Raw genomic sequence first — 288358 nt, forward strand, 5'->3', positions numbered from 1 at the left:
ACCAAAATTTCTGCGTTTAAGTTCCCCAAGAAAGGCTATCGTCTTTAAAAGGCTGGAGGTAATGGCGTAATTATTTGCACACAGTTGTGGAACGCTGCCGTCACTGCAGTTCAGAATGTGCGCAGTAGTCTGCATACAAAAAAAAAAGACTGATCCCTCCGTCATAGAAACTGTTACAATAAGAAAGTGAAATGTGTAGTCACAGAAGTAGTTGATTGTTCAAAGTGCATTGGTATATGAGAGCTTGTACAATGTCTGTTGTTTGGAAGATATAGCGCCGCTTGGTGCGGATGCACCCGCGTTGACGTCTAGTGGCACATCTCCGCAGGGAGGACTAATGCCCATGATCATGATTTTACCCTTGCGTTAGGTGAAGTTTTCAAGGTATACCTGCACACCGCATATGGTGAATCCCGCGCAAAGGTGGCATCAAGAAGCACATAGGAAACACTGATAGTCGATATGCACTCCTTGAAAGCGTTGTGAAACGCGAACATGCACGCGACGAGCGTCGTATCTTCCCTCTTGCCTGGCCGCTAATTCTCACAGGGCGCATGGGGAAAGCTGTGCGACAGCCAGGCGAGCGTCGCAGACTTACCCCCGTATTCAGAAACGCTCCTTCACTTGAACTTGACTTGCCACCGCCTTCAACGCGTTTCGAACGCGCTCCCTTTAGGCTGTGCCAAGGCTGCACAAACGCGTTTCGAACGCGCTCTTTGAGGCGGTGGCAAGTCAAGTTCAAGTCAAGCAGCGTTTCTGCATACGGGGGTTATTTTTCGATATGGATGGATGTTATAAGCGAGGCTTGGGTTACGCTGCCATCTCGCGGTGTGTCAAAGCATTGACGAAATTACACTCCTCCTGTTAGAAACGCGCCGAATGGGACGGTCGTAGCAACGGCGCGTTGCCGGAGCTAATTGCGGAGGCAACGACGTTTTTTTTAGGGGCGAAGCTCCTTAAGGCGGCACCCGTTCGTCCCTCGTAGTCGTCGTCATCGTAGTAGTCCGTAACAAGTCTTACGCTTTGACCTCCAAGGTGGTGCCGGTGGGAGATTTCTCCTGTGCGCTGTTGAACAATAAAAAATTCGCAGCGTGCGCGTTAACTAAAAGCCGAATTCTTCTGTCTCTCATTCCCCATTAGCAGCCATTGGCATGTTCCAGTAGGAAACGTTAGTAGAAGTAGAAGTGTAAGTGTTAACTAAAAGCCGACTTCTTCTGTCTCTCATTCCCATTAGCAGCCATTGTTTACCTCCAAGGTAGTGCCTGGTGAGATTTCTCCTGTGCGTGATTAAACAATAAAAATTTTGTTCAAAACGCCGTTGATTGATGAAATAAACCAACGAAAGACGCCAGATGTTTTGTAAAAGCAGAACGAAAGAACGCCAGATGTTTTTCTTAAAGTGTAGTAGTAGTAGTTGTACGTAGCCACCTCGCCCGATCGTCAACGGGCGAGGTGGGCCGGCAACGGCGCGAGGACCCTGCCGTACGAGAGTTAAATCACACTAAAAGACATACTTTGCGGGCGATACACTCTAGTGAGCTTTCAACTTTTCGTCTTAATGTACATGATAAAGAAATTATTTCTACGAAAAACGCAAGGCACACCTTGAGCAATATATTTGGTTTTGGGACGCTAAATGGAACCATGAGGCGATGCGAAGCCGGAGCACTTGCACGATCGCGTTCCGTTGGCTTTCGTTGGGCATGCTACCGACCTCGCATCGTGGAACGCGCGTCCTGTCTTCCCTCTAGCCTTGCCTTTAATTCGCACAGGGCGAGCGGAAAATGCGGTCGCTCTTGGCGCTTTTTCGCTCGGGAGCGGACTTCTTCCTTGCATTTCACCGATCACAAGTGATAATGAAGGGACCACGTAAACCAACAGTACAATAAAAGTTTGATGTTTGATATATACACGATGTTTCACACTCTTTATATTATGTACTGGGCGCATTTCACGGAAGAGTTTCACGGTTTACAGATGATTCCCTCCGTAGCTTCGCCCCACTCATCATCATTCACCCCGTGGATATGCTGTGATTTTTTTTCGAGCCTGGTAGCACACATGTAACCACCCCGTTATAAAGGGGACGCTCATAGCAGCCATCCATTCATTCAAGAGCACTATGAGAAGAAAGCGTGAAAAATAAAAGGCGCGTTCATGTAGGGTCCGTTATGTGTCCTAAAAGGAATCAAATACATTGTTATCCGCAAATTTTATACGGGTAAATTGAAATTCGCCAGAATGAAAAAACCGAAAGCAAAAATCTTATTTTCTTGTATGGTGTGCTCTTTTTTAGGTAGCCGATGATAAAAAGTCATGCGCTATATAACATTATTTAGCTTGAAGTGATAACAAAGAAACAATAAAATGCAGCAAGAGCGTAAGGATTGTTCATGTAGATTCGCCTTGTTGTTTCCGAATGACGTTTTTGGAATATGCACAGGCATTCTTCAAATTCTGCGTAGAAGGGTTTCATTCCGAACGGAATGGAGCCCTTGCATTTTATATATTCTGGATATTTTATATTCTGGATATTGCTTATGCATTTTCTGTTTGCAGTCGTAAGGAAAGTGGAACGTGTGCACGCGCGATACGATCTATAAAAATACTTGCATTGAAATTAGACATCGCAAAAAGCGCGTTTTATGAAATCACTTGCCTGTGTGCAAAAATACACAAATATAAGCTACTGATAAAAGAAGAGAAAAGAATGGCGCTAGAAGCTTGCTTTCAGCACATTTGCAACTTTCGCCGGCAGAGCGTTCGTTGTATATTGTGTTCGTTGTCATTCTTTGCTCAGCCTAGAGATTAAGGCTGGTATATTTTTGGAAATTGCAACGGGCTCAGTTATGTGGTTTTGACAATCCGATTGCATTCGTGAAACTTTAAAATTGATTATTTTTGCACCGAGAACTGTCGCCATTCTTATATGCAAGGCAATATGAAACCGACCAAGAGAATTAAACACTTTTCTCTGTGCTGTTGGTTTAACAGCGAATCTGTTTAAACTGTCGGTAACGTGTGCTCCAACGTAATAAACTATCGTCACCATGAAACCACGCGCTCTCTTCATGAACCGGCTCTCCATTTAATTTTAACAGTGAAGTTGTTCAAGTTATCGGTATATTGTACTTCGTGCAAAACCCTACAGGTGGCTATGCGCCACAGAAATTGGGCAAGCCCCACTACTGAGTACAGCAGGTGCGAGCGCTAAGCTAAAACTCTGCTGGGCGAAGTGGAGCACGTGAAAGAGAGAGAGAGAGAAAAGACAAAGACAAGAGAGAGAGAGAGACAAAGGAGGAGAGAAAGAGAGCGGTAGAAAGAAACAGAAAAATAGACGGAAGTAAAAGGAATAAAGACATATAAAGATGGAAAGACTGAAAAATACATAGAAAGAGAGAGAAAGAGATAAAAAGAAACAGACACGAAAAGAGAAAATAGAAATTGCAAGACAGAGAGAGAGAGAAATAAAGAGAAACAAAAAAAGAGAGAAAGAAGCAGAGAGACAGCAAGAAATAGATGGAAAGATAAATAGAGATCAAGATCAGAATAACTCTCAGATTGAAATATCTCTATGCATTTCATGCTTGCGAACTGTAACAGAACAGCAAGCGCATCTTCCATGATATCAAGCATCAGTTTATCACCTGTTGCATCTCGTCGTAAGATACTTGCTTTAATCATCTTTCAAGCCACATTTCGTCATCCACAGCTTTGTGACGAATTCATATTGCCACCTCAGTACGTTTCATCTCGGTTAAATCAAGCACAAAAATTACGTATTCCATTTTGGAGACCTAACGCCTTTTTTCTGTGTTTTTTACTAAGGACATCAGAAGAGTGGAATCGCCTTCCTTCGCATCTGACCTGCCCCACAAATCACCAACTGTTCAAGGATGCCTTAGCTAACGTTGTATAAGTATAATTTCATGTATTTCCTTATTTTTGTTATGTATATATTGTTTTATATGTAACCACTCCACTCTGTAATGCCTTTGGGAGTGAGGGTATTTCAATAAATAAATATAATATAAAGACATAAAAAGAGAGACAAGAGAGAAAGAAAGAAACTGACTCGAAAAAAAAAAGATAGAAGAACAGAGCAAGGCAGAAATACAAAAAATACAAAAATAAAAAGAAACAATTAAAGCGAAGGAAGCTGAGAAAGATAGAAAGAAATAGAAAGAAACAGATGCACAAAGAGATAAGAGATACCGAGAGGAAGAGAAGGAAAGAGAAGAAAGAAAAACAAAGCCACAGGTTTGCCACAAGGGCGAAGCAATGAATGCGATAGCAACAAATTGAAATGTCACAAGAAAAAAGGCAAGCAGCTGGAAACTTGCAGCGAGCCGCACAAGCGCAAGGACGCATGAAAAGAACACATACCGGATGAGCGCCTAATTAAACACTGTCCCAGCTCGATACTTGCAGCCCGCTGCTCAAACACAAAGAAGGACGCTCGAAAAGAACGCGCAGGTATACACAAGACGAGCACAAATTAACAACTGTCACATTTGTTACTTCTTTGTGCTTGCGGAGCGTGCTGCAAGTGTCGACTATGCACATCAAACGCCTCCAAGGCGTCGCCACAACCCAACGGTCTTCGATATATATAGTTTTTGAAAACTGCGGCGCGTGGAGTGATCCCTCTGCGTCTCATGGTGCGTGGTGGCGCTCGACTCATTACTAGCCCGATGAGCCGGATTATTACCACCGTCTTTGTTTTGTCGTAGCCGTTTCGTTAACTTAATACATAGCAGAATTTCGACAGCAGGATATTAGCGTATGAAGAACATAAATAACAGGTCACAACATAAAAATCATGACCATAAAAATCATGAGCCGCCTGCGTTTTTGTGCTCTCTTGGCCAGGTGGTTAGCTTTATATATACCACAATTTGCATAGCACATCCGTGTACGACGAACCTTAATGACATGCTATGACAAGAATATGATTACTTGCGTGTCTTGTACGCCTACTTGGCGTAACATCTATTTACACAGTACGTCTGAACCAGCAGCTCCGAAGTGTTGTTTTAACGTCAGGTGCGTGGAGCCTCCAGTGTACGCTTCCTACCGTGTAGTGGCGCTCGACGCAGTTTGCTGGGCTTTTCAAATGTGAGCCCTTGAACGGGCACGTTTTGATGGACTTCGGCTCCTGTGTGCCACCCACCGAGGTGAGGGCCAGACGCGTCCGTGTCCAAGACTCCAGAACGGGACCCATAGAGTCCCTGCAAGGCCGTAACCGGCGCAGTGAGTGCCCCTAGCCGTGCTTTTGGGGGCAGAAGCTTAATAACTAACGCACAATGCCAGTCCTCTGGGATCTTGGTCCGATCTTCTGCATGATAGGTGTAGTAGATATGGAGGCGGTTAAGAGACCTCTCCCAGTATGCGACTTAGTAAGTCGCAAATACGTTGGGACGCGCTGCTCTGATCTCGTCAGATGTACTGTCCTTGAAGCGTGGTTCATTATAGAACGATGTCTTCGAATTTTACGTTTGTGCCGAAACCCGACCCGGTTTTCGCGGACGACTATGGGACGCCTGCGATACGCGAGAGCAGCTCGGTGGTGACACATCACTAAGATAATCAATGAAGTTGATGATCTTCTAGTCTCGAAAGATTTCGATCAGGCGGGGCTTCGCAGCATTCTTCGGCGACTGGAGAAAAGCGCTCTGCAACGACTCTGCAAGACGAGCTCTGCAAGGCGAACGAACCACAGCACGCAGAGATGACTGGCGACTCGGTGCTTCCGGACACTGACTCTGTGCTAGAGTACGAGAACCGAGCTGCGGGAATCGTTCGCCTTCTACGACACCATATTCAAGAGCTAACTCCGAACTTCAGTGCCATCAAGGCCTAAATGTGAGCTACCACCCAACTCTTCTCTGTCGCGTCAAGCAGCCTCAAGTGAACGTTCTACCATCATTGGACCAGTGCTCCCTAAGCTGGACCTAATGAGGTTCTACGTGTCCCCTACGAATTGGCTTCCACTATGGGACCTATTTCACCACTCCGTGCACGAGAACCTGTACCTTAACAACGAAGATTGGTCTCACTTCCTCCGGCCTCTTCTAGATGGCCCTGCGGCGAAGGCTGCTGCAGGCTCACTGACAGTGAACAACAGTTACGAGGATGCCATTTCCACCTTGAAGTAGTGGTTCGGTGACGTGCGAAGCATAGGGCAGAGACACCTTGAAAATCTTCGCACTCTACGTCCCGTTACTACACCGCAAATGCCAGAGCTCTTAGAACCATGTACGACTCTGTAAAGTAGACACCAGGGGAATCGAGAGCATCGACTTCTCGGAGTAAAACTACGCTGGGATTCTGTGCGAGGTGCTGATGAAGTCGATTCCACAAGACATAATGGTGGAACATCACCGAAGGCTGCGGCTTGAAACGTCAAGTGCGGAGAACGCGCCGAGCTCGGAAGAACTTCAGCAATTTTTCATGTACCTTTGCATCGAGGTAGAGTGCAGGGAGCAGGCTACCTCGAAAAGCGATGAGATTTGTACATCCGTGAACAGCAGATTTTTGACAACTGTAGCCAAGGGCATCAGCTGCAGTCCTGAATAACATTTCCGTATCGATGGAGGAAGAGGCGTGTCTTTTCTGCCGTAAGTCGCATTCAGAGCAGGATTGCGACGCCCCAATTCCTGACGTGGCGAAAAAGCGTCTGCTGTCGACGACTGGCTGCTGCTTCAGGTGTACAACAAAGGGACACAAGGAAAGAGACTGTCGACGTAAGGTCAGCTGGTTGCATTGCGAAAGAAGACATGCTTCATCGATGTGTTCCAGAAAGGCTACTAAAGCTGCTCACTTAACGACGCTACCGCAACGCGCAGTACTTCCATGTAGTCTGCGTCGGATGAAAATAAGCGGAGTAACCTTGATACCATACTTCTGAAACATTCAGAGGATGGATAAAGGGCGCAGAGGGTTCATACTATTTAAGAGACATTCTGGACGACGGTAGCCAGCGCACTTTCATTAAAGAAGACGTTTCAAGAAAAATGAATGTCAAGCTACATCTTCCAGTGTCGACCTGGGTGGAGCCAACGACCGGGTGAAGAGATGGAGCCTTTTCGCTTCCACCCCTAATCCCGATTCCTTTGGTCTTTTTGAATAAAGTTCGTCGCTCGCCCGCTCGCTCAAGGTGCTAGAAGAAATTGACATTACTGTCAACGTGTTTGGAAACAAACGTGAAGGTTGAGGTGCGCGTCGAAGACTAGTGTAAGTAACCTTACAAAGCCAGTACGATGGTTTTCAGCATGTGATTGAAGCAATAAAAATAGAGCCCATCAGTGAAGTCGTTGTTTGAAGTAGCCAAAGACAACGAATTTATCAAAGGTTTACAGAATCGCGGTCAACAATTGCCAGATGCTCTTTGCTATCCGTACATTACACAAGCAAATGATGGCTTATTAATTGGCTCAGACGAATTGTGGATGCTCCTTGGAAGAGACGTCACTAGGCATGATAAGCACAACAGTCTTTTCTCTATTGAAACTGCACTTGAAGAAAGGCCCGAATCTCAGGAACGATATTTTGAAGATGTTGCTGCTCTTTCGCCAGCATCAGTTAGGTGTCGCGGCTGACGTCCAGGAAGCTTTCTTGCAGATTGGAATCAAGCCACGTGACAGGGACGCCCTGAGATTTCTTTGGTTTGAAAGAATACCAACAGGAGTACATGAAATGAATCGCATTCGCGATTACCACATCTTTGGCACTGAGGCAAGCCGTTTTCTACCGAGTGCCACATTGCAGTACCCCTTCCAGTACGTATCCGGAGAGTATCGCCGAATAGCTCTGAAGTTGGCGAGTTGCTTAAGTGAACAGAATGGTCACCAGTGTTTCTACCGCATCGGACGCCTTCGAACTATGCGACCATGCCACAGAAATCTTCGCTAAGGCTGGAATGATGTTGAAGAATTGGGCAACTAACTGCACTGAACTGGAAAACCGCATATAACTGCTGAACCATGCGAAGATAATCGGACTACTGTGGAACACCAGATGTGAGACAAGCTTAACTTAAACGTCGATCCTGCTCTTGAATGTCTGCAAGGAGCTAAGCCTATGAAACGGCTTATCTTGGAGACTTCCACTCTTCTGGTCGACCGTCTCGATCGTGCAGCTCCATTTCTTATCCGCGTCAAGATCTTCTTTCAGCGTATTTGACAACAACGTTATTGGGATTATGAAATTTCGATTAACTTGCCAAAGAGTGTGATATGTGGTGCAGAGAAGCCCGTGAAGTTACGATACTTTCAGAGCCCAGGTTTTGTCCGTCAATTAGCGACTTTGATTACGAGCTCCACGTGTGTACGGACGCAAGCAAGGCCGCCTACGGTGCTGTTGCTTACCTGCAGCGCAACCACGATGAAGCACCTGTAGAGATGCTCATGGCCAAATCCCGAATAGCTTTCTCATGAAAGAGCTTTCACTTCGACGGCTCGACTTTAGTGGAGCTTTAACGGGTGGCCGACTAGTGAAGTCCACAACTGTCACAATCACAATCCTCTCTTTTAAATGCTATTGCTGGACCAATTCAACAGTGGCACTGGGTAGGATCCGATGCGTCCCTTCAAGGTGGCAGAAGTTTGTCAAAACCAGGGTCAAAGAAATCCAAGCTATTCCCGACTCTTCCCAAAGGAAGCATTGTTCTGGAAACGAAAACTCAACGGAGCTAGTTACATAGTCCCGAGGCACGTCAATAAAGTCTCTGAGTGACAGGGAAATTTGGTGGCGAGGACCGGCTTAGTTGGCAAGACGCGAAGGATGACCGAAACACTCGACCGCCGACCTAATTCGTGTAAAATATGTTTAAAAATAATAACAATAATAAAAAGACACGAAAAGAGAGAGAACAAAAATAATACAAAAGAAAAAAAAGAGAGAAAATGAAAAGAAAAAAAAGAAAGAAAAAGAGGGAAGAAAAAGAGAAGGAAAACGAAGAAAGAAGGGAGGAAAAACATGAAAATGAAAAAGAAGATAAGGAGAACAAACGGACCAAATATGTACTGGACATATTGTCACGTGGTCGTGAAGTCGACGAACACAGTAGTCGGCGTTTGTAGGATGAAACTGTTTATTTGGCCGAACTTGTGGCCGGAAAATGAGAACTAGAACTACAGCAATGCACGCTGTACAATGGTAGCGGCGAACAGGGCGTCGTCCGTCGATCAACTGACAAGCGGTCAAGCGCGTCGGCTTTTATACAGGCGCTATCGAACTTTCCAGCGATATCGCTGGTGGTTGCGCAATTTCTAGAATGAGCTCGAGCGTTCGCGTCTTGTGCGCAATCTTAACAAAATCATCTACAACAATCGTGAAGCTTCTCGAAGAATGAGGCGCGGTTTGCGCTGAGCGTTGCCGACAGCCTTTGTGGGCGAATGCAGCAAAAGTGATAAGAAACGTACGTGGCAATGCCCCCCTCTGAAAAAGCATCGTCCCGATGCTTAAAAACAGAACATGAATACATGCAATACTAAAGAAAACTAAGCACACAAACATTAGTCCTCAGGTGCGTTAACGAGCATAGTACGGTTTAAGGCGCACCACATGCACGACCTCGGGTCGAGGTCGGCGCTTCTGAGAGTTCGTGATGCCGTCAGGGACAACCTCGTAGTCGAGTGCGCCGAGACGTCGAAGTACCCTGTACGGTCCGAAGTATCGTCGAAGAAGCTTCTCGCTCAGTCCGCGTTGTCGCATTGGCGTCCAGACCCAGACACGGTCGCCGGGCTGGTACTCCACGAAGCGTCGTCGAAGATTGTAGCGACGGCTGTCGGTGTGCTGCTGGGTCTTGATGCGCAGGCGGGGAGCTGTCGAGCTTCTTCGGCACGTTGTAAGTAAGCGGCGGCGTCGAGGTTTTCTTCGTCGGTGACGTTCGGTAGCATGGCGTCGAGTGTCGTCGCCGGGCTCCTTCCATAGACCAACTTGTACGGCGTCATCTGCGTCGTTCTTGGACGGCCGTGTTGTAAGCGAAGGTCACGTACGGAAGGACGGCATCCCACGTCTTGTGCTCAACGTCGACGTACATGGCCAGCATGTCGGCGATTGTCTTATTTAGAGGCTCGGTGAGGCCATTGGTCTGCGGGTGGTAGGCGGTGGTGCGGCGGTGGCTCGTCTCGCTGTATTTGAAAATCGCCTGAGACAGGTCCGCAGTAAAGGCGGTACCTCTGTCTGTGATGAGGACCTCTGGGGCGCCATGTCGCAATACGATGTTCTCCACGAAGAATTTGGCTACCTCGGCGGCGCTGCCTTTGGGCAAGGCCTTTGTCTCGGCGTAGCGGGTGAGGTAGTCAGTTGCTACGACGATCCACTTATTGCCGGAATTCGACGTCGGGAACGGCCCCAGTAGGTCCATCCCGATTTGCCGGAACGGCCGGTGAGGTGGTTCGATTGGCTGCAGAAGTCCCGCTGACCTAGTCGGCGGTGTCTTCCGTCGCTGGCAGTCTCGGCAAGTCTTAACGTAGTGGGCGACGTCGGCAGCAAGGCGTGGCCAGTAGTATTTTTCCTGTATCCTGGCAAGCGTGCGGGAAACACTAAGGTGTCCAGCCGTCGGGTCGTCGTGTAGGGCCTGGAGGACTTCTGGTCGCAATGATGAGGGCACGACAAGAAGGTAGTCGGTTCGAAGTGGCGAGAAGTTCTTCTTCAGGAGAACGCCGTTCCGTAAGAAAAACGACGGCAGTCCTCGCTTGAATACCTTCGGAACAACGGCGGTCTTGCACGCGAGGTACTCCATAAGGCCTCCCAGTTCCGCGTCGGCTCGTTGCCTTTCGGCGAAGTCCTCGGTACTTATAGTTCCGAGGAAGCAGTCATCGTCGTCGTCTTGCGGCGGCGCGTCGACGGGGGCACGAGACAGGCAGTCGGCGTCGGAGTGTTTTCGTCCGGACTTGTACACGACGGTAATGTCGAATTCTTGAAGCCTCAAACTCCATCGTGCGAGACGACCTGAAGGGTCCTTCAAGTTAGCTAGCCAACATAAGGCGTGATGGTCACTGACAGCTTTGAAGGGCCTGCCATAGAGGTAGGGGCGAAACTTTGACGTAGCCCAGATGATGGCAAGGCATTCCTTTTCTGTTGTGGAATAGTTGGCTTCTGCTTGGATAGTGACCGGCTTGCATAACTGATGACCCTTTCCTGCCCGTCAGTCTTCTGCACAAGGACGGCGCCGAGTCCTACGCTGCTTGCCTCGGTGTGGATTTCCGTTTCGGCGCAATCGTCGAAATGCGCAAGTATGGGTGGCGTCTGCAGGCGTCGTTTAAGTTCTTGAAAGGCTTGCACTTGCGCCGTTTCCCACCTGAATTCCACGTTAGTCTTCGTGAGAAGCGTCAGTGGTTCGGCGATTCGTGAAAAGTTTTTGACGAAGCGTCTGTAATAGGCGCATAAGCCGAGAAATCGGCGCACGGCCTTCTTGTCGGTGGGTGGCGCGAAATCGGCGATGGCAGCTGTTTTCCGCGGGTCTGGGCGCACTCCAGACTTGCCGATCACATGACCCAGAAACAAGAGCTCGTCATACGCGAATCGGCACTTTTCTGGCTTCAAAGTCAGTCCCGAGGTCTTGATTGCTTGAAGTACTGCCTCAAGCCGCCGGAGATGCTCGTCGAAGGTCGAGGAAAACACGACGACGTCGTCCAAATACACAAGGTACGACTGCCACTTCAATCCGGCCAGTACGGTGTCCATGACGCGCTGGAACGTCGCAGGTGCCGAGCAAAGACCGAAAGGCATGACCTTGAACTCAAAGAGGCCGTCGGGTGTTATAAAAGCGGTCTTTTCTCGGTCTCTTTCGTCTACTTCGATCTGCCAATAGCCGGTCTTGAGGTCCATCGACGAAAAGTACGTCGCGTTGTGAAGTCGATCCAGGGTGTCGTCTATCCGTGGGAGGGGGTACACGTCCTTCTTCGTGATCTTGTTCAGGCGCCGGTAATCAACGCAGAAGCGCAGTGTCCCGTCCTTCTTCTTCACTAACACCACGGGTGACGCCCAGGGGCTCTTGGACGGCTGGATGATGTCGCGTAACATCTCGTCGACTTGTCTCTTTATCGCGTCGCGCTCTCGAGTCGAAACTCTGTAGGGGCTCTGACGGAGTGGTCGAGAATTTTCTTCTGTTATAATGCGATGCTTAGCAAGGGGCGTTTGTCGGACCCGCGATGACGACGAGAAACAGTCCTTGTATTGCAGGAGCAGCGTTTTGAGCTGGTCTTGCTTGACCTTCGGAAGGCTCGGGTTAACGTCGAAATCTGGTTCGGGACCTCGATTCGTCGAAGCAGGTTCGGCAGCATCGAAGAGGGCGAAAGCATTGCTGGCGGCCACACATTCGTCGATGTAGGCAACCGTCGTACCAATGTTGAGGTGCCTATATTCGTGGCTAAAGTTCGTCAACACTACCTTTGATTTGCCATCACGCAGCTCGGCTATGCCTCTTGCGACGCAAACCTGACGGTTCAAGAGTAGGTGCTGATCGCCCTCGATGACACCTTCAAGGTCTGCGGGTTCTTCGGTGCCGACGGAAATAATGATGCTGGAGCGCGGCGGAACGGTCACCTGCTCTTCTATCACATTCAGTGCATGGTTCCGTGGCGTCGCGTGGGGCGGTAGCGCTTTGTCTGAGGTTAGTGTTATCGACTCAGACCTCAGGTCGATGACGGCGCCGTGGTCACTTAGGAAGTCTATTCCAAGTATCACATCTCTGGAGCAGTTTTTTAGGATCACAAAGCTCGCAGGATAAGTCTGGTTATTGATGGTGACTCTCGCCGTGCAGACACCGATCGGCGTTATCAGATGACCTCCATCGGTACGGATCTCGGGGCCTTCCCAAGCAGTCTTAACTTTCTTCAACTTTGCTGCGAACGGCCCACTGATGACGGAATAGTCGGCTCCAGTATCGACGAGAGCGGTGACGTTGTGGCCGTCGATCAGAATGTCGAGGTCGCTAGTCCGCCGTCTTGCGTTGCGGTTATGTCGCGGCGTCGGGTCACGGCTACGTCGGTTTGCACCGCTGCTTCCGCGTTGCGTCGTCAGGTCTGCTTCCGGTCGCAAAGTTTCGTCTTCAGGACGTGGTTCGGCGTGCGGCGGGGGCTCAGAACATCGTCGTGGCGTCGTCGTCGACGGCGGAGGATCTTCAGCATTTCGTCGTTCAGCAACCGCACCTCCATCGGTTGCTGCCCTTAGTTTTCCGGATACGGGCTAGGCGACCGGCTCCGGTTTGGGCCAGTGTACTGCCGGTGGTGCGGTGAGATGTAACGGCCGGGCGACGGGGAGCGGGAAGGTCGTCGTTCTTGCCACTCTGCTCCGTTGAAGTAGTCGTCGATGTCGCGAGGCCGTTCGCCTGGCTGCGGGCGCGGCGCGTTGACGGCGAAACCGCGCAGCCCCATCTGTCGGTACTGGCAGCGGCGGTACGTGTGGCCGGCCTCCCCGCAGTGGTAGCAGAGCGGTCGGTTGTCAGGGGCACGCCAAACGTCGGTCTTTCGGGGTGTGTAGCGTTGGCCTGTAGGCGGGCGGGATGACATATGTGGTGGCGGCGGTGTCTGGCGGCGGAACTGCGGCGGCACGGGGCGTTGGTGATTGCGCGGATTGGCGACAGCATGGCGTGCAACGGCAGCATAGCTCATCGCTTCCGGCTCAGGTGGCGACGGTGCAGCAACTCCTAGCGAATGCTGAAGTTCCTCGCGAACGACGTCGGCTACGGAATGGACCTGGGGTTGCGATGCAGGAAACATCCTTCGCAGCTCTTCGCGTACGACCGCCCTGATCGTCTCACGTAGGTCGTCGGAGCCCAGCGCATGTGCTTCCCCGTAGTTCGTCGTCGGCATGCGGCGGTTGTATTGCCTAGTGCGGATTGCTTGTGCCTTTTCGATGGTGGTGGCCTCCGAAACGAATTCGGGGACCGTCTTCGGTGGGTTGCGCACAAGTCCGGCGAAAAGTTCTTCCTTCACTCCCCGCATCAGGAATCGGACTTTCTTTTCTTCGGACATGGCGGGGTCGGCATGGCGAAAGAGGCGAGTCATTTCTTCGGTGTACAGTCCGACGTTTTCATTGGGGAGCTGTACACGGGTCTCGAGAAGGGTTTCAGCCCTTTCTTTCCGGATGACGCTCGTGAAGGTGTCGAGAAATCCGGTGCGAAAGAGGTCCCATGATGTTAGCGTGGACTCTCGATTCTCGAACCAGGTCCTTGCGCCATCTTCGAGGGCGAAGTAGACATGGCGTAGCTTCTCGTTGCAGTCCCAGTTGTTGAACGTGGAAACCCGGTCGTATGCCTCCAGCCAGCTTTCTGGATCCTCGCATGGTGATCCGCGGAATGTCGGCGGCTCCCTCGGTTGGTGCATGACGACCGTTGTAGGTGCCCCAGCGGTTGTCATTGTGGCTGTTGTCTTCTTCGCTGTGATCCTGGTCTTGTCCGGTAGGGGTTCGTATTCGGGGGGTAGTCCTTTCTGCCGGCGGCTGGTTCGAGGATCCGGGTTGTCCTTAGAGTCGTCTTCTTCGCGGCTTGGGCTTGGGTCAGCGCTCCGCGGTGGCGTCCGGATCATGAAGCAGCACCTCCACCAGATGTCACGTGGTCGTGAAGTCGACGAACACAGCAGTCTGCGTTTGTAGGATGAAACTGTTTATTTGGCCGAACTTGTGGCCGGAAAATGAGAACTAGAACTACAGCAATGCACGCTGTACAATGGTAGCGGCGAACAGGGCGTCGTCCATCGATCAACTGACAAGCGGTCAAGCGCGTCGGCTTTTATACAGGCGCTATCGAACTACCCAGCGATATCGCTGGTGGTTGCGCAATCTCTAGAATGAGCTCGAGCGTTCGCGTCTTGCGCGCAACCTTAACAAAATCATCTACAACAATCGTGAAGCTTCTCGAAGAATGAGGCGCGGTTTGCGCTGAGCGTTGCCGACAGCCTTTGTGGGCGAATGCAGCAAAAGTGATAAGAAACGTACGTGGCAATATTGTTATCAATCCTTGCCATCAACGCGGCCTGGCTAATTTGGCAATTATTACATGATTGACTTTGTGTGATTATACTACATGTGCTTGTATAGATGTGATTTGAAGCCGATACAGTGCATCTCTCTTGCGATCTGATAATAATATATTACATTCTTGAACTTGTGTAATTATACTACATGTACTTGTATTGAAGTGATTTGAAGCCGATACAGTACATCTTTATATCGTTATGATAATAATATCATCTCTCAATACCTTTGTAAGAGCCGGTGGAGTTAGGGAGGAGCCGGGGTAGTAAATAAAGGTCATAAAAAAGAAAAAGAAAACCATAACAATTAACCTGTATTCAAATAAATCCTGTTCAGTCACTTATCAGTTTGACGAGTTTTACAGTAGGCCTCAAAAGGACATACTGGAGGACAAGCTCAACACGGACCCATCTCTCCAGCAGAGTGACCCAACAAAGAGAGGAATGGAAAGCCTACACAAGAGAGACAAGAGTAAAAGAAAAGAATGGAAGACTTGTTAGTCAAGACGAGCTCATCGGAGATCCATTGTATCAAAACAGTTGTAAGTCAAGATGAAGAGAAACCGTAGTATGTAATCTAGAGAATTATGCCCTTGGAGGTGGCTTCGCTGGGTGGTGGGATCAAACTGTTACTTTTTATTTTCTATTTTTTCTTTTAATAGAAATTTTAGTACATTTTGTTCTTTTATCTACGGTACGAAGAACTTTATTTAAAGATCCGGAGAAGTGCCACCCCTTAGGGTGACACCGCGGGCCGCTCCCACGTGGGGACAGTTAGACCTAGCCTAACCGCCGCATCGCAGGCTCTCTGGACAGCCCAAAGTTGTTGCTGATATTCCGAGCTCTTGAGGGCCGAGCTCCATTTCTGCTCTGTGAGGTCCTTATCCCCACGTAACGAGGGGCACCGCCAGGGCATGTGCTCTAAATCGCACGTTCCCCCGCAGCCAGGGCATTGTGAGCTGAAGTCACTTGGGAATAGACAGTGCATGAAAGCCAGATTCGGATAAGAATTAGTTTGAAGCATCCTAAAGGTCATCGCCTGTGGTCTCGTGAGCTTTTTGTGTGGTGGAGGAAATACTCTTCTTTCCAGATAAAAATGCTTCGTGAATTCATTAAATGTGAATAAAGTGTCTCGGAACTCTTGAACCCTGCTCTGTGACAAGGCTTCTCCTCCCACGCGGAGAGTTAGTACGCGCGCTTGGGAGTGGGCGATGTCGTTGAGGTTGGTGAGGGAGTCCAAAGTTTGACCTAGGTGTGCCGGGAACCAAATGATTGTGTGCATAGTTATGGTCCGGTTCTTAAGAACGTCATGTGCCTCTTTCGCTATGGAGCCCGAGGCAAACGCCCTGACTGCCGATCTAGAATCCGAGTAGATTTGCGTCCTGTTATCATCCAAGAGTGCCAAAGCAATAGCAACCTGCTCCGCTTTAGAAGAAGTGGTCCCAGTCAGGGAGGCCGACGAGATTATTTCACCTCTGTTATCTATTGCGACCACGGCATAGTGAGATGAGCGACCATATTGTGCCGCATCTACGAAGCAGACCGATTGAGGATCATCCTTGATCTTCTTCAGGATCGCAATCGCTCTTGCTCTACGCCTTCCCTCATTGTGCTGCGGATGCATATTGCGAGGGATCGGTGCGACAAGAATATTTTCTCTTTGCTCCTCGATGATTGGATGGCTTCTCTCCTCTGTCAGCACTGGATTGAGGCCCAGAATGGCTAAGATTCTTCTCCCTGCCAAAGAGCAGGATAGTCGAGCAAGCTGGGCTGATTCTTGTGCTTCGATGATTTCATCCAGCGTATTGTGCACACCTAATTGAGAAAGGCGTTCTGTGCTAGCCGTCATCGGAATGCCTAGCACCCTTTTGATGCTTTTCCGAATGAGGGTGTTAAGCTTCTTATTTATCGATTTTGGCCTGCGATACTTAGGTGGTGCAGGCAGGGCATAGTTTTTTTAATTTATATTTCATTTATTTTCGCCCAACTCCACTTTAAAGCAAAGTAAAGTAGACACCGTTAGGCTCGATGCATCAACCACATTAGTGCACGGCCCGCAGTTTTCGATCTATCAAGATATAGTTCCGGGTTGCGGGTGCGGCGAGTCGCAACTTGGTTATTGAGGTTCGCCGCAGCCTGCCGCGACGGGCCAACCCCTCAAGGACACTTACCTACGAAGGGGCTTGTCGCTTCTGAAAGGTATTGGCTGTCTGTTACCTAAAATCAACCATTTGGCCTTGAATCAGCAGCCCTCCAGGCAGGCCGAGATCTTCCAGAAAGGTCGGCAATTGGGGTTTTGCACTCCTTTCTTGCAGAGGAGGATGGCTTGCTGCGAATTCAAACGACGATTCGAATTACCGTGTACCAGGAAAGTACACGACAACTGCTTCCCGGTGACCATATCTCCACTGAACTCATTGCAACGGGCTTGCGCCGGAGGTTCTTCACGCGGTAGTCGCAACAACCATCGCAGAACTCCGAGAGCGCTGCTGGGTGACGAAGGGGAAGCAGTACGTAAAAAGAGTGATCGGGCGCTGCACTTGGTGCGCGAAATTAAGTGCGAAGCCTACGACGGGTCTTGCGGTGGCGCTCTCCGCTGACCGAGTGAATGTGTCAAAAGCATATGACGTTGCTGGCGTAGATTTTATTGGACCAGTGTACCTGAAGAGTGAGCTGACGGGAAAATCCTACATAGTATTGTTCACTTGCGCGGTCACCTATTCATCTAGAGCTTGTCTTGCGCTGAACGGCCCACAATTTCTTGGAGGCTTTTCGGCGTTTCATTGCATGTCATGGATTTCCTTCGGTGACATTGCTGTGACATTGCTGTGTGCTTTGAATGATGTTCTCGCGAACTTCGTGCTGTGTTTGACACTATTCGGGAAAGTGAAGTTGGCGATTATCTGCCTGCTCATAGCATTACGTGGAAATTCTCCGCTGACTGTGCTCCTTGGTTGGGTGGATTTGGGGAGCGTATGGCGAGGTCAGCGAAAGAAAATTTGAGGAAAGCTTTATGTAGGACACTTCTAGATTATGGTCAAATGAGCAAGGTGCTCACATTTTACCTAGTTCATACTAACTATGGCAAACAAACAGCCTACTTCACTGGAATCCATCTCTGGAATACTATACCTTCAGGATTAAAAGCCTCGGAATCAATCGGCATATTCAAAGAAGATATGAAGACTTTCCTCTCATCCATTCCATAATCTGGATAGCTTTGGTCACTTCTATTACTCCCGCTCCCTTTCATGCCTTCTCACAACCTAATGTTAACGAAGCATCGCATCATCTTCCTACATTGCTGATATCAGATGTCGCTGTTTAGTTTTCTTTGTCGTGGTTTATTTTTTACTATTTTTCACCATGTAATTATCTTAAAACTGCTTAGGAGAGTTGAATCACCTTCATTTTTTATGTTATCTCATTTCAGTTTTTGTTGCTGCTTTCTGCTAATGTTTTTCTTAAGTAGAACTCCTTTTTCTTTTTAACCTGCGATGCATTTTATTTCCTGTTTTCTGTACCACTGTTTGCTGCATCAATTATTTTTTTCTTTATTCACTACTGTAGGAGGCCCCGATTCAGTCTTCTGACTATGGGACCTCCTTCTGTATACACAAATTTTGTAATTGATTCGATGAATAAATAAAACCATTTCTGATTCTGATGAATTGAAGTGATCATAAGCAGTGGACCGCTGACGTATTTTCTGCCCCAGAGGAACCAGAAGACTTAGCACCTGGCCATTTCTTGGATGGCAGGCGACTGACCGCATTTACTTACGTACTGCAAGCGTGGTGCCTAGCGCCGTTACTGCGTCGCTTAAAACATGGATACAGCGACAGAAGCTGCGAAAGGTAACGTGGAATCGCTGGTACAAGGAATATTTATACTCCTTAGAAGCGCCCATATTACGCTAGTGGTGGAGACCAGTAACATTGCTGAAGGTACAATAGACATCGTGCGCGATGATGCCGCGGCCCAGTTGTGTTGGAAACTCGCACGTGTTCTGAAGAACATTACGGGAAACGACGACATTGTGCACGCATGTCGCCTAAAGCTAGCAAGCGGCAAAGCAGGCACGTGGCCTATACAATATTTGTGTTTCCTCGGGATGCACTTGTAGCACATCGTGGGCCGGGAGTGTTTAAAGGGACACTAAAGGCAAATATTAAGTCGACGTTGATTGTTGAAATAGCGGTCCAGAAACCTCGTAGTGCTACTTTTGTGCCAAGGAAGTGCTTATTTTGAAATGAATCACGTTTTAGTGGTCCGCATCGCATTAGCGCAGTTGAAATCACCCGCCTGAAAGCGGTCTTTGTCACTGTTGCCGTGCCCAACGTTGCCCGTCTTTACTGCGCGGTGGCCTGCACTGGCGGCGTGCACCATTCGGGCATCCGGCAACATACATGCATGCTGCATTTTGTCGAACTTTCTGTCAAAGTGACTTTCACGAGCGCGCATAACACACGTGGCAGTACGCATTACTGAAACAACTACCACTGAGACGTGACCGCGTGAGCGAAGCAGGGCGCCGGGCGAAGTGCAGTCCGGCGCAAACGAAACCTTAGAACCACGCGCACCGTTCCTCATGGCAACGCCAAAGAGGCTCTTTTTAGGGGCGAAGCTCCTTAAGGCGGCACCCGTTCGTCCCTCGTAGTAGTAGTAGTAGTCGTAGTCCGTAACAAGTCTTACGCTTTGACCTCCAAGGTGGTGCTGGTGGGAGATTTTTCCTGTGCGTTGTTGAACAATAAAAAATTCGCAGCGTGCGCGTTAACTAAAAGCCGAATTCTTCTGTCTCTCATTCCCCATTAGCAGCCATTGGCATGTTCCAGTAGGAAACGTTAGTAGAAGTAGAAGTGTAAGTGTTAGCTAAAAGCCGACTTCTTCTGTCTCTCATTCCCATTAGCAGCCGTTGTTTACCTCCCAGGTAGTGCATGGTGAGATTTCTCCTGTGCGTGATTAAACAATAAAAATTTTGTTCAAAACGCCGTTGATTGATGAAATAAACCAATGAAAGACGCCAGATGTTTTGTAAAAGCAAAACGAAAGAACGCCAGATGTTTCTAAAGCAAAACGAAAAGACGCCAGCTGCTTAACGAAAGACGCCAGATTTTTCTAAAGCAATGGTTTTCTAAACAATGAAAATTCACAGCGTACATGTAAAATTAAAGTGAGCTGCAAGTCGTCATAACTCATCGAATAAACGCGCCAGATCTCACGTCGGTGATGATGTACTTGGCAGAATTCACGGAAGATTCACGGTTTACCGATGAACCTCTGCAGCTTCGCCCACTCATCATCATTCACTCCGTGGATATGCTGTGATTTTTTTCCATGAATCAAACAGAAACGAACAAGCAGAATTTTATTACGTCTCTTGATGCACGGAAGTTTCTTTTTTATTGCAGCTAGTTCGATTACGAGTGATTAATTGTAGTCGGACTGTCTCACGTCATCGGAATCATTTACAAAATGTTCCGCTCGTGGCGCTCATCGTGTGATACATTTAGCTTCATTTCTCGGTAAGTACACTGTAAACCACTTTACACCCGTATGGGTGTAACTTGGTGTCTATAACTCACACCCCTACACCCCAAAAAATAGGTGTACCAAGCAGGATTACACCTATACAATGGGTGTAATTTCAAACTTTCACCCAATGGGTGTGCTTGGGTGTAAAAGCATATTACACCCAAATGAAAAAAAAGGGTGTAGGGTGTAAAGGCACGTTACACCCAAACGAGAAAAAGGGCGCTAGGGTGTTTATGCACAATTACACCCAAACATCCAGGCAAAAATTTCCATAATTCGAGTGGTTCCCCCCTCCAAGTTGGCTCCCATTGAAACGCTAGAAAGCTTACCCTTTAGCCAGTCCTTTCAAGGGCGCATGACCTATTATAGTGGCTCCTGCCACAGAAGGAAAATGCTGGCAGCAGCACTGATTTTATGGTGCATATGAAGCACGGCATATATGGCCCTTACATATACAGTGCAATCTTGACTGAACACAAAGTCGTTACCTAAAATGTGTTGACACATATTGCAAGATGTTCACACAATTATCCAATAGTACAAAATAAAGCCAAGCTTTTATAAACACAAAGCTCGTACATCCGAGACAAATTCTACGGTATTCAATGACCTTTCTCGATTGTGTGGAGCGGCATCGCGTATGTCGCCAAACAAGGAGCACAAATGACATGGAGCACAAATGACCAAGGCGTTTGTGTCAAAATATGACGCAAGGGCTTATTTCCACTTCATAATGAGGAATTCAATTTAACATGCTTCATTGTAACACAGCCGTATAGTGCAGTATGGGTCTTAGAACAAGCTACACCCGTGCGAGTGGGGTGTAATAGATGAAACCGCCCTCGAAAAGGTAGCAGTTACAGGGAGAAGCACAAATGAACCTTCTTCCCTGTCAGCCCCCTTGGGGCACTACAGACACCTGGTCCCTTCGGGCGCACCCCAGCATGAATTTTCCCGCTGTAGTTGCCCTTCCTAAGAAGGGTAATATTGGTGCCACTTATAACTGCACTTATGCAGTTGATAAAATAAGGTGCCATCGTCTTAAATGGGCTGCATAACATCAGTGCATGTGTTTGAAATCAACAGGAACACACAAGGTACGGTCTGGTCGTTCTTCTGTTAAAGAGATAGTTCAGAAATGTGCAATTCCTTGATGAGAAAGTGGATTGATAAAGTTTCAAAATTCCAGCAGTGCCCACACCATTGTGCCTGTTGTCGACTTTCCTAGTAGGGTAAACACTGTCATCACACAGCTGTAGCTGATACACGAGCAGGGTATCAATGCTCCGTGACAACTCACGCAGCATTTTAAGGACTCAGAATGTCGTTTTCCACAGCAGGCCTCCATATTATCTCTTTTCTGGGAAAGTACATGAGTGAAGTAGAAAACTGTGCACATTGCTGGAATTATGAAATCTTTCCCACTTTCTCAAAAGCAATGGATTGTGGCTCCAACACAAAAAAGTGAGCAATCGGGCCATGACGCGCACGTTGCAGCGCATGCTGAATGCGGTAATATGCAGGAAATGCATGGGAATAGAGACGTTATGACCACGACAGCCCTGCAGAAGCATTACCTACATAACAACAGTTCAATCAAATTTTACACGGGCATGTTCAGAGAAATTTAAAGATTATCCCTTTCCAAGCAAAGACAACAGAATCATTGGTAATTGAATAAAACGAGTATTTATTTCCTTTAAAAATATTGACAAAACTTAAAGCTTGTCATATAGCTCAAAAATAAATTTTAAAACAATATTCGATGCAATGATTTCACTGACAAGTACTGGCAGTTTTGTTAAGCAAAAGTTTCAATAGCAAAAGATCTCAATTATTAAAACTACTGCAAAAAAGTCACAAACTCCCTTGAATATAAAAACTAAGCCAATAACCCACAAAGTGGAATGACCTGTGAGAACATGTTGAAATCGGCAGAGACGATATGGCTTGTATTAAAATGTCACAAGAAAATGAGCAAAAAATTGAAATGAAATACTAGTACCGCCATAGTATTCGTTTCTGTATAATGTAAAACAAATAACTACTCGTTACCATATGAAAATATAACTTTATGGCTTAAGCTCGAGTTAATCACAGGTGGCGACATACTTTAAGCAGAAGCTAAGGCCTATTTTCTAGGCTTTCTTGAAAATCTTCAGGAGCTTTACTACTTGTGTCCTCGGAGTCATTACCCACTGGCCAAGAAGGAGCCATTCAAGAGCGACGAGAACGTTGAATGCCTTGTGATGGCAGTCGATATTTAACAGCCAATGTGCTGCCATGAGTGCAGCTACTCATTCTTCGGCATTGGAGCCACTGAAGAGCAGTTCTTTGTCCACATGGAGGAAAAGCTTGCTTGCATAGGGAAGATCGGGGCCATCGTACACAATGCAAGGTGTTATTGGAACGCTCGCTCCCTGCATGATAAAAAATAAAAAGATCGTTGTCTGGAAAGCGCTACGCAGACTTCAATTATTTGTTTCAGTAAATAACAGTTTCTGTACCGTGTACTATCGTGAGTAATATGAGCTCGAACATGAGAGCACGTGGAAAATAGCCTTAAAACTGAGATAGGGTGATACGTGGATGGCGCTGCCGAAACTGGAGGGGAGAGGGGGGGGGGCGCTGTTCCGCTGACTGTTGGTACTCCCGCCTCGCTAGCGTTGCTGCGAGATGTCGGCTGATTGCGTGCCAATGACCGCTAGCAATGATAACAAAATAAATAAATGAGGCTCAGCAAAATCCTCAGCCGACACCATCGAGATACCGATGCGCAAGCATGGCCTGCGCATCGTGGCAGTCTACGTCACAGCCGATGCCTCAGCAGCTATCTAGTCTGATGTGGCTGTTCGCGTTGATGGGAATTCATATCACCGCTAGCGGCCACTGACACACTCTAAGATGCCGTTTCGCATCAACAATATCGAAGCGGGAGGGTCAACAGCTAGTGGAAGCGCGGCGCCCTTTCCGTTTTGTTTCCGACAGCCACCGCTGCTAGAGTTACTGTATATGCTACCTGTAGGTAGCAGAGTTGCGCATCTGTCTTCCAAACGCCGCTAGCAACCACGCATTGAGGAGAAGCTGGCGCTCGGGCCAATTTTTGTATTATTGCGATAGCAATTATATGGACAGTCTCGGCTGGATTTTGCCGTCGCCGTCATGCACCGTATATGTATAAGTATGTATATATATATATAAAAGCCCCAAAGAAAAATAATTCAGAAAAATGCTTCCGAAGCGCGGAATCGAACCAGTGACCTCTTGTTCCGCAGCGAGTGGCGCTATCCACTACGCCACGAAACGCAGATCCTCCACGTAGCTAACGGCGAGCGTTATATACATACCCTTTACCGCTGGACGGACTCACAGACGGCAGGCGATAATAAGCTTTCTTCATTACCAGCGAGATGGCGCTAGCAGCGCGACGGGCGCATTTAAAAGTCGTCGTCGAGCTCGCTCGCTTCTTATATTTGCGCAGCGAGAACATTGCCCTTCCGTTGTCTGCTCGCGCGGTTTTCTCGCGGTGAGGGGAAGAGGAATGTTTCACGCTTTCACCGTGATGTCCGCGCTCATGTTACCGAGCGTACGAAAGTCACTCGAGCTGAAGGGACGCCGCTAAACGAACAAACAGAAGATGAGCGCGAACTATCAAGTGTCACAGCTCGACAGTTGAAGCACGCTAGTTTCCTTCGCTGCTTCGGCCGCCTTTGCAACAGGAACGCTGTTCAAACTGAGAGTATCCATTGGCGAGCCTCACTTCGTATAGCATTAATTTCTTGCTATCGCATTCATTGCTTCGCCCTTGCGGCGAAACTGCGACTTTTTTCTCGACGCCGCCGCTGCAGCGAAATGAATTAACACTATCCATCGACAGCCAATGTTTATCGCCGATCTTCGACACGCGAGACATGTTAATCGCCGACACGGTAGGCATGTCGCCTGCACAAACGGAGTGCGACTTCACTGCATAGCGTTGGTTGCTAGCCGGTCCTATGCGCAACTCTGCTACCTAAAGGTAGCATATACAGTGACTCTAGCCATTGCGAATCAGCCGACGTAAGGTTCAAGGCTGTTCGCCACGCGCTCGCGTGTTCGAGCTCATATTGTTCACGATAGTACCATCCAAAAATGAAGCTCATAACATGGCCCATATGGAACTGGAGAGAATTAACAGCTTTTCTACGTGCAATTAGCTTGTTTGGGAAAGAGAAAGTACTATTTGACAAATATCATCCGCATTTTTAAAGAAAAAGAAGCATTCTTTAGTGGCATGAAGGATTCCTGCACAGCGATAAAAAGCATATAAAACAAAACTCTGCACAAGGACTTCTCTTCAAGGCTGCAAGTTGCAGCCTTGAATGTCTTATAAATCTTATAATCAAATGTCTTATAAATCATTAGGCTTGTCTTTTACCAAATAATATCATTGGAGGTGGTCGTACAAACTGCGTTTTTTAATGTTTGTACATGTAAAAGTATTTAGCGAAGTTACAACGCCAAAGCGAGGCGCATATAACTCTTAATAACCACAACAAAATAATGAAAGCTAGACATAATGGAAACAAATAGAATAAAATAAATTGTGCTCGAACGCGGGCACTCAGGCGTACGCAAGAAGGGGGGGGGCGCACCCCCCTAGTCAATTCAGACAGAGGGGGGGGGGGCGAAGTCTGCCCCCTACTTTGACTTTGTAGTAAAGCGGGGGGAGGGGGGCAGCGATTAACCTTCCTACTTCCCTCCCCCCTGATGGGGAACCCTGCGCACGTCTACGTGCACACTGATGCTCGAACTAGCGCTTGCACAGTTCAGGTAGTTAAGGCGATTCGGCCACACACAGACATGAAAAATTCATTCGAACACAAGTCAAGTTTAACGAACGGCTCCCCGTGCACGGGTGCCGGCATTATCAGGAAACCTATGTTACGGATGAATTAAAACGTCGGTACGAATTTAACGAAACGGAATGTATTTGCACTTCGGCGAGCTTCTCGCGGCGTACCTAAAACGAAGCAACATGCTGCGTTAAAATGACCCACACGCATCAACCCGAGCATCACGGTAGTTTTAGCGCACAAAACGAACACGGACGGAAAAGAACGACGCGGACACCACGTCGTTGTTTTCTGTCCTGTTTTTTTTTTCTTGTGCGAAAAAAATGCACTTGAATTACCAACAGGCCGAAGCATACGCGCCTTAGACACGCTTGACGCTTAGAGGTAACAGGCGCCGTCACAACCCAACTATTCTTAAATCAAAATAGTGGTTCATCGAGAGCGGGGCCCCCTTCAACACCACCGCCGACAGGAGGGCACTGGTAGGTCTCTTCGTATACCTCCCATAGGGACGCGTAATTCAAACGTTCTGCGACTCTTGCGCCGAGAGCGCCAAAAAAGCCGTTGAGTTACGGCCCTGGCGAGTGGAAGCGCTGTAATGGCGGCGATGACGCAGCGGTTACGTAACGATTGCGTTTTTACGTCGTCGGGGCAACAGTAACAACAGCCGCTCGCTTCTTCTCGCCCCCCCCCTTCCCCCTCGCACTCCTCGCGGCGTTTTCCTTTTTTTTTTTTCGGGCGCGCTTGCTTTTTCTCCTCTCCCATGTCGGGCGCCGTTTTTTTTTGCCTTCTTTCTTGGCGGCTCCTTTTTCTTCGTTCATGCCGCGCTCCGTTTTTTTTTTTTTCGTGTGCGTGGCGCGTTTTTTTTTTTTTTCGCGTGCGCGCGTACTGTGCTTTGTCACGCATTTATGTTTTTCTGTCCGCTCGTGGTGCGCAGTGCGTTTGAATGCACGCAGCCTGCATGATCCAGAGCATAAGGGATGACTTCCACCCACAACATATCTGTGACTTCGTTTTATTGCTCCGTTTCCAAAACTCAAGATTTGCACATAATGGGGCACGATACAAGTTCCGGAGAAGAAGAGAATTAAAGAATGCACAGTGTGTCCATGATTAAACAGCACACAAGTTCATTGTAAAGTTCAGAAATTGGAAATTAAAAATCGAACACACTGAAAATGCAGGCCCTTTAACGTATACACATATAAGTAACACGATGTGTTTAGTACAATACTGACCAAAGTGCACAAGAGCTGCTGATGTGACAGAGTCATGAAATTCAAAGAAATGTAGGCGAAATGTAAGTGCATGACAAAAACAATAAAGATGCGCAAAATGCCTAAATATGGAATAATATTGCAATGAACCACTTATTAACCACTGTACTAATACGAAACACAAAACAACTAGATATATATAAGCAGTACATCGCACTAAAAAGGGAAATACACATTATTTGGCACTTGACCACTACTTGACAGTTAGGTGGCGGCAACGGCATGAAGGCGATGGTCCGTTTATGCAGCAGCACATATAACATTCGAAGAAACGCATATTACCCAATGGCCAGGTGAAATAAGTCTACTACACAGCTTTTCTTTCACCGCGAATACAATGCATAGCTGTAAGATAACGTCACTGAAGTGAGAATGTCATGCCCTGTACACTGAGCACTTCATTGAGATAAACGCATACAATAAAATTCTGCATATTGGACACTTGCAATACTCAAGGCTCACCAGAAAAAACAACTCTCATGTCTACACATGAAGGTTCTTCGAACGGTTTTTCAATAGGTAATTACAGAGGTAATACATAAACACAAAGAGTACTTTTTCAGCTGTAAGTACATATATTGAACATAACATTCACGCACCGAAAGAAAGCACTGGGGGCAGAGTAGAAAGCTGGTGCACTTGAGGTTGCGGATCGAGACTTCGCAGAGAGCAGATTCTATAGTTATTAACCCTTCCTTGGGCAAACGCGTCACTTGTGGCCTTCTCCATAATTCAGAAAACGTTTACGTCCTGCAGAAGAGCAGTTGCAAACCGAATTCAAACGACAAAAATTACGCAGTCACATCACGCAAACGTAGTTTCGTCGTCTCGGTATAGTGCAAGTTGAGATACACAGACTCAGAAACGCGTATTTAAACGAAGGCGAGTGATAAACAGGCCAAAAATGCAAAAAGCACTTCCAAGGAAGCAGTCATGTCAGAAACGCAGAAGTTAAACTATGAGTCTAAAGTGCTTTATTTTCGTTACTTCTTGGTACAACGATGCAAAATCGTGCTCTTCACGATTCAGTCACGTTTAAAAACAACTGTTGTCCAACTGCGATGAAGCTATATATGTGTGGCTGCGAACGCAAACCGCATACTCACCTATAGTTTTTTCGATCAGGGAAGAATCTTGCGGAACTCGGTCTTGAAGTACCCGTGCACCGCTGCATGATGTACGAATGGCGTGTGCCGTTAACCATCACGGCGGCAAGAGAGCAATCCACGGAAACACCGCAAAAACTGCACACGCCGGCCAACGGTCGCTTCATGTAACGGAACATCACGAAACTTCACATCAAGGCCGGCGACTACGACGGGCTCCGATGTGGCGGCGGCAAGCACGGCTGACCATAACGACCGCTCCAATAAGTCTCAAAAGCGAACAATGATCCGCCAACCTCAACGAGAGACTTGCAGGTGTCCCCCAAGCATAGCCTGCCTGCACGGACAGCCTGGTGCCCGCGCTCAACGCTCGCTTCATGCTACAACGGAACTTTCGAGAAATTCAAAACTAGCGTTGCGGCGCGCGCGCGGCCTCGGCGGCCGGCGCGGGGCGCACGGCTTTGCCGGCACGGCGGCGGGCTGCCATTGGCTGCTTTCATTTTGACTCGCCATCGACTCGAGCGCCAATTTCGCCTTCAGTTATCGCACTTCTGGTTGGAAGCTCAGTTAGGCTCAGATTCAAGATGGTGGTGATGACGTAACGATGACGTAATTCTTTGGGACGCTTGTGCGGCAGTGTTTCCGACCGTTGAGGAGGGCACCGCCACAACTGCGTTCAAATCCCCCACCGAATCACAGCCGCGCATGCGCACACTGCTTTCAACACCAAACAAAGCAAAGCTTGCCCGCGCCTAATGTCACACAACTTTGCCTTCATCCCGATGAAACAATACACTCACATATGCTCGCTACGTTAACAAATGCTCACCGATCGTCAACCAGTTAAGAAAAGCTTAGTTAACGGCATTAGATCGCGCTCTCGGAGTTAACAAAGCGCTGGCCGTAGCAACGTGATAGTGGTACATACCGTTTCAGTTCGAGTGCTCCACGATATGAAGCTGCAGGTCTCCCTTTGAGTATAGTGCATCTTCGTAATAAGCAACACTGGCAGAAGGTAAAGGACGAGCACACAGCGCACGCACACTTCAAACAACCGAAACACACCGATTGCAAAACTCGACCGATCGGGAGGCGATGCACAACACACGCAGAAAACGATGGAGTCCGGCGGCGTGTCTGAGCGCGTTGCTTAGGTCACGTGGTGATAGAGCTGTTCCGCGCGCTGCGCACGCGCGGCGGCTGCGCCGGCAGAGGAGGTGGCGCCCCGGCCGTTGTTGGGTCGCGTGGGCGCAGCTTTCTTTCTGCGGCAGTGTTATGTTTTGTTATGCTTTACACAGTGTATTCCAGGGGCGTAGCGAGAAATTTTTTTCGGGGGGGGGGTTCAACCATACTTTATGTATGTTCGTGCGTGTGTTTGTATGTGCACGTGTATATATAAGCAAGCAAAACTCAAAAATTTCGGGGGGGGGGGTTGAACCCCCCCAACCCCCCCCCCCCTTGGCTACGCCCCTGGGTATTCGAATCGCAGTAAGCATTGCGACGACACGGTAAGGGCTGCTTGACTACAAGCAGGGCTTAAAGTCTCCCTTCACTGGAGGGGAGGCCCTCACAAAGCGGCAATATATATGTAATATATAATCTCAAAGAAAAGATCGCCCAGCAGCGATCTTTTCGCCGCTAAACTGGTACTGCTGTGGTCTAGCGGCTCTGCTACGCGCAGATCGTGGCTTGTTGGAACGCGGTGCGAGCTGTCATAGCGAAGAATAAACGCATGATTTCTCGATATATCGGTCAAGATCCACTTTCGCGGTCGTATTATCCAGTTTTGGCAAAAATGTGATGGTATTAAACTCATGAAAATGCATTATTTTCAAGGGATGTTGGCAGGAAATAAAAACGAAAACGTATTAGGCTAAAAAACGTATTATGCAGAATCGTGTCAACGAGATTTCACTGTATATGTATGCTATAGATTAAGCGTTAGGAGAGGTGTTTGCGATGATCACAGAGCAGTGAAGCCAACTGTCTCTAAACTGAACAAATACTTATGAATGCTAAACAAATACATATATTATTCCGAATGTATTTCGGGCATTCATTCAACGTGTCAATCCAATCAAGCAATAAATGAAATTATTTTGGAAATGATTTCTCAAAAATAAATCTGGATGTAAAGGCTTAAATATATGTGAGCTCAAAATAAGTAACATCAGTTGACTCACTGCATTCAGAACCTCAGGCACGACAATGCTATATTTTATTTCACAACCACTTGCCTAATAAAGTAGGCAAAATACGTGCGTCTTTGCAATTACAGCAGACTTGTGATGCACAACTAAAAGAATGAAAATTGAGTGGCAAGCTTAGCAGACCAAGGTGAACCATTACTGATTCACGAGCAGGTAGCTTCACACTCAGGTGCCTCGTGAAACAGTATCCTGTGCCAAGACGCTCTGTCGAACAGGGTGGTGACCCGTGGTTTCAGGAGGCGTTGCCCGTGGTGTTCAATGTCTCAGTTAATTGCATTCAGCAGTACAACGATACCTGTTTACACCTACGGGTTAATTCACTGCGTGAATTGACCCATAGGTGTAAAATCCAAAGAACACCCATGGGTGTTTAACAGAACATACACCCATTGTACACCCAAAAATGAAAAAAGGGTGTGCGAAGGGTGTGCAAAGAAGACATTACACCCTATCGGATAATATTGACAGAAAAAAAGGGTGTACGATAGGTGTTTTATCGCAAATACACCTATAAGGGTGTGAAACGGTTTGCAGTGTAGGGCACCGCTGTTCAAAATATTACCGTTTGAGACGTTGTCATACATTGAGGTTTCATGCTTGAGCTTTCACTCTGCCATGAACTGTTACTTTCCTTTTGGGTCCCTTTAATACTAAACATAGCGCGCGCTAGAAAAAGAGAACAACGATAGACGGCGCGTGGCACGGGGATCTTGCCTTCTTTTGCTGGAATAAACGGCAGCATTGGGACGCGAGCTCTGATGACTTCAGGCGTATTTTCCATGAAGCGCGGTTTATCACACAGCATAGGATTTTACACCATAGTTATTAAGCTACAGCGACGGGCATTTACTTTATCATTTATCATTTACGTTATAACTTTATCATTTACGTTATCTGACTTGACTGGCTAATATTTTCTAAATTGCAAAATATTCTTCTTCAACAACTGTCAATTTTGGCCGTAATGAGCGTAATTTGCAGAAAGAATTGTAAAGCGGAAAGTGCTGTTGAATTGTCTATCAAGCGAATTCTTGGTAAAGCAACATGAAAGTTATCATTGTGGTATTCGAACCTTCTTTTCCGTATTTTTACTTTCGCAATGCATGCTACACCGCACGGCTCTTCAGGGGACGAAAAATTTACGAGAAAAGGTGACGTATTTCGGAACAAGACTTCCTAGAAAGCGCCGATCAGCCGTTCTGTTACATGACACTTTGTTCGCACCGTTAGTGTTTCTGCAAAGCTATTCTTTTACTGAGTCTACTATGTTAGAGTAAGAGAACTACAAATCACTTTGAATACTGATAAGACATTGTTCAATTTTCTGGACTAACCTTGGGATTTGTGATTCAGTCGTCTGAATTTAATTTTTTTTCTCTAACATGCATAAAAAGCTTCACTTCGCATTCATGTCGATTCTTTACAGTGGTGCAAAAGTACCTTTTTTTTAAATGTTGGGACATATTTTTTTCTACACACCAAGATGTATGTTCGCTCTTTTACCTGAACATGCAACTATTCAAGCGCTGTATTTAAGCGCGTATTCCTATGCGTTGCCAATATTAAAGGGATGCATCCTTAGCCAAGCCGATTTTGTGGAACCGTAAAAGTGCGAAGCAGAGACTCTCACCATCCGCTCCCCGCCCTACCGCCTTCATGAAAGCCAGCAGCGGGATCATGCGCATTGTCGTTTGCGTCCCATTTCTAAGGAGCTTCGCTCATCGGTTTTCGTACACGACAACTGCTAGCTTTTATTTTATCTTCCTTTAACCTGCGGGATTTATGGGATTGCTGACATGTTAAACGTAGAATATCTCACCCATCGTTCTTGTTGCATCCCACGGTGGCCAAATCGGCGCAAGTGTTCTGGGAGCGAAGCAGTAGAGGAAGACAAGGACGTGATAACGTCCTCGTCTTACGAAGAGAGCGGTGTGCCATATCATGAAGATAATAGTTTTATTGCGATAGCAATTATATGGAGAGTCTCGGCTGGATTTTGCCGTCGTCGCCGTCATGCACCGTATATATATATATATATATATATATATATATATATATATATATAAAAGCCCCAAAGAAAAATTATTCAGAAAATGCTTCCGAAGTGCGGAATCGAACCAGCGACCTCTCGCTCCGCAGCGAGTGGCGCTAACCACTACGCCACGAAACGCAGATCCTCCACGTAGCTAACGGTGAGCGTTATATGCACACCCTTTACCGCTGGACGGACTCAGAGACGGCAGGCGCTTATAAGCGTTTCTTCCTTACGAGCGAGATGGCGCTAGGAGCGCGACGGGCGCATTTAAAAGTCGTCGGCGAGCTCGCTCGCTTGTTCTTATATTTGCACTGGGAGAACTTTGCCCTTCCGCTGTCTGCTCGCGCGGTTTTCTGGTGGTGAGGGGAAGAGGGATGTTTCAAGCTTTCACCGTGATGTCCGCGCTCATGTTACGGAGCGTACGAAAGTCACTCGAGCTCAAGGGACGCCGCTAAACGAACAAACAAATCAAGTGTCACAGCTCGACACTTGAAGCACGCTAGTTTCCTTCGCTGCTTCGGGAGCCTTTGCATCAGGAGCGCTGTTCAAACTGAGAGTATCCATTGGCGAGCCTCACTTCGTATAGCATTAGTTTCTTGCTAACGCATTCATTGCTTCGCCCTTGCGGCGAAACTGACTTTTTTCTAGGCCACACGCAAACTATACTTGCTATACTGTACTACACATGCCTATGCTTTCTCTCTCCATTTCTTTATCTGTCTTTGTGTCTTTTTCTCTTGCTCTTCCCTTTCTTGTCTTTTTTCCTTTTGATCTTTCTTTCTAAGCTTTCCTATTTTTCTCTCTCTCTCTCTCTGTGGAGTGGGTCTATCGCTTTTTATCGCTTTATATGTTTGTGTTATTGGCTATTTCCTTCTTTCTCTCTGTGTGCAATCGGTCTCTCGCCTTCGATCTTTTTCTCCGATTCTTCCCTTTCTTATTTCTTTCTCACACTCTTTTCTCTCTGTAGTCGGTCTCTCGCCTTCTATTTCTTTTGTTCTGTGTCTTCCCTTTCTTTCTAACAATTTCTCTGTTTCTATTTCTCTCTCTCTTTCCCTCTCTCTGTCTGCCTCTGTACTTGTTCTCCCATCCCCCGTGAGTGTATCGGTTGAGGTGTCCTCACTTGAGAGACAGTTATCGTGCACTCCACACCCAATTTCCATTTTCATTTCCTTCTTCCTTTTAAGAATCACCTCCCCCCCCCTCCTTTCCCTCCTCGTAACGTTCAAGTCTCGCCTCCTATCCCTCACTTCCTATTCCAACCACCTTGCTATACTATACTCTACACTGCTATGCTCTGCTCTGCCAGCGTACCTGGATAGCTGAGGGGTTCGCGGATATCTCATTCGGTTCGTTGGTGCGTGGGTTCAAATCTCGCCTCGGCAAAGGAATTTTTCTATGCGAATGATTTCTCTCCTTCTATTTCGTTCTCTCTCTTTTTGTCTCTGTCTCTCTCTCTCTCTGTAGTCGTTCTCTCGCCCATCAAGTTATTGCATCATTCGCCCGAAAAATCGGCGCACGTGTTCTGGTAGCGAAGAAGAAGATCAACGCGATAAAGAAGAGGGCGAGGTTTAGGATGATGACCATTTTCTATCTTTTCTATCTACGACACACGGCCAACCTCGACCTTAGCAGCTCTGCCGTGAAAAACATGTTAGTTTATGACTTAAGCACTGCAGGAGCCTTTTTTCTGCATAGGGTATTCGCTATAATATGTAATCAAGGTTTTCAGCCGGTGGGCTCTCTAAATTACAAGAGAATCTCAAGAACAAGCTCGTGTTGCATATGTCAGTGCAAATGGCGTAAAAAATAAGAAGGCAGTCGGTTGAGTAGATGACCGAAGGGTATTGCTAGGCTTCCTGTCACAGCAAAAGAAACAAAAAAACCTAACATACCTGAAGAAATATGATTGTTTTGCTACAACACCGAGGACACATGTTAGTCTAGCTCATAAAGAAAAAAAAAGCACATGAATTATTATAAGCCCGCTGCGCGCTAACGCTCGCCTTGCAGGACCTCAATAAAGTTTTGCAACCAACCAACCTACCAACGCAGCTGAAGCATGCAAGTCATGTGCTCTCGATCCTTCTTCATGACAGGTGACCTAATATTTAAAAGATAGCCTTATCGCAGATCGTGAATATAGCCTGCAAATGCATTATGGTCAATTGCTTGAAGAAGTGCATTACACCGAATATCTAATCTAAAAGTCAGGAATCTTAGGGGCCCCTAAACCACCTCTGATAATTTTCTAACATTTCAAGTTTAACGCATGCATTGAGTTTTGATGACAACCCCGACCACCAATGCCAAACGTGGCATCGCTGCGAGCCCTGGGCGCGCCGCAAATTCGAAGGAACAATCCTTTGTCCTCTCGGGGCATTTTGGTACCCCAGGCGTTGGTCGTGATGTCAGCATTCGCATCTGGTCACGTCAGCAACAAAAAGAACCTGTTTGTATGCTCGCAGGTACGCGCGATCGCCGCTCATTCTCCTCGCACGGTGAGTGACGAGCGGATGAACGGAGCGTGGAGAAGAGCGAAGTGAGGGAGGGCCGCTTTTGCATCATCTAATGCGTGCAACTCCGTTATTACGGCACCATCTCGAGAAATTCTCATGGTTTGGTGTTTGTTGAGGACTCGTGCACAGCTGCTACACCCCCAACTGAATTTCGACATCTGAGTAGTTTAGGGGCGCTTTAAGCAGAAATAAGAAGAAGCACGCGCTCGCACAATATCTTGAACGCTACTTTATTGCGAGGTTTAGTCTGCAGTCATTGAATAAGTGGAACCATTGATAGTTGCAGTCCAGCCATCGCTTTGCGCGTCAGGAGATATCGCACTTGTGCAGCGTGTAGTGCATTCAGACCTGGTACTGAATCCGTTGCAATTGGCGACTATGGCTTTAGGTTGACAAAGCCTACTGCGGTAATCGTAGTGGAACCAATCGGCCTTCTCCTCTCCGCCAAACATGTCCCATTTGCAAAAACAACCTATATAAGAGAAAAATGAGTTTATAATCTGCTAAATGAGAAGTTTTGATATTTAAAGCGTGTCAACAATTGTTCAATAAACCATTATGTTCCTAGGGCAATTTCTATCGTGCACTGTACTGCGCTGTATTGAGGCCGACTCAGACGTTCTCTCCGCGAACACGAAGGACTAGAGCACTGCACGGGCTCGGGCCTACCCGAAAACCCGGGCCCGGCCCGGTCCGTGGGCCGGGCCGGGCCGGGCCGGGTAAAGTAGCTTTCACGGCGGGCCCGGGCCGGGCTCGGGCCTGAAGCTCCGGGCTTAGGGCCGGGCACGGGTCTGAGGTGGCGGGCTCGGGTGGGGCCGAGCTTGAACTTTGCTCCGTTCTTAAACGGTCCCTAAAGTGAAACATGGAATCGGTTTAGACAGATAGAGAATCCGAACGTCATTAATTTCACCATCAATGAGTTTATTAATAAAGCAGACAATCAAGGTCAAAGTTCCATTTTGAAATTTCGCGCTGAAATCTCCGCACGTGACTTCATGGATTTTAAAGTGTATTCGTCATATTTTGGGGACCTTGGCTCAACGAAATTTACAGAAACTTGGTATATCAATTCTGTTAAGGCCACTCAGAGGTCAATGTACTTTATTTTTACCCACTATAAGCTACGTAGGGCCCAGTATATGCCGTCAGAGTCTATGACGTCGCGGCGTTTGGTGCGTAAATTTCAAATTGGCGTCGTTACTTGCATTTTCCTGCGGGTTTTCTCTCTTACCAAGAGTATTGTTACGGCGAGCGTGGTGCTTTTGGATTGGTAAAAGAGTAATTTACTGACAATAGAAAAATCGTCTTGTGCTTACATAAACCCCACATTTTATCTCGAAAAAACGCTTTTTCTATGTGGGGTAAGCTCTTTGGAGAAGTTTTATGAGGGATAAGTACTGAACTGATTGTTCTTCTTGCATATGAGCTACTTGATTTATCTGAAACGGGCGAGCTAAAAGTAAATAGACCAGCCGCTTATATGTAACATCTCGCTATTCCGTGCTTTATTTGCTTTCGTTATTATTTTATTTCCCAAATGTTACTCTGTAATCGCAGTAATAAATGTAATATAACAAAATTATACTTATGAGATGTCATCGCAAGAGCGATCACAGAGCTACAAAGCGGGGAAACGTTGTTGAAAGTTAGAACCCCCCTCTAAAACGAAAGGACTGCATGGAGTCTCTCTCCGTGTACATAGAATCCCTCTAAAGAAGGACTGCACATAGAATCCCTCTAAAGACACGTTCGTTTTCTGTGACTCTGTGACGGCTCCCAGTGGTCATGTGGCGCGAGATGGACATGCACAACCTGCTTTTTGTGGCCACATTGTTCATGTCTGAGCTTTCGTCTTGTTCCGCCATATCAGGGGTCTCAAACTCACCTCAGCTAACGGGCCGCATTCACGAAAATTTACTCCCGAAAGGGCTAGGGCAATGACGAAGGTAGGAGCGTGGGAGGGGAAACAGGTTTTAAAACTACTGGTCATTTTACAGCAGACCTTTCCCATATCTCATATACGGGATCATTTCTGAAGGGGATTTGGCGGCAGGAGTCCCACAATATATCGATACCCATTGTTGCAGAATAGTGCGGAACGGAGCAGCTTGGAGCGTGCCACACTCTATCGAAGAAGAGGAAACCGAGGGACATCGAGGGCACGTGCACGTGGTCGGCGCAGCAGTTCGCCTTTAGTATTGCCATTAAACGGACGTCTCTCTTTCACATCTGGGGAACCAGTCATTTCGTATCACCCATAATGACTAAAATCTGGACGCCGATTCTGAAATATAGCTCTTGTTTCACGGTTATGTATCAACACACGGTGACCGCAGGGGGCGCCTCACGAAAAATATCCTTTCGATCTGTGATGCCTGTGTATCTCAAGAACATACTTATAAAGAAAAAAAAATGGGATCAAGGCAGTCATGTGCGGGCGGCGGGCCGCTAGCGAGAGGTCCGCGAGCCGCGTGTTTGAGGCCCTATATAGTGCGCTATATAGTGCGAGAGCTACGAGATACTGCCGCAACAGCGTTGGAATGTGTAGCAACAGAATAGGTCCATTAAACAAGGCGTGGGGTGAAGTATATTCGCTTGACAAAATATCTGGCTTGAAAAAGGACAATGACAGATTTCGTGCCGGATGATGTCCCTTTACCTCGAACCATATGCATCTAATGAGTTAGCTTCGAGAAGCTTAGTCGCGCCTTTATTACCTAACTCGAACGAACCCCGAAAATACATCGAAATCGCTTCGTCCGCTTCCTCCCGGTCCTAACCGCGTAGTCCAATGGCCACCTTCTACCGGTACAACATCGCTGGGAAGGCATAAGCCATTATAACATGAATACAAAAAAAAACGAGCACGGTGCAAACTGTGCATAACATGCACTGCTGAAAATTGCAAGGAGAAGCCCTCAAAGAGGAGGTTGATGGATGACATTGAAGAGTGGCACGACGTTCGGGAATGAGAGAAGTGAAGGGATGAGCTACAAGCCATATTCATTCTACAGAGCTCCACAAAGATATCCTAGATTTGCTCCAGTGGTGGAAGTTAAGAACCACGACTGCCGACGCCTTCGCAATTGGCAAGGCAGATGTGGTGCGCCCGTGCGGCCAGCGCGAGCAGTGCAAGAAGCTTTAGCGCGGCAGAATATGTTATGCAACATGGCATGGCGTGCTTAAAGCAGGAATCTTTTGACACTTTGATTTTTCGCACAATAACATGTGAAGACGTTAACTATAAACTATGCCATAAGAAACTTATAGACTGTATATACTAGCAGTTGTGTGGTTTCTGTTCCGATGTCGGAGCGGCCCGCAACGTGCTAGAGCACGTTCCGATGGACCATAATAAAGTTTATCCATCCATCAATCCATCCTTTGTTGTTATTGCGCTCCCTATCAAAAGTGAACTCGTGCTGCAAATCACTTTCATTGCTACAATGTCTGCTACAAAACGCCCTTCATGATCCCCAGTGTATTTGCAAAAAAATGGGTACGGTATACCACTGCCGAAGAAACTATCATTGTATCCAATATGTCCGCTCAACTGTTTGCACCGTGAGCCCCTTTTTACCAGAAATTACCATATGGTAAAGTATAATTGTTAGCGAAACATACGCCAACAAAGCGTAGATATTTGCCACTTAAAACACCTTGCTATCGATTCCATGTTCGGGCAACACCACCTAGATTACTGGGTCGGGCCTCAGTCGGGCCTGATCTGTGGTCGGGCCGGGCCGGGCCAAGCCGGGTAGGCGAAATTTTTTCTCGGGTTCGGGCCGGGCCCGGGTATCATTTTGAGTCACCGGGCCGGGTTCGGGCGGGTAAATTTGAACGAGTTCCGGGCCCGGGCCGGGCCCGGGCCGAGAATTACGGCCCGTGCAGTGCTCTACGAAGGACCCTTTGAAGGCAAGCTGGAGATACGAATTCTAACACGCCGGAAGAATTTGGCTCCATTACAAAACAGAGACCACCCGTGTCGACGGGGGACTAGCTTTGTGTCAACACGGCTGCAGTGAACGTTCAAGCGTTTTAGACAAGCTTGTTGATAGGTTGAGCTCGGTTTAGATCTCTACACGTGACGTCATTGACGCAAAAAGGGTAATCTGTAAAACGCCTGAATAATGCTGCTGCATCAGACCTTGTCGACGAATGAATATCCTCGTCGCTATATCAGTAAATGAGGTGTTATATACTCGTATGTACCGGGGCGCCTGCTCGTCCAACAAGAGTCAGATTTGGGAGTCATTGTTTCTGGAGTTCGGTTGTTTCACGTGACTACAAGTAAAAGAACTTGTACCTTGTCCTTGTCCATGTCCTTTGATTTAAACTGAGAATGAGCTCACCTCTCCAAAATGAAGCCGATGAGAACAACAAAAATGACCGGCGGAAAAAAAGAACAGTGAACGTTTTAAGCGGAACGATGTACAAAGAAATCGGAAAAGTAAAAAAAAAAGAAATGCAGCATGTTGAACTTTAGTTGCGGTTAATGAAATATATATAGAGCCATAAACGAACAAACTTAGAAAATGGCAAAGAAGACAGGAAATCGGCTTGACTACGAAGTCCTTATTCATCAGGTCGGGGCTCAAATATGTACAATTATTTGTCGACAACGCGCTTTTTTAGAGGCGCGCGAATATTCTAAATTTCGAATAGGAATGGAGCATGATTCTTATTCGAAGCATAATCGATTCGAAAAAAGCATATTCGGTTTTTCCAGGATTTTTGGCCCTGGCTGAATATGCGGTTAAAGAGGCTAACACTCTGACAAATTCGAATATTTGCGCAAGAAACGAATTTCTGGTGCTACGAATTCTTAGTTTTGCAGTAAAACGTCTTTAACACAAGTGTGCTGCAATGCTTTTCTGATTACGCAACATCGCCGTAACGCTAAAGAAGAAGTTTGTATGCTGCCGTAGCTTTCGCGCGATGGCGCTGGTAGCTCGACGGGCTTAATATAAGTAGAACGGAAAAAGTACCATATTCCTTTTCTCTTCGCTGCCGCGCGCTCTCGGCGGTTTCGTCACATAAAGTGTCCAGCTCGCTCACCTCGCTAATGTCTCCCAGCCGCCGACGCATGGCGCTTTGGAGGGCGATTGTTTTTATAGCCCGGGAAGAGCGTGCAGGAACTTTACGACAGCCGGTATCGTTTTGACTAAGCTCACAAGCCTGTCAAGACATCGAAGAATGCCTGGGTGCTGCGCTTTTGGATGCAGCAAACGGCTGGAACCGGGCAAAGCTCTCTGTGCTATTGACAGCGGGAATTAAATGCGAAGCATTTTTAGTGATCTTCTGCGACTTTAAACGTATCTATCTATCTATCTACAGTGAAACCTCGGTGATACGAATCTCACGGGACCACCAAAATTATTCGTATCATCCGAAGTTCGTATCACCTGAAAGCATGAAAAATTAGCATGCGACCAAAGAAATTTCTGCATTTTCATTTATTGTTCTTCAGGGCCGCAGCAACGTCAGGAAGAACCCTGCATGATTGTCAGTTAAGATTTAGATGTGGGCAATCATATCAGCACTCGTAAGTATACGGCGCGTGCACGCGTATTTAATTAATGAACCAGGTGCGTTGGGACCCGCGACAGCAGTAGCCCCTTCCAAATTTCAATATGCTTTTTTTGCATGACACCGGAGTACTGCAGCAAAAATAACGGAAGAAGCGCTTTGACGCCATGGATCAAAGCCATAAAATTTACAGAACCACGGTCCAGTGTTATGATTTTGTCATTGCGGAGGTGTTGGGGATGTTTTTTGGGAGATTTACGGCCGTGCCCGCACAAGTGCGACCTCAACGGCCGCGCATGTTGACGTTGTGAGGCCTGACTGCTTCGCCAAGACCGTCCTCGCCTTCTTTCGGTCCTCGTCCACCTGTCATAGGATGTCTGATGCACGAGGCAGGCACGTGTAAACACAGTACAACGACAGCAGCCCGCGTCGAGAAAAAAAAAGCATGGCGGTAATGTCCTCTGTAATCTAAACGCGAAGGTGCATGAGAGCCTCAAAGATTCGCTATCTATCTATCTATCTATCTATCTATCTATCTATCTATCTATCTATCTATCTATCTATCTATCTATCTATCTATCTATCTATCTATCTATCTATCTATCTATCTATCTATCTATCTATCTATCTATCTATCTATCTATCTATCTATCTATCTATCTATCTATCTATCTATCTATCTATCTATCTATCTATCTATCTATCTATCTATCTATCTATCTATCTATCTATCTATCTATCTATCTATCTATCTAGCCGCCTACGACTTTGTGCTGTCCTGCCCATTTCGTTAATGGGATGCATACCAAAATTGATATGATATAACATAACTGTATGCCGAATATAATTGACAGGTCATTGCTTGAAAATTATAATATGCATGTCATGAACCGCATGATTTACACGCCACTGTCTTGGTGTTTTCGCGGCCGCTTTGTTAGCTTTACATATACCGCAAATGGCATGGCGTGACAAGAGTCTATGACGAACATAAGTGACTGGTCGTAATATGCAAACCGTGACACTCATGCGATGTACGACACGATTTATATGACATGGTCTCGGTGCGCTCGCGGCCGTTCAATTAAATGGATATAAACTAAAATTGCTATGACGAGATACTTCTGTATAAGGAACGTAAGAGGCAGATTGTAACATGAAAATCATGACTCACATGTCACGTACGGCATGACCTACTTGCCATGCTGATGATGTACTCACGGCCGCTTGGCTAGCTTGATATCACCAAAATTTGTATTGTGTCGCGTGACTGCCAGACTGAGGTAAATGACAGGTATTAACATGAAATAATGACCTGCATGTTATGCATGGCACGATTTACATGCTACGCTCATGGTGGGCTCGAGGCCGGTTCGGTAGCGTCGAGTTGTTACCTCGGCCTGGCATGCACTCTAGGAATGCTATATTAATGTAAATTATTATATATTAAAGCAGAGCAAATAGAAGTGAGGTCTTCTCCAGCGTCTGAACTGGTATGAGAAGAGACATACTTTACAAAAATCAACACTGCTGTTTAATTTAGAAAGCGTTGAATCACCATTTAGTGTTACAAAAATTACGTACCGTAAGGATAGGCGCACGTTCTTGCCGTTGCATTGCAACCTAAAAAAATATTATGAGCTGAGATAAGGAAAAGCTGCATTGTAAGTAAACAAATATACATATTTGTATTAGGAATAGTGGGACACACAATTTTATTGGATATATATTTTTCTTTATGACATCCATGTCCACTTTGGATTGTTTCCCTGTTCAAGTTTGCCAGAATTCAGAAGGTTTGCAAATATGCTATGATATATGATATAAATAATTGAGCTGGTTGAACTAGGGTGATGATGTTTTATTAACTGTCTAAAATATTATAAGGCATAATCCCTAAAATGAAAGGGCATTATTTCAGACTTATCGAATTACTTAAGGCCACCTGCTACATATTTTGCATTAAAGGCAGTCCATTCCCATTGGATGTCCTGTACGAAAGAACTTTGAATATACAATACCTTTTGAAGCAATTGCTGTCGTACTTCCGGCACAGCGTATGGTCAGTACAAACAAATGTTCATGAATACGTCATTTTGTTTCCTAAAGCAATAAATTATCGAAATACGCTTGATGCATAATTTTGGGGCATGTCCCCGTTAGCCAGTCTAGTGGTTTCCCGATATCTAATAACATGGCAGTGACCATATTTGCACTTGTATGGGAATCTGGAGTTTTATCAACTTTTTCTCTACGACAGCCTTACAAAGGACCGATTGGTCCAGATTTCAGGCAACCATGGAAAATAAATTACGAGAGGAACCTCGCCATTGCTAAGCCATTGAGAGAAGCTTCCGGGCTGCTCACGTTGACCAGCAGATGTTCAGACTTCGCTGACAAGCAGAAAGAAGACACAGACTCACGATGGCAGTCTGTCACCTGAGCCTGGATTGGCGCACATAAAAAAAACATGGCTGGGCCCTCCGTCATAGGAATCGGTATAACACGAGTGAAACGTATCTTGAGAAAGGTTGTTGAGCGTTTATTGAGCATTGTTTCGCCGCAAGGGCGAAGCAATGAATGTGATAGAAACAAATTGAAATGTCACGCGAAGGACGGCAAGCAGCTCGAATCTTGCAGCGTGCTGCTCAATCACAAAGGACGTATGAAAAGAACACACGCGGGACGAGCGCGAACAATTATCACAGTAGTTACTTCTTAGTGTTTTAGCACCGCGCTCCTTTAGGAAACGCGGCCGCTGCAGCGAGCGAGGTGACCTTCGTGCACTCTGTAACTTAACAGCGTAAACTTGCGGTGAAAGCGCAAGACGTACAAACCGCCCTCATCACGAGATAAGCGCGCGCACGGGCGACCATGCCCTGTAGGGCAAAGTACAGGTGGGAGCGCGCGCGCATCGCAACGAGGTGGGCGACGACCTTTAAAGCGCGCCCTTCGCGCCACCTCGCTAGTGATAACGAAAACAAGTGCCTCCAAGCTCCGCGCATCACCAGCGGCACTGCTAGCGCAAACATTCGGGGTCCAGTCACAATACCTGGATTTGGAGATCGACTGCTTACGCACCAATCATAAATCATGCACGAGGTCCGTAGTGGGAGTGGTGCGCCGGCTAATCAAACATTCAACATAGCCTAGTGCCACTCTAAGACATATTTGTAAGTGTGCACTACTGTCCCAAAATCACCATCGTCACCATAATTGTCAGACTCTTTTATGCTGTCTGTAGGAAGAAGGCCACTCTGAATGATCTCCAGTCATCCCTGTCCTGCAGGAGCTGATTCCATGTAATGCCTTGAAGTTTCTTAATTTAATAAAATATTCGTTCTAAGTTGCCTGGTTCGCACTTCAGCTTCAAGGAAAATTTGTTTTGTACTGGAGCATCAATAAATCTCATCACAGTTTGGCTAATTTGATTCATGTTTTTCAGATAAAAAAATCGTGTGGGCAGTTCGTTTGTTCTTTAACTTTTAGTAGAAGGAAGGAAAAGCTTCATTGGGTCAGTGAGTTTGGGTACTTTACGGACCCTGGGCCATCGCACGGCCATCACATTGTGCCAATGTGTCCAGACCACGCAGGGCCAGGGCGCTGGCGCCCCGGTTAACACAGCGAAGCTTCGCGTGCAGATCCTGCGACGCAAGGAGGGCCTCCCATTCCTCCCATGTACTGATGGCGGGCTGCCCCTGCGAGGGCGTCGGCAGGGCAGCCAAAGAAATGTGGACTAAGGTGGCGGGCGACTCTCCACAGATAGTGCACTCCGGAGAAATGGGGCGGAAGTGGGATAGGACTTGAGTGGTGGGAAGAGCTCAGGTGTGCAGTCGCCTCCAGATGATTTGTTGCGAGTGGGAGAGGCGGGAGTGGGGAGGGGGGTAGAGGCGGGCATGGCGTGCTTGTTGGGTGAATTCAGAGAACGTGTGTGCCCGCTCTCTCGAGAAAGCCCTGCTAGGGTTGCCATTTTCCCGGATGACTATGTTATCGGAGGCCTCATTTTCGGGATTGCCAGAATTAGAATCCACCGTGTCTGGCAGACTAGCTGGGATAGTTTTCGTAAACACAGAGAGGAGAAACCACTCGAATCCCCTTTATGGATGACTTTTAGTACAACTTTTCTTTGACCAACCTTTCTCATAGGTTGGTCAACGCTAGTAATGCTGTAGCGTTTGTAGTTAGCATAACGTTTGTTGGCTTGTTTGAGGTAGCGAGCTTAAAGATAGCTGTGTAAGCGTCATTGCTTTAAAAAGGCACGCGTGCACTCCGAAAACAAGAGCTGCGGAATCAATTTGCTATGTGCTCATTGCTTTTCCCCGTAGTGCTGGCGCCTGTGTCACCGTGTATCGTGAAGATGTCACGAACTCGTCGCAGTAATGTAATTGTCATGTCATGCAGTTCGTGGACGTATCCTGCCGTTTACTGTAGGGCTTAGAGTGACAGATTGGGGCCACTTGTCATTAAATTTCTATAGCAGGTGGAGGGTGCTGCCCTGTCACGCTCCCCCATTCACCTTTTGTTTTTCTTTAAAATCAAACTGACTTGATACCGCGTACTCGCCTTTCTAAGCGCGAGTTCGCGGTATTGATTTTCGGTCACAGCGGCAGCGTTTTCACGTTTTTGTAATGCAAAAGTGCCCGTGTGTTTGGTTAGTGAACCCAAGCTACTGTAGAATCCCCCACTGCGGCGTGCTCGAAGTGATGTTGGCAAACACCAGAAATTAACTAATGCCCAGACAACATTATTCCTGTTGGTTTTTGTGAAATGGCTATCATTGTTATGGAAACGAGCGACACTTGTGCTGTCGATTCCGTTGCTTCAAGTTATCTTGCGCACGACCCCTTAGAACGGTGCCTAATTCATTTGCGTAAAAGCTGCTTTTCGTGTAGTTGTGGCTCGACTCGAAGTAATGACTGAACTTCTTGCTACCGCAGCGAGTAGCTCGTTAGAAATCTGCCAGTTTTCTGCGAATTTGTGTTTACAAACAGTCTTGTTTACACTTGCAGGAAGGCCATCCTACCTGATGGATGTTACAAAGCCAGACTGGGCACCCAGCTTGCACTTGGGGTATGACAGAAACTCAACTGCTAAATCTGAAGCAAGGTATGTTTGAATGTGCTACTTCTGACCTCCCTCAAAACGACACACTTGTCATGGCTGCCGCTCAGCCAAAAAACCCTGGTGCCGCCCGTGCTGGTAATGCAGAACAAATTTAAGATTTCGAAACTGCCAAGCAAGTGAATAGTGTGTATGCAAGGAAAATATTAATGAGACAATGAGACCTCAGTGGGTGCTAGTGAATACAGTGTTGTTGATGGCAGCCACATTTTATGTTGCACTCCAAACAGCAGAAGTCTAAGAGACTGTCACGTATTCTTGCATTATTCTGGTGAAGGTTATCTATTTGTTATTCAGGTTGCTTGTGACACAACTCAAGAGTTATGCATCATATGTTATACAATCATCGAGTGATGAGCACCAATTTTACACAAGTTGTTTTGAGATTAGTTGTGTCAGGAGAGAGCAGACAGGTTGTAGCTTACAATGTCGTGAGAACTCGGGGCAGCAATGTCAAAAATAGCAAACAATTGCAGAGATCCAACCATCACTGTAAGTAGTGCCAAGGATTACGGCATAGACATTTTCACATAAAGGCTTTACATTTTATTTCAGGCACCAGCGACGTTGCAAGAGGGCTGCAACCTCAAAGGAGATCCAAGAGGGCAATAGCAGAGTTCTCCAGCCTTAAAATGTGTTGAACGTGCAGCACAGCGCTGTGTGCAGAACTGTCACGGGTACAATGGCTTATTCATACATGGGGACTATTTCCTTTAATGACATTCAGCATCTTTATAGCACCTTGATTCTATACAGGCACACCACTTGCACGCCCTGTTACAGCACATAACAAGGAAGCTGATGAGCCACATGCGCCTCATTGCACACTCAACAGCGGTTCAGGTCAGTGCCCTAGATAAGCTGTTCATACAGGCTGGATTTTACATCACAGTGTGCTTGTAATGGAATTATATTGTTCCCGATGGTCTTTGAGCTAGCAGGCAGTGGCAAGTTGTGTACTTTTAATTTTTGCATGGTTGGTCTTTCTGACAAAAATTACAAAACCTCACTATTTGCTCATCCTCTACCCCATTGCATGCAGTAAACAGCGTCATATATCCAACAGTCCTACAGCGTAAACTATTTGGTGCTTCCCTCTCTCTGAAGTAGTGGGCCCATTATGTGAGCACAAAATTGGTGGTTGTGAAATAGCAATGACAACACTTCAATGCAGGTCAATCCATGCTGCAACAAGTACCAGCTTCAACCGTAGCTCAAGATGCTGATGATACTGTTGCTGACGTTTATTGTGAGTGATTTGTGTTTACAGAGTTCAAACGGCCCGAGTACTTTAATTTAGGAACATAACTTCAATGATTGACAACACCTCATTGCAGACCCACCATCTGTGCAATCACCCGAGGAAGGCAGGGCCTCAGCCGAAATGGGTTCTCCCGTTGGAGTTGTAGTGGATGCCTCATATTGTGAGTACTGCTTTCGTTCAGTTGAAGCAAACCGGAAGTGTTTAACACAAGGGATTCTAAGGGTCACATTCCTGTATTTTTTATCAGATGTAAAGTTTTCTGAAGCTGGTGTTCAAGCCACCACTTCGACAGCTGAAGCTTCAGTAAATACCACTTCATGTAAGTAATGTGACAAATATCTCAAGCACTCTGGACCTGACTGGCAAATGCGTAGTAATGTATTGCCTATACATTTCTTTCAGTGCTAAAGGATGCTGAAACTCAAAATGACATCACAGGCAGTGTTCTGAAGAGTTTTGAAGCTGATAACCAGGTCCTACGCACCGAGTTACAGGAGGTGAAGGGCTCTCTGGACACACTTCGGCTGTTGAAAGCTTCTTTGGAGCATGACAACACCCGTGTGCAATTTTACACGGGCCTACCAAGCTTCACAGTTCTGATTTCACTGTTCACACTTGTCGAAAGTAGTGTGCCACACAGCCCAAACAATGCTCTTGCGAAATTCCAAGAATTTGTACTCACACTAATGAGGCTGCGATTGGGAGTGGCCTTGCAGGACCTGGCGTCCATTGAAGAAGCATTGACGGGGGTCTTCAATGACCGTAATTTCTGCCTCTGAAACTTGTACGAACTCTGAACGAAGTTTCAGACACCGATGCAGTAAGGACAAAAGCAGGAAATAAAGTTCATTTTTCTACCTGAATTTGTCTTTCAAAAGCGCTTTTATAAGTCCTTAGAATCCCTTCTTGCGTTAATTGACCATATGTTTTCTCATGCACATAACGCACGTGCTGTGCCCATTATGTTGAAGCAGGAATCTTCCTAAAAATCCACTGTTTGCGCCAACAGAAACGAAACTGCTGGGAATAAAGTTCATCTTTGCCTTAAGCAACCTACATTTGCCTTAAGCAACCATGTTTTTTGTAATGTAAATTACATGCCAAGCCACGCATGTCAAAGCAAAAATCTCCCAAAAGATCAGACATGTGCAGTACTGAAGGTAGGGATAACACTGCAACACAACACAAGCTGCTTCTAAATAGAAGAGCAGTGTCCCAATGTGCGAGCAGGCTTCACCGAGACCGGCCATACAAGTGCAATGCGCAGCTTTAACCATGCCATCCTGCTTGACTAGAAGCCATGGCTCTAGTGGCTGAGGTGAAATCGCCTGAGAGTGGTTAACCTGCAAAAGGATGAAGTCGTTTATTTAACTGCTGGCTTTACGCATGCAGAAAACACAGGCCACCTAAACGCACACAAAGCAAGGCAAATTGCAGCATCAACAATGAGTGAAACTAATGTAGGTATCACTGCAACAGTACAGAAGCAAAACGCAAGCATCTTTCATGCATGTAGTCCATTCTAGGCACAATTGCGCGGACACATGCAACATCCGCTACCTCGCTGGCAGCGACAATTTGTAGAACGCAATGCACTTAGGCAGGTGACGAGTATTCGCAAACCAAAAAGAAAAAGATGCCGCAGCAAGGTAATCGCTGGAAAGTGCAGTTACACTGTCACTGTTTCTAAAGCAGCAGAGCGATGGGAAATGACGTGTACAAGCAATTATTTTAGTATCGTTTTTCTTCTCCCTGAGCTCCGAAGAGAACTGTGTTACTTGACACTGTGCTGTGCAAAAAGGCACTCCTGGAATTTTCGCGTAGCGTCGTAGTGTAACGGTACAGAAGAGAAAATACGTAGGACCTCGCGCAGACACTTGTGAATGTTTCACGAGGTGTCGCTGCGCAGCGAAGCAAACTTCCAACATTAATCACACCACTGTCACACACATCGGCAAGCACTACCCGTTAGCGTTACAATGCGATCCAGAAATACAGTCAGCCTAGTCAAAGATTGTCTTACCTTGGTGCGCGCGATGTTTTGATCGCCGTGTCTTCGCAGCTGGGGCTCTTTGCAGGAATCCGCTGGTCAGGTAATTATGCGACTCGAGATTTTTTGGCCTTCTGTTGTTCGTGGGTGATGAAACTCGTCGTGTGCACAAGGTGATCCTTGATGTCCGAAAGTTCTACTTTACGCACGAGCGCGAGATCGAACGACGTTTCTTTCGAAGTAAGCAAAAGTGGATCGATGCCACCGCAAAGCTCCACTTTCTTAACGTAGCGGTTCTTCGCATTCGCCTCTAAATTCTGCGCGTACGAACTCAACTTTACTGAGGGGCCCGCATTCATGGTTGCAAAGCAATGGTGCTTTACTGCAACTCTTTTAAAGTAATGAAAAGGCAGAGATCACCAGCCGCGGAGCTGCAGAAACACCGCTTGTTCTCGTTGGCACCGTCCCCCCAAAAATATGGCGCTACCACAGTGGCCAACGCAGGTCGTGCCCTTTCCGCTGCTGCAGCCGCCAGCCTGCTCTGCCGTGACGTCACGTGAATACCAAGTATAGTGCAAGTAATTCAAGATAGACATGTAAGCACGCAGTTAGGCACTGCTCTTTATTTTTTATTTTCATATTTTAATAACACTATTATTTTTGTTCTTTTAAGCTTTTCTTATTTGTTCATTATTTTAAATAAATATTTTTTTCCTGCTTGAGCGGCGCGAACCCGTGCTACAGCCCATGTGTTGTTTGTACTTTTTTTAACAACGTAGCTGTTTAGTCTCGGAGCGACTCCGGTAGTCGTGAACAAAAATTGTCATCATCATGAACCGACACGTGCTCTCTTCGTCCTCCTCTTCCTCTTCGTACTCCTCTTGAGCTTTTGCTTCACCTTCATAATACATGCGCCGATTTGTCCGGCGTAGGATGTGTAACTCTGATGGCCGAGAAGGCGAGAGAGAGAGAGAGAAAGAGATAGAAATAGAGAGGGTGAAAAGGAAGAAATACAGAAAATGATACAAAGAGAGAGAAACAAATAGACCGAGAGAAAGGGATAGAAAGGAAGATAGACAAAGAATGGCCGCATATCTGCGTGCTTCGCTGCAACTGTCGTCGAAAGATGATAGTCTTCTGCCGGCTGTATTACATGAGTCCGCATGAGTCCGTATTACATGAGGCGCAGATTCTAAGCCGACCCCCGAAATTCGCAAGGCCAGAAAAAAAAACTTAATATTTGTACTCGAATCTGCACCCGAATCTGCGCCGACCCCCCACTTTCGCACATCGTTTTTTCGAAAAGAAAACATCGGCGTAAATTCGAATAAATACGATAGATAGAGAAAGTAAGAAATAGAAATAGAGACCAAAAAGTGGTCCAAAAAGAAACACACAAAGAGAAAGAAACAGAGAGGGAGATGTATAATTAGAAAGGGAAGACAGAGAAAAATAGACGAGCGAGAAAGACAGAAAGAGAGGACGAAAGAAAGAGATGAAATTGGCCGCGTATCTGAGTGCCTCCCTGCAAGTGTCGTCGAAAGACGATAGTCTTCTGCCGGCCATGAGTCCTCCTCCTGTATGTTGATTCGCAGCATCTGGCTCATAGCATCGCATTTTCAGCGCAGCCTAAGAAACATTAGTGTCCTTAGAATTACTTATCTATGCATTTTCTAGTAAAGGAACACACCACCTAATACTTACGTATTGATGTTGCGCCTCAGATATGCGTAATACTTGGTTTTTGATCGAAAATGTTCGCAAGTATGAACGGCCGTACTAGTTCGAGATGGCTGGGCGTTGAGAAAGTGGTTAAACTTTGGCCGGGTGGCTGAATCGGGTGACAGACAGACAGACAGACAGACAGACAGACAGACAGACAGACAGACAGACAGACAGACAGACAGACAGACAGACAGACAGACAGACAGACAGACAGACAGACAGACACCAAAATTTCTGCGTTGAAGTTCCCCAAGAAAGACTATCGCCTCTTAAAAAAAGCGAAACACGGACGGCCGCCCAGCACTACACTTCCTTCAGACTTGCACCACTAGTTCGAAGTTGCCTTAATTTTTTTATTCCTTATGTTTGCTTTCTAAATTCTTCACCGTTTACTATGTTACCTTTTTAAGTTTCTGTTTAGAGAGCAATCCAGCCGGTCTCGTCAAATGAAGAGCATCGCGAGACTCGATGCACGCGAGCCATGGGATGCTTCTCTGTTCTCGTTCGCTCGGTTACGGCGCGGGACTAGGGACCCCACTCAACCCAAGAACAGGCGTCTAAGAGCTCCACTCTAAATTGGACCAGTAAATAGATTGATTATCCTTTCATAAAACTGAACCTATCGCACCTCTTTATCTGAAATGAGCGTATTTACTAAATAGACATCGCTGAGCTCGACTTGCAAGGAGCACCTGGCTATTCTGTGGAGTCATAGAAGAGAAACATCGTGAGGCTGTGACATTTGTTTGTTACGAATCAAGCAAGCCTGAGAAAAAAGAACTTACTTATAGTGTTGCGATTTCCAGGCTTGCCTTTTTGCTCCGCAAATACATATGTTATAATGAATAGAAAAATAGGGCAGTAATTTTACAGAATACATTTCTGCAGACCTGACCGTCTTGAACCCGGGGCACGGCGCATGTATCACGGCGATTGTGTGTGCCCTTGTGTCGTTGGCGTTTCAGAGGAGTACGAAATGTACGCAGTATTTAAAGGATTGAACGACAATGAACGCCCTTGAGAAGTGCACTTCGACGTATTCTAGGTAAACAGGAACAATGGATAAGCATGTCTAAAAGTGAACGTTCATATTATGTTTTCCTGCAGCGACATCCCATGCCACAACTGCGCATTGTGTCATATTCGAAAAAAAAATTGTTATTTAGATACATAGGAGGCACTGGTTCTGAAGAATAATTTCTCTCTGGCGAAGACCCGATCGGTTGAGGTCCGGCCTAACATGAATATTCAGCTGGATTGCGCCAATGATAAATAAACTTGGTGTGAAATAGAAGCGCATATGTATTTGAACGTAAAGCCAACTACGGGAGTGTTCTGCAATAGGGCCTCACTGGAATCGGAGCTGTCGCAGTGAGGATAAAACGCCTCGAATTAAGTAGAGCAATACCTGCACACTGGGCTACCTTGCTAATAGGATTCACCCATTTAGATGGTTAATCTTGGTTAGTTGCGTAGCGGGCTCCCTAACAAGATATGTTACAATGGGATAAAAATAAATAAAACATTCGTACAGAAACAATATGACCCTTTCCCGTGCCACTAAGTATAACGGCAGCTGAAAAATATATGAACGAATGGAAGGTAAAAAAGACACAAAGGGAGGGAGAGAGAGAAAGAAATTTAATATAAAAAAAAACGTTGCTTATTCCTCCGTCGTGGGAACTGGTATAACACGAAAGTGAAACGTGTCGTCGCAGAATTAGTTCGATGTTTATTATATATTGATAACGAGAGCTTGCACAATGTCTGTTGGTGTTTGGTATGCGGACACACCTACGTTGACGGCTGGTGTCACATCTCCATCCCGACGACTAACGTCCATGAACATGATTAAACCGTTGTGGTAGCTGTAGTAAACATACCACTGGACACAGTCGATAGAGAATCCTGCGCAAAGATTGCTTCAACATGCACATAAAAAACAATGACTCGACATGCACTCTTTATGAGCGTAGGACACTACAGGAGAGAAACGGCAAGGTGTCCGCTCCTTAGTATTCGGTGCTAGGGCACTCGAAGCGGTAGGCGGCGAAGAAGCGCCGTTAGTCCATTTGAAAGCGGTCCTACGCTGGCGAGGAGGCGTCACACGCTGACGGGAAAGCGAATAGCTTAAGTGCGTCGTCGCCGAATCGAATCAACGTGGACGCCGCATTCCACCAACGGTACTGCAGCGAAAGCCTCCGCCGCATTGACTTTAGCGTTGAGACCACCGAAACGCCATCGCGTGGAATGTTAATGAGTTAACTGAAACATCACGCCACGGTCGCACTAGAAACGCGACGGCAAACGCGTCGCGCGTCATGTCTCCACTGTATATAGTCCGGCCGCGATTTCTGTGTGACTGCCTGGCAAGCGTCTCAGACCTATTTTTTAAATATGGATGGATGCTATGAGGGAGGCTATAGTGAATTAGAACCAACTATAAGCGAGGCTTAGGCTAAAGCTGCCACCTCGCGGTGTAAGGCGTTGACAAAAGTACACTTCATTTGTAAACGCGCAACGGCCCGTTTATAGAGGAGGCGATGCATTACTTCACTCTACCACCCCCCGGCAACACCATCGACACCACCCCGTCAACCAAGAGCACTGTGAGAGGAAAGTGTGAGACATAAAAGGCGCGTTCGCAAAGCCTCCTCCATGTGTGACCGGGGCGCAGTGGTTATAGAGCATCCGTCACCTACTGTCGTGCACCAAGAGTGGGTGGGTTTGGCTCCCTTTAACGGAACTTGTTCTTCTAGTTTTAGGAGCTGGCTCGCCAGCTTCTTAAGCTGAGGCAATGTCCCACGTCGTAAGCGTAACCTTAGTTCCATAGGCGACCGCTGGATGCGCAGCTCGCGCGAAGGAGAAGTCTTCTTCCTCTTGTTCTTCGAGCGCCTTGATGATGATATTAACGCAGGCAAAACTACATTTCCTCGATTTACTCGACCACACGTTCGGCCGCAGCTGCAAGGTCTGCGACCGCTTGTGTTTCCACAACAACCTGACCACAATCGCTACTATAAAAACTTGTGACGTCTTTATATGAATGTAGAGGAAATGTATGCAGCATTCACGGTTTAACCGATTATCTCCGAGCCAGCTCCTCAATCATCATTCACTTCGCGGATATGGCGTGATTTTTTTGTTTTCTTTGCCATCTGATCGTGTGCAGTTTGCGGACATCTTTTCATCACGAAAATACGGCATCAAAGTCTTGGTGGACCCTGGCATAAAACACATTCGTGTTAAAGTAAATAAAATGAGAATGCGAAATACTTCTCTGAAGTGTACGCTCTGTTCACATACGTTCAAGTGGCGCCTTCCTTAGGAACCATAGAAGTTTATGGTTAGCGTCCATAAGAGTCCGGCTGCCGAGCCTTTTGCACTTTGAGAAGCGCTTTCAGAGGCACCGTTTGCAACCTTCGCTTCCAGTCACATAGATTGCTTAAGCCGTTTAATTAACGCCGCATACAAACCAGAAGTCAATGTTGGCGTGAGAATGGAGATTGAAGCAATGTACACAAGTCCAGAAAGTTAGACTTTTTAGCAGCCTGCTGTGAGGCTTTCAACGAAATACCCAACAGCTTGAAATTGAATAGAAAAAATAAAACCTTATCCACGTCTGTGAAATGTGAGTGAACACCGCAGCCGGCAAACAAGCGCCACCACCTGGCCAGTGCAGATTGATTTCTTCCTTATTTTTAATTATCTCTTTCTACATCTCAATATTTTTCTTCTGTCTTCTTTCTTTCTTTTTCTTGGTTTGATTATGTCTTTCTATACTGGCCATCTCCTCATTTCCCTCCTCCTAACACTCAAATCACTCCTCCCCAACCCCACTTCTCTTTCCCAACCCCTGCTGTGATGTACTGTAAATGGCTAAAGCTATGTGGTGTACCCTCTCACCTCCTCCGTTCCCTCCTCCTTTTCCCTCCTCCTCATTCTTACATCAGTGCTCCTCACCCTCACTTCCCTCTCCCATATACTTGCTAAATTATAATGTACAAGGCTGTTCCATGCTTTACCCTATCCACACCTTTCCCCCATCACCCGCTTCCTGTGGCGTATACCCGCCGAGTTCTTGGTAACGCCGGCCTTATTCCGAGCCTAAATAGCTCTGCTGTTAATAGTAATGAGAACTAACGGACAATAAAGACAAGGGAATTATAGGAGATGTTATTTGCAGTAATTAGGATATAAATGTGAAGAAAGTACAGTGGATGCAATGATAACTTGCCGCCGGGAGGGACCGAGAACGCAATGAAAACTGCTTCTACGGAGTTCTCATTAATGTTCCCTCAAACCACGAAAAACGAGCCCGTAGAAGCCATCTGTCCTTCTGCGGTTATTAGGTGTTATATTAGGCAGTTCAAGTGTAGGATATTCAACGCCTTGAGCAAGCCAGCCCACAATCAGAAGAGGGTTCGCGCATAGGAACTAGCAAGTATTTCAGTAGAGGCATTCTCTGGTTTGTTACGCTGCATGAATTTTCAGAAGCTAGTGCGACAGACTTCTGCAAACGAGGAGTATTACCTGAGGTGTACTCGGCAATATGCACCTGAAGATCAATTTCAATCTATTGTGATGGTAGTGCAGCAACGGGTACCATCTCGGAAAATCAAAAGCGAGACAGTATGCTCCATACAGAAGGTGATACATTCTGGCACGTGGTTACCACGTACCTATAATCACAATCCAAAAATGAAGTGCTGTGGTTCAAAAAAAAAAGATGACAAATAGCAGGGTTCTGGAGGTTGTTTTGACTCTCCCAAAATGATTCTTACAAAAATGAAGAGATCACGAAATTTGTTTATGTGAAATGTGACCTTTTCAAACAGTGCATAGCTTCCATTTGGGCAATGTGCGCGAAAGGCAACTGATGATGTTTCCTTGCACTTATGATTCACGTTCTTTATATAACAAACTCTGTAAAAAATTCTGTGTGAAGTGTGTGTAAAAATGGGTGTGGGTGAAATGCAAGGCCTCCAGTTGTGTTTAGCAAAAACACGGCACCCGTATGCCAATGCCAATGCGAGCCTGCAGAATAAGAGCCCGCAGGCTAGTATTCTGCGAATGCAGCCTGCAGGCACTCTGAGAGCCTGCAGATTGCGAATATTTATCTTGCATGTATTAGTCATAACGGGCAGACTATGTCTAAAAAACCGAGAAACAGTGATCTGTACAGTTCAAGCACTGCGCCAACCGACATCCCCCAAGTTTTTCCACCCAAGAACTTGAACAGCTGGGACATTGCTGTGACCCGCTGTTTCATGGGAGTCACACGTGGGCTCCAACGAAGGTCTCTCAATGCAGCATAGAACAACTGGCTGCCTGCTTCTCATGAAACCGATTCCCACGAGGCGTGGAATCTGGCGATCTTTTTTATACATTTATTTGCATCTTTCTCGATTCTTCGCTCACATACAACCCTGATTTTTGCGCAAAGCCAACGACGCCGACACTGACATTTCTGCGAAATGAGCTGTTTAACGCTATCGAGTTAATATTATCTCATTGGCCTCACCTGCCTAATGTGCAGAGCTCTATATCTAAGGACCCCTTGTAGCTTCATGAAGCACAGGGTATATATTGCATATCAAAGGACATAAGCAGGAGCAAACGTTTTTCACAAAGATACTGGCTCTTCTGCTAAAATAGAAAATTAAAAAACAAATTTTCTTTTAACTATGTGTTAAAAATATTTGACGGGATAATGACTGTAATATAATTGAGAGTAGATCTGAACAATTGATTATTGAATATTGAGGACACCATATGGATTGTTATGAAACGAATAATTCACAGAAGTTTTTACCGCAGTGGTTATCTCATGAACTGGGCATCTTATAAAGTTATTATCTCAACAGGTTCGACTTAATAAACACTACACATTACTATGCGCCTCTCAAGCTAAACATTTCAAGGAAGAACTTGTTACGTCGGTGAATAGCGGCTGCCCTTTGTTTAAAAGAAATCACGACAATAACATCCATCTTATGTGCTTCTCGATGTAGTCGAGAAAGAAGCAACATGCTTGTCTCGGAAGGTCAGTCGACAATGCACTCCTCTTGCCACGTAGTGTATCTTATTATTCTTCAGAGCACAATCGATGACACCGAAAAGAAATAACGTACATCATGTTGCAGGAGAAGCGCATAGTCAGGCAGCCTTCCGACAGGAAAATGTTGCTGCTTTTTCAACAACAACTGCAGAAAAGATTTTAGTGCAAAAAAGGAAGTAAACGGTCCCGTGTGTGCATTTATACGTGATACGTGTACCCTCTAAGAAATCAAGATTTCTGAACTTCCACAAAGTGGCTGTCGCCGCCAGTTGGCCATGCATGAGATGGTAAACTGCAAAAAAGAAAAAGAAAAAATAGAGAACAATAACAACAACACGGAGATGAAAAGAACGTGGGAGAACAGCAATTCCATATTTATATAAGTGTTGAAGTTGCAGTACGAAAGAAAATAAAGAACACAAAAAAGAGAAACATTTCCTGATAAATCACACTTTCCTTGTGATCAAAAACCCAGAGATTTCGCACGGATTAAAAATATTTCTGTTATGTGACATTCATTCTTATGTATAACTGTTTTTCCCCGACCTGTCAGTCAATCTCTCTTCAATCTGGGGCTTTTTAATTTTTTTCTTTAGTGTTACATTTACTTCATTTAAATTACCACTGATACTTAGTTGATTTTATTATCGTTAGTTTCTTATATCTCTATCTCATTCACTATAATTTTGTAATCGTGCTACACATAGGCCGGCAAAAAAATTGAAGCTCATCAGACTTACTCACAAAATATATTTTTCGCTTAGCGCTCGCTCTACCTCTGACTCCCCGATATTTTCCTCAACCGGACTCACTCGAACTCAGACTCACTAACGTGTTTCACAGCCGAACTCACTCGGACTCAAACTCACCATAATATTATTCACTCAGACTCACGGCCCGATGCGAGTCTGAGTACCGACCCATGGGTGAGTTTGACGACCTATGGTTTTACTTTTGCTACTGTGGTTACTAATAAAACATTTATGTTTATGGTGTACGGGAGGTTCCAATGAAGTTTACGCTATGGGACCTCGTTTTGTATATCCTTATTTTGGACTGTGCATTGTGAAAGAATAAATAAATGATTGACTGATTGATTGATGATGCTTTTTTATTCCACATACCAGATTTTTCCATGGATGGACCAAGCGAAGGTCACCTCCCACGAAAGGCATTGTTTTCGAGCAGGCTGACCTGATTCGCTAGTCCATAGTAGATACAGCAAAAAGAAGCAATGAACTAGTATTATGATGGCAGCAGCTCCGCTGTTGAGCTAGTCTTCTCGACGTTAAGTCGGTGAAGCTGCTTGATTTTCTTTAAAGTTGATTTCACGAAATACAGGTATATGGGCGTCATTTGTGTCAGGTTTATAAGAAGGACTCATTGAAAAATTTAGAATCATTGGACACACTTGGCCTCATTGAAATATTTTAAATATTGAGCGACAAATTTCACGATGCAGGGCCTGCTATAGAATAATAGCACAGAATAACAGTGCCTCTAAGTATAGTGCAGTTTGGATCGGAGCAAAGCCTAACCATAAATATATTTCAATTCAACCTCCTTACTTAGGTTCATAGGGACGAGTAATAAAATTGTAGTGGTACCGTACATCCTCAATTAGCCTAGAATACACTTTCCAGCGAGAGCAACAATCTGAATAAAAAAACGCCGGGCCTGCGCTGAAACCGCAGCACAGTCACAGCGAAAGCTGGAAGAGCGGCGTTTCTTGAACCCGTTGTAAGCTCTCTTGGGGGTACTAATACAGGTACACTAGCAAGGTACCCACTACGCCATAAATCACAATTTTTGCGAAGTTGGGAAGCACCTACTAAGCCAATATTCTTCATTCTGCGGAGAAGCGAGGCACCAGCTACACGTCTGTAAGGTATTATGTGCACTTTGTTGAAGCGACGACTGATGACGATGAAGAATTATGTCTCGGCCATTTGTAATGGGTTGGAAGCGTTAAACGGCCCACCAGTTATGTAATTTTGCATTTGGTGACGCCCGGTCGCTTTTTCCCTCTCTTGCCATGCTGCATAACATACGTTGACATGGGAGAGAAAAAGGGCGAGGGACAGATAACTTTATTGAGACCCCGAGGAAATGGATCATGCGCTTATGTGCTTCCTTGGCAACCAATACAAGTGCACTTAGGAGGAACCAACTACGCTATAAATCATTGTAATTTTTGAGAAGTAGGGCAGCAGGCACTATGCCATTTTTCGTCATTATACGGAGAGCCGTGGTACCTGCTAAACGCATGTTGGGCATTATGCGCACTTTGTTGATGCTGTGCCTGATGATGATGAAGAATTATGGTGGAACCCTTTGTAATGGGTTGGAAGCATTCAAGAACGTGCTCTTTGCGCAGTTCGCATTGCGTGGCGCCTGGTTACAGAATTCGCGTTGTGGGACGCTTGGTGCTTATTTTATTTTTCTACCACGCTATATTGCATATGTTAGTGTGGTTCCTTCCCGACATGAAGCCTGTATAGGGTCTTTTTGCAAAGCAGTTTCAAGGGCCGGCATGGCTCAGCGTAACTGATCCATGCCGGTGAAGAGAATGCAAGTGTCTCCTGCCGCGAAGTCTTTCTTTTTTAATCTTCATACAGGTACATTATCTGTCAAGGCATTTCAAGAAGACCGTGGTCTTTTCTTACCTTAGGAGCCAGATTGCCTCATCTGTAAAAAACCGGAAACTATAGACCACGTTTTCTTACATTGCTGGGAAGGAGTTTATTTTTGGGATGTACTTCAAAGGACGATAAAGAAGGACTTGCCGTTAGATCCACATGGTATAAGATTTCTGCCAGTAAATGATGAAGAGGGACTCCCTTTTGACTTGATTATGCTAATTGGCCTTCACTGTTTATGGCGGGCTCGTATGGCAGGGTTTTATCGCGATGCAGACGCACGGCCCGCACGGATGTAATTTCGTGAGTGTATGACTAAGTTTGTGGAACTCCAGAAAGCTCAGGAGTTTGTATTGAATAGTTGTCCATGGTGGAACCCTTGACAACGCTCAAGGAATTTTAAACTTGTGTCTGTCTTGTAGGACTGACACAACTTTTGTCTTTTCTTTCATGCCCTTATTGTTTCATGTACGCGTCTAATAACAGGCAATAAAGCAAAAAAAAAAAGACCGGCATGGCTCAGAGGTTGAATACTGGACTCCCACGCAGAGGGCCCAGGTTCGAAGCTCGTTGCATCCGGGAATTTTTTTTCTTATTTCGTTTTTTTTCTCATTTCGAGCGATAGTGGTTACGGACACCGGCGGCGGCGGCGGCGGCGGCGGACAACTACGGCGCCAAAAAAAGCCGCTGAAATGATCTCAGAATAGCTTTCGCTGTAAAATGTCGTTTATACCCATCCCCTCAGACTGAGCTCGGCAGGACGCAAGCGTTACACTACAGGGAATTACAAACAGATTCATACGGAAACCACACTCATGCAAGCTATATATCCCGACATGTAATCTACAAACAGATGCAGATCGTGTGGCGAGGTTGCCACGCTTAGTCACATTCTGTGGAAGTGTCAAGGCCTAATGACAATTCAGACAGTGCCAAAGCCTCCGTATCTTTCACCGCCAGCTTCCGCTCGCACTGGAAGACCGCAATGCTCAGCCAGCTCGAACCTGACAACAGGACTCCGGGCCGTCCACTTCGAAACAAGTTCTCGGAGACAAGGTCTCGGAAAGAAGTCAACGGCGGATGGCCAGAGTTGCGAACCACAAAAAGACGCCGAACAATACTATCGTGTGAAGATAAAGTTTAGGTTCTTCTTATCCTTCTTCTTATCATTCATTTCATTAAAGATAAGTTACGAATGCTATATTAGATGCATGTTAAACAAAACACTACGTGATTAGTGCTACTTAGCTTTTTGAATATCAGAAATGTATTCAGTGCACTATTTCTTCGCTCTGTTGTTAATAGCTTGTAATATTTGGTAGTATTTGAATGGTATTTTATGTTTATCGGTTACTGTATTTAGCGTAAATATGAAGTGTTTGTAGGAGCACGTCTTTTGCAAAGCGACAGTGTCTTCGCCGAGGTTGTGCTCTATACGAGCTCGTAGAAGCCTTCAAAGCTTTGCCACAAAGCTTTTATTTCACCACCGTTTTCTTGCGTTCTGCTACCTTTAGCGGCAATACAGTGGTTAACGGCGTGTATCACCTTTCGTGAACGAGACACTTTAAATAATTTTGGCGTCAATTAATTCTTAGTGAATTTCTAATTTTTGATGTTTTGTAACAAAAATGTTTTGCGCTAGTCGAAGAAATCATTTTCATCGCTTCTTCCTGTCAGGCTAGACAGTTCTTACTTCTTGCTTCATATGCCTATTGTAAGCAGCATTTATTCTAAAGGTGCTAGAATTCTGACTGTTGGAGCATACTGTGCGTCAAAAACAGTGTGCCGAGACGGGACAAAAAAATTACAGCATATCGACGGGTGAATGATGAAGAGCTTGGGCGAAGCTCCTGAAGCAATCATGGTTACGCCGTGAAATGTTCAGTGGTTTCGCCCAGCAGTAATCAAAGCGATACGCCGCTTTGATTACTGCACGCCATCTAGCGTGCAGGGTGCCGCTGCTTTTTGTTTTCTTTTTTTTCTCTTTTTTCCCTTTCTTCTCTTTTTCTCCTTTTCTTCTTTTTTCTCTTTCTTTTTCTTTTTCTTTTTTTTTCTTTTTTTTGCACACATATTGCACACTTCTCTATGGGACAGCGCCATCCATTGAATGGAGCGACGACCGACCAGGTGATGCTATAAGCAGCTTCGCTCCTAAAACGAAAAGGAGCAAACATAGACTGCGCTGACTAACTGAGTTTATTATCACATGACATTACATTGCATGGAAATTAGAGCCGGCATTATCGCGTCCGGCACTTTTACGCGCGAAGCACCTTATGTGCTCGGGCTGTCGGCGTCTACTGTCGTCGCCCGTCATGGTAGAGCTAGTGGCAAATAAGACGGCGCGTTTGCTCAGGAAAAGCTCGGGACAACGCGAACTCGGCAGCGAGAGAACACGCCGCGTGCGCTTCTCAAACTGGCAAATGAGATGGCGCGTTGTCTGAGAAAAAGGTCTGTTTTTGCGATGGACGCTGTCGGCGATGTGTGCTGGACGCTGTCTTCGACGCTGTCTACAGCAGTGAGAGGATGCTGTACTCTCATTGCGACTGACGTGTCCCTATGGGAGACACCGGTGCTTCGCACCTCCCCATGTTTCCCGTTAGTGAAGCTATTTGTAGGGAAGGTGCATGGCAGCCCATCACGCTTTACAAGAATGCATAAAAGATTTTTTCACAATCATTATCCATCAACATTTCTGCAGGCCGAAAGGAACTACGAAGGAAAGATTACATGCTCACATTGTCATATCGAACCAAAAGACCCCTGCCTCATTTTACTGTGCAAAAGGCCTCAGTGTGTTCAAGAACGTAGTACATCGTGTACACGCTTAGCTGGTCGCTTGGCCGAGGAAGCACTATGGTTAGAGCCTTTTCGGAAACAGTGGCTGGGTCTTTGCACATGTGCAGACCTTGTTGCTTTGTGAACCTTTGAGATTCTTGTATATCTGAAGGAAATGTACAGGAAGTGCGTGTGAGTCGTTGGAAGATCACTTTTAGATAACAATGATGGTGTTCGAAATTTTGGGTGTTTTTATATGCGCACCATCCTGACCACGGGGTTACGGAGTTCCTTGCGGGTTATCTACAAGAACGTATCGGCAATCAGGTATTTTGCCCGCGAGAATCTCTTTTTTTGTTGGCATGGAACCCCCCTTTCAGTGAATGAACAAATCAATATAATTAGAATGACTGCCAGTTGGGCATGTTGGTAAATGTTCACGATGAAACAAGCGCAATATACACGGAGACTTAGAAAGGACTGTTCAGGTAAATGTTCACGATGAAACAAGCGCAATATACACGGAGACTTAGAAAGTCTCCGTGTATGTTGCGCATTGTTTCATCATGAAATCAATACAATGCCCATATTTATCCTCTAAATGCGTGTGAGTCATTATGCATTGTGTTATCATTCCTCGCAGGGTGAGAACGAGAAGTTGTTGGCATCGTTAGTGAAGCGAATTTGAAGCAAAAAGCTATATTGCCGCCTTAGTTTTTTCACTCTGATGATGCATGAACATGTGTTTCCTTGTGCATATGCCTTGCCTTGCAGTAATAGGACTTTGGTTTCACTCTACCAGACGATACTTGTATTGCAGCATGAGATGCCAGATTGCATATTTTATCCACGTGCGTGCCATCGCGCATTGAAAACACCAAAAATTATGTTCGTAAAATTTGTGACGTAATATCGCCAGCAACATTTTGTGAAAATGGTAGTGGTACAAAGCTGGGTTCTCCTCGATAGTTTTCATCATAGAATTAAAATCAGGCGAATATTTACGGCTGCACGTGATCCCAGAAACTTTGTTTCTGTGGCTGTTCACCATGAACGAGACGTAACGCAGTAGCTGGTTATCCGCCCGGGAAACCCTAACTTCTGCGCCCTCTAATAGCTGCACCGAAGTGAGCGATTACGCTGCTAAAACAGCTGCTGTAGGCCACTCCATAGGAGCGCATGTCTAAAAGAGTATGGGAAAGTTTCCGTCATAAGCACCAAGCAGAGCCCACGGCTAAATGCAACTTCCCAGCAATCAGATGTTTCCAATATGATTGACTGATCAATTAAAAAACCTTGCTGAGGAGTGTCGGGAGCTTGCCAAGACATTTACTACGCATGACCAAGAGCGACAGAAGAGCATTCGCGGTGACACCACCAGTTCTGCGCCCACGTTCCTCCCTGGAGCGCTCGTATGGCTCTCGGTCCCTACCTCTGCAACTGGCCTCTCTTCCAAACTGCTGCCCAAGTACGACGGCCCCTACCGTGTAGTCGAACGCACATCCCCGGTCAACTACCTGATCGAACCCATTGAACCATCTTTGGACATGCGCCGTCGAGGGCGCGACATTGTCAACGTGGAGCGCCTGAAGCCCTACCATGACCCGCTCATAGTGACAAGCAGTTAGGTCACCAGGCTGCTCCCTTTTCGTACCCGGGGTCCCTTTCGTACCCGGGTACCCGGGGGCACCCGCACCTCAACCAAATTATAAAGGCGTTTATTGACGGCGCTAGTCGACGCAGCACAACGGCGACAGTCAAGACAGAGCGCGGACTCTGAGCGTGAGGAGCGTGCTCTCAGAGAAGAGCCGAAGCGGACGACCCACTAGAAAGCGCTCGAGAGGGCGACCCATTATAGACTTCCAACGCTTCGCTACACCCTACAAAGTATGTAGAGCGGAAAACCATCCGGTGAAGACGGCATAACTTTACGTTTCATCGAAGATGAAGGAGCTTTCATAATTAAGAAATCTGCGGTACTTTACGGTTATATCTGCGGTTATATTGTTGAGAATGTAAGTGCATGCCAAAATTTGATGAATGCACAGTTACTACGTCTGATGTAGCCAGCCTCAACAATCTCTCTAGTACACATAAAAGGCAATCGATGTGCAATCGTGCCTTCAATAGCACTGCATGACAATGAAATTGATTTCCTGAATCGTTACATTACATAATAAAACAGTGTACTTGATCACCATTTTAATCTTTTGTAGCCTTTTGTAATATTTGCAAGTGCGCATTTCCAAATGTAATTGATGTACTAACACGTGGTACACGGTCATGGTTGAAAATAGTGTGCGTTGTTTTTAATAAAGCTAGTTGCGAGACGGCGCTGAGTGGTGTGTATTCCTCCTATTTTTTGTACTCGCTTTCAGCGCTGTCCATTTCAAGATGCGTAATCAATTCCAACTTGCCAGAAATCAATTCTTCTGCAACTCCAGTATGAACTGAATTTCTACCGGCACGCACCCGTCACATAATAGCCACCCATCATTTGCCCATCACCCGATATCCACCCATCATCTGCCCATCACCCAACATCCACCCATCATCTGGCTATCACCCGATATACACCCATCATCTGGCCATCAGCCAAAATTCACCGATCATCTGTCCATTACCCGTATACACCCACCATCTGCCCATCACGCAGCATACACTCTTCATCTACCCATTATCATAATCCACCATCATGATGGCTAGCCAGTCCCATCATGTCTACAATGGGGCAAATTTCCAATAGGGTTGTAGCACATGGGAGCAGAAGTGATAAATTCGTGCAAACACCACATGCACAAGACAACTGTCAATGACTTCCACATAAAGGTCAAGCATAAAATAATGAATGCCATTCAACACGTCCCACGCACGGAACACACATGTATAAACGCTGATGAAGCAGGTGGTTTCACTACCGGAGCCAAGGGGAAAACCACGCGGTTGTATTTCGACAGCCATAGGGCGTGAACTTACTAAAGTAAGGAAGAGCCGTCAGTTGTTTCTATACCAAAATATGGGAAAGTAACTATGAGCACTAGAAAAAAAAAAACTAGATAAACTTGGAAAACAAGCAAGTTTTGCCTTTGTTCTAGTTTACATCAAGAGGTAAAAAATTGACCAGGGCAGGCTACGACGTAACGCGTAGAACAGAACACCGCTAATCAGTAGCGTGAAATTGCATTTTCAAATAGATAGCGAACGGTGGAGTACGACGCTTGCATGACACTGCAAATATTTCTTTTTTGCACCCGTCTTTTAACGAAGTCAAGTTCGCATTGCGATAAATAAGATAATGCAATGCTGACATAGTTTTTTCCACGTCTTCACAGAATTTTCTCCTTCGCGTCATAGCATTATCGAATGATCGTGCACTCAAAAGCCGAGACGACAACTGTTGCATTATCTATCTGTTCCCCAAAGGTGGGAAAGGGTACCGAATTATTTGATCGTGCAAAAATCTACGTCTCTACTTTAAGCATCAGTAATGAACAGTCTCAGTGATTACGTCTCAATTATATTTGTTTATTTTATGTGCACCACCAATGACCATCACCCGTTTAGTTAAAGTTTATCCTCTCCCATCAGCGCTTAAAAATACTATTCCGGGCCTTTGTGTCACTACGCTTAAATGTAAGTTCAGACTGAAGCTTGTGTAGAAATCAATTCGCCAGTGCTCATGAACTACCTGAGTACACGAACCGAATAAAGTGAGTATAATTAGACTGTTCAGTCCGTTAAAAGATGGCTGTCATATGAAAAACTGCTTGAGGCCAAATTATTACAAATGCAGCTACCCAAGCAAAAAAAAAACAACAAAAATCATGAAGTCACTTATAGTTTTGCGATTTCCACTCTTAACGGACTGTCCCCCAACTTCATAAGTTATCGTGAGTAGAAAAATAGGGGTTGCATAAAGCGTTTGACGAAATTATTGTAACATGAGACATGCCTCCGTATGCCAGTCTTGAACTCGCCGTACTGCAGACGTTTCAGCGCAACTCTATACTGTCTGGCGCACACAGATCAAAATGAAAGTTCCCGCAATATTTAAACAGTAAAGTGCAATGAACCCACCTCAGGATTGGGTTTCCATTCTCGTTTCTGCAGACAATGTACACTGCGGAATTGTAAACACACCCACCTACCTTCATTGTGTCTTGACTTTAGAAAGTTGTACGATGTGTTTTGTCTCAAGCAAAACAGGTTTGGCATTTCCGGACACAGACTAGTGGCTTGATAAAGCACTCGTGCTTGATGCAGAAAAAAGCTTTCCATTTGCAGTTTTACTTGGCCAGATATTATTGCGACATTAGTATCGTAATAAATTACGCTACGGAATTACAGACGATTACAAAGAAGTAAACGGCGAAATTCAATAGTCCCTTCTGTTACCATTACCGCAAAATCAGATTAGAGATTAATATCAGATTTGGAAGTAGATCTCTCGAGAACTACAGCCGCCGATGCCTAAGTGAAACCTACCGCTGTGGCACGCGTATGTGGGTGCGATGGAGCGTCGAAAAAAGAGCGCAAGCTTCTTTGGTTGCAGTGATGTGAATCTATGGCTAGCGAGATATTGTAATCCGTCAAACGCCTAATTACGACTAAATTTAAAAATGCGCATTTTCTTCTACTCAATCGCGCATGAACCTTGGGCATGCAAGTGCGGTTTTGTCACTCCAACACACGGCGAGAGGTTTGTGGTAACCTAAAATCGAAACCTTAATAGTGCAAATTGGTGCAACCGCGCTGGCGTGCGCCGGACAGACACATTTGAAGAAGCAACGTGACATGTCTCTGTGTCTTACTCTGCAGCTCGGAAACAAAAAAGTTCCCTTGTGTGTGTTTAGCATTGTGAATGCGCTATTTGCCGACTATTTTGTTCGTTAAACAAGTTTTCTTGACATAACCGCAACGTTCTCAAGTGGGCTGAGAAACATTGTTTGCAGTTATTTGCTTTGGGCAAATGTAGTCTGTTGCAAATGACGCCGCTATTATGACTAAGGGCAGAAACTATGAGCAGAGCTAATGTTCATTCGTGCTTTTGCATGCGCGTGGGACATAACTCACAAAACGTCTTTATCGTAAACGCGTTTTGATATTAGTCAGCAGGCTTCATATGTCCCGCATCATGACTGCTTGAAATATTCTCTTACGAATAATATTAGCATACCACGTTCTTGTGAATTAGGGGCACTGAGCCGCAATATGCGTATTCTAATGTAGCTTTCGCTGCATCGGCATGTTCTATAAGCCCTGTTGTGGTAATAAAATCTACCGTTTTCGGAAAATCCTCATCACCCTATTTTCCGTGTCGTAATTGGAATGTGCAATCATATGGCCCATTTTTCGTTTGCACTTAACTTGGCTGCATGTAGCGTGACGTCACAAAACCGTGAAAACTCATAGCAAAAAGACATGTACACTCAAAACAGCTCACCTACGTGTCTAACAAAAGCTACACTATCATGTCATTGACGCACCTTTCCCATTTAAAAACGGAATGGAAGACACCTACATGCGATCATTTTTGCAGCGGTTACTTGTTGCAGCGGTTACTCGTAGCTGCTCGCAAAACTGAATGTATTTGCGCGCTACATATATTTTCAGCATAATGTGGCCGCAGCAAGCGCAGGACCCGGGAAATTAGGGAAACATGGGAGATGCCTTTGCCCTGCAGTGGGTGTAGTCAGGCTGATGATTATTATTATTATTTTCAGTGGTTTCATAAAGCCGCCAATCAGCCTTTATGCGTTGTGACACCATTCCCTGTAATTTTCTTTGTTGAATGGGCATTTTTTAAAATTGTCCTAGCGAAAGCTTCCGTTATCATTGCAAGCCACTGCACGATAAGCGATGGGAAGCAGAAGACAACAGGATTGGATGTGTTGGTAGACACATGATTAAGAGTGCATAACAGCGCAAACGAAAAGAGGGGACAGATCGCGCGAGAAAAGATTATTTATTTAAAGGATGATTTTGTCAGTACCCCTCTGCCGTGCTGACAGATAAAGAAAAGATGTAGATATTTTTGTTCGCGTGATGAATTGTTGCGTTGGAATTGTGTTCCGCGCATGGCTTTTGCAATGTTGCAAAAGCCATGCGCGGAAGACAATTCCAATGCAACAATTAAGCGTGTAACTCTATAAAAAGAGAAGGCTTTCCAAAGAACTAAATTTTTGGAAGTTCAGCGCTCTGTCTCCTCTTTTGTCGTTTGCGCTGGAATGCACTCTTAGTCGAGAAACAGAACTAATCGGTGATAGAGGCCTTCAGATGCGGGCTCTCCGCTTTAGAACTGGGAGTTGTCAGCACACTAACACCGTCTCTGCTTCTGCGCGCTTATCGAGTCATGTCAGCCGTTAAATTAAAGCTGGGAATGTCTCTTGCAACGCAAGAAGGAGAAAGCCTGGCTACACTCATGTAATTCAAATAAGCCGCAATGATCAAGTACCTACAGTGCTCAGGAAACGCGATAGTCGGCCGCAATAGGGTAGCGAGAAATTTTTTTAAGGGGGAGGGGAGGGGGGTTCAACTATACTTCATGTATGTTCGTGCGTGAGTTTATTAGTGTGTGTGTGTGTATACACACATGCGAAATTGAAAACTTTTGGAGGAAAGGGGGTCGAACATCCGCCCCAGGCTACGCCAGTGGTTGGCTGGCATCGCGCCTGGCGCTTCCTTGCGCCACTGCAGAGCGTTGAGGACCGCGCTATAACTAATGGAAGCGCAAGGCTTGCACCGAATGGTGAAAACATTTCACTCCCGGGCGCAAACACAGCATTCACCAATGTCCCAAAAATACACCAGGCGTCAAGGAGGCCGACTATAGCGTTTCAGTTGCTGAGCCTTTAAATAACTTTTACATTAAATCGACCGTTTCAATGCCTCATGTGAGCCCTTCTGTCTTTGTATCTATTTTAGATGTATAGCGGAGTTCAATCCGGTGGTGGTGGTGGTGTGCGGCGTGACCACCCTTACTGCGCATGCGCAAACCCTCTCCACTTCCCATCTCCTCTCTCCTCTCCCCCTTTCCCCTCTCCCCATCTCCTTCCCTTTCCCATCCCCCTCTCATTTCCCCCTCACCACTCCCCCTCTCCCCTCCCTTACCCCTCCCCCTTCCTTTTCCCCCTTCCCTTTCCCCTCCCCTCTCCTTTTCCCCCTCCACTTCCCCTCTCCCCTTTCCCCCTCACCACTGCACCTCTGAAACGCGGGCTCTACATGCCGAAACACTGCTTCGCATCGCCTCATGGTCCCCTTTAACGGGAGATGGTGTGATTTTTCACGCGTTCCACACTTTGTTGCTGCAGTGCTTGATGATTATGATTAAAAAAAGGCAGAGCCCCTTCTAATAATAATAATAGTTGTTGGGGTTTCACGTCCGAAAACGACGATATGATCATGAGAGACGCCATAGTGGAAAGCTCCAGAGCCTCTGGTGTTCTCTAGCGTGCAGCTAAATCTACGCACACGGGCGTCTAGCATTTCTCGTCTATCGAAATGCAGTCACCGCGCCCCGGATTCGATCCCACAGCCTTTGGGCCAGCATCACAGAAACCATAAAGAAAAGACCATCATGGCGGGTAGCCCTTTGTAACGGGTGGGAAGCTTTATAGGCATCCCTCATTACGCAGTTCACAGGGTGTGACGCCTGATGCGATTCTTTGCTTGCTAAACAGTATTACATCTTTTAAAGCGACTCCTCGCCGGACATGACAGCTGTTTAAGGTACTTTTCCAAAGCAGTTTCGCGCACTGTTCCCCTGCGGTAGAACACCTAACCACCATGCATTGTGCGGAGGTCCGATAGCAACCGAAATCCTGTTTTCTTTCTCCTAATAGCGTAGATGCTTTTCTTCAGGACGGAGCCGTTTTTGCTCGCCTCAGCGCAAGGTTGTCGCCAAGGTGATCGCCAATACAGGCATCTAAGGCCCTCGCCGTAACAGATTATGTCAGGGTAGGCATTTTTATTCGTTTTCCAAGAAAGACAAAGGGATTCGCGGTTATCAGGACGGGCGTTTGAATGCGCTGCTCAGAAAGTGTTGCTGGTTCCCAGAAATGCTTGCGTTTGCATTCGCGCGAGTTTTTCGTCTGGCACAATGGAACGAAAACAGGACGGAGAAGGTTTACGTTATTCCGCTCCATATATTTCTAACACGAAAGTATTTTATGCCGGGTCCGCGAAGATTTTTTTGCCATCTCTGCTCTCACTGTTATGTGCAGCCGTATTTCTCAATTCATCATGTGCACCTGGCTATAAAAGATTACCATATATGCCGAACATTGCGAATTGAAGTGAGTGCTTTATATGTTACATTTGCTCCTATGTGCGTTCTGTTTTGTGACATTATACTGCGCGTTTGAATATTAATTGCTGTAGGCTCTCTCTCATCTTTTCTTTTTCTCTCTCTGAGAATACGAGTAGGAAGGACAAAGGGTAATTCGTATCAGGGTACAAGGAATACGGACTACCGGAATGCTTTGGGACGATTGGATAATCAATAAATACAGCACGGCACCTGCGGAGCGAAGGACACAAAACCAACAATGTCTTTTCTCGAAGTGGCGAGAAAACGTTCAGGGTGTGACCTTTCACTTCTTTTCGCTGATGGTTTTCGTTGTAGGAATGACTGTGTCTGAAGAAATCCGGCATATTCCACGTACTGCGGGAGTCAATGTTATGCGAAACAGTCAGCCAGGATTTGTCTATGCCGCATTCGGCTGTGAGACAAGCTTTTTGCGAGGCAGATTGCTGTCTTTGTAGAAATTGAGTGGCAGTGCTCATGAAGTGCGCTTACCAGACACTGTGACTAGACTGTGTCGACAGTCTATTCACAGTGTCTGGTAAGCGCAAAGTTTGACATAACGTCGATGGTCACATTGGACCTCAATCATCAACTTCATCGAAGAGAAATGCGCTCTATGGCGAGCCGCCATGCCTATCATACGGAGCACACATTTGTTCATTCCTGTGGGGTGGAGCAGGGCTCAAGTATAAGTTGCAGAGTTGTAGTAGTAGATATGGAATGTTTATTGCATTGATATAAGAGCGCATAGCCAACTCTGCACGGCTGTAGCTAACATTATTGGAAACACTAGCCGATAGGTAACCAACAATGGCGAGCGATGCGAACATTACCCTATTGAATAATAGTACTAACTGTTGGCGTTTAGCTTGCAAAACCATGACATGATTATGAGGGGTTGCGGTTGTGGAGGGCTTCGGAAATTTCGAGCACCTGGTGCTCTTTTACGTGCACCTAAATCTAAGTACACGCGCCTCAAGTATTTTCGATTCCATCGAAAATGCGTACCCTATTCAAAACTTGTCCATCAGCCATCACCATAATCCACCATAACGATTCTCTTCCATGATAAGAAAATTATCTAGTGGACATAATGGAGGCATGATGGATGGTGCTCAGCCTCCTCCAAGAAGCTAGTCAGAAACATTTGCCTCTTCGTCCAGCTGACTACCCCGTTCCATAGCTAAAATAAAGCAATTAATCACATCAAGATGTGCACATGTCTACTTCGGCACAGAGAAGACGTTCATCGTGTGCAGCTGTTGCTGTGATGAGTTGCTGCTTGCCTTCGTTCACCGTTCAAGGTACTCAACTGAACGCGGACGCATTTCCCATTTGCTTACTTAAGCGGACGGGGGGGTGAACGATGACGACTTGAGCCCGAATAATTATGAATTGAGTGAGGTACACAACAACACCCTCCTTGTCTCCACCATGTCCACTACAATACCTGTCACGTGACGGGATACATTGCATGACGTTTCTGGATTACGGTAATGGCTAAAGGACAAACGTTTTCACTAGGGCAGCCAGTAGCGGCCAACATTAATTGACAGTTGGCCAACATGACGCAGTGTTAGCCAACAGTTAGCCAACATTCGCGAATAGTAAGCCTCCACTCGCAAAACGAGTGAGAAATTTCCAACCGTTTACCAGCATAATCCAGTGTTAGGCAGCAGCGGCCAGCACTAACATACGCTAAGTAACAGTTAGATAAAGTTATCTAGTGGTAGCCAACAGTTAGCCAGCACTAGAGCAATCATTAGGCAACACTAGCCGAAAGTTCGTGAAACTTAGCATGTGCTAGCCACATAAGCCACGTCCACCCAGAATTATCACGAACTAGCCAAGACGGGCCCACTCGCGCCTCTGCTCTCGTAGGCACTCTTCATAAGCGCGCTACCTCTCGGGCGTTCTCATTATGCGCAGTCGATATATAATTGTCGTAACCACGCCAGCACAGCCTCTAGACTCAAGTGAAGCGAGCAAACAGGCACGAACGGCGCACCGCTCCATTGAAGCATTCCGCCCCTTGCGTGGTGTTGAAATGTCTCGGGTATAGTCCAGTCTTTGGCCGATCGGCGATGTGAACTGATTACGCTGCCATGTGACGTCATGATGACGTCACACGCTTACGTCACATGTTGTGATGATCTATGACGGCCACGACGACGTCACATTACGATGTCATTTTGTGACGTCATCGCTAGCTTGGAGGAGATCACGTGGGTTTTCCGTTAAAGTACGGACGCGGAAGGATGCCACAAAATACAGCAGGTGCGCTGTTTATAGTACGGCCGTAAAACAGAAAATCCCTTGCTACATGAGACAAGCACTTGACCTTGGAATAAGACGTCTGAGACAAAAATTGCAGTGAGGTTGATTTGAATTCCTAGATACATTCAAGCAGAAGAACTTCTGCTTCTGCTCTGCCTTTTTTTCCTGAGCCGTCGGTTGCCTGTTCCCACATTGCATTTCTGCTGGCATTCATGCATTGTATTAAATGCATTGCAGTTGAACTCCCTCGCACGCAGATCACACGTCCTGGTTAAATCGTTGTGATGATACATGTTCTCCATTACGTCACCGAAAGGGTATACCCAGAGGCAACCGCAGTCTGCAAGGATAAACAAACAAAAAATGCATGCGATGAACAAATGTACATTAGGGAGTTAGAAAATCAGAATTGCGGCGAATCTCGCTGAGGGAAACTGTCTTGTGTGAACTACTCGAAGGACCGAGACAAAGCCATAGAAGAGCACGCACATCATTTTCTATACGCACTGTCATCATTGCGATGACAATTATGTCGACACTCCAGGTGCATTTTTGCCTTCGCCTCGCCGTGATGTTTCATTCGAAGTCGAAATCGATAACATCGCCCTGCCCACCGTATGTTTCATGTACGAGTTAAAGCTCGCGAGGGCTGGCGACAATCGCGGCTCAAGCAGGTAAAGCACTTGAGACAAACCACTAATCCTTTAGGAATAACACGCTGTTGATTAATATGGCGCCTTCTACAAATAATGCTCCACCTATCGAAATGTGGGCACGCCTGTCGCAGGCACCTTATCTCTGCTAATACTACGTTGCTTCTACACTGAATTTGTCATATAGTACTACAATGCACAGCAAGGTAATAATAACATGCCAAATGATACGTACCGGCAGGGTATGTGCCATTCCTATGAATACAGTTACAACCTGCAATGAAACAAGTGCAGTTTACGTGAGGAGGAAACAATTCACATTCAAGATGCCAGGAAATGAGGCCTTTGTTGTTTCGTCCATCAAACTCAGTCATTGAGAATGTGACGCGGTGCAGCGCTGTCTGTCTGTTATTTGGTGAAGCAAATGGTAGCGTCACCTCAAGGTGTCCAGGTACACGAGCTTCAACCTTCCGTTTTGGCCGTGCGGAAGAATAGCTGGTAAACATTGAGCCAATATGAGGCCTAGTTGAGTGCTCGGTAGAGAAGGCACATTTTGTCGCTGGGGTATCCAAGCTGGGACCAAAGCTATTTCCGTGTAAAGGAGTTCTCTGCTACACCAGGCCACTGTGATCTTGGTGCACTAGACATTAAAGACAGCTCTGCTTGTACATTCTGTATGACGTGCCAGAAGGGGGACGCTTCTGTTTGTCCCCCTATACCGGCGAAGACCCGTTAGAGGTATCACCGACTTGGCTTCATCGCTCACATCGCCCAATACGATCAAATGTGCCGAAATTGCCAGCAATGCAACACAGCAGAAACGAGGCCAAAAGGATTGTTGTAGCCTTTTTGACCTCCCTAGTGAACGTTCCAGTAGATTGAGAAATATTGTAAAAACCGCAGGTTCTTTTTAATTCCCACCATTGGGAGTCTGGGGCGCACAATCTGGTATAGTATGGACGTATTTAGAAGAGCCCTGCGCCTACTAATAGCGATGGTAGGTTTGCAGGCCACTCTAAGTTAACGTAGGAAAATAATATAAACCGGAGAAAGTAAAAAAAACCATGGCAAGTTACATTTATAGGCAGTTTTACAAAGTTACCGGGATACATGTAAAAGACACTTGGAACTTGGAAACGAAGCAATCAGGAGGTAGCTGTCTATGCGGAATCCCTGCCGTGGCGGCTGCATTTTTGATGGAGGCGAACATGTTTGAGGCCCGTGTACTTAGATTTAGGTGCACGTTAAAGAACCCCAGGTGGCCGAAATTTCCGGAGCCCTCCACAACGGCGTCTCTCATAATCATATCCTGGTTTCGGGACGTTAATCCCCAAATGTTATTGTTAATAGCGGCCTATGCGGGATTTGTCACTTTGAGCCACGTGTTAAGAGGAGGCCCGACCTGTTAAATAAATTTAGTAGTTCCAAGCATATTGTGGGCTTGCCGGGCGCGTCGACTATACGGGAGTCTAAAAGGTAGCTAATGGTCCAACGTAACATCGGCACTCCCGTTAGTGCAGTCATGTGAACTTCATCGCAACGAAGTGAATGCTAGGTCCGATGACGTGCATATTATAAAGAGCGCGTCTGCGTATTGTAGCAACGCTTGGCTGTAGGTTGCATTCTCAATGTGTATTACATTGTTATCAAGGCAGATAACCAACACAGCAACCACAATTGGCGTTGCCCCGATATGACGCTTGTGTAGGGTCTTTATTCTAAGACGTATGATGCCCTGGCGTGGATCTGGGCTAGAATACTGGACTGCCATGCAAAACATCTGGGTTCAATTCCGGCTCGAGCTGTGGTTTTCATACGTTGCTTCAATCTGGATTTTTCGCCATCGCCGTCGATACCAAATTTTTGGCGACTCGAAGTCCTTAACGCTTTCGCGTGAAGATTTTCAAACCGAGTTCTTGCTTTTTTTTTTCGAAAGTCTGCCCTTAGGCATAATATTTATTCAGAAATACACATATAAATTTGCTTCGTGTATGAAGTCCAGTAACGAGCGGTGGTGAGGTCCACTAATACAGCGGTTAAAGTCGGGTGGTCGGCCAGGCCTGAGTTCTGTTGCACGTAGGTGACGCTGTTCCTGGGTTGATTTAATACTGTGAATCATCTATGGCGCATATCCGTATACCACGGGCTGTGTTATGCGGGTATGTGCCACGCGTGACTGATGGAAAGGGTTTCATGACGTATGCGGCAGGCAAGTCACGTTGTTCATGTCATAAACTCATGCCCTCCTGCGCCAGTTTTGGTACATACCATGTTGAGGAAACGACCAAAAGGGCGTCCAGAAGTAGATAGATAGATAGATAGATAGATAGATAGATAGATAGATAGATAGATAGATAGATAGATAGATAGATAGATAGATAGATAGATAGAAGCGGTAAAAGTGGCTTTGGTTCGCTAAGAAATGCCTTGCATTAAAAAACGCATGCCCGTTTGCCATGTTTCTTATACGTGTGCAGCAATCTAACAACAGCAATACTCACTTGAATGGGGGTGCTCATAAAGTCTATTCCTTGATGCGTTGGTTATGATGAAGAGCGTGATGAAGCTTTGTAATACAGGTAAGAGAAGGAACCATATCCTAGAAGCCATGTTTCTTTATAGAAGTTTTCTAGTGTTCTCACGATCTAAACCACACTTGTCGCATATAAATTTTTTTGGTAGAAATCTGCGGAGAAATCAATAAACATTCGGAATGTAAGCAGAGAAGGAAAAGTTTTCGAAGGAAGCGGGCTTATGGCGCTGACAAGGAATACAAAAACGAAAAGAGGCTTGATACACACAGGTATGGTAAGATGCGGTATTTCCTTTCTTTTTGTCTCATCTTCCAAATAGGATGCCATTTGAAAGGAAAAGCGATATTCTATAATGATGATAGGGAGAAAATAGGTTGCCGTCAGAAAATGGTTAGGTAATTTTTATTCTTATCAACTGTTTGAAAAAATAAACAAACATACAGAAAGACATTGCAGTTGATGAGAAACTTAATTAGCACAAACGAAACACGTTTTCTCAAGAAATATCGCTTTGGTGCGTTATCATAACAGCAATAAATTTATTTATCTGAAAGAAAAAGTAGGTTGTGTTGAATGTGCGTGTTTGAACAGCCATAAGGCAAATAATATATCTTGAAACATATAACTGAAGGTGTTTCAAAAGAAGTCTGCCGTGAATAGCAAAATTCCTGGAAACGTAAAATTGTGGCATAACCAGATTTGGGGCATGTAACTGTCAATATTTTAATTGAATACAACGCACAATCTTAAACTCTGATAAAAGAGATCTCAAATCTGTCACTTACAATGTTCTCAAGCTACTTTGGGAAGACAGGCATTACATACCCTGGTGGAAAGTTACTAAGATTGTTCTAGTTGCGAAGCGCTATAGGGGCTCGGGAAGCCGTATGCCGTCATCGTATGCTGTCGTATGATGTCGTCGTCGTCTCATGTCGCTTGGCGTAACGCAGGCAAAACCATGTATATCATAGACATCTATAGCATAGCCATGATAGCAAGGGGGTGGGAAATGGAAGTGAAGCTGAGGAGCAGCGATGTGAGGGTGAAGAGGAGGGAAAGGAGGAGAGAAGGCGGGAGGAGGTAGGGAGTATGCTCTCATTGTATGCTGCCATCATAAGTGACCGCTTGGCGTCACGCGGTGAAAACCATGCATAACGTCGTCATGTGTAGGAAGGGGGCGCGAAAGGAAAGGGAGGGTAAGGATGATGGAACGGCGGAAGGGAGAGGGTAAAGCATAGCATAGCCATGTATGGCTTCACGTAGACAAAAGCATGTATAGCATAGCCTACATAGCATGGTATAGTAAGGATGTGGGAAAGGGATGTGATGGGCAGGAAGAAGAAAAGATAGTGTAAAGCATAGCATAGTCATTTATGGCGTCACGCAGACAAATAGCACAGCTACGTATAGCAAGGGGACGGGAAAGGGAAGTGAGGGTTAGTGATGTGACGGTGAGGAGGACGAGAATGAGGCTGGGAGAAGGTAAAGCATAGCGAGCAAAGTATAGCTTAGCCATGTGTAGTACAGTATAGCAAGTTGTGAGAAAGGGAAGTGAGGACGAATTTCTGATCTAAGTGCTATGGCTTGTTCTTTACATTTTATGCTCCTCTACTCGGCACTAAATCGCGTCTAAAATATCCTAACAGCCGTGAGACGTTCGAGAGCGTTCTAGATACGAGAAGCACATTGTGTTGACTGTCGCACAAAATGCAGGGCAGAAGTGACTGAATTTTTATTCACCTAAATACGTGCTCATTAGTCTGTAGTTATTGTATCAGTTCGACGTTAACGAATGCTGTCAGGAGAGTTAAAAAATGTACTGAAAAACATTTCAGTGATTTCGCAATTACGTTATTCGGGCCGTAATTTCTCGCTGGTTTAAATTACACTTTTGTTGAAGTAGGCGTAATTCTAAACAGTAAGGTTTTTTTGTAATGCCTACAACTCTGCCTCAAGGTCCATACTTGAAGTTCATGAAATGTCCTTGCACTGCAATATAGACGTGCTATTCGCAAAAGAGAATAATAATAAAGTGGATCTGCGTTGCGAGACATTGGCGCTGCAACGTTAGGACTGTATGATGGTGTGTAGTACATGCTTGTGAGCTACAAGTGTATAAACATATAGTACAACTCAATAACGCTTGCATCACAAAGGCACATATGAATCATTGCTAGATTGGTGAGACTTGTTCAAACAGTGGATGATAGAATGCTAGTATAAGAAATTCAGTGAAATAATTATTGCCATTCAATATCTCGCACTATTTCAATATGAGGTTTGCCTGCTTCATGCATAGCGATGAGCTGATGTTATACTGATATCTTTTGTCATGATTTATTGTTTGATTACACAGTATATAGGTGTGCAGGTCGTTTTCCTAGAGCAGCGCACACCAGCCTGTCAGGTGATGAACGGACCAGTCGAAAACATGTAAACAGTCAAGCTGTAGGCAAGAAAGCTTCGATTTAAAGGCAATAGTAGTTCCCTGAAGATGTGGTAAGCAGAATTCGAACATAGCCCATATGTTACGGATGTGATGGGGACGGTGAAGAGAGCGGAAAATACGGAGATTGTGTCAAGAGAATTGTTAATTGCTAGATTTATACAGCCATTTTGCGTTCTTTACGCAGTAGTAGACAACGGACGATTGTCCAACGGACAATCGTCCGTTGGACGATCGTCCGTTGTATACTACTGTCTCCTACTGTTTACTACTACAATCGTCCGTTGGACAATCGTCCGATAAACAATATCGTCAACGGAAGATATTGTTTATGCGTTGGCGAACGATAGCCCACTGAAGGCCCATTCACGCCACTACAAAACAAATGTTGGCAAGCCAGCCTATAACGATGACAACAATCGTTCATCGTAGCCAGCCAAATAGAATATTGGTACCGCCATCGTACAAGGACGGCAAAAAAGGCCATACAATCTCCAAATGAACGATCAGTTATGTTTGCACTCTCAACGCTTCACGCAACCAGACGTGTTCACTACGAATAAATGTTCTCAGTCTTCGAGGGGTCGGAGAAGCAGCGTGACGCCATGTTTCGCTCAGGAATTTTACGTCCTCTCCTCCCGGCAATGGGGTAGCGTGGTGGTGGCTGGTCATAAAAACTTGTCACTTGACAGCTGCTCCGCCCAAGACGGTTCAGCGGCGTTTCCGTGCTTTCAACGCCTAACGCCTTTGAAAAGGATGGGGGGGGGGGGGGGGGGGAGTTGGTGGGAGACGACAAGACCTCGGAAGATGCGTACCCGTTTCGGCCCCTTCTGGCCAGCGGTGCGTGCCCTTCAGTATTCAGTCGGGAGTCTTTGGGAAAAACGGAGTCGGATACCGAGAGAGGATGAGATTCTACGTCGATGCCACATTCAGAAAGCAGCTGTCTTGTTCTTCATCGGACCTGATTGTTTCGACTTTTGACGAGGCATCCGCAAATGAGCGCCGATGTGTTCTGACAACTCGTAAACTTTCCGGTGGATTTGTGTGTTTGTATCACGTTCAGTAAGTCGTTTGTTTCCTTCATCGCATGTTACTTTCCGTGTTTTTCGTACGTGAAATGTGTGGTGCGTTTAATAATGCCTACATTATCACGTATTTTCTTTAGATTTGTTGGTTTGTGAATATCTATGTGTTGGACTTTGTTGCGCGCGTCGAAGTAGGTTAAGTGCTCGCCCTTAGCGATGTTGTCCGCATTTGCGTGCGTTATTTTGTTCTTTTGTCACGTTGTCGTGCGCCAGCTAAACATCGATTTTGCATTTGCCCTTCGCCGCCCGTTTCGCGCAAGGACATGATGGATTTGTAACACTCAAATTTTTATTAGTTGTGAAGTTGTCACTTTCTTTCAAGCTCCTGCCGCAGTCGCCATTTAATAAATAAGTAGAACGTGAACTTTTTGGTAGTTCAAGATGGTTATGGGTTTCGGCTGTATCGAATGTCTGTTGAAGTTTGGATGTTCATTTATATCATTTCGTATCACGTTTCGCTTTTCACTCACTTCCTTTAGAACCTTCGGTGAGCTGTAAACTCAAATAAGCGTATTGTAAAAAAATCAGCGCAAACAAGACGGAACACAAGAATGGAAGGACACAGAGTGCTGTACAGCGCTCGTTCTGTGTCCTTCCATTCTTGTGTTCCGTCTTGTTTGCGCTGACTTTTTAAATGCGAAGCATTTCTTATCGAACCTCAGGCACTTTGGCCGTTTCTATCTATCTATCTATCTATCTATCTATCTATCTATCTATCTATCTATCTATCTATCTATCTATCTATCTATCTATCTATCTATCTATCTATCTATCTATCTAGCCGCCTACGTCTGACCGCTCTCCTGGTCGTTTCCATAACTTGTATTATACCAAACTTGGCACAGCAGGGGATCAGTGTACGACGAACATGATTCACTCGTCATGGGATGAATAACGCAAAATACCTGTCGCGTACGTTATAAGACCATTTCTCTCAGTCACGTGTGGCACATACCCGCATACCAGAGTTCATGTTATGCGGGTATGTGCCACAGGTGATACAGAGTCTCCACCAACAAAGTAACTGCGAACACACACATTGACACGCAAGGAAAGTGATAATAATAATAGTAGGGGTTTTATGTCACAAAACCACGATATGATTATGAGAGACGCCGTAGCGAAGGGCTCCGGAAATTTTGACCTTCTGGTATTCTTTAACGTGTACCGATATCGCACAGGACACGGGCATCTAGCATTTTGCATCCATCGAAAGTTGACCGCCGCGGCTGGGATCGAACCCGCGACCTTTGGGTCAGCAGCCGAGCACCGCAACCGCTACACCACCGCGGTGGACTCAAGGAAAGTGGGGAAGCTGAAGACAGAACACCACTGGAAGACGCTCAACTACCATCCACTAGTTCACGTGGTCCGCAACGTGGACCACGTGGCTTTGTGCGCTCAGTGTGTTTGTGAGTGGTTCCTTTTCCGCGATTCGTAATGTAAGAGCGTTATTCAAGATAATTAGTGTCGGTTCTATGCAGTTGTTATCTGCAAGCAAGCGGTCAGCAGAACAAAGCGCGAAAAGCGAAAATATTTTCAGAACTTGCAATATTTTCCCCATATGTATACATGCAGAATAAACTTGTGTTTAGTCTCAACTTTTCTACGCTGATTATCCCTGGTGCTTGCCTAAAAGCAAAAATGTGGGCAACATGCATTTATATACATGCACAAAGATCTACGTGATGTTAAACTACACAATCAGTAGAAAACATCGTAATGATATTGGCATAGACAACGAAAACGCTAGCAAGAACAGGCGTTCAACGCTAGAAAAGAAAGAACGATGGCGCAGCCAGCGACAAAGGCTGGCAAAAATATTGGAGCGGCCAATATTTATACAATGTTGGCGATACGTACGACGGACAATGTTGGCTGGAGCCATCTTTGCAAACATTGGACCATCATTGGCTTCCAATATTGGACTAATGCACATTTAGGTGTAGCAAAACCCCGAGAGCCAACGTAGGACCAATATTTCTGCCAATGTTTGCCAACCTTGGGCCGAGATCGGTCCAATGCCGTCGTGCTGCCTGGGTAGTGCATTTTTTTAAACACGTTCACGGTAGCCCCACATAGGCAAGGTACTGCTTAACAATACTCACGGATTGACAAGCGACATCGTTTCTTTAGTAGAACGACTGCTATGAGCAATTGCTCATGATAGCCGCGTCATGCCGCTGCAAATCTTACCGATAAAAGCAATATTGGCTCTGATGTAAGTGTTAGAGTCAAAATTACGCCGGCATGACACGAACTGTGGACGCTGAAAACGAAAGTGCGTATGTTCCAGATCCCTACATTTTTGCATTTCAACCTGTGGGTACTGTAAAAGTGGTGTCAACGTTATGAAAGGTTTGTTTATACTTAGGTGCTTCAAAATGTCTGCTTCAAAACACATTGCGAGAATTCGATGATGATTAGTGGGGTTTTGTGGCGCAAGGGCCATGGGTGGCCAAAGAGCGCCATGTCTGTTATGTGGTGTTAGCGATGACCAACGATTACGATGACCGGGTGTATTGTGGCTGTATAGAAGCCTAAAATCACGCGCTTTAAAGAAGCGTGAAAGATTTGTATACAGCATAAAATTATGGCAGTGACAAGTGGTGTGATATATGGGTGTGGGATAAATGACGAGTGAGCATGGTATTTACAAGTGAGAGGAGGGATAACAGCACAAATGCCTCCTCAAGGCCTTTGAGCCCAAAGGCCGGGAGGCAGGTGCTTCCTTTGAAAGAGTTACCGCAGCAGCCTCAATCATGAGGCCGCGCTACGGAGCGCCTGGAAAACTAACGTTGAAGTTATGAACATCTTTTAGAAATTCGAAGAGAGACTGATATTTAAAAAGTGGTTCTTTGCCAATGAACATACCGGGATGGAGTGAAAACTGCAGGTGTATTGATGAAAAATGCTTTTTCCTGAGAGCGTCTAGTTCCGTGCATTGCAGTAGGGTGTGGAATACAGTTAGGGGATCGCCACAGTGATCACACAAAGGTGGATCGCCTCCGGACAAAAGGCATGAATGTGTACTATGTGTGTGGCCTATCCTCAGTCTGCAAAGTGTAACTTCTATGTAGCGTGACTTCGATACCGGCGGCCAATTACCCAGATGCGGTTTGATAACGTGTAGCTTATTTCTTGTATGCATATCCCATGTGCTCTGCCAAAAGGCCCTGAGCTTTCTTTTGAGGAAGGGCTTTAGGTCTAGTGGGGGAATAGCTATGAGTGTATTGGGACTGTTTTCGTGGGCAGATACTGCTAGGTGATCCGCCAACACGTTGCCTGGAATCTCGCGGTGCCCTGGCACCCAGCACACTACGACATGTTGTTCGAGTGTGTAGATCGTGCATAAAAGAGAGTATAGCGAGACAAGGACAGAGTTCTTGTGTTTTTTCAGAGTTTTTAAAGCTTTTACCACGCCTAGGGAATCCGTGTAAATAACTGCCTTTTGTAGTTTTGATTGTCTTATGTGCTTAACAGCCGCAAGTATCGCGTAAGCTTCCGCTGTGAAGATACTTGAGTTTGGGTGCAGAATACCAGAATCGGAAAAGGATGGACCAACCGCTGCGTACGACACAGAAGTATTGGACTTTGAGGCGTCTGTAAAGAATTCCGGACAAGTGTATTTGTGCTGGAGTTCGAGGAAGTGTGTAGGGATATGTGGAAGTGGCGCGTGCTTGGTAACTTCCACGAAAGAAACATCACAATCTATAAGCTGCCACAGCCATGGCGGGAGATGTGGAGCGGGAGCCATTAGAGAGTGTTCGAGAAGTGGCACACCCGTTTCTACAGCTAGGCCCCTCACGCGAAGCGAGTAGGGCTGTGTCATCGAAGGACGGTTGTCGAAAAGGGGCAGAACCGGACAAATCATTGATTGTGGAGTGTGAGGGGTGTTCCTTGTTGGCGTTAACCTTCAGAAAATATACAAATGATAAGTAGGATCTCTGTAGGTGGAGCGACCACTCGTTTGATTCGGCGTAGAAGCTTTCGACGGGGCTAGTTTGAAAGGCACCCGTAGATAGTCGAATGCCTAGATGTTGGACAGGGCCAAGCATCTTTAGGGCGCTTGGCGTCGCAGATTGATAGATTATTGTCCCGTAGTCCAGGCGAGTGCGTATGAGGGTTTTGTACAGATTCAACAGACACTTTTTGTCACTACCCCAGGTAGTGCGTGACAACACTTTTAGAACATTCATTGTTTTTATGCATTTGTTTTTTAAATGCTTAATGTGTGATACGAACGTCAGCTTACTATCCAGAATAAGGCCTAAGAATTTGTGCCCCGTCTTCACGGAGAGACGTGGACCATGCAGGTCAATATCTGGATCAGGATGAAGGCTTCTCTTTCGAGAGAACAGGACAGAGGTGCTTTTTTGAGGATTAAGACTGAAACCATTCTCATTTGCCCAGTTAGAGATCATGTTCAAACCTAGCTGCACCTGCCGCTCACACATGGAAAGGTTGCACGATTTAAAACCGACCTGGACATCATCGACATATATGTGCAGTAAAACATATTTCGTGGAATGCAAAGACGCAAGGAATTCATTTTAATAATAAAGAGTGTACAGCTAAGTACACCACCCTGTGGCACTCCAGTTTCTTGAAGGAATGGTATTGATAGAACATTTCCTACTCGGACACGGAACGTATGATCCGACAAGTAGCTCTCTATTATATCTAGCATTCTACCACGTATACCAAGGTGGGACAGGTCTCTTAATATTCCAAAGCGCCATGTGGTGTCGTAGGCCTTTTCCATGTCGAGGAACACAGAAAGGAAGAACTGCTTGTGCACCAATGAGTCACGGATTTGTGCCTCGATACGCAACAGGTGGTCGGTCGTGGATCTAATCTCGCGAAATCCGCACTGGTACGGGCCAAGTAGATCGTTTGTTTCCAGGAATTTTATAAGACGGCGGTTTATCATGTTTTCAAAAAGGTTGCAAAGGCAGCTTGTTAGTGCGATCGGCCTGTAGCTCGTAACGGAGGATGGATCCTTGTCCTGTTTAAGAATAGGAATGACAATGGCCTCTTTCCAAGACGAGGGGATTTCGCCGGAAAACCAGATAGCATTGTACAAGGAAAGTAAGTTCCTTGCGTTTCGGCAGGTAGGTTTTTCAACATGTCATATACTACATGGTCAGAACCTGGGGTGGAATACTGCAGCTGTTAAGCGATATCTGGAGCTCAGCTAAGTTGAAGGGTTGGTTCTATGCCTCGTGCTTTGTACACTTCCGCTCTAGTTTTTGTTTTTCTATTCTTGTTTTATACCGTTGGAAGACTTCAGAGTAATGCGCGGAACTGGACGCTTGTTCGAAGTATGTGCCGAGGAAGTTTGCCTGGTCTTTCAAGGTGTCACCTTGTGTGTTTACTAGAGGAAGTGAATGTACTTCCCGCCCTGCTACTATACTAACCATGTTCCAGACTTTAGCCTCCTGTGTATACGAATTGATCCCCGTTAAAAACTTCTCCCAACTTTCTCTTCTTGCCTGTCGGCGCGTTCTCCTGCCTTGAGATTTTGTTTTTAAAACTGTCAAGGTTCTCGGCTGTCGGAGAGTCCCGAAGCAACCTCCATGCTTTGTTTTCTTTTTTGCGCGCCTTCCGGCATTCATTGTTCCACCATGGGACCCGTCGTTTGAAAGACAGTCCACTTGTCTGTGGGATACATTTGGTGGCAGCATTTATCAAAAAAGCTGTGAAGTAGTCTACAGCTGCACTTGTGCTTAGATTACACATGTCTGTCCAACTTAACAGAGCAGTCTTACGAAATTGTTCCCAGTCGGTTTTGTCAATGTGCCCTTTGGGAACCTGAGGGGGACATTCATTTACTATTTGCGTGCTCAGAACAATAGGAAAGTGGTCACTTCCGTAAGGGTTATTAATTACTTTCCATTTAAGTAAGGGTAGAAGCAATGGAGATGTAAGGCTGACATCTATAGACGAGTATGTATTGTTAGCAAGGCTATAATATGTTGGATCTTTCTGATTCAACAGAATTCGCGCCCGAAGAGAAAAGAAATTGTTCAATTAGATGACCTCGCGCATCGCACCGAGAATCGCCCCATAGACTGCTATGTGCATTGAAGTCCCCAAGGACCAGATAAGGTTCTGGTAGTTCGTCTATTAAGGAGTGGAACTCATGTTTTTGAAGGTGGTAGTGTGGAGGTATGTAGAGCGAGCAAATGGTTACGAGTTTGTTTAAAAGAATCGCTCGAACAGCCACTGCTTCCAGGGACGTTCGGAGCGGTAAATGTGTGCACGCTACTCCTTGATTTACTATAACAGCTACACCACCAGATGACGCGATGGCATCATCCCGGTCCTTTCTGAATATGACATATTGGCGTAGAAAATTCGTGTTCTTGGATTTTCGGTGTGTTTCTCGTACACACAGCACTTTTGGTGAGTGTTCATGTAACAGCTCTGGGATATCGTCGAGGTTTGTTAGTAGGACTCTGACGTTCCATTGTAGAATTTGTGTATCCATGTTGAGTGTAAATTAGTGCTGTGTGTATTGGAAGAACTATTGCCTTAAGTCACAGAGCTCTTTCCAGGCCCTGCGATGCGGGTTTTTTTAGGGGCGAAACTCCTTAAGCCGTGGGTCGTGCATCCCCGATGTATGTAGTAGCCACCTCTCGTTTAGTTCGTGGACTGTCCGCTAGATGGCGGTACTTGTATATGATGAAAACACGGCTCAAGGCCGGCTAGATAACTGAGGGCGACGAAGTGGGAAGCTCGAGCAGCAACCAAGATTTCTCTGAGGAATACCACGCTCGGGTCTTCGGTTCTTCGAACTTCAACGCCTGATGCTCACCACCCCTTCACGAAGCGGTTCTGCCAGTCCGATCCCGCAACCCGTTCCTGCAGTGGATACTCCTGTCCACCGCTACAGTCGCCGACTGCGAGGCCTTAGTCCCGAGGCCATCCCTCTGAAACATCTCCAGCCAAGCTCTACATCAGGAGAAATGGCCACCGCCGACGCTTCACAGGTGAATGTTGAGCAGCCGATCCGAGAAAGTTTGATGTTTAACATTTCTCACGTGTTTACTTTAGTGGGGCGAATTACTCGTATTCACGGTTTACCGATGATGCCCTCCGGAGCTTCGCCCCACTCACCATCATTCACCCCGTGGATATGCTGTAATTTTCTTTTTTGGCGCGCTCCAACGAGCTGCGCCGTTCCTTCGGCGCTTCAGACGCCGTTGGACTTGCCGATGGACCGTTGTGTTCATCGCCTCGGCAGAGACGCTGGATGCCCGCTCGCGGCTAACGCGCACGGGTGTCAGAGTTTTGGGGCTTTCTGCTTGAACAGAAGGCCCTGGTCCTGCAGATCCGGAGGCCTGCATGCCCGTTGGTTGCGGAGCAGCACGGGCTGCTTCCGCTGAGGGGGCGGATGGCGCTACCCCCCGTCCACTGTGCGTGGTACGTGCGGCCGCCGCGAACCTTTGTGGCACTGCCCCCTTGCGTGCCACGTCCGCGAATGTAGGACCCTGTGCGAAGGAAAGGCGTTTGCGCGCTTCCTTAAACGAGATATTTTCAGTTACCTCGAGTGTGATTATTTATTTCCCTTTTTTCCATGAAGGACAACTACGAGAGTATGCTGGGTGAGCACTTTCGCAGTTTCCACAAAGGGGAGTTTCGACACAGTCGTCTGCAGGGTGATCGTGTGAACTGCACTTGGCACATGTTTGGCGGCCGCGGCAGCTCTGAAGGCCGTGACCGAAACGTTCGCACTTAAAGCAACGCCGCTGGTTGGGGATGTAAGGTCTGACCTTGAGCTTCAGGTAGCCTGTTTCGAGATATTCTGGTAGGGTGCTTGTCGAAAATGTAATAATAAAGTCTTTTGTCGGGATTTATTTGTCGTCACGTCTGATTTTAATTCGCTGTATGTGTGTTACATGATGTTCATTCCAGCCCTCAAGGAGCTCACTCTCAGTCAAGTCGAGCAGGTCTTGGTCAGATACTACACCTCGGGAAGTGGTTTGGGATCGGTGTGGTGTAATATAGACAGGGGTGCTTCCAAAAGAGGCAAGTTTTGAAAGTTTTTCATACTGGGTCTTTGAACTTCAAGCAAATGGTCCCCACTAGCCATTCTTGTAGCCCTATAGCCTTGACCAAGTGTATTGGTGAGGCATTTTGATACAACAAAAGGAGAAATGGTTCTTGCGTTCTTTTCGAGTGTTTCGCAATGTATTACGTGGAAGCGTGGAAAATTTTCGTTGGGTTTGAGAAAGGCATTCAAAGTCTCTTCTGTGCGCCCTCTCTTTGTGAGAGGACGATCATTCAGTCGAGGAAATGAGGTTGAGGCCATATATTATGTATAGTTTCGGCAGCCATGCCAGCTGCCCACCATGGAGCCCAACATGGGGACGCGACAGCACTTATATTGATATAAAGCATGCCTACGCCAGCTGTACACAGCTACTATAACAAAATATAAAGCGCCCAAGAGAGGGCACGCACACAAGGTTAACCCTCGCCGCCAAGATAAAACGGAAGTAAATGGAAGAGAGGAGAGGGCAGGAAAGATTAAAAGTGAGAAAGAAAGACGAAGATCAGGGGAGAGAGAGACAGGAAAAGGCGACTGCCGAATTCCCCTAGGTGGGTCAGCCCAGGGGTGCCGTCTACGTGAAGCCGGGGCCAAAGGGGTGTGTTGCCTCTGCCGGGGGGCCTTAAAGGTCCAATCACCCGGCGTCGGCTCAACCCCCAGGATCCCCTTTTCCCCGGACACGGCAATGCCACGCACGGCTAGGCGTGTGAGGAGTCGAAACCCCCCGTTAGCTCGGGTCCGTGGTGTCGCTACACACCAAACGCCTGCTCGCGCAGAAGCCCCTGCGGGGATTGCTAGAAATTGTTGCCCGCTTTATTTTGACGTCATGAATAATTAACCTTGAATATTGTTCTCGACCAAAAATAATTGTTTCCTGCAGAACAATGTTAGGCTTACTGTGCTTCTTTTCGAGATAAATAAAATGGCATGACCACATATACTTACCTACAGAATCGGCACTAAGCCTTGTATCCTCAGCTGCTTATGGTCTTATGAAGAGGAACATATACCATTGTACTATTGTGCAACGGAGTACAGCTTTAGAAGCCGCGATTCCAGGCGTGAATTCGAGCACAACTTATAAGCCCAATAAGCAAAGCATCTTATTCTTTTTTTTTCTGAAAGAGCGCGCACACAAAAGGCTACTTACCCTTGAGAAACATAGCAGTAAAAAGAATGACTCTGGTTATTACAATATACACCCCTTCTGTTACGAAGGCATACCAAAATGAACTTACAAGTGCGCGCACGTGAGGTAAGGCGTCATACTTTGCGAAGAGTTGGCGGTAAAACTCCATTTACAAAGCGATGACTACGCTCAAATCGCTTCGTTAAATCGGGAATTCGTAAAATAACGAAAGAAATTTTTCGGTCCCGTTAATATAAAATGACACCATAGCGACACGCAAATACTACTGTGGCATTGTATTTTCGGTAGCACTGGCCTGTGTGTGTGAAAACTGCGCCAGAGCGGCCACGTGGCTCCCAGACATGGAATGCTTCATGTCCGGGTGATGCAGGTCAGGGACACGGGTCACGTAAAACTATTATAGTCTAGCGATATGCAAAACACGGGGAGAAGGAATGGAGTGATTGTGCCAGCAGGTCGAGCAATAAATTTTCGAGGAGACAGTCAGTGCCATCTGCTGCATCAACCATGAAATATGTAGCGAAAACAACCACCTTAGTATTATTGTTCGAATATTTACACGCACACCAAAACCACTGCAGCCCCTAGTACCATTTCGAACTTAAGGGCGTGCTCGCAATGTGTAGTGGACGTCAGGGTTGCCAGGTCCAAATGACAAAAATAGCCAAAAAATTCGAAAAACTAGCCAAGATTTAGCCAACTTGAGCCAAAGGCAGTAAAAGTAGCTGAAACTTCGAAAGAGTGTCAGAATAAAAATGAAGAGGTTCTTATTTATATCATTGAATGCAAAAGCCTTTTGACGAAACTGTTAATAAATAGTAAATGAATCCTTCAAAATCAGAATGGCTGACATTCAAGCATAAATTGCTGACTTTAGCAATGCGTTGGTGCACGATAACGAAGTTTCTTGCACTGTTGTGAAAATGGGCAGTTTTAGAATAGGGTACGCAGAGCTCTGCGCTAGTGTTTGATGCCACTGCGCATACGTCATAAGCTGACCACTTGGGTACGCCAAGGGCGCAACCGACTGCTCAGTCCGTTGTTCTAACGTCTTTCTAGCCCCCTTACCCCATCCCCAGTGCAGGGTAGCAAACCGAAAAACTTTCTTCTGGTTAACCTCCCTGCCTTTCACTTAAAGGGACAGTAAAGGCTAATATGAAGTCGACGTTAATTGTTGAAATAGCGGTCCAGAAACCTCGTAGTGCTACTTTTATGCCAAGGAAGTGCTTCTTTTGAAATAAAACCAATGGTCCGCATCGCGTTAGCGTACTTCAAATCACCCGCCTGAAATCAGACTTTCATGCGCCACTGCTGCCGTGCCCAACGTTGCCCGCCTTTACTGCGCGGCCGCCAACACTAGTAGCAGCAGAGCGAAAGTAGCGGGACCCACAGCAGCAACCACGGCCATCGAAGCCATCGAAGCTTGCCGCAATCGCCGCGATGGATGTGGACAGAGAACTTGACAACGATGTGACTCTCGGACTCGGGAAATACCTATGGAACGGTGCTGGGGCAAAGACTTGCTCGGATGAGCTCATTGAAAGCCTTGACCAAGTTGCGGTTGGTCTCGTAATCCTCAGTACGATAGTGCAGCGAGCACACACACAGAGTTTTTGACTGTTTAGCACACTGGCGCAATGGCATGACACTAAGCCACTTCTAGCGTAAGGGTTCATTCCGCGGCACCCAGTGAAAAGATACATCGGTTTCCTTGCTGCAGCACTGGCGTTGTGCTCTATTCGGGCATCCGGCAACATCCCATGCATGCGACATTTTGTTGAGCTTTCTGTCAGAGCGACTTTCACGAGCGTGCAAAACACACGCGGCAGTACGCGATACTGAAACTACCGCTGAGAAGCGACCGCGTGAGCGAAGCAGGGCGCCGGACGAAGCGCAGTTCGGCGAAAACGGAACCTTTGAACCACGCCTGCCGTTCCCCATGGCAACGCCACAGAGGTTCTTTTTCCATGAATGAAACGGAAACGAACAAACAGCATTTTATTACGTCTTTTGATGCATGGAAGGTTCTTTTTTTATTGCAGCTGTTTGATTACTAGTGATTTATTGCAGGCAGACTATCATACGTCATCGGGATCACTTCGAAAATGTCCCACTCGTGGCGCTTATCATGTGATATATTTAGCTTAATTTCTCGGTAAGTAGGGCACTGCTGTTGATAATGTTGCCGTTTTAGAAGTTGTCATACATTGAGCTTTCACTCTGACATAAATTGTTATTTGCCTTTAGTGTCCCTTCAGCCTTTCTCTCTCTGTCCAAGTCTGTTCTTCCATGCACGGGCACACTGTACAGCATCAAGACAAATAACCTATAAGGTCCTGGTAATTGACTAGCATGAAAGGTAGCTGCCACAATGCATTTAGTAAAATGAGGATGTTTATACTTGCATAGCGGCACGTACTGCTCTTCCTCTGTGGAAGTTACGTTTCTAGAGGAGTGTCATACTATGGACCTATCGGTTTGAATCCACACGAAGCTTTGTGCTTCGTGTGGATACCCATAGTTCGTTGTGGATACCCAGAGTTCATTGCAGATGTTTTTTGAAGCAGTGCGATGTACAAAAACACTTCGAATCAAGCCGCACAGTGGAAAACGCAAAGTAAATAAATAACCAAAATCAATAAAATAAATTAGAAGACATGAAAGCAGAGGAAAGAGTGCATTTCTGCAGCGACTCGGCAGCCAGCTTGGCTTGTCGCCAGAGTGTTGCGTGTAGTCTTGTTGGATGGCCTGAGTGATCGTATGTAATATGGCACTGCGTGCCATGAAAGCCACCTAATTGCAGTGAAGTAGTCACTAAATCACCGCTCTTAAAAACTGCTTCGTTGTGTTCATGGTAGCGATACATTTATTTCGATCAAAATATCTTGAGCTCCACGCCTAGTTCACGGTGCATTTTGAATCTCCAAATCGTTGATTCCAATACCTTCTTTATACCCTGCATCCTCAGGACCGGGCCTCGCTTTACAGGTTCAGAAATTACACGATATTGAATAGCAGTAGGAAGTGTTACCGAGAAAGAAAGAAATGCAATTGGGACATTTCAGTTCAACCTACTTTATTAAGAGGTCTCCTTCTTCAGAGGGTATTTACGGCGTTTGTGCGATTGCCACCAACGGACCACGAAGGAGGAACTTCGGTAATGTTGTTGCAATTAACTGTACAATCATATCTGGTTTGAAAGGCGTTGCAGTTGAGCTGTCTGGCTTTTGGTTGGCAAACACGCGTCAGGAAATCGTAGTGAAACCAGCCATCCATCACCGGTCCGAGAGACATGTTCCACCAGCAATAGCAATCTAAATTGGTGAAAAATGCATTGTGTGTCAAAATGCACTGATTAGAAGATGTGACAATGGCCAACATCCATTGAAACGTAGAGTGCATTCAGTATATTTGCATGGCGAATGCGTTTCTTACAATGCCACATTGCTGTCTCATTGTCTTCGCAACTTTTGGGGAGTTATTCAAGTAATTTAAGATGCCATGTCCTTCATATTTTCAACTTACAAGATAGATCACTATGGAAAGGCTATTTAGTGGTAGTTTTTTAGTATTTTAGAATATTTTTCATCTACAAAATAGTGCTTTGCGGCGAACAGTTGTGCGAGAGCCATTCCCTGGAGGCCTCGAACTTAAGTTATACGTATTTAAGAAAGAAACGTATTTTTTAATCATAAATTGAAAAACAAGACATGAAAATTGTGTTTGGTACATTTGGTATTTAACAAGTGAATAGCGAAAAAAGACTTCTGCGTAATTTGCCAGCTCAAATAACAGCCAAAATAAAGAAGTATTTTTCGACATGGGACGTTCTACTGTCTAATTTGTTCTGGTCTACCGTTAGGTTGCATCCGACCTCTAGGCTGTAAGGATCTCTTTCATTAGCTGATCGCCAAAAAAAGAGACAAAACTTCTTGCGTTATTGTCACGGAGGCCCCCTTGTAACGTTTTATGCGATTAAAGCGTTAAATGTTATGCGGAAAATAACGGCGATAGTTCTTCAAACCTCCATGCACCAATGGACGTTTATATTATGAATATATATATATATATATATATATATATATATATATATATATATATTTCAAATTATATCATGATCATACCTAACTGCTGAATGGTGGCTGATCGCCCGAGTGCATGCTAGGAGAAAAGTTCATAGACTAGTGTTACAGAAACTGGTGTTACAGTGTGCCAGAACTCAAACTTTCTTACTCTATCAATAAGCGGTAGCATCATCGAATTTAGATTGTCCTGTCTTAAAAAATTCGCACCAACGAGTATCGAACTGTCTTGCCCGGTCACGCATATCAATGCGATGTTTCGATTGCTTCGCATCCCTTACGCACTTCAGATTTCATGTACACATTTTAAAGCGTTCGCGCTCGCACAGACAAATAAAATGTTTTCGTTAGTTGTCTTACTGTTGGGTGAAATACACATATACAATGCACTACAAAAACTAGTAAGCAACGGTGGGATGAAGTCTTCGTATTCCGACGCCTCAGAAATATAATCTAATGAATGTGAATTTATCGCAGTGACTCGCATATGCTTCCTTGGTGCCACCGTTGACCTTGACAACGCATGGCGCAGGCATCACGGGTGATTTTCTCGCAGTCATTTTAGTGCGAAGCACTTTTGGGGCCTGGGCTGTCGTCTCATGCCATCTGCTATCTCAAGTCGTCGCTTGGAGGCACGCAGGCAAAACCACGTATAGCATAGCCATGTATTACAAGCAAGGGGGCGGGAAACAGAAATGTGGGTGAAAAGGAGTGATGCGAAGGTGCGGAAGAGGGAAAATAGGAGAGGTTAAAGAATAGCATAGACACGTATGGTGTCACTCAGGCAATACCATGTACAACATAGCCATGTATGGTATAGCATAGCAAGGGGGTAGGAAAAAGAATTGACGGTGAGGAGGAGGGAAGAAGGGAAGAGGGTAAGGCATAGCATAGGGATGTGTACTAGTAGTATAATATAGCAAGGGGCCTGGAAAAGCGAAGTGAAGGTGAAGATGAGTGATGTAGGGTGTGGAGGAAGGAAAGGTGGAGGGGAAGCAGTGCCACTGCATCACATATGAAGGTTTCCTTCCCCGCCACGGTCGTCGAGCAGGTTGCACGTTTAGAACGGCCAGCGTCGACGAAAGACAGGGCTATCAATGTTTCGTGCGCTTTTCCTACACCTTTCACGTTGAGGTAGCTTAGTTCGCCCTTCTAAGGAATGTCATCGAGATAAGCTAGGTTCTGTTTTCACTAATTAGTTTTGATTGAAAATATTTGTTGTTAGAGTGACAATTTCTGAACACGAATTGTTGTAATAAGTATAGTGCGTGTGCTGATGACACAATCGAAATAATTACGGGAGTCTTCAGCGGTTAACACATAAATATCTGTTGCTGTAAGAAATACTTTTAAGAAATTCGCGGGTCGAGCAGTGTCATGGCGACGTTGCTAAACTCCGACTACAAAATGTACATGACCATCGAAATACGCATCGTACATGACTAAGAAAAGTGAAGATCGAAGAAGAATTGGCAAAAAATATGTGCTTTTGTAAAATACCACTTGGAAACTTTCAGAACTGCCTGAGTCTTCTAGTGGGAAATGATGGTTTAGTAGGATTGGAAAAATACACACCGAAGGGATAGTGACATTTTGTAGCACTAGAGTTGCATCCTAGAAGAAAGATAATTTCACTCGTGTTATAAATGCAAACACTGATATACACAACCACAAATTGTGCTGCTAATTGTTGGCTTAACGAGGATGATGTCGCACGAGATGTTATTGCTATGGTATTAACGGAATAAATATGATGCGTCGACAAAGCACTGATTTTGCTAGCCATGCCTTTCATAAAGAAGGGAAAAAAGTAGGCTGCCAGGCACTCCGAGCTGTAGCGTTAAGCGCATGGGTCAGCTAAGTTGAATTGGGCGGGCCGTAGGCGGACAGTACCTTTGTACCAAGTAAAATGCACTTGCGTATGTTTCAACCAAAGTCACATAATATACGAAGTAGAAACTAATAGAAAAAATGACACCATCTCCCGCTAAAGGGGACCATGAGGCGATGCGAAGCCGGAGCACTTGCACGATCGCGTTCCGTTGGCGTTCGCTGGGCATGCTACCGACCTCGCGTCGTGGAACGCGAAGAGGAACACTACGCGCGTCGTGTCTTCCCTCTAGCCTGGCCGTTAATTATCACAGGGCGTGCGGGGAACGCGGTGCACAGGCGCGCGAGAGAGAGGCAGCGTAGGAGAGGAGAGAGAGGGGGAGGAGACGCGCATGCGCTGGCCCTCATCGCGGCACTGCGCAGGAGAGAATTTCGGCATGTCGAGCCCGCATTTCAGAGGAGCCAACCGAGGCAAGCGCTGGACTGAACGCGCGCAGCGCTCTATCACTGGAGGGGAGACTAGAGGAGGAGAGAAGCGCATGCGCCGTGAGAGCAGAAGCGAGAACGCAGGAGAAGCGCAAGCAGGTGCTGGTAGAGAAGTGAAGAGAGTAAAGAGCAGCGGTTTGAGTGAGGGAAGGAGGAGAGTCGCACATGCGTAGTGTGAGTGCGGACTACTAGGCCGCGTGCGGATTACCACGCCACGTTACATACCCCCGAGCAAGAAATACTTCGCATCTAAAAATTGGGGGACGCTTAAGCTTCACCTTTAAGAGCTGAACGCGATAGCGATATCCGGCCCCATCCTCATCATGCTCTATTTCGCTTGTCATTATGGTCTGCCGACCGGTCTCTCTCTCTCTCTCTCTCTCACACACACACACACACACACACACACACACGCTCAACATACCTATAGTAAAGGTAAAGGTTTCCGCCCTCTTCAACAGCACTTTTATGAGAACAGTGCACCCACCACGTGTGTATAAGAGAATGCGCGCAATAATGTGCATGCCGTATGTATTGGGTGGCATGCTTTAAGGTATGTCACCACCTTCGAGAAAAAAATTTACAGTTGCAGTCGAAAAGGTATAATTATGACTTTGGCTTGTAGGGCTCATGTAAATTTAAACTTTAGGATGGTGAAACTGCTAAAAATGCAAAGAATAAAATTTATAAAAATCAAATTGTGCCAAAATATGCATGTTGCGCCAACAGTCATAACTACAAAATGGCTGATGCGATTAAAACGCAACTTGGCAGGTACGTAGTGACGACACTATCCTGTGCATCCAACCTCTATGATCAAGCCATCTCTAAGCTAACGCGCGTTATCGTAAAAAGACTGAAAAAAGTTCATATTTGACAGCTTTGTTTTGCACAATATTGTTTATAGTACAAAAAGTTACTGCTCGTTTTCAATAATTCGGCATGAATACACAGCTCAACCTACACACAAATAGTACGCAAAATTGTATGTGAAAGTGCTTATCAGAAGGAAAGTTATCACTGTTTGCGCAAGTGTAGGATGCAAAAAGTGATGTTTTGAAAAAAATAGCTTTAAAAATTTGAATTGAATATCCATATAATAAAGAAACATTCAAAATGTCTGAAATTCTTTAGGTTCATACCTGGGAACCTCTTCTGAAACGGCGCATACTCCTTTTGAGGGAGCTGAAGCGCATATATTTTTTCAAGCTGGTTTTGTGTCTCCAGCTGACGTCTCCAGCTGACGTCTCCAGCTGACGTCTCACCTACGTGCGCCACGGCAGCTCCACGCTTGGTATATTGATTCGATAACTTGCGTTGATGCTTCTTTTTCGTCCAATACTTAGCGATATTTCATGGAGTACTATAACTTATTCCATGAAAGGCCAGAACTAAGTCCAAGAGCTCGAAGCGGTGTACGAAATAGTACTGACAGCCGAGCCAAAACGCGAAGCCGTGAAGAGTGCCGAAGCCGTGTAGTGAAAATTTTCAAATAAACCTAAACATCATGCCAACAAACTTTACAATGTACTTAGAAAACTTAGCATTACGTAATATGTATAAGGAAAAACATTTGTGACGACATGGCACGTGGTGTGGAACCATAAACCTTCAGTTTCGGTTTCGAATGCGTCTTTGAGGGGCTGGAAAAATGGTCGTAACTTTCGAACGGCTCAAGATAAACACATAATTCATTTTGCTAAATATTCATGCATAGACAAGGAGCCTGAAAGTGTCGAATAAAAAATGAATTAAAAATGCGTTTTTGAAGGTGGTGACCAGCAATTACGCGCGTGATACCTTTTCGAAGTTGCGATGCACTCGCTACGTGTTCGTAAGGGAATACGCGCAGTACTGCGTGTGCCTTTTGTAATGGGTGGCCGGCTTTAAACCACCAACTCGTTATGCAGTTCACATGGTGTGACGTCCAATGATCAATATACGCTTGTACCCCGTTTTACTGCGCAATATTACATTTAGTACTGTGACACCTGTACTCAAGACGCGTATGTTTGTGAAGCATTAAAGTTAATTTCATTGCAGTTCCAAGGAATTGAGTGGTTTTGTGGTAGAAAACTTGCTTGCCGCGCAGACGGCCTGGTTCAATTCTCACTCGAACCTAAGATTTTATTATTTATTTTTTCGGTTACGGACAAGATGATGATTTTTCGCTCACAACCAGCGACGCCGACACCGACCCCGACGCGGACACAGGAATTTCTGCGGAACGAGCTCCTTAACGCGATAGCGTTAAAACGGGAGCCAGGCAAAAGGAAATCATTTCTGAGTAAACACGCTTCGTGGCTTATTTAAAACAACGTCGTAGTAGACGTGACTATGGTAATTTGGTAAATAAGAAGCATAGATTCTGGGGCTGTACGTGCCAAAAGCATCATAGAATGACAAGGTGCGCCGTAGTGGGGGCGCCGTGTACATGTTTAAGGTGCGCTGAGTATATCATTACGCGAATATAGGAAACATCTCGTATCTGACTGTATGAACGCATGAATGTAAGAAGTCTCGCGTAAGGGAGATAACGTGGCTGTGATATTTCTTGGTTTACATCTTAGGAGTAGCAGAGGAGGAAATCAACTTACTTCGATAGTTGCGACTGTCAGTCGTAGTTGGCTCATCTAGGATTGCATATGCTATCATGTGTAGAAAAATGAAAACCGCCAATAAGGTTAGCGCAAATACCCTCGTATAATACATTTCTTTGCGTTTGGCGATGTTGACCAGGTTTCACAATGCATATGCTTTAATGCTCCCGCCTACTGTCGCGTCTTCTCGATTGTCTTTTCACGCTAAAATTTGTTTTTCGTGAACTTTCGATCTATTTCTGCAGAAAGTGCCACATGTGTGTATTTCTTTTGAATTCGTTCGTAGTGCGAACAATAAACAATGTGAACAATGTCCCAGTAGGGCTAGAATTGCTGAATGTTTGGATGAACTGCGTATTGCAGCTAAAGCCAGGGAAATGTGGCCTATGCATTGCGACTGTACTAGGGCATGCCCTCGCGGCGGAAGAATATTTACACTGAATGGGATTGAAAATTGGGCAATTTGGTATTTATTCCGGGCAAATATGAGCAAATAACCCGATTAAAACGAGGACAAATGATGACTTGGGCTCGAGCGCTCGTGTCGTGCCCAAGTCGTTCTTTGTCCTCGTTTTAACTGGGCTGTGTTTGCTTATTTGTACCATGAAAAAAAATATTTTCGATGTTTTACCTACGTCTTTTATGATTCTTTCTATACGGAAATTCGGGCTCGTGAATAAATGCTAGAGCATGCACTATCCAAAAAAGTCATTGTGGCAAGACTGTTTTTTAACGAGGCAATGAGCTGACTAACTGGACACAGGAATGTCAGAAGCAGCCTGACAACGACAAACAAAAATTACGAAGCAAAACCGTCGTGAATGCTCCCCCGAATGCTCAAGTCTAGCATAATATGTGATGCAATTATCCAGGGAACTGACCTCAGCAGTGTTGATTATGTGGAAATGTTAACACGAAAGTGTTTTATGCCAGGGTCCACCAAGTACATCCGTCAAGGATTTGACGTTGATAAAATGGACGCCAACGGATGAGAAAGAAAAAAATTAAGAAAAAGATACCCCGCTGGGAATTGAACCCACGACGTTGCGGCCGCGACGGCAGGCACCCGACGCCCTACCGACTAAGCTAACTCGGGAGATGCTAGACGCGGCGCGAACGCGCCTTATATCTTTCACACATTCTCTTTCGCGGCGGGCGGAGCGGGGTGGTGCCGCCGTCTGTCAGATGTGAAAAGATGCAATGCTTCACGATCCACACTTACTTGCGCTTACTCCGAGATTGCACGCGATATCGGAGGTCATGGTTACAGCGTCTCGATACCAGAGAGGTAGACTGGCCGCGCTGGCGTTGCCGAGGCACCCTTGACGCAGTTACGTTGGTTAAGGTCTTTCTTCGCCTTTCGCTTCGTGTTAGCGTGCGTCGAATTATCGGAGTAGTGCAGCTTCCACGTGCACCAACTGGATTTCTCCGCCGCCGACTGCTTCAATTGCGAGAGCACCGGCTACCAAAACTGCTGCAATACGCGTTGCAGAAAGGACGCGATTTCGACGGGCGAATGTCGTGCCTTGGTGGAGCGAGAGCAGCGCCTGCGAGACAGAAACCAGCGGGACGCACGCGTTTGCGGCTCAGGCTACGAACTTCTACCTCCCGTGTTGCTGAAGCGCAGTGTGTGTTATGTATGCATGAGCACAGGCGTCGGCTACCCATTACTAGAAAGCGCACACCGTACCGTTTCTCTCCTTAATTGACGACGCTTTGAAGAAGTGCATACCGGGTACCAGTGTTGATTATGAGCTTGTTGATTTCATCCTTACGCGGGATTCACGATTCGCTGTGTCCAAATATATGTTCACACCGTCAGCTACCACAACGGTTTGATCATAATCATGGGCGTTAGTCGTCGCGATACAGACATGCTGTCAACATGGGTGCATCCACGTCAAACGGTGCTATAGCTGCCAAACACGAATAGACATTGTACATGGTCTCATATATCACTATACAATAAGCACTACTTCTGTGAAGACACGTTTCACTTTCGTGTTATACCAATTCCTATGACGGAGGGATCAGCCATGTTTTTTCTATTGGCAACTCACCTTAGAGAAAGGTGAAATGATGATATCCCCGAAGTCGTTAGCAGCGTACCATGTCATTAGGAGCTCGACATGAGTAGCGACTTTATTGAAATAATGCTGCCATCGTTAATCCATGTTATGTTATCGCCATGTTATCGTTAATGCTGCCATCAATGAACCACGTGCATTATCACGGCCGCTACATAAAAAATAGCTCTTTTTTATGTAGCAGCCATGGCATTACACACAAGAATATAGATCGAAGCCGTAAGCATGGTTTTTTTTGAAAGCGCACTGAAATTATTGAAAAGCTTGGCAGTCACTGCTTTTGAAAAACAGTAGGTACATGACTGTGTTAATCGCATGTTTAGCTTACGCAGTGTAATCTGCATGCCGCGAAGCAGTAAGATAGCTGAACTAGTGACGCAGAGGGAAGATAGTGAAGCAGAGCGAAGGTAAGTAGAGAAACATTGAGAAGACGAAAGCGAAGGAGAGAACCCGGGTATATTTCTAGGAGCTCCTTGAGCGCACGAAATAACAATGAAGTAAAGGAAGGACAGGAGCACAGCGGCAACATCCAACGTTTGTTGTACTTTTCGAGGCCGCACGTATATAAATGGATGACACAAGCAGCTTGGGCAGATACATTAGTAGGAGTTAATATTTTAACACAGAAATGATGCATCTGCTAACTGAACGTTAAAACGACGAAAACAAATACGTAAAACAGCCGAATGCTGCCTGCAAAATTATGAGCTTAGTCTGTTTTGCCAAACCATTGAAGTGGTGCTCTTTCGGTTTTGTGAAAAAACATATTAGTGAACCAACAGCTTTGTCTTATTTAAATATAACAATAATAATATCTGGTGTTTAACGTCGCAAAACCGCGATGTGATTCTGAGAGATGCCGAAAGGTGACGGAAATGGCCGATTTTCTAATATGAATATGCATCCCATTGTCGCAAGTGGTGCGCAATGCGCTAGAGACATTCCGGTGATTATCAAAACAACTTTATAAGCCACATGGGCCATGCGCAAGAACAGCAACCAAGTTATATTAACTTTTGGGGTTTTCCATTCCAAAACCACGATATGATTATGAGGGACGCCCTATTGGAGGGCTGTGAAATTTTCGACCACCTGGCTTCATTTAATGTGCTCCTCAACCTAAGCACACGGACCACTAACATTTGACGCCAAGTTAAATGCGGCCGCCAAGGCTGGGATTCGACACCGCGACCTTCGGGTCAGCAGTCAAGCACCAGAACCACTGGGCCATCGCGGTGGTTCAGCAGCACTCAAGGCCAGACCATAGTGCGTGTGGATAAAACGTACAGACACTAAGAAGAATGTCCTCCACCATGTCATCAATGACTGAAGAAGACACCAGCGATTACACTGCCGACACATCGTGGGACGGGCACCGGACTGCCGACGAGAGTGGCACGACAGAATACGGGGGTCTGACTTCAGCTTCAGGCTATCGAGACGCTAATTGGAGCCACAACGCATGGGCACAAGCTCCACGGGGGTAACGACGAACAAGTTTCATGGCGTGCCACGGGAAAACCACATTACGACGGAGCAACCGGTTGCCTCGCACGAAGAGGCCGTGATTTCCAGCGACTACGTCACCGCTCGAGACTCAAGCAGGCAGCTGACTCCAGGCCGAAGGAAAGGTAACGGTGCTTTACTTAAAAACAGATACTTATAAGCCATCTACACGCCTTTTAAGCGAGAGAGAAGCACACCGAGAGCGAACAAGGTTCTATTCTTGAGTGCTGGAGATGCTTCCTAATCAGTAATACACTTAGCATGCTACCGAAGGTGAAATTGATGACGGGAAAACTTAGCAAGTAAAACACTGTACATACTGAAGGACTGTGGAAGTAACTAGCACAAGCATCAAACTCCTAGAGCTTTTCCTAGGAGTCGGTGAATCTACGGTAGGCTGAAAGAACATTGACTGCCTGTACATGTACACTAGCGCTTCTCTGTAGCTTGTGTATCCTTACATGAAATGAGTTGCCTGTTCTTAATGGAAGCATCGGATGCGTTAGTGGTGCTGTAGAAACAAAAACAGGCGTTTACTTTGTCGCACGGAAACAGACGACACGTGCACAATGAACGTATTGCAGGTGTGTTAACGCCATTGGACTCAATAAGCTTTAGCAGAGGAATTACCTGATACGGTAGATGAAACAGATAAAAAACGGGTGAAGAAAATACTAGGTGTACCAGAAGTAGCCATTATCGACTGCTTTACAGAAAAAAAGCCTGTCGAATACGTTAGAGAATCTTGAATGAGGGACAGCTGTTCCGTGTGTTTCATGCGCTTCAGGTGATTTATATCACATGTTCGTGTGTTTCATATCTGCTTCATATGAATAAAAAATTAGGTTTCAATGTACCTACTCATGAGTCATATCTCGTTGTTCTACAATCGCGACAGCATATAAAGTAAATCAATGTTCCTGCTATTTGCAATCATCATCATCATCATCAGCCTGTCTACGCCCGCTGCAGGGCAAAGGCCTCTCCCCTGTTCCGCGAATCAACCCGGTCCTGTGATTTCTGCTGCCACGTTATACCTGCAAACTTCTTAATCTCGTCTACCCACCTAATTTTCTGTCTCCCCATCACGCGTTTGCCATCTCTTGGAATCCAGTCAGTTACCCTTAATGACCACCGGTTATCCTGCCGACGTGCTACGTGCCCGGCCCATATCCATTTCTTCTTCTTGATTTCAACTATGATGTCCTTAACCCCCGTTTGTTCCCTGACCCACTCTGCTCTCTTCCTGTCTCTTAAGGTTACACCTATCATTTTCCTTTCCATCGCTCGCTGCGTCGTCCTCAATTTAAGTTGAACCCTCTTTGTAAGTCTCCAGGTTTCTGCTCCGTAGGTAAGTACCGGTAAGATGCAGCTGTTATATACCTTCCTCTTGAGAGATAGTGGTAGACTACCATTCATGATTTGATAATGCTTGCCGAATGAGCCCCAACCCATCCTTATTCTTCTAGTTATTTCACTCTCATGGTTCGGCTCCGCGGTTACTACCTGTCCTAAGTAGACGTACTCCTTTACAACTTCCAGTATACTTTTTTTCAAAAATGATTCAATTTCGTAGTTGCACCCTTAATTGCATTGTGATTGCATGCTCCCTGTGTTCACTGTTATGGCCCTCGCAGCTATCGACGACGCCTCCCAGGGTGTCCTTGCGGGAGAGGCAGGTTCTGAACAGGGACGCTCCATCTTCGGCCTACCACCACGCGCCTTCACCCTCTACTCATTCGTCATGGCATTCTTCATCGCGGCGCTCATTTACGTCTACCTAATATTTCGGTCAGGCCCAGTTCGGAAGCTGACAGAAAAGAAACTCGGCCGCTCAGCCAATAAAACGATCTTAATAGTTGAATGACTGCAGTGATTTTACCCAAGTGGATATATATTTCTCTCGTTTGACTCGCCCCTTTCTCATAAGGCCTTATTCTGCCTTATTTTTTAGCGGCGGAAAAAAAGAGAAATGCACAGTTTTTCAGTGAATGTAAATATATCGCATTTTGTATTCCCTGGTAGAGCCATTCATTCAGTAGAAAGACATGATTTAGTAGCATGCCCAAAAATATCGAACATCGAGGAAAGTGGAGAACTTAAAGGAGTAGCTCCCAGCGACTGCTATTTTATTACGCACTGACCTTCAGACATATTCGAAGAGAACTTAGAAATAATAAAAAATGTGCTCTGTCTTTGAAAGAACTCACACAATGCAGTAGTTCAGGAGTGCCTAGATGGTGTTTTGATGCGGTCACGCGGGGTACAAAGAGAATAATGTACTCCTTTTTTCAACTGGAATGAAATTTACATTTGTCACGTGTTGACCACGGGAATATGAGTGGTACACAATTATTGCGACCGAAATTTCGACGTCGAAGGCAACTTTGGTTGACCTTGAAATTGTGGGTCCCGCTATGCCACAAAAAACGATGGTTGTAGTCGTCAGTGCGAGGTGCTCGAGGCTATATTTTTATCCGAGAAGTCATCCTTGCCACACTGTACAGAAACCAATTTCAACATAACACTAATGCTTTTCTATCGCTACCGGTAACTATAGTTACCAAAGCATCCAGCTTGTACAGCGCAGCAGATTATTGAAGACATAGTACTGGTCAGCTGGACATAAAGAAACGTAAATCAGTGCAGAAGACAACAAATGCGCACAAATTAGGTGCATGTAGCTTGGATATTTCTTCCCCGTAAATCGCCGTGTTGGTTTAATACCTATGTCTCACACCCAGCCGAAATATAGGGCCAAGATTATGTATCTCCCTGTTTCAGTCAAACGCCGATTTGATAAGTTCCGATTGGTGCCTTTATTGATCGGCGAACTGTGCAATTTTTTATGACAGTGATACATATTCAAAATTGGCTGCTTTTATCGTGGAAGTGTTGCGCGTTGAACAAAGCGCTTAATGACGAAATCGGATGAAGCAGCTTTCCTTCTGAAATACGCATCTTAATTTGCTTTATTTTCTTCAGTCCCCATGCTTGCAGTAGGAGCGCCCGAGTCTTTCACCTTCCTCACACGAGTGAGTATCAGCTACCCAGCACCGCTACAAACTATCGCTTCATGACGGGGAAACTAATCAGATAAAATAAGAAAAAGACGAAGAAAGTGATGAGAAATATGGCATTAGCCTTGCCTCCTTAAGCGAATATCTGAGGGACCGTCTGCTTTACAAGGTTGATTGTTCACTAAAATGACGAATAAATGTCACGAACTAACTAATTACATGTTGAACTTGTGGAATTCAATACATTTACTAGTGATGAAAGAAAGTATATATATGCGGGAACGGTACTACCCTATGATACCTTTTGTTGATTTATGTGCATGAAGATATATGTCATTGAATGAGAATGCACATTTTCTCAGGGCCTTTCGACTGAATGGGCGAAATAAAATAACTGATATGCCAGAAACACGAGGAAATGCACGATGTGCACGAGCGCGGCTCGTACACCTTTCTACTTTCTGTCCTCATGTTTGTTATGCACCTATGAAACCGGATCGCACATCTTAAAAATTAGGAACTTTCATAAGCTTGAACCCTTTAGCAGCTTTATTTGAACGTGGGTCAAATATCACTAATCAAATCTGAGTGAGTGAGTGAGTGAACAACTTTATTGAACGATCCGGCAAAACAAGGAGAGGGGAATGGGGTGGTGGAGACTCTTGCGTGCATGCGAGCCTCTCAGCCGCGAAGGGAGCCCCTCGCGCTGCGAGGGTGGCATGTCACGTGCTGGACCTTGTCTCTGTGGGTACTGGACTGCTATGACGATTATTCCAGCACATTATTTCAAGCGTATGCACATCCGAAACATCCAATAATTCTAGCTCAATGGATGAAATTTTACTACATGCATGCTTGAACTTTGCAGTCTCTATATATAAATGTTGTATGAGATGTTTTTAAGGCCATTTAAGGCTGCCCAGCGACTGCATGACGCCACAGGTTTAGTCATTGTAAACATAGTCATGAATCGTTAGCGGATATTGGACTAGAAATCAGTGTTTGTGCTATTACGGTGGCGCTACTAAGAAGATGCAGACACAGAACGATTCGCAAATACAATCGAGATAATGATAGTTTTGGAAGAAATTGCTGCACTTACGTTGCTAATGCAACATATACACGTACACGCGCATGGATATGATAGAAATAACAAACACTCAGTAGGGATTAAATTAAGTTTTACAGTTAATTACGGTGTATCAATGAACTGTCACGTTTTCGCCGCAAGGGCGAAGGAAAGGATTTTATAGCAAAAATTGAAAATGTTGCACGATGTAAGGATAGCAGCGAACGGCTTGAGCAACAAAACAAAAAAATTGGACCATCTCCCCGAAGGGAACGCAACCCGTGACGCACGGGTGGCGTCACGGGTTGAACGACGCTAACGCGGGTGCTGCGGTGAACGCTGGAAGATTCGTTTGAAGCGAAACTCGGTGTAGCGTTTACTGGTGTAAACGTTTGTTTGAAACACAGACACGGGAGGCGAGCGGGCGTTGGAGCCGGCTGCTGCGGCGCTCCGGCGGGTGAGGGAGAGAGTGACGTACGCGCGCACCTGCGAGGGAAGCGTGCGAGGGGTGCGTGACGTCAACGCCCAGCTGCGACGTGACCTACTTGGCACCGCTCCAACACCTGCGCCGAGGGAAGCGCGTTGCCTCGCGTTTGTGCGGACGGACGGACAGCGTTACACAGGCTACTCAAAGAGCTGCTACGCATCTAAAACAAAAATCTGGCGTACACAACACTGACCTACATGCTGCCCGTCTCTTGAGCACAAATGTAGCAGACCACAACACGTGCAACGATGTGAGCCTTCTGCAGACCCCTGCCAAGATATTATGCTCTCTATACACAGAATTTTAGTGCCGGGTACGCAAGCTCTAGAAGCCCCAAGGGCTTGGGCTCGCGCGACGTTGCGTACGTAAACGGACATCCATTATAGGTGTGCGTCCCCAAACGCAAGCCACACGAAGGTCACACGCGCTCGCAGCGCCATAACGTCTTGGCACGTCCGGATTGATTTGCGTTTTTACGGCTGAGCTTTCAAGATTTTATTTATGCTGTGTGGCGACGCCAGAAAACTATCAGCATCATGAACCTGCACGCGCTCTCTTCGTCCTCTTCTACATCTTCTGCTTCGTTCCCAAAACTCGTGCGCCGATTTGTCCGGCGGGAGATGCAAGAACTGTGATTGGCGAACGAACTAGTACAGAGAGAGTGACAGAAGGACATAAGAAGAAAGAGACAGAGATAAATATAGAGAAAAAAAAGGGAAGAAAGAGAAAAAAAAGAAAGACACAAAAATACAGAAAGATATAGAAAGAGATAGACAAAAAAGATAGAAAAATAGAGAACTGCCCTAGCCATCTATTGCATAGTATGGAAAGGGTTTTGAATGAAAGTGAGGGTGAGGAGAAGGGAAAGGAGGAGGGCAACGCCACGAGCTCCGCGGCTTCCTCATACTTCGCAGCACTAGTGCATAGCTGCCCCAATCTTTTATGTTTTAAAACATTAAATCAAACATAGACGGGGATGTAAAATGAATTGTTTTCGTTAAAATATACCTAATTAATGTGACAAGGCTGTCCATCGACAAGAGGGGAAAATGTCTTGCACGTGTAGAAAATGCGCCACCTACAAAACACTTCGTTGAGACGTGGTTGAGACATATCGTGATGTAAAGCCTAACCAGATACAGACAAAGCTAATATTGCTGTGACGTGCATGCTCTATTTGACTGCTTGTGTAAAGCATTTGTAACGAGGTCGTCGTTATCTCACAGCACTCATTTTTTTTCTTTCGGTGGGATGGCTGACGCAACTGTTAAAAAATTGAAAGGAATTGTAGATGCACAAAACGCCACAGGATGTCGCTACTAGCTCTGCAGTTGCCGCTTCTGCAACACCAAAATGTATGAAAGTCTACGCACAAATTAGTCTTTTGTATCCCAATGTCCGCATATGTGAAACATATCCGTGAATTGGCATCAGTCTAGGCAACGCATCGTCATGAAAATTCGATTTGAAATGTTGGCATCACTTCCGTATTTCATACAAACATCTATATGTGTCAACTGTGAACAAACAGAGGTAAGCGCGCGCAGAACAACGGCGGTCTTCTCAAGTCACATGTAGGGCGTATGCCTACATTTTCTTGGTAAGTTCAGTCTAAGTTCATAAGATTCTTTAAATTATTTGGCTTTATTCGGAGAAAAGGAAGGACTAAATTGTTTTTGCGTGAGATGCGTAGCACTGTGAGCGACCAAAGCTTTGTAACTTGAGCCGTCGCTGCGGCGCCGACGTTTGTGGGTGCCAGTCATACCGTGTAAGAAGCATGGTAGTAGGATCTGCTTCGTTGCCGTGCGGCTCTATACAAAACGTTATCTCTAACATAGTTAAATATGCATTTGAGAAGTTATTTAGAATTTATTTGCTTTATTCGGGACGTTTATTAAGTGATGAAGACATACATGCCATCATTCTTGTGCTGACTAGCGGAAGCGAATGTTCAGATTTGGAGAGCATCGATAAGTAGCGCGTTGAAGCAGAGTCATCCACATGCAGAGGCCTCTTGAACAATGCTACTGCTGATGATGAAAGCATTCAGTTTGAACGTAATGATCAACGACGACAAAGATCTTTATCATCATTGATCACGAAATATAACACGTGACTACGGTCCCACGCGCAGAAGGTGGGGGCGTAGCCTTGACTTGCTACCTCACAGTGGTCCTGTTCGAGGGCGCTACTTCCTGATGCGCGCTGCAGTTAAGTCACGCGCCATTTTACAGATTTTGCGGGCTTTCTTTATCAGCCAGAAAAAAGGGAGCGCGCAATTAGTACGTTGTTGAAGAAAGCTTAGTTAGATCTCCTTTGAACATGCCTACATATGCCTGCTTCACATTTTAATGTTTAGGTGAGTATTTGTCGAGTTAGAAAGATGTATGTATGTATGTATGTATGTATGTATGTATGTATGTATGTATGTATGTATGTATGTATGTATGTATGTATGTATGTATGCATGTATGTATGTATGTATGTATGTATGTATGTATGTATGTATGTATGTATGTATGTATGTATGTACGTACGTACGTATGTGTGTATGTATGTATTAGCAACAGCGCCGAGTGAGCGTGCTCGGAGTCCACGTTCGCATCGTGTAGTGTTTAGCGGGCGCCGAGTGCCGCCTGTGAACTCGAATTACAGCCAGCGCATCCCTGACCTTGGTCGATCGTCTCCGTTTACGCGCCAAACAGGTGCATTGTAAACACAGCGGCCGGGCCGAAGCTACGGCAGTCGCCCCGTCGCTGCTGCCTCGTTCGCCTCGCAACGATTTGCTTAAAGGGGTCCTGCAACACTTTTTGAGCAGGGTCAAAAAGCGCTGCCAATCGGTAGTCGAGGCTTCCGAGAACACGCGAGCCAAATATAATAGCGAAGCGAGCGGCCTGGAATTTACAATAAATTCTCAAAGTCAGCTGAAAATCGCTTCCTCTTCTCTCGACAAATGATGTATTAGTCCGCAATATATGACGAGATTGTCGGCAGTTCCACCATTGGCTGATGTTATAATCACGATAACACCCTCATTATTACCTTCGTTGTTAATTTTGGGTTCAATAAGTAGATAATATGTATGTTTCCATTGTGTTATGCCGTTAAAACACCGAACAAACATTAACACTACCACTTCCGGTCTCACCGACAGCTCGTCTGCTCGTAGTTGCGTGGTTGCGTTTTCTTCACCATGTGCAGTGCCGAAATCGTGAATATTTCTGTGCTTTTGACCATCGCCGGTTGCCGTTGAGAGTGGCAGCCGTTCGAGTGTTGCCTCGTCAGCTGGAAACTGCATCGTCGGCACGTTCTCACGACCGACCGAGGTAGCGGTGCAGCATTTCTCCGATAACAATGCTGGCGCCGGCTAGCTTAGGATATCTGTGTTCGCTGTATGGCGAGAGTCCCGTTCGCTGTCTGTTCGGTGTGTCATCGAGCCGTACCTCGGCGTATCCTCCCCGTAGTCTCAGGTTCCCGAGAAACCGCGACACAGCAACCAAGCAGACTCGCATTTTCACGGTAGCTGCAGACAGCCGGGGGATGGGTCCGCGCCGGCCCGATGCCCCACGATCCTTTCTTCTAGTCTTTAGTTCTTTGTTGTCAGCCCGCACTCGCTGTGCGCCCGCATTCGAAGAGCAAACAGCATCGAAGTACCGCCACTGGGAGAAGGGTGCACGCAGCTTTGCCGCGTTGAATACGATTCAAGCGCGAGCAGTGCGACGAGGCGGTGTATCGGAGTGTGGGTCGAAACCCATCTCAGCTGTCATTCGTTCCAAACGCGCACGCAGGTTTGCATCCATGGTTGGCAGAGCGATTAAAACACTACGGCAGTTCGAGGTGTACACCCAACATTACCAAACCGACTCGCAGTTTTCAAGCACGCGCGATACACGGTGCGATGGCCTCCGCTCGACGACGAGCGCGCAAGCCGACCGGAAGTGGCGCCACAGACCACGTGGTTGTGCCGAGACACCAGAGAGAAAAAAATGAGGAAAAAAAAATGCCGCCAGCGCTGACTAACTCTTCGGCGCCTCCTCGCACCTCCGCCCTCCCTCCCTTCACGCCCCGCGCAGCTTTCCGTGCGCTCGCGGCGTTGAGTTGAGGGAGAAAGCTGCGGAACGTGATCTCTGTAATTTGGTAACACCACTTAGACTTGACGGATTCGAAAAATTTTTGCCGCATATGACTCGTGAAGAGTCATACGTCAATAATGAGACTATTCCAATATAACTAAGAAAGGTGTTGCAGGGCCCCTTTAAATACACGAGTTCTTATTGTAGACGTGCCTTTGTTTCTCTGTAATTGTGAATACGCAATATCATCACGCAACCAACGCCCGGACGTCTACATATGTATGTATGTATGTATGTATGTATGTATGTATGTATGTATGTATGTATGTATGTATGTATGTATGTATGTATGTATGTATGTATGTATGTATGTATGTATGTATGTATGTATGTATGTATGTATGTATGTATGTATGTATGTATGTATGTGTGTATGTATGTGTGTGTGTGTGTATGTATGTGTGTATGTATGTATGTATGTATGTATGTATGTATGTATGTATGTATGTATGTATGTATGTATGTATGTATGTATGTATGTATGTATGTATGTATGTATGTATGTATGTATGTATGTATGTATGTATGTATGTATGTATGTATGTGTGTGTGTATGTATGTGTGTGTGTATGTATGTATGTATGTATGTATGTATGTATGTATGCGCGTCTCTTGATATCCCGGCAGTTTTTGGAAGAAAAAGCCAACTGCGACATTCACGTTGTTCGTTTCTCATGTTTCATATCACAGCTTTGTTTATTCCGTAATCTTTGCCCAATGACTGGTGCGACATGCTTCTGTTCTGTGAGGCATGTTTATCAATGTTTATTTCAATTAAAAACACAGGGTCCCAGTTCCTCTACTTCTTAACGCGTTGTGAGTCGGCAAGCTGTGAGACAATTTGGATTAACATACTAATAATAATAAATGTCGGGGTTTCAAGTCCCAAAAGCACGATATGGTCACGGGGGATGCCGTAGTGTAGGGCTCCAGGAATTTTTACCATTTGGTGTTCTTTAACGTGTACCTAAACCTAAGTAGACGGGCCCCTAGAATTTGGCCTCGATCTACTACATCGCGGATAATGCCAAAACATAATAGCAATATTTAAGTATTTCTCGCGTTTTTGACACACGCCCCGGTCTTTTGCGCATTTTCTTCCTATATATCGAATAGAAACGACGCAAGCGTAATAAATAAACAAATTAGTTTCATTTATTTTCGTGAAAACACACTGAATGCAGTCTATTTTATTCTGACCGATGTAATAACGAAAAATGTCGCGTTTTGTGATATGCTTTGCAAACACCCTATGTAAGCTTTCTGCCGAGGCGAGCTCGAATATTATAACGCGCCTTCAGTTTTTCCTTTATAGCTGACAATCTGCAAGCAGAATGACTATCATTTGACATAGCTACAAATATTACTGCCAATATTACTTAGGCTAATTTATGCGCGACATTTCGAAGTGTTCTGAACCACGCAATATAATCAGTGGCTACGCAACATGCAGCCTCGGAATTCACTTTAATTCCCTACAAAAGCGAGGCATTCTTGTTTGCGAAAATAATTTGCTCAAGTAAATTTCTTGCGCCTCTGCGAAGGCTTTGAAAAAGTGCACCTTTTTTGGCACTCTGCCTTAGTTGGAAATCCATTGCAGTTGAACTGCTCGCCTCCTGGATCACATTGTTCTGTGATTGAGTTATAGTGATACCAGGCACTCCTCAGAGGACCGAAGCGAAGACGCCAGAAGCACATGCATTCTGTATTGGGCAGAAAATTGTCAGCACACATTATTGATAATTGCCATGTTTCTCTAAGGGTTTCACCTTTTAAACAAACAACAAATGTCAGTAGAGCTTGCTATCTGCATAGAGAAGCTGAAAACACTAATTTAGAAACGTTTACCTGAGCAAGCCAACGAGCGTGCTTTCAAATATTCCTGCAATTGTAAAAACGGCGTAGATGTTGAAGATGTTCTCGAAACCTCCTGAGAAATTGGTTACTGGCTGACATGACGAAATATATATTTTAAACAGCTCTTTTTTATTTCGTGCACCATATTTTTGTGCCTGAGGGATAAAGTCACGCAGCTAGTGCTGCCTTACTGAGGCCCTTGATATGTGTCGGAGAAGTCCGGGTTTGATTGTGAGATACGTTAAACATTTGGGCTTGATGGCTAAACATTGTCGAAATAGCAGCGCGCAGTTACGACGCATGACTGTGACAGTATCCTTTCTTGCGTGTGACGTGATCATGCGCTGATTTTTCGACAATGATTGTGAGGGTACAGCACATTAAGATTTATTTATGGTAGGAGATGAATTATTAGATGCGAAGCATCTTACAGCGGAGTTCAAACCGGTGGTGGTGGTGTGCGGCGTGGCCACCCTTACTGCGCATGCGCGTACCCGCTCCACACACCTCCTCTCCAGTTCCCCTCTCCCCTCCCCCTCTGAAACGCGGGCTAGGAATGTCGAAATTCTCTCCTGCGCAACACCGCGATGAGCACCAGCGCATGTGCGTCCCTCCCCCTCTCTCTCCTCTCCTACGCTGCCCCCCTCTCGCGCGCCTGTTGACCGCGTTCCCCGCTCGCCCTGTGAGAATTAACGGCCAGGCTAGAGGGAAGACAAGACGCGCGTAGCGTTCCTGTTCGCGTTCCACGACGCGAGGTCGGCAGCATGCCCAACGAAAGCCAACGGAACGCGATCGTGCAAGTGCACTGGCTTCGCATCGCCTCATGGTCCCCTTTAGCGGGAAATGGTTGTCTTTTTTCTTAAACGTTTTTAGGAACGTTCATTGTTGTTGACGTTTCTCTTTAAAATAGATCTGATGCAATTAACGAGAAACATCGCGTTTATTATGGTGCCTAAATCTGTGTTCATTTTTCCCTGTTTACTCCTGACATAAAACTCTGCACGGGAATTTGGGACTCCGCCTTCGTTTTTGAATGAGGGCAGATGATTTCTTTATTCCTATGTAGGTTCAATTTCTTCTTATTTACGTATATTTACAGTTTATTTAGGCCAAACTGAACCGGACGCAGAGAGATTGCACGGCTTAGAGGGTGCTTGTATAAACGGAGTATTGTAGGTGGCTGTCAAGCACTAGGCGAACTCATTTTAACGCCTCTCCAGGACTCCGTGTGTAACTGCGATCTATTCAATGAAAACGCCACAATTTCGCCCCAAGGGCGAAGCAGTGAATGTGATAGCAACAAATCGGAATTTTATACTGAGTAAGGCTGGACGCTCACTATTTCGGATCGGAACACAGGAAGTTTACGAGCCGTGTCCTGATGTCTGTCGAGATAGCACGCCCGATTGCTTTCTTATTTCTTATGAGAAAAGTTCGAAGTTGCTTCTCAAGCGACGCAGCCCCCCCCTCCCCAGAGGCGGCACTTCACGCTCCTTCGCGGGGCGTTTCTTCTTTGCTTGACGAGCCATGTACGCCAGGCCTCACATGCGGTTGATGTGAATGTGTGTGATCTTGTGCGAGGGACACGGCCGGCTGTTTTCATGTCTGCTTCAGCCGCCCTCGTCCCCAGCGCCAGCGCGCTTTTACTAGCGCGTAAAACATACGACGCGCCGGGCAATGTTATCGACTTGGACTTTATACGCAGCATGACGGCGACGGGAAAAACTCGCCGAGAGTGTCGATATAACAGCCATCGCAATTATATTCGTGTTGGCTATTTACTAACTGAAGCGTCATGTGTGCAATTCGAGAAATAGCTCTCGATAATGATTTGCACGTTTTCGTCAATGTGCGGGAGTGAAATCACGCAAGAACCCGTAGCGTCGGCTTGCTTTAGAGACCCTCAGTACATTCGAAAAGAAAAAGAGAGAACTGCTCCTATAAGTATTTCGTGCTTCTCTGATGTATGACTCAATGAGAACATGAAGGACACTTGTGATTCTGCCTTACTTTACATAGTGGTGTGAAACAAACTTGTTTTCAAGGAGGTGGTTTAGGTGGCAGTTTCTCATCACTTCAACGAACTTAGGAAGAAAAATGAGATATCAGAATTATTGTTTTATAGAATAACAGGAATAAATTACATGAAAAAAATTACATACCATAGGGATAGCGGCATAGCGATTGAAGGGCGTCACATCCTGTAAAGCGCAACATATGTATCAAGGTAATAACATTCTTTATGATTTTGATATCTGTGACAGTTTCATAATAATTTGATAACCGAATACACAAGTGTTCCAATATATACTTTTCTAACAAATGTAAGAAATGTATATTTAAAATAGAGAAACGCCCTTTTCTACAGTTGAATGAGTCATTACATTACCACGCGTGCTTGTTTCATTATTTCGATGTCACTGGGCCTCGTTCGAAAAAGCTGCTACACGAGTTATTACTTGGCGCAGGCCACGGCTGAGTGCACGAAAATCTTTGCGATTGTTTTAGAGAGTTTTGAAAAAAATTTCTGGCATTTCTGGAATTGGTTTATTCTGAAATTAACGTGAGCACCACTTATACCCATGATCCATTCGACGAGGCATGTATCAAACTCTGCCTGTTTGGCCGACGATCGGATTATCGGCGATCGACGACTGTCCTGGCCACTATCAGTGTACAGCGAGTATCGCTAGTAGTTAACAGTTTTCCTTTCTCTGGGCACAAGTTCGCACAATAAAGTTCCGTATCGACCAGTGCTACTGCCGCCTTCTTCACTGTCACAAGTGCGTGACAACATAAAGAATTTGGATAACCAATTCAAGAAACGACAAGCTTTCTTGTACAAATAAATGAAACTCATAAACTAAGGCCTTGGTGTAAGAACTGTGTAAACCGTGTTGCGGGATTGCAGAACAGCCGCAAGGTACACAGATGTGTCTATGCCTTTCCGATGAGTGAAATGTCTTCAGGCTTTTGAGAATCGTGGAGTTTGTGTTAGATATCCGCGATACCTAATCATACATGACGGTCACGAAGCGGTGCCAGCGAACTCAAGATGCACTCTCGGTTTTGTACAGGTGCCAAAGGAGATTCAAGTGCAAGCGTGTGAGCTACCAAGAACGGTGAAGCAGATTAAAAGGCCACAGGAAGCAGCGCAGCCATAAATTTTTTTTTCTTAGGTGGGGGTGGGGGGGCGAGGACGGTGATGGGGGGAGGTTCAATTATACTTTATGTATATTTCTGCTTGGGGTTTGGTGCGTGCTTGTATATAAACATATGCCAAATTGAAAAATTTCGCGGGGGGGGGGGGGTGAATACGAACCTCCCCTCCCAATACTGCCCCCTAGCGACGCCAGTGGCCACATGTATGCGCCCGCTCAGGGAACATGAATGACAATAATGCACTTGATCTTCCACGGAAAGGTACGCTTGGCACAGAGTGCGAAGGTAGAATAGTTGTTGGTTTATTTCCATGTAGTAAATGACAGTTACATACTATTGTTCGCAGAAAATTTTAATACTGATGTTTTAGGCCTAGGTCTTCACGCGGTGAGCGATCTATTGACTAAAGCTACGACTGATGCTCCCTGAGGATTACTAGTCAAACTTAAAGGGGCCCTGCAACCATTCTCCAAGTAACCATCGAATGGCTTTCTTAAAGGAGTTAATTACCTCACGAATTTACCGCCGCAACAATTCTTAGAATCCGTCAAGTACGAGTGGAGATTTATCGCACGTTGTAATTGCTCTCTTTCTCCTCTCGTCCCGACGAGCGCGCTGGAAGCTTAACGGAGAGGAATGGCACGGGGGAAAGAAGTTACGCCACGCTCGCGTCTTGACCTTCAACACGATTTTCTTTTCTTCGAACGCGCCGCTTTTATTTTCAATGTGATCGCGAGCGCACGCGCGGGCCTGTGGCGGCCTCCCGCGCCGGCCCCGGTAACTTTGCAGCCCACGATGCTCAAGTCGGCCAACGGCCGTGAAAGTGGTTATATGGCGTAGTCGTTTGGGTTTATGGGATGATTTCTTGAGACAAGCGGGAACCATTTCTAGCTGGCTTTGAGAATTAATTTTAAGTTCTGGCCGCGTGCGTCGCTATAATGTTTGGCTAATCGTGGAATAAGAGCGCAAGGTTAAAAAATACGACAGAAAGAAGAAAAGAACACAGCGCTGAACTCAATAATAAATTTCTACTTGAAAAAGATAGAATATATGTAGATAATGAGTCACCAAAACTCTGCGCATTTGTTGCAAAACAACCTGAATCAGTCTTCTCCAACAGATAATTGTACTCATCTAGAATAGTGATTGCAGGTTGACTTATACATCTATTGCTGAATCTTATAAAAAAAAGGCTTCGGCAATTTCACGCATGCTTTGATAAACATGTGTGTATTTTATAATGGTTCTTTAAGGCAGGATAGACAACTACATGGTCTGTTGGAAGCTAGGAAAACGCAACAAGTGTGTCTCCAGTCATGTGCACAACTATATATCTTGCGCTACTGGCATGGTTTACGCTATTTCACTCTCATGCGGCGGCGAATGCATAGGCCAAAGCGGGAGTTGTCGAAACGTACTCCTACGAGAGCATGCGAGAGCACTCTTTCGGGTGCTGCTGTCACGTCTTAATTGGCAGCCCATGGCAGATTGTGGTTGTGTACCCAACCTTAAAAAAAAAACATTATAAAATACCGGCATGTTGACCAGCGCACGCTTGAAATAGCCGAAGCCTTTTTTTTATAATACTCAAAAAAAGTTGTACAAGGCAACCATAAGTCACTCTTATATATGAAGGGTACAATTATCTGTTAGACAAGACATGATTCATGTTGTTTTGCAACGCGTGGGCAGAGTTTTGGGGACTAATTGTTATCTATAAATGTTCTGTCTTTTTCAAAAAAACCTTTTTTTGTGAGTTCGGCGCTGTCTTTTTCTTCTTTGTGTTCGTTTTTTAACCTTGCGCTGTTTGTTATTCCGCGATGAGCATCCACCAACTCGCCCGACTCGCTAATATGCGTCACAATGTTGGGCTCGCGTGTTCTCATTAGCCTCGACTACCAATCGGCAGCGTTTTGTAACTATGTTCAAAAACTGTTACAGGGCCCCTTTAACACTAGAAATAGCCAGGACGATATTGATGCCGGTATTAAACGACAGTAATTCGCTTAGAAAAAAAACTAAGGCACAAGAATTGTGAGACTACATGACGACAGCGTGAGGAATTACGTCATTCTGTTCCAAAAAAAAATAGAAATGCAAGAATCCTACTCACTTGACACATTTCGATTGCCAGGACGACCATTTTCAGCAGAGCACGTTGTTATTATCAGAAAAATAAAGCATTGCATGAAGATGAAGTCAAGGATTTTTGAAGAAAACATTAAGTTATTCCTAAAATCCGAGAACAATTCGCTTGCTTTGCCAGAGCTCTGATTAGAGGTTAGCTTCACGTTATTTCCTGATATATGTGCTGCAATGGACAAGGTTTTCGAACTATTGGGGCAAAACTAAAATGTGCACAATATGTTAGAGTAGCAAAGAATGGAGACATGAAATGACAAAGACCATTGTTCGTCACTGCAAACTATTGTTTCGACGCATTAAAAGACAATAGTACTGCATCGGTAGTGAAATATTACAAACCCCGGCGATGTGGAAACCACTACAGATTTAGGACATATCGTGAACTGAACGGCTTGATGAAAATGTGGTGAGTTGAAAAGTAATGGTGATTATTAGTTGGCAAGAGTAGCATGAAAAAGTGCGGTGTCAGCGAAAAACGACACTATAGCATATTTGTGAGAATTTGAGGCTTTTTTTACTTTCTTTCATGTGTTCGTAATAACAGTCCAAAGTGGGTATTAACATTTATGTTACCACGCACCGTCTTTCCACTCCTTTCTAGCCGCCCTTAAAACCACTGCACATTCCCACACCTTCAAGTAGACTTCGGCAACCTACCACTGACGTTAAATGAGAAATAACGACAAAGGCACGACGTCACCATTTTTTAACTTTGCGTTATAAAACACAAATGCGAAGATTCGTGACTTACAAATCGCAGCATTATCTAAAAGAACACGTTGCTAGGCTATTTGGACTATGCTGCTAGGCTAGACCATGAAAATTATGGCCGTCTAGTGCAAACTAAGAACGCGAACTAGGAATTTGCACACCCTTTAACCCTAATACATGCAGTAGCGCAGAGAGCCGCATGGACTGGCGAAAGATCATGACGCGACACAGCGCTGTGTCCCGTCTTGCTCTTTCGCCAGTCCATGCGGTTCCTTGCGCAACTGCGTGAATTATGCACTACCAACTAGCTTATAACTCTGCCCTTTTGAACCACTTAACTCTTTATTCATTCGGAGTTTGCATTAAACTGCTATATTTTTTATGGTCTACTGTGCAATAGCCTTATCGGAGCAAAGTCGGATTCCATGGACATTCTCATGTAAGCAGGATAAATGAACGATGGCCTCGTCCAAGTCTTGACACCGTTTAGAACCCAATGAAAGCGCTGCCTTCTTTCCTAAATCTAAGATTGTCGCATCACTTCATTTGGCACGTGACTGGATTTTCTTTGGTTCCCGCGGTTACTGAGTCTTTATTTTTGCAAGCGACCACACGTCAAAGAAAATAAATAATAATGGATCAGTACACATAGCGTACGTTAGGAACTCCTGCGTTTCTGCCTGTTGGGTATATTTCAAATTGATAACCGCGCCCTCCACTGATATTGCGTAAACGTTATCAGGGTTAGAAAACCTTATCGCATGTATTTAAGTTACTCGTACGATATGCCTATTCCAAACGCTTCGCAGAGGCACCGGTATAGCAAGTAAGAAAGACACCCAAGGGACCAAACATAGCTTAGCAAAACACACAGCAAACATTTCTCCCCAGTGTTCATTGCTGTGTTCGTGCAATCACGCGCATCAATATGAATTATTATTATTATTATTATTATTATTATTATTATTATTATTATTAGTATTATCATTATTATTATTATTACTATTATTATTATTATTATTATTATTATTATTATTATTATTATTATTATTGCTATTATTATTATTGTTGTTGTCATAACGTGTAACGTTAATTCATATGCTGGTGTAGCAATTATACCAGGAATTACATCACCAAACCGCAGGAATTATAAAATAAGTATCCTTTGTCGCTGAACTTGCATCATCTTAAGATAAGGAATAGATGAAGAAAAAAAAGAACAGACGCGCAATATTTCACTTTTACGATACGCTGAAGCAACAATGATCGCTGAAATTCTTAGTAACCTACTGTCCTACTCTATGGACAGCCTTTGTCACGCATTCCGTCCTTCTAGTGACAGAAGCGTTTGCATACATTGGTTCGAAAAGCAAGGAAGAAACAGGAAAGGCCATTGAGCTGATCTTTGCAAATGATTAGCATAGGGATCGTAACACCCATAAGGAAGAAAGAAATCTTGAGAGAAATGTAATGTCAAGCTTCGTTAGAATAAATTTTTAATTCTTTACATATGGTAATCTGGCGTACAGGTGCGTGCGGGGGACAAAAGCGTTTCAAACAATTTACTCTAAAAAGTTTTGTTTCAGGTAAGGCAGGGCGCATATTCCAATAACAATGTTTAAAGTATATTACAATATTTGTTCGTATAGGCAAGTAAAAGAAGAATATTAGTAATGACTAGCGAACGCATCCCCATACTGTCGTACGATTAAAATTTTCGTGTTAACTGCGGAATACAGAAGCATGTTTTTAAGGTACATTGTAAGCTAACTCTATATCAGTTGTAAGAGGTCAAAGAATGTTTTTGTGCTACATACTACTGAAGCTTCTGGCCGGTATTAAAATTTGTTCATCAAAGAAGCGTTCAATTTCTATCCTACGGTGCACTGCATTTGCTAAATACCATCTTTGTGTAGACAGTAGGGTTTAGCAGAACATATAACGTTCGCCGAGGTGACTGCAAACACAGAGGAACAAGAAAAGCCGAAGCAAAGTCTCGAGTTGAAATTATCTCACTGTTTAAAACCAAGCACATATAGTGCACTTTCACTGACATTGTATATTTCGATTACCAAGTCGATGAGCTATAATTGTATATGCTATCACGAGGAAAATAAGACACTGCGTTATGTTTAAACTGCGCATTTTGGTAGATTCCGTTACTGCATATGAGAAGTTGAGCCACATGTATGAAGCCAGAAACAACGGTCACCATATGTTACCCTTTTGTTGTCGCCTCACGTAAATTCTGCAGCACAAATATTTCATGAAATATTTGTCAGCGAAGTAAGAACGTAAAATACACCAAAGCATAGATACGATATAGAGACAAAATGTTGAAACGCAGCATTTTTAATCACAATAGAGATCAAAATCTGCGGCTAAGAAGTACGGGTCGAATGCATCAAACGGAGGAGGATATAGATATAGATGCTTGTTTCACGATTATTACGGTGTACCTTACTATATCTGGAAAGTACGGAAAAAATCCAAGGAGTTGTCCTTGCCGTAAACTGGCCTCTGCAGTTTATTTTATTGCAATGATAAAGGTGAAAATGCTAGAGGCCCGTGCACCTATATTTAGGTGCACGTTAATGAACCCCTGGTGGTTGAAATTTCCGGAGCACTCCACTAAGGCGTGCATCATCATATCGTGGTCCTGGCACGTAAGACCCCAGCGATGATAATAGGATAGTAGATAACAAGTCGTGCGCTATTTGCAAGTGACTTTGAATGTGCAAAGTGAATATGAAACGCTACATGACGTTTTTATTATTTGCTGAGTAAAATGTTGCGTGGTATAATGACTACGAGTTGGGCGATGTTAAAGGTAACAATAATCAGACAGCAGAATAACCATATGAAATCGCAGGTAAAAAAAAAAAATCGTCATTAGTATCTTAACCATCAAGTGTGATTTTCTATGCGTGGAGAGGCCGCGCGAGAGTAGTCTATTCCTTTGAAGACTTCACCACACACCACATAAAGTGATGGGCTTTAAAATGCTTTGCTCGGAGAAGCAAGGCGTTGTAACACTGCAGGATTCCCATCTAGCAAGCAAAACAACTTATTCCAAAGAGCAAATGATGGAATGCATTAGGAATCCTAAGCAGCGCCGGAGACACAGAACAAATGTGGACATATACATACGGTGGTGAACATAATATTAGCACAATATACAAGATGGAAAATAATAAGCACTAACCCCTAAAACAATCTGCATGTTTACGTAATCTCGTTTTTACGCTGTTTATACCAGTTTTCTATGTTGTAACACATTGTATTAAAATACAGACTGTTGCGTTGTAAATGGTCATGTTGTGCTAGAGCTAACTGCACTTTAAATATACCATACATTGTGTCTAGACTATAATGCTTACTCACATAAGCGTACTTCCTGTTTTGTGTCTGGTATACACTTGTTCCCTGAAATTCGCTGCAAAATTGACGCTCCCACTGTAACAATAAGCCTCCTGTTGTGGTCTCGATGTACAGAATGGCAGTATTGAAAATATTCGAGCATCGCGTGCTTCGAGGAATGCGAGTGTGGCGGCTTCAACAAAGGATCAGCAAGAGACTACGATCAACGCCGGAATGTGCGACTAAGAGCGGCGCTCTTAGCGATACTGCTGTTACTATGCAACATCAATGCTGCTGTTGCAATACATCGGAAAAGATCTGTAGAAACTGTAATATTAACCAGTCTTTCTGTTAATGGTGTAGTTCAAATGGGATGTTGGAATATCCCATATTTTGTCTGCAGAATGTGCTGCCACCGTATTCTTCTATATAAGAGAATGTTGCGATATACGTTCTTCATTTCGGCGTGTATTGCAAGTCGCGAAACTACCAGATAGAATGCATGAACTTGCCTATCGACATTGTCGCACTGTAGAGCCTTTGAGTGGGTCTAATGCGCAATGCTTGGCTCGAATGAGATCGAAATTACGATTTCTACACGGTCCACAATGCAACGACAACACTGAAATATTTAAGTATTTTTTTTTATTTTGCTCAAACGCACGTGTGGTACATGCGCACCATACGGGCATTTTGTACGCATTTATGTATCATCTCATCAAACGGAATCGAGAAGGTTGTGCTGTGTGCTGAACTAAATTTCTGTTGAATTTTACTTAATGATCACGTAAGATGTACTTGTGCTAGGTCGCTACCAGCCGATTCAGTTGCGGCCAACGCAGTAATGCGCAAAGGTTTATATCATGGTAGAATGTAAATTGACACTGTAAGCTTGCTACTGAAGAGCTTGTGAATGTTCGAGCATGGTTTAGATTTCTCTTAAATAAGAGAAGTACCAAAAGTTCAAATAAAGAACATGTGTCATCACTTAGAGCTCTTATTGAGATTACTCCAGCTTTTGCTTATAGTTCTGATGACTGTTTTTTGTGAAGTTTTAAGACATCCAGAGTGAATATTTGTGACAAAAATGCTTGAGTCTTTGGTTTATTTTCGTACGAATACAGTGTAGTTGAAAGCACCAACAATTTCCCTACGCCAATTTTCGTCTACGCGTAGGCATCGGTAACGTACACCTTTTTTGGCACTCGGACTGGGTTGGAAATCCATTGCAGTTGAACAGCTCGGCGCCAGGAATACATTCCTCCGTTATCAAATTATAGTGATACCAGCTATTATTCCGAGGACCGAGGTGCAAAGTCCAATAGCAGTGGCATTCTGTGTTAGAAAACGCAATGGTAAGTACTATTCGTAATCGCAGATATTGTGTGCGGATGACGTTTCTTGAAAAAGTGGTTGTGGCATCAGTGAGCGGTGCATAAAGACTAAAGAGTACTACATCCTAAATGCTTGTTCAAGCAATCGAAGCAGCGTATGTCGTATATTTCAGTATTCTTGCATATTGCCTACATAAGACAAATGTGGCAGAATGTTTATAAAAACTGAAGCTCATGAAATGCACGTTTAAATGCTTTTTAAACGCTTTTGTTTCATTTATTATTCAATTACTATTGATAGTTGTGGCAGTATGTGCCAGCTAAGACGAATCAGGGTCGCCTGAGTACTTTGCTATCTTAGCACATGTTAAAGAACCCCAGGACGTCAAAAATATACCAAGCCTTCATATATGGCGTGCCGAATCATCGTGTAATTTCGGTACGTAAAACCACGGAAATCATTATTATTGAAGTGAACGTCTTTTTCTTTGTAGTAGGATTGATAGGCGGGCGAGTTGGAACTTATCCATCTTTGCGCAGCGCCCGAAATTGACAAGGACACAAGAGAAGAGGACGGGACAAGCGCTGACCCGTCCGCGCTTGTCCCGTCCTCTTCTCTTGTGTCCTTGTCAATTTCGTGCGCTGCGCAAAGATGTCTTTTTCTTTATTCACAGCCATGCACTTACGTATGCACGCGTGAACTGGTGACTCAGACTGTTACCGTTCATATATGCCACCGCCATTTATACAGTCATGGTATCACAAGCAGTCGCCAGTGGCTCAACGGTACCCAACAAACTAACAAACTAATGATAATTGTTGAGATTTTACGTCATAAAAGTACGATATGATTATGAGGGATGCCGTAGAGGAGGGCTGCGGGGAATTCGACCTCTTGGGGCAGCTTAAAGTGCACCTAAATCTAAGCACATGGGCATCTAGCGTGTCGCCTTTATCGAAATCCGACTGGCACTGCTTAGATTCAATCCTGCGACATTCGCTTCATCAGTGGAGCACCATAACTACAAGGCCACCACGGCGGTTGGTATTCAACTATACGACCCATGCTGTGTTCAGATGGGGCACACAGCACGCAGCCCAATCGACAAAGAAAGGTCTAAGCATCACATGCCCATGATTCGCTAGCAAAAAAAGAATAGCGCTTTTGTAGAAGTTGTAATATGATCTCAAACGCAGAATATCTTGCATGTGGTGTTACGCCTAACTTCGAAATGTGACGTCAGGACCTGCCCAACTTTTATTGATTGCTGCATGGTTTCTCGTGCATAACTCATTCCTTTGATCGCACTACTTTGAAAAATTTTCACCGGAGCTTCGTGCCAAGGAGATCATAAGTGCATTCAATGCATTCATGACTGCGGGTGGTCAAACAAAGGAGGTATTCGTACAGAAAGGAAGGGTCGCAGCTGCACAAGCAACTGTTTTCGGGCTTTTTATGTTCTCATCTAAAAAAACTCTTGCTTGGACAATGCTTCGTGGAGTGTAATTAATTGGGGTGTGTGCTGCCTCGAATAGTCATCCGAGCCAGTATCACCGTTCCATGGACAAAACAAAACGTCCTAGATAGGAGAAGATGTGCTTTGCATCTCTTAAGGCCTGCATGTAATACGGGAATTCGCATCATGGTTCTTACCGCTATTTTGTTCGAAAATACTTAATACAAATAAGAAATGTCCTTGAACAAAATCTTGTGCGTTGCGTTCCACGTGCGTAGTGCTCCCCCTTTTTCATTTCCTGTCATCAACTGAAGTGAGCGGTGACATCTATATTGCGACGTGAGCATCGCAACATTGCCAAAGCAGAATGTTGGTCATTACGAGTGCCTGCTATCCTGTAGTTCAAGCGTGCGTCGCTGCAACCGCAGCCGAGCAGGAGCATGGACCTGTGCTCGGAATTGTTCTAGAACTGCCAGGTGTTTAATAACCGAAATTCAGATCGGGCATGGCACTGCGCTGTCTATTTTCACGAAGCTACGAGACAATCGATTGTCGAAAGGAACGAAAAAGACATTTATGCCCGACGGACGTGCAAGACATTCGGACAGTCATCCGTTTCATGTAGTCTGTGGCTGCTTGTAAATAACTAAAGATACTTTTCGCACTTATTAAAGGGCCCCTCACCAGGCCACATAGCAAATTTTAGTTAGACGCTGGAAGTTGTTGTGTGCCGAATGAAGAGCAGTATGCCGGAAGAATTTTTCAAATCGGTTCATTACGAGCTGAGAAAAATAATAAATTGTAGCGGCGGGAAACCACGATGCGAGGAGGCGAGTTTCAAAGCCTTGCCACTCGCCCCGTGTCGCCTTAGCAAGCCAAATCCCTTCCCTGCCCTCTTCACTTGACACATACGCATGAACACGTCATGCGCATGCATGGTCACGCGTGCATGACGTGCCCGAGCCAGCCCGAGCACGCGAGCGGCGTTGCACGGCTGCTACCTTTTTTTTAATGTAGCGGCCGTGGGCGTTTTGTCCGCGTTCTCTGTAGTGTACTGCCTGTTTCTGCGGGATGGGCATGAAAGTTGATGATGAAAACATTCCTTTATTAAAATTCAAAGAAAACGGGGAGGGTACCTATTCCGGGACTCCTATGGCAACCTCTGCGATAGCCCGGGCCCGCTGGACGAGCGCCCGACAGACCTCGGGGGCGCCTTCGCGAAGGATGCCTTCCCACTGCTCTGGGGTACGGGTGGACCGAAGGATTGGTGGGAGCGGAGGGAAGTAGGCAGCGGTGCACTCTACGGTGACGTGAAATGTTGTGGGGATGGCGCCACATCCTGGACAGGCGTTGGTATAGCGAGTCGCATATAATTTGTGCAGCAAGTGCAGATTTGGAAACGTTCGGGTCTGCAGTCGGCGAAGTGCGACAGCCTCCTCTCGTGTGAAGGGCGCTGGTGGTGGTTGGTATCGCTGTCGTTCGCGTATGTAATGCTGCGTGACCTCGTGATAAGTGAGAAGTGGGGAACCTAGCTCTGTGTTGGCCGCCTCACTGCGCGGGGCTGCTCGGAGGGTGAGTTCTCGAGCGGCCGCATGAGCGCGTTCATTACCCGACAGTGAGGCATGACCAGGAGTCCAGAGTAGGTTGAGACATTTGTACGGGCACGAGAGTGGCGGTATCACGAGCGAGTGCCGCATTAACGTTTACTTGGACGCGGTAGAATAAATGAGCATAATGAGTGCTCCAACGTGCCATAACATTACTTTCGTTTCCAGGGCTGGCGTCCGCTCGATGCGCTAACCGCGAGGACACAAGCGCATGGGAAAGGGAGGCACATTAGCCCCGCATCTCGCTGCAATTCACGAAAAAAAAAGTCAAAAAGACGTACACATTCCCTTTGTGTGTCTCATTATTTCTCTGAAGTTTTATTAATCTATTCAAGCAACAAATTACACAAACTACACATGTCGTGTCAAATAATTATCGCAGTGTCACGTGCTACTGTTGGCGACGTCAGAGCACAGTCGTCTACGTAGAGGAGCGATGTCACAGCACTACCATCTACGTAGGGCCATTTTCTCATGTACGTCATCCCCTCATTCTCTAAAGCGCGCGCACGCGATAGGAAGGGCAAGCAGCGTTCACCTTGAAATTTGACCCATTTCCGCGGCGCGTAGCGTTGCAAATTTTGGAAGACATGATCGTGAACGCCCAGTGTATGCATTGCGCTCGTTAGCTCAAAATTGTCAAACCTGGTGAGGTGCCCTTTAAGGCGAAAGCCTTAGACGCCTCGTGGAACACGAAAAGTGACCGCCGGCCTCCGGCGTCGGCGGCGTCAGTAAATCATCAGAGTGTGATTACGTCACCGCATACGTCATCATGACGTCACACGAATACGTCATCCTTTGAGATCATCAGGCCTGTCCAGGAGGCGCTGTAAAACCGCGTGAGGCGTAAAATGCTTGCAATGCTTCCGATCCAGGAGGCAGTACAAAACCACGTTAGGTGCGTGGAGCTTCCGGAAGGTGGAGCTCAATACAGTCGAACGAGAAGAGAAGGAGGAAGATGGCTTCCGTCTTCGAGTCTTCTTAGGCACATGCATAAGGGATCGTGTGAGTTCTGGCTTCAATATTTCTGTCTCGCAAAATCAGGCGGAAACCTTGGTAGTGGCGCTGAAAGGAACTATCCGATACTTGCTGGTGGTTGACGGATGTCTATTTCTCTTGCAATACCAGATGCCTGTAATTAGGTTATCCTGACTTCACTGATTGCACCCACTCAGGAAGTACGACCAGTGCCTTATTGACTTGGCAGCGGCTAAGCAAGGCCTGAATCCATTGTTCGGGAACCCGAGAAGCGAGAAATCTGAGGTCATAGACAGATTCCGCAGAACCTCAGGCACGTGACATGTTGTAATAGATTGAGCGCAAATGGACGGGACACAAGAAGACAAGACTACTGCACGAGCGCTCACTACCAACTGATTTTATTCGGAAAAAACAGGTATATAAAGCATAGTACACCACAAGCGCGCCTGCGTACACATCCAGTGAGAGGAAAAACTATTAAAAAGAGGTTATCTTAAATTCCGCTGAATCAACTGAAACTCACTCCCCCGCAAGCATACCGACGTTTGGCTAACACAATCGTTGCCTTTCTTTTTGATGTGAAATGCCTCCAGAAGCTCCCGTGCCACGGTGTCTCTGCTGCGGCCCAGTACTTTTAGTTCAGTAAACAGAGGCTCACAGTCGCACTCCGCGCAGTGCGCCGGAAGGTGCGCGCGCCGATCATTTGTCAGCGACAGCTCGTGCTCACGTGCCCGGTCGTTGACACACCGGATCGTTTGTCCGATATAGGACTTCCCGCAGCTCAGTGGCAACTCATACACGACCGCCTCCGCACATTCCCTGTAAGGCCGGGTGTGCTTTTTTCCAAAAGACGCTTTCTTTTTTGCCTCTCCTGCTATGCGCGCACAAAGCTTGACAGCTTGTTCGGCGCACATTGCGCCTAGCCGCCACTCTCTTGAGGTTGTGCGTCACGTTGTGTATGTACGGCACTACCTCGGGCCTGATGGCGCTTTTCTGTCTAGCCTTGCTCCTCCCCTTTTCCTTTATTTTTCTGGAGCAGCGACTCCACAGTGGCCACCAGAACGGTTTCCGGATATCCCGACGACCGCAGCCGTTCCACCTGCTGAACGAAACTGGTTGGGGCAGCGTGTTTGCAAGACTTCTGGAGCGGGGATTCTAAAACAAGTGAGGCAGTTGTGAGGCAGAGGGAGTTTCAGTTGATTCAGCGGAATTTAAGATAACCTCTTTTTAATAGTTTTCCCTTTCACTGGATGTGTGCGCAGGCGCGCTTGTGGTGTACTATGCTTTATATACCTGTTTTTTTCCGAATAAACCCAGTTGGTAGTGAGCGCTCGTGTAGTCGTCTTGTCTTGTTGTGCCCCGTCCATTTGCGCTCAATCTATTACAGGATGAACCAACTTGCCCAACAGAGCATTTTATTACGTGACATGTTGTAATTTTCTCTAGCAACGTATCAGATAGCCACGTAGGTATTCTCTAGCCACGTATCAGCGGATATGACTTGTTTCAAGGAGATTATAATGTAATGGAAACAATAAGTGAATAATAGCCAGAGGTACGGTGTGGACGGCGAGTGTGTTGCGCTAGACACGGCGGATGCTCTGCGCGGTACAAATACAGGTGATTCGAAAATGAAATTTTTGGCGTGCTCTCTTACTCCATGCTATGACACAGCTAGTTAAAGGGACACTAAAGATCAAAACGATTTGTCTCATATTAGTAAAGTACTCTTTCACGATACCAAAAAACACCACGCTTGTTGCGAGGAGACGCTTAGTAAGCGAGAAAACCGGCAAAAACATAATGTGGGTGGCGACGCCACCTTGAAGTTTCCGCACCATTCGCCGTGACGTCATATGTTTTGACGGCGCCTACGGGGGACTACGTAGTTCCTAATCGGTAAAAATGAAGTACATTTTCCTCTGAGGGGGCCATAGGCTTAACATACTAAGTTTGGGGTCATTTTGTTGAGCCAATGGCGCCAAAATACGATAAATACAATTTGAAATCCGTGACGTCACGCAGGGACTTTATGGCGTGATATTTAAAGATGAAACTTTGAACTTAAGTTTCTCCTCTATTAATAAACCTATGATGGTGAAATTAACGACATTTAAGTTCTCAGTGCAAATTTATCGATCTACACCTATTCATTGTTTCTCTTTAGTGTCCCTTTAACTGAGGACCGATTGTCGTTTGATCCGGAATGAAACTGGCAAACTGCACCTTACAGCCAGCGTTTAATGGGACATTGGACATCTTTATTGCATGATATGGAAAATGAAACAGGAATGTTCTAACCCCCTACCTTGGTGCGTTGGCATGTCAGATGTACTTTTTGGGACCATTTTTGGTGTTACACGCGTAGGACCTCCTGGAAACGTTTCACATTAAATATTACATTGAGCCGTCGAAGCCGACATAAGTGGCAAAATACATGCGCTATACCTGAATAAATAAGATATAGATTTATCAGAACACGAGAAACCTTTCGAAAGGGGCAAGCTGTTTTTAGTAACTTTCACATTTATACCAATTAAATTTATCTGCTGCTACACGTACATAACAATAAAGAAATACATGAAATTTTACTAAACATATACAGGCCTGAGCGTATCAGCAATAAATAAATGTTTTTTTTTTCTGGCTCAAACTGAATTGCTCCGACATAAGAACTGCGTAACACTGCACCCTTTTTAGTTTCTGTATTATTGTGAAACTTAGTCAAGCAAGTTTATTTAAATGAGTAAGAAAATTTTAACTTATGCAGATATTTGTTTCGTTGAGGGTAACCCTAGGAACATAAATGTCCGAATAATTTCGTGTTTCAAAAGCAAGCAATGAAAAGTAAAATTAGGTGAGTTGGAGCTCTTAAATACACACCTTGGCGATAGTGGCACCGATGGGCACGTGCGTCGCACCCTGTAATAAATAGCAGTTAAAGAATGACGAGTGTGCATAACTAACCTCTTTCAATGCACAGATCCCTCTCGCAGAAGTGTGTCTATTCGAGGGTTAGATGCTTCAGCGATGATTTGTCGGGTATTACGGCACAGGAACCTCTTCACTAAAGAGTGCCCTAAAGTTTATAGTTATTCAATTCAATTAACCTTAATCATTGCCGGTCAAAAGTGTTCTAAGAAAATAGAAAACGTTGACGAAGCCAGCAGTCTGCGTGTTCAAGGTTAAACTTTTTATTTGGGCGAACTTGTGCATGGAAAATGACAATACAACGTGCAAGTGATTCATACTGCAAACTGATATCGGCTTCAACAGTTGTCGGCCATCGAGCGATCTGATCTGCGGTAAGGCGCGTCGGTATTTTGCATGCGGCATCGAACATTCGAGCCTTATCGCCGTTGGCCGCGTTAGTTATAGAATGAACTCAACTGTTCGCAGTTTTCACACTCAAGCCTATCGGGAGATCCCGAAATGACCTGGAAGGTTCCCAGACATTCGGGCGCTGTTTGTGCAAGGCAGTGGTTCCACGTGTAAGAGACCAGTTACATAAAAAATAGCAAAAGAAGCGCACGTGCCAAAAGCGATATTGGGTCTGTGTTGGGGGGTCTCAATATGATCTGCCTCTCTCATCGCAAACACTGAGACAGCTCACGCGTTCGTGCAGCAACACGTGCACATTTATTAACCTGCTTTTACATCACGGCGAACTCGCCTTCCGAATCTGATACACAACTAGTAACACGCTATGTAACCTTATACAACGTCATTACCATACACAGAAAACATCACACGCACAATGTACCGAGAATGCGGCGTCGCCGACGTTCGACTCACCACGAGGGGCCCGCGGGAAACGAGCCACAAGCCACGCCGGCCTGACCTCCCAGGCGGCGCTGCCGGCGCCACCGCGCTCAGCCTACATCGCGCGAGCACAGCGCGACGACAAGCTCGGCAGCTGTTAAAGCTAACTGCAGCTAATCCACGAGGCGCGCGTGCGCCATGAGGTGCAAACGACATTACGGTGGTAATAGCACCCCCACATTGTGATCATGCATAGATTTAATATATCCACGAAATATTTCAATTAAAGTCTAATGACACTTCTAAGCATGTTATACCGACACATGTAAGCGCTCCAATACTACATCTGATTTAGGTTCGAAGCACATGGTTTGATCGGAATAGTTAGAATTCTAATATTAAACAATACTTTGAGACCAACTTTATCCGCAAAGGGAAATAAAAGTGCAATATTACCTTCAACGGGTCGCTACTATAACAAACACTCCTCCACAAAATGTAAAATATTGTTGAATATTATCTTATCTTTTAGATTAGGATGAATATGCGCAAAGCCTCAAGGTACGTCGCAATTTGTCCTACAGTTAGATTTACACAGTTGCAAAAAAATTTGTATGGGAGATTACTGCAGAGCCATGCAGAGCATTACGGGCATGTAGCACCAACTGGTAAATGCGACCAGCTCCATGTTGAGATAACAGCTTGTGTAAGGGCCACCCCTGCCCGAAGCCTCCTAAGCATGACTTCCTCCGCCCTAGTAAGGTGAAGGGGAAAAGAGCAGACACACGGTGGGATAAGAGCTCGTGTATCCTGCCGGAGAACATTTTTACGGGCACGGAGTGTATTTAGGGGTTGAGGTGGAAGGGCAGGTCTGTATTACAAGGGCAGTGTGCCTGTTGGTCAGCAGATATTTTGTGAGGGTTCGCAGCATGGCCTTGAATAAAGTGTACCCTGATGCAAGTGGCTGCATTACGGTTGATCTTATGTATGGCGTCGCAGATTTCCAACACCTTGTGAACTTTCTTGAGTTCCTCGACAGCCGCTAAAAAATCGGTGAACACGTATATTTGCCTAATTGTAGAGAGCTTAGAGGTGACATCCCACATTGCGTCATCGATGGCTTGAAGTTCCATTACAAGAGGACTGGCTTCCGTAGATAGATAATCCTGGTGACCACAGATGAAATTATGCGTGGTACTTAGGAATGATGTCCTTCCGCCGTCTTGTAGGATGGCAGCATCTGCATAGACTTTGCAGAAGTTAGCGCATGGTGCTTCGACGATAGAGCGCTCGTCAATAATACCTGTGTATCGCTGCGCCGTAACTTGATTGTCTTATTAGATGTGACGTTGGTGAATTCCCAGGCAGGCATTGTATCGCACTGGTTGTCAACGCAAGACCCGCGTTGAAAGTGAGCATGCAACGCAGCAACTACCGGAACAAGTTGCTATTTTATTTCACGCGCTTTTTCCCTTTGCGAAGTTAGCTCTGCAATTGTGTTGAGCTGAGCGTGCTTCTGTAAAGTTGGTATTGGGGTGATGCGGGGTACCGCTGTTATCGTGCGCGTGGCATCACGGTTAATAGTCTCCAATTGTGATAAGCCTCCAAAACACGACGGAATTTCAGCGTAGGATGGAGGCTTGAACTGATGAGGAATCATTGAACATGAAAAAGTGAGAGAGAGAACTCATTATTGAAAGGCGGAGAATTTAGCCGCCCTATCAAACGACTGACTTGCTGCTCTGCACAGGAAATGGCTGGGTACGAAAATGCGGGAGAAGAGAGGCGCGAAAAACTTAAGTAACAAATGTTAAAATAGAAAAAACATAAAAATTAGACTGTCTTTTCTTGCCCTTGGGCGGGTACGTGCGCTGGTAGAATCTTTCCCGGTGTGCATGCAAGGCACAACTAAACTTCGTCGAGCTGACCGATACTATCCAAATATGTAGCTAGAGATTTTATCGCACGCCTCTGTTGCGTGTGGCGGGCTAAAGGACCTCGGACAGAGTCAAATGATAAAGGACTCTCAGTGGCCAAAAGTATGCAATAGTCATAAAGTGCAAGCTCATCGGCGTACGCTCGACACTCAAACAATGTATCATTCCACAGTTGCGATTGAGTGACAGCTGTAGTATGCCCTTGTCGCTTGATCGAAACGGTACCGCGAGCCCTTTCTATATACAGCGTTTAGATAAAGGCGATGGAACAGAGCTTCCGGATGTCGAAGAATTGTAGATGGAAGTCTTGTTCTGAGATGTGGGTCAATTAAGTAGAGGAAATCGTAATATCTTGTGGCAAGGTTTCAAAGTCTCTTTTCTTCTCTGGAGCCAGCACTTAGATAAGAGAACTTGCCTTCGTCAAGGCAGCAACCATCTTAGCTGCGTTTCGGTGGACGCCTTGATCATTCGCCAAACTGAATGGTGGAGGAGAGGACCACAACTCTGCTCTTTGCTATCACCTCCTTTGAGACGTTGGATCCAACGACAATACATGTTTATTTATTTCTGAATAATATGTTTATGCGGTACGCTTTGCAGGGAGCACTACAGAAAAATTGTGACTCCCTAAAGTTTTTCTATTTGCAATTAAATCAAGGCGCCTGACACATATTGCATTTGGACCCCTGAAATGTGCGGATGATCTAGGTAGGAGAGAAAACCGTGCTCTCATGCCCAGTATCAGAGTACTGTAACCGGTAAGTTACCACGGTGCTTGGAGCGTTGCAACGTCCAATATTGTAACATTAAGAAAAGTTTGCTGTGACTGGTCATTCTTGGTTAGTACTGAAGTCCTGCACAATGCGACGCCCTTGTCCTCCTTAATAATTGCGTGTTAAGCCCAATTCACTGACCGATACATATATCTTAGGCTGACCACTTTTAGTTACGGTAAATGAAATGCGCACCGTTCTCCGTTGCTTGGCAGGGTGGTGAGTGATGTGGTTTGTACTCCTCTCCGCCTTTGAAAACGATTCAGTAGTTAGGCGTTTACGTCCAAAAATCAAGATATGATCATGAGGGCCGCCGCCGTAGAGGCCTATGGAAACTTTGACCATCTGATGTTTTTTAGCGTGCACCTAAATCTCTTTGGTTAATTTTCTGAAATAAAAATGTTGTCTACCACCATTTAAATCTAAGTACATGGCCTCAAGCATTTCGCTTCCATCAAAATGCGGCCGCCGTGGCCGGCATTCGATCCCGCGGCCTTAGGTCCAGCAGTCGAGCACCATAACCATTACAACACAACAGCGGGTGAGGCTTTGCAATACTTCGTTCGAAAGCGTCTCATTCAATGAATTTTGACGCCGGTACTCTAAATATATTTCTTCTGATGTTTTTACGTGCTAAATGTTGCGAAAAGGATAACTGAAGGCGTCTTACAGCAACAAAAATAGAAATTTCGCTAAGACCATTACTAGACAGATTTCGTAGAACATGCTAATTGTACACTTCCGTCTGAGAACATAAGTCACTCCTGGTAATATGCACGCTTTCTCCTTGGCTGCATGGAAAACCTTTCCCCACCTGATCTCCTGGTTACTAGCATATGGCATGGGAAGAAATACTTTCATCCAAAAACCCAGGTACCCAACTTCGGAGATTAAATAGAGCCAGGAAGTGGCTGACAGACGTAGCCTGGCCGACTACTCGTTACAAACAACGCCAGGGTCAATGAAAACGCTCCTTCTCTTTCTTCTTGCCTACTTAACCCGTAGCGGGCAAGCCTCAGCGTTAAGAAGGAGGAAGAAACCTTAAGAGTGACCATAGTTACAGATTTGTTATCTTTGTGTTCAGCACTCGCTGCACATAGTGATTCTCAATTATCACGTATTTTTCATTTTCTTGTTCCCTCCCACGTAATTTTAATCAGATTAATCTGGGTACAAGGCCACAAAGAGATAAAAATGAACGAAATGGCGGACACTCTGGCGAAAGCCGCTCTCAGTGGTCCGACACTATCGATTATCCCCACATCAGCACTCATAATTCGTGACAGATTTAGAAGGCGTGCCATAATTCAAGATTCCGGTAAAACATTAATCACTCATCTAAACGAATATCGACACCTCTTGTTCCCTTGGCGTAGGCATTTCTGTTCAACAAGAAAAGATGAAGTTATTTTTACTAAATTACGATGTCGCGTTCCTAAATTAAACTTTTATATGCATAGATCTGGTCTGGCTCCTTCCCCTCTTTGCTCGTTTTGTAACCAGGACGAAACAATTGAACAGTATTTCTTATCACGTAACCGCTTCAATTTAGAGAGGAAAAACATTCTCAGAGCAGCGTTTAATCGTATTAGATTGGATTTCATTACTTTGAATATTCTATCCTTGGGAGCCTTCTCATTAGGTCATTGTCACCGGGATGTCTGTTCCGCTGTACAAAAATCCTTAATTGAATCAGGGCGATCTTGATTCTGAAATTTTAAATTAGCGTTAATAATATATTCTAAACTTCTATAATTCATTTTCACATGTGACCACATTTACCTATAGATTGTTCGTTTCTTGGCCAATCCCCCAGAGTGGGTGTGAGCTATTTATAAAGGTCATCATCATCATCATCAGCATGTCTACCTTTGTGTCATTGTGCCACTGTTCCGACATCAGAACCTCGACAACGACCAGTACGGAAGACACCTTTTCAGACTCTGAGAAAAGGCTGTGGAAAATGGCGCACATAGAAGCCGTGCGGCGAAACAGGTGTGATGGCGTACCTCAATTTGTCGGACTGGGATGCCGAGGCGCTCAGCAGCTGCATTCTAAGGCAAAAGTGCAGCTTCAGGTGTCTGACAACGTGGTCGGTTGTGTGGAAGGGAACAAGCGAAACGTGAGGCAACCTGCGCCGTCCTCAGGAGATGCCGGCATTTCCAGTGATTATGTCACCGCCAAAGAGACGATCACGCGGCAGGCCAGCACACCAAGCAAAGGTAAGGATGGTGTGTGTGCGTTTGGATTGCATAGCGCCGCCGCGGTCAAGTGGTTATGGGGTTCGACTGCTGGCCCGAAGCTCGCGGGGTCGAGTCCCGGCGGCGGCGGCCGCAATTTCCGTGGAGGCGAGAATGCTTGAGACTCGTGTACTTTGATTTCGGTGGACTTTAACGGCGCCCTCCACTACGGCGGCCCTAATAATCATATCGTAGCTTTGGGGCCATCATGGAACATCTTCAAAGCGCCAAAAAACAGGACAGACGAAAAAGAGTGGACGCGACGAGCGCTAACTTGAAACTGATTTAATAAAAAGAGAGTGTAAAAGGTAAACCCCATTAGATGGCGCACATGCGTGCACACTTGCGCAGACTGCTCACAAACGCCCATGAAACAACACAAAAGCGCTTTGGTATGACGCTAGATTTCTGCAATAGATTGCATTGGCTTTCCAGCAGAGTCAGTGAAGGGTGGCTGACATACTGGTAGTCATGGATTCCGAAACGAAGTGGATAGAAGCAGTCCCAACGAAATCTGCTACAGCAGAAGTGACAGTGGATGCTCTCAGGGCGATGTTTGCAAGGTTCGGTCTACCTCGTACTCTTGTGACGGATAACGGACCTCAGTTCACGGGCTTCCACTTCCGCAATTTCCTGGCTCAGCAATGAACGTGCAATGAACGTGAACAGCGATGGCAGGCTGGACAGCGCGTTTGGACTCGAACGTTTCAGCCACGGAAAAAGTGGATACCAGGTATCGTGCGTGACCAGCAGGGAAAGCGCATGGTCACAGTGGACACGACTCAGGGAACGGAACGGCGGCATTTCGACCAAGTGCGACGGCGGGACGTTTCGGTCGACGAATCGTGCGACACCGACAGGCTATCGCCCCGTCAAGAGCTTTCGGGCGAAAGCGCAAGCGATTCGCTGACTCCGGCAACTTAACCTTTGCGGCGCTCAACGCGACAGCGCCGTCCTCCAGATCGTTTGAACTTTTAAGAAGGGAAGAAGCTGTGGCATCGCAGACTACCATCATCCTCACCAGCAAGCAGCGCGGCTCGCCGGCTGCGTGTTCGGCTCGTGACGCTCGCGCTACGTGTGAACTCGGGTTTGCTTTGTTCCATGCTGATGTGGAATAAAGTGCCACAGATGTTTCGTTAATTGAATGGCGTGATTTATAACACTTTTAGCCGCTCATCTGAATGTGATCCAGCAGTCACCCTCTGCGTGAGTTGTGGACAGCCCGTCTATAGCTAACGGGTTACGTTATGAAGCAACCACCCCTGCTTTTCGAAAATTGTAACACTTGAACTGCGCTTTCGAAATTTCGTGACGACGTTTTTATGAAGTGACCTGATATTTAGGTATTTAAGGAATATGTTTTTTTAATAAATGAATATAAGATTACGCACATCGCTGGCAAGCTGTTTTGTAATCCAGGCAAAAACGCTTTGACGCAATTATTCACCTTTCTACCTATTTCGTTCCTCAATAAAAGCAGTTCGGGGTTTCCGCAGAAATTGTGGTGCATTTTTCTCGGAAACAACTATGTATCATCAAGCTCAAGTACACTGTTCTATCAAGCAAATAAAGACCCCTTCCCCCTTCCTCAGAACAAACCCAATAAATTAATTGCAAAGTTCGCGCCACACAATACGCGAGTTTAATATCGGCTATCGCAGTTAGATTAGTAGTAGCCATTGAGGCAAGGCAGCAGCCAAACGTAGCGCAAATACAATTTCACACGAAAAATACAAAGACCGTCGAATGCCTTGTACCTCCCAGGGCAGATGAAATTCCTCCAATAGAAGCACTGCGGTGTTTTGACTGTAAAAATATTGACATGTATTATCTGTTTAGTTGGTTCAACAAAACGCTGAGCATATAAATACTTAATCGCGTGCTGTTCACCATAGCACACATTTCGCACACGTTCCTTTGTTTATAGACGTCTACACAGTGTGGTATGGAATCGGCACTCAGATGTATCCGTTATACCGTGTTTTTCCTCATAGCACTCACTTCACAATAAAACGGCTGCAAACCCAGTGGTCACTCCTTCATGATACCAGGCCACCTAAACAACGTATTACAATTGGATGCTCTTACATGTCTCCGTTCTCGTACATTTATGATCGCCATGTTTATTTTTATGGGCCTACGTGCGCTTTAATGACACTATAATGTTGCGGCCGCGGCATGACACTGGCCAGTGTAGTCAAATTTACTAATAATAACATACTAACTATTCGTCACAACTTTACTAACCAGGTAGTGAAAATACGGCAAATAGTGGAAATGGCAGCCATATTCCTCACTAGAAGAGATAGTACAGGTCCCTGATGCCACTGGCAAAAATGTTACTATTACTAATCGCTTCATTTTGCAACATATAGTTACCTATTCAACGGAAGCATAAATGTAGGGCTTCGGGTAAGTATACATGAAGTATACGACGAACGCAAAAGGCGGGACAGTCACATACAGAGAAACTACTTTACTATATGGGACACTTACCTTCATCAGAGATGCCAGGTGTACATAAAGCTGTGCCTTAGGGGTAAACTGCTGATGGTCTGCTGACTCGGGGGACAGTCCTGATCGAATACTTCCAGAGCACTGCATCGGCTCGGACCTACCCGAAAACGCGGGCCCAGCCCCACGTGCTGGGCCGGGTAAAGTAGTTATCACGGAGGGCCGAAGGCGAGCTCGAGTCATAAGCTCCGAACTCGGGTCATAAGCCCCGGGCTTCGGGTCGGGCCCAGGTTTCAGGTGGCGGGCTCGGGTCGGGCTGGGCTTGGACTGTGAAACAGCGAATCGGTTTAGACTGATAAAGTGTATTCTGAAAACTCGATTGTCATTCATTTCACCATTGTAAGCTTATTAATAGAAGAGAAAGAATAGGTCAAAATTTTATTTTCGAGTTTTCGGCCGAAATCTCCGCTCGTGACGTCACGGATTTCAAACTGTGTTCTTCAAATTTTGGGGATGTTGACTCCACGACATTTCCTGAAACTTTGTGTGTAAAGTCTGTGAACCTCTCCGAAGTCAATGTACTTCGTTTTTACCGATAAGGAACTACGTTGGCCCTGGTGTAGTGAAAACGTTTATTGCCTATATAACGTTTCTGGACAGGTGGGTGGGGTCCTCAGTCCAGGGCTCCACTGGCCTTTGCGGCTCGCTGGGCTTGGTCGAGCAGAGCCAGCTGGCTCTCCCGATCCTTGCTAGCAAGCCAGCTCTCCCACTGTCTTGATCGAGATTGTGACCCCAAAAGGTGAGAATTGACGTTTGGGGGCCGCGATTGGCATTCCCACGTAATGTGGGCGAGAGTTGGCCGTTCTCCACACCACGGACAGCTGCACGCGTACATTGTGGGGTGTATGTGGTGTTGTCTTTGTAAGTGAGGGTAAGTGTTAGTTTGCACTCGACGCCAATCTCGCGCCTGTTCTCCGGTAAGAACCGGATGGGGATAACTGTATTTTCGCCGTTCTCCTCTTTGATTTTCGAGGATGTCGCGTGGAGTTGTTGGGGGTTCCTCGAGGGTTGCGACCGGTGCTCGGATGCTTAATTCGCGAGCGAAGCAAGCCGGTCGGCCCTTTCGTTGCCCTCAAGTCCCGCATGCGCAGGGCACCAAAGTATTGCATGTGAATTGAGGAGTTGTCCACCTAGGATTCTTATTGCCGTCCTTGGTAGCCCCGGTAGACGCCGACAGAGTCTATGACGTCACGGAATTCGCAGCGCAAATTTGAAGGTGGCGTCACCACCCCCATTACCTTTTTGCGCGTTTTCTCGCTTACCAAGAACCTTGTTGCGGCGAGCGTGGTGATTTTGGAATCGTAAAAGAGTAGCTTACTGATAACGGAGCAATTCTTTGTTCCGTTTATTATCGTTTTCAGTTTGTTCTACATACGTTGTGCCTACATGTGTGTTTTACATTTTATCTAAAAAACGCTTTTTTGTGTGGGACAAGCTTTTTGTAGAAGCTTTATGAGGGACAAGTACTGAACATTCTTTGCTTCTTGCATATGGGGGCTACTTGATTTACTTAAAACGGGCGAGCTAAAGTAAATAGACCAGACGATTATAAAGTTCACATCTCGCTATTCTGTGCTTTATTTGCATTCGTTATTACTTTATATCCCAAGTATTACTTTGTAATCGCGTCAAAAATGTAATATATATAAATATACACCTATAACTCATTATGAGCTATCACGGAGCTCGAAAGCGGGAAACGTTCTTGAAAGTTGCAGCCTTCCACTAAAGTGAAATAACTGCGCGTAGTCTCGTTACTCTAAATCCCTATCAAGGCACATTCTTTTTCCGTGGCTCCGTCACGGCTCCCAGTGGTCATGTGACGCGAGATGGACATGCACAGCCTGCCTTTTGTGCCCACATTGTTATCGTGTGAGCTTTCGTATTGTTCCGCTATATCAGGAGTGGCGGCTAACGGGCCACATTCACTAATATTTACTCCTACAAGGGCCAGTACAGTGAGGAAGGTTGGGCGAGGGAGGGAGCGATAGGTTGTACTAAACGTCAGCTAACATTGCCATTTGAAGGAAGACCTTTGCCTTTTCTCAGGTATGGGACATTTTTTAGGGGTATTTGCCGGCAGGATACCAACAAGGTATTGATACCTATCTGCAAGACGCCTAAAAGCGGGACGTCGATTCTGAGATATATATGTCTTGCTTCTTGCTTATGTATCAACACATTGTAGCCGGAGGTGGTGCCTGTGTAGCTCAAAATGCTTTATACCTCTTATGTCGGTGTAGCTGAAGAACGTACTCATCAATAAAATAAAATCTGACTTATCTCCCGCTAAAGGGCACCATGAGGCGATGCCAAGCAGCGTTTCGGTATGTCGAGCCCGCGTTTCAGAGGGGGACGGGAGAGGGGCAAATTGAAAAAGAGAGGAATGGGTGAGGGGAAGAGGAAAGGAGGAGGGTAGAGGAGGAGAAATGGACAGGGGTAAGTGATAAGGAGGAGGGGAGGAGGAGGAGAGAGGGGGTAGAGGGAAGCGGAGAGGGGGAAGGGGAAAGCAGAGATGGGGAGTGGAAAGGAGGAGTGTGGAGAGGAGGTGTGTGGAGAGGGCTTGCGCATGCGCAGTAAGGGTGGTCACGCCGCACACCACCACCACCACCGGATTGAACTCCGCCATAAGATGCTTCGCACCTAAAAAATAGGGACGAAGACAGCGTGGGCCGCGGGTGGCTAGTGTGAGGTCCGCGGGCCGCATGCAGCCCGCGGGCTGCGTGTTTGAGACCTCTGCGCTGTATAGTGCGAGAGCTACATGATACTGAGGCAACAGCGTTGCAATGTACAGAAATAGCGTAGGCCGATTAAACAAGGCGTGGAGCAAAGCATATCCGCTTGAGTGAATATCTGACTTTAAATAAGAGAATTACGAATTCCGTGCCGGTGATGTCTCCTTACCTCGAAGCATACACATCCAATGAGTAAGCGTTGAAAGCTTATTCGCGTCTTTATTACCGTAGTAGAACGAACCCCGAAGAATGATTGAAATCGCTTCATCCACCTCCTGCCAGTCCTACCGGCGCAGTACCATGCTTACTTTTACTAGTAAAACACCGTTAGGAAGGCATGCGCATTACAATACGGAAGAAATAGCGCGATGCAAATCATGCATAACATATTCTGTTGTAAACTACAAGAAGCCCTCAAAATGACTTTTATACATAATATTTAAGAGTGACACCACGTTCGGGAACGGGAGAAATGAAGGAATGAGGTGGACAGCTGTGCTCTCTCTGCAGACGTCTACAAAGACATCCTGAATTTGCTGAAGTGGTGGAAGAACAACGACTGCCGAGCCATTCACAATTCACAAGGCAGATGAGCGCCCCTGCAGTTAGCGCAACCAGTGCAAGAAACTTTAGCGCGGCAGGATATGTGATGCAACGGCGCATGACATACTTAAAGCCGGAATCTCTTCATAATTTGACCTTTTTTCACGATCACCATGGTGAAGAAACGAACTATAAACTATGCCACAAAAAACATGTAGACTGCATACTGTTACGATAGGCCCCTGCGCTGAAGAGCAAGCGGCGTCCCCTGTTACTCCAGCAAGGCGTGGAGGAGCTGCTTGCCGGCTGACAGCCGCTCAAACACTTGAATTGACCCATACTTAATGTAACTGCGCAAAAAACGGACGGAAACACGAAGGGCGAGAAAAGGACAAACAAGCGCAGACTATCAACTGAAGTTTTATTGCACGAACGAGGCAATATAAAGGGCAGAAAAAGGCGAGAGAGGGCAAAAAAAGAAGGAGACAAAAGGCACGAGGGACCTGCACGCATTTGGTCCTGCACGCATTTGGTTGAAAGCAGTTTTTCTGCGCAGGTGAAAAAACTGCGACAGGCAGGCTTTCCACGGGACGTATTAATAAAGGTCTGCGAAAAGTTGATTAAGAAAATAAAGAGAGGTCCTGGTGATGGTTGTGACTTGGTTGAGAAGGCGCAGCATAAGAAATTTGCTGTTCTGCCATATGTTCACGGTTTTACCCACCGCCTAAAAAAGGTTGCGTCAAGATATAACGTCCAAGTGGTTATATCTGCCAGGAACAAGTTGTCCACTTTATGCGCCAAAGTAGACAGACGAATCGCAAATCACCAAAATGTTCGGCAAGGTACATGTAATGTTAGTCATGTTAATAATTATGTATCTTGTATCACTGGTGTCGTTTATTCCATACCCTTGACATGCAAACGTGTTTACGTGGGACAAACAGGTCGCTGCCTTAATGTTAGACTTCGAGAACATTTTAATTCTCTGAAAGGCCACTCCGGTCTTCATCTAGCAGCCCACTGTAAGAAATGCGGCTGCACTCCGCTCTTTGGTGATACCTCTGTGTTGTTCCGGCATAAGAACCAAAGAGCGCGGGAACTAATTGAGGCTGCGCATATTCATAAGAATTCTGAGTCCTGCGTTAGTGTTCCATCTGTCGCCATACATGATAAAGAGTTAAGTTATCTTGGTTTTGTATGACGGGCGTGCCTTGCCTGATGTGGCCAATGTTTTTTGTTGATTTGGTCCCTCGTGCCTTTTGTCTCCTTCTTTTTTTGCCCTCTCTCGCCTTTTTCTGCCCTTTATATTGCCTCGTTCGTGCAATAAAACTTCAGTTGATAGTCTGCGCTTGTTTGTCCTTTTCTCGCCCTTCGTGTTTCCGTCCGTTTTTTGCGCAGTTACATTAAGTATGGATCATTACCAACTAGCCCAACTTACCACTCTTTTGAATTGACCTCCCGGACGGGAAGTGAGGCGCCATGCAGTCGAACACATTGTTTGACGAGACGACCGCAATGGTCTCCGGTCGCGACATCTTCATTGACGAGACAGCGACGTCAGCGCGGATGACAACCGATCCCGCTAATTGAGCGGCGAGGTGCTTTTGAGCGGCGGACCTTTTGATGCGCCCGGTTGTCCGAGCCTGTTACCCGTCACCCTACGGCCTTCACATGGCATGGAAGAAAGCCTTGGTGCCTCATATGCAGAGTGCTTTGGCCACGCCCCAGTCGAGGACGTTGACCTGGGCGGGTATGGGCGGCACCCTCATTAGGGCTGTGTGTGTCGTGATTGGACCGTCCCAACTTGGAGCAATCCTCCCATCTAGAGATCTGGGGAAAAGAGACGCTTTAAAATTCGCCCCCATGGGCTCATTCGACACGAAATCTTCATAATGTAGCACGAAATCGTCGTCATTTAAAAACGAGACCTTCGTCATGTGACAAGATGTACGTCATGTAAGACGAAATGGTCGTAATGTAACGAGGTGCTCGCCATGTAAATAAACCACGTTATGTTTCCCTTCACTCTCTTCATGATGCCTCTGCATCTTCCTCCCGAGTCTCCAGTGCCTGAAAAGGCCAGTCGCAATAATACGTATACTAGCCTTGGTGTGATATATGAAAAGAATGCTGGGGCAAACAAGTTTTTTTTTCTTTCAGCTGCTTATACGTATTGTCAAACGTACACGAGGTACAAGGGGTTTGTTATAGGTGGTCGTGGTGGTGGTGCTAATATTGCAGCAGGCGGGATTAGCCTGGCCTGCATGGCCGGCCATTGTTCCGCCTGAGCATCTCCTAAATTGTGGGGGTATGTCACCAAGTGTTGAACAGCCCAGTGTCTCGCAGGAAGACCAACAGAATTCGTTGCACGCTCCTCCTCGTTGCCGCGGGCGCTTTAGGAAAAATGACATCTTCAAATGTCCGGTGCCTATGACAACCTTTTTGCAAGGTGGACCATCGCTGCTCTTTCCACATCAAAGTGCGGGCAAAGCCAAATAAAATGTTCAATGTCCCCGATGTCACCGCAGAAGGCACAAAACGGGGAAGCGTATCTCCCAGTCTGTAATGACCAAGCCGGGGTGTATCTTGATTAATGCATTTACAACAGAGGTATTAAATTTAGCTTTTTAGGGGCGAAGCTCCTTAGGGTGTGCGTCGTTCCCTCCTCAGTAGTAGTACGCATGTAGCCAGCTCTAGTCTAAAGAATTGCTCACTAGATGGCGTTTCATGTATTTCTTAGAGTTGCTGTTTAAAGATGACCGCTGGCGGTTGTATAATGCGAATGGCGCATGTCCTTCGATGCCTGTAATCGTAAAAGGCACTCGCTCTTGGCGCGCGCCTTTTACGCGCCCAGTGTGTATCCATTGCTCTTGATTTGGCCAGTACTGTCTGAAGCCTTTCGATCTGCCAGGAAGACTTGGCAAACATGTGAAACTTTTCGCCAAGGCGCAAGTTGGAAACTTCATCAAGAATGTGCTGATGCCTGATAGCGTCGAAGGCCTTTGTCAGGTCGAGCGCCAGTATCTCTTTGGTGTCCAGAGACGTGTTGTCGGTTTGACCATTTTAATACCAAGCTGAGGGAGAGCTGCGAAACTGAATGGGTAAAAATGTTGAGTGCCGGTGTTCAGCCGCTAGCATGAGCTTCAGAGAAAGAAAGAACGCGCGTCGCGTCCATGGACTGTAGCCTGTGATAATGCTGATGATGACGATAATTTTATTTTCTGCCAGATAAGAAGGCGTCATACTATCGTGTACTAGAAGGGTTTTTCCAGTGCACTCCATTCCTACTTCCCTTCCCCGGCGCACAGGCGTAGGTGACGGGGGCCGGCACCTCCGCGATTAGAAGCAGACAAAGAGGTCTTGAGTCTTCGCGGCTTCTTCCGCCAGGCGGATGATTTGTTGCTGTGAAGCAGGGTCCTCGCTCCGCAGCGGGACTTCGCAGGCCTCTCTACAATTGATCTTTTATTTTGCCCCTGGGAAGTTATCGCACTCCCTGATTATGTCTGTGATGAGTGCACGTCACGTGATCCTCCGGCTCCGATAAGGGAGTAGGCAGGGAAGGAACATGGCTTGCAAAGGCTAGACGGGACAAGGGAAAAAGCTGTGAAGCTCGCCTCCTCACGTCAGCGTTTCGCGCCACTTCAAAATATTTTTTAACTCTGCTTGTTATAAACCAAATTGAAATATTCTTGCAATAGAACGCTCGCTATTGGGACGCAACAAGTCCCAGTGCGTAACTAATGTTTGCTGTGTGGCCTGATGAGAGGCCCTTTAACTGATACCGTTTAAGTACTACCGTATGCATTGTCAAATCTCGGACGAGCCAAAATAGAGGTTGTACAGAGTTATCAGTGCCGCGTGCTACTCACACACACAAGAAGAAAACCTAGGAAAACACTGGAATGAAGAGAACAAGGGCGAAGACAAACGCAACATGGTATTTCTGCATCATATCGGGCTAGTAATGTTCATACCAGGTGGCATTTTTTTTCTTTTTTGTGGGAATAGCACGCTGTACTGGAGGAAAATGTTATTTTAGATGCGAAGCAGCTTATGGCGGAGTTCAATCCGGTGTGCGGCGCGACCACACTTACTGCGCATGCGCATCCTCCTCCCTCTCCTCTCCGAGGCTCCCCCCTCTCGCGCGCCTCATTCATTCCTGCGCAACGCCGCGATGAGCGCCAGCGCATGCGCGTCTCCTCCCCCTCTCTCTCCTCTCCTACGCTCACCGCTCACGCGCGCCTCTCGACCGCGTTCCCCGCTCGCCCTGTGAGAATTAATGGCCAGGCTAGGGGGAGGGAGGACACGACGCGCGAAGCGTTCCTTTTCGCGTTCCACGACGCTTTGAATGGATCGATGCAGCTTACGGCGCGGGACTTCGCCCCAGCTTATAAACCTGGCGAGCAAGCTCCTAAAAAAATTACACTGTCTCCCGCTCAAGCGAACCATCTCCCCGCTGCTTCGCATCCACACATGGTTGCCTTTAGTGGGAGATGGCGTAATCTTTTTACTGGCACCATGACACTGCTGTTAATAAATAGAACCATGACAATGGCGAAGTTATGTGTGGCGATGAGAGGACTGATAATTTTGTGTTGCCGATGAAGAAAGCGGTCGTAGGAAGATAAACTTACCGAGGGGTTGCACACTGGTGTTGCATCGCGGTGGGAGAGGGGGAGCGTTTGTGTGGCGCTTGGGGAGGGGGGTCAAGGGCCTCTTTCGTTGCTCATGTACACTTTACTGTGGCGCAAAATACATTTCGGGAAAAACGGGGCGCAGAGAAGCGAAGAAAGTGAAGGCCCGTCACTTCTCTTCTCAACTCCCCCTTTTCACGAAATGCATTTTGCGCCACAGGCTAGTGTACCTAAGCAATGTAAGCACCAACTCACCCAAAAATGGGAACAACCTTTTCGGCCTTTTCGCGCCTCCCTGGCGATGCCCATGGCGCTACAGGATGGACAGACGCTACTGCACAGGCACCAGGCGAACTTCATTTGGAGATCTTAAATATGATTGCAGTAGTAAACGAAATATGCCATTTGTGAGATTGCTTATGGCGCGTTCACAAAATGTTGCAATAGTTACGAGCGCGCTGCACTTCGTCGGTCCAGCTCGCCTTCATATATGGAGCAAAAATACTCTCAGTTTTCTCTATTTGGTGATATCTTTTTAACGGGGCTGCGGCTACTTGAAATTTGTTTGCTTGAAGGGACATAAAGAAGAAGAAGTAAAAAATGTTAACTTACTGTTAGCATTGCGTTTTCGAGGCCTCCCCTCTGCTCCCGGGACTGCATGTGTTATAATAAAGATTGAAATAAAAGTTGCCGCTAGAGCAAACGAAATTATTTTCTTCCGATACATTCGCCCACGTTTGGTGGTCTAGCACTTGTTGCCCGCTGGTCGTATCGTGGTATTTATATCTATCCTTAACTCATCCTCGTATTCATAGAAAGCGTGACATTGCAGCATTTTTACTGTCAAAAACAAGGGCACCTAATGTGGAATCCGCTGAGCTCTAACAATACACAATATACACCTTAGCCAATCCTTGAAAATTTTGCGCTCAAGAGCGCATTCTGCCGTGATAAAATGATACACCAATGAAACAGCAGCGGCTTCATGCGATGTATGCTTTATTTAGAGGCAGAAGGCGTATATATTTTCCTGCTGACCTATATTTTTCGAATTTCATGGCGACATTTTTTTGTTTCCGCACCTGCACAGAAAGTCCAGCCAATAGAGGCATAGATATGTGTGCGCTGACAAATCCAAAAACACACATTGTTGTCCTACAGAATAGGATTTATCGTACTATCCTCGGAGGAGATGTATTGTTCTATTCATAATATTCTGTCTGGCGAAGCAAAATATATCCAACAGTCTCTCTGAACATCTAGTACATGGGTATTAAACACGCGGCCCGCGGATCTTTCACTAGAGGCCCGGTCCGCCCACGACTATTTTTTATTTTATTTTCTTAATAATATGCTCATTAGCTACACGGACGTGTCTGGTCCCAGGAATTTTCTTTCTTGAGGCATCCCACCCGGTCAATAGCTGTTGAAACATAACCACGGAAAAAAACGATAATTCAGGGTCGGTGTGCATACTTCAGTTATTCTAGAGATATAAATCAATATGTTTAAGAAATTCTCACGTCCAATACCCTTCAACATATCCTATAAGTTAGATATGGGAAAGGGCTTCATTAAAATTGCAACGTTAGCTGAGCCTCCCACACAAAAACGCCCGCCCCAAACTGCCTTACAATCCCGAAGCAAGGTGTGTGGCCGGGATAATTGGTATTCAATAGCCGCGTGAACAGCACTGAAGAGTCATAGAGACAAGGGATCGACGAGGACTGGCTGCAGTCCTTGTCGGTATCTTGTCTTTGTGCCTCTCCCGCGCTGTTCGCGTAGCTATTTATAATCCCGACCCTTGCGCAACTTAATTCGTGACTGCTGTTCGCAAGCTGAGGCGATCTTGAGACCCGTGGTTCAGTAGCTGGGCATGCGCGAAAATACCTAGCTACAGTTCCAATTAGCGAGAGCAATCCAAACTGGGCAGAAGCTCGGGGGAAGATGCAGGCCTGGTGTGATGTGAAATCGTTGAACAGAAAGTGTTGACGGAGCCAATGTTCCGACAAGGCACTTTTTTCGTCATGAAAACAGCTTCTTTTCTTAGCTTCGTTTTTGTGTACGCCAAGCTCACTCTCACCAACTTCGATAGAGAAAAAAAATCACAGCATATCCACGGGGTGAATGATGATGAGTGGGGCGAAGCTACGGAGGGAATCATCTGTAAACCGTGAAACTCTTCCGTGAAATGCGCCCAGTACATAATATAAAGAGTGTGAAACATCGTGTATATATTAAACATCAAACTTTTATTGTACTGTTGGTTTACGTGGTCCCTTCATTATCACTTGTGATCGGTGAAATGCAAGGAAGAAGTCCGCTCCCGAGCGAAAGAGCGCCAAGAGCGACCGCATTCCCCGCTCGCCCTGTGCGAATTAAAGGCAAGGCTAGAGGGAAGACAGGACGCGCGTTCCACGACGCGAGGTCGGTAGCATGCCCAACGAAAGCCAACGGATCGCGATCGTGCAAGTGCTCCGGCTTCGCATCGCCTCATGGTTCCATTTAGCGTCCCAAAACCAAACATATTGCTCAAGGTGTGCCTTGCGTTTTTCGTAGAAATAATTTCTTTATCATGTACATTAAGACGAAAAGTTGAAAGCTCACTAGAGTGTATCGCCCGCAAAGTATGTCTTTTAGTGTGATTTAACTCTCGTACGGCAGGGTCCTCGCGCCGTTGCCGGTCCACCTCGCCCGTTGACGATCGGGCGAGGTGGCTACATATAACTACTACTACTACACTTTAAGAAAAACATCTGGCGTTCTTTCGTTCTGCTTTTACAAAACATCTGGCGTCTTTCGTTGGTTTATTTCATCAATCAACGGCGTTTTGAACAAAATTTTTATTGTTTAATCACGCACAGGAGAAATCTCACCAGGCACTACCTTGGAGGTAAACAATGGCTGCTAATGGCAATGAGAGACACAAGAAGTCGGCTTTTAGCTAACACTTACACTTCTACTTCTACTAACGTTTCCTACTGGAACATGCCAATGGCTGCTAATGGGGAATGAGAGACAGAAGAATTCGGCTTTTAGTTAACGCGCACGCTGCGAATTTTTTATTGTTCAACAACGCACAGGAGAAATCTCCCACCGGCACCACCTTGGAGGTCAAAGCGTAAGACTTGTTACTCACTACTACGACCACGACGACTACGAGGGACGAACGGGTGCCGCCTTAAGGAGCTTCGCCCCTAAAAAATTGGGGCACCCACGCGCTAGCGGTGCAAAAGTTGAGAAAGAGCGAAGCTGGTGCCGTTCCTCTCCTCCTCACTCTCCTTTCGCTTTCCTACCCTTTGTTATACTATACTATATATGTCTATGATATGTTCCAGCCTTTCTTCTCCTCCTTTCCACGCTTCTCACCATCACTTCCCCTTACCACACAGTGATATTCTATACTATACTCCGCGACAAGTTTTCTTGAGAGCACTGTTGAAGCTACAAAACCGAAGCGCATGCCTGCTACCGGGCCAAAAAATAGTACATAAGCTTACTGATAACTTTTCCATTTGCCTTGCCGAAACAAATGCTGCTTTCTTTATTATGAGACTCAAACAGTTGCGGGAAGTCGTAGGTAAAATACACTTACTGATCGCTCTGCAAGAATGCCTTCCTTTTCATTCCATTCCTTAGACAGCACCACGTTTTCAGCACGCCCGTTTTCCAAAGTAAGCATGGCGCTCATGACGTAGGGAGTCAGTGTGCGGCCACGAACGCGCTCTGTAGTTCTCCAAGAAAAACATACGCCTAATATGACACTGAGCAATGGAAATCTCTCCCCCATTGACATTTTTCGTGTGTATCTTTTTCTAAACGCGTTAACGAGACGAGCGAGCAAAACCGAAATCAGGCGCAAGCTGCCGTGCCACTTGCGCAGCTACACGAATGTTCGGAAGCCCCGCCTCCGTATCCTAGGCTCCACTGTCAAGTTGCCGCCGAGTATGTACGGGGCTATGCTATGCTTCCTCCTTTCCCTCTCTTTCTTTCTATCTCTTTCTTTGATTCTCCTTTTTTTTCTGTCCTACTCTCTGTTTTTGCTATCTCTTTTTCGTGTCTGTCGCCCCTATCTGTCTCTGTTTTCTTGTTTTTCAGTGTGGGGGCACAGCACATGCCCAAGAAATGCTGTACAAAGACAAAAGTTCTTCGGTCGTTCGAGGGCCAAGAAGGCGCAGAGTAGAATAGGTAGTGTCATCAGGCACAGCTGCCCTAGAACGTTGTGAAGTTGAAGGCGCTGAACGGGGCTGCTGCAGCGTGAAAAGAAGACAATTATTATAGCGCAAAGCAAGACGAAGACAAATGGTACACAAAGACGAGCGCTAACTTCCAACTGGGTTTATTGTGCAGAACACGAAAATATATAGGTGGCAGAACCACGTGACACAAGATGAGCAATGCAAAGAATACCAAAGACATACAAAGAAACCAAAGAAAACATCAAGGAAAAGCAAAAAAAAAAAACGAAACCCCAAAAAACTATCACTAGTTGCGCGCGCCGACACTTTCCAGAAACCTTCATTCCTTCTCTGAGAGATACAAGGAAGGATTGCTCACGCATAATTCCTTCTCTCAGAGAAGGAATTAAGGTTTCTGGAAGGCGTCGGCGCGCTCAACCAGTGATAGTTTTTTGGGGTTTCGTTTTTTTTCTTGCTTTTCCTTGATGTTTTCTTTGGTTTCTTTGTATGTCTTTGGTATTCTTTGCATTGCTCATCTTGTATCACGTGGTTCTGCCACCTATATATTTTCGTGTTCTGCACAATAAACCCAGTTGGAAGTTAGCGCTCGTCTTTGTGTACCTTTTGTCTTCGTCTTGCATCGCGCTAAAATAATTGTCATGACCTACCAACTAGCCCAAGCCGCTACCCTTCTAAGTGAAAGGAAGATCGAGGCGGGCGTCTACTGTAGGGGCGTGCATCGGAACAGTGAAACGACCGTTATTGGAGAGCCAGAGAGGGGTCCGCAGAACTCTTCTGTAATCTGCTTCCCGCTGCATGTCTTGATGATGACCAATGCTCGAAAGGGACGTAGTTACTGAGGAGATGGTAGAGCTCGTACAAAGTGCCAAATTTTAGAAATCGGTTTTCGTGGGTCCAGGGTGTTGCAAAATGACTTACAGCTTTGTAGGACAATTTTTCTAAGTATCTCTGAATTGTCTTTTGCACACGGTGGGAGCTCCTAAGGTCTGAGATAGATATTGTTCGTCTGCGTTTCCGCTCCGGGTACTTTCTACGAATGCTTGCACCGCCGGCATGCCATCGTAGTTTTACATAAGCAGGTAGGCGATCAATGCTATATGTTTCAATGTCTGCGCACCAAGCAGCAGACGACGAAAGGCACCAAGAACTGATAGCTAAGTCGAGACAGCTGCTGAACGTTGTGCTACAGACGTCTGTCGATGAACCATTGTTAAGAATATAAAGGCCATTGCGGCTTGTGAAGTCTAGATGTTTTCTTTCCCAAGTGCCTATGACACTGCTGCCACAAAGATGGTGATCAGCAATAAGGTCTCCAACGATCACGTGAGGTCCTAGACTGTAGCCGATGACAACTTTCAGAGGCCCAGCGTCAAATCTTCCGCTCGGACAAATGTAGCCACCAATGACCGACATTGTACGTTGCTTTTGCTTTACAGTGATGGAAACGTACCCATCACTGCTATACACACGAATTTGCTGATGAGAATACGTTAGGTCACAGCGCACAAATAGTAAAAATTTGGTAGGGTACCCACTCGCGTGAGATGTCAAATATTTATATCCAGATAGCCTGAATGGTGAAGTCGTAATTGGCGCGCATTGCACAGCAATAGAAAAACCGATATTTCAACATTCTCAGTTTATAATCGGCGAAGTGACCTCGTACACCTCAGGCGTTCCATTGAAATATGACAGAACGGCTAATCCTTTCAGGCAGTGATGAAGATGAGGCTGTTGGCGCCATGATTTCTACAAGTTTTTATATTGCACAAAGCACCGGCTTTAGGTCTCCGAGAATTTGCACCGCAGCCTCGGCAACGGGTGTCTTGACAGCTACAAGTAGGATTCGCAAGTCACGGATAACCTGCGCAAGCATTTCCTTGATTTGCCCATCCGAGACCAAGTCTCACGTTCATGCTGGCTTTCCTGCCCATGTCCTTGAGGACTCCTAGGTGGCAGGGAAGGCTATGTGGTAATGGCTGTGGCGTTCTTCAAACAATGTGTGGCTGAAGGTAGAACCACCATTTCAGATATAAGAGGATGCCGTACGGAATCTTCAGGGAGTACAGGCTCTCGTACTCTTGACGATCCTGATCTCCTTCTGCAATTACGAGAGCGCCTCCGGCGACGGTGCACCTTAGCAGCCGCTTCTTTGTGTGTACAGTGATGTCGTAATATTTCCCTAAGCACGGTAATATTAGTCTTTACTATCGGATATTCCTTCGACCTTGACTTATTTAAGCCATCGCATTTAGAACACTTGAGATCAGACCCCTCGCATATCAAATCACTATGATCTCCACGGCAGCGGGAACATGTCAACCTGTAAACACACGCAGCGCTCACGTGCCCATGTTTCTGACACGTGCGACACTGTGATGGACTAGGAACGTATGGACGGGCAGGATGCCTCACGCAGCCCACTTTCACATGCGATGGCGCGTTGTCTCCTTAAGGACTATGTTTACACAACTCCACCGTCCAAAAATTTGTGTCTGCGATATGGGCAGTCGAAGAGATCAACGCTGATGGATCGCTGTCATCAATATCTGTATCCACATAATCACACCGGCAAGGGTGCGGTCTCCACGTGCAAAGAAGGATCGCACAGGTACGCTGCCGAGTTGAGTAACAGCTCTCAATATGTTTATGGTCATTCGTACAGACACATCAGCAGTGAGTATATTCCTTCTGGGATTAATACGGACCTCTCTGATTTGTCCTGGAGCTAACTTGCCAAGATAGGCAGCGAGAACTTGTCTATTAAGCGAATTCAGATCGTTTGTAGCAGCGATGTGGATGTAGGCGATGGTCTACGTCTGCTGAGAGGATGGAGCATTGTAGTTGAGATCACTCACGCTTTAAGTTTTGCGAAGTTGCCCCTTCGATCGTGGTTTGTGGCCTCGAAATATGCATCATCTGAATCCTTATCATCCACGTCAGAGCAGCTCGATGATCTTGGCAGAGCCATGTTCGATGCTCAGTCGCACAAATCAGATTGGAAGCTTGCAGGTAACTTGGAGGAAGAGGGGTCGGAGCACCCTTCATTGCTTTCGACATCGTACCCGCCACGGAGGCATCGGTACGAGTAACTTTGAATAAAAAAAACGCCAAGCCTTCGCTGAAACCGCAGCACAGTCACAGCGAAAGCTGGAAGAGCGGCGTTTCTGGAGCCCGTTGTAAGCTCTCTTGGGTCTACTAATACAGTACACATGCAAGGTACCCACTACGCCATAAATCACTATTTTTGTGAAGTTGGGAGGCACCTTATGAGCCATTATTTGTCATTCTGCGGAGAAGAGCGTCTGTAAGACATTATGTGCACTTTGTCTGTAAGACGTCTGTAAGACATTATGTGCACTTTGTCGACGCGACGACTGATGACGATGAAGAATCATGACTCAGCCCTTTGTAATGGGTTGGAAGCTTTAAACGGCTCACCAGTTATGCAATTTGCATTGGGTGACGCCCGGTCGCTCTTCCCCTCACCCGCCATGCTGTATAACATACGTTGACGTGGGAGAGAGTGGGGGGCGAAGAACTTTACTGAGACCCCGAGGAAATGGATCATGCGCTTATGGGCTTCCTTGGCAACCAATACAAGTGCACTTGCGAGGAACCCACTACGCTATAAATCATTGTTTTTTACTGAGACCCCGAGGAAATGGATCATGCGCCTATGGGCTTTCTTGGCAACCAATACGAGCGCGCTTGCGAGGAACCCACAACGCTATAAATCATTGTAATTTTTGAGAAGTAGGGCAGCTGGCACTGTGCCATTCTTCGTCATTCTACAGAGAGCCGTGGTACCTGCTAAACGCATGTAAGGCATTATGCCCACTTTGTTGATGCTGTGCCTGATGACGATGAAGAATTATGGCGGAGCCCTTTGTAATGGGTTGGAAGCATTCAACAACCCACTCGTTGCGCAATTCGCATTCTGTGATGCCTGGCTACAGAATTCGCGTTGTGCGACGCTTGGTGCTTATTTTACTCTTCTACCACGCTATATTTCATATGCTAATGTGGTTCCTTCCTAACATGAAGCCTGTGTCGGACCTTCTTGCAAAGCAGTTTCAAGCACCGGCATGGCTCTGAGGTTGAAACTGGGCTCCCACGCAGAGGGCCCAGGTTCGAACCTCGTTCCATCCTGGGAATTTTCTCGTATTTCGTTGTTTTTCGTATTTCGAGAGATAGTGGTTACGGACACCGGCGGCGGCGGCGGCGGACAACTACGGCATCATAAACGGCCGCTGAAATGATTACATAACAGCTTTCGCTGTAAAACCAGAGACCCACAACAGCGACAGGTCGGAAACTTGCCCTCTTCTGAGCGTGCGAGCTGCGTGTCGGCTTCGTCATTGCGGTGTTCGCGTGAGTAAAAATGTATTAAATGCGAAGCATTTCTTAGCGAACCTTCAGCACTTTGAGCGTTTCTATCTATCTATCTATCTATCTATCTATCTATCTATCTATCTATCTATCTATCTATCTATCTATCTATCTATCTATCTATCTATCTATCTATCTATCTATCTATCTATCTATCTATCTATCTATCTATCTATCTATCTATCTATCTATCTATCTATCTATCTATCTATCTATCTATCTATCTATCTATCTATCTATCTATCTATCTATCTATATATCTATCTATCTATCTATCTGGCCGCCTACGTCTGGGGACTCTCATGATCGCCTCCTTAACTTGGTGTAGACCAAAATTGGCATAGGAGGGTAAGAGGATTTGACAAATATGACTGTCGGGTTATGATATGAATAACGTGAAAATCCTGTCGCGTACGTCTTAAAACCCCGGAAATCGTTATTATTGAAGTAGACGTCTTTTTCGTTCTTCTCAGCCATGCACTTACGTATGCACGCGTCAACTGGTGAATGAGACTGTTACCATTGATACATGGCACCGCCATTTATACAGTCATGGTATCACAAGCAGTCGCCAGTGGCTCAACGGTGCCCAACAAACTAACAAACTAATGATAATTGTTGAGATTTTACGTCATAAAAGTAGATATGATTATGAGGGATGCCGTAGAGGAGGGCTGCGGGAAAGTCGACCTCTTGGGGCAGCATAAAGTGCACCTAAATCTAAGCACATGGGAATCTAGCATGTCGCCTCTATCAAAATCCGACAGGCGCTGCTTGGATTCAATCCCGCGACATTCGCTTCATCAGTGGAGCACCATAACTACAAGGCCACCACGGCGGTTGGTATTCAACTATACGACCCATGCTGTGGTCAGATGGGGCACACAGCACGTAACCCAATCGACAGAGAAAAGTCTAAGCATCAGATGCTCATGATTCGCTAGCAAAAGAAGAATAGCGCTTTTGTAGAAGTTGTAATATGATCTCAAATGCAGTATATCTTGCATGTGGTATTACGCCTAACTTCGAAATTTGACGTCAGGACCTGCGCAATCTTTATTGATGTCTGCATGGTTTCTCGTGCATAACTCGTTCCTTTGACCGCACTACCTTGAAATAGTTTCACCGGAGCTTCGTGCCGAGGAAATCGCAGGTGCATTCAGTGCATTCCTGGCTGCAGGTGGTCAAACAAAAGAGGTATACAAAAAGCAAGAGTTGCAGCTGCACAAGCAACCTCTTTTAGGCATTTTATGTTCTCATCTCACAAAATTCTTGCTTGGACAATGCTTCGTCCAGAGGAATTATTTGGAGTGTCTGCTGCCTCGAATAGCCGTCCGAGCCAGTATGACCGTTCCATGGAGATAGGAAAACCCCTTAGACAAGAGAAGATGCGCCTTGTATCTGTTAAGGCCTAGATATAAGATATAATTCGGGAGTTCCGACCATGGTTCTTAACGCTGTTTTGTTCGAAAATGCTTAATAAAAAATCACAGCATATCCACGGAGTGAATGATGATGAGTGGGCGAAGCTGCGGACGTTCATCGGTAAACCGTGAATCTTCCGTGAATTCTGCCCAGTACATCATCACCGACGTGAGATCGGGCGCGTTTATACTAAAGGTTCGATGAGTTATGACGACTTGCAGCTCACTTTAATTTTACATGTACGCTGTGAATTTTCATTGTTTAGAAAACCATTACTTTAGAAAACATCTGGCGTCTTTCGTTAAGCAGCTGGCGTCTTTTCGTTTTGCTTTAGAAACATCTGGCGTTCTTTCGTTTTGCTTTTACAAAACATCCGGCGTCTTTCGTTGGTTTATTTCATCAATCAACGGCGTTTTGAACAAAATTTTTATTGTTTAATCACGCACAGGAGAAATCTCACCAGGCACTACCTTGGAGGTAAACAATGGCTGCTAATGGGAATGAGAGACAGAAGAAGTCGGCTTTTAGCTAACACTTACACTTCTACTTCTACTAACGTTTCCTACTGGAACATGCCAATGGCTGCTAATGGGGAATGAGAGACAGAAGAATTCGGCTTTTAGTTAACGCGCACGCTGCGAATTTTTTATTGTTCAACAACGCACAGGAAAAATCTCCCACCGGCACCACCTTGGAGGTCAAAGCGTAAGACTGGTTACGCACTACGACTACGACTACGAGGGACGAACGGGTGCCGCCTTAAGGAGCTTCGCCCCTAAAATAAGAGGTGTCCTTGAATAAAGCCCTATTTGTTGCGTTCCCGCGTGTGTACTGCTCCCCCTTTTTCCTTTCCTGTCATCAACTGAAGAGAGCCATGACATCTGTATTACGACGTGAGCATCGCAACATAGCCGAAGCAGAATGTTGGTCATTTCGAATGCCTGCTATCCTGTAGTTCCAGTGTGCGTCGCTGCAACCGCAGCCGAGCAGGAGCACCGACCTGTGCTCGGAATCATTACAGAATTGCCAGGCGTAGAATGACCGAAATTCCGACCGGACATGGTACTGCGCTGCGTACTTTCACGGAGCTGTGGGACAATCAATTATCAAAAGGAACGAAAAAGACATTTCAGCCAGACGAACGCGCAAGACATTCGCACAGTCATCTGTTTCATTTAGTCTGTGGCTGCTTGTAAGTAACTAAGAAAAATACTTTTCGTACTTATTAAAGCGAAAGCCTTAGATGCCTCATGGAACACGAAAAATGACCGCCGGCCTCCGGTGTCGGCGGCGTCAGTAAATCATCATAATGTCATCACGTCACCGTATACGTCATGACGACGTCACACGAACACGTCATCCGATGAGATCATCAGTTCGGTCCCGGAGGCGTTGTAAAACCGCGTAAGGTGCAAAATGCTTGCAATGCTTCCGATCCAGGAGGCAGTGCGAAACATCGTTAGGTGCATGAAGCTTTCGGAAGGGGGAGCTCAATACAGTCGAACAAGAAGAAAGAGAGGAAGATGGGTTGCGCCTTCCAGTATTCTTAGGTACATGCATAAGACATCGTGTGATTTTTGGCTTCAATATTTCCGTCTCGCATAATCAGGCGGAAACCTTGGCAGTGGCGCTGAAAGGAACTATCCGACATTTGATGGTGGCTGATAGATGTTTATTTCTCTTACAATATACAGTAAAACCTCGGTGATACGAATCTCGCGGGGTTACCAAAAATATTTGAAATTCGTATCAACAGAAAACATGGAAAATCAGTATGCGACAAAAGGAAGTTGGCATACGCTTTGACTCAGTGTTTTTCAGGGCCACAGCGACGTCATGAACAGCTCTGCATGATTACCAGTAAAGTTTTGTGACGTCGACGATCATACTTGCAATCGTAAAGGTACGGTGCATGCGCGCTTGTGTGATTAATGAACCAGATGTCTTGTGCCCCGTGACCGTTAGTAGCCCCTTCCTAATCTTACTGCGCTTTTCCGCATCACACCACAGTACTGCGGCGAAAGTAATTTAAGAAGCGCTTTGCACACGATAGATGGAGGCCAAGCTCTTTCGCCAAGACCCTGCGCTTCTTCTCTTGGGGTCTTCGTCCACCTTTAATGGGACTTCATGACGGACCCGCAGCCCAGGTTTCAGTCTTGTTTCATAGAACGTCTGATTGCGGGGACATGGCTTGCATCGACGTTGCAGGCACGTGTTAACACAGTACAATGAGCTGCTGCCTCGAGCACTGGAGCACGAGTCAACGCGTCGGGGAAAAAAAGCGCGACGTCAACGTCATATGTAACGTAAGCGTGGAGGCGCCTAAAGGCCTCCAAGATGCGCGCACTGTCTCGGAGGCAACGACGCACCGTTCATGTTCGCGCAACCCGCATGCCCGCGCCCGCGGTGACTGCCGGGTCTTCCGCGACAGCGCGGGCAGCACGTGTTCGTACGTTTGCGCTAGCGTACGTTCCTATCAAACGTCGCAAGGTGAAAATCCGTTCGCAACAACCGTACTCCAATACAGTGCAGGATAATGGCCTTGACCACAGAAAAATTCGTATCACCCCGAAATTCGTACGAGCCATGATCGTATCACCGAGGTTTTACTGTAACATGCCTTAATTAAGCTGTCCTGACTTCTCTTATTGCACACACTCAGGAAGTAACAAAAGTGCCTTATGGGCTTGGCAGCGGGTAAGCAAGGCCTGAATTCATGGCTCGGGAAACTCGAGAAGCGACGAATCTGAAGTGTCAGACAGACTGGACAGAACCTCAGGCACGTTAGATGCTGTAAAAATCTCTTGCCACGTATCACCTAGCCACGTAGGTATTCTCTAGCCACGTATAAGTAGATTGGAATTGTTTCAAGGAGATTATGTAATAAAGGAAACAATAAGTGAACAATAGCCAGAGGTATGGTGTGGGCGGCGAGTGTGTGATGCTAGACACGGCGGCTACTCTGCATGGTACAAATTCCGGCAATTCGAAAATTATTTTGGCACGCTCACCTAAGGGATGCCATGGCAGAGCTAGTTAACTGGGGACCGATTCTGGTGTGTTTCGGAATGAAATTGGCAAATTGCACCTTACAGCTAGCGTTTAATGGGAGATTGGACATATTATATTCCGTGATATGGAAGATGGAACAGGAATGTTCTAGGCCCGCACATTGGTGTGTTGGCATAGCAAATGTACTTTTGGGGACCATGAGTGGTGTTGCATACATAAGGCGTCCTGGAAACTCTTCACATTAAATATTACGTTAGGGCGTCGAAACCGGCGTAAGTAAGTGGCAAAACACAAGCACTATGACTGAATAAATAAGGTATAGATTTATCAAAACACCAGAAACCTTTCGAAAGAATCAAGCTGTTTACAGTAACTTTCACATTTGTAGCTTTACACAAGTTAAATTCATCTGCACATACATGTGCATAACAATAAAGAAATCTATGAAATTTTACTGAACATATGCCAGCCTGAGCACATCAGCAATAAATAAATGTTTTTGCTGGCTCAAACTGCTATGACATAAGAAATTCATAACACTGCGGCCTTTTTAGTTTCTATATTATTGTGAAGCTTAGTCAAGCAAGTTTACTTAAATGAGTAAGAAAATGTTAACTTATGCAGATCTTCGTTTCGCTGAGGATAACCCTAGGAACATAAATATTCGAATAATTTCGTGTATCAAAAGCAAGCAATGAAAAGTAAAATAAGGTGAGTTGGAGCTCCTAAATACACACCTTGGGTATAGTGGCACCGATAGGCACGTGCGTTGCACCCTGGAATAAATAGAAGTTAAGGAATGGAGAGTGTGAATAATTAATTTCTTTTAATGCACAGACCTCCCTGGCAGGAGTGTGTCTATTCGAGGGTTATGATGCTTCAATGATTAGTCGGGTGTTATGGTACAGGAACCTCTTCACCAAAGAGTGCCCTAAAGTTTATAATTACACCTGATGGGGGTTAAATGAATGTGAATTGAAGATTTTGATTCAATTAACCTTAAACATTGCGGGTCAAATGTGTCTAAGAAAATAGAGTCACGTGGTGATGACGTTCACGAAGCCAGCAGTCTGCGTGTTCAAGATTAAAGTTTTGATTTGGGCGAACTTGTGCACGGAAAATGAAAATACAACGTGCAAGTGAAGGCGCGTCGGTATTTTACTTGCGGCATCGAACATTCGAGCCTTATCGCCGTTGTCCGCGTTAGTTATAGAATGAACTCAAGTGTTCGCGTTTTCGCACTCAAGCCTTTCAGAAGATCCTGAAATAATCTGGAAGATTTTCAGACATTTGGGCATCGTTTGCGCAAGGCAGTGGTCAGACGTGTAACGGACCAGTTACATAAAAATGGCAAAAGAAGCGCGCCTGAAAAAAAATTACAGCATATCCACCGGTGAATGATGAAGAGTTTGTGCGAAGCTCCTGAAGCGATCATGGTTACACCGTGAAATGTTCAATGGTTTCGCCCAGCAGTAATCAAAGCGATACGCCGCCTTGATTACTGCACGCCATCTAGCGTGCAGGGTGCCGCTGCTTTTTCTCTTTTTCTTCTTTTTTTCTTTTTTTTCTTTTTTCGTCTTTTTTCCTTTTTTTCTTGTTGTGCTTTTTTTTTCTTTTTCCTTTTTGTACACAGATTTCACACATCTCTACGGGACAGCGCCATCTAGTATATCGTCACCCAACTGCAGTTTCCATGCCTCTCTATGGCACAGCGCCATCTATTGAATGATACGGGTGACGCGACGGCGGGGACACGCCGCATGGAGCGACGACAGGCCAGGTGTTGCTATAAGGAGCTTCGCCCCTAATAGCGGTATAGGGTCTGTGTGATCATTCAGTGATTTAATATATCCATGAAATATTCGGCTTAAAGGGGCCCTGCAACACCTTTCTTAGTTATATTGGAATAGTCTCATTATTGACGTATGACTCTTCACGAGTCATATGCCGCAAAAATTTTTCGAATCCGTCAAGTCTAAGTGGTGTTACCAAATTATAAAGATCACGTTCCGCAGCTTTCCCCCTCAACTCAACGCCGCGAGTGCGCGGAGAGCGAGGCAGCGAGTCGAGGGAGGGAGCGCAGACGAGCGAGGCTCCGCCCAAGAGCGCCGGCGGAAATTTTTTCTTCATTTTTTTCTCTCTGACGTCTGGGCGCAACCACGTGGTCTGTGCCGCCACTTCCGGTCGGCTTGCGTCGTTCTCGTCGAGCGGAGCCGTATCGCGCGTGCTTGAAAACTGCGCGTCGGTTTGGTAATGTTGGGTGTGCACCTCGAACGCCGTAGTGTTTTCATCGCTTTGCCAACCATGGAAGCAAACCTGCGCGCTCGTTTGGAATGAATGACAGCTGAGATCGGTTTCGGCCCATACTCCGATACACCGCCTCGTAAGACGGCACTGGCAGACGACCCCGAAGCGCCGCCATTACCGGACGCCACCATTGTTATCGGAGACATGCTGCACGGCTGCCTCGGTCGGTCGTGAGAACGTGCCGACGATGCAGTTCCCAGCTGACGAGGCAACACTCGAACGGCTGCCACTCTCAACGGCAACCGGCGATGGTCAAAAGCACAGAAATATTCACGTTTTCGGCACTGCGCATGGCGAAGAAAACGGAACCACGCAACTACGAGCAGACGAGCTGTCGGTGAGACCGGAAGTGCTAATAATAATGTTTGTTCGGTGTTTTTAACGCGATAACAGAATATAAACATACATATTATCTACTTATTGAACTCAAAATTAACAACGAAGGTAATAATGAAGGTGTTATCGTGATTATAACATCAGCCAATGGTGAAACTGCCGACAATCGCGTCATATTTTGCGGACTAATACATCATTTTTCGAGAGAAGAGGGAGCGATTTTCAGCTGATTTTGAGAATTTATTGTAAATTCCAGGCCGTGCGCATCGCTATAATATTTGGCTCGCGTGTTCTCGGGAGCCTCGACTACCGATCGGCAGCGCTTTTTGAGCATGCTCGAAAAGTGTTGCAGGGCCCCTTTAAGGACCAATGACACTTCAAAGCGTGTTATACCGACACATGTAAGCTATCCAATCCTACAAAACTGTATACGATTCAGGATGAAAGCACGTGATTAGATCGAAATAGTTAAAAATCTAACATTATGCAATACTTCGAGATCACCTTTTTCCCGAAAGGGAAATAAAAGTGCAATATTACCAATAACGGGGCGTTGCTGTTACAAACACTCCTCCACAATATGTAGAATATTCTTGAGTAATGTTTTGCTGTATGGATTAGGATGAATATGCTCAAACCTTCAGGGTACATTGCAATTTCTCCTACAGTTATGTTTAAACAATTGCAAACATTTTTTAATGGTAGATCACTGGAGAGCCATCTGGATGGCATTATAATTTCGTTTTTGAAGGAAGGGCTCAGCCATTGTATGAATGAAAGTTGCATTCACACAGCACAATCTCTGCTAAAATACTAATATTGAACAGCACGCTTCACAAGCTGCTAGTACAGAGGAGCCACAAAACAGAAAAAAAAGCCAAATACGAAGAAGCAGTTAAATCAGGCGTCGTCTGGCGAAACTTTTCGTAACTGTTGAGATGAGGAGGTATACCACTCTCTCACTTACTTGATATATTGCGATTGCGAGGCTGAGCAGTTGTAACTGCAGATGTTATCATAAGGCCCTGCGTCAAGTTTAATGTATGCATCCTTGTCCTTACGGCATATTAGAAGTCGAGCCACGTGATTCGTGCTCAGAACTCAGAAACAGCTGTGGTTTCATGTTAATTCTTTGTTGTCTCATGTGAATTCTACCGCACGAATGTTTGCTGAACTATTCGGCAGCAAAGCGAGAACGCAACTAACATGGAAACGTACGCAGGAATAAATTATTAACAACAATGGGCCTTATTGTACAACGCACAAGCTGTCGCAACACAGTGAGCCTTGAGCTGTGCAGGTCGAATGCATATTCAGCCAGGAAATATATATTCTTGTTCAAGTTGCTGTATTATGCTGTGCCTCTCTGAGTTCTAAAAAGAAAAAAAAGTCGAAAAAATTGTCTTTATGATAATATAGGCCCAGGAATCTCGTCGAATAAGTGTACTAATATCGAATCATGCGTTATGTCCAAGTCATTTTGAATGGGCTGTTGAATATTACCCACGGCATAATATTATTCCCATCCTTCGTGTACGATATTATAGGGTATGAGAATCACAAATTAGACGACGTTTAAAGTTGAAAATGATCAGATATATCACATAACTGGTAGATTTACACAAAATAAAGAAAACTCGGCATGACTGACAGCTTGCTCGGGGCTACTACTCAGGGTTTCAGATGACCTAATCAAAGGAAAATGATGAAGCGTTGACTGGGAAACATGGGAAACGCGCAGAAACGACAACATAATTATGCCTCCCAAACACGACGGAATTTCAGGGATGGATTGAGGCTTGAATTGATGAGAAATTATTGAGCACGAAACAGAAGAGATAGAGAGAGAACTCATTATTGAAATGCAGAAAATTTAGCCGGCATATAAAAACCGCTGATTTGCTGCTCTGCGCAGGAGAAGGGGAGTGGAGAGGAAAATACGGGAGAAGAGATGCACGAAAAATAAAGTAAAACATGTTCATGCGAAAAAATAAATGGAAATTAGACTGACTTTTCTTTCCTCTTGGACGGGAACGTGCGCTGGTAGAGTCTTTCATTGTATGAATGTAAGGCACAACTAAAGTTCGTCGAGCTGATCGATACTATCTAAATATTCAACTGCAAATGTGATCGCACGTCTTTGTTGCATGAAGCAGGCTGAAGGGCCCAAGACACAGTGAAATGATAAAGTTCTCTTTGGGGTCAAAAGCATGCGATGTTAATAAAGCGCATGCTCATCAGCATACGCTCGACATTCGAACAAAATATGTTCCATAGTTACAATTGAACCACATTTGTTGCCGTATGAACTTTCCGCTTGACCGAAACGGTACGGCAAGCCGTTTCCATACACAGCGTTTAGACGAAGCCGATGGAACAGAGCTTCCAGATGTCGAAAAATTGTGGATGGAAGTCTTATTCTGAGATGTGACTCAATTGAGTAAAGAACATCATAATGTTTTGTGGGAAGGTTCCGAAGCTTAGTCCTTTCTTCTCTGGACCCAGCACTCAGACGAGAAAGCTTGCCTTTGTCAAGGCAGCAACCATCTTAGCTGTGTTTCTATGGATGCCTTGATCACTCCCCAGACTGAATTGTGGAGGAGAGGACCACAACTCTGCTCTTTTCAATCTCCTCGTTCGAAACGTTGGATCCAACGACATTCCACGTTTATCCATTTCTGAATAATATGTTTATTTGTTCGCTTTGCAGCGGGACTACAGAAAAATTTGGCGCCCTAAGGTTTTTCAATTCGCAATTAAATCAAAGGGCCTGAGATATATTGCATTTGGACCCTAGAAATATGTGGATGCCGTAGCCAGGAGACGAAACCGTGCTTTCATGCCCAGTATCAGAGTGCTTTAACCTGTAAGTTACCACGGTGCCTGTAGCATTGCAACGTCCACTATTGTAGCTTTGAGAAAAGTTTGCTTTGACTGGCCATGCTTGGTGAGTAGTGAAGTTCTGAAAATGCGACGTACTTGCCCTGCTTAATAATTCTGTGTTAAGCCCAATTCGCTGAGCCATACATATATCTCAGGCTGACCTCTTTTGGGTACGGTAATTAAATGCGCACCCTTCTCCGTTACTTCGTAGGGTGGTGAGTAATATGGTTAGTACTCCTCTGAACATACGCCTTTGAAAATAATTTAATAGTTGGGCGTTTACGTCTAAAAATCAAGATATGATTATAAGGGGTGCCGTAGTAGAGAGACATGGAAACTTTGACCACCTGGTGTTTTTTGGCATGCACTTAAATCTAAGTACACTGGCCTCAAGCATTTCGCCTCCATAAAAATGCGGCCGCCGTGGCCACGATTCGATCCCGTGGCCTTAGGGCCAGCAGTCGAGCACCATAACCATTAGAACACTACGGCGGGTGAGGTTTGCAATAATTTGTTCGAAAACGTCTCCTACAAATAATTTTGACGTCGGTACTCTAGATATATTTCTTCTGCTGTATTTTACGTGCTAAATGTTGCGAAAAAGATGAATGAAGGCGTCTTGCAGCAACAACAAAAATACGCATTTCACTAAGACCATCGTAAGACAGATTTTTTCAGAATATGCTGATTGTACACTTCCGTTTGAGAACGTAAGTCACTCCTGATAGTATTAACGCTTTCTCCATGGCTGCAGGGAAGACCTCTCCCCACCTGATCTCCTGGTCACTGGCTTACCTATGGCGTGGGGAAAATACATTCATCCAAAAACCCAGGTACCCAACTTCGGACATTAAATAGAGCCGGGAAGTGGCTGACACATAGCCTCGCCGACTACTTCTCCTTATAAACAACTCCAGTGTCAATGAAAACTCTCCTTCTCTTCCTTTTTGCCTGCTTATCCCGTGGTGGGCAACCCTCAGCGCTCGGAAGGAGGAAGAAGCAAGGAGCAATGTCTACATTTGTGTCATCGTGCCACTGTACCGACATCAGAACCTCGACAACGACCAGTACGGAAGACACCTCTTCAGGCTCTGAGAAAAGGTTGTGGAAAAGGGCGTACCTAGAAGCCGTGCGGCGAAACAGGTGTGATGGCGTACCTCTATTTGTCGGACTGGGATGCCGAGGCGCTCAGCAGCTGCATTCTAAGGCAAAAGCGCAGCTTCAGGTGTCTGACAACGTGGTCGGTGGTGTGGAAGGGAACAAGCGAAACGTGAGGCAACCTGCGCAGTCCTCAGGGGATGCCGCCATTTCCAGTGATTATGTTACCGCCAAAGAGACGATCACGCGGCAGGCTACCACACCAAGCAAAGGTAAGGATGGTGTGTGTGCGTTTGGATTGCATAGCGCCACGGTGGTCAAGTGGTTATGGGGTTCGACTGCTGGCCCGAAGCTCGCGGGATCGAATCCCGGCGGCGGCTGCATTGTCGATGGAGGCGGAAATGCTTGAGGTTCGTGTACTTAGATTTCGGTGGACTTTAAAGAACCCCAGGTGGCAGAAATCTCCGGAGCCCTCCACTACCGCGGCCCTCATAACCATATGATGGCTTTGGGGCGTTAAATGTCAACAATTATTATTGTTGTGTATTGCATAGAGTTGCCGTACAGGGCTTACCGTTACATTCACCTGTCGAGGTTTTCTTAACTGTAATAATACTTGCTGGGAAGTTTACATCCCAAAACCACGATATGGAGATGAGGAATGCCGTAGTGGAGGGCCACGGAAATTTCGACCACCTGGGGCTCTTTAACGCGCACCTAAATCAAAGTACACGCGGCGCTAGCATTTTCGCCTCCATCGAAAATGCAGTCGCTCGTGGCCGGGGTTCGATCCCACCACAGGCCAGCAGTCGAGCACCATAACCATTAGAACATCACGGGGGGTTAGGTTTCCTTAACTCTGAAGTTACCAGCCAGGAGTTTAGGAGATTGTATGTGCCGACAAAAATCGGAGGCGGCCGCTGGCACTGCCGTAACTGAATGGTATATTGGCGAAGAAAAAAAATATTACGAAGGAAACGACGCAACAAAACTGAATGAAGGTTGTGTAGTATAGAAAACCACCGAATAATTCTTGTGAAATTTGAATAGCTTTCTGAAAAGCTTGATTTGAAGGACATTTTAACGATTTATAATGCGACACATAGCGCTCTTACTGGCGGTGTTGCCAAAAGTTCATATGTTTCGAGATCCTACGCATACTGCGGTACGAGGCTAAAGTTAAACCAAACTGTTGCAGATGTTTCCGCTATATATATGGCGTTTCTCGTGAGAGCGAATAAAATAAGAACCACGATAAACTAGACAGTGATAAGCATAGTGCACACCAGGTGAGTCAACTACATTAGCCAGCTCTTCAATATAGATTAAGAAGTATGTTGCTTAGCAATAAAAAGTGTGTTGCTTTGTAAATTTTCTTCTAAGGCTACAGTCCACAAATTCAAGAGACATTTCCTTGTTGAGACGTATGTGTTTTTCATCCAAGATAAAAAATTATACTTTTCTCTCAGTAACTCTCACTAACTAGTAAGATAATTGTAAAGAAGTCCTGAAATAAACGACCACAACACAATAAAAGAGTAAGAAAACCTATTTCACCATTCTCTAGGGGTCACGGTAGGGTTCACCGCAACATTTTCGTGTAGAGTGATACTCAACACATGAATAATAATATCTGGGGCTTAACGTTCCAAAACCACGATATGATTATAAGAGACGCCGTAGTATAGGGCTCCGGAAATTTCGACCACCTGGGGTTCTTTATTGTGCACCTAAACCTAAGTACACGGGCCTCAAAGATTTTCGCTTCCATCGAAAATGCAGCCGCCGCGGCTGGGATTCGATCCCGCGACCTTGGGGTCAGCAATCGAGCGCCATAACCTCTAGACCACCGTGGCGGGAGATACTCGACACATTGAAGTCCAATGAAGCTGTAGTGAGTACGCATACAACAGGATGGAAATAGCAAAAAATAACAAATAATTAGCATTGAACAATGCGTAAGTAGTGCTTGAAGGGGCTGAAGTGGCTATCCTCCTAACTGCACAGAAATGTTTGGAATATAAGCAGTGTATTTTAGTTGCTAAAGTTCGCATACCCATATTTTAGATTGCTGTTTCCGCAATTGAACGTATGTATCCCCGATATCTTTTGCAATGAGTGTCGCTTGCGCAGGGCAATACTGGACACCCGAGGAAAGCCCAGGAAAGGCTTCGCAATGGCGCCGAGATTTTTTGATCAATGCGTCTCCACACAGGTTCACGTACTACTCTCTCCTGGTGGCCTGCTTTATGACCGTGTTCGTTTACTTCTACATGGTCTTCAGCTCGTCGTCCGGTAGCCCACAAGCAGGGAATATTGCCGTATGGTCAGAAAACGACACCGCATCCGGGCTCCATGCGTTTGATAAAGCTTGAACTATTAGCGAAGCAAACATGTACGTAATATATAGTTTACTGCTGACAAAAACGTTTGCATAAATGTGATGCTTATCTTCTATTGCACTGGTTTGCGCTGATGTGCTGTTTTGCGTCATACTACAAGCGAGTGGGCTTGTGAGGAAGAAATTATTCTTCTGCAAAACTGTATTTTATTAAGGCAATGGCTTTAATGCAGTAATAATGCAGTAATCTAAGGAAACTAATCGTGATGAGGGTTTCATCAAGGGAATGGCTTCAGTGAAGGTAATGAAACCATTAGGCAGCGAGGCCAAGGAAGTTGTAGGGGTAATCCGCTTTTATATCAATGAAGCAATTACATATGTATATCTGACTCTGCAAGCGTTGCGCAAATAAGCCTACGAGCGCTACTGATAATATGTATCTTTAATATTGGATAGCACGCAATGAAAGAGTACAAAGAAGCGCGTAGGATCTGCCGAATTTATTTGCTGCTGTCGTCCCACAACAAGTTTTGAGCACGCTCCTTATGAAGAAATAAAACTGCGTTAATATGGATATCAGCAAGCGAATGAGAAGTCGCAATGCAACTCCCGCTTCAATATCCTGAAAATTCAAGCAATGTGATGAAAATAAATTTAAAATAACGAAAATCATGAAATGAGTTTATTTCTTAGTTTATATGCGTAATATCCATTGCTACAACAAGGAATTAAAGCATTCCTTCACGTTCATCGGCGAGATAAGTGAAGCTTGAGGGGATATTGGACACCTCATGGGGTTTAACGTGATTCGGCGGCATGAGTACCAACAACTCAAGCGATAAAGCCTATTAGTACAGTTTTCGCTTATCTCCGCCAGCGGCTCGCAAATGATCGCAATCTGGGCGTAAAATGCATATTAGATTATTCCGGCAGGCTGAAGAGACGTTCACGCAACCAATGCTGCTTGCACGGAACAGTGATCGAGCGCGATTACTGCACCGAAGGCCACTTGCGTTGAGAATAAATCGGCGTGCGCCTCGTGGAAGCTTTAACCGGACATGTCTGCCCGCAAAAAATGCCACGCATCCGCCCACGCCAGACTCTGGAGTAGTAACGATATGCGGCAGTGCCTCAATGTACACTGCATGAATCTGCCAGGGGCAAATGAAAGTGGCAATTAAATGCAGGTGCCGGAGCTAAAGGTTTGGCCGCTTTTTAAAAGAGAATGCATTATCACTTGCATCAGCGATGAAATTTGACTTCAATGAAAAGCGTTGCGCGGCGGCAAATCCGGAAGGTCTTTACGCAGTCGAGTGTCTGAACTTCTAATAGATATACCAAAGGCGACCATCCTGTTTAGGTTACCCAAATAAAGGTTATTGCCATTATGAAATCAGTAAGCGCACGAAGACGGGAACGAAACGACGACACACAGAGCTCTTCTTCCAACTGATATTTGTGTCGCAATAAATATCAATTGGAAATAACGCTTTGTGTGTCGTCTTCTTGCGCTTCCCGGTTTCATAATGTCACTGTATCAACTAGCTCGGACCCGGCCTCTGAAAGGTTATTGCATTTAGTTCCAATATTTACGCTACTGAATGACAGACAGCATAAGTTTAACTCACCAAATGCTATCCCAGATCGATTGAACCGGCCATCGGCGACTGCGATGAACGTTAAGCGACAAAACGGGCATACCGTTTCAACAACAACAAAAAATATTCTTCAACAAAAAAGCGGCAGTCACGGAGCAAATGCCACATGAGACCGTAAGCAGCATTTGATGCAGCGTAGGCATTTTTTTCTTTTCTTTTCGCTCCAATGAAGAACCACATCGGTATGGGCTAGGGTGAAAGCGTGTTGAAGGACCGAGATAAACGATTCACTCACACGAGGCGGCCGCTCTTTCGTAGACTTTTTTTTTTTTAACGGTACGCCCTTACCTTCATTTAGCGTCCATCGCATTCATCGATATAGCCTGCTCAATGAACCTTCGTGCGCGGAGCAGCCTTTTATAATTCTTTCAACTTACATTAGGGCACTTAAAGCACCGCGCGTTTGGCGGCAGTCACGTGATATTTTTTGAAATTCGCGTGCTTTAATGAAAGGCCGGAAAAAAAATTAGGCAGGGGAGTTATCTTACAATACATTTTAAAAAATGGATGTTTCTGAACAAGCGCTACAACTTTTGGATTGAAGATTTTTCTCTAGAGTTACTACTTAAAAAGTCCATGAAGCAATCTTTGTTGATTGCCGAGCTTTGCGGATAGGAAAAAAATATTCTGACGTGGTCTAAATGGCTCAGAACAATACTGCGCTAATTGGAGACGCGTAGCACAACTATGCTTAATTCTTTAATACTTGGTGCTTTTTATCGTAAACGCCCTGTAGAATATCTGGGGTTTAACGTCCCAAAACCACGATACGAATATGAGGGACGCCGTAGTGAAGGGCTCCTGCAATATCGACGTTCTTTAGCGTGCACCTAAATCTAAGTACACGGGCCTCAAACGTTTTCGCCTCCATCGAAAATACAGCAACCGCGGCAGGGATTCCATTTCGCGACCTTCGGGTTAGCAGCCGAGCGCCATAACCACTAGACCACCGTGGCGGGGCACGTACCAACAGGCTCGTTTGGTTAGTGTTACAGCCCCTCGGATGAAGAACGGATCGGGCTCTGCTGTGCTCTACACTACATTAACACATACAATTAACCGTACGCCACATCCCTAGAAAATAAACTTCCCTAAACACGCGACCGAACCCAAATGTTCAAAAGACCCGCACGCAAAGAAAATAACACTCGATGAAATAAATCGCAGGAACACCTGAGAAAAGCTACGTTGGATTCGTGCTAAATCGACTGCCTCAACTGCTTGTCACTCCAAAACAGTGGTCCACGAAAATAGCCACACTCAGCGCCAAACGTGGGCATTTCAAAAACCGCTTTGGTTTTGCTCTCAAACCTTGCTCAAAATTGCACATTTGCTCCCTCAAAGCGGGTGTTGGTAAACTTCTTCGCTCTACACATAAAAAGTAAAATTCGGTTTCTCTCGACAAACGCTGTCACTCTTTCACAATTAGCGGTCGTATAAATCTTCACTCAAGACTGACGTGCTCTTATATCAAAGAAAGCTAATTTTACGCAGTCAGCTCACTCTTATGCTGGCAACTGCTTCCGCACAAGTTGCTATTAATATTGTACCTACAACGATTTCGCAGAATGCTTATCACCTCAAAAAATGTAACACATACATCGCTTAAGAATACGAAAAGTAAAAAAAACTGCTCAGCTAAAGGAACTAGTCGCGGAGATAACAAAAGAACACTACGAAAAAAAAAACTAAATCCTACACAAAAATCTTTTCAACAAACTGTCACATTCACATTCTCCGGTAAGATTACAGGCTCTCCAAGCATCGCTTAGTGGCGCCGCTACTCTTAACAGGCAGCGCCATCTCTGGCACAAAAATAGAAAGTGAGGGCAAACAAAGCGCGTTCTCCCTTCTCTCCAACGCGCTGCCGCTCGCTTCCGTACACTTGCAGAGCTCTCGTGGTGCACTTGCGGCACCTCACACAGAACTCCCGGCCCACTGTAAGAGACATGACCTGTTCCGCCACAGTCCTAGGTGGAAACTCATCACAGCCAGCTTTCCGGACGCCGAGCGCGCTACATTCATGTACCGCCTGGCAAGAGGGTGCGTGCCCATAACATTCATGCCCTTCACGAAAATCCCTACCGGAGAAAAGTGTCCATTTTGTGGCAGGAGGGAGGGCTTGGTTCACATCTTCTCTCAGTGTGTACTCCCAGCAGCAATCCACCAAAGGATAGCTAGCTTGTCTGGCCACACCGAAGAAAAAATTACAGCATATCCACGGGCGAATGATGAAGAGCTTGGGCGAAGCTCCTGAAGCAATCATGGTTACACCGTGAAATGTTCAGTTGTTTCGCCCAGCAGTAATGAAAGCGATACGCCGCTTTGATTACATCTAGCCTGCAGGGTGCCGCTGCTTTCTTCTTCTTTTTTTTTTTTTGTTTGCTTTTTTTAATTGTTTGTTCTTTTTTCTTTTCTTTCTATTTCTCTTTTTTTATTTTTTTGCACACATATTGGGCACATCTCTATGGGACAGCGCCATCTAGTATATGGTGATCCAACTGCAGTTTGCATGCTGCTGCTGATGATGATGATTTGTGGCTTTGCCCTTTGTAGCGGGTGGACACATATGGTGTGTTCTAGCCTGGGTATGAAGAAAAAAAAGGAAAGAAAAAGAACGACAAAAAGAAAGAAAGAAAAAGAACGAAGGCACGAAAGAGTACACTTCTGGCACCACTTCCACCACTGTTGGAGCCTTGTCTTTGTGGTGGCAACGGCTTTTGCATTCCTGTCCGTCAGGGCCAGTGCCTGAGGGAGAGTAGTGGCCTCCGGCGGGCGGGCTGAGAGTTTTTGGCATTGCAGTACCAAGTGCTCCACTGTCTCTTGTTCTGCTCCACACGCTCTACATAAAGTTGAATCGATGTTCGGGTCGAAGCGGCTGCGATATGCCAGCGTGCGAAGCGCTCCCGCACGCGCCTCGAACAGTAGCCCACTTCCACCACTGTTATCGTACAAAGATTCCGGGGCAATGGCCTCTTTGTATGTTCGGTACAGCTGGAGTGTACTGTTTTGCTGCAGCGACATTTGCCATTGTGCGCTCTCCTCTTCGCGTATCCGTTTCCGTACTGCCGCGGTAAACTTGCGCTCCGTGTTCTCGAGTGTTGAGCAGTCCAACATTCTGTACTTGCGTCGGAGAAAGCAATTATCCTGTGGGACAGCATCTCTATGGGACAGCGCCATCTATTGAATGATACGGGGGGCGCGACGGCGGGGAAACGCCGGATGGAGCGACGACCGATCAGGTGATGGTATAAGGAGCTTCGCCCCTAATAGAGACAAGGTCACTTCACTCGATCTCCGATTTCCAAGCTCGATTCAACTCCGAGAATTCGTCTTGCCAATCAATTTTGTGCATGGATGTTCATTAACTTCGACTTCATGCGGCATTGCATGGCATTCCACATTTCACTAGAGACAGGATAATTGCTAACGCGAAGGAGCTTGTCGGTTGTAACACCACGAAAGGGAGTTTTAGAGGCTTCACTCGTAAGCAGAAGAGCATGACAACGAGATATTGCTGTACTTAGCTAGAACTCGGAGCACACGTAATTGCAAGAAGCGGCTACAGGCATATGCTTGGGTATTTAAAGCTACACATGTCTTCAGAGTGTTGATCGGATGGCTGTACAAAGACGCATAGATTATTCGGTGCGAAAATTGCTGCTGCTGCAGCTGAAAAACATTTATTTACAGATGGTATTTACAGGGAGGGTGGGAGCGGTCCTTAAGGGACCGCCCCGTACAAACACTAGGTGGGCTATCTCTTGCGGGAGCCCATTGGCGATGGCCGCGGCCTGGGCCCGCTCGACAGAGGCCCGTTGGGCCGTCAGGTCAGAGCAGCCGAGCAGGGCTGCCTCCCAGTCCTCCCGCGAAGGGTTGGGTAGTGGGGTTAGGTTTGGGGCTTTTGGCATGCCCACACCATGTGGAAAATGTCACAGGCATTTTCCTCACAATGCGGGCACTTCCCCTAGCAAGCGAGGAAAAAGTGCTTTATAATTGCCGGGCACAATAAAGTTTATTCGTGCGTGGAAACACACTTGGCTTTTGATTACTTGAAAATGAGGATGATGGTTTCTTTCGCACTTGTTACTCCTGACAAAGCTTAAGACGACGATCCGCCGAACGCACTGTGCCTCATAACAAGCCGGAGTTTCGTACCATAACTAAAGAAAGCGGCCGATTTTCTTATATCGTTATGCATCTTATTGTCGCCTATTAGCAATGGATGCGCAATGCGCTACAGACGTTCCGGCCATTATCAAAACAACTTCATGAGCCACATGGGCGATGCGGAACAACAGAGTCAGCCAATTTATAATAACTTTTGGGGTTTTACGTCCCAAATTTAGGCGCACAGTTCAGTTACCGTGCGTCTAAATCTAAGCACACGGATCTCTAGCATTTTGTCCGTACCAAAATGGGGCCGCCGAGGCTGGGATTGAATACCGCGACCTTCGGGTCAGCAGTCAAATATCATAACCATTAGAACACCGCGTTGGTTCAGCAGCACTCAATTTAAGGTCAATCAACAGTGGGTGGCGACCACACATACAGACACTACGAAGAAGAATGTCCTCCGCCATGCCATCACTGACTGAAGAAGACACCAGCGAGAACACTACGGACACGTCCTGCACAGAGCACCGGTCTGCCGAAGAGAGCGGCACAGCCGAATACGGGGGTTTGACTCCAGTTTCTGGCTATCAAGACACTAATCGGCGCCACGACGTACGAGCACAGGTTCCACCGAGGATTCCGGCAGCGGCTAACAAGCTTCATGGCATACCACGGGAAATACCCACCGCGAAGGTGCAACCAGCTGCCTCCGATGAAGAGACCATAATTTCCCGCGACTATGTCACCGCTCCAGACTCGAGCAGGCAGCCGACTCCAGGCCGAACGAAAGGTAACAGTGCTGTATTTAAAAGCACATATGTATTTACCACCTACATGCATTTCAAATCAGGCGACATACAGTGAGAACGAGCAAGAAATTCTATTGATGAGTGCTGGAGGTGGCCTACTGGTCATCCTACACCGGGCATACCAGTGCAGGTGGACTTAATGATGCATGAACCTAACGATTGATCCTGAACCTATCATGAAGGGCAGTTTACCACTGCCCCTCAAGAGAAAGGTATATAACAGCTGCTTCTTCTTTGTTGTACTTACTGAAGGAGCAGAAAGCTGGAGGCTTATGAAAATGGTTCAGTCTAAATTGAGGATGACGTAGCGAGCCATGGAAAAAAAGTACAGGCGTAACCTAAAGGGACAAGAAGAAAGTAGAGTGGGTCAGGGAACAAACGGTTGTTAAGGGCATCTTCGTCGAAATCAAGGAAAAAAATTACAACATCTCCCGCTAAAGGGGACTATCAGGCGATGCGAAGCAGCGTTTCGGCATGTCGAGGCCGCGTTTCATCCGTAGCAGTTTCCCGCCGACGTTGCCGTTTGCGCTGGGCTTCCCTAGCCCGGAGCTCGGGGTCCGCTTGCCGACGTTTACGTCGCGCTTCGGCGCGTCGAGCCTTCCGCTGCTCCACCCACTGCGCCGCGGTCTCGACAGGCGTTAAGGTATTACTGCAACTGGCTCCGACGTCGACGTTGAAACTCATGACCCCAGCGCAGTAGCTGAGCGTGTGTACGACCTAACGCGAGCCTTTTATCTAAACGAGGAGGGGGAACGAGGAGGGGGATGCGCCGTAGCCAACCTCCCTCGCCCCAAGAGAGGGGGAGTGAGAGTGGAAAGGAGGTGTTAGAGGAGGGTATATGCGCATGCGCAGTAAGGGTGGTCACGCCGCACACCATCAACACCGGATGGAACAACGCCATAAGCTGCTTCGCATCTAATAAATGGGCATGGGCAGGATATGTAGCGTGAACGCAAGATAACCGCTGGTCATTAGGAGTAACGGATTCCAAGAGAAGGCAGACGCGCGAGGGGGAGGTAGAAAGTTAGGTGGGCAGTTGAGATTAAGAAATATATGGAGATAACGTAGATGTGGCGGCAGCAATCACAGAATCGGATTAACTGGCGAAAAACGGGAGAAGCATTTGGCCTGCAGTGGGCGTAATCAGGCTGCTGATGATGATATTACCAAGTAAAATACGGTGCGTACGGAGACACTGCGCACGTAACTAACACAAGCAACCAGGTTCTCGAGCGTTACCTTTAAGTCAATATATATGCGGTCGACTTTAAGAGCCATCGCTACGATCACATGTACATTAGCGCTGCTTTAAATATTTTATTATAGTTACAAGAAGTAGATCCTATGTTCTCCAGACAAGCGTTGCACGTGCGCAACGAAAAGAGCAAAAAAAGAAGCTTTTGTTCGTTCTTCGAATAATTGGACTTTATGTGCTTAGTGTAAGCATTGTACGAGTTTGCGTACTTCAAAAAAATAAAAGGGATTTTTTAAAGATAGGTATGTGCTCAATGTACGTCTTGCTGATGTGGTAATGCCATTGCATTTGTTTAGTTTAAGCAGGCAGAGTGCTTCTTGTTGCGATGCCTATATATCATAGAAATTAGGCTAAATATGCAAGCGCAGCAAAAGCGTTTGTTCGACTGCCAAGAAGAAGCCTCAGAATATTGTCAACACTTTGAAGTAGCAGCTGAGGCTCTTTGTTTAGGTAGATGTGTAGTATCCGCTTCGCGTGATTTAGAAGCATTAGGTTCAAACGTACCCGCTCTCCATAAACGTTTTGATAAGCTGTAATTGAAATCGCACGTAAAGTAGAACGATGTCCCTTCCTTTGCGACAATTTTATTCAAATACACGCTTCATTTGCTGGATGCGCGCCTAATAGACTCTTTCCGTAAAAGCTAGCGTTCCTGCTCCGAAGTTAGCCCAGCTAATGTCAGCTAGTCACTAGTGCAAACGCCGTGTTCAAGCGAAGCTTGCTTGCGCTACGACACTGAAAATGTAGACTCAACTCTCTTGATATACACGCGCATAATGTACAAACCTCAGCAAGTGTAACTAGGACCGCGTCTCCACATCATGGACGACTGGTGCCACCATTAGATGGGCGAATATGCAGCGCAGGGAAGCGCACTTGCTGATTATGAATACATGTGCGCTGTGTTCATTGTTGTGGCCTTCGCAGCTGTCGACGCAGCCACCCAGCGTGTCCTTGTGGGACAGGGAGGGTCGGAACAGGGACGCTCCATCTTCGGCCTGCCACCACGCGCCTTCACCCTCTACTCATTCCTCATGGCCTTCTTCGTGGTGGCGCTTTTTTACCTCTACCTAATCTTTCGACCACGGCAGGCTCGACCACTGACGGAAAGCAAGCTAGGCCGCTCAGCCAATGACACGGTGCTCGGTGTTGAATGACTAGCAGTCTTGTTACTTTACGCAAGCGGATATACTTTTCTTTCCATTCACTTGCCTACGTCTTGTCTTAACATCTTACTTTGTGCTATTGAAAAAGCACTGATTGTATGCACATAAGAAATAAACGCAGAATTTGCATAACCAAAAGTGTTATATAGGGCACTTTTATTCCCTTGTGGGACAATCCTCGTAACGCAAGCACAAGTTTCATTACCTTGATGTTTTCCGTAATGCGTGAACATTTCGGGAGTATGAACATTTATGACAAGTGAACATTATTTTTGAGCGATAAAATATACTGAAGTACCGGAATAACAATGTGAATTTCCGTTCATGTGTACTGTTTGTATTGTTTTGTGGTTATTGATAATTTAACGATGCAAAATATGTAGGAGAAGAGGGGTAGCCGGAGCCACACCTAAGCACCACACTCTCCCTAAACACATTTAATAAAAAAATTTAAAAAATAAGCAGTGGGAGAGGTAGAGGAGTAGCTGACACTGCTATAAATTTATGAATCATGCACGTGCGCCCAAGAAAATGCAGTGTATAGAAAGAATTATTTCGAAAATGTGCTGAGTGCTTGCGCACTCATACTTAACGAGTATTAAGGATCCCTTAGGTGGTGTTTTGAGATTGTTACACAGAATTGCGTAGTATACTATTACAATGACTGAGTTATTATTACTGTGAGGGACTGAAAACAGGGTTGCGGGAAGTGCTGACTTGGAGAACATCACTTGGTACTATCCTTACAGCGATAGGAGCTATAAGTCGCATACCAAAATGCTTATGTGCTCATTGCTGTCACTACGAGACTGAGAACGGTAGGAGTAGTCATGATTGCAAATTTACAGAATCTTTTCATTCTTGGTTTATTCCTCACAAGGCGTCAATAAAGAAATTAATGTATTTCTCCAAACGCATTGCTCATGCAACTGGTTCATAATGCGCGATTGCGGATAATAAAGCATCTAGGGCTGATGAGTACGGCGTACGGCATCGTAAATCTGCATAAGAAACGCGAGGAAGATGTAAGACTCACCCATTTTCCCATATGCTAACCCGGAGATCTAGTGGCCAGTGTACGCAATTCATTATTTCAATGCAAGACAAAAATGACGAATAGTTATCAATTTCAGACATGAACTACGTCGTTTCATGTACTACATCGTGAGAAAATGTGAGAATTATGTACAAGCTCCTGAAAAAAAGTGCTGTGAATCTGCTTTCACCTTTGGAGAAGTATTCTGCCTGCTGGAATCTATTCTCTGCTTAAATGTTCTTGCTCTGATAATGCGAATCCTGGTCTTAACAATCTATTGTTTTTTGGCAGCTCTAGCGCCATTTTACGTGGATGCAGTCACGTTGCCACCTGGTGGCACATTTACATCCCGACGGCTCACGCCCATGATCATGATTTGACCGTTGTCGTAGCTCAAGTTTGAGAACATATACCTGGGCACCCCACATCATGAGTCCCGCGCAAGGATGGCATAAACAAGCCCATAATTAGGGCTCCGTGTTTTCGGTTTTATCCGAAAAAAATCCGATAAACATTCGGCTGTAAAATGTTTGACAATTTGGATTTATCTGATCAACTCAGATTTCAAAAGCCAATATGATTTGGTTCCGTTCTTTATCGAAGCGGCAAGTTATGAGCGCTCATTGATACATCTTCTGGTCTGACCGATTTAAAGTTTACAGCGCGTAGCTGTATTAGGCGACGTAGCTGTATTTTGCTCCTACTCGGCTTCTTACATGCACAAGCTTCACAAGGACTTAGAACTCTCCAATACCGAATTCAAAGTGCTTAACTTCAAATATCCATGCCACCTACTCAACAACGCTCTGGAGGATGGAATCAGGACAAGCTCATTTAACGTAGTTCACGATTATGTTGTGCACTTTCCTGCCCTGTTGAAGTCGTCGCGGGAGCTGCGCCGTAAGTTTGTTCTTACAGGCCATGGGCATGTCCATCAAGTCGCTGAAAACCGTATGTCCGTCGAGGTGGTTCACTTTTTATGAAGCTGTAGAAGATATTTTGGACTACTGGCGCGCCATTTTGTCTTTCTTTAGAAGCGTCGAAGCCAAGGAAACGAAGTGTGAGAAGCTCAAGAGTCTTATTTCATCGCCTGAAGCTGTGCACGACTTGCTCGTTAAATGAGGTTTCTGAAGACCAATTGGTGTGCCGTGCTCTCAATCATTAAGGAACTTGAGGCAGAAAATGCCCTGTCTATCCCATACAGGGGCTTTGTTTGCTCGCAATCAATCAATCAATCAATCAATCAATCAATCAATCAATCAATCAATCAATCAATCAATCAATCAATCAATCAATCAATCAATCAATCAATCAATCAATCAAACAAAATTTTATATTTTCAACATTTCATACATAAGGTGAAAAAGGAAGAACTGGAGAAAAAGCCGAAAGTTCTTCGGCTTGACAAAGCTCTGGTCCCCCAGGCAGACAGCATAGGTCGGCAAACTCACTCATGAGTCGACTCACTCAGACTCACTCAGACTCATATCGAGACATGAGTCTGAGTGAGTCCGGGTGAGTAAAGCTTTTGTGAGTCTGAGTCCGAGTGAGTTCGGTTGGGAAAAAGTTTGGTGAGTCTGAGTCCGAGTGAGTCCGGTTGAGGAAAATTTTTGCGAGTCTGAGTCCGAGTGAGCCCTAAGGGAAAAATACATTCCATGAGTGAGTCTGAGTGAGCTTCACATTTTTTGCCGACCTGTGCTCCTATCTACTCAACTTTAGCATTATTGTCAGCCCTATGTCAGCACACGTTTATACTCCCGTATACTCCCGCATACTTCAACGCGCTACCGTTCATACATCAGCTCAATATTTATTGATCAGAGGCGTGAGTTGAGGAGGGAGAGGGGGAGGAGGTGCCTTGACATCCCCCCGCAAACTTTTTCACGGGAAGTTACTGATAAAAATATCTCGTGTGGGTCATGACTTTCAATAAAAAGGTCCTTATTGAACTGCAAACTCAGATAACTCGTATTCGAAGGTACGAGATCAAAAGGTGCTAAGTAGCGCACCGATTATGCGAGATATTGGCGTTAAAGAGCATTGACATTATGGTAGAAAAACGATAATTAAATGCTAACGGACTCATGAGTCGACTCACTCAGACTCAGATCGAGCCGTGAGTCTGAGTCTGAGTGAGCTCGAGTGAATGAAATTTTGGTGAGTCTGAGTCCGAGTGAGTCCGGTTGAGAAAAATTATAGTGAGTCTGAGTCCAAGTGAGTCCGGATGAGGAAAAGTTTGGTGAGTCTGAGTCCGAGTGAGCCCTGAGGGTAAGATATGCTTCGTGAGTGAGTCTGAGTGAGCTCCACATTTTTTGCCGACCTATGGCAAACAGTGGTGATGTTGGTTTCAAAACAATGAAAGAAAGCATGTTACAAAATATAAAGCATTGAAGAAATAAGAACATTTCAACTGAATATAAAATGAACATTGGGATGAAAGGAAGGGAAGTGTATAAATGAAAACAAGTATACAGCAACTACAAAGTACAACCGAGAAATACTTTTTTTATAACATAGAAAGAAAAGTACATCGGTCAATGGCGTGATCCAACCGAGGTCTTCGCATCAGATGGCACAAGTCTGTTGGACCTCCTTGACAAACCCTGCCGCTTAACGACTGTCGCAGACTTCCGCGGATACTACGCTGCTGTCGTCGAAAAGTGAAGACAGACATCTAAGAGGAACCTGTGCGATCAACTCCAGTACACCAAAGAATCGTCTTGGTACTGTGTTCAAACTGTGAATCCAAATGTGAAGCATGAGCCGCCCTGCGCGTTCGAGACCTATGCGCCTATTTTTCAATTAGTGCTTCTTGAAACTGACGACATGAGCAAGCTCCTGAGTGATTTTGCGAACTATCAGTGCTACGAAATTTGTAACATTCTTGAACCCCTGTCATTTTGGTGACTTCACAATGTCCAGTGGCGAGTGCTTTCTCGCTGCGCGCTGCGTCTTCTGGCGCTTCCTGTTTCTAACGCTAACGTTGAAAGGGCATTTTCAAAGTTTAGAGTCGTCAATCGGAAGGACCGCGCTTCGATAACCGACAGCAACCTCGCAAGGTATGCTTGCGTGTTTTACAATAAGCTTTAAGCTAAGGTTGCTGTGCTCACAAATACAGGTGTTTTGTGTTCAAGTATTTCGCTTGTGCATACATGTTTTTGTGCATTCAAACCTTCTAGAAAAAATAAAATGTGCTTCATGTGTTCTGATGTTTTAATATTCAGATATGAATTTATCTAAAATTTTGGGGTTCTGAGAATAATGCAAAACTACGAATTTCGGAGAACTGGGGATTTACGAGAAATAAACTCTGATAAACGCCGAATCTCCACCAAAAATATAAACTCCGAAAAAGAGCCGCCGATTTTCAAGAAATATAAACACCAAAAACACAGAGCCCTACCCATAATGCACACTGGTACTCGTTATGCACTCCTCCAAAGCGTCATCAATTGAGGAAAGAAACGGCAAGGGGTGCACTCCCGAGTAATAGGGTAACCTACGCTTGTCCTCTTGCATACACTACCACACTGCGCTTCGGCAACATGGGAGGCACAGCTTCGTAGCTTGAGCCATAAACACGCGAGGGCGTTCCGCTTCCCACTGGCGTTTTTCTCGCTTCACCAAGACGCAACTTTCGCCCGTCAACATCGTTGCCTTTTTGCGGCAGTTATTGGAGCAGTTTGATTAGTCGGTGCTATCGCACTCGAAGCGGTAGGCGGCGGAGAAATACCATTTGTGCATGTGGAAGCTGCACTACTCAAAGAAGAAGCCATCACACGCTAACACGAAGCGAAAGGCAAAGAACGTAACTGCGTCCAGAGCGACTCCTCGATGCTAGCGCAGCCAACGTTCCTCGCTGGCATCGAGATGCCCTAACTGCGTCGTCGCCGAATCGCTCCCTATCGGCGCTCGTTATTGTAATGACGCATACACTTCGTTTCACCGCTACCAGGCGGCGGCACCGCCCCACCAAGCAAGGGCACCGTGTGAGAGAGAATGTCTGAGAGAAAGAACGCGCGTTAATGGAGCCTCGTGCATGTTCGTCGGTAGCGTGGTGGGTAGAGCTCCGGGCACCTGTCGTCGCGGACTGAGAGGACGTGGGTTCGATTCTCGCTGACGGAACTCTTTAGCTGCGGGGCACTTTAGGTGCCGGGCTCTCGTACGCTTCCTTACGCTGTCGTCGTGTCATGTAGCTAGATGTAACGCTTGGAAATCCAAGTATAGCATAGCCTTCTGTAGCATACTGAGCACGCGCGCCAAGAAGTCTTCTGCCTCCTGTTCTTCGAGCGCTTCGATGATGATATCAAGTGCAGAGCACTTCAGGGGCCCAAGCTGTTTTATGCTCTCGACGTTCGGCGTAACGCAGGAAAAACTACGTACAAAAATAGAAAAAAAGGAAGCAAGCGAGAAAAAGAAAAAGAGAGAAAGAAAGGAAAAAACACGAAGAAAGAGAAATAGATAAAATAAAGAGAGAAAAAAAGACAAAAATTAACTGGAAAAGAAGCAGAAAGAGAGGTGGAACGAAACAGAAAACCGAAGAGAAACAAAGAAGGCTGCCCAGCTCCGCACTTCTTTCAGGCTTAAGACCACTAGCTCGAAGCTGCTTTATTATTTTTTTTGTAGTTTGTTGAGATAGGTTTGCGAGACGCTTACCCTACGAGGCGACCGGCAAGGGACGCGACGTTCTCCACTGCCGCAGCGAACAAAGACGCTACGGCCGGGTTCGTCGACTCTCCGGCACGGCGCAGAAAAGGCACTCGAGGCAGGATGCCAACAAACACGGGTTTATTAACTCAAGAGGCAGCACAGTACGACAGTCACGGGCTTGCAGGCCGTAAAGGGAACTCCGCAAGACCGATCGAGTACGCTTGCCAGCGGCGCTACGACTATCACACAAAGGGCAGCAGTCGAGCACACGAACGAGAAGCCGCCTGCTGGAGCAGCGCGTCAACCTCTCGTGCTGGCCTGAGAGCATCTGACGTGGGCAAGCCCGCGCCAGGCAGAAGCGAGCTCATGGGGAAAGGGGGGTGTCACTGGCGGCCAATGAGGAAAGGCACAGCGCAGTGACGTAGGCTAGAGTGGTCACGTGGTGGCGCGAGCATGCTCAGGCAAGTTCGGACGCGTAGCTCGTGCGGGGAAGACCAACGCATGGCTCGCACCGAGCAAAAAAGCCTGGCGGCGTAGCCACGGTAGCCATGTCGCCGATTAACGGCGGTTCCCGGCGCTCGAGCCGCGCGGGGCCAGCACACGCGCTAGCTGGGGAACGAGGCGCCAAAGGGGAAGGGCGCGCTCGATTCCCACAAGTTTCTTTCTGTGTCATCCGTGAGTGTGTATTTTACCCACGTCATATCCGTGATGAAAATACGTCAGGGAAATCTTTGTGGATCCCGGAATGAAATATTTTCGTGTTAAAAATAAAAGCTCGTCGTTGAATGACATAATGCAGCGCTAAAAACACACACACCACAAAGTAAGGAACAAAAACCGACGGGACAGGTTGTTCCTTACTTTGTGGTGTGTGTGTTTTTAGCGCTGCATTATGTCATTCAGCAAGTACCAACTCGCCCAACAACACGTTCTTCTGAAGCTCGTCGTTGTTGCTTAAACGTTTTCTTCGGTTGTAAACTTACATGATGCTCTCCTATTACACTGCCTAGGCTGTAAAGTTTGTTCTAAGTCTAACAGTCCAAAGAGCAGCAAGAATACTGCATTACCGCACTACTTATTTTAAGGATATTGCACACTGCTTTAGTTACTGTACAGCAAAATTAACTGTATTTATATTACGAAAACGCTTACCTTGCCCGAAGTAACCGAAGATAATCAATGAGCACACCTGCAGAAGTTCAAATATGCCATGTTTTCTAACAGAGCCAAGTGCACTTTTAGATGAAACAGAAAAACGCAGTTTTTTGGTACTGACAGTATGATCGGGCCTGCTCCAACAATTTTGCCAGTGCATGCTCATGGCACTAAAATACCTCAAATCTATGCTTCGGCTAAAATCTATATAGCCCGCTAATCTCGGTATTCAGGAATAAAATTTGGATGTGCCTCTTATAGATTGGAACATTTCGTTTGGTCTTGAATTAGCTCGTGAAAGAAGTCAAAATCGCAGCGAATGAACTATATAGCATATTTTGCGACAAAATTAACACCATCCCTGTGCTTCCGTCGGTGCAATGCTTTGTTGCTTGGGCGTAATTGCGAGGAGTAGACTTGCAGAGCGAGTGTTTCTTCAAAGCAAAAGGCTCACCATTCTGCACTCTCAGCAGCATTTTGTCGTTCTTTGCATCCATTGAAGACCTTCAAAAATGTTTCAGATCGACTTTTTCTCACTTCTTTCACTTTTTCTTCGTCGAGGAATAAGTCGGCGCCCAATATCTTCATTACCGTTGTCTTCTATACCAAGTATACGATCTTGGAGAGAAAGAAGGACATGATACTGTAGCTCAAAACTCGGAAAGAAACACTAAAAGGCAGAAAGAAGCAAGAAAGTCGGCCTTTCACTCTTTATATTCGAGCCTTGCCCTACAATACCAAGTCCTTAAGAATGTACTAAGTCGCCCATGAAAAAGTAATTTGGGAACGAAAGCATGAGAGGAAACCAACTAGGACACAAATGAAACAGATCGGATGCGGCCATGTAGACTGTTTCGATCACAAATGTTGACGCAGCGCTGGTTTATTGGATCTGGCTCAGTTTGTTGCAAACAGACGCAGGATCTGGCTTAATTTTGATTCAAAACTGCATTTTTGAGTTCAGGTTACTTGGAGGAATCGCCCAAGTTTGATTACATTTGTTTTAAAAGTGGAAGGTCCTTAAGCACGCTTTATGCTCCTGTGAAATTTAGCCCAGTTTTTGTTCCTAGATTTTGCACTTAAAAAAAACGCCACAAACTCTCCTTTAGGTATTTCAGCTATATTCACGTGACTTTAGCACTAAGTTATTGGAGACTATTAGTAGATCACGTTTGCTGTATTTAAGTTGTCTGTGATGCTTATGTAGTTGGGTTCCTTCACTATCGCTGGTTACACATTGAATTATTATTTGCAACATAACGAGCTTCTCGGTGCTACTTAGCCAGAATATTGTTCTCACATACAGCAGTGGTCGGACGTATCACATATATTCTATGAATATTTAAAAGCGTGTCCTTGTGGACGGTTGGCCTCCCAGCATGCCTATCTGATGTTCTCCCCTTACGTAAGCAAACAAAATGTGCGTACAAAGCGTAATTCTCTTTAGATCCTATAGTAATTGCACGCATAGGGATATACTGCTTGATATCCTTCATCGCAATAAGAGCATCAAGTTGCTTGTTTGAACCATCTGCAACAGCAAAACTTTGAACACAGATTGACACTTCTAGATAATAACTGGTCCATTTTATGTTACATTTGGCATACAAATGGATTTTCACGGTTGCAAGCACCCACAGAAAGAAGTCAGTACTTATCCTGTGTACTCGAGGATTTTCTTGACCCGTAGACTTGTTGTTCACACGTTCGCCTTTCAAAACTATTGCAGCAGAAACGACGTGAAGAACATCCTTGTTGTGATCAACAGAATCAAAATTATGTTTGTCTAGCATTTTCACAGGAACTATTCCTTTTTATCCAGCTAACAAGTATGCCTTTCTGTAAACACGCTTTCGATCTCGCAAATTACTCTATTGTTGCAATGTTAGTGGAGATGTGGTGAAGTGTGTTTCGATGTATTTCATTCAGGTTTGCTCTCGAATAATTACGGTAAGCATAATAGAATAATATTAATTGAAGTCACAATCTGCATTCTTCTGTATTTTCGCTCCTGACTGTACCACAAAAGAAACATATTTATTTCCTTTTCCACATTTACGTTGGTGTGTTTATCGCTACGCCTTGTTTACTTTTGTACTTCTTGGACTCGTCTCTCACATGTACTGATACAATCAGATAACACATCGGAAAAAATCAACGTCAGACTTAACTTCTATAACTTTAACATCAGTGTAAGTTTGCTGCACATATCAGGCCTTCCTGCGTACTTTGTTCATTATCTCTGTAAAACTTAGCAGACATGCAATACGCCGTCTTCATAAGTTACCTGGATGGCTGAAGAACTCGAAGTGCGTTCCTTGCATGACAGTTTTTAGAAAACACTGTTCAGAAACAACTATGACGATATTATCTGAGTAGAGCAATGTTTCCTATATTTACAAACTGTGTAATTTCACAAGGATGGCCCCACTATTCTCTGTACTCAGGGCACTCAGTATCACCTTTCTCATCAACCATGTTTTCTTGTTGTAATTGAACCCGGAGTACATTGCTGCAATGGTTCCAATATTAAGAATATGTCAGCATAATCACAACAGCAAGAGCAGTAAAATAAAAACAAAACATCAGCACTATTTCCTCTATCTAGTCAGACCGTCCTCATGTAATTATTACGCATACATGAGCGTTCCTATGCTTTGAAACACGCAGAAGAAAGCTGTGAGCAAGAAAAAAGTGCTTAGAAGGGTTTAATTACTTCCATTGAAAAGCAATGTTACTGAAATGCAGTGAAACTTTAATGACGTTTTTTCCGCCTTGTCGAATTCTTGGAGAAATGGCAACGTTTATTGCATTCGTCGTAGCTTGAGAAACCGTTGCAATTGAATGACTCTGCTCCGGGGTCACAGTGATGTGTTAGCGAATTAAAGTGATACCAGTCATTTCTCCAGGGTCCAAGTCTCAGATGCCAGAAACACATGCACACTGCAGATAAAAAAAGTGTATAACACTCATCTGCTCAAAGAAATGCAACGACATGGCACTCCCCGCATGACGACAGACAATACCCACCCATACAGCATCGTACAATATAAACATATATGTATATATATATATATATATATATATATATATATATATATATATATATATATATATATATATATATATATATATATATATATATATATATATGTATATATATATATATATATTACAGGAAAAGCGAGGAGACCAGCATACTACTCAACTTTGCAAATTGAACTGGAAGAAAGCAGTCAGCAGCGGTGAATTCACAACAAACGGGGCATAATGACCCCTTCGCCATATCCAAATCACGTGATAAGTCTAGTGGCTTGTAAAAACGAAGACAGCTATATTGATAACCATGGTCGTGCTACTCTCAAGGATGGATATGAACTTGCCCTATGATTATATTTATTTGAGGATTTCGATTTATCAGACCACTTTTTCTCCCAAAATACATTCTACAACTTGTTGCGAATAAAGTAATTGTGATGTTTTCGTTCCCAAAACCATGATATAGATATGAGGCACGCCGCAGTGGGATACATGAAATTTGGTTACCTGAGATTATTTAACGCGTGCCAAAATCTAGGTCCATGAATGCCCTTACATTTCAACCCCATCGAATTGCGTGCACCGCCGCAGGACATCAAACCCACGCGTCGAGCTTAGCAGCGTTTGACGTGGAATTAATATCAGCTTCATCAAATAATTTATGACGGAAAGTGTAGCAGCAGTGCCTGAATCAGGGGCTTGCAAAAGAGAAACGCCTTGAGTACCAGTGAAGTCTCGTAAAGCTGTTTGTTTGACAAGTGCTGATGGCTCGGTTTGCACAGACAGGCGATGGTAGGCAGCATGCGCGTAAAGTGAACGCATAGAAAATCGAGTACTGATCAAAAGTGCGCTGCTAGCAGCTGAGGCGTTTGGCACATCAATATGCATGGCAAGACTGCGCATTCCCGCCGTTTAATACAGTGCTACCGGTTCAATGCGATGCAGCAGCGAGCTGCACCGCATGAACCTCAACATCGGAGATGCTGAGCACTTTCCCTGTACGCCGAATGCATAAACTGCGCGATAGAATAAACACAAACTCAATCATAAAATCGTCGGCCTCAACCATAATTCAAATCCGTGGCGCCATGAGTACTGAAATATGTCTTGCGCTGTTTTCTGAGGTACCAGTTCATGAACACATTCGAATACCTCATGGAACCATCACGTATCGAGAAAACAGCTAGTGGGCATCTACCGTTGAAATTGGTGCATGTGAAAGGAAAGTAGTTGCAGGTTTAAATGTATTGCTATAGCATTTATATGGACACTGTTCGCAAGGTTTTGCGGTCGCCGTCATGTCTCGTATATATATATATATATATATATATATATATATATATATATATATATATATATATATATATATATATATATATATATATATATATATATATATATTTATATATATATATAGTAGATCCTCCGTGAGAAGTCTCACGGAGGATCTACTTGACTATTTGCAACGCTACGACGCCCACTCCACCAACATGCCTGTCTCTATATATATATATATATATATATATATATATATATATATATATATATATATATATCTTCCCTTCACACACACATATATATAAGCCACAAATAAAAATAATCCACAGCCCACCATGGTGGTCAAGTGGGTATGGTACAGGACTGCTGAACTAAAGGTCGCTGGAACGAATCCCGATCGCGGCGGCCGGATTTTTGATGGAGGCGAAAATGCATGAGGCCTGTGTGCTTAGATTTGGCTGCACGTTAAAGAGCCACTTGTGGACCAAATGTCCAGAGCACTCCACTTCGGCGTCTCATAATCAAATCGGGGCTTCGGGACCTTAAACCCCAGCATATATTACCATTATTAAAAATAAAGCAGCAGAAACATTTCTGAAGCGCGCGACCGGGGAATCGAACCTGCGACCCTTCATTCCGAAGTGCGCTGCGTTAGACCAATGCGCCACGCAATATACATCCTCCAGCATACAAACACCGAGCTACTTATATACACCAGTTACCGCTGGCGTATACGCAGAGCACGGAGGCGCTTCAGCGTGTTCACTATCACCCGCGAGACGGCGCTATGACCGTCGTCCCGCTATTAGCTGCGTCGGAGAAGCTGCTCTTGTGTTCGGAAGAGCAGCAGTGTTTGAGTGTTGGGTCAAACGCAGGTGGCGTTGGGTCAAATGCACGGGACGCCAGATGTGGCGAAATTAAAATTATGCGAGACGCGGGGCATGCAGCGTCGTTGGTCGCGCTACGTTTGAGTCGTCTCGCTGGCGACATCCGCTGGTTTTCAATTGTTGGTTCATGAGACAACGTGAGCGCAAGAGCCCAAGAGTGGTTTGGGTTCTGCGCATGCGTCCTCGCGGCTCACAAAAATCTTGGGTCTCCTGGCTCCTAGGGTCCGCAATTTTAATACTCTCTAGTGGTTCTCCGGAGTTCGGATGTGCACCTGCGACTTGCACTTTGACATACCGGGCGTGGTCGCGTGTGCTCACGCGCTTATCTCTTGAGGGCGGAGGTTTGTACGTGTGCTCGCAATGTTTGCGTTGAAGCTATAGAGCGCAGGAAGGTCACTTCGCTCGCTGCAGCGGTCGCGTTTGCGAAAGGAGTGAGTTGCTAGCAAGAACAACCAAAGTAGGGGCTAGTTGAAGTAACAACTGCGACAGTTAGTACGCGCTCGTCCTGTGTGTACCATGCGTTTTTTTCATGCGTCCTGTTGTCTGTTGGAGCAGCGCGCTGGAATTGTTGAGCTGTGAGAGCTGTTAGTTCGCGCTCGTCCTGTGTGTTCTATTCGTGCGCCCTTTATGCTTGAGCAGCACGCAGCAAGTTTCGAGCTGCTTGACGTTCTTTGTGTGACATTCCAATTTTTTGCTACCGCATCCATTGCATCGCCCCTACGGCGAAACTGTGACTTTTGTTTTTCTAGTGACGCATACAAGAAATGCGATAGTGCCCTATAGCGACAATATCACCTAACCTAGTTTTGTTCGCAAAGCTGCCACAGAGATAGGAAATTTTCTAATGTCAGCTGGAATATACATACCATGGGGATAGTGGCACAAGTGATGGATCGCGTCACATTCTGTAAAGCGGAAAATATCGGTCAGTGTGTTCATATGTTCTGCTTTTGACACCTGTGATATCCATTCAAATAGTTTAACACTTGCTGTTAGGGGTACTTGTTGCTTTCAGAGGAATATAAACATCCTTCCCAATAATGAGTGCTGGTAATTTAAGCCGATTAAGCTTTCAAAGGTAACCGATTCTTCTATGTGACATCTTTTTCGCAGCAATTGGAAAATAATTTCTTGGATAGACAACTTTTGGCACAAGTAACGAAATTGTTATGTTATTGATATGCTGTTTTCAATATTGGAAACAATGTTCAGATTTGCTTCTACTTTGCTGCTATTCATTTTTTTAAACACAAGATGTTTTAAACAATATGCTGGAAATAAATAATATTTTCCGAATAATACATGGTTATCATCTAAAGCGCATGTATGGGTTGGTACTTTCTCTCCCGCATAGGCGTTTGCAAAGGGGGTGGTTGCCCGTCCCTAATAATCTAATGGGGGCGCCAGGCCTGCCCCGAAAGTTACTGAGTCGAGATTGTCCCGTCATTGTATATTGTGCAGGGTTACCACCATGAAGCGTTTTGACGATAATGGTGGCCAACACACCCTCATGTTGCATTCCAAGAATTGCTTAATTGCCGCCTTTACCCCCGAAAATGCGGAGACAAAAGGCAGGTCATTGTGAGCCCCACGTCATCGCTTCGTTTTCATTTTTGGATCCATTGCGAAGCTTGCGTTCTTTCGCACTCGAACAGCTGAAAGGAAGGGAGGGGGGGCGGGGAAGTGCTCCTGTGCAACTTGGCTCTCCCTGATGAAGGACCCTGCGCATGCTTAAGCCCTGCCGATATTATAGTCAGCGTGAAACCTAAAGCGGTGTATATGCTGCATAGACCAAAAGATGGCCTGTCAGGCAATAAGTCTTTACCATGTCAGACAAAATGAACGTAATTATTATAACCGCGTATAACACAGCGCGCGAATGTAGGAAAAAAAAAAGCCGGCAGATCCCACGCACTGTGGGAATCGATGTAATGCGAAGCAGCCAGCAAAGAGCTGCATACATCGTTTTGTATGTCATTGAGGAAAATGCGTATCATGGTTTTCATGTTAACTCCCATTATTTGTGTTCGTCATACAGTAACGTTGCGCAATACTAACTTCGCGGTAGATCAAGCTAGCGAAACGGCCACCAGCACATCATGAGCGTGGCACGTAAGTCATGCTGTACATGACCTGTGTGTCATGACTCATGTTAACTCCTGTTATTTATGTTCGTCACACAGTCACGTCGCAAGATACCAATTTTGGTGTATATCAAGCTAGCGAAACGGCCGCCAGCGCACCATGAGCGTGGCACGTAAATCATGCTGTACATGACAGGCATGTCATGATTTTCATCTTAACTCGTGTTTTTATGTTCGTCACACAGGCACGTCGCGCAATACCGATTCCGGGGTAGATCAAGCTAGCGAAACGGCCGCCAGCGCACCATGAGCGTGGCGCGTAAGTCATGCTGTACATGACATGCGAGTCATGATTTTCATGTTAAGTCGTGTTTTTATGTTCGTCACACAGTCACGTCGCGCAACACCAATTTCAGGATAGATCAAGCTAGCGAAACGGCCGCCTGCGCCCCATGAGCGTGGCACGTAAGTCATGCTGTACATGACATGCATGTCATGATTTTCATGTTAACTCGTGTTATTTATGTTCCCTACACAGTCCCGTCGCAAGATACCAATTTTAGTGTATATAAAGATAGCGAAACAGCCGCCAGCGCACCATGAGCGTGGCACGTAAGTCATAGATAGATAGATAGATAGATAGAGAGATATATAGATAGATAGATAGATAGATAGATAGATAGATAGATAGATAGATAGATAGATAGATAGATAGATAGATAGATAGATAGATAGATAGATAGATAGATAGATAGATAGATAGATAGATAGATAGATAGATAGATACGCTCAAAGTCGCAGAAGTTCGCTAAGAAATGCTTCGCATTTAAAATAGACAGAGTAGAAAACAGCGCTCTTTTTCTGCTCTGTCCCTTTTTTCCTATGTTCGCACGCTGTGGTATAAGCCTTCATGAACGAATACCAACTCGCCCAAGCTTCCACAGTTGTGGGCTACATTTTTAGAACATTGGTCACCTGTGTCTACCCTCCTACAAGCTCCTCCTTTCTCGTTAGTCTATTACTTGGTAAATGAGTGACATCTGGCGACGCTATGCACGAAGTGGCGTCTTCATGTCCACGCCTAATTGTGCATGTAGTATATGCAATAAATAACTAGACCTATTACTAATGTGTACCTATAGTTACAAAGTAGCATAAAGACTGCTCTTTGTGGTCGATACTACATGTGAGACTACAGAGTGAGAGAGAGAAAAAGGCTAAGAAAAAGCAGGGGGGTTGACCAGCGGAAATTTTCGGTTGGCTACCCTGTACAAGGAAAGGGGAAAGACGCTGAGAAATAATCAAACAGAAGAAGAGAGTCTATAACAGTATTACACACACAATCACAGTAGTCCACTAGTACTGTCACAATAGTCATCACAATAGTACCTGCCCAAAAGCTACACAGAAACATAACCAATAGACTGTCACAGCGTGTCATTCAGTCCGGTTTGCCTGAAAAAGCTCAGCAAGGCCCTCATGCGGCTTGCGTTGAAAACTCTGTGGGTCTGTACCCTAGAATGTTTTGTTCTGTCATAGTGTGGTGGCCCAGCTAGCCCAGTGGAGCTAGGAGGGCTGCTTTTTAGGAGTAAAAGAGAATGCACTCGCAGTGATATTTCGCGATTGTTTCACTGCACCCGCAGAACTGACACAGTGTGCTGTGAACCATTCGAATAGTAAACGAACATAAGTGAATAGTAAGTCAGCGGCGAAAGCATGCCCAAGACGAAAGAACTGCTAAATAATACTTATTTACATAAACCAACTTTCGAACAGTGAAGCTGTTCTGGGGCTGAGCCAATAGTAAGTCAGCGGCGAAAGCATGCCCAAGACGAAAGAACTGCTAAATAATACTTATTTACATAAACCAACTTTCGAACAGTGAAGCTGTTCTGGGGCTGAGCCTGACGACAGATGAGTGCCCGCGTGGCGTGTCATGGTCCGGTTCCCAGATACTCCTGTGGACGGTGTAAGGGCCTTGGTCGCGGACGAATCGGTAGCGACACAGTGAAGCGAAGGAGGCCGGCTCGAGCATAAGTAGTCACTGTGGCAGGGGCATCACACGTCCTTTGCCATGCATCTATACTCTACAAATAACGTAATCACAACCGCCAGACATATTCAAAAAATAAAATCGCGAGGGAAATACAGAAAAATTGCAGCTGCGCAGTTTGTGCACATTTCACACTTGGTTGAACTGCGTTAATTTTTTTGTTATAGTCGATCAGATAGACCGTGCTCCCACTCACTTGTTCCAGTGTAATTTCCAGGTCGACTACCGGTAGCTGCAGGCGTCATCACATCAAGAAAAAAAAATACAAGCTTGCATCAAGGAAAAGGTAAATATTTTTGAATAAGCACAATTGTCGTAACCATACAAGTTGTATGGTCTGAAATAACAATGGCTACAGACTACATTTATGGTATTTGCTGATGTAAGTCAGATATCACGAGAACTCTTTGGACTACTGGAGCTGAACTAGATATGTAGACGATACACTAAAGCAGCCATCCATTAATAAGGAAGTGCAGTCTATTTATTTCTTTTATTGCGATAGCAATGATATGGACAGTCTCGGCTGATTTTTGCCGTCGCCGTCGCCGCCGTCATGCTGCGTATATGTATAAGTATGTATATATACAACAATATCCCAAAGAAAAATAAATCAGAAAAATGCTTCCGAAGCGCGGAATCGAACCAGCGACCTCTGAAATCGCAGCGCGGTGCGCTAAGCACTACTCCACAAAACGCACATCCCTCTCTCAGCTAACGGCGGGCGTTATATACACACCCTTTACCGTTTGGAGTCCTCCGAGACGGAGGCGCTTATAAGCGTTTCTTCATTACCAGCGAGATGGCGCTAGGAGCGCGCGGGCGCTAGGGTGCCTTGATGCCCGCGCGCTCCGCTGAGGGTGAGGACAGGCGCGTCGTCTGCTACGACGGCCGCCATTGCGAATCCCGCCGCAGCTCAGTAGCATGCGAAACGCGCTACACAAAGTGCTTGCGGTGCGCGGATACGTCCGGATATAAGCGCACGCTAGTGAGCTTTCTCTTTTTCTTTTCTTTTTTGAAGTTTGGGCAGCTTTTATAGCTGTTGTTGCCTAAATTTTTATTAAAGAAGCATGTAATTCATGTAAGCTGAAGGCCTGTGCATGTGTTATGTGCTAGAGGTAGACGTACACTCTGTTATGTTGAAAACGAATCCTCTTGCTTACGCCGGAAACGACAAAGTCTAAAGCCTTACTTAATTTTTGTCGTAAGCTCTGCATTCCATATACACAAATAATCGTTTAAAGTATTTGTATACATGTCAGCAGCAGCAGTATATGTATCTAAACACACACAATTTAGTGTTGCGAAGCTACCTAAGCGCGATTAAGGTGGCTCATTTTGCTAAGTTTGCAAACAATTTACTCGCTTATTATAAATGGCATCATACATATTGTACAGAGAGTGAAGGGCCGAGGGGCAGTACGGTGCGAATATTCTGCTAAAATGAAATGAAAGCTTCTTTATCTTTATTAGTGCTGACACTTCTTGCTCACAATCTGTAGCCGCCACTGTATCGGCACTCGAGTTGCACCTTGAGTCCTTATCAAAACGATGAATACGTTGTTAAGTAGTATGCCGTAAAACTTTGCATACGCGCAGTGTCAGTGCGCTTTTCCTTCTTTTTTGTATCTGCAGTTTCTTTTTTTGTATCTGCAGGTTTTCTCGCATGCCCAATTGCATGCACATTTTATTGAGTGTTTTCAATATTGTTTTACACTTTGTGCGGCAGATGCAGGGCGTCGTTTATTTGTCTATTTTATTAATAATAATATCCGGGGTTTTACTTGCCAGAACCAAGATATGATTATGAGGCACGCCGTAGTGGAGGGCTCCATGGATTTGACCATCTGGTGTTCTTTATCTTGCACTGACATCGAACAGTACACGGCCTCTAGCATTTCGCTTCCACCTAAATGCGACCGCCGCGGCCGGAATCGAACCCGTGACTTTCGGGTCAGCAGCCGGGCTCCATCACCACTATACCACCGTGGCGGACTTATTATTTTTTAAGGCGAAAGCCTTAAATGCCTCATCAAACGCGAAATTTGACCATCGCCGTCCCGCGTCTACGGCGTCAGCGTACCACGACGTCGGGGACGAGGGATGCAAAAAGTCATCGTCACGCTATGACGTCACCATATGACGTCATCATGGCTTCACAAATGTTGGCGTGACGTCATATGCCGTTATCACATGACATCGTAGCTTGATCAAAAGTGGGCGGATCACGGAGGCAGTGCAAAACCAGGTGAGGTGCCTCCGATCTTGGAGGCAATGCAAAACCGCGCTAGGTTCGCAAAAAATTAAGAAGATGGCTTTCGCTTTCCAGCCGTCTTAAGCGAATGCATAAGGGACCCTGTGAGTTTTTATTTCATTAACTGGTTTTTTATGACGTACTCATTGTACAACTTGACTTTGTTTCTTGTATTTTTTTACTGACATAGCGTGTCTACTGTACACAATGCTTCCCCGTCTTCTTGTTGTTTTCATGCGTCTTCTTTGTATAGACGCTTTACGAGAACTGTTTGTATGCGCATTCCTGTATGAGCCTTCAGGGCTTACATTATTAATAAATAAATAAATTATGCTTGCTTAAAGAAATAAAATACTGAATGTGTGTGTGTGTGTGTGTGTGTGTGTGTGTGTGTGCGCGCGCGCGCGCGCGTTAATATCCAGTGTACAGGTCATTTATTTGCGCGCAATAATGCTGCGCTGACAGAAGCAATTACACAAATAACACGCAAAATACACAATAAAACACAACTGCCACTAGTCGATTCACAGTGATCGTAAATGATTAAAAAAACAGGAACGGCATAATTATTTAAGAGAGGACGCAACTGTAACCTCGAAACACAGAAACAGCTAGGGAAGGATAAAAAACATTTAACTCCACCCATACATACATGGGCATCAGACCAGCACAGAAGGCGTACTTGAAACACGGAAAGGAATATAAAAAAACAAGAACCCGCCGTGGTTTTAGTTATGGCGCTTGACTTGTGACTCGAAGGTTGCGGGATCGAATCCCGGCCGCAGCGGCCCCATTTCGATGGAGGTGAAATGAAAGAGGCCCGCGTACTTAGATTTAGGTGTACGTTAGAGAGCAACAGATGATCAACATTTCGGGAGCCTTTCACTATATACGGCGCCTCTCATAATCATATCGGATTCTTGGGACGTAAATTCTCACAAATAATTATTATTAGGAAAAAAGAGTGATCTGATCTGGAGACAAACACGCATAATATATTCCATGATACATTTCAAATCACAAAAATAGCGAAAGCAAAAATCAAAGGCAGATACAGGACAAACCAAGTGCAGTAAAGAATGTTTGCAAAGAAAAATGCAGGATTCATGCACACGTGAACCAAAGAATTTTAAGCATGTAGCTGATATCAGTGTGTCCATTTATTACTCAAGGTTAACACCAGCAGAAGTTATCCTTGCATGTGCATTCGAAATACCTGCCGGAAAGTTACGCTGCGAGTGCATAATGTGTTCTTCGGATGCCGCTTGTCACGTTTGATTTCTACTGTCCAAAGAAACCTCGTATCTTATAAAACGATACAGCTTACAGCGTTTCTGGAATAATTGGTGCACTGCCGCACGCAACACCCGGCCATGGTGACGGTAGCGAGCGCATAAAACTGGAGGAAAACGAACGCCGACCTAGAAACAGCACGCGCGCCACGCACAAGAGACCGGGCGGGGGATTCAAAATCCCCCGCATGCCACGCTGCCGCCAAGGCCGAGGAGGCGGCATCTGCCCTTTCAAAAGCTGACACCACTCTAAGCGAGGGCGCGCGCATCGAGGCACTCTAGCGGGCGCACTTAAGGCGTAGGCCAGCTCTCTCGCTTCTTCTTATATTTGCGCAGCGAGAGCCTTGCCCTTCCGCTGTCTGCTCGCGCGGGCGCTCGAACAAACTACCGCAGTGTTCATGATTCTCAGCAGATGGAGCTACGTGGTAGCTCTCACCGCGCGTCGCGTGCGTGTAGCTCAAAGCGTTTCAGATGTCGTGCGCGTAACGTACGTGTACTTTTCACGTTTGCGTATGAGAAGTCCCTACGTACGTGAAATTAAAACTGCCTAGTAGCTGCCGGGTAGTGATGGACGCACGGTAGTCGCAGCGCGTCCATCACGGGCCGCTTTTCTTGCTATCGCATTCATTGCTTCGCCCTTGCGGCGAAACTGTGACTTTTTTTTGAGGAATTGATAACTTTCATTCGTATGCTCTTTCGATATCAATAACATTGCTACTTCCTCAGAAATTAACGCTTGGATTTCACGAGGCAGTATAACGATATGATAATGAGGTACGCGGATTAATTTTAGCCGCCTGCGGTTCTTTAACACGCGCCCTAAGTCTTGAAATTCGCTCATACCAAAATGCGGCAAACATGGCCAAGAATCCAACCCGTGTCCTTTACCTTAGAAGTGAAACATCTTAGCCGCTAAGCAAGTACAGCTGGTTTATATTGTTCTTTGCCATGTGTTGGACGTAATCGAGAATTAGCTGACGTAGAAAATTGCGTCAACACCAAATCCACCTTCTTGGACTCTTGTCCATGAGTTACCGGCGGGAAATGAAGCAGCATGCGACACATTCCAGGGTCACATAAGCCAATGAATCATGCCAGGAAGGTTAGAAAAGATGATTAGTTCTGAGAGTATGTCTCCCAAATATGCTTATGTACAGCAGTATTATCAATTGAATTGAAGCGTATGATCCTTACTGGTTGCCAAACTAACCAGAGGAGAGACAATCCCTGTATTCCATCTCCAAGCATATATGCAAACGTGAACATATTGAATAGAATGGAGCCAACCCAATGGCCATACACTTGCCGAATAACAGGTTGCTGCTACAACTAACGCATCTACACAAATGATAGGATATCGTAGAATTATATTTTACGTTTTCTTTTGAATGTTTATGCGCATATTTTGAAGGTACATTGCAATTCAAACTAACGCAAGTTGCAAAAGTTCGTCAAGTATTTTATTTCTACGTGATATATTATCGAAGCTTCTGAACGCCATTGAAATTTGTTTCGGAAGGAGGGCTCAGTTTCCACCCTACAATGCAATGCATATACAATATAATTGACTGCAAAAGGGCATGCTTGTTTTCAAGATGAAAAAACAGCTAAATCGAAGTACGGAACGAATGTCCTGTTGCTGCTTGAGAACGAACCTACATAGTAAGGCGCCACTTACTTGATATTCTTTGATTTTCAAGCCGATTAGGCGTAACTGCAGATGCTATCATAAGGAAAACGATGCCTTGCATGAAGTTTAATCTGAGCATCCTTGTAGATGCCATTACTGAATAGCAAAAGTCGAGCCATACATTTCTTGCTCTAAAACAGCAGCGAACAATTGTTACTCTTTTGTTGTCCGGTGGCGTGAATTCTACAGCATGAATGTTTCCTGAAATATTCAACAGCGAAGAACATCGCGAATAAAATAAAAGCCTACATACGTATAAAACACACAGTGATGAAGAGCAGTATTGTTCAATGGACAATGCAGTTCAAAGCTATCACGACACACTGCAGTGCTAACGTTAAGGGGTGCAGGTGGAATGGATAATCAGTACATATTTCGGGAGCGTTGACTTGCTTGATATACAGGATGGCCAAGCTGTGTTGGGTTCTTCGCATGAAGAACTTCAATTGCCGCATTTTACGTAACCGTCTAACTGCAATAATTAGAAGTTGATTAATTTAACTTTCGTAATTACTGTCCCAAATGATATCTTTAACCATCTCAAGATTCCTACCACTACTGTAAAAGGAAGTGTGATGTGAAGGGAGCAACCAAACAGCGCATTTCTTATTTTTGCTGATTTTTGAATATTTTATGAAACACCCTGTATATCATGGCACATATATCGTAGCTTCAGCAGTTCAAATAAGGTATGCCTCTCTCAATTCTTCTGAAAATGCACTAATTATCCTTGGAAAGAATTCTCGGGGTATATTAGCGAAGCAGGCTACCTATTTAGTGTTATAATAAATACCAAACCATGTCTTATGTGAAAGAGACGTTGAATGTGTAAGTAAATACCAAATGCTGTATAACATGCCTACCACACTTTGCGGGACACGTCACATGGCGCAAGAATTGCACATTAGGTGAGTTTAAATGTTTTAATGATTAGCGAGCCAGCATACCAGGTCATAAGAAAGTATGACGAACCTGGCGAGAGTTGAATAGAACTATTTAAGCTTTGCCTAGCCTTACACCCCATAGAATACTTCGTTTTAAGATGCTTTGCTATCAGGGCCAAGGTAATTTGGTGCTGCAGAATTCTCACGTACAAGCCAAACAGCTTATATTAAGATTATTGAATGTATTAGAAATCCAAAGGCATCACCGATGACCCAGCATCGTGTGACATACACACTTTTATTTAACCTTATACTTTTATTTCTTGGTGCTCGCTCGTCTTTTACAATACAAAATTACAAAAGCGTATGAATATAGAACACGATGCCTCTGAATGGCTTCAGTTATATCATTCTTAGCCGTGCCCCGTTTATTGTAGCGTTTTAAAAGTCTGTCGCTTATATCAAGGCCGGACCAGTTAGTGCCTTTACGCACAGCAAAACCCCGAACATCTGAAAGATACAGAGCTTTTACGGCTATTATAGTGTTATGTTTAATCGATGACGAAGACCTCTGAACATCTATTGGCTGTGAATATTTTACTTTGATAGGCGTATCATACGCAGCCACTCAGGAACTTTGATCATGCTCGTAATGCCTGAACGCACAGGGGAAAGTCTTTCGTATTATGTACTTTTTTCTCAAACATCACGCGTAAGCTCCTGCAGAGCACGTAATAATCACACAAAATAGTTCGAACAAAGCCTATGTCCACTTTCCATGTAATTTATCGCTCATTTTACATGGTCGAGCTACCAGACTGTATAATGCTTCACGACGCTTCAGTAAACAAAGTGCGAGAGCACCCGCTTCATATTAATAATCATGCAATGCTTTTAAGTCTCGTTGTCGACGATATTCAAGTCACCTTGAGCCAAAGGAGAACGTTAACGTTTCAGGGCTCCGTTATCGGGGCCCTGGAATGAAACCATCCACACATCGTTGCGGGAATAAAACGAACATCCGTCCACCCAGTCCAAAAGTAAAAAAATGCGGCAGATCCCACGCACTGTGGGAATCGATGTATTGCGAAGCAGCCAGCAAAGAGCTGCATACATCGCCTTGTTTGTCTTTGAGCCAAATGAGCTCATTCGTGCCATGGCATCTAGTTCACCATATATCGAATGTTTGCCATGCACGCATGCATGCACAATCTAGTATACACCATGCCAATGAAATGCATATTCGGATATATACAATGCATGACCTCTCTTTATGTTCATCAAGCACTCGTGTCATGCCATACCAATTTTAGTATATATCCAGTTAACAAAACGGCCGAAAGTGCACCATCACAGTGGCATGTAAATCACACGGTACATGACATGCATAACATGATTCGCATGTTAAGACCTCTCATTTATGTTCGTCATACAGTCATATCGCACAATACCAATTTTGGTGTATATGAAACGAGCGAAATGGCCGCGAGTGCACCATGAGTATAGCATATAAATCATGCTATTCATGACATGCATATCATGGCTTTTCATGTTACGACCTGTCACTAATGTTCTTCATACAGTCAAATCGCGCAATACCAATTTTGGTGCATATCGATCTAGCGAAACGGCCATGAGTGCGCCATGAGCGTGGCATGTAAATCATGTCGTACATGTCATGCATGTCATGATTTTCATGTTACCACTTTCATTTACGTTCGTCACACAGTCGCGTCGCGCAATACCAATTTTGGTATATATCAAGCTAGCGAAGCGGTCGCGAATGCACCACGAGCGCGGCATGTAAATCATGACATACATCATGTCACGGTTTTCATGTTACCACCTGTTATTCATGTTCGTCATACAGTCGAGTCGCGCAATGCCAATTCTGGTGTATATCAAGCTAGGAAAACGGCCGCTAATGTATCATGAGTGTGGCTTGCAAATAATGTCGTACATGACCTGCATGTCATGATTTCCATGTTACCACCTCTCATTTACGTTCGTCATGCAGTCGCGTCGCGCAATACCAATTTTGGTGTATATCAAGCAAGCGAAACGGCCACGAGTGCGTCATGAGCATGGCATGTATATCATGACATCATGACATGCATGTCATGGTTTTCATCTTACCAACTGTTATTCATGTACTTCATACAGTCACATCGCCCAATACCAATTTTGGTGTATATCAATCTAGCGAAACGACCGCGAGTGCGCCATGAGCGTGGCATGTAAATCATGTCGTACATGACATGCATGTCATCATTTTCATGTTGGCACGTGTCAGTTATGTTCGCCATACAGAAATGTCTCGTCATACCAGTTTTCGTATATATCCCTTCATTTAAACGGCCGCGAGCTCCCCGAGACCACGTTATGTAAATCATGCTGCACATGACATGCGCGTCATCATTTGCATGTTAGGACATGTTATTATGTTTGTCATGAACTCTTGTCACGCCGTACCAGTTTTGGTATATATGAAATTAACGGAACGGCCGCAAGAGCCCAAAAACCGTGGAATGTAAATCATGCTGTTCATGACATGCGTGTCTTGATTTTCATGATATGACCTGTCATTTATGTTCGCAATAAGGCCATGTTATGACACACCAATTTTGGTATACATTTGATTAACGAAACGGCCAGTAGAGCACAAAGTCGTAGGTGGCTAGATATATATATATATATATATATATATATATATATATATATATATATATATATATATATATATATATATATATATATATATATATATATATATAGTTGAAGGAGTGGTTGCCTTTGGTTGCCGTATAAGTGTAAGTATGAGAGGTGGCACTTCAAGAAAACTTCATTTATTACGTCGACGTTTCGGTCAGAGCCTGACCTTTCTCAAGACGAAATGTTCGTGCATATTTTCGTGTTTATATGGACATCAAATGAGAGGGGAAGGAGGTGACAGAGAGAGACAAGGAGCGGGAGGGGGAAAAAGTTTGCTTAGGGCCCATCAGGTGCGAGGAGTAACACGCCGCCGCCGACAGCGGAGTGCTTCGCGACAGAGCTTATACTTATGTGTCGGCTATTACTCATCGTTAAAATTCGTCGCTCTATTCTGTCCCGTAGGGCTGGACGAAGAGCCGGCTGAAGTTAAAAACAGCCGGTGTGCGATTCAAACAGGCTGACCGGAGGAGAAAAAAAAGAAAAAGGGGGGGGGGTTAAGTGGGTGTCGTTGAGCACTGTTGACGCGGCGTATTGTACTTTTGGGCCATGCCGAAAGAGTCTTGTATACCATCTGACTTGTTGCCGCGCCTGCTCGTTTGTCTGATAAACGACGCCCGCTTCCAAAGCGAGAACGAACACTTTGAGTGACATTAGCGACTTCCGTTCAAGGATCTACAGAAGGGAAAAAAAAAAAAAAAAGGGTTGGGGCAAGAAGGAAGAGGGAGGGCGGGCTTCCACTTAGATTGATCGATTGCTGCTCTTTCCAAGCGCTGCATAATACAAAGCAGGGGAAGGTGAAAGACGGCACACATGAAAGGGTGAAAAACACTGCAGGTACGATCACCGAAGGCATTGGCTTACACATGCATCTTTGCTGCGTATTTAGTTGGGTAGATGTTAGTTTCGTTTAAAGTACTATTTGTGCTTTAAGGCACGTAAAACAGGAAGAGCACCCGGATGTTCATTTATTCCATGTTCAACGGTGTTGAATTTGTGTATTAAGTATGCTTCACGCTGTTCGCGTTCTCTCTGAGAGCGGAAAGTTCCTTGGAGTAGTGTTACTTTAATGGAATCGAAACTGTGACCTTCTGACTTAATATGTTTGGAAAGGGGAAGGTTCGGTAGTGTGTTCACATGCGAGCGGTGGTTGTTGAATCTGATTCGAAAAGGTGTATCAGTTTGTCCAACGTATTGTTTAGCGCAGATTCCACACTCGAACAGGTAGACAACGTTTGGGGAGTCGCAGTTAAGGTCACCATGTATGGTGTGTGTAAAATTACGATGCGTACTTTCAGCTATCGTCGTTGTTTGCATGTGCTTGCACACCTGACGTCTACTTTTCCCGCAGGGATGACAGCCAACTTGTCCTGTTCTTTTTGTTTTATAGTGTACTACATAGTCCCTCACATTTTTGGGGTGTCTGTATACCACCCGCGGCGGGACAGTGAAGAGCTTTTTGAGGCGGTCGCTTTGTTAAATGATATTGAAATGCTTTTTGAGAATTTTGTTAACATTCGGCACAAAATTCTCAAAAAGCATTTCAATATCATTGAACAAAGCGACCGCCTCAAAAAAGCTCTTCACTGTCCCGCCGCGGGTGGTATACAGACGCCCCAAAAATGTGAGGGACTATGTAGTACACTCTAAAACAAAAAGAACAGGACAAGTTGGCTGTCATCCCTGCGGGAAAAGTAGATGTCAGGTGTGCAAGCACATGCAAACAACGACGATAGCTGAAAGTACGCATGGTAATTTTACACACACCATACATGGTGACCTTAACTGCGACTCCCCAAACGTTGTCTACCTGTCGGAGTGTGGAATCTGCGCTAAACAATACGTTGGACAAACTGATACACCTTTTCGAATCAGATTCAACAACCACCGCTCGCATGTGAACACACTACCGAACCTTCCCCTTTCCAAACATATTAAGTCAGAAGGTCACAGTTTCGATTCCATTAAAGTAACACTACTCCAAGGAACTTTCCGCTCTCAGAGAGAACGCGAACAGCGTGAAGCATACTTAATACACAAATTCAACACCGTTGAACATGGAATAAATGAACATCCGGGTGCTCTTCCTGTTTTACGTGCCTTAAAGCACAAATAGTACTTTAAACGAAACTAACATCTACCCAACTAAATACGCAGCAAAGATGCATGTGTAAGCCAATGCCTTCGGTGATCGTACCTGCAGTGTTTTTCACCCTTTCATGTGTGCCGTATTTCACCTTCCCCTGCTTTGTATTATGCAGCGCTTGGAAAGAGCAGCAATCGATCAATCTAAGTGGAAGCCCGCCCTCCCTCTTCCTTCTTGCCCCAACCCTTTTTTTTTTTTTTTCCCTTCTGTAGATCCTTGAACGGAAGTCGCTAATGTCACTCAAAGTGTTCGTTCTCGCTTTGGAAGCGGGCGTCGTTTATCAGACAAACGAGCAGGCGCGGCAACAAGTCAGATGGTATACAAGACTCTTTCGGCATGGCCCAAAAGTACAATACGCCGCGTCAACAGTGCTCAACGACACCCACTTAACCCCCCCCCCCCTTTTTCTTTTTTTTCTCCTCCGGTCAGCCTGTTTGAATCGCACACCGGCTGTTTTTAACTTCAGCCGGCTCTTCGTCCAGCCCTACGGGACAGAATAGAGCGACGAATTTTAACGATGAGTAATAGCCGACACATAAGTATAAGCTCTGTCGCGAAGCACTCCGCTGTCGGCGGTGGCGTGGTACTCCTCGCTCCTGATGGGCCCTAAGCAAACTTTTTCTCCCTCCCGCTCCTTCTCTCTCTCTGTCACCTCCTTCCCCTCTCATTTGATGTCCATGTAAAGACGGAAATATGCACGAACATTTCGTCTTGAGAAAGGTCAGGCTCTGACCGAAACGTCGACGTAATAAATGAAGTTTTCTTGAAGTGCCACCTCTCATACTTATATATATATATATATATATATATATATATATATATATATATATATATATATATATATATATATATATATATAGAGAGAGAGAGAGAGAGAGATAGATAGATAGATAGATAGATAGATAGATAGATAGATAGATAGATAGATACGCTCAAAGTCGCAGAAGTTCGCTAAGAAATGCTTCGCATTTAGAAAGTGTGGTCGTAATTTAAAAAGTAACACCATCGTCACGTCACACGATGACGTAAGTGCATGACGACAGATGATGACGGCATCAGTTGGCAGCGTGGATCATTCCCGGGGATAGTGCAATATGAAGTGGAGAAAGCTTCAGTGGAGCGCTACGTATTAACGCGATAACGTTAAAGAGCTGGTTTCGCAGAAATTCCGGTGTCGGCGTCGTTGGTTGTGAGCGAAAAATCGACGTTTTTTGTGAGCGAAAATTCGAGATTCAAATAAGTAAATAATAAAACACCTTCGGCCCGAGTCAGAATCGAACGCAGGCCTTCTGCGTGGCGAGCAGGTGTTGCACCACGGAGCCACGCCAGTGCTTGAAACTGCTTCGTAAATAGGCGCTATAAGAATGCAATGTAGCGGGAGGAGTCTCCTTAACGCATGTACTATTGCGTAGTAGAATGGTAGAATTACACCAGGCGTCAATATTTGTGAATTGCGCAACGTGTGGGTGGTTTAAAGCTGCCCACCCATAACAAAGCATGCGCATGCGCAGGTGCGCGCCGCACCTTGCGGACGTGTAGCGGGTGCTTCGCCAATTTTCAAAAAGAATTGCGGCGTATTGGGCACTTCGCAAGTGCGATTTCAGTAGACCTTGTTGGAATGTTTTAAACGGCCAATGTTACAGGCGCCAACGTTCCTTTCTCTGCGGCACGATTGAAGACGATGCGCACGGGATCCTATTACGCTATGGTGTTGTACTCTTGAAGGCGAAGATCAAGCGTCCTCGGAGTTTTTTCATACCTGTTTCGCCACGCCGTTCTAGTCTAGGCGCTACTTTGGGGCGGTCCTGCGTGGAAAGTATGGGTTGACTGCACATTGTGAGAATGCCCGAGGAGCAACGCGCTTATGAAGAATCCTGACAAGAGCAGAGATGCGGGTGCGCTAGTCAGCTCCGAGTCAGCTCAAAAAGCTCCCTTTTTGAGTTAACCTTACAAGGAGGAATGGCCCCATTTCAATTACAATTGCTTGAAAAGTGAAAGATACGTAGGCCCACTTTACGCTCCCGTAAATTTCGCCCAGTTTCGGTTTCTGGATTTGGCCCTTAAAAAAAAACGCCTCAATATTTTTGTTTTCAATTTTATTTATTGCAGTCTTTCCACGAGGGCTGAACATCTTTTTCAGCTTATTGCCCAGAATGAGCTCGTGCTAATAAAGATAGATGTTCATATTCAGGTAGGCTGCTTAGGTAATAAGAAAAATATGTTAATTTGACTGTCAGAAAACAAACAACTGGTAGTGCGGCCCCGGTTCAGAATTTTGAAAATTCAAATAATGTGATGAGAAGTTGAACAAGGGACAATCGTGAAATGAGTTCCTTGCAGTTTATACACAAAAAGGCCGCTGGTAAAAAAAAAAAAAAAACGCCAGGCCTGCGCTGAAACCGCAGCACAGTCACAGCGAAAGCTGGAAGAGCGGCGTTTCTAAAGCACCGTTGTAAGCACTCTTAGGGCTACTAATATAAGTACACTAGCAAGGTATCCACTACGCCGTAAATCGCAATTTTTGTGAAGTTCGGAAGCACCTACTAAGCCATTATCAGTCATTCTGCGGAGAAGCGAGGCGCCAGCTACACGTCTGTAAGGCATTATGTGCACTTTGTTGACGCGACGACTGATGACGATGAAGAATTATGGCTCAGCCCTTTGTAATGGGTTGGAAGCTTTAAACGGCCCAGCAGTTATGTAATTTGCATTAGGTGACGCCCGGTCGCTATGTCCCTCTCCCGCCATGCTGTATACCATACGGTGACGTGGGAGAGAGAGAGGTGGGGGGGGGGGGGCGAAGAACATTACTGAGACCCCGAGGAAAGGGATCATGCGCTTATGGGCTTCCTTGGCAACTAATAGAGGTGCACTTGCGAGGAACCCACTATGCTATAAATCATTGTAATTTTTGAGAAGTAGGAAAGCAGGCATTATGCCATTTTTCGTCATTCTGTGGACAGCCGTGGTACCTGCTAAACGCATGTAAGGCATTAAGCGCACTTTGTTGATGCTGTGCCTAATGACGGTGAAGAATTATGGCAGAGCTCTTTGTAATGGGTTGGACGCATTCAACAACCTTCTCGTTGCGCAATTCGCATTGTGTGACACCTGATTACAGAATTCGCGTTCTGCGACGCTTGGTGTTTATTTTACTCTTCTACCACGCTACATTGCATTGTGGTTCCTTCCCGAGATGAAGCCTGTATAGGACCTTTTTGCAAAGCAGTTTCAAGCACCGGCATGGCTCAGAGGTTGAATACTGGGCTCCCACGCAGAGGGCCCAGGTTCGAACCTCGTTCCATGCTGGAATTTTTTTCTTATCGCCGCCGCCGGACAACTACGGCGGCAAAAACGACCGGTGAAATGATCTCATAACAGCTTTCGCTGTAAAAAAGAAAAGCACTCCGTCACGTCCTTCATTAGGTAAGTGAAACTTGATGTGGTATCTGACGCAACACTGCATTTAAAGTGATAAGAGATCAGTACCACTCAGCCGAACATTGTACTGACAAACTTGTCCGGTTATCACGCGTCCCAGCGGCTCGCAGATTATCGCAATCCTGACTTAAGTCCTTGACCGAATAACAAGATATCTCCCGTTTACGTGCCAAAACCACGACATGATCATGAGGCACGCTAGAGTAAAGGCCTCCGGAAATTTCGACCATCTAGTGTTCTTTAACAAGCAGATATCGCACAGTAGACGGGGCTGGAGCATTTCGCCGCCATCAAAATGCGATCGCCACGGCCGGCATCGAACGCTCGACCTTGGGGTCCCACTCTACCACCATACCACCGCGGCGGACCTGGCCGAATATTCGGGGAAATCGAAAAGGTGTTTACGCAACCAATGCTTCTTGCACGGAGTATATTGTAGTCGACCGCGATCACTGAACAGAGCGTCACTTGCACTTATATTATAATAGGCGTTCACGTTGTGGAAGCGGTAAGCTCAAATATGTACCCACGACAGAATGCACAACCGGTGACAAGAGGGGTCATTGCCACAACGCATACCACATGAAAATACCAAGGGCAAATGAAAGTGGCAGCTAAAAGTAGAGGCTGGGAGAAAACAGACTTGGCGCTATCACTTGCGCCAGTGAATAAAGTTGAGTTCAGTGAAAAGCTTTGTGTTACCACCAATCCCAGAAGGACGTTACGCAATCGAGTGTCTCAACTTCTCTTAGATATACGAAAGGTGGCCATACTGCTTAAATTGGCGAATTAAAGGTTACTGTATTCAGTTCTAATATATACGCAACTGAATGACAGGCAGCATACGGCTGACACAACAAATGTTATCCCAGAATATGGGACTTGAAAAGAGGTAATATAGTAATATTTGGAACAATATTTGGAAGAATATTGAATACTATGTACCAGTGCACACGCACACAGCACTCACCGAGATTCGCCGACGCATCGCTTATCATCTGCGGGATGAAGCGGCCGTGATTGAATGACATGTCTACCAAGGCCCGAAATAATGCGATAACATCCGTTGCCGAGAAGCATTCCTTCACATGCTTCGGCCAAGTAAGTGAAGCTGAAGGCGATACATGACGCCACCTAAACACAGTGAGCGTTCACACCAACGGCACAGCAGGATGCGGCAACAGTACGTTGACGGTTCACAGCCGCGGCCGCGGCGGCTAGCATCTTGATTGTTCTCGGAAGACTACGATGAACCCAGTGCAGATGAATTGATTGATGGCAACACGGTCGTCATCGAAGCAGGGCGGTCACTGATGTTTTTAAGCCATCTGGTCACTGGCCAGGTTCTGATACTAGCTGGGGCGAGGAAGGGTGCCGCTATCTGGTAATGGTGGTCAGCCACTTCTTGGCTCATTGGTGAGCGTTACGGAATCACTAAGGTGGGTCGACTGTTTTTTAAGGCGAAAGGCTTAGATGCCTCATCACACGCGAAAATGGACCGTCGGCGTCAGCGTCCCGCGGCGCCGGCGCGAACACAAGTGATGCAAAAAATGATCACGTTATGGCGCCACATATCACAAAAATTTTTGACGCAATTTTAACGTCACCATGGCAATATTAAGACATCCCATAACGTGACGTCGTCCTGACGACAATATGACGTCACATTACGTGACTTCACGACACCGTCGCTTGGTTAGAGGCAGGCCGATCACGGAGGAAGTGCAAAACCAAGGTGGGGTGCAGTTCAGGGGCGTAGCCAGAAATAATTTTTTCGGGGGGGGGGGCGGGGGTTCAACCATACTTTATGTAGGTTCGTGCGTGCGTTTGTATATGCGCATGTATATATACGCAAGCAAAACTGAAAAATTTCGGGGGGGGTTGAACCCCCCCAACCCCCCCCCCCCCCCCCCCGGCTACGACCCTGGTGCAGATAGGTTCAATTGACTCTGACCCTTTATGAGAAGGAAAGAGAAGGAAGACGGCTTTCGGCTTTCAGTCGGCATAGATGAATGCGCAAGAGATGTTGCGATTTTTCTTGCGTGGTAGGTGCTCTGGTTTTCATTGTAGAGAGGTCAATACGGTTTACCAGAACGCCGGAGCGTCGCGCTTGGGACTGCAAAGGCGACATCTACAGATAACGCGTGCTTTGAGATTGGCCACATCTGAGCATGCGCGACCCCAATCACGCGCTTGCCTTGCATTTTCGCTCCTTGTTGTCGCGGCTACAACGACTGTTTCGACCACCAGAATTGGTGTCGGTGGTGCAGTGCCTCGCAAAGAAAAAAACAGAGAAAACACGGAGAATTGCGCGGGCCAACGGCCGATGCAAGCTATGCTGCAAGATTATCCTCGGTTAGCGGTGTCATCATTCCGACAGTCCGTCGCACATATACCGCGCATTTTATTATTTTTTTTTGGTTCGGAGGCGCTGCTCCACTGACAGCGCTTATGAACCATCAAACTGCATCCGCTTAACTACATTGCTATAGGGGTGTTAAGGCGCCATGTCCGCTAACAGAGCACCAAATATGGGTGACGACAGACAGAAACTGAAATTTATGGTATGGATGACGAGATGCAATATATTTGATAAAGCACCAAAACGGGTCAAGCAGGCGTTATTCCCCTCAGGTACAGCTTATACTGCAGGTTATTTCTGTGAATGTGTTTCACTCTCAGCGGAATAGTATTATATGCTACCATAGGCATATCGCAACTGATACTAAAAGCTGCTACACTACCTTGAACCCACCATATTATCTTCGCTGGAAAAAATTTGACAAGATTGCAAAATAATGATTGAAAAGAAGTTAATACGTAGATGTAACGTGATCATGTTCTGGCGAACGGTGTTGTCGCGTAATCACTGGTTATTTTTTATTTTCCTGATGAAAGCATTTTTTGTGAGCTACATGCGGTATCAGCCGCATCACCTCTTCGGTTCTTTTCAAGACTAATCGGGCTCGAAGAAAAAAAAAATCATGGGGCGTTTCTACGTAGAAGACGCCCACTTAGACGACTAGTGAACGCGAGCGTTTGGAACCAACAACAACCTTTCGCACTGAAGCAGGAAATCCCCTAGCCCACTTCCATTCGTCGTCGTCTCGTACGTTTGCTCGTTGAAACGCGCCTACGACATCGGAGGAGGCGACGAACCACCAATTCCTGCGTAACGGGTTCCTGCTGCTGTTAAACAAAACCCACTGGAGCCTCGCACAGCTTCATTATGACCGATAAAGACATTGGTAAGGTATGCACCTTACTGGATTGTATGACTGTAGAAGGAGTGCTGCCTTTGACGGAAACCACTACCTGGTGGCTACCAAATGCCACATCTGCATCGAAAGGCGAAGCAATCCGCTACATTCGCAATGCCTTAGAAGCTATCGGCAGCATGGACCAAAGGGTTATGGCCATCGCCTGGCTGTACTGCTGGCTCGCGGAGAGGGAAGCCTTAGATCCATGGTGGACGTACTGTTTGAGCCGTAGTTCCACCACGGGGCCCTACCGGTTCTGCCTGCACGAACGACTGTCGTCCCTTCTGGAGGTTACTGGCGAGCGTACGTCGTACGAGAAGATTGAGCGCGAAGACGCCGTGTACGTTTGCATTATGACTACGTTCGCACCACCAGCGTCAGTGGATCACAACGTGTTGTGTTTGTGCATTCCGCGTACGCTACCATACCTTTTCGTCCACGTCGCGGGAAATAAGCAGCGCTTGAACGCCTTTATCCGACAAGCCTTCGAGCAACCCATGTGGAAGATTCAGTCCGGTCCACATAGAGACCTAGGCTACGCATTCGAGAAAGCGCGCATGAAGTAGGCGACGTCGTCATGCTCACCCGCAACGACACGCCACTGAAGTAGTTACAGATTTTGACGACATGGCGCCGACTGACCGGCCACTCACCAAGGAAAACAACAGAAACATTCGTAAGAGACACTTTTGTTTTTACTGTATTTAAAGAAAGTGTGATGGCAATGCTTGTGATGTATGGCGGTACGCTTCGCGCAATGTCTGTGCTTACTGTGATAGTTGAAATGAGACCTCTACAAGGCTACGTTTAGTGGAGATGTCTAAATGGCCTATGTATCTTGTAGCAATGTAATGTTCGCCAAATGCTGGCGCACATGGTAACAGTGTCAGTAAGGATCGTTGAGAGGTAGGTAGTTGTCTCGTGGTAGGGCCTTACTTGAATTGAAGGGAAGACTGAAAGGTGTTACGACCGCTTCTCTATCAGCGGACTTAACTGGGTTGCGGGCAGCTACTGAACCTCTTTGTTTTCGAATGTTTGCGAGTCATACGTCAGCGATATGGCATTTACTCAGTAATAAAGCTGATAAGTTCTAAGCTGGCCGCGGTAGAATGATGCAGAAGATCTAAGAGTTGGTCTAGTTTGAGCGCGACTACACAACCGCAGTGGACTGGTATTCATGGTGCTTGATACCTGACCAAATAGTGGCTTTTACTTGTTTCTCGCTTTCTATTTCTAGGATACCTAACGACGTAGAGAAGGGCGAAATGTGATTCTTGCGTACAAACGATGCAATGAGGTCTTCAACGAGAAGTGGACATGTGGCATCCGCGGCGACACTTGGACTTGAACAGATGTGCTTGCTGCATCCAATCATCTGAAGCCAGTGGTTCTAAAGGCGGTTGCTACTCAGGTTTGGTGCGCATCCGGGCACAGAAGAGAAGGCTCACCGTTCAACAAAATACTACAAAAATCTGGAGCTTCAACCAACGATATGACCAGCGCGAATGCGCCGCGTGTTCAGCCAGCACAAGCCTTTGAAGCTTTGGCACTGTTTTTCAACGAACGTGGTTTTAATTGGCGTGGTGGCAGTCACAGGTCACCGAAAGCGTTTATGTAGCGGAAAAGCAGCGTGATTATGTCGCCCCCACTAGGCAACATTTAGCATACATTTGTCCGGTATTTTGCTTCATCATTCAGTTAAGTACGTGTCGTAGTCAAGTTTGAGTCATAACCGAGGGATTTTAACACAAGTTGGTGGGTTCAGTCTAGCCGAGTTTCCAATGAAGCTATTCACAAAGGGATATAAGTGGTAATTGCAACGTGGTCTCAGTTGCATGCAACTAACAGCTTTTCTATCTCGCTCATTCCTTTTGCATCTTGCCCGTTCTTTTCAACAGGGAGCTTTAGGGGAAAGATTGTCTGCGGCTTAGCTTCATCATTGAGTAAAGTAGGCAGTCTACCTGTGTTATTAAACATAATCCAGTGATTTTAGCGTAACTCGGTGGGCTCACCTCAGCCAGTAAAGCAATAGGAAAAAATCTATAGCGATACTGTGACGTAAGCGATCACCCAGGTATTCTTCAAACTGTTCAGTATTTGTAGCTGCTCATCTGAATGTGACTCAGCAATCACCCTCTGCGTGAGTTCTGGACAGCCCGTCTATAGCTAACGAGTTACCTTATGAAGCAACCACCTCTGCTTTTCGAAAATTGTACAACCTGCACTGCGCTTTTGAAATTTCGTGACGACGTTTTTATGAAGTTATCTGATATTTAGGTATTTTAGGAATATCTTTTTTTAAAATAATTGATTATAAGATTACGTACATCGCGGGCAAGCTGTTTTGTAATCCAGGCAAAAACGCTTTGACGAAATTATTCACCTTTCTACCTATTTCGTTCCCCAATAAAAGCAATTCAGGGTGTCCGCAGCAACTGTGGTGCATTTTTCTCTGAAATAGCTAGTTATCATGAAACTCAAGTACATTGCTCTATCAGGCAAATAAAGACTCCCTCCCCCCTTCCTTAGAATAAACCCAATAAATTAATTGCAACGTTTGCGCCACACAATAGGCGCGTTTAATATTGGCTATGGCAGTGCGATCAGTAGTAACCATTAAGGCCAGACAGGAGCCAAACGTAGAGGAAATACAACTGTACACCAAAAATTCTAAGACCATCCTATACCCTTTTCCTCCTAGGGAAGATGGAACAACTACCATAGAAGCAATACGGTGTTTTGGAGGTAAAAACAATAACATGTATGATTTGATTAGTTGGTTCAAGAAAATGCGGAGCATATAAATGATTAAACGTGTGCTGTATGGCATCGCGCACATTTCGCACATGTTCCTTTATTTTTAGACGCCGACACATTGTGATTTAGCAACGTTGCTTGTTGGGCGAGTTGGAACGAGTCAGTCATAACGTAGAATGCGCTGTGTCCATGTCCTCTTACTCGTCTGTTGCCTGTTTTTTGCGCTGAACTACGTTATGACTGACACATTGTGATATAAGTATCGGCGCTGAAATGTATTCCTTACACCAAGTTTTTCCGCATAGCACTCACTTCACAATAAAGGGGCTGCAAACACAATGGTCACTCGTTCACGATACCAGCCCACCCGAACAACGTATTACAATTGGATGCTCTTACATATCTCCGTTCTCGTACATTTATAATAGCCATGTTTATTAACACGAAAGTTTTTTATGCCGGGGTCCACCAAGTACTTCCATTACCGGATATGACGTTCATAAAATGGACGCCAACGGATGAGAAAGAAAAAAACCGTGAAAAAGATCCGCCGCTGGGAATCGAACCCACGACGTTGCGGGCGCGACGGCAGGCGCCCGGTGCTAAACCAACTGAGCTCCCGGGCAGATGGCGACCGCCGCACGAACGCGCCTTTATCTTTCACACATTCTCTCTCGCACGGTGCTCACCGCTGGCGGTGTAGGTATAGGCGGAGAGGAGCGGGGCGGTGCCGCCGTCTGTGAGAGTTTAAAAGAAGTAATGCGTCACGATCGGCACTTACTAGCGTTCACTCCGAGATTGCGCGCAATATCGGAGGTCATGGTTAAAGCGCCTCGATACCAGCGAGGGAGATTGCATGGCCGCGCTGGCGTCGCCGAGGCACCCTAGACGCAGTTACGTTCTTTGCCTTTCGCTTCGTGTCAGCGTGCGCTGGCTCATCGGATATCACAGCTTCCACATGCACGAACGGTATTTCTCCGCCGCTGACTACTTCGGCTGCGAGAGCACCGACTAACAAAACTGCTGCAATACGCGTTGCAGAAGGGACACGATTTCGACGGGCGAATGTCGTGCCTTGATGGTGCGAGACAGAGGCCAGCGGGACGCACGCGTTTGCGGCTCAAGCTAAAACCTCTACAAACTAGGCGTCAACGTGGGTGCATCCACGCCAATCGGTGCTATAGATGCCAAACACGAATAGACATTGTACAAGCTCTCATATATCACCACACGATAATCACTACTTCTGTGTAGACACGTTTCACTTTCGTGTTATACCGATTCCTATGACGAGGGGATCAGCCATGTTTTTTTATGGGCTTACGTGCGCTCGAATGGTACTATAATGTTGCGGCCGTAACATGACGCTGGTCAGTATAGACACCATTTACTAATATTAGCGTACTAACTACTGGTCACAACTTTAGTAACCAGGTAGTAAAATACGGCAAATAGTGGAAATGGCAGGGATATTGCTGAATATATGATATATTACAGGTCCCTAATGCCGCTGGCAAAAATGTTACTATTACTAATTGGTTCATTTTGCAACATATAATTGCCTATACAACGGCAGCATAAATGTAGGGCTTTGGGTAAGTATACATGAAGTATACGACGAACGGAAAAATGCGGAGCAGTGCACACAGAAATAACATTACCATACGGGACACTTACTTCATCAGAGATGCCAGGTGTACATATAGCTGTGCCTTAGAGGAGCCCAGCTGATGATCTGATGACTCGGGGGACAGTCCTGATCGAATGCTTCCTAGAGCACTGCATAGGCTCGGACCTACCCGAAAGTCCGGGCCCGGTCCCACCGGCCCACAGGCCGGGCCGGGCCGGGTAAATTAGCTTTCACGGCGGGCCCAGGCCGGGCTCCGGTCTGAAGTTCTGGGCTTCGGGTCGGGCCCAGGTTTGAGGAGGCGGGCTCGGGTCTGGACGGGCTTGGACATTGATCAGTTCTTAAAGGGACAGTAAAGTGACAGTGAATCGGTTCAGACTGATAAAGTGTATTCTGAAAACTCGAATGCCATTCATTTCACCATTGTAAGCTTATTAATAGAAAAGAAAATCAAGGTCAAAATTTTATTTTTGAGTTTTGGGCCAAAATTTCCGCTCGTGACGTCACGCATTTCAAGTGGCTCAACGACATTTCCTGAAACTTTGTATGTTAAGTCTATGGCCCTCTTCGAGGTCAATGTACTTCGTTTTTACCGATTAGAAACTACGTAGGGCCAAGTAGATGCCGTCAGAGTCTATGACGTCACGGATTTCGCTGCGCGAATGTGAAGGTGGCGTCACCACCCCCATTATCTAATTGAGCGTTTGCTCCCTTACCAAGAGCCCTGTTGCGGCGAGCGTGGCCATTTTGGAATTGTAAAAGAGTAGCTTACTCATAAAGAAACACTTCTTTGTTCTGTTTATTATCATTTTCAGTTTGTTTTACATACGTAGTGCATACATCTGTGTTTTACATTTTATGGAGAAAAAATGCTTTTTTTGTATGGGACCGGCTATTTGGAGAAGTTTTGTGAGGGACATGTACTGAACTTCGTTTGCTCCTTGCACATGGGGCTACTTGATTTATCTGAAACGGGCGAGCTAAAAGTAAATAGACCAGACGATTATGAAGTTCCCATCTCGCTATTCTGTGCTTTATTTGCATTCGTTATTACTTTATATCCCAAATGTTATTCTGTAATCGCACTAATAAACCTAATATAAAAATTTACACCTATACCTTACCATCGCAAGAGCTGTTACGGAGTTCGAAAGCGGGAAACGTTCTTGAAAGTTCCAGCCCTCCACTAAAACGAAATAACTGCGCGGAGTCTCGTTGCACAGAATCCCTATCAAGACACATTGTTTTTTGGCGGCTCCGTCACGGCTCCCAGTGGTCATGTGACGCGCGATGGACATGCACAGCCTGGTTTTTGTGCCCACATTGTTAACGTGTGTGCTTTGGTTTGTTCCACTATATCAGGGGGGTCGAGCTCGCCTCAGGTAACGTACCGCATTCACGAAAATTTCTCCTACAAGGGGAAGTACAGTGACGAATGTTGGGCGATGGGGGGATAAGTTGTACTAAATGTCAGCTATCGTTGCCATTTGAAGGAAGACCTTTCCCATATCTTATATATGGGTCATTTTTGGAGGGTACCTGTCCGCAGGATTCGAACAAGATATCGATGCCTATCTCCAAAACGTCTAAGAGCTGGACTTCGATTCTGAAATATATACGTCTTCCTTCATGGTTATGTATCAACACATGGTAGCCGCAGGTGGTGCCGGTGTAGCCCAAAATGCTTTATACCTCTTATTTTTTCGTAGTTCAAGAACGTACTCATAAAGAAAAAAAATTGGACGAAGACAGCGCGGGCCGCGGGGGGCTAGCGAGAGGTCCGCGGGACGCATGCAGTCCTCGGGCCGCATGTTTGAGACCCCTGCGCTGTATAGTGCGAGAGCAACATGGTACTTCCGAAACATCGTTGGAATGTACAGGAATAGCGTAGGTCGAATAAACAAGGCGTGGGGCAAACCATATTCGCTTGGCTAAATATCTTGCTTAAAATAAGACAATTACCAATTCCGTGCCGGTGATGTCTCCTTACCTCGAAGCATACGCATCCAATCAGTAAGCGTCGAGAAGCTTATTCGCGTCTGTATTAGAAAGCTGGAACGAACCCCAAAAATTGATCAAAATCACTTGGTCCACCGCCTGCCAGTCCTACCCGCGTAGTGCAATCTTCACCTTTTACCACTATAACACCGTTAGGAAGGCATGCACCATTACAATATGGAAAAAATAGCGCGATGCAAATCATGCGTAACATACACAGGTGAAAACTGCAAGGAGAAGCCCTCAAAATGGAGTTTTATACATAATATTGAAGAGTGGCACCACGTTCAGGAACGAGAGAAATGAAGGAATGAGTGGACAGCTATGTTCACTCTGCAGAGGTCCACAAAGACACCCTAAATTTGCTCCAGTGGAGGGAGTTAAGAATAACGACTGCCGAGGCCTTCACATTTCGCAAGGCAGATGTGCGCCCCTGCGGCTAGCGCAAGCAGTGCAAGAAACTTTAGCGCGGCAGGATATGCGATGCAATGGCGCATGGCATGCTTGAAGCCGGAATTTCTTCATAACTTGATCTTTTTTTCACGATAACATGTGAAGAAACGAAGTGTAAACGATGTCACAAAAGCTTATAGACTGTATACGTATACCAGCCGTGGTGTGATATATAAAAATAACGTTAGGGCAAACATGATTTTTTATCTTGCTTTCAGTTGCTTACACAGATTTTTAAAAGTACACGTGGTGCAAGCGGTTCGTTATATTTTTTATCTAGGTTAGTGTATTTTCAACAAAGGTACTGAAGTTGGCGTTTTCCGTCTTTTTCTCTTGCTATCGCAAGGTGCTACTATGCTGAAGACAGGTGCAACATATGCAGAAGGGTGAACGATTGGCTTTGTCGTTAAAGCATGCTTTCAATTTCTCAACAGAGAGCGCAGTAAAAACAAATTGAGGATAGCGTTCTGCTCTCTGTCTCCTCTGTTTTTATTGTGCTCCCCATGGAAACTGAATCCATGCTGCAAAGCACTCTCCTTGCTAAAATAACTCCTACCAAACGCTTTTCATGATCCCCGTTGTATTTGCAGAAAAATGAGTACACTATACTACTGCTGAACAAACGTTCATCATACCCAGTGTGTCCGCTCAGTTGCTTCCACCCTGAGCCCCTTTTTACAATAAATTACGTTAGGTTGAAGTATAATTGTTAGCGAAGCATGTGCCAACAAAGCGTAGATATTCGCCACCTGAAACGTCTTGCTGTCGATTACACATTCGGGCAACACCACCTAGATTATGGGCTCGGGCCCCTGTCGGGCCTGATCTGCGGTCGGACAGGGACGGGTTGGCTAAATTTGCTCTGGTTTGGGCTGGGACCAGGTCTCGCTTTGAGTCATCGGGCCGGGCTCGGGTGGGCAAACTTGAGCAAGTTCCAGGCACGCATTGGGCCCGGGCCAAGAATTCGGGTCCGGACCAGTGCTCTAATGCTTCCCTTGCTTTCCTCTCCTTCACTTTCTTTTCCTTATTACCCTTTGCCTGTGCACTGCTGCTGAGTTGTCCTCCACGAGAGACAGCTACGAGGTGGAATTTTTTTCCGTTTTTCCATTCAAAACCACTTCTCCCGCACAGCTGATGTTGGCAAGCATGTATATGCACTAAGATAGCCTGTAAGGTTGGGGGCCTACATTTCAATACCCTAATGTATGTGTACGTGAAAGATCAGCGCACGGCTTTTATTTGAACGTAGTTAGCAATATATCCTGTAAATTTCGAACGAAACTGCCGCCACAAGGCATAATACACAGCAGCCAAGATGAGGTAGTAATTTAGTCATTCTATAGCGCACACAAGCTTGCGTGGATCTCCCATAGATACCGTGTAATAGCGCTTGGAAGCAACGTTTTCATGCACTAATATTACTCTTAACTACTCCTCTATCCTATGAGTTGTTTCATTAACCCCAATGCGGTTTCGAAGGCCGGTCAAGCAGACGTCATATCTTGCGTATCGAGACAAATATTTCGTATTCGACATATTTGAAAGGAAATGGGGCACAGGAAAGAAAGATGGGAAAGAGAGAAACGACGACGATTATCAAGTGGCACGTACTGAAAGTTTAGAGCAAGCAGATATACTTGAAAGCAGAATTGAAAACCGCATGCCCGGTTAATGAGACTTCGGGCTCTGCAAGTTGCCTTTCCTTCGCCCTGCAAGCTGGCTGGCCCCTAGTACCAGACAATCTCCTGGATGCCCTCCAGTGAGGGGCCTAGGATTATGATGGATTGCGCAAGTGTCAGTTAAACCCAGTGAATATCGGCGACGAACGACACTTACTCAAAAGGACCGCAATCGCATGCGCAGGCGCATTAGAACGTGCTAGCGCAAGTGAGTGCTGCTCTTTAGCACTCTCGCATATTGCGTGTTGTTTCTTCATATATGTCGGACTCCTATCGGAATGAAATTTTCAGCTGTTGCAAGCATACTAGAAATGATAAAGCGAAAATCATCTAGACAATTTCTAGCCATATCAGAGGTGCGTCGTCTGAAATTAACGACGGCGTGCAAGTAAGTCCTTGATTAGGAAGCCATGTGAAGGCAGAGCGCTGTAACGTGCTCCTGTTCGGATGGATACAATCGCCGCGTCATCATTCGGGATTTTTCCATTTACTGATAGCATATTAGCGCGAGATAGATGCCATATCGAGCACGTGGGCATCTGGGTGTATTTCGACGGCTCATGGCGTGCATTTGCAAGAATGATGCACGGGGCGTTTCTTGGTGGGACCCGCCCACGTGGACGATTAGAGAATGAGTGGGCTAGCATCCTCTGCAGCAGGAAATCTTCTAGCCTAATACCATTCGTTGCGCTCGCGTGCTTACCTCTGTCAAACGCGTCTACAGCTTCGGACAGTGCCAGGAACCAGCGATCGTTACGAACCGGAGTCCTGTCGATGTTAAGGAAAACCTACTGGAACCCCGCACGCCTTCCACGATGACCGAGAAAGACATTGGTATGGTGTGCAACGTACTCGAGCGCATGACTGAGGAAGCAGTGCAGTCCTTGACAGGAGCCGATGTCTGGTGGCTGCCGGATATCAAATCTGTACCGAAACTCGAAGCAATCGCATGCATTCGCAGCGCACTAACATCTTTCAACAACACGCACCAAAGACTTTTGGCCACCGCCTGGCTTTACTGCTGCATCGCGGAGAGGGACGGGATAAAAGGCTGGTGGTCGTTTTGCTTCAGCCGTGGCTCCTCTGCGGTGCCCGACCGGTTCACACTGCCCGATCGACTAGCGTCCCTTCTGAAGAAACAGAGCGACAGTACCTTGTACGAGAAGACTGAGCGCGAGGACGCTGTGTACGCTTGCATTATGACAGCGCAGGCGCCACCCACCTCAGTGGACCACAATGTGTTGTGCTTGTGTATTCCACGTGGGCTGCCGTACGTTTTCGTCCACATGCTGGCAAATGAGGGTCACTACCATGTTTTTCTCGAAAAAGCGTTCGAGCAGCCCATCCTGGAGCTGCAGGCCGGGCTACCGTGCAGAGACCTAGGCTGCGCAATCGAGGAAGCTCGCATGACGTAGGCGACGTCGGCGCGCTTAGCTGGAACGAGATGGTGCTCTACAATCACCGATTTTAAGGAACTCTCGCCTTCATGGCTAGACATGCGCCAGGGCAGACATCAGGAATATCGTAAGACACCTTCTCTTACTATATTTATCAAGTCTAAGGTTATTTTATGTGATGTGTGGCTACAGGAATCGCGGAGGGCTCGTGCTCATTCACATAATTGAAGTGAGCTCTATATAGCGTCAGAGTGAGCGGGTTGGTGTCGATAGTGACGACGCATTCCTTGTGACAATATAATGTTGATATTTGCTACAGCTCGAGCAACGATGAAAATGGAATAGAACAGGAAGGACACGGACGAGCGCCGACTCTCGACTGAAAAGATTTATTTGAAGAACACATGAACGTAAAAGCAAGAAAACGTATCAACGTTGCGCAGAAGTGTAAAAACAAATAGGTAAAGTGACATAGCTTATCACCTAATGGCACACGTGCTGAGAAGATAGGCAAACTCCTTGTCCGTAAGAGACAAGGATGCCTCACACATTCAGTTATTGTGGAATGCTTCTGTCACTATTCTAGTTGTCTGATAACTATGTTCTGGCACTATCTGTGGATCGGCAAAAACAGCGGTGGAGCCACACGTGTTGTAATGCAATGCGAGATGCGAAGACAGATCGGTCGTTGCTCACGCTAGGCTGCCCACAGCAATTGACCCACTAAAAAAACAATTGCGAGATATACCTCTGCGATATGACATTTATTTAGTAATAAACATTTCCAGTTCAATACTGACCAGTGTAGAATAATCCGGAAGATATAGAGTTGGCCTGATTTGTGCGCGGCTAACGCACCGCGGTGGTCTAGTGGTTATTCTGGCTGGCTTCTGACCCAAAGCTGGCGAGATCGAATCTAGGCCGCGGTGGTCGCATTTCGATGGAGGCGAAATGTTAGAGGCCCGTGTGCCCATACATAGGTGCACGAAGAAAACCCCAGGTGGTCTAACTTTCCGGAGACCTCTACTATGACACCTTCCATAATTATATCTAGAATTTGGAACTTCGTCCTTACAATTAATATTATTACTTTTTTGATTATGACAACAATTGGGGGTGATACCAATTTGTTGCGTATTCGCGTACTTTCGTTCCTGGCAGGCGTATTGTGCACGTAGTGTGCAAAATAATAAACTAATTTGGTCCTAAATTATCACTATGGCATAGCAAATTGCTCTTCATTCTTGGTTGAGCGCATTTTCATGCGTGCGCATCTGCAGATACGTTCCTAGGATAAATGTGGTGCTATCTTCGGTGCCAGCGTAAGCGCAACGGGGACGATACTCTGATTAGTGCAATACTTAACAGGCAAGAAGATGCGACATAGTTCCCAGAACAAGATACCATACGCTGCGCACAGTGACGCTAGCGCAGCAAGTGACCATATCATACAGTTGGTGGAAAAAAAAACGCAGGTTATTACAGTTATCACAAAAAAGGAATTGTGCCAAGTGCCAAGCCACGCTTTATTAGCTTTCTCCCCTCCCCCTTTACCGCGCCCGCTTTTCAAGTAGCTGTCGCGCATGTTGTGGCCTACTGTTTACGCTTGCATGTTACAAGCATTGGTTAGCATTGGTAATTATCGGTTACTGCCGCTCTGCGTGCACGTAATATAGACCAGTGTTTGTGCGAAGGCAATATTGACTAGTATCTGCTAAGTGGCTGCTATTACAACTAAGTGGCCGCTAATATGGGCCTGTATTGGTAAATGGAGGTCAGTGCACGTTCGTGTTGGCTAAAACGGCTAAACGGTGACTTATACTGCGTTCTCCTTTTCTAGGATATCTAAGGACGTATAGACGGAGCAAACGTATTTCTTGCGTTCCAAGGCTTCAATGAGCTCTGCAACGAGAGGCTTGGATGCGCCGTCGCCGACTACCTGAGACTGAAGAGATGCTTGCTGTGTCCAACCTTCTGAAGCCAGTGGTTCTAATGGCGGTTGCGGCACATATTTGGTCAGCGTCCGGCTATAGAAGAGTAGGTTCCCGTTGAACAAGATAATACAGGAGTCTGGAGCTTCAGGGGAGGTTGTGACTAACGCGAATGCGCCGTCTTTCCAGTTAACGCAAGCCCTCAAAACATTTAGCATTTAGCACTGCATTTGGATTGTAGTAGTAGTGATAACATTGTATCAGTCACATGCCACAAAACGCTTTCATATTTCAGGACGCCAGCGCACAGTACGTGCCTTTCCCAAAGAGAGCAAACTACATCATTCAGTAAAGTCTTGACCACGACTTGACCACGCATTTGCCATACGTGGTCAAGTCGTGTTTTAACCACAATCGAGTGATCTTAACATAACGGATTGGGCTGACCGTAGCTCAGTTGAAAGTAAATATATACGCAAATATGTATAGCAAGACTGTGACGTAAGCGATCACCCACGTATTCTTCAGAATGCTCGGTATATGCTGCCGCTCATCTAAATGCTCTAACAGAAGCGACTCTTTGCGCGAGTTATGCGCAGACCATCTGTAGCTGCTTCATTGCCTAGTGAACCAATCTCTGCTCTTCGAAAATTGTAGTGTGATTTTACTCTGCTTTTAGTACAACAACCTGTATTGCTCTTTTGAAATTTCCTGACGATGTTTTTGTGAAGTGAACTGATATTTAGGTATTTTACGAATACAGTTTATAATATGGATTTTTAAGAATATGCACGTCGCTGTCTGGCTTTCTTGTAGTCTAAGCAAAAATAAGTGTCACCTTCCTCACACGCTCATTTTTCAATAAAAAGCAGTTCTAGATTTCCGGAGTAATTATTGTCCATTTTTCTCTGACACAATCTTGGGGTCAAGTACATTGCTTTGTCAAGTGAACAAGAACTCCTCTACGTATTCCAAGAATAAACGCAACAAATTATTTGCACATTTCACGCCATGCAATACGGGCATTTGATGTAGGCTATTACAGTTTGATCGGTAGTAACTGTGAAGGCAAGACAGCAGCCGCAGGTACGAAAATACAATTTTATACTAAATATATAATGACTACTGTATGAACGAAAGAAGGGGAATTTAAGGGCTCCTGTTTCTTCGTTACACAAATCATTATTTAAAAACAACAGACAAGCAAGCCAAAGAGTGTATATGCACGTTCCCTAGCTGTCCACTATGAATGCACATCACCTCTACAGGTGCCTAAAATTGTGTCCACTTTAATTTCTTCACATTTTCATCATAATTACTACAAATGACGTCCGCTATACTCTCCTTGGCTTGATTGCCTGTTGGTTTTAATTAATGTTGCGTGTAACAAAGAATACCGAGCCCTGAAATTCCCCTTCTCTCGTTCCTTCATAGCGAGGGTGTCGTTCTGGAAGACTTCATGCGATCAGGTAGTATGCGAGTGTCTATTGGCCAGCTGCCAGCTCGTAACAAGATGACGTGCTACATGACGACATCAGGCAAAAGAAGAGTCATCTACACTGCCCACATGGCTATGAGCGGCGCTGACTAACACTCCCAAGATTAAATGCATAGATACACCCTATAAAATTTGCGAGAGGACGCCTGCCGCCGTTGCTCAATTGGTGAAGCATCACACGCGTTATTCGCTGGTTCCGTGCCTGCCGGCAGCAAGCTTTTTTTATGAATATGATAGTAGGGCCGCGCGAAAAAATAACACAGATGAAGACAGAGAAATACACAGAATGGGCGCATACTGCAACTGTAATTTAGAAAGTCATCTAGCCCGGAATTAACAAACATCACCTGAACACGTGCGTAAAATTGTGTCCACTTTAATTTTGCTCGCATTTATTTTATAATTACTACGAATAACGTCCCTGATAATTTTCTTGGCTTGATTGTCTGTTGCTTGCAATTAAGACGGTTGTACGTCTCGTTTCTCCAACGGAAGAGTAGATTCCTTGCTGAAAACAACTAAAGTGTTTTCGAGGTAAAAATACTTACACGTATAACTTGTTTAGCCGATTGAACAGATTGCCGAGGATACAAATTCTACTGCATCATATGCTCCCCAGGGGAGCAGACGTTTATCATTGTTCCCCTACTTTTAGTCGACCACGTAGTCTGATACAACTATGGACACTCAGATGTATCCACTACACCATATTTTGCCCCGTAGCACTCACCTCGCAATTAATGGGCTTGAACCACGTTGGCCTTTCAGCCATGATACCGGCACACAAGAGCAGAGTATTACAACTGCATGCTCTTCATCTCCATTCCGGGTCCTTTTTAACAGCCATGCTTGCTTTTATGGCGCGATGCAAGTTCGAATGGTGCGGTGCTGTTGCGGTCATAACTTAACAATAATCAGCGCCGTTACAATTACTAATTTTCGCATAGCAACTATTTGGGGCTAAGGTACTGCTTAGGTAGAAAGAAAAGACGGAGTAATGCAGATTGGTGGGATGTTGCTGCTTAGAATAGGCAGTGATGGTTATACGACGGGTCGAAAAAATGCAGCTTTGAGTGCTCTGTTCATTTTTTTAATTAAATTGAATTGAATTTTATTGCTCACATTTTTTACAAAAAGGTTGCATACACTGTGTGGACCCATAGCCATAGGCTAGTTTGGAACTAGCCATAGGCTAGTTTGGGTGCGAAAAGAAACATTTTATAATGGCACTTCGGAAAAGTGTAACTAAAAAGTTATGTAATATCTAGCAAAGAAACATTACAGTACATGTAATAACCGCACGAAGCCGTTACAACACAGGGAAGAACGAAGAAAGAAAATCACCTACTTTCATACTAAAATTGAGACAGTCATCAGACTAAATACGACAGGACATTAATAAATCAGTACATTCTCCTAAATAGTGTTTTTCTAGTGCCTTAGTGAAATTAGAACACATTTTTATTTCAAAAAGAATAACATTCCAGATTTTAATACCAAAGAACTGTAAAAGCCGCTCACCATATACATTGTTATTTCGTGGAATATTCCATTTACCAAAGGTTAGTTGTCTAGTAGAACGAGAAGGGGCGGAAAACATCGAAACATGAAAAGGGTGGTTGTAGTTGATAACTGTGTGTACATATTTGGCTAGTTTTAATTGCCATAGCTTGTCGAAGGGCAAAATAGGTAATCGGGAAAACAAAGGTTTGCTGGGGTCGTTAAAGTTGGAATGAGTAATGATACTTACAGACCGTTTTTGAAGTCAATTGGCAACATATACAGGGTCCGTCCGTAAAGGAAATAAACTGGGTCTGGTAAACGCAATGTTTTGTTCCGAACGGTACATGTTATATGAATTATTCAAAACAGTTTACTTGGGCATCCACACATCGATCATAACGCGGTTCCTAAGCTCCAAAGGCTCCTGAATGTGAGCTGCCATGACGTCTACCAGAGTACGACAGCCTGTTAGATGGCAGGAACACCGTCGAAGCCGTAACGTTTCTGGCTTTTCTTGAGCTTTGGGAAGAGGAAGAAGTCTGTCGTGTTTACATCAGGTCTAATGCAGCCTTGATACAGGCCTGATGTTAGCCCAGAAGACTTTCTTTAAATTAAATAGAAAATGCAAAGCTGAGCGCAGAATTGCCGTATTATTTCACCACAAAGCATATCGCGAGTAAAAGTAAAGGGCGCCAATGGGAGCGAATAAGGAAACGCCATTCCTTCTCTCGCTACGAGCAGATATTACGTCTGGTATTACGCTCTACGGCATTACGTCTAGTATTGCACTTTTTAATGGATTTTTTTAACCAACCAGTGTTTCACCCTCTTTGGCAATAATAAAAGCACCGGTATGGATAGAAGAAATTTTTTTTCTTTGCAACAATAGTGTAGGAGGGCCAAAGTGCACTAAAATGATGGCTCACAATTTTTGAGAACGCAATCTGAGAGGGTTTAGCGCAGTGTCCGTGACGTTTCGCATTGAATGACCCTATACCTATCTGAGATCATAATTCAGAACGCTCTCGCTCTCTACTTTGAAACAGCGCTGAGCGTATACGCATGCTGTGATGTACCACGTTTCTTTGCAAACTACCAGCAATAATTAGGACTTGCTCACGCAGGCTGATATTGCCGTGGTCATGCGAAATATCAATGGGTGTTATCAATGTGTGTTCGCTAAGTCATCGCTACATCGGCTACTGTTGGAAAGTAGACGTTAAATGAGAGATAGGACGAAATTCATAAGTGGTCTTCTGCATTCTTACTGAACTACTTGAGAGCTTGCGCTCGTGCTGATCCTTTGTCGTCTTCGTCAGTGTTGCGCATTCAAACATTACGCATTTGCCTTCGAGTCGTCTTAAGCGAATCCGTAAGGGTGCCTGTGAGTTTTTCTTCTTTTTTTTAGTGCGTGGTAGACGCTCTGCTTGTCATCGTAGAGATGCCAACACGGTTGGCTAGAGCGCCGGAGCTGTGTGCTCGGCACTGCACGGGCGCCATCAACAGATAAAGCGTGGTTTGAGATGGGCCACACCTGAACATGCGTGGCTCCAATGACGGACCTCCTTTGCATTTTCTGTCCTTGTTTGTCGCCGCGGCTACTACGCCTGTTTAGAACATCAAAATCGGTGTCGGTGGTGCAGCGCCTAAGAAGCAAAAAAGAAAAACACGCTGGGAATCGCCTGGTGCAACGCCCGATGATTATCCTCGGCTAGCGGTGTCATCATTCCGACGGTCCGTCGAACATATATCACGCTTTTCTTTTTCTTGTTTCGGTTCTGCGCCGCTGCTCTACTGACAGCGCTTATGAGCCATCCGAACTATCACGCTAGAAATTAATGCCGCGACGCCAATCATCTGGTCGTTTTAAACAGCATCCGCCTTACTACACTGCTATATGGGTGTTAAGGCGCCATGTCGGGTAAAATAGCGGCAATTATGGCTGACGAGACGTAATATATTTGATAAGCACCTCAAAAACTTAACTGTTGTATCAATGACACACGGCTTATACTGCGGCTAATTTCTTTAAATCTGTTCGACTCTCCTCGGCATGGCATATCATGCTACCATAAGCATATCGCAGATTATAGTAACAAGCAGCTACACTACTTTAGGCCCACCAAAATTCTTCGCTGGAAAAAAATTGACAAAAGCGCGAACGAATGATTAAGAAGTTCCTACGTATATAGATGTAACGTGAGCATATTCTGGCGAATGGTGGTGTCGCGTAATCGCTGGTCATTTTTCATTTTCCTGATGAAAATATGCTTCTGTGAGTTGCATGCGGTATCAGCCACGTCACCACTTCGGTTTTTTCCAAGGGTAATTGTGCTCGAACTTCGAAAATAGAAGGTCGACGAGGCGTTTCTGCGTAGACCACACGCACTGAGATGATTAGGGAACGCCAGCGTTTGGAACCAACAACCAACAACAACATTTCGCACTAAAGCAGGAAATCCCCTGGCCGACTTCCATTCGTCCTCGTCCCGTAGGTTCCCTTGTTCAAACGCGCCTACGATATTGGACCGCGAGAAGAACCACCGATTCCTGCGAAAGGGGTTCCTGCTGTTGTTAAACGTAGCCCACTGGAGCCTCGCACAGCTGCAAACGATGGCCGATAAAGACATTGGTAAGGTTTGCACCGTACTCGATCGTATGACTGTAGAAAGAGTGCTGCCCTTGACGGAAGCCGCTACCTGGTGGCTACCAAATACCAAATGTGCATCGAAAGGCGAAGCAATCCGTTAAATCTGCAATGCCTGAGAAGCTATCGGCAGCATAGACCAAAGGGTTATGGCCATCGCCCGGCTGTACTGCTGGCTAGCGGATAGAGAAGCCCACAACAAAAGTGATGTTCAAGAACTAGAACGTGTCCAAAGAAAAGCAGTGCGCTTCATATTTAATAAGTATAGGATGACTGACTCGCCTTCCTTACTAATGAAGCAACATAACATCCCTTCGTTAGAATCGCGCAGAAAGGTCAGTAGGTTGATTTTTCTTCAAAAGTGTCTTACCGGAAATACGAAAGTAACTATGCCTCATTGTGTACGTCCCCACTCAACTAGAAGAACTAGACACACCCACAGTAGGGCACTTGCCCCAATTTTCGCGAAAACAAAATCCCATAAATACAGCTTTTTTCCTAGAACTGTGTCTGAATGGAATGCCTTACCCTCCACTGTTGTTGATGCCAATGACTTTGTACGCGAACTGGAAAATTTGTATTTTGTGTCGTGATTGTATTCGATGTTTCTCTTGCGTTTCCTTCTTCTCATTGTTCTTATTTTTGTTTTCTCGCTGTGATTGCGATGTTCTTTATAATTTTGTAATCACTGTACAGCCCCTCCTGCATGGACCACACTGTGGTCTGCAGTAATGCTAAGTAAATAAATAAATAAATAAATAAAATAGATTCATGGTGGTCGTATTGTTTCAACGGTGGTTCCACCACGGGGCCCTTCCGGTTCTGTTTGCACGAACGACTGTTGTCCCTTCTGGAGGTTACTGGCGAGCGTACGTCGTACGAGACGATTGAGCGCGAAGACGCCGTGTACGTTTGCATTATGACTACGTACGCACCACAAGCGTCAGTGGATCACAGCGTGCTGTGCTTGTGCATTCCGCGTACGCTACCGTACGTTTTCCTCCACGTCGCGGGAAATAAGCAGCGCTTGAACGCCTTTATACGACAAGCCTTCGAGCAACCCATGTGGAAGATTCAGTCCGGTCCACATAGATACCTAGGCTACGCATTCGAGAAAGCCCGCATGAAGTAGGCAATGTCGCCTCGCTTAGCCGGAACGTGATGCTACTGAAGTATTTACATATTTTGACGACGTGCCTCCAACACCGACTGTCCCCTCACCACGGAAACCAACAAAAACTTTCGTAAGAAACACTTTTTTTACTATATTTAAACAAAACGTGAAGGTAATGCCTTTGATGTATAGCGGTACCCTTCGCGGAGTGTGTGCTTTGACGTAGTTGAAGTGAGATCCCTACAGGGCAAGGTTATGTCGGGCAGTGTCGATATTGCCGATGAATCCCTTGTAACAATGTAACGCTGAGCGAATGCTGGCCCACATGATAATGGTGCCGGTAAGGATGCTTGAAAGATGGGCAGCTGTTATATGGTAGGCGGCCTTCAAGTCAAGCACAGACAAAAGCTGGGCCGACCGCTATTCGGTCAAGAGGCTAAATAGGCTGCCGCAGCAATTGACTCATTCGTTTTTGAATATTTGCGAGACATGTGCCTGCGGTATGACATTGAATCAGTAATAAGCCATATCAGTTGAAAACTGACCAGGGTTGAATAATTCAGAAGAGCATAAATTTAGCCTGGGTTGTGCGCGACTAACCCACCGCAATTGACTAGTGGTTATGGTGTTCGATACGTGGCTAAATGGTGGCTTTTACTTTGATCTCTCTTTCTAGTTCAAGGATATCTAAGCAAGGACGCAAGGAGGGGCCAAATGTTATTCTGCGAACAAATGTTACAATGAGATCTTCAAAGAGAAGGTGAAATTTGGTATCCACGACGTCACTTGGACTGAAGGGACGTGCTTGCTTCGTCTAATCTTCTAAGCCAATGGTTCTAAAGGTGGTTCCTACGCAAGTGCGGTTGGCATCCGGGCATAGAAGAGATGGCTCACCGTTCAACGAAATAGTACAGAAATCTGGCCCTTCAGCAAAGGATTTGACCAGCGCGAATGCGCCGCATGTTGAGCAAGCCAAGCCCTCAAAGCTTTTGCACTGCTTCTCAACGTACGTGGTTTTAATGGACGTGGTGGAAGTCACATGTCACCAAAGCGTTTATGTAGCAGAGAAGCAGCGTGTTTATGTCGCCCCCCCCCCCTAGGAAGTATTTAGGATAAAGTTTGTCCGGTATTTTGCTTGATCATTCAGTAAAATACGTGTCATAGTCATGTTTGAATCATAATCGATCGATTTTGACGAAGCTCGGTGGGCTCACCTTATCCAGTAAAGCGACAGCCAAAAATGATAGCGAGACTGACGTAAGCGATCACCAACGTATTCTTCAGGCTGTTCTACATATGTAGCCGCTCCTCTAAATGACGACCCAATAACTACATTCCGCATGAGGTCTGGACAGCCCATCTATAACGAACGCTATACCTTATGAAACAACCACCTCTGCTCTTCGAAAATTGTATAGTCTGATTTTACTCTGCTTATATTACAACCTGCACTGGCTTTCGGAATTGCGTGTCAACGTTTTTGTGAACTAATATTTATTTATTAAACAAATGCGGCTTTTTATATTTACTGTAAGATTGTGAGCTTCACTGTCTGGCTTTTTTGTAATCAGGAAAAAATTAAGTTGCAGCTTTCTAACCTACTTCTGCTCTCAATAAAAATCAATTATGTATGCCCCCAGTAATTGTGGCGCATTTTTTTCTCTTAAATAACTATGTATTATCGCGGTAAAGTTCATTGCTCTATCAAGGCAATATAGAACACCCCCGCCCCCCTCTTCCTAAGAACAAACCCAATAAATGAACTGCAACTTTCACGGCGCACAATATGCGCGTTTAATATCTGCTATCGCTGTTCGATCAGTAGCAACCATTGAGGCAAGACAGCAGCCACAGGTACTGGACACACACTTCTGCACTAAAATATCAAGTCTTGTTTCTGCCAGGGAAGAGTGAATTCCCATCATATAAACAATAAATTGTTTTGCAGGTAAAACTACTAACACGTATGATTTGATTAGCTCGTAGAACAGAATGCTAAGCATATAAGTTATGAATCCTGTGCTGTACAGCATAGGAGACATTTCGCACAAGGTTGCTTTTAGGCTTTTGCATAATGTGATAGAAGCATCGACAGTCAGATGTATCCATTATGCCATGTTTTTCAGATACACAGCACTCACTTCACAATAAATGTGCTTGAATCACACTGGTAATCCCTCGATAATACGAACACACTGAAACAGCGTATTACGATTCCATGATCTTCAACGTCGGCATTCTCGCACAGCTAAAACCAACATGCTTTCTTTTACGGCCGTAACGTGGCACTGATCCATGTAGTCCAATTTACGAATTTTTACGTATTAACTACTTGTTACAATATTATTAATCAGGTAGTGAAAAAAGACGGGGAATCGTGGCGATGGCAGGGATATGGCTGCCTGAGAAAGTGGTACAAGTTCGTGATGCGACTGGCAGAAATGGTATTTTTACTAAACGGTTAATTTTGCAACATATATTTACCCACTCAAAGGCAGCATAAATGTAGGGCTTCGGGCAAGTATACATGAAGTATACAACGAACGGAAAAGGCGGACAGTGCACTTACACAGAAAGTACTTCACAACGCGACACTTACTTCAGCAGAGATACCAGTTGTAGATATAGCTGGGCCTTTAGGGAGCACAGCTGACAGTCTGGTGACTCGGAGGGCATTCCTGATCGAATGCTTCTTTTGTTTTACACTCCTTATTTGTCTTTTACAGCGAAAGCTGTTATGAGACCATTTCAGCGGCCGTTTTTGGCGCCGTAGTTGTCCGCCGCCGCCGCCGGTGTCCCTAACCACTATCGATCGAAATAAAAAAAAAACGAAATAAGAAAACAATTCCAGGATGGAACGAGGTCCGAACCTGGGCACTCTGCGTGGGAGCCCAGTATTCAACCTTTGAGCCATGCCGGTGCTTGAAACTGCTTAGCAAAAAGGTCCTATACAGGCTTCATGTCGGGAAGGACCGCATTAACATATGCAATGTAGCGTGGTAGAAGAGTAAAATAAGCACCAAGCGTTGCACAACGCGAATTCTGCAACCAGACGTCACACAATGCGAATTGGGCAACGAGTAGGTTGTTGAATGTTTCCAACCCATTACAAAGGGCTCCGCAATATTTCTTCATCGTCATCAGGCACAGCATCAACAAAGTGCCCATAATGCCTTACATGCGTTTATCAGGTACCACGGCGCTCCATAGAATGACTAAAAATGACGAAAGTGCCTGCTTCCTGTCTTCTCAAAAATTACAATGATTTATAGCGAAGTGGGTTCCTCGCAAATGCACTTGTATTGGTTGCCAAGGAAGCCCATAAGCGCATGATTCATTTCCTCGGGCTCTCAGTAAAGTTCTTCGACCCCCTCTCTCCCACGTCAACGTATGTTTACAGCATGGCGGGAGAGGGAAATTGCCACCGGGCGTCACCCAATGCAAAAAACATAAGTGGTAGGTCGTTTAAAGCTTCTAACCCATTACAAAGGGCTGAGCCATAATTCTTCATCGTCATCAGTCGTCGCGTCAACAAAGTGCACATAATGCTTACAGACGTGTAGCTGGTACCTCGCTTCTCCGCAGAATGACGAATAATGGCTTAGTAGGTGCTTCCCAACCTCACAAAAATTGATTTATGGCATAGTGGCTACCTTGCTAGTGTAACTTGCTAGTGGGTACCTTGCTAGTGTACTTGTATTAGTAGCCCCAAGAGAGCTTACAACGTGCTCTAGAAACGCCGCTCTTTCAGCTTTCGCTGTGACATTGCTGCGGTTTCAGCGAAGGCCTGCCGTTTTTCTTACTACCCTTTCCCTGTGCACTACTGCAGAACTGTCCTCCCCGAGAGAGACAGCAACGAGGTGAAATTTTTTCTTCCCATTCTTCATTAAAAAACCTCTTCTCCAAGAGCAGCTGGTGCTTGGAAGAATCTATGCACGAATATAGCTGGTGAGGTTGGGAACCTTTATTCAATGCTCTAATATATGTGTACTATCGGCGTCAAATGAAACGCGAACAGCGGAGCGCGTGGCCCAAGCATTAGAAAAGGATTAGTGCGCGCCGTCCAGTCACTGACAGGCGCGCACATCCGGTTTGGCAGCACTGTGCGATCCCCTTATTGTGCATTTTTTCGCTTCTGTTTTAGTTCTGATATGGTGATAAAGGCGGCCGGCGTGGGCGTGCCTGGCGCTTTTGGCCGTTTCACTTTTTTTGTTTTCTTATATCCTTTATTTTTTCCTTTAAGACATCACACCAAGAACACAAGCAAAAATATTTCACTATAGGGGAATCGCGCAGTGCTGCCACACCGGATGTGCGGGCCTTTCAATCGTGATTACTGGATGGCACGCACTATACCGTCGCTTATGTTTGTGGCACGCGCTCCGCTGTTCATGTTTCATTTGACGCCGAGAGTACTTGAAAGCACAGCGCAAAACTTTTATTCGATCGTAGTTCAACGATGTGTCATGTCCATTTCGAATAAAACTTCCGCCACAAGGCAGTATACACGGCAGCGAAGGAGACGTAGTAATTTCGCTATAACATAGCGCCCACAAGCTTGCGCGGACCTCCCTTAGTTACCGCATAATAGCGCTGGCACGCAGCGTTTCCAGGCACTATTACTACTCGTAAAGGTTCCTCTATTCTATAATTTGCTTTATTAGCCCCAATGCTGTTTTTAAAGCCGGTCGACTAGGCATTAGATTTTGAGTATCGAGGCAAATTTTTCGTATTCGGCATATTTGAAGAGAAATTGGGCCTAGGAGAGAAAGGTAGGAGAGAGAGCACGGCGAAAATTATCAAGCGACACGTTTTGAGAGTTTAGAGCAAGCACATATACACGAAAATAGAATTGAATGCCGCAAGCCCGGTTAATGAGACCTCGGGGTCTGCAGTATGCATCTCCTTTGCCCTGCATGCTGGCTAGACCCTAGTACCAGACATTCTTCTGGATTCCCTCGAGTAAGGCGCCTACGATTGTGATGGAATGCGCGATTGTCAGTTATACCCAGCGAATATCGGGGGCGAACGATACCTACTCAGCAGGCATGCATTCGCATGCGCAAGCGCATCGAAATGTGCTAGCGCAAGTGAGTGCTGCTGTTTAGAACTCTCGAATACTGCGTGTTGTTTCTTGATATATGTCCGACTCCTATCGGAATGAAATTTTCAGCTCTTGCAAGCATGCCAGAAATGATAAAGCGAAAAGCTTCTAGACTACTTCTAGCCATAGCAGAGGTGCGCCGTTTGAAATAATCGACGGCGTACAAGTAAGTCCTCGATTACGAAGCAATGCCAAGGCAGAGCGATGTAACATGCTCCTGTTCTGATGGATCCCATCGCGGCGTCACCATTCGGGATTTTTCTATTTCCTGATTACAATATGAGCGCGAGATAGATGCGGTATCAAGCACGTGACCATCTGGGTGTATTTCGAAGGCTCATGGCGTGGATTTGCAAGAATGATGCACGGGGCGTTTCTTGGTGGGACCCGTCCACGTGGACGATTAGAGAATGAGTGGGCTAGCATCCTCTGCAGCAGGAAATCTTCTAGCCTAATACCATTCGTTGCGCTCGCGTGCTTACCTCTGTCAAACGCGTCTACAGCTAGGGACAGTGCGCGGAACCAGCGATCGTTACGAACCGGATTCCTGCCGATGTTAAGCAAAACCTACTGGAACTCCGCACGCCTTCCACGATGACCGAGAAAGACATTGATATGGTGTGCAACGTACTCGAGCGCATGACTGAGGTAGCAGTGCAGTCCTTGACAGGAGCCAATATCTGGTGGCTGCCGGATATCAAATCTGTACCGAAACTCGAAGCAATCGGCTGCATTCGCAACGCCCTAACATCCTTCAACAACACGCACCAAAGGCTTTTGGCCACCGCCTGGCTTTACTGCTGCCTCGCGGAGAGGGAAGGGATAAAACGGTGGTGGTCGTTTCGCTTCAGCCGTCGCTCCTATTCGGTGCCCGACCGGATCACATTGCCCGATCGACTAGCGTCCCTTCTGAAGAAAGAGAGCGACAGTACCTTGTACGAGGAGATCGTGCGCGAAGACGCTGTGTACGCTTGCATTATGACAGCGCAGGCGCCACCCACCTCAGTGGACCACAGTGTGTTGTGCTTGTGTATTCCACGTGGGCTGCCGTACGTTTTCGTCCACATGCTGGCAAATGAGGGTCACTACCGTGTTTTTCTCGAAAAAGCTTTCGAGCCGCCCATCCTGGAGCTGCAGGCCGGGCTACCGTGCAGAGACCTAGGCTGCGCAATTGAGGAAGCTCGCACGACGTCGGCGCGCTTAGCTGGAACGAGATGGTGCTCTACAATCACCGATTTTAAGGAACCCTCGCCTTCATAACTAGACATGCACCAGGGAAGACAGCAGGAATTTCGTAAGACACCTTTTCTTACTATATTTATTAAGGCTAAGGTTATTTTATGTGATGTGTGGCTACAGGCATCGCGGAGGGCTCGTGCTCATTCACATAATTGAAGTAAACTCTATATAGCGTCAGAGTGAGCGGGTTGGTGTCGATAGTGACGACGCATTCCTTGTGACAATATAATGTTGATATTTGCTACAGCTCGAGCAACGACGAAAATGGAATAGAACAGATGAGACACGGACGAGCGCCGACTCGCGACTGAAAAGATTTACTTGAAGAACACATGAATGTAAAAGCAAGAAAACGTATCAACATTGCGCAGAAGTGTAAAACCAAATGGAAAAAGTAACATAGATTATCACTGTATGGCACACGTGCTGAGAAGATAGGCGAACTCCTTGTCCGTAAGAGACAAGGATGCCTCACCCATTCGGTTATTGTGGAATGCTTCTATCACTATTCTAGTTGTTTGAGAAATATGTTTTGGCACTATCTCTGCATCGGCAAAAACAGGGGTGGAGCCACACGTGTGTAATGTAATGCCAGATGCGAAGCCAGATGGGTCGTTGCTCACGCTGTACCCAAACATGCTTCTGTACTAACAAGCCCAACTTTCAGTACCATTGCAATATAATATTCAACGAATGCTGGCCCACATGCAATCGGTGCCAATAAGGATGCTTGAAAGATGACCAGTTGTCCCATGTAGGCTGGCTTTAAACGAAGTAAATACTCAGGTATTCTGACACTTCTTTATCAGAGGAGTAAACTAGGCTGCCCGCAGCAATTTACCCATTAAAAAAACAATTCCGAGATATACCTCTGCGATATGACATTGATTTAGTAATAAGCATTTGCAGTTCAATACTGACCAGTGTAGAATAATCCGAAGGAGCTAAGAGTTGGCCTGATTTGTGCGCAGCTAACGCACCGCGGTGGTCTAGTGGTTGTGCTGGCTGGCTTCTGACCCAAAGCTGGCGCGATTGAACCTAGGCCGCGGTGGTCGCATTTCGATGGAGGCGAAATGTTAGAGGCCCGTGTGCCCATACTAAGGTGTACGTTAGCGGCGGAGCCCTCTACTATGACACCTTCCATAATTATATCTAGGATGTGGAACTTCGTCCTTACAATTAATATTATTACTTTATTGATTATGTCAACATTGGGGGTGATACCAATTTGTTGCGTATTCGCGTACTTTCGTTCCTGGCAGGCGTACTGTGCACGTAGTGTGCAAAATAATAAACTAATTTGGTCCTAAATTATCACTATGGCATAGCAAATTGCTCTTCATGCTTGGTTGAGCGCATTTTTATGCGTACGCATCTGCAGATACATTCGAAGGATAAATGTGCGTGCCATCTTCGGTGCCAACGTAAGCGCAACGGGGACGATACTCTGATTAGTGCAATACTTAACAGGCAAGAAGATGCGACATAGTTCCCAGAACAGATATCATACGCGGCGCACAGTGACGCTAGCGCAGCAAGTGACCATATCATACAGTTGGTGGCAAAAAAAAAACGCAGGGTATTACAGTTGTCACAAAAAGTAATTGTGCCAAGTGCCAAACCACTCTTTATTAGGTTTATCCCCGCCCCCTTTACCGCGCCCGCTTTTCAAGTAGCTGTCGCGCATGTTGTGGCCTACTGTTTACGCTTACATGTTACAAGCATTGGTTAGCACTGGTAATTATCGGTTACTGCCGCTCTGCGTGCACGCAATATAGACCAGTGTTTGTGCGAAGGCAATATTTACCGGTATCTGCTACGTGGCTGCTATTATAACTAAGTGGCCGCTAATATTGGCCTGTATTGGTAGATTGAGGTCAGTGCAGGTTCGTGTTGGCTCAAACGGTTAAATGGGGACTTGCACTGCGTTCTCGTTTTCTAGGATATCTAAGGACGTAAAGAAGGACCAAACGTAATTCTTGCGTTCGAAGGCTTCAATGAGCTCTGCAACGAGAGGCTTGGATGCGGCGTCGCCGACTACCTTGGACTGAAGAGATGAGCTTGTGGTGTCCAACCTTCTGAAGCAAGTGGTTCTATTGGCGGTTGCGGCACACATTTGATCGGCATCAGGGTATAGAAGAGTAGGTTCACCATTGAAGAAAATAATACGGCAGTCTGGAACTTCAGAGAAAGATGTGACTAGCGTGAATGTGCCGTCTTTCTAGTTAACGCAAGCCCACAAAACCTTTGGCACTGCATGTGTATTGATGTGGTAGTAAAAACATGGTATCAGTCGCATGCCACTAAAAGCTCTCATATCTCAGGATGCCAACGCGGAGTACGTGCCCTTCCCGGCAGGAACAATTAGCAGAGAGGCTGTCTTCTTTAATTTCATCTTTCAGTAAAGCACATGGTCAAGTCGTGTTTTTAAGCACAATCGAGCGATAGTAACATAACTGGGTGGGCTCACCTCAGCTCAATTGCAAATAAGTATATATGTATATGTATAGCAAAATTGTGACGTAAGCGACCACTCATGTGTTCTTCAGAGTGCTCGGTATATGCTGCCGCTCATCTAAATGTTCGAACAGAATCGACCCTTTGCGTGAGTTCTGCACAGACCATCTGCAGCTGCTTCATTGCCTAGTGAACCAATCTCTGCTCTTCGAAAATTGTAGTGTGATTTTACTCTGCTTTTAGTACAACCTGTACTGCTCTTTTGAAATTTTGTGACGATGTTTTTTGTGAAGTGAACTGATATTTAGGTATTTTACGAATATGGTTTATAATATTGACTGTTAAGAATCTGCACGTCGCTGTCTGGCTTTTTTTTGTAATCTAAGCAAAAATAAGTGCCACCTTCCTCATTCGCTCCTTTTTTAATAAAACGCAATTCTGGATTTCTGGAATAATTATGGTCCATTTTTCTCTGACACAATCTTGGGGTCAAGTACATTGCTTTGTCAAGTGAACAAAGACTCCTCTACATATTCCAAAAATAAACCCAACAAATTAATTGCACATTTCACGCCATGCAATACGGGCATTTGATGTAGGCTATTACAGTTTGATCGGTAGTAACTGTGAAGGCAAGACAGCAGCCGCAGACACGAAAATACAATTTTATACTAAAGATATGACTACTGTATGAACGAAAGAAGGGGAATTTAAGGGCTCCTTTTTCTTTGTTACACAAAACATTATTTAAAGCAACAGACAACAAGCCAAAGAATGTATATGCACGTCCCCTAGCTGTCCACTATGAATGCACACCACCTCAACAGGTGCCTAAAATTGTGTCCACTTTAATTTCTTCACATTTTCGTCATAATTACTACAAAACACGTCCGCTATACTCTCCTTGGCTTGATTGTCTGTTGCTTTTAATTAATGTGGCGTGTAACAAAGAAAATCGAGCCCTAATATTCCCTTGGATGGAAATAGACGGGAATATTTCCTAATATTCCCGTCTATTGGCCAGCTGCCAGCTCGTAACAAGGCCACGCGCTACATGACGCCAGCAGGGAAAAGAAGTCATCTACACTCGCCCGCATGGCTATGAGCGGCGCTGACTAACACTTCAAAAATTAAATGCATAGATACATCCGATCAAATTTCCGAGAGGTCTCCTGTCGCCGTTTCTCAATTGGTAAAGCGTCATACGCGTTATTCGCTGGTTCCGTCCCTGCCGGCAGCAAGCTTTTTTATCCCTTTAATGCCTGAATTATGAAAACGCCGTAGAAAAAAATTTGTTTTTCATTTTTCAGCTCTAAATAGCAACCTTAACATAAATCAAGAGTTGTATTATTCAAAATGCAACGTTAATGCATACTTTTAGGTATGTCGCGAATTCGCGACAACCGGCACTTAAGCCAATAGTAGCTCAATATGTTAAATGCAACGCAAGTATGGCATCGCCGCATCAATGAAGCGGATCTCTTCAGGGTGACGGCGTCGTCATAGTTGTTAAATGCAAGTTTGACTTTATTGCCTCCTGCCAATCACGTGACATCGTGTCGGCCACCCTGTGTGCCCTAGGCTCCACTGCCCAGTATAACCGACTTCTTGGGAGCCGACAGAATGACATGAAGTTGACGGCACCGAGAATTAGATGTAGCTCACCACGAGACAGAGCCAGTCCTTTGTTCGGATTTTTCTGCGTCGCAAACAGATTGCTCTGCTGAACGATGTGTTCCGTGAATATGTCATAAAAAATTCCTTGAAATATTCAGTAGGAGCTCGGACAGTGTCACATTGAGGATGAGCGGTTTTCCAGGGTGGCATTTCCCGCTGTTCTTGACAATCTTTTTTCCACCGCAGTGCATGTTTTAGAGAGGCACTAGCTTGGCTTGTCTACCACACCTTCGTTTTCATCCTCACTGCTCGATGAAGACACTCGTGCTTGTGCATGAGGATCGACATCGTCGTCTTCGCTGTCATTCAGACAGCTGTCTTCACTTTTATCTTCAGGCGGCAAGCGCATGCGAAGCCTTTTTTCCCATAAAATTAGCGGAAGTCCATCATGAACTTCTCATACCGGCAGTCATCACTGACTGACTCAAATGCCGGATGTCGCGAATTCGCGACATACCACAGAAGCGAGGATCGCGCAGGAAATAACGTACTTCAAAACAACGTGACATGTCGTGTGCAACCTCTTGTATGCGTGCACATCGAAAAATTTTATAGAAGATTGAACTTGCGTCCCTCGCGCAGAAAACAACGAAGTAGTGAGAGCTGTTGCACGTGCCTCGCGCTCTCCGGCAACTGATATACAACACTGGGTTCCAGCTTGCAATACCTTACATGCAATGGCGCTAGATGTCTCGTGCTGAAAGCTACGTTCGCCACAAATACGTGACAGCTGCCGGTGAAGGCATCAACACGTTTCGCGTGTTACTTAATCGGCGTCTTTCGGTATGTCGCGAATTCGCGACAACCGGCAGTAAAGGGTTAAATGCGAATGCATTTCTGAGTCGGGGGTTGTCGTGCGTCCCTGGTCGGCGTGCGCACAGATCTCTCCGCGCGCGCTCCTCCTCGCCCCTAGCAACAGCTGCGCCGCGCCTAGCAACCGGAGCAGGTGGTGAGCGGCGGAGGGTAAGGGGGAGGAGGAGCGCGCGGACGTGTCATGGCGCTCGCATCGCGGAGCAGCGGAGGGTAAGGGAGAGGGGGAGTGTACCCGGTGAGGGCGCTCCTCGCTCCGCGATGCGAGTGCGGGAACTGATATCGCACGCCGTTGCCACGTCTCCCGTTCGAGACGCGTCTCCGTACAAGGACTTGTACACCCTTGCATACACCGGAGACGGAGTCTTTGTGGTGACCGTGTACCTCGCGCCGAACCTCGCTCGGGACGCCGTTGCCGCGAAGCTGGACGCGGCTATGGAAAGTGTGCGTGTGCGCTCCAAACCCTCTGATCCCATTGTCTTGGTCGGCGAATTCAACGTTGACGTGCGCAAGAGGAGTGGTGGAGTACATGCAGACCAAGCACTCTATGCATTGTCTATCTGCCGCCTCCGACAACACGTGCCCCACTACCACTCACGGGAGTTGCATTGATCTGGTCTTCACGAGAAACTGTGCCGCGCGTGCGCTTCAAAAGACCCTTTGACCGTGCACTTCAGCGACCACAAGGCGGTGATTGTGGCCGTCAGGTACAACGATAACACGAACAGGTGCTGACGTATGAATAAATAATGCTTACGTGCACACTCTCGTCTCTCTTCATTATTAATCGCACACTCATCGGGTGCATCCAAATACATTCGCATTTCCTCACGATCCCCTTCGGGGAGGTGCGGCTTTTTTTTATGAACATATATAGTAGGGCTGCGCGAAAAAAAAAAAAACACAGATGAAGACAGAGAAATACACAGAATGGGCGCATACTACAACTGTAATTCAGAAAGTCAAGTAGCCCGGAATGAATAAACATCACCTGAACACGTGCCTAAAATTGCGTCCACTTTAATTTTGTTCGCATTTACTTTATAATTACTACGAATAACGTCCCTGATAATTTTCTTGGCTTGATTGTCTGTTGCTTGCAATTAGGACGGTTGTACGTCTCGTTTCTCCCACAGAAGAGTAAATTCCTAGCTGAAAACCATTAAAGTGTTTTCGAGGTAAAAATACTTACACGTATAACTTGATTAGCCGATTGAACAGGTTGCCCAGGATATATATCTACTGTATCGTGTGCTCTCCAGGGGGGCGGACTTTTATCATGGTTCCCCGACTTTTAGTCGCCCACGTAGTCTGATACAACTATGGACACTCAGATGTATCTATTTTACGATCTTTTGCCCCGTAGCACTCACCTCGCAATTAATGGGCTTGAACCACGTTGGCATTTCAACCATGATACCGGCACAGAAGTGTATTACAACTGTACGCTCTTCATCTCCATTCCGGGTCATTTATAACCGCCGTGTTTGCTTTTATGGCCCGATGCAAGTTCGAATGGTGCGGTGCTGTTGCGGTCTTACCTTAACAATAATTAGCGCCGTTACAATTACTAATTTTCGCAAAGTAACTATTTGGGGCTACGGTAGTGCTTAGGTAGGAAGAAAAGACGGAGTATTGCAGATTGATGGGATGTTGCTGCCTAGAATAGGCATTAATGGTTATACGACGGGTCGAAAAAATGCAGCTTTGTCTGCTCTGCTCTGTTCATTTGGCGACATGTACAGGGTCCGTCCGTAAAGGAAAGAGACTGGGTCTGGTAAATGCAATGTTTTGTTCCGAACGGTACATGTTATGTAAATTCTTCAAAACAGTTTACTTGGGCATCCATACCGATTATAACCAGTGGTGGGCAAAGATACTTTGAATTTGTATCGCGATACGATACAAGATACTCAGACAAAAAGTATTGGAGATACAGATACAAGATACTGCCGCAAAAATTGTATCCGATACGATACTTCGCAATTGTATCTTAAGATACTTCGATACATTCTCAAATTTGTTATTATAGATCCATATAATGTAGCAGCAAACGCCTATACACGAAAATGTCTGTTTGAAAATTTCTTAACTGTGACCTATTTTGTTTCACTTGAATGAAATGTCTGTTACTATCTCAAAAGTGTTGCCCTTCTTGCTCAAAATACATTAGTTTCCTTCCAAAACAACTTATTGGGGCTTGTTTTAGCTTCTTCACAGCTAGGACAACTAAAATACACTTCGCTGACAGCGGTTCTTGCTTGTCATCTTTGCAATTGATGGGAGTCGCTGCTCATCTTGCCGACCAGCTAGCGGGTTGCCATATAATCACAATAACATCAATAAGAAGCCTTCGCCCGACGCCGCAAATAGCGGTGTGGACTTTTACCTTGTCCGTAAAAGACAGTTTGCACAATACCGTATATCCGGACAGTTGTACAGCAGCAACAACGCTGGTAGCGACTTTTTTTTAAGGGGGGAGGGGGGAGGGGAACGCACGGTGTATACGGGGTTTGATACCCCTCGCTAGCGGCGCGGTCGGCACACATGACCGTCTCCGTCCTATTTGTACTTATTTTCTAAATAAGTATGTTCGTGAGCTACACAGACATGACTGGTCTCAAGCATTTCTTTCGTTAGGAACGTCTGGTCACCATGTGCTGAAACATAACAGTGGAACAAAAACTCTATATTTCAATCCGCGTCCAGATTTCACTCGTTGTGTACATCGGTATCGATGTTTCTCGAATCCTGACTCCAAATCACCTTCAGAAATGACCTATATAAGAAATATGGGAAAGGCTTCCTTTCAATGCCAACGTCATTTTATTCGAACGCTTTTATTCAAACGATTTTATTCAAACTAAATTTCGTGACTGCGGCCCCCTGGCTATAAGGTGAGCTTGAGACCCCTGGTGTTTACGTAGAGGACGTAAAACTGCAATGAATTTTCATATATTTCTTATCTGCTGGCGTAAAGGATTCTTTGTTGATATACTCACCAACGTTCAATCTTTTAGCAAATTTTCTTCAACGAGAGAACATGTGCAACACAGAAATGTCTCAGACGTATTGTATAGCTGCACAAAGCGTCACAGGACACCGCCGCTATTCGCGCTATTGCCGCTTATAGCTCCCATTACGTCGCGATTAGTAATACGAAAAATATTTAAGGCCTAAAACAGGAAATCAAATATAAGTAAAATAGAAAGGTTGTTCTGTATCACACATTCACATTGAATGAGTAGAAAAACACAGTACAGACGGCGCCTTAATAGCTATGAGCATGAAGTATCGTCAACTTAACTGTTGAGACAATAGAACATTCAGCGCCTATGAAAAAAATCACTGCATATCCACGGGGTGAATGATGATGAGTGGAGCGAAGCTCCGGCGAGAATCATTGGTAAACCGTGAAACTCTTCCGTGAAATTCGCCCAGTACATCATATAAAGAGTGTGAAACACCGTGTATATATTAAACATCAAACTTTTATTGTACTGTTGGTTTACGTGCTCCCTTCATTATCACCGCTTTGTGATCGGTGAAATGCTGGGAAAGTGTCCGCTCCAGAGAGAAGGAGAAAGCGCCCCAAGAGCGAGCACCTTGTCTGCCTCCATCCGGCGACTCCGAGCAATAGAGAAAGCGCGCCAAGAGCGAGCGCCTTGTCTGCCTCCATCCGGCGACTCCGAGCGAAAGAGAAAGCGCGCCAAGAGCGAGCGCCTTGCCTGCCTCAATCCGGTGACTCCGAGCAATAGAGAAAGCGCGCCAAGAGCGAGCGCCTTGCCTGCCTCAATCCGGTGACTCCGAGCAATAGAGAAAGCGCGCCAAGAGCGAGCGCCTTGCCTGCCTCAATCCGGTGACTCCGAGCAATAGAGAAAGCGCGCCAAGAGCGAGCGCCTTGCCTGCCTCAATCCGGTGACTCCGAGCAATAGAGAAAGCGCGCCAAGAGCGAGCGCCTTGCCTGCCTCAATCCGGTGACTCCGAGCAATAGAGAAAGCGCGCCAAGAGCGAGCGCCTTGCCTGCCTCAATCCGGTGACTCCGAGCAATAGAGAAAGCGCGCCAAGAGCGAGCGCCTTGCCTGCCTCAATCCGGTGACTCCGAGCAATAGAGAAAGCGCGCCAAGAGCGAGCGCCTTGCCTGCCTCAATCCGGTGACTCCGAGCAATAGAGAAAGCGCGCCAAGAGCGAGCGCCTTGCCTGCCTCAATCCGGTGACTCCGAGCAATAGAGAAAGCGCTCCAAGAGCGAGCGCCTTGCCTGCCTCAATCCGGTGACTCCGAGCAATAGAGAAAGCGCGCCAAGAGCGAGCGCCTTGTCTGCCTCCATCCGGCGACTCCGAGCGAAAGAGAAAGCGCGCCAAGAGCGAGCGCCTTGCCTGCCTCAATCCGGTGACTCCGAGCAATACAGAAAGCGCGCCAAGCGAGCGCCTTGCCTGCCTCAATCCGGTGACTCCGAGCAATAGAGAAAGCGCGCCAAGAGCGAGCGCCTTGCCTGCCTCAATCCGGTGACTCCGAGCAATAGAGAAAGCGCGCCAAGAGCGAGCGCCTTGCCTGCCTCAATCCGGTGACTCCGAGCAATAGAGAAAGCGCGCCAAGATTGAGCGCCTTGCCTGCCTCAATCCGGTGACTCCGAGCAATAGAGAAAGCGCGCCAAGAGCGAGCGCCTTGCCTGCCTCAATCCGGTGACTCCGAGCAATAGAGAAAGCGCGCCAAGAGCGAGCGCCTTGCCTGCCTCAATCCGGTGACTCCGAGCAATAGAGAAAGCGCGCCAAGAGCGAGCGCCTTGCCTGCCTCAATCCGGTGACTCCGAGCGAAAGAGAAAGCGCGCCAAGAGCGAGCGCCTTTTACTATCGCAGGCATCCAATGACATGCGCCATTCGCATTATACAAGCGCCATCTGTCATCTTTAAACAGCAACTCTAAGAAATACACGAAACGCCATCTAGTGAGCAGTTCATTAAACTAGAGCCCTAAGAAATGCATGAAACGCCATCTAGTGAGCAATTCATTAAACTAGAGCTGGCTACATACATACTACTACTACAGAGAAGGGAACGACCCACACCCTAAGGAGCTCCGCCCCTAAAATTGCCTGAAATGGCTCGTTGGGGCGCTCATGAGTAAAACGGAGCAATTAGTAAAACAATGTTTCTCGAATCCCCTTCCTAACGTCTTTAAGATGGCTCCTATTTATTTCCATTGTTATAATGCAAACTCAATTTTGCTATTTTCTTGAGCGGTAAGCAGAATATTTTGTGCTGTATACTCAAGGCACGCCCACATAATAATATATTTCTTTTCAAAATTGCCTTGGCAACGTGTAAATGTGTAAACAGTAGTAGAAATAAAGCAAACAGTTAGAAGAATAAAGCAGCAATCTTATTTTGGGAGCGCGTTACAAAGGACACACTGCAGTGACCAGACCGGAAAAACTGCAGGGACCTAGGTAATGTATGCGATGCAAAATCACAGCAAAGAAAGCACTTGTGCTAATAATCAAATTATGGTTTCATAAATTCTTGTAGACGGAAGTGAAAAATACGGTACGCCAAGATATTTTCTGTTAGGTAAACAAGGCTTGCTCTATTAGATCTAGCATCAGGCAGTGGTGCTAAAGTTGTTAGAATCTTATTTGCATATAAGTTAATGCATTGCATGCAGGTCAAACTTACATCCGCGAGATCCTTCAGATCGCTGATATGTAAAATCCACGCGACACACTCGTTTCGCAGAAATTCCAGTGTCGTCGTCGGTGTCGTTGGTTGTGAGCGAAAAATCAGCGTGGTCCGAGAGCGAAAATTCGAGATAGATATGCAAATAAAGAAAATCTTGGTTCGAGTGGGAATGGAACCGTGCACTTCTGCGCGGCAAAGAGTGTTCCATCACAAAGCCACGTAAAAAGAAGGAATATGTAGTAGCGGGCACTTCACAACTGTAATTCTAGTAGGCATTCTAGGATAGTTCTAAAACAATTTAGAGGCGCACAGGCGTTCCTTTCCTTGCAGCCAGGTTTAGGTGTCCACTGAGAAGCGAAGTCACACTAGCGATTGAGAAAACGATGCGAACAAGGTTCGATTATGCTATGGCGTTCTACTATTGAAGTCCAAGCTCAAACGTCCTCCAAGTTTTTAAGGTTGTTCAAGGTGACGCGGCTCGAACGTTTGCTTCAAGAAGGGCATCGTGCATTGAGGCAGCTTTGGCGAATGACCTCAAGAAGGCGTTCTTCTTCGACAGCACACTGCAAAAGATTGGTATGCCGTGAATCATCTCATTGGTATGCCATGCAGTGGTACATCTTGGAAAAGCAAACAAACTCAATTTGTGGTCAGATCAATTCAGTATTGTGTAACGCATATTCAATATGAGAGCTACACTCTCTAGATGTTTCGCTTCTTTTCGTGTGTAACAAATATAAGTACGTACGCAGGTACTCATAAACACTTATGCGTTTTATTGTTTTATAAACCCCATTCTTGCACGCATCACATTTCGTTACGGAGCAAGACGCAAGAGAATCTTCAATAACGACGCTGTAACAACATCGGAATTTGCGCGATAGACGCCGCGCGTAGTGGAGTACGCGGCGCAGGACAGTGGCCATGAGCAAGTGTCGCGGCATTGGCGCAACTAAAAAGAAAATACATCGAGAAAACAAAAGGTACGTGGGCTGGCCGTAGACGTCCGCGTGCTTGTCTTGCTGATCTACAACCCTCACTGGATGCCTCTGGCGTAAAAATAAAATAGCGTCACTGCCCTTAGACGTATTCAGATGGCTTAGTGACACCAGTACCAGCTTGAGAAGCCGAGCTTGGCCAGACATTATTGTTTTGCACGGTTGTGTTGCGATAGAAGTATCTTGTATCTTAAGATACATGGTACATTATCGAATGTATCGGAAATACAGATACAGATACTCGTATTTCGAGACATATCGCGATACAGATACAAGATACCCACAGAGTATCTAAGGTAGTATCTAAGATACATGTATCTTCGATACTGCCCAGCACTGATTATAACGCAGTACCTAAGCTCCAAAGGCTCCCTGAATGTGAGCTGCCATGATGTCTTCCAGAGTATGACAGCCCGTTGGATGGCAGGAACACCGTCGAAACCGTGACCTTTCTGGCTTTTCATGAGATTTGGAAAGAGGAAGAAGTCTGTCGTGTTTACATCAGGGCTGATGCAGCCTTGATACAGGCCTGATGTGACCCCAGCAGACTTTCTTTAAATTAAATAGGAAATGTCAAGCTGAGCGCAGAATTGCCGTATTATTTCACCACAAAGCATATCGCGAGTAAAAGGAAAGGGCGCAAATGGGAGCGAATAAGGAAACGCCATTCCTTCTCTCGCTACGAGCAGATATTACGTCTGGTATTACGCTCTGCATAATTACGTCTAGTACTGCACTTTTTAATAGATTTTTTAACCAACCAGTGTTTCACCCTCTTTGGAAATATTAAAATCACCGGTATGGATAGCAGAAACTTTTTTCTTTGCAACAGTAGTGTAGGAGGGCCAAAAGTGCACTAAAATGAGGCTCACAATTTTTGAGAACGCAATCTGAGGGGGTTTAGCGCAGTGTCCGTGACGTTTCGTTTCGAATGACCCTATGCCTATCTGAGATCATACTTCAGAACGCTTTCGCTCTCTACTTTGAAACAGCGCTGAGCGTATACGCATGCTGTGATATACCGCGTTTCTTTGCATACTACCAGCAATAATTAGGACTTGCTCACGCAGGCTAATATTGCCGTGGTCATGCGAAATATTAATGAGTGTTATCAATGTGTGTTCGCTAAGTCATCGCTACATCGGCTACTGTTGGCCAGTAGAGGTTAAATGAGAGATACGACGAAATTCTTAAGTGGTCTTCTGCACTGAACTACTTGAGAGCTTGCGCTCGTGCTGTTCCTTTGTCGTCTTCGTCAGTGTTGCGCTTTCAAACATTACGCATTTGCCTTCGAGTCGTCTTAAAGGGACACTAAAGGCAAATAACAATTTATGTCAGAGTGAAAGCCCAATGTATGACAACTTCTAAAACGGCAATATTATCAACAGCAGTGCCCTACTTACCAAGAAATTAAGATAAATGTATCACATGATGAGCGCCACGAGTGGGACATTTTCGAAGTGATCCCGATGAGATTTGAGAGTCTGCCGAAAATAAATCATTAGTAATAAAACTAGCAGCAGTAAAAAAAGAACATTCCGAGCATCAAAAGACGTAATAAAAGGCTGTTTGTTCGTTTCCGCTTGATTCATGGAAAACAAAACCTCCGTGGCGTTGCAATGGGGAACGGCGCGCGTGGTTCAAAGGTTCCGTTTTCGCCGAACTGCGCCTCGCCCGTCTCAGTGGTAGTTTCGGGATCGCGTACTGCTGTGCGTGTTTTGCGCGCTCGTGAAAGTCGCTCTGACAGAAAGTTCGACAAAATGCCGCATGCGTCTGATATTGCCGGATGCCCGAATGGTGCACAACGCCAGTGCTGCAGCAAGGAAACCGGTGTGTCTTTTCACTGGGTGCCGCGGAATGAACCCTTACGCTCGAAGTGGCTTAGTGTTATGCCATTGCGCCAGTGTGCTAAACAGTCAAAACCTCTGCGTGTGTGCTCGCTGCCCTTTCGTATTGAGGATTACGAGACCAACCGCAACTTGGTGAAGGCTTTGAATGTGCCCATCCGAGCAAGTCTTTGCCGCAGCGCCCTTGTTGCTTCTGTGGGTCCAGCTACTTCCGCTCGGCTGCTACTAGTGTCGGCGGCCGCGCAGTAAAAGCGGGCAACGTTGGGCACCGCAGCAGTGACGTATGAAAGTCGTATTTTCAGGCGGGAGATTTGAAGCGCGCTAACGCGATGCGGACCACTAAAAACGTGATTTTATTTCAAAATAAGCACTTCCTTGGCACAAAAGCAGCACTACGAGGTTTCTGGACCGCTATTTCAACAATCAACGTGGACTTAATATTTGCCTTTAGTGCCCCTTTAAGCGAATGCGTAAGGGTGCCTGTGATTTTTTTTTCTTTTTTTTAGTGCGTGGTAGATGCTCTGCTTGTCATCGTAGAGATGCCAACACGGTTGGCTAGAGCGCCGGAGCTGTGTGCTCGGAACTGCACAGGCGCCATCAACAAATAACGCGTGGTTTGAGATGGGCCACATCTGAGCATGCGTGGCTCCAATGACGAACCTCCTTTGCATTTTCTCTCCTTGCTTGTCGCCGCGGCTACAACGACTGTTTAGACCATCAAAATCAGTGTCGGTGGTGCAGCGCTAAGAAGCACAAAAAAAGAAAAACACATTGAGAATCGCCTGGCGCAACGCCCGATGATTATCCTCGGCTAGCGGTGTCATCATTCCGACGGTCCGTTGCAAATATATCACGCTTTTCTTTTTCTTGTTTTGGTTCTGCGCCGCTGCTCTACTGACAGCGCTTATGAGCCATCCGAACTATCACGCTAGCAACTAATTCCGCGACGCCAATCATCTGGTCGTTTTAAACAGCATCCGCCTTACTACACTGCTATATGGGTGTTAATGCGCCATGTCGGGTAAAATAGCGCCAATTATGGCTGATGAGACGTAATATATTTGATAAGCACCTCAAAAACTTAAGTAGCTGTTATATCGATGACACACAGCTTATACTGCGGGTAATTTCTTTAAATCTCTTCGACTCTCCTCGGCATGGCGTATCATACTACCATAAGCATATCGCAGCTTATAGTAACAAGCAGCTACACTACTCTAGGCCCCCCAAAATTCTTCGCTGGAAAAAATTGACAAGAGCGCAAACAAATGATTAAGAAGTTCCTACGTAGACGTAACGTGAGCATGTTCCGGCGAATGGTGGTATCGCGTAATCGCTAGTCATTTTTCATTTTCCTGATGAAAATATGTTTTTGTGAGTTGCATGCGGTATCAGCCACGTCACCACTTCGGTTTTTTCCAAGAGTAATTGTGCTCGAACTTCGAAAATAGAAGGTCGACGAGGCGTTTCTGCGTAGACCACACCCACTGAGACGATTAGGGAACGCCAGCGTTTGGAACCAACAAGAACCTTTCGCACTAAAGCAGGAAATCCCCTGGCCGACTTCCATTCGTCGTCGTCCTGTACGTTTCCTTGTGCAAACGCGCCTACGACATTGGACCGCGAGAAGTACCATCAATTCCTGCGAAACGGGTTCCTGCTGTTGTTAAACGTAACCCACTGGAGCTTTGCACAGCTGCAAACGATGACCGATAAAGACATTGGTAAGGTTTGCACCGTACTCGATCGTATGACTGAAGAAAGAGTGCTGCCCTTGACGGAAGCCACTACCTGGTGGCTACCAAATGCCAAATCTGCATCGAAAGGCGAAGCAATCCGCTACATTCGCAATGCCTTAGAAGATATCGGCAGCATAGACGAAAGGGCTATGGCCATCGCCTGGCTGTACTGCTGGCTAGCGCAGAGGGAAGCCTTAGATTCATGGTGGTCGTATTGTTTCAACGGTGGTTCCACCACGGGGCCCTACCGGTTCTGTTTGCACGAACGACTGTTGTCCCTTCTGGAGGTTACTGGCGAGCGTACGTCGTACGAGAAGATTGAGCGCGAAGACGCCGTGCACGTTTGCATTATGACTACGTACGCACCACCAGCGTCAGTGGATCACAACGTGTTGTGCTTGTGCATTCCGCGTGCGCTACCGTACGTGTTCCTCCACGTCGCGGGAAATAAGCAGCGATTCAGTGCCTTTTTCCGACAAGCCTTCGAGCAACCCATGTGGAAGATTCAGTCTGGTCCATATAGAGACCTAGGCTACGCATTCGAGAAAGCCCGCATGAAGTAGGCAGTGTCGCCACGCTTAGCCACAACATGATGCTGCTGAAGTACTTGTAGACTTTGACGACGTGCCCCCGACATGACTGGCCCCTCACCACGGAAACTAACAAACGTTCGTAAGAAACGCCTTTTTACTATACTTAAACAAGGTGTCATTGTAAGACATGTGATGTATGGCGGTACGCTTCTGCAGAGTGTCTGTGCTTTGGCATAAGTGAAGTGAGATCCTTACAGGGCAAGGTTAAGTGGGGGCGGTGTTGATATTGCCGATGAATTACTTGTAACACTGTAACGTTGAGCGAATGCTGGCCCACATGTAACGGTGTCAATAAGGATGCACGAAAGATGAACAGCTGTTCTATGGTAGGCGGCCTTGAAGCCAAACACACACAAAAGCTGGGCCGACCACTATTTGATCGAAAGGCTAACTAGGCTGCCGCAGCAATTGACTCATTCGTTTTTTTAATATTTGCGAGACATGCGCCTGCGGTATGACATTGAATTAGTATTAAGCCATATAAGTTGAAAACTGACCAGGGTTGAATAATTCAGAAGAGCACAAATTTGGCCCGTGTTGTGTGCGACTAACCTACTGCAGTTGACTAGTGGTTATGGTGAACTATACGTGGATAAATGGTGGCTTCTACTTTGTTCTTTCTTTCTATTTCAAGGATATCTAAGCAAGGATGTAAGGAGGGGCCAAATGTAATTCTGCGAACAAATGTTGCAATGAGGTCTTCAAAGAGAAGGTGAAATTTGGTATCCACGGCGTCACTTGGACTGAAGGGATGTGCTTGCTGCGTCCAATCTTCTAAGCCAATGGTTCAAAAGACGGTTCCTACGCAAGTGCGGTCGGCATCCGGGCATAGAAGAGATGGCTCACCGTTCAACGAAATAGTACATAAATCTGGCCCTTCGACAAATGTTGCGACCAGCGCGAATGCGCCGCATGTTGAGCAAGCCAAGCCCTCAAAGATTTTACACTGCTTCTCAACGTACGTGGTTTTAATGGACGTGGTGGAAGTCACATGTCACCAAAGCGTTTATGTAGCAGAGAAGCAGCGTGTTTATGTCGCCCCCCCCCCTAGGAAGTATTTAGGATAAAGTTTGTCCGGTATTTTGCTTGATCATTCAGTAAAATACGTGTCATAGTCATGTTTGAATCATAATCGATCGATTTTGACGAAGCTCGGTGGGCTCACCTTATCCAGTAAAGCGATAGCCAAAAATGATAGCGAGAGTGACGTAAGCGATCACCAACGTATTCTTCAGACTGTTCTACATATGTAACCGCTCCTCTAAATGACGACCCAACAACTACATTCCGCATGAGGTCTGGACAGCCCATCTATAACGAACGCTATACCTTATGAAGCAACCACCTCTGCTCTTCGAAAATTGTATAGTCTGATTTTACTCAGCTTATATTACAACCTGCACTGGCTTTCGGAATTTCGTGTCAACGTTTTTGTGAACTGATATTTATTTATTAAACGAATGCGGTTTTTTTTATATTTACTGTAAGATTGTGTGCTTCGCTGTCTGCCTTTTTGTAATCAGGAAAAAAAATAAGTTACAGCTTTCTAACCTACTTCCGCTCTCAATAATAATCAATTATGGATGCCCTCAGTAATTCTGGCGCATTTTTTTCTCTTAAATAACTATGTATTATCGCGGTAATGTTCATTGCTCTATCAAGGCAATATAGAACACCCCCACTCGCTCTTCCTAAGAACAAACCCAATAAATGAACCGCAACTTTCACGCCGCACAATATGCGCGTTTAATATCTGCTATCGCTGTTCGATCAGTAGCAACCATTGAGGCAAGACAGCAGCCACAGGTACTGGACATACACTTCCGCACTAAAAATATCAAGTCTTGTTTCTGCCAGGGAAGAGTGAATTCCCATCATATAAACAATAAATTGTTTTGCAGGGAAAACTACTAACGGGTATGATTTGATTAGCTCGTAGAACAGAATGCTAAGCGTATAAATTATGAATCGTGTGCTGTACAGCATAGGAGACATTTCGCACGAGGTTCCTTTTAGACGTCTGCATAATGTGATAGAAGCATCGACAGTCAGATGTATCTATTATGCCATGTTTTTCAGATACACAGCACTCACTTCCCACTAAATGTGCTTGAATGACACTGGTAATCCCTCGATAATACGAACACACTGAAACAGCGTATTACGATTCCATGATCTTCAACACCGGCATTCTCGCACAGCTAAAAGCACCATGCTTTCTTTTACGGCCGTAACATGGCACTGATCAGTGTAGTCCAATGTACTTTTACTAAACGGTTAATTTTGCAGCATACATTTACCCACTCAACGGCAGCATCAATGTAGGGCTTCGGGCAAGTACACATGAAGTATATGACGAACGGAAAAGGCTTAACAGTGCATATACACAGAAAGTGCTTTACAACGCGACACTTACTTCATCAGAGATACCAGTTGTAGATATAGCTGGGCTTTAAGAGAGAACAGCTGATGGTCTGGTGACTCGGGGGGCATTCCTGATTCTCTTGCTTTCCTCTCCTTCTCTTTCTTTTTCTTCTTACCCTTTCCCTGTGCACTGCTGCTGAGTTGTCCTCCACGAGAGAAACAGCAACTTCATTAAAAAACCTCTTCTCCAAGAGCTACTGGCGCTTGCGAGCCGCTGTGCACGAAGATAGCTGGTGAGGTTGGGGACCTATATTGCAATGCCCTAATATATGTGTACTTGAAAGCAGAGCGCAAACTTTTATACGACCGTAGTTCAACGATGTGCCATGTCCATTTTTAATAAAACGTCCGCCACAAGGCAGTATACACAGCAGCGAAGGAGAGCTAGTAATTTCGCTATAACATAGCGCCGACAAGCTTGCGCGGATCTCCTTTAGTTACCGCATAATAACGCTTGCAAGCAACGTTTCCAGGCACTAATGTTACTCCTAAAGGTTCCTCTATCCTATAAGTTGGCCTATTAGCCCCAATGCTGCATCGAAAGTCGGTCGACTAGGCATCAGATTTTGCGTATCGAGGCAAATATTTCGTACTCCACATATTTGAAGAGAGATCGGCCGTAGGAGAGAAAGGTGTGAGAGAGAGAACGGCGAAGATTATAAGTGACACGTTTTGAGAGTTTCGAGCAAGCACATATACTTGAAAATAGAATTGAAAGCCGCATGCCCGGTTAATGAGACCTCGGGCTCTGGAGTATTCCTCTCCTTTGCCCTGCATGCTGGCTAGCCCCTAGTATCAGACATTCTTCTGGATGCCCCCGAGTAAAAGGCCTAGGATTGTGATGGATTGCGCGAGTGTCAGTTATACCCAGTGAATATTGGCCACGAACGATACCTACACAGCAGGCATGCATTCGCATGCGCAAACGCTTCGAAATGTGCTAGCGCAAGTGAGTCCTGCTGTTAAGCACTCTCGAATACTGCGTGTTGTTTCTTGGTATATGTGGGACTCCTATCGGAATGAAATTTTCAGCTGTTGCGAGCATACCAGAAATGATAAAGTGAAAAGCTTCTAGACTATTTCAAGGCATAGCACAAGTGCGTCGTCTGAAATAATCGACTTCGTACAAGTAAGTCCTTGATGAGGAAGCATTGTCAAGGAAGAGCGCTGTAACATGCTCCTGTTCTGATGGATCCCATCGCCGCGTCAACATTCGGGATATTTCCATTTCCTGATTACAATATTACCGTGAGATAGATGCGGTATCGAGCACGTGGCCATCTGGGTGCATTTCGACGGCTCATGGCGTGGATTTGCAAGAATGCTTAACGGCGCGTTTATTCGCGGGACACGTCCACGTGGACCATTAGTGAGTGAGCGTGCTAGCCACCGCTGCAGCAGGAAAACTTCTAGCCTGGTTTCATTCGTTGCTCTCCCGTGCCTACCTCTGTCAAACGCGTCTTCGGACAGTGCAAGGACCCACCAATACTCCCGAAAGAGGTCCCAGCCGTTGCGGAGCGAAGGCTACTGGAGCCTCGTACACCTCCAACGATGACCAAGAGGGACATTGGTAGGGTGTGCAACGTACTCGAGCGTATGACTGAGGAGGCAGTGCAGTCTTTGACCGAAGCCGATATCTGGTGGCTGCCGGATATCAATTCCGTACCGAAACTCGAAGCAATCGGCTACATTCGCAACGCACTAGTATCTTTCAACAACACGCACCGAAGGCTTTTAGCCATCGCCTGGCTTTACTGCTGCCTCGCGGAGAGGGAAGGGATAAAACGCTGGTGGTCGTTTTGCTTCAGCCGTTGCTCCTATGCGGTGCCCGACCGGTTCACATTGCCCGATCGACTAACGTTGCTTCTGAAGAAACATAGCGACAGTACATTGTGCGAGAAGACTGAGCGTGAGGACGCCGTCTACGCTTGCATTATGACTGCGCAAGCGCCACGCCCCTCAGTGGACCACAATGTGTTGTGCTTGTGTATTCCACGTACGCTACCGTACGTTTTCGTCCACGTGCTGGCAAATGAGGGGCACCACAGTTGTTTCCTCCAAAAAGCTTTCGAGCACCCCATCCTGCAGCTGCAGGCCGGGCTGCCGTGTAAAGACCTAGGCTACGCAATCGAGAAAGCCCGCATGACGTAGGCGACGTCGGCATACTTAGCCGGAACGAGATGCTGCTGTACGATAACCGATTTTGACAAACTCTCGCCGGCATGACTAGACATGCGCCACGGAAGACAACAGGAATATCGTAAGAGACACCTTTTCTTACCATATTTTTTAAGCCTAAAGTTAATTTATATGATGTGTGGCTGCAGACGTCGCGGAGTGCTCATAATCGTTCACACAATTGAAGGGAGTTCTATGTAGCGTCAGAGTAAGAGGGTTGGTCTCGATACTGCGGACGCGTTCCTAGTGACAATATATTGTCATCAAATGCTAGCCCACATGCTAACGGTTCTAATAAGGATGCTCGAAAGATGGCCAGTAGTCCCACGTAGGCTGGCTTCAAACGAAGTAAATACTCAGAGGTGTTCTGACACTTCTTTATCAGAGGAGTAAACTAGGCTGCCGGCAGCAATTGACCCACTTAAAATTAATTGCGAGATATACCTCTGCAATAGGACATTGACTTAGTAATAAACAGTTTGAGTTCAATATTGACCTGTGTAGGATAATCCGAAATAGCTAAGAATTGGCTTCATTTTTGCGCAGCTAACGCACCGCGGTGGTCTAGTGGTTATGGTGGTTGGCCTCTGACCCGAAGCTGGCGGGATCTAATCTCAGCCGCGGTGGTCGCATTTCTGTGGAGAAGAAAATGTTAGAGCCCCGTGTGCTCATACTAATGTGCACGTTGAAGAACCCCAGGTGGTCTAAATTTCCGGAGTCCTCTACTATGACACCTCCCATAATTATATCTAGGATTTGGAACTTCATCCATACAATTCTTATTATTGCTTTATTGATTATGGCAATATAACAATTTTTTGCGTATTCGCGCACTTTCGTTCCTGGCAGGCGTATTGTGCACGTAGTGTGCGAAATAATAAACTAATTTTTGTCTTAAATCATAACTATGGTATACCAAATTGCTCTTCATGCTTGGATGAGGGCATTTTCGTGCGTACGCATCTGTAGATACATTCCTAGGATAAATGTGCGTGCTCCATCGGGTGCGAACGTAACCGCAACTGGGGCGATACTCCGATAAGTGCAATTCTTAACATGCAAGAAGATGCGACATAGTTCCCATAACAGATTTAATATCCTGCGCGCAGTGACGCTAGCGCAGGAAGTGACCATATGATACAGTTGGTGGGAAAAAAATCACACCATCTCCCGCTAAAGGGGACCACGAGGCGATGCGAAGCAGCGTTTCGCCATGTAGAGCCCGCGTTTCAGAGGGGGAGTGGAGAGGGGAGGGGTAGAGGCAAAGGGGAGAGGGGAAGTCTAGAAGGGAATGGGAGAGAGGGAAAGGGAAGAGGGGAAGTGGAGAGGGAAAGAGGAAGTGAAATTGGAAGTGGAGAGGGGAAGGGGTGAGGGGGTGAGAAGGGAGAGGAGGTGTGTGGAGAGGGCTTGCGCATGCGCAGTAAGGGTGGTCACGCCGCACACCACCACCACCACCACCACCGGACTGAACTCCGCTATAAGATGCTTCACGTCTAAAACGCAGGATATTAGACTTATCACAAAAAGTAATTGTACCAAGTGCCAAACCAAGCTTTAAAAGGTTCCTCCCCTCCCCCCCCTACCGCGCCCGATTTTAAAGGAGCTGTAACGCATGTTGTGGCCTACTGTTTACGCTTGCATGTTGCAAGCATTGGTTAGCACTGATAATTCTCGGTCACTTCTGCCCTGCGTGTACCTTATATGGGCCAGTGTTTGTGTTTAGGCAATAGTGACGAGTATGTGCCAATGGTGACTAAGTGGCTGATAATATGGGCCTGCATTGGTAAATGGAGGTCAATGCAGGCTCGTGTTGGCTCAAACGGCTAAATGGTGACTTTCACTGCGTTCTCTTTTTCTAGGATATCTAACGACGTAAAGAACGAGCAAACATAATTCTTGCGTACGAAGGCTTGAACGAGCTCTGCAATGACAAGTTTGAATGGGGCGTCCCCGACTACCTTGGACTGAAGAGATGTGCTTGCTGGGTCCAATCTTCGGAAGCCAGTGGTTCTAATGGCGGTTTCGGCACATATTTGGTCGGCGTCCGGGTATAGAAGAGTAGGTTGACCGTTGAACAAAATAATACAGGAGTCTGAAGCTTCAGCGAAGGATGTGACTAGTGCGAATGTGCCATCTTTCGAGTTAACGCAAGCCCTCAAAACCTTTGGCACTGCATTTGAATTGATGTAGTAGTATTAACATTGTATCAGTGACATGCCACTGAAAGCTTTCATATCTCAGGACGCCAGCGCATAGTATGTGCCTTTCCAAACAATAACGATTAGCAGAGAGTCTGTCTTGTTTAACTCCATCGTTCACTAAAGTACGTTGTCAAGTCGTGTTTTTAAGCAGAATCGAGCGCTCTTAACATAACTGGGTGGGCTGACCTTAGCTCAATTGCAAGTAAATATATCTGTAAATATGTATAGCGAAATTGTGACGTAAGCGACCACTCATGTGTTCTTCAGAATGCTCGGTATATGCTGCCGCTCATCTAAATGCTCAAACAGAAGCGACCCTTTGCTTGAGTTATGCGCAGACCATCTGTAGCTGCTTCATTGCCTAGTGAACCAATCTCTGCTCTTCGAAAATTGTAGTGTGATTTTACTCTGCTTTTAGTACAACAACCTGTACTGCTCTTTTGAAATTTCGTGACGACGTTTTTGTGAAGTGAACTGATATTTAGGTATTTTACGAATATAGTTTATAATATTGACACTATGATTCTACACTTCGCTGTCTGGCTGTTATGTAATCAAGGAAAAAATAAGTTGCACCTTCCTTACTACCTCTTTTTTCAATAAAAAGCAGTTCTTGATTTTCGCAGCAATTCTGGTCCATTTTCCTCTGACGCATTCTTAGGGTCAAGTACATTGCTCTGTCAAGTGACTAAAGACTGCTTGCCACATTCCAAGAATAAATCCAATAAATGAATTGCACATTTGACGCCACACAATACGCGCTTGAGATAGACTATTGCAGTTCGATCGGTATGACTGTTAAGGCAATACAGCAACCGCTGGTTCGAAAATACGATTTTATACTAAAGATTTTAAGCATGTTGTATGAACGAAAGAAGGGGAATTTAAGGGCTCCTTTTTCTTTGTTACACACAACATAAATTATAAACAACGTTATAAACTGACTTGTGGCTACTAATACAAATACATTAGCAACGTATCCACTACGCCAGAAATCATAATTTTTGGGAAGTTTGGAAGCGTCCACCCCTACATTATTTGTTATTCTGCGGAGAAGCGAGGTGCATTATGTGCATTTTGTTGATGCGACGGTTGATGACGATGAAGAATTGTGGCTGAGCCCTTTGTAATGGGTTGGAAGCTTTAAACGACCCACTAGTTACGTAATTCGCAATGTGTGACGCCCGGTCGTTATTTAACTGTCCAACCACGCTTTATAACATACGTTGACCGGCGAAACGAAGAGTGAGAGAGAGAGGGAATTAACTTTATTGAGAGCCTGAGGAAATAGATCATGAGAGCCTTATGGGCTTCCTTGGCAACCAATAGAAGTGCACTTGCGGGGAACCCACTACGCTATAAATCATCATAATTTTTGTGAAGTAGGGAAGCAGCCACTATGCAATTTTTCGTCATTCTGCAAAGAACCGTGGTACTCGTTAAACACCTGTAAGGCATTACGCGCACTTTGTTGATGCTGTGGCTGATGACGCTGAAGAATTGTCGCATAGGTCTTTGTAATGGGTTGGAAGTTTCAACAACCCACTCATTGCGCAATTCGCATTGTGTGACGCCCGGTTACAGTATTCGCGTTTGTGTGACACCTGGTTGTTATTTTACTCTTCTACCCCACTACATTACATATGTTAATGTGGTTCCTTCCCGACCTGAAGCCTGTATAGGGTATCTTTGCAACGCAGTTTCAAGCACCGGCATGACCCTGAGGTAGAACACTGGGCTCCCACGCAGAGCTCCAAGGTTCGAAACTCGTTCCATCCTGGAAATTTTTCTTATTTCTTTTTTTTTCTAATTTCGTGCGATAGCGGTCACGGACACCGGCGGCGGCGGCGGCGGCGGCGGACAACTACGGCGCCAAAAACGGCCGTTGAAGTCATCTGATAACAGCTTTCGCTGTAGAAAGTCCGCTATACTCTCCTTCGCTTGATTGCCTGTTGGTTTTAATTAATGTTGCGTGTAACAAAGAATACCGAGCCCTGAAATTCCCCTTCTCTCTTTCCTTCATAGCGAGGGTGTCGTTCTGGAAGACTTCATGCCATCAGGTAGTATGCGAGTGTCTATTGGCCAGCTGCCAGCTCGTAACAAGACGACGTGCTACACGGCGCTAGCAGGCAAAAGAAGAGTCATCTACACTGCCCACATGGCTACGAACTGTGCTAACACTGCCAAGATTAAATGCACATATACTGTTGTTCCTGTGTGTTTTGCGCGAGTAAGTGAAGGATGAATTTGTTCCATCTCGGCCGAATGGCAGTTTTGCTTCACATATATACTCGATAAACTGTATGGTAGGACGACCGCCGCCGTAGGCCAAGTAGTAGAGCATCAGACACGTTATTCGAAGGTTGCTGGTTCCGTTATTGCCGGCAGCAACCTGTCTTTTTATGAACATATATAGCAGGGCTACGCGAAAAAACAAAACGTAGACACAGACAGAAAAGTGCACGCAACGGGCGCAAACTTGGACTGTAACTTAGAATGTCAAGCAGCCCAGTATGAATGCACATCACCTGAACACGTGCCTAAAATTTATGACATCTTTTTATGACGTGAACTTATGGCTTGTTTTACGTAGAGGCTTTTACATTGTCTAAGATATTGCGTTTCCGTTGTGATTCTTTGGTAACGCAGGCTTCGATACCTTGTCCGATTTGCACATGGTTCTACGTCCCTTCCGAATAAAATGAAATGACTCGGTGTCCGCCGCAATTCTAGCGCATGTTTCTCTGAAAGAGCCATGTGCGACAGTGGTCAAGTACGTTGCTCTAAAAAGTTAATAAAGCGAATACCCTGGCTCCCCGCCCACAAGAAAAAGAAAGACATAAATAGGTTGCAAATTTTAAACCACACAACGCATATCTTTAACATAGGTTACCGCTGCTTTCTCAGAAGTAACTATCAAGGCAAGATAGCAGCCACAGGTCGTGGAAATACGATGCTATACGAAAAAAAAAAAAACTAAGACCGTTTTATGGCTTGCTTCAGCACGCATAGACTGAATCTGCAAGAAAAACAATGAAGAGTTTTCGGCGGTGAAAGTAATATGTATCATTTGATAAGTTTGTAAAACAGAGTGGTAAGCATGTGATCGCAGTGCCATCGTGTGCATTACAATAAAGAAGATCTATTGCACTTAGTTTTCAGATTTTTACTCATTATTTTAGTCTGATACAAATATAGCCGCTCAGACGTATCAACAACACCAAGTTCTGTCCGATACATAGTAATGGCGTCACATTAAGCGTTTGTAACACCTCTGACATTTTATTCACAACGATACCAGCACACCCAAACGGCGTATTATTATTGAATGCCTTCGAAAAATCTTTATTACTGACATGCCTTCTCTAATGGACATATGCACGCTGAAATGGCATGATGCTGACGCAGGCATTACACATCAGTTATCAGGGTAGTTGTAATTACTAACCTGAAAGCAGTAACTATTTCGAGGAACACTGCTACCTAGGCACACAAAAAGGCGGCGAGTAACCGCAATTTTAAGGATATTACGGCCTGGAAGTGGTAGTTATAATTATTCATGCAGGTCACAGAATTCTACCTATCACGAACGTGATCATTTTGCCACATTTACCCATTCAACAGCAACGGGAAAAAAGTCAACTTTTACTACTCCCATCCACCATTAAAACTTCTCGAATCATTTCCACATTCACCTACTATGCTCACGCAATCTACGTCTATCTTGAATAATCGCTGCAAACTCCATCATGTTCCTGCTTGAGGAGATGCCAATTACGTTTGTCGGCCGCGTGGCGTCTTTGGAACGCTGCCCTTGCGAAGGTTGTTTGTTTAAAATCGATATCTGTTTCACTAGGCAGACGGGCGTATTCAACATCTGTTCGCAAACAACGCGCTCTTTCTGCGTTAGTGCGCAGCGTATATCGGCGACGAATGAACCCCTCTAAACACGACGAAATACGCATGCGCGAGCGCTTTGGGACGTGCTATACCACATAAGTGAGTTCTACTGTTTGGCACATTCTGTAACTGCAATACAGCGATTTGTTGCTGCGTATCTGTTGGACTCCCATCGAAATAAACTTTTGAACTGTTGTAAGCATATCACAAGTTATAATGTGAAAAGCTCCTAGATTATTCCTACATACAGCAGATGTTCGTCAAACAATCGAAGCGCACAAGCACTTGATTAACAAGAAAGCAATTGATGGAGTGTTCTGTCCGAAAACCATGGTATGATTATTAGGGACGCCGTAGTGGAGGGCTCTGAAAATTTCGACTACCTGGTGTTCCGTAACGTCCACCTATATCTAAGCGTACGGGCCTGTAGCATTTCGCCACCATCGAAATGTGGCCGCCGCGGCCGGGAATCGATCCCGCGACCTTCGGGTGAGCAGTCGAGTGGCATAACCGCCAGGCCACCACGGAGGGTGGTTAGGAAGAAATGGCAAACGCAAATGTAGCTTGCGCAGTTTCTGATGCATACAATCGCCGCGTCACGATTCAAGATTTTTCGATATCGCTACAACGATACTTGCGCGAGGTAGACGCGGTATCTAGCACGTGACCATCTCGGCGAATTTTGACGGCTCATGGCCTGGATGTGCAAGAATTTTTCATGGGGCGTGTCATTGCATGACACGTTCACGTGGACGATTAGAGATTGAACGTGCTAGCCGCCACTGCAGCAGGAAATCTTCCAGTCGAATTTCATTGGTTGCTCTCACTTACGTTACCTCAGTCAAACGCGTCTGCGACTCGAGACAGCGCAAGGAACCACCGATTCCTGCAATACAGGTTCCTGCTGTTGCTAAGCAAAGCCTACCGGAGCCCCGTGCATCTACAACGATGACCGAGAAAGACATTGGTATGGTGTGCAACGTACTCGAACGCATGACTGAGGGAGCACTGCAGTCCTTGACCAAAGCCAACATCTGGTGGATGCCGGATATCGAATCCGTACCGAAACTCCAAGCAGTCGGCTACATTCGCAACGCACTAACGTCTCTCGAGGGCGTACACCAAAGGCTTTTGGCGATCGCCTGGCTTTACTGCTGCCTCGCGGAGAGGGAAGTGTTGGAACGCTGGTGGCCGTATTGCTTCAGCCGTTGCACCACTGCGGTGCCCGACCGGTTTACACTGCCCGATCGACTAACGTCCCTTCTGAAGAAACAGAGCGACAGTACGTTGTACGAGAAGATTGAGCGAGAAGACGCTGTGTACGCTTGCATTATGACTGCGCAGGCGCCACCCCCCTCAGTCGACCACAATGTGTTGTGCATGTGTATTCCACGTACGCTGCCGTACGTTTTCGTCCACGTGATGGCAAATAAGAGCCACTACGGTGTATTTTTCCAAAAAGCTTTTGAGCAACCCATCAAAGAGCTGCAGGCCGGACGACCAACCAGAGACCTAGGCTACCTGGTCGCGAAAGCCCGCATGGAGTAAGTGACGTCGGCCCACTTAGCCGGAACGACATGCTTGTCCACAATAACTGATTTTGACGAAGCTTCGCCGACATAACTGGACATTCGCCACGGAAAACAGCAGAAATTTCGTAAGTGATACCTTTTTACTATATGTATAAGCCTGAAGTTATTGATGTCGTACGGCTTTGCGCATCGCGTAATGCCTGTACTTAATATCTTTGAAGTGTGTACTGCACAGTAATGTTAACGATGCACAGGACAAGGTGAAGTGGAGCCGTGTAGATATTGCTAATACGTCCCTTGTAACAATATGATGTTCAGTCAGTGCTTGCATACATGATAATGGGGCCGCTAAGTTTTCCGCTAATGCTATCGCCACTAATGCGGGGCCACAAATATTTGAAAGATGGGCGGCTCTTCCGTGGTAGGCTGACTACAAATCAAGGAACAAAATGGTGTTATGACCGGTTGTCTTGCAGGGTATTATCTAGCCTGCCCACAGCCTTTAACGTTTGTTTCTCAATAATTGCGAGCTAAACTTAAGCAATATCATTTTGACTCAGTGATAAGCCTTAGTGGCTCAGAACTAATCAGTGTAGAATGAGTCAGAAAAGCTGACGTTGTATCTGCTTTGGGCGATCGTTGAGTGCTTTCTTCAATGCGCTTTGCATTACTTATGCGTTTCTTTTACTGCATCGTGAATAAAACTTGTTCTTCGTAAGCGTGCGCTTTCTGCTTCGTCAGGAATGCCAACACTTTGGCCACTGACGAGCAGTGATGGTAAGAGGGCGGAGTCACTCGAGCCGGCAATAAGGCCAGCATCAGAACGTCGGAATGGGTTGGCTGTATGTCTATCTGCCGCGCATCCGCTGATAGAGCGCGCTTGCATGCAGTTTTCACTGGTCACGTGCTCCTTTTTACTCCTTGGGCATCTAGGGTGGCATTCTAGATGTGTCGATCTAATGGACTGTCCATTTCGGCCGCAGCTGATTCGCTGGAGCTCGGCGAGCAGCGAGCTCTGTTTCTGCTTCTTCTTCCGCAAGGTCATTTTGATGTCGCGGAGCTTTCGCAACTCTCGACACAAATGACAGGGACGGAATGGCCTTCAACGAAACGAACGCAGCCTCCAGAGATCCGCCTTTGGCGGCGCGAGTCTCGGAGGCCGTGCATGAACTGTGATTATGTGATCCGTTAGCCCTCGAATTAGGACGCTCCAACAGGGAGCGGATTAACGCAGCCGCCCATCTAAGGGGCCTGTGAAGGTCGGTACGCATTCGGCGGATCGTTCGCGAGCATATGGGACACGCTGATGTGCAAACACAGACCTTTGGAGCTTGTCCATGCATGTTCTGTTACTATCCATTCCGTCCACTTTTTTTTTCTCTTTCACTGGAAGTGTGCTGTGTGGGTTCGGGGTCAGCGACACGATGAGATCACGGTTAGGTCATCGTTTAAAGTAACTGAATACGTTCCGCCGGAATGGACATCCTAACAGATTGAAATAGGACCATTTAGGGCTAAGTAATGCACATGTTTTTGTTTTACCGTCTTCAGTTCGGGCGATAGCGGTGTAATTTCTACCCGAACGCGTAAATCAGAACCGGCATAATCTTTACAGACCAGATTCGTCGCTACATGACGCGTTTATCTTGAGTCAGTAAATTACAATGGAAAACACCTGATATATATGACATAAAAAAAGCTTTTCCGTAAGTCGCGTGATACAGCGAAAATGCTGAAAACATTTGAAAGAATTTGTGTCAAACCTACCTGTATCGCAACCTCTATGTGCGTTCTTTAGGGCAATGTCCCAGCTAATATGCACTTATTGACGTGTTCGCGCAAATATGTGTGTAGCCGGTGCACCGTGTGCAGTAGCTTACGAAACACGAAATAGTCTCAAACGAGCTGCACGATATAACAAAATGTTCTTAATGCTCGGCAAGGGTATTTTAGTGCGGAAGCACGTGAAAGTACTTACGGATTAAAATGTGCAAGCAGAGATAATTGTGTGTGTCCCTTTCGTCAGCAATACAACGGTAAGTGGGTTGGCTGGTTGGTTAAAAACTTTAGTTGGGTCCTGCAAGGCGGATCATCCTATAAATACTACACTACACAGCAGGCATGAAGATGCCACAAAAGCAATACAAAAGGTTTCATTTACGCACAGTAAAGTTACCGCAACAAGTAACGTTATCGCATGTTGGTACTATATACGTGGGGCTTTAAAGTTGCCCCAACAAACACGGTACCACGTGCGGGACCATACGTTACTATACACCGCTCTCCAGATTTTGAAATGGCTGTCAAGGACTAGGTATGTTGTGGCCTGTCGTATTTATCGGCGTAGCAGCATAAGTGGTTAGCAGTGAATAATTTCGGTATAACGTGGCAGCAGAAAGCACCGGACCGGGTTGATTGGCAAAACATGGGAGAGGCCTTTGCCCTGCAGTGGGCGTAGTCAGGCTGGTGATGATGGTGATGATGAATTTCGACCAAAGTTGGCTCGAGATGCCTAATATCCACTGGTGTTGGATAATGGAGGCTGGTGCTCCAAATGAGAGCAGATAGCAGGCTATCTTAAATAATGCTGCATAACGCCGACAACCGTTGACCATCGATGGCTAACTTGTGGGTTTTACTTTGATTTTTTTCCGTAGGATGTCTGAGGCAGGACGCGAAGAAGAACGAAATGTGCCTTTGGCGTACGAAGGCCGCAACGAACTCTTCCAGCAAGAAGTTCAAGCATGACATTCATTGGGACACTTGGACTGAGGAGATGTGCTTGCCTTGTCCGGATGGCTGCTGTGCATGTGGTCGGTATCCGGGCAGTGAATAGAAGGCTTACTCATGAAAAAAAAAATTACCGAAAACTGGGGCTTCGGCCAAATGAGTGACCCGCACCAATGGACCGTCTTCCGAGCCAGCACAAGCCCTCGAATCTTTGGCGCTGCATCTTGATGCATGTGGTGTTAATGACGTGGTGGCATTCTCGTGTCACTAAAAAATTTTATATCACAGAAGATTAGCGTGGAGTTCATGTTGTTCCGATTAGGAAACTTTAGCATGGGGCCTTTCTCGTGTCTTGCTTCATCATTCAGTAGAATACGTGTTGCAGTCGTGTTTAAATCACAATTCAGCAACTTTAACATAGCTGGGTGGGTTCATCTTGGCCGAGTTACCTTACCTATAAAGCTGTTCCCAAAAGAGGAATGCGAGACTGGGACGTAAATACCTACCCATCAACTCTTCGCACTATCATGCATTTGAAGCCGCTCATCTGAATGCGTGGCTCAAAGACAAATTTTTGCATGAGTTCTGGAGAGCCTATCTTTAGCCAACGAAGTGCTCAATGGAGCAACCATCATTGCTCTGGGAAAACTGTGTTGTCTGATTATACGCTGAATTTATTACCACCTGTACTGCATTTTTAGAATATGACGTCTTTTAACAGAGTAAATTGATATTTTATTGCTTCATGTAAATCCTTTATTTTATACTGGCTGCGAGACGCTGCGCTTTGTTTTGGGAGTGTTTCACTATTACATTTTTAAACTATTCTACGGATGCCGATTCCAGGCTACAACGATGTTGTCAAAATTGCCTACCTTACTACCTCCCTTCTCTAAAAACGAAATAATGTGTCTGCAGCAACTGTAGTGCGCTTGTCTCTCTCAAAGCGGTATTTATGATGGTGGTTGAATGTGTTGCTCTTTGATACGTTTAAAAAAGTACGACCTCAAAAGGGCAATAAATGAATATTGTCAGTTTTAAATCGCAGACCACGCAAGCCAAACATCAGTTGTCAAAGTTCAATCAGGAGTAATCTACGAGACAACGCATAGGCCGCAAATATTCTAAACACCATTTTATACCATTAGGTAAATATGTTATGCCAAAGGACAGTCTTTCGAATAAAAAGAAATACCAACAGGCCTTGATAGTAATTCATTCCAAAGAAAAGTGAATTCATGAAGCAAAGAGAGAGAGAAGAGGGAGAAAGGAAAGACAGGGAGGTTAACCAGAAGCAGTCTCCGGTTTGCTACCCTGCACGTGGGGAGGGGAAAGGGGATGTAAAAGAATGAAAGAGAAGAAGAAGAAGAGTTTGTGACGACAGCACGCGACAAAATACTACAACAAGCTATGAAGTGCTTCAGGGAGGTAAATATATCTGTTAAAAAAAAGGTCACTGTAATGCATTGCTTGTACTAAGCGTTCTTTGATGTATTTATGTACGTTCTTTGTGAAAGTAATGTTGGGCGTGGTGTCCTCGCTCACGCTGTTATCTATAAGTGATCGTTGCTGCTGATTTCTGTGCTCCGTCTCCCATGTCAGGTGCATCGCTGTGGAGGCAAGCGAGACTTCTTGCAGTAGTTCGCATTAAGATATAGTTCAGTCTTTTTGCCACCCAGGACTGATTTTTTTCGTTCTCAGACTGAATATTAAACAAAGGGGTTTCGTGCCTTAGCATTAAAATAACCCTGTTATACGGCTGCTATTATAAAGCTTTTTTCACACCTACAACTGTTCGTGGAAAAGAGATTGCATACGTTGATTACACATCTGTGGATGACACCTATCGCGTCAGCGCGGTTTTATCTATCCGCTAGATCGTGGCTGTGTGCACCAATGCGTGCACCAGTAACGGAGTTTAAGATTTTGTGGAGAAGGTGTCGCTTTCTTCGATGATCGTTTTAGGGAGCACTTTCATTTTCGCGAGACGTTCGACCATCTGCGACGAGCCACAAGTGGTCTGAGACTTCGCCAATGGTGCTACATTATCCCTCGCAGACGTCGACGCTTCCGGTGACAATCTCGCGAAGGTATCGCCAAAAGTGACCGCTTGCCAGGTGTAGGCATGGTGGCACTGAATTTATTAAGAGGACATGACACTACACGTGCTCGAAAAACTTTTGTTGCTGCTCAGGCATGAGTAAACGCACCAGGCAACGTTGAACGGCTTTTTCAAACGTAAGCACTGAAATAAAATTCTATATCCCTAAATATTTGTTCGTGTTTGCTGTTGCTAGGCTGCCCGTTTCCCGGCTCTTCCGTTTATTTCTTACCCCGCCTTCAAAAACGTATCATGGGGGGGGGGGGGGGGAGGGGGATTCTACAGTATATAGGTTATATCATTCATTTGTATTGATATTGGACAAAATACTTTGGGTCCTCGGACGAAGAAGAGTGTAATGAAGCAACAAGAACGCCAGACCTTTACAAAAGCTACAGTAATCCTCACTGAGCTCGAAGGGCCGAGCAGCTCCGGCGAACACTGCAGTGAAAGAACGTAGCTCAAACCTCCGCGTTTTTGCTACCATGACCACGACCATATCTTGGCTGCAACGCGGCCGCTGCAATACAGTCGCTATGGCTACGTGTTCGATGCAGTATTCAATGACATTGCGGCATGGTGCACTAGATTTACCTTGTATATATTCAGTAAGTAGTATTTCGCTTATAGCATTTATGATGCAATAATTATAATAAAGATTGAAGCTTTAGATGACGCAGTGTGTGAAAACAAGGGCGGGCGATCTAACGTTATCAAGAGTGGTGTGACCGTACTTTGAACACGTAGATGTGATGGATCATAATTGCGCGATTGATAACAACGTATGTGTGCTGTATTACACTTTTAGTTTGTTTGCTTCTGATCCGTATTAGACTGTTTTAGATTAGCTTGATGTTCAAATGCACTTTCCATCATTTGTGCGCTTGGAAATCAAAGCCTCCCGGCATTTCATGTGCATATGGGTGGCAGTATTTGCGGCAGCCCATACAGTGCATATACGATTGCCACCTAATAAGAAAAAGGAGCCGCACCGAATGAAAAATACAGATAGTGCATAGAGTGTCTTATGCTCCTGGCTACAACTGTCAATGTTCATGAACATGCCTTTTTAAGCAGGCCACACAACAGCAAACTGCTCATGTTCACCGAGAGATCGCTCCTTCGTCGCATAGAGTGTATTTTGCTCATACTGAAACACTGAGCAGAACAGGAAATCAGCTTGAGCAGCTGGTGCACACAAAAGGAAACTGCTTGCGCACGCGCGGCGAATTCGGTCTACCTTTCTCTAAGTCCTGCAATTATTATTCTTTTTAAAACAGAGTATTGTGACCAGAAGTTATGCGATTCGTCTTCGAAAATCATCTAAATGTATTTCAATGACTGAAAACCAGAATTAGCAATCATGGCGGGTCTTTTCTCTCTAATCCCAACCAATGACCATGTCTGTGAAGGCCCATTTTTACCCTTTGAAATTGAAAATGTTTTCTCGAAGTTTCTCTTGGTATTTGTGCAAACATTTGAAGCAGTACTTTGCGAACTGCATACTCTTGTCTTGCCTGCATTTTTTTTGCGGTAGTGAAGATGTTGTATTCGCTGGAACACTATGAGCACATATTCACTCAAGTCATGTTTAATTTGCGACTTTTATGTGCTGCAATCATGACTCGCTGATAACATTAGGAATTTCAAAATAAATTAATTTCGCTATGTTCAAAATACTCGTTGGCTCTAAGGAAATATTTGACGAAAATATGACTGTATCTGCCAAAGAAGATCACGATAACGTCTCTTTTTCAGCTTAAAAAATATAACGAGCTTATCTGCTATTTTCACAGAAAACACGCAATTGGAATGAAAGAAAATTGAGTCAACAGGTGAGAATTGACGTAGGGCGAAGCATTTAGCAGTTTTTATGCTAAAGCTAACAAAATTACGCACACTGAAAACTAATTACAGATATCTCTATGCAAATATAATGAAGAGCAGGAAATTTAACACAATGACGCACAGATTTTGATGCAGTTCGGCATCCGTGCCACCCTAAACAAACATCGATCTATTAGGCGCAACAGCGCACGTATCTGCCTTTTATGCTGAATGTCAGTCCCACTACTCACAAGGCAGTTTTTTAACGTTACAGATTGACAATAATGTCAATGCTATTAACTGGAGAATCGAAATTAACTAGCACTATTTCAGATTAATCCATGAGCGTTGCGGTATACCTGATCGCGAACGAACGTGCGTGTCGCATTTTTTTAGGAGCTTGCCGCTCATGCTCGCGCCTTGCCCGTCGGCGGCGTGTACAATCTCCGGTGATTTCAAGAATGCTCACTAGATGGCGCGCCGCCACTCAAGGCAGCGAACACCACTCGGCGCATGCGCTAGATAGATAGGTGACCGCTAGAGGGCCGCGCCTCTCGTTCGGCGCTCGCGTTTGGCGCGATTCCTTTCTCTTCGCCGGGAGCCCACTCGGTGAACGCTCTTCGGTGCCGCTTCGCAGCATGAACGCCCCAGCCAAGGCAGCAGCGCGGCGGGCTCGCAACGCAGCAGCAGCTCAGGCTCGCCACCAAGACCCTGCGGTGAGAGCCCTGGAGGCCGGAGCGATGAGGGCTAACGTATATATAACAACGTTGTCACGTCTATATATGATGGTAGAGGAATGTGTACGGGTTACTCGATCGTCTCCGAGCAAGCTCCTCTAACATCATTCACTTCGTGGATATGGTGGTGATTTTCTTAATTGTTATTGTGCCTGGAGGGTAATTGATTTTGCAAAACGGTGAGGAGATGGCGAGGGCGTCGCGAGATACGAGGTATAACAAGAGACATTCAGCGTCCCGAAATGTTCGGAGAACACGAAGCGATTGTTGTTACATTACGTGATTAGAAGTGGCAATCATATCGCTCAAGTGCGCCTTAACCGACATATTTGAGATGGATTCGCTCGCTCGTAATGCTTCCCCGCCCGGAGTGTTCAAACGCTATAGTTGTTGGTGCTTGTCGGTGGCGCCTTTAGAGTGCACCAGACTCCGAATTGTGGGGGGCGCTTGGAGCTGAAGAGGACTCTGATGATTGAGGGAGCAGGTCTGGAGGCGTGTCCTATAAAGGACAACGCTCAATCCAGCAACGGGCGCCTCAGTGCTGAGCTTTTGAACTATAGTCTTGCTGGATTTAGCTGCACGTCGCGAAAACTGTTTGTGTGAGAAACAAATGCACTACTACGTTCTTTTTTTATCGTTCCGTAAAGAAGATTAAGGGTCATTTTCTGCCGCTAAAGTATTTCGCGTACAGAGCAGATGTTATGATTACGCAGTGGAAAAACTTGAAGGACGCTCGATCTTCTTCTTAAGGAGCAGAACGCGATACTAGCGCAGTCAGACCCCGTTCGCATCGCAATCTCATTCGCCAGCCAGGCTTCCCTTCGCAGTGGATGAGAAAAAAGGAACATCAGTGCGCGCTACACTCGATGTTTAAACTCTACTAAAAAATCACAGCATATCCACGGAGTGAATGATGATGAGTGGGCGAAGCTGCGGAGGTTCATCGGTAAACCGTGAATCTTCCGTGAATTCTGCCCAGTACATCATCACCTGCGTGAGATCGGGCGCGTTTATACTAAAGGTTCGATGAGTTATGACGACTTGCAGCTCACTTTAATTTTACATGTACGCTGTGAATTTTCATTGTTTAGAAAACCATTGCTTTAGAAAACATCTGGCGTCTTTCGTTAAGCAGCTGGCGTCTTTTCGTTTTGCTTTAGAAACATCTGGCGTTCTTTCGTTTTGCTTTTACAAAACATCTGGCGTCTTTCTTTGGTTTATTTCATCAATCAACGGCGTTTTGAACAAAATTTTTATTGTTTATTCACGCACAGGAGAAATCTCACCAGGCACTACCTTGGAGGTAAACAATGGCTGCTAATGGGAATGAGAGACAGAAGAAGTCGGCTTTTAGCTAACACTTACACTTCTACTTCTACTAACGTTTCCTACTGAAACATGCCAATGGCTGCTAATGGGGAATGAGACACAGAAGAATTCAGCTTTTAGTTAACGCGCACGCTGCGAATTTTTTATTGTTCAACAACGCACAGGAGAAATCTCCCACCGGCACCACCTTGGAGGTCAAAGCGTAAGACTGGTTACGCACTACGACTACTACGACTACGACTACTAGGGACGAACGGGTGCCGCTTTAAGGAGCTTCGCCCCTAAAAGGAGGCGAACTACAGCTACAGATGCAAAGTGCCCACTACACTACGATTTACAATTTTGCGAAATAGTAATGTACCCAGTACGCGTCTGTAAGGCAATAGGCGACCTACACATCTGCACGCTTTGTTGATGCTCCTTCGAATGACGATGGCTAACACTTCAAACCCCCATCTGAACCACCCACTTCTTGCGCAGCTCAGATGGTGTGAGTCCTGGCGCTATTCCACGTTTCGAATATTACATATCTTAAAAAGACATGTACTTCAGACTCCTGTACAGTGTTTTTTGCAGGAATAGCTTCATGCACTTGCGTGGCTTTTTGGTGGAGCACTCGTCTGCCGCGCAAAAGGCCTTGGTTGGATGCCAGCTCGACCCATAATTATTATTATTTGCAGCCATCGCGATTTTTCGCTCACTGCCAATGCCGCGGACACAGACATCAACCACGACAACGCTGGAGAAACCTGGAAAACGACACGCTGCCCGTTCCTGTTCCCCAGCCGTAGCCTCCGCGATTAGCTCCGGCAACGCGCCGTTCCTAGCCGTGGCTTCCGTGATTAGCTCCCGTTGTTGCCGGAGCTAATCTCGGCGGCCACGGCCCAGCAGAAGAAAAAAGGCCTGCAGAAGCCGCCGGCCGTTTGTCCTAGAACAAGTCTGTGAGTGATGTCACCAGAACAGCGTTGTCAAGCCACACCGCATGGGCATTGTATTCGCTGGAACTCTGTAAAAACGATTCGCGTAGCGCTTCTTTGCTAGTGATTTGCACTGCAGTTATTTGTATTGTCTTCGAATATATGTTGGCGTGCCGTGCCGATGTTCGCTTCGTCCATGGTGCCTTCGAATGCATCCCTTGACTCCTATCAATACGCCTGCTGCCTAAGTCAATTCATACCAGTAAGAATAAAACGTGAATAATTCATGCCCTGTATTCTTTGCCAGTGGTAATATACTCACCGCAATTGCGTACAGGGCCGCGTAAGAGAAAACAATGTTGTGAGGCATGCAAGATGTGGTATCTCCCTTCAATGAGTCTGATAAAGTCATCATAACATGCAATCAAAAGTCATATACAATACACGTTTCTCTGTGAAGAAATTATGGACAGGCTGTGGTTGCGTTGGTAAAATCCAAATGACAGTCAAACTTGTATTCATCTAGAAACGCTGTAACGATATGTAATGGCCGTTCATCTTTCCGAAAAAAAAATTATATTGCATACATATGGGAAAATTCTGTCGTAGTCATCGCGAAGTTCTTGCAAAATTATTAACAGGAGTAATAATTATAAAATTTTTCAATCTGAAAGAACTTAGCAATGGAGGCAGAATGGGATAATACCTATTACATGCGTAACGCTGCAGCTTATGTGGTTAGGTCGGCTGTACGTGGTGCCATACGCATAAACATTAGGCAGCAGGTGAACATCTTACAATAACTCAGATGATTTCGGCTACTATTTATGAAATGATACGATCTCAATATAGCTTTTGCATTAGGTCAATGATGGGGAGCATGACAAACTGATGTGTTGTTAAGCTTTGACGTTCTGTTGAGCATAATGGAAGAGTTGGACAAGGTTCAAGAAAAAACACAAATAAAATAACAACTCTAAACCTAAAGAGCCACCACTTCACAAAATGTGTGCAAGCTTATCCTAGGCATTTTTACACGTTGTCCCACGTAACCTGAGGCAAGATATTAAATATGAAAGGCGCGTGAAAAACCAATGAAGCGAAGACATACTATTCGCACAAGCCCCTTCACAAACTCATTAAATGTGCCTAGTTACCGAACTCTTGATTATTGGCAAAGGACCTAAATACGGTACGCACATTTATAGAGCACCTTCGGAAACCGCCCACTTAATTGTTCCTTGTGCGATACGCTTAAAGTTGTCCTTTTTTCCGCGTCGCAATGAAAGTCCACGAAATATGAATAAAAGCTACGTGACGGAGCGCTCAAGCATTGTTATCGTGGTGCTTTCAATCGTGTAATCAGCGAACAAGGCCCCGTCCCCACCCGCGATCCTCTCGATGTCGTCGCCCTCAGTCGACGGTGCCTTATCTCCTTAGCAGCGTTCGGCCAGCAGCTTGCATGTGCGCAGACATCCGACGCAAGCCGGAGGTGCAGAGGCCAGCCGCTATCAAAACATTGTGTTCCTTCCTCGTAGCCACAGTCGCGATGCAGCCTTAGCAGCGCTGTGCTTAGGAGCCGAACGCTGTTAAGGAGATAAGGCGTCGTTGAGTGAGGGTGACGAAGTCAAAGCAATCGCGGATGGGGATGGGTTGCTCACCGATTACACGACTGAAAGCAGCAAAATAACAGTGCTTACGCACTCCGTCACGTCGCTTTTATTCATATTTCGGCGGCTTTATTTTCAACGCAAAAAAAAAAATTACGTGAGGTGTATCCAACAAGAAACAATTCAGTCGGGGGTTTCTCAAGGTGCTCTAGAACTCTGCGTACCGTGTTTGGGTCTTTAGCAAAAAGTGAAGAATTTCAGTGCCCATGATATGATTGATATGTCTAGGTTCAAGTTACGCGGGAGAACCTCTAGAGCTACGAGCATCACCTTTGAGGTGCCGTCAGGCTGTCAGTTCGGTCGCTAGAGTGATACGTTTATGTGGTACAGGTGAGTAGCATCGCCTCTATTGGAAACACGGCCACCGTCTAGCTTCCAATTCAAAGAATTCACACTTTTTATGCCACTTATATATTTGCAAAGCCATATGTGTTGCAGCGTAGTATTATAACCCATTTCTGGATATGCTGTGGCGACTTGCAGGAAGCAAAAGGGCGTGAGTGTAGGAAGAAAAAGGAAGGTGCCGGTGACGACCCTTATAGATGGTACAGTCTAATGTTTGAAACGCTCTAAATTGTTCATTCTAAAAAGACAGGGCATGCAAGCACGCACACAAGAAAGAAGTCAGGACACCACAAACGCCGACTAACCCCTGACTGGTGTCCTGACTTCTTTCTTGTGTCCGGGTTTGCACGCCCTGTCTTTTTAGAATGAATACTTACCAACTAGCTCAGCTCTTTGTTATTCTAAGCTCTAAATTGATGGTAGCTGTCGTTCCTAGTCACACAACAAGACCGTTTGACTAAGGTATTCCCTCGTGTGTTATCAGAAGGGAGGTGATAGGATATTACACGGCGGAATGGGCTGCAGACCAAACAGGCGACGAGTATAGCAGGAGCCAGTGGTCTCACGATGTGAATATTAGCAAGGTAACATAGGCAAAATGCTGCCCCAGATCAGATGGTCGTTCGCAGCGTAACAGAAAACATCCTGTAGAGCGATTTGTGCGAGTCGGTGAATTTTTTTTTCCACGTGCTAGGTTGAAGACCGAGAAAATATGGTTGATGTCGTGTAATCTGAGCAAGCGTGATTTTTTCATCAGCATTTGATGATGCTCGATTTGATGAACAATCACACATCGAAGTTAAAGGAGTACAGTCGATTTAAAATCCTTCGTTAGAATCTACATACAACAAAACTTCGTGTCCCTGCATAACGATGCATATTTATACGTTATTGCTACTTTTGTTGCCATTTCTGTTGCTCTTCCAGCTTCCATTTAGTTTGCAGGCACGCAAAGATTGTGATGTTTCCTTAAACGCAAACTCACAACTATGGCTTCAAGGAGGCCTGCCGTAACACGCGTTTGTTTCCAGGCCCATTCTGCTGTCTTCTTGTCCCATATCGTTACACCACTCATTTGCTTTTCCATGGATCACTGCGTATTCCAGAATTTAGGTTAAACCCTGTTGGTAAGCCTCCAGATTCTTGTACCCCGCAGGCAAGTAATGGTAAGATGTGACAGTAGTTCATGAGGGATAGTGGTAAACTTGTTATTCATAACCTGAGAGTACGTGCGAAATACACACCACGTCTCATTCTTCTAGTTACTTCAGTCCCATAACACAGATGTGCGGTCACTACCTGTCTTAGTAGACTTGCTCTTTTACCATTTTCAGTACCTCGCTACCTCTGGGAAACCGCAGTTGTATTCCCAGGCCGTTGAACATTGCTGGTTTCCTGAATTTCAATTGCAATTCGGGATTGAGGTCCATTGGTGACTTGTACCCACTGACACACAAAAAGAAAAGAAATAGCAGAGAAGGAAAGGCAGGGAGGTTAAAAAGTTTAGTAAAACCGGTTTGCTACCCTGCACATGGAAACAGGGTGGGGAGATCTAAAGATAAAGAGGAAAGAGAGAGAGAAAGACAGCACATAAAACAGCACACAAACAGTCAGTCACAGTCCTTCTATTCTTGCGTGGTACATGACATTAAAGTCACAGCTGCTTGTCCAAGACCGTTTCTTTTAAAAACCTCAATAGCGCCTTCGTCGATTTCAAATGCGATGTCTTCTCGCGAAGACATGTAACAATGGTTGCAACAGACATTGGTCTATTGTAAAGGTGCCCTAGAGCAGACGCCAGGGACTGTCTCTAAACATGATATCCCGGACAGTCGCACAGAATGTGCAGTAGCGTCTCCTTGCAACGACAGGCTTCGAAAAAGTGTTATCGACAGTTTTAATGCGAAATGAATATGATTTTGTGAATGGCACTCCTAGCCATAATCGATAAAGCAGAGTGGGCTCTCCCCACCAACATAAAAAAAATTGCTGGATCATGCCCGACCATATCGTTAGTAGGAGGCAATTGCTCTTTCTTCAGCTCGACTTGAGGGGAATTTTCCCTTTTCTAAAAATAAGGGTTCTTTTTTTGACCTTTTTATACTGACATGATCTAAACTGTTTTTCGACCTGCCTGATGAAGAAGAAGGACACAAATCTATTATATATTTGTATTCGTTGTTTAAAAAAACTCCCTTTAAGTATTACTGTAACGAGATACAGCCAGAGGTCTTGATCAAAGTCCGTATTGTAAAAAAAGTTTTAGTGGATGCACAATACCATTTATTCGTACCGATATGTCTGATTTAAGGTATCCTCGTATCAATACAACACTCAAAGTTGCAGCGTAGATTCTGTTTCCTAGTAGAACGACGTTATTTAAGGCAAGCTGTATTGCAAAAGTTCAAAACGACTGGCTGTGAAATGTCTGTTTCTGTTATGCTTATAGAATTGCTTCTGAAGTATTGCTTTTTCTCTGTGCTAATGAGGTGCGTATTCGGCCGCACGTCAGAGGCTTCTAAAGTGAGGCCTATAAAGGGCTAGTATGATTCACCTAGGCATAAAAGGTATTGCCACAAACATTTTTTCTTTTGTCTTCAATTTTAGAGTGTACAAAACTTTGTCACTTTTGTGTGATCAGTTACGTCATTTGGTATTATTGAATGTCGGCTGTTACTCTTGGGTGACTCAGGATATTTTCTCATGAAATGTCTAAGCCATACGTCATTTACAAACCTGTACCACAGCGAAACTTTCGGCGCACGTGATAATTATTCTCATGATCAGAGCCTTCAATTTAAAGAAAAAAAGTGACAGCGCTCACCCACACTGGGCTTAAACGGCAGCTGGAGAGCCGGGTGTACTGGTTAATATCCCTGTGCTTGTGAAAAGCCCTCACTGCAGAGGACACACACAAAAAATGAGAAAACCTGGACATGGGTACGTTTGCACAGCACCATTTTTTAAGTCATCTGGATGAAGTTTTTCTCAGCTTCTTATGAGAGTTCCAATTAGGTAAATTGCTAAGATAACTTGCGAAGAGAAGAAAGAATAGCCTTTATCCGTAAACGTCAGATAAAAAATTCCATTTTACGCTAATCAATATGGGTCTGAATGCTACTATGAATTCAGACAGACAACCTGCTTGTGTTCTAATGGCGTAATGCAGTGAAATGTAATCATGTGGTCTTGGCTTCGGTAGTGTAAAATAGACACCTGCGAGTTTCTGTAAAATCTGTGATGCCATCAGTGGAAATTCTTCCTGTTGCTGTGGCCGCTATTGTACTTTATCTCCTAATTTCAACATGTTCAACCGCCTTTACGCGCAGTGTTGCCTCTACGAGTTTTTTTCGCCAGATTACCATGTTCTTAGCATAAATGCAAGATGTGGGAATTTCGAGGGCTCGTTTCTTTCTTTCACACAACCTAACGAAAACCAGCGAATAATAAAGCCAGGGAAGGTATAGCCGACGGTAATTCTACTGTTCCAAGCGTATTTTAGTATTTGTGATATAGATGTGAAGAACAGGGGCGTAGCCAGAAAGTTTTTTTTTTTTTTTTGGGGGGGGGGGGTGTTCAACCATACTTTATGTATGTTCGTTCGTGCGTTTGTATGTTCGCGTGTATATATGCGCAAGCAAAACTGTAAAATTTTTTGGGGGGGGGGGGGTATGAACCCCCCAACCTCCCCCCCCCCCTGGCTACGCCCCTGGTGAAGAAAGGAAAGTAGACGAAAAGAGAACTTGCCGCCGGCAGTGAGCCTTCGGATGACGGGCCTGATCTAAGGGTAGAAGCTTAAGTCATAGGCTTCGCAACTTCCTCGATATGCTGGTTTGAAGTTTCAATTGTACGCACTTCGGAAAGCAACTAAACATTAAATTAAGAAAGTTTCATTCGTGGTGCTGAGTTTCGAAACCAGGTCACCACGCTCCGAAGGCTAGTGTCTAAACGACTGGGCTACATATTCTTACAATCGCGTTGCACTTAAGGGGCTCGGCTGGTTGTCCAGGCCTCAAGTGGCGTGATCGCGCTCAAAATGAACTGGTCAAGGCAGGACTAAAACATGGCTAGCAATGACCCCAAACCGGCTTAAAATGAATGAACAACATATAAAATAATATGATTAACAAAAATGACCAAGAAGTTATTGTATTAATTAACTTGAAATCAGTAAAAACGCCGCAGAAACATGCGGCTGATAACCGCGCCCCGCAAGAGAGGACAATTTAATTACACTCTTCTTTACCCTTCGTAAGATGACAAATTATTTTTCGAAAGCGCGTAGCCTCTGATAACTGACGTTTAATTCCAGCACACGCGCGTTGTTTAGCTTGCTGTTTTTTATCAGCTGTAAGCGTTCATCGGTTCGTCATGCGATAAACCTCGCCTTGCGACCAAAGCGACAGTGCTATCGGTTGAGCACACATGACCGGAGTCGTTGTCATAGCTACCAGATTACAGTAAAAGCAAAGCCAAGCACCCAGCCGAAACACGCGATTCTGATCTCCATATATAGCGAGCCGCAGTTGCATTCCTCTGGAGACAGCAAAGAGGGTGGTGCCCCTGTGTTGGACTGTCGCTATGCTTCCAGAGGTTCATTCGCACGCTGTGTTTGGATTTTCCGAAAACCTCGACTGGAGTATACTGAACTTCGTGAAACCAATCGACGACATCAGAGTGTGCAGTGCTTGCGGAGTCGTTGCTAGGAAGACCGCCTTCCTGCCATGCCGCCATGTATTGTGCGAGCCTTGCTATGAGCAGTGGAAGACTGGAGTCAAGGTATGCTTCCTCGATGGCGAGCTGTGTCCAGAAAACGAAGTCTATCGGATGGAGTTTCCAGCAGAGAGGATGATGAGACGTGAGGTAGGAGACGCGTGAATGACTTTTTTTATATAAGCAACCCACATTGCACTTTCACTCATTTACTGTTTTCTTTATACTTCACATGTAGCCCTCAAAGTGGTATAAGCAAATTGCAGAAAATTATTGTGGCTATTTCAGTGGACACTTTTGTGGTTCTCCATCTTGCGCATCCATATCCAAGGCTATATGCTCTCGTCATTGCCAGCGCGTGGTAAATGCCTGATGGACTGTTATCCAACAGTAGATACCGATATCAAAACGCTTTCGAGGAAACGGTTCTTCTTATGCTAGGCTTATATGAGGATCTAGGTCAGGAAGCGTTCAGGGCAGCAGTCAGCACAGCAGTATGGCGCTATGGAAAGAAAACCACCCTTAACTGTTTCAGGTAAGCAGGGTGATGCGTTAGATTACATACGCGCCGAATTTTGTAATAGAACCAATTTTCTGGGCAGCATACGCAGACAACGATGTCATGTCTCTGTATCCTTGGTAAGAGTCCAGGTGGAAGTATAGGGGAGGGTCATGACATACATCGGTATAGTTGGATGTGCACATCCAAGCCAATCAGGTTATTACTTTCCGTTGCCACAAAACAGAGTAAAGGTTGTTCAAGATCGGTTACACAACTAAAGTGCATTTATAAAAACGCCAAAGCTCAGAGTGAACATGCAAATATCCCATAAACTTTTTAATCATCAGTAGCTGTAGCATGAGAGACCACCCGCGACATCAAGTGTTTGTAGCAGTTTTCACAGATCTGGGGAATTGTCGAGGACTGAATTTCGATATTAGTTATAGTGTAGCGCGAATACACAAATACAACACGGCGTCATGGAGCCTTGTAGTGCCCGTGTGGTAGGTCTCTGTATCTTTGTGTTTGCGTCTTCGCGATACACTATGATGATCAGCAAACACCGACTAGTCCAAAAACAAGTACTCCTCCAGAACATGCATATAATGTGTTGCGCTGCTATCGGCACTTTTCCTAGGTTAGCACGCTTCTGATTTTCTATCGCTGGCGTGTTTCTTACTGTGCTTTATTTTTTTGTGTGTGAGCTATCCAAAAGTGTGGTTTTAATGCGCAGGGTTGCGATGTGAAGTAAGTTTGCATAGATAGCTCAATAAGGAGGTAAAGTGTTGTGCCGATCGTCAGTTCTTTATTCAGCATTGCTAATTGCTTCATCCGCCACCAGGGTCTTAGCGATTGCATACGCTCGAAGGGGATTGCAGTAAGCGCATGCCGTCTTCATACTGCCGTTTGACATTACAACAGGCGAAACAAGTCACGCGCGTTAGAGTTAATTTTCTCGCAGCCACAGTTATCGCTGCTGTGCCTACGCGATAGCGCGAGGGGCAGCCGTAAAACAGCCAGTGAAAAGAGCGACCCCTGAACCAGGAACGAATTTCAGGAAAACAATTCGATAGTACATTTACAAGCCGCAAAAAGATGGCTTTTATTACGCAAAGAAATAACGAGGGAAGGGTTCAAGGGGAACGCAAATTCGCGAACATGAACCGACTAGCCCAGCAACAGACGAGCGCAATATGAAGCTTATCGCACGAGCGTCGACCAAGAACTACAACAGCGCGGCGTCCCAGAATACTCTTTCAAGGAGAGGTAGGTATCAGACCAGCTTCACCCACTCTTTTTGCTGTTCCTGAAGCTGCGCTCCCTCCCATCAGAGGAAAGTACATTTTCATTTTTTTATGACAAAGTGATATACCTTGTTCAACTTAGCAAGCCGCCCAAACGAAAGAATTCCAAGCACCAGCTTTACCAAGCCTTTGCCAGCAATTTTCTTATCATCCGTGGAGATAAGAGCCAACAAAGAATACACTGGGTCGCAACGAATGGAATGCTTAAAGTAGAGAGAAAGGGTGTACAGTTGGTCGTAGGGGCGATTGTTCTGGCATGGAACAGCCAACGAGCGTGAGGGGAGCGCGTAATCTTGATTTTCAGTGTTCTGAAACGTGCCGCTAGGCCCCTGGGACTCTAGGCCGGTGGACTCTTGCGCGATAACCTTCGCATCGCGCTCGACTGTCCTTCCAATCCGATAATACAAATGCTAGATCAATTAATGACGCACAGTATGCCATGCACTTGACTTAATACGACGATCATTCAATGTTTCTTTCCCATTTAGAAAAGGAGCCGCCTGCGTTAGCGTCTTTTGTGCAAAACAGCATCTTGGCATGCTCACGGGATGCAAAGGGGAAAGGACATTCCGAAGAATTTACGACTGATTGTAAAAGTCCGCAATAAAAGGCTGACAGATTTTAGAAGCTACGTTTTTTTAACAGTGAAGCCGTTTTAGCTGCCGGTACCTTGTCCTCCGTCGTAAAACACTATCATCATCATGAACAGCACGCGCTCGTTTCATTACCTTTACAGGGAAGCTATTGTTCACATGTGTTCCAGCGTACAAAACTCTTCAGGTGGGTATGTGCCACAGGAAATGGGCAAGTCCCACTAGCGTGTACAGCAGGTGCGACTTTCAAACGCAAACGAACGCGTGAGGAAGAGAGAGAGACAGAACAAGATAGCAGGAAAGATATGGATGAAAGAGAGAAAGAAAGCGGTAGAAAGAAAGACGAAGAGAAATATAGAGAGAAATATAGGGAAGAAGGACATAAGAAGTTAGAAAGACAGAAAGACATAGATGGAGAGAAAAAGATGTCGATAAAAACTGGCACGAAAAAGAGCTAGAAACAAGACAGAAATGACAGAAAAAGAGAGAGAAAGATACAGAAACAAACAGACACGGAACAGAGATAGAAAAATGACAGCGCAAAGCAGAAAGAGCAAGAACTAGAGAAATAAAAAGAAACAAAGAAATAGAGAGAAAGAAGCAGGGAGAAAGAGAAAGAAAGTAAAGAGTGATAAAGATGGCAAGAGCGAGAAAGAGAAACAAATAGATAGAGAGAGAGAGCGAAAAATAGAAAGGAAGGAATAGAGAGAAAGAGATAGAACGGGAAGAAAGGGAAAAAAATAAACATATACACATAAAACCAACCCAGGTGCGCTCTTTGCACCACAAGCACTAAGATGCCATAATTTTTGAAGTACAGCAACGGTCAGGTTCGACATTCAAGATATATCAACAATCTTAAAGGACCCCTCAACACCCCGCGTTCAGAGACGAGGGAGTGGTTTCCTCCTCGCCTTCGCTGCCCTTCCTACAGGTCGTATCTCCCCCTCGCCACTTATTTCTTAAAAGCACCTGTACCATGTCAGCACTAAGCGTTGACCCTATCAAGATTTCGCTCTTGTCGGCTACACAATGTTATCTCCGTTTGCGCAGTCGCGAACACCAAAAGTGAAGTGAAATCCGTTGATCAAAGCAGTGCAGGAGACAATTCACGTCTGTTATTTTGCGTATTTTGACCAATCGAGAGTATGTACTGTACAGATGTCACGGGAATAACTGTCCTGCGTCACGATATGCGCCAGAAAGACGAAAAACGCCAGCAGAGAACATTGCGCTCGTTTTTTGCGTTTTCAGAGGTTGGTGAGAGGCCCTTGAAATACTCGTGTGGTCGCGTGATATCCGCGTTCTTTCTTTTTTTTTCTGTCAAGCGAATGCCGCCATTTCTTTTTCCTAAGGTACGCAAATGCCGGAAAGACGAAGTGAACGCGCAACTGACGGTCACTTCGACCTATTTATTTCATTTCGATAACGCCTACTTTTCGTTGAAGGTCACAATCGCAAGAGGCATACAAGTCCTTATTATTTAGACGCGGTAGAGTGTAATGGGGCGCGATGTGCGCCTTATATCGCGTTCCTTCTGTCTACAAGAGCGACTAACAATTTTGTATGTCTTTACAGGTCAGCTGCTGGAACAGAAGAAACGGCTGTGAGACCATCACTGACGTTTCAAGCATAGCAGAGCACTTTCACCGAGACTGCGCGTACCACTGCACGTGCTGCCCAAAGTGTTCGTCGACGGTTCTTCGGAGAGACATCATCGCGCACCTTCAGTCACACTGCACCACCCACGTCTTGCACAGAAAGTCGACAACGTCACGTAGCGAGGATGTTTCAAAGGATGTGGAATACCTTAGAGGAGGTCTTGCAGCCTTGGAGTCAGCATTCGGAAACGCAAGGCAGAATGACGCTCATTTGCTGTCAAATCTTCCGGGAATCGCAGCAAACAACGAAGACAATCTGAACGCACTTTCAGTGATCGCAGACGAAGTGGAGCAGGTGGCACAGGTGATGATGCATGCATTGAGTGAGGTGGAAAGCACCAGTGAAGGACGCGTGAATCAAAGACTGGACATCAGGAATTTCGGAGCGCGGCTGTGCGCGGAGCTGGACGAAATCAAAAGGATCGCCGATGAGGGCTGGTCCTGCGAAATAACGACCCGCGACGAAAATATGAAACGTGAGGAGCACGTTGAAAACTTGGAACTTCTGCAGAGGGAAGTGAGAAGCATTTTGAGTAAGCTACAATTGAAGAAAAAGACCCCCTGCGATGCAGCCGCCAAAAAATGTGCAGCCGAAGAATTGTTGACAGAGGTTCTAAGCGTCCCCGCGCTCGCTTGCGAAGTAATCTGTGATAAGGAAACAATTAAACTGGAAGGGTTCGTCCGTGTCATTGAAAATGAACTGATGGTTCCCGTCAAGGTGGTGTGGGGCGTTCGTAATTGGTCGAAGCTCACACACAAGATTAAAGCAAATAAGTTCACAAAGTGCGGCACGGATGTCGCTGTTGCTGATAGATACAAGGTATACCTGCGTATAATTGCTCATCCTAGTGACAGCCAGAGATTTCAGTTTTGGCCTTGCGTGAAGAAAGAGCCAGGCGCGACTCTCGCGGCCTCACCCAAAAGGATGGCGATGGTGTTTGTCAACCGAGGAAGAGGAGACGTGGAACACGAGCTTTATCGTACCAGATCTGGGTCATTTCTGACTTACCGTTTTGGCGTCCAGGATCTGGAAGGCGGCGGAAGCGTTCATGACGACAGGTTAGAAGTGTGCTTCAAATTTGTCTACTAGCCTTTGTAGGCTTGACTCTGGTCCCGCTTTTCGGTTTACATGCAGGCTAAGTAGAGACCAAGAAAGTCTACTGCAATAGATTACTGCTGGGTGTTTGCTAATACATGAAAATACTTTTGTAACTTTGGGCAGAAGCAAAAGCCTAACTGCGGCGTGTGTGACACAGCAGAGACTATTCACCACATCCTGTGCGTGTGCCCTAAATACGCGACTGAAAGACAGTTACCGAAGTGTGTCATAGATCGCCTGGACTCCCCGCACTTTTCGGAGAGGAACCTTTTGGGTGTTTGGGAACGTGGAGACCACGACGCCCAAAGCATTTCAAATAGCCTCTTATGATTTAGACAGTTTAGACGCTCGTCTTTAGAGAATGTGCTAAGGTATAAAACCTTTCGCGAGTGGTGCACGCCCCCGCACAGGACAGTGTGAGTACAGTGGCTCATTGTGCCATAGCATAGTCACCTATCATAATACCTCCCTATTTCTTTCCCCTTTCCCCTTACCCCCGTGAGGAGTAGCAGGCTAGAAACCGTCTTTCCAGGCTGACCTCTCCTCCTTTCTCTTCATTAAACATTTTCTTCCTCTTCTTCACTAGCTGCTGAGGTGAAGTAAAGGTGCCCTTACTTATTATGCATGTGCGTATGTTGCTCACGAAATTGTCCGGCCAAGGCTGCTGAAGGCCTCGTAAGTCAAATCGTTCAAATAATTAAGCAACTATCCGATAACACACATTCACGGACCATGTGTACTTGTACTTTCTGCTGTTCTGAAACGTGTTGTAAAAGTCACTATACGGTTTGTAAAGGCATAATATGTTGTCAGATGACATCCAACACATTTGTCTGCAATTCAGCGTTGTCGCTATTTTGTGCGTAGATAAGTGTGCCTATTCATCTGCGTCCCACCAATCATGATAGTTCTTAATTTGCTTTGCTGGTGTTCGTACGATTAGGAATATCTCGAATTATTTTGTTCTTCTTTATAATCCCTCTTCACCAAGGGCGTAGGCAGAAATTATTTTCGGGGGGGGGGGGCACCTCCTTGATCTGTAGTGGGGACGAGCAGGCAGATGTGGTCGAGTGTCATTTTCTGCTCTGTATGCTATGGCAAAAAAAAAATTTCGGGGGGGGGGGGGGGGGGCACGGGCCCGGCGTGCCCTAACGTGGCTACGCCCCTGCTCTTCACAAAAGGGATTGTCAACAATGTCAACAGGAACCGCTTTCAGTATACCTTTGTGTTTATTCAATAAAAAATGTGCAGTAGCGACTGTTGGTAACTGCCAAAATGTTTTATTCGTTTTACGTTCCTAGAAAATTTTACACTACGTTAAAAAAGGACGCTCTGCCAAGTGCACTTATATTGATCTGGGTAGCGTCCCGTGCCAGGTATTCGTCATAGTTCAGTAGTGGTTGACATTTTGCCTCTAGTGCGAAACCATTGCTCCGCGCAACGTGAAGCAACCACAAAGGTCCTAAGCTACGATGTCTGTTCTAGTAGGCTGACACCTGCTTGGAAAATATTTGCAGTGCCGACAAGCGCGCGTGTCTTCGAAAGTGTACTCAAGGTCCGCCAAAGTCTTTTGGTGCCTAGATAGGTTGCCGCGGCTCAGACGCATGAATATACTACTAAATATTTTCTTAATGTATGAAGCCATTATCGTTATTAACGGTAGATAGATAGATAGATAGATAGATAGATAGATAGATAGATAGATAGATAGATAGATAGATAGATAGATAGATAGATAGATAGATAGATAGATAGATAGATAGATAGATAGATAGATAGATAGATAGATAGATAGATAGATAGATAGATAGATAGATAGATAGATAGATAGATAGATAGATAGATAGATAGATAGATAGATAGAAACGGCTACAGTGCGTGAGGTTCGCTAAGAAATGCTTCGCATTTAAAAAGGCATGTTCAGAGCAAAGCAAGGAACACTTGCTATACAAAGCGGCGAGAGCGGTCGTCAGTAATATGATTATCCTGGAAAGACGTCGGGTTTTATGCATCGTGGAAGTACATTCTAGCCTAATCGCCTGTATTTGTGTTAGTCCTAGAATTAACCCCATGACAAGTGTCGTGCGTAAACTCAGATCGCATAATTCGCGAACACTCCGAAATGATCTACTGCTTTCATGGCTGGCCTAAGTGCAGTCAACACTTCTATGTAACTTTTTTGTTTTGATACTCTTCTCTCACGGCTGGTTCTGCTGATTGCAACAGTATGCATAATCCGGTGCCTCTTCGCTAAAAAAGGATGCCACTACTTAAAACCTTTGTCTTCAGGAGCCGTATTCCGAAACTATCGATAAAGGCGACAGTATCGCCTTGCGTGGCGTATACCCCAACGTGTTCAATAAATAAATTAACTACTTACATGTGACGTCATTGTTACGTGGCCAGTTTTGGCTCGGACGTCTCACAAGACAAAATTAAGCGCACTCTACGAGCGCAGAGTGACCCGAGTGCGGTGTTTTCGAGTGCATTCTGGCTTCAACTCAGAGGCCAGGTTTGGCTGTGGCTACTCGAAATATAGGACGTGTTGAAAGCGCTCTCAGCATTTTTTCTGCAGTTGTTTAAAACGCAGTATACTATTAGAAGAATAGCACCTTGCGTGAAGTGTATTTTTGCTGAGAGTTTAACACGGCGTACTCAGGGAGTTCAACTGCGGCATGCCGCCGCAACGACATCGTCTCAACATATCAACATGTTGCCGGCGCACGATAAAGCACGTTAGCAACCAACAGTTCACGCTCCTATCAGTGCAAACCATAAAGAACACGCGTTCGCAAAACAACCATTACTGATAACACGCCAAGGTAAGTCTCGCTGAAAGCTCCAGCGTAAAAATTTCTGCACACATTCACCAAGGATTGAAGGCGCTCTGTGGTGTGTAGTCTTTCCTTTGTACTTGTTTTTGCGCCGCCCGTTTCGAAGATGCATAACCAATTCCAACTTGCCCAGGCATCAATTCTTCTGAAGGATTGAATACTAGAGACCACCGTCTGTGTCCCTGAAAGGCTAGGCTTTACGAACATCCAGCGGTGATAAGCGTCTTCGTTTATTCCAGGAATGTCAGGAGCACGGTGACGTCGATGGAGATACTAGATGACGCCCTCACTTTTCCGGTTTGCTCAGTAGCCAATCGGCGTGCACATAAGGCGATACTTGTCGCCTCACCCCGCCACGGTGGTTTAATGGTTATGGCGCTCTACCGCTCACCCGAAGGTCGCGGAATCGAATCGCGGCCAACGTCCCAAAACCACGATATGATTATGAGGGAAGGACGCCGTAGTGGAGGGCTCCGGAAATTTCGACCACCTGGGGTTCTTTAAAGTGCACCTAAATCTAAGTGCACCGGCCTCAAGCATTTTCGCCTCCGGTCGGTGGTCGAAGGTGGTCGAAATTTCCGGAGCCCCCCACTACGGCGTCCGTCTCTCATAAACATAGCGTGCTTTGGGGACGTTAAACCCCAGATATTATTGTTATTATTGTTGCCTTATACGATCGCTTAAGAACACGGTCCCAGATTCCTTTTGTGTGCTGGCGTAGGTCGCCCTCATACTGGCGCTCCGCGAAAGCAATTCTATATCTGCTTTTCATGATAAAGCGCCTCTCGTTTCAGGATCACTGAACACCCTACTGACCTACAGTATATCGTGATTTCGAGGTTATCGCGCGAGCGTTGACCGGCGTAGCTGCGAGTTTCTGAGCTGCGAAGATCTTCGCATTCTTCTCTCCCTCTAGGGCTGTTCCATGCTACAAAAATCACCCCCAAGACGAGCTCGCCACCCTTTCTTTCTGATTTAAACTTTCCATACATGGCGATC

At 45.6% G+C, this 288358-nt stretch overlaps 2 protein-coding genes and 2 long non-coding RNA genes across 5 annotated transcripts; 1 reads left to right on the forward strand and 3 right to left on the reverse strand.

Moving 5' to 3' along the window:
• Positions 1 to 34733: 34733 nt before the first annotated feature.
• LOC119402751 (uncharacterized) lies at positions 34734 to 51090 on the reverse strand. The gene is made up of 3 exons (XR_005185912.2): positions 50913 to 51090; positions 41612 to 41650; positions 34734 to 34970 (listed from the first exon to the last, which is right to left on the reverse strand). It is a non-coding gene; the product is annotated as an uncharacterized LOC119402751 (long non-coding RNA).
• A 21215-nt stretch (positions 51091 to 72305) lies between these two features.
• On the reverse strand, positions 72306 to 165064 carry LOC119401962 (uncharacterized). Of its 2 annotated transcripts, none has more exons than XR_007417283.1 (4): positions 164838 to 165064; positions 110973 to 111114; positions 73076 to 73114; positions 72306 to 72527 (listed from the first exon to the last, which is right to left on the reverse strand). It is a non-coding gene; the product is annotated as an uncharacterized LOC119401962 (long non-coding RNA). The 2 variants fall into 2 exon arrangements; XR_007417284.1 differs by lacking the exon at positions 164838 to 165064 and adding an exon at positions 134470 to 134714.
• Positions 165065 to 185692: 20628 nt separating this feature from the next.
• On the reverse strand, positions 185693 to 197780 carry LOC119402753 (uncharacterized). The gene is made up of 4 exons (XM_037669832.1): positions 197567 to 197780; positions 192539 to 192574; positions 189072 to 189110; positions 185693 to 185944 (listed from the first exon to the last, which is right to left on the reverse strand). The coding sequence occupies exons 1-4, from the start codon at positions 197670 to 197672 to the stop codon at positions 185757 to 185759; spliced, it is 369 nt and encodes a 122-aa protein (XP_037525760.1). The 5' UTR covers positions 197673 to 197780; the 3' UTR covers positions 185693 to 185756.
• Positions 197781 to 279234: 81454 nt separating this feature from the next.
• On the forward strand, positions 279235 to 284640 carry LOC119401964 (uncharacterized). The gene is made up of 2 exons (XM_037668993.2): positions 279235 to 279516; positions 283344 to 284640. Exons 1-2 carry the CDS (start codon positions 279235 to 279237, stop codon positions 284514 to 284516), a joined length of 1455 nt encoding a protein of 484 aa, XP_037524921.1. The 3' UTR covers positions 284517 to 284640.
• The last annotated feature ends 3718 nt before the right edge of the window (positions 284641 to 288358 follow it).

The sequence above is a fragment of the Rhipicephalus sanguineus genome, chromosome 8 (genome assembly GCF_013339695.2).
Source record: "Rhipicephalus sanguineus isolate Rsan-2018 chromosome 8, BIME_Rsan_1.4, whole genome shotgun sequence".
Classification (NCBI taxonomy): domain Eukaryota; kingdom Metazoa; phylum Arthropoda; class Arachnida; order Ixodida; family Ixodidae; genus Rhipicephalus; species Rhipicephalus sanguineus.

Bases quoted from the DNA above. Each gene is read 5' to 3' on its own strand.
- LOC119402753 (XM_037669832.1), bottom strand. From the start codon at position 197,672: ATGGCATCTACAAGGATGCTCAGATTAAACTTCATGCAAGGCATCGTT. The intron at 192,575-197,566 runs GTAAGTGGCGCC...TGACGCCTGCAG, and splicing joins TGAAAATCAAAGAATATCAA to CTACCGGTAGTCGACCTGGA. The intron at 189,111-192,538 runs GTGAGTGGGAGC...TCCGCTTTACAG, and splicing joins TGGAAATTACACTGGAACAA to AATGTGACGCGATCCATCAC.
- LOC119401964 (XM_037668993.2), top strand. From the start codon at position 279,235: ATGCTTCCAGAGGTTCATTCGCACGCTGTGTTTGGATTTTCCGAAAAC. The intron at 279,517-283,343 runs GTAGGAGACGCG...ATGTCTTTACAG, and splicing joins AGAGGATGATGAGACGTGAG to GTCAGCTGCTGGAACAGAAG.